The 252,526-nt window shown below is 27.3% G+C and overlaps 15 protein-coding genes across 21 annotated transcripts in view; 6 read left to right on the plus strand and 9 right to left on the minus strand.

Annotated features, from left to right (window-relative positions):
• LOC122716042 (cytoplasmic polyadenylation element-binding protein 2) overlaps nucleotides 1-15,563 on the minus strand; it is an 88,532-nt gene extending 72,969 nt beyond the window's left edge. The window contains exons 1-3 of the mRNA XM_043938738.1: nucleotides 14,977-15,563; nucleotides 12,325-13,520; nucleotides 4,412-4,523 (exon numbers count right to left, since the gene is read on the minus strand). Of these exons, the coding sequence (XP_043794673.1) occupies nucleotides 4,412-4,523; nucleotides 12,325-13,434 (1,222 nt within the window). The 5' untranslated portion in view covers nucleotides 13,435-13,520; nucleotides 14,977-15,563. The remainder of the gene's footprint in view (nucleotides 1-4,411; nucleotides 4,524-12,324; nucleotides 13,521-14,976) is intronic.
• A 700-nt stretch (nucleotides 15,564-16,263) lies between these two features.
• Nucleotides 16,264-17,606, plus strand: LOC122716044 (charged multivesicular body protein 5). The gene is made up of 4 exons (XM_043938742.1): nucleotides 16,264-16,441; nucleotides 16,551-16,868; nucleotides 16,959-17,186; nucleotides 17,328-17,606. Exons 1-4 carry the CDS (start codon nucleotides 16,373-16,375, stop codon nucleotides 17,376-17,378), a joined length of 666 nt encoding a protein of 221 aa, XP_043794677.1. The 5' UTR covers nucleotides 16,264-16,372; the 3' UTR covers nucleotides 17,379-17,606.
• A 64-nt stretch (nucleotides 17,607-17,670) lies between these two features.
• LOC122716043 (tubulin epsilon chain-like) lies at nucleotides 17,671-20,111 on the minus strand. Of its 3 annotated transcripts, none has more exons than XM_043938740.1 (9): nucleotides 19,992-20,111; nucleotides 19,641-19,876; nucleotides 19,429-19,544; nucleotides 19,155-19,343; nucleotides 18,790-19,032; nucleotides 18,552-18,689; nucleotides 18,339-18,488; nucleotides 18,076-18,250; nucleotides 17,671-17,830 (listed from the first exon to the last, which is right to left on the minus strand). In XM_043938740.1, the coding sequence occupies exons 1-9, from the start codon at nucleotides 20,014-20,016 to the stop codon at nucleotides 17,684-17,686; spliced, it is 1,419 nt and encodes a 472-aa protein (XP_043794675.1). In that variant the 5' UTR covers nucleotides 20,017-20,111; the 3' UTR covers nucleotides 17,671-17,683. The 3 variants fall into 3 exon arrangements, with proteins under 3 accessions (XP_043794675.1, XP_043794674.1, XP_043794676.1); XM_043938739.1 differs by having other exon boundaries at nucleotides 18,552-18,698; XM_043938741.1 differs by having other exon boundaries at nucleotides 18,552-18,698; nucleotides 19,817-19,876; nucleotides 19,992-20,052.
• A 153-nt stretch (nucleotides 20,112-20,264) lies between these two features.
• LOC122716027 (nuclear envelope integral membrane protein 1) lies at nucleotides 20,265-23,243 on the plus strand. Its single transcript, XM_043938710.1, has 8 exons — nucleotides 20,265-20,402; nucleotides 20,779-20,888; nucleotides 20,981-21,209; nucleotides 21,292-21,458; nucleotides 21,550-21,765; nucleotides 21,866-21,990; nucleotides 22,668-22,829; nucleotides 22,967-23,243. The coding sequence occupies exons 1-8, from the start codon at nucleotides 20,309-20,311 to the stop codon at nucleotides 23,085-23,087; spliced, it is 1,224 nt and encodes a 407-aa protein (XP_043794645.1). The 5' UTR covers nucleotides 20,265-20,308; the 3' UTR covers nucleotides 23,088-23,243.
• A 7,856-nt stretch (nucleotides 23,244-31,099) lies between these two features.
• LOC122716012 (protein tincar) lies at nucleotides 31,100-80,982 on the plus strand. Its single transcript, XM_043938689.1, has 15 exons — nucleotides 31,100-31,730; nucleotides 64,551-64,659; nucleotides 67,372-67,474; nucleotides 67,836-68,112; nucleotides 68,246-68,470; nucleotides 68,646-68,777; nucleotides 70,113-70,982; nucleotides 71,053-71,240; nucleotides 71,334-71,533; nucleotides 71,644-72,146; nucleotides 73,373-73,565; nucleotides 74,670-74,802; nucleotides 75,002-75,052; nucleotides 76,030-76,254; nucleotides 76,510-80,982. The coding sequence occupies exons 4-15, from the start codon at nucleotides 67,842-67,844 to the stop codon at nucleotides 77,695-77,697; spliced, it is 4,179 nt and encodes a 1,392-aa protein (XP_043794624.1). The 5' UTR covers nucleotides 31,100-31,730; nucleotides 64,551-64,659; nucleotides 67,372-67,474; nucleotides 67,836-67,841; the 3' UTR covers nucleotides 77,698-80,982.
• A 7,124-nt stretch (nucleotides 80,983-88,106) lies between these two features.
• On the minus strand, nucleotides 88,107-100,157 carry LOC122716021 (probable sodium/potassium/calcium exchanger CG1090). The gene is made up of 9 exons (XM_043938703.1): nucleotides 99,295-100,157; nucleotides 96,023-96,502; nucleotides 95,687-95,912; nucleotides 95,456-95,568; nucleotides 95,149-95,324; nucleotides 94,842-95,065; nucleotides 93,839-94,141; nucleotides 93,503-93,736; nucleotides 88,107-93,387 (listed from the first exon to the last, which is right to left on the minus strand). The coding sequence occupies exons 1-9, from the start codon at nucleotides 99,316-99,318 to the stop codon at nucleotides 93,188-93,190; spliced, it is 1,980 nt and encodes a 659-aa protein (XP_043794638.1). The 5' UTR covers nucleotides 99,319-100,157; the 3' UTR covers nucleotides 88,107-93,187.
• Nucleotides 100,158-101,410: 1,253 nt separating this feature from the next.
• On the minus strand, nucleotides 101,411-102,757 carry LOC122716023 (tetratricopeptide repeat protein 1). The gene is made up of 4 exons (XM_043938706.1): nucleotides 102,352-102,757; nucleotides 102,091-102,267; nucleotides 101,829-102,011; nucleotides 101,411-101,743 (listed from the first exon to the last, which is right to left on the minus strand). Exons 1-4 carry the CDS (start codon nucleotides 102,649-102,651, stop codon nucleotides 101,564-101,566), a joined length of 840 nt encoding a protein of 279 aa, XP_043794641.1. The 5' UTR covers nucleotides 102,652-102,757; the 3' UTR covers nucleotides 101,411-101,563.
• Nucleotides 102,758-106,933: 4,176 nt separating this feature from the next.
• LOC122716020 (tachykinins) lies at nucleotides 106,934-138,208 on the plus strand. 3 transcript variants are annotated; one of them, XM_043938702.1, is made up of 7 exons: nucleotides 106,934-107,062; nucleotides 135,296-135,488; nucleotides 135,652-135,840; nucleotides 136,389-136,652; nucleotides 136,906-137,125; nucleotides 137,200-137,453; nucleotides 137,538-138,208. In XM_043938702.1, exons 2-6 carry the CDS (start codon nucleotides 135,297-135,299, stop codon nucleotides 137,358-137,360), a joined length of 1,026 nt encoding a protein of 341 aa, XP_043794637.1. In that variant the 5' UTR covers nucleotides 106,934-107,062; nucleotide 135,296; the 3' UTR covers nucleotides 137,361-137,453; nucleotides 137,538-138,208. The 3 variants fall into 3 exon arrangements, with proteins under 3 accessions (XP_043794637.1, XP_043794636.1, XP_043794635.1); XM_043938701.1 differs by having other exon boundaries at nucleotides 137,200-137,439; nucleotides 137,509-138,208; XM_043938700.1 differs by having other exon boundaries at nucleotides 137,200-137,439.
• A 1,490-nt stretch (nucleotides 138,209-139,698) lies between these two features.
• On the plus strand, nucleotides 139,699-154,552 carry LOC122716026 (COMM domain-containing protein 4). 2 transcript variants are annotated; one of them, XM_043938709.1, is made up of 9 exons: nucleotides 139,699-139,782; nucleotides 144,581-144,774; nucleotides 152,942-152,989; nucleotides 153,095-153,166; nucleotides 153,257-153,322; nucleotides 153,569-153,608; nucleotides 153,752-153,952; nucleotides 154,208-154,354; nucleotides 154,418-154,552. In XM_043938709.1, exons 3-9 carry the CDS (start codon nucleotides 152,987-152,989, stop codon nucleotides 154,453-154,455), a joined length of 567 nt encoding a protein of 188 aa, XP_043794644.1. In that variant the 5' UTR covers nucleotides 139,699-139,782; nucleotides 144,581-144,774; nucleotides 152,942-152,986; the 3' UTR covers nucleotides 154,456-154,552. The 2 variants fall into 2 exon arrangements, with proteins under 2 accessions (XP_043794644.1, XP_043794643.1); XM_043938708.1 differs by lacking the exon at nucleotides 144,581-144,774 and having other exon boundaries at nucleotides 139,717-139,782.
• Nucleotides 140,167-146,039, minus strand: LOC122716024. The gene is made up of 6 exons (XM_043938707.1): nucleotides 146,015-146,039; nucleotides 141,779-142,012; nucleotides 141,512-141,561; nucleotides 141,069-141,420; nucleotides 140,475-140,670; nucleotides 140,167-140,358 (listed from the first exon to the last, which is right to left on the minus strand). The coding sequence occupies exons 1-6, from the start codon at nucleotides 146,037-146,039 to the stop codon at nucleotides 140,271-140,273; spliced, it is 945 nt and encodes a 314-aa protein (XP_043794642.1). The 3' UTR covers nucleotides 140,167-140,270.
• Nucleotides 154,553-159,282: 4,730 nt separating the features above from the next.
• On the minus strand, nucleotides 159,283-190,367 carry LOC122716046 (microtubule-associated protein futsch). Its single transcript, XM_043938744.1, has 10 exons — nucleotides 189,863-190,367; nucleotides 188,039-188,281; nucleotides 180,584-180,682; nucleotides 180,273-180,445; nucleotides 179,915-180,072; nucleotides 179,390-179,801; nucleotides 173,043-178,684; nucleotides 171,710-172,046; nucleotides 160,456-171,298; nucleotides 159,283-160,351 (listed from the first exon to the last, which is right to left on the minus strand). Exons 2-10 carry the CDS (start codon nucleotides 188,277-188,279, stop codon nucleotides 160,182-160,184), a joined length of 18,075 nt encoding a protein of 6,024 aa, XP_043794679.1. The 5' UTR covers nucleotides 188,280-188,281; nucleotides 189,863-190,367; the 3' UTR covers nucleotides 159,283-160,181.
• A 5,481-nt stretch (nucleotides 190,368-195,848) lies between these two features.
• On the plus strand, nucleotides 195,849-197,425 carry LOC122716015 (heme oxygenase). The gene is made up of 3 exons (XM_043938695.1): nucleotides 195,849-195,951; nucleotides 196,214-196,412; nucleotides 196,807-197,425. The coding sequence occupies exons 1-3, from the start codon at nucleotides 195,849-195,851 to the stop codon at nucleotides 197,246-197,248; spliced, it is 744 nt and encodes a 247-aa protein (XP_043794630.1). The 3' UTR covers nucleotides 197,249-197,425.
• Nucleotides 197,426-198,132: 707 nt separating this feature from the next.
• LOC122716014 (m7GpppN-mRNA hydrolase) lies at nucleotides 198,133-200,834 on the minus strand. Its single transcript, XM_043938694.1, has 5 exons — nucleotides 200,652-200,834; nucleotides 199,878-200,525; nucleotides 199,051-199,195; nucleotides 198,678-198,969; nucleotides 198,133-198,550 (listed from the first exon to the last, which is right to left on the minus strand). Exons 1-5 carry the CDS (start codon nucleotides 200,696-200,698, stop codon nucleotides 198,306-198,308), a joined length of 1,377 nt encoding a protein of 458 aa, XP_043794629.1. The 5' UTR covers nucleotides 200,699-200,834; the 3' UTR covers nucleotides 198,133-198,305.
• Nucleotides 200,835-202,167: 1,333 nt separating this feature from the next.
• Nucleotides 202,168-203,808, minus strand: LOC122716022 (phosphomevalonate kinase). Of its 2 annotated transcripts, XM_043938705.1 has the most exons (5): nucleotides 203,615-203,808; nucleotides 203,269-203,474; nucleotides 203,034-203,183; nucleotides 202,700-202,836; nucleotides 202,168-202,199 (listed from the first exon to the last, which is right to left on the minus strand). In XM_043938705.1, exons 1-4 carry the CDS (start codon nucleotides 203,743-203,745, stop codon nucleotides 202,715-202,717), a joined length of 609 nt encoding a protein of 202 aa, XP_043794640.1. In that variant the 5' UTR covers nucleotides 203,746-203,808; the 3' UTR covers nucleotides 202,168-202,199; nucleotides 202,700-202,714. The 2 variants fall into 2 exon arrangements, with proteins under 2 accessions (XP_043794640.1, XP_043794639.1); XM_043938704.1 differs by lacking the exon at nucleotides 202,168-202,199 and having other exon boundaries at nucleotides 202,622-202,836; nucleotides 203,615-203,807.
• Nucleotides 203,809-207,349: 3,541 nt separating this feature from the next.
• LOC122716029 (armadillo repeat-containing protein gudu) lies at nucleotides 207,350-211,812 on the minus strand. Its single transcript, XM_043938713.1, has 10 exons — nucleotides 211,690-211,812; nucleotides 210,914-211,220; nucleotides 210,411-210,614; nucleotides 210,224-210,310; nucleotides 209,825-210,073; nucleotides 209,102-209,533; nucleotides 208,251-208,655; nucleotides 207,907-208,128; nucleotides 207,452-207,567; nucleotides 207,350-207,383 (listed from the first exon to the last, which is right to left on the minus strand). Exons 1-10 carry the CDS (start codon nucleotides 211,743-211,745, stop codon nucleotides 207,350-207,352), a joined length of 2,112 nt encoding a protein of 703 aa, XP_043794648.1. The 5' UTR covers nucleotides 211,746-211,812.
• Between the last annotated feature and the right edge of the window lie 40,714 nt (nucleotides 211,813-252,526).

Consider the following 252,526-nt stretch of genomic DNA (forward strand, 5'->3'; position numbering starts at 1 on the left):
GAATTAAAAATATTTTATATTTCCACTTTTAAAATCTTGAAAAAATATTTTAATTTAATGATGTATTAATTTGCTGTGATTTTCTCTTAATGGTTGTCAAAAAGAATTACTAAGAATTACTAAGAAAAAAATTAAAAAGTAAAGATAAAGGAATTCCGCATCTCACATATAAAACTATAAGTTAATAAGTCTTTTAAATTGCAAATGTACAATTATTTAAATTGACGTTTATGTGTTGTTTGATGTATCTTCTGCAGCTAATTGTGTAACATAATTTGTACAAACAAATAAAACAGGTGTTCGAAATTTTCAATAAGTTTCTTCATTAATATTCAATGCTGTAAATGTTAAGTCTCAATTTGACTTAAGTCTTAACTTAATATATATATATATATATATTATTTATTTAAAGAAAAATAAATAAGTGAAAGTAAAATAACTTAGAACACAATATATTTCTATAATATCTAGATATAATTTTATATATTTTAAAGAGGTGAACACTAATGAGGTGAAAAATTAATTGATCAAAATTTCAAATAAAGTTAAAACAATAAGATTATTTAAAATGCTCGAATATTCGTAGCTGCTATATGTTTTTTATTATAACAATTGATTCAATGCTTTGAATAATAAATTATGTGAATTATTTATTGAAATAACTTTATTCTTAAATTCAACAGTTAAATTAATTTAAAATTTAAATTTTTGCCCATTATTGATTAAAAATTTAAGGCGCTATTATTATATCCAGTGTTCAAAATTATTTGCCCAATATAGTAACTGGCTCATAGATTTATTTTGTTATTTTGATATTTGGAATTTCTTAAACATTTTATATATAAAAAATATTTATTAATAGAAAAGATAATAAATAAATCTTAAGAAATGGAAGAAACAAAAGGTATTGATTTAATAAAAACTTGGAAGATTAAAATTTTAATGGATAATTGATATCTTATTTCTCTTATCTTATTTCAAAGCAAATAATTTTGATTTTATATAGATATTCAAAAGCATAGATTCAGATATTAATAGAGGTTTGAAGTATATTATGTTTTTGATTAGGATATAATGATAAAAAATAAAATATCCAATTAATAATAATTGATATTTTTTTATAATAAATAATGAAATAAAATTCAATTGACTGATTCCAAGAACAAATATCAAGAATAAAAAAATTAAAGAAAGAAAATTTAAAAAACTACAAAAATTTAAAAAACTTGAAATTAATTATGAATCTAATTCTTTGATATTATTAGATCTATTGTAATACAACATGAAATTGATATATTTGATTATAGAATAAATTTTGATTATATTGTTGTACTTGACATTTTTATGATTAAAATTTATTCATTAACAATTTAATAATTTATCTCTTTGGAAAGTTATATTCTCATTCTCATGTTACCATTCTAACTTCTATGTATCCAATTTTGTTTTAATTTAGGAAAATAAATTCACAAGTTTACAATATTTATATTCATGTATCATATCTCATATAATATTATTTTATTATTTTATTTATAATTATTTTAATATTTCTTAAATTAAAAAAACAAAAGAAAGATATCTCATATTCTTATCTTTTTTCCTATTATATATATTTTTTCATTTATTAATTTCTTCACAAAGAATCAAGCCGAGATTAATTTAACATTAACTCGCTCAATTCTTTTCCAATTTTCACAGTGCTGGACAAAATATAATAAGGATTTAAATATAATTGAATTATGATAATTTAATTATATATATTTAATTACGTTAATTTGATTATCATTTGCATACAATTAAATTATCATATACATATATAAATTAAAAGAAAAAATATATATATCTCGCACATCCTATATATCATAAATCCTTTAAAATAAATATTTTCTTTAAGGTATGTATATCATATGATTGTATGGTATATTCGATGAATTGATCTTGATCGATCGAACAAAGCGGATTAAAAATAAACATATAAGTCTTTCATTTATCCACAACATTGATATTGATTTCGTGATTCAAGTCACGAAACATGAAAAAATCAAGAAGAATGAATAAAGAATATCAATTATCGTTCGAAATTATTACATAGATAGTAACGTTGTGTATATAATTTTCTAGAAAAAAATCTATGGAAAGGAAAAAAAAAAAATTGGAAAATCTCATTATGAATGCGAAAATCTCGTATTATCATGCGTTATTTCTTATTATAAAGAAATCGCTAAAAATATCACACGAAGAAACAGGAATTTTAATCAACTTGAAGAATCTACGTTGTTATTCTACAACATATATTGAACATAACTAAAACTAAACATTGACTTCTAATGTATGAGAAATATAAATTATATTTGTTCATTATTATATTTCCTGGAAAAATAAATATAATTTTCCAATGCTGAAAATGGATCGAATTATCATTAACACATTTAGCGATTTGAGAAAAAAAGTTTACGTTGTTGAAGAAACGGGTGATAATGGATATCATAACAGAATTGTAAACGAATTAATAAAGAAACGAGTTCGTATCAAAAATAACAAATGTCGAAAAATCAGTTCAACGATTTTTTATTTCCAAAAATGTGACAATTTTGGAAATAATCTTGATCGATTATTATAAAGATCTTGATCTTTCAAGAAGCATATTTTTATGAAAAATTAAAAGATCTTGTTGTTGAAAATTTTATTTATTGAAACGAATATAAAATGACATGATACAATTTCAAAATGTTTATTTAGTTTAGGCGAGGGAAAAATAACTTTATTATATATTATATATCTAATAAAATATTATTCTAAAATAATTCCAATTCATTATCCCATAAATCCGCTTATATTCAGATATTTTTAATTTTTAACTTTCTTAACTTTTTTTTTGTATAAATATTTAGTATATTTAGTATATTTGTATATTTAGTATATTATATAAAGATTTAATATACAATATAAAATATAAAGTTTAAAGGATATATCCAATATGTAGCTTATTAATATATTTATTATACTATTGATTGAACATTAGAATTGATTTTCAATTTTGAAATCAAGACGAACAAAACTTGATATACAAAAATATCGATTCAGATTTATTTAATTAAATTAATAATAAACAATTTAACCCCCTTAAATGGAACGAAATAAGAATTTTGTAACGAAGATTCATTCTCACTTCATTCCCACCTTACTTCGTCTAAAATTTAAATCGTAATAAAATAAATAAACCGTGATCGAAATTTTTCTATTCTTCCAAATTTCATATTTGTTTCAACCCCTAGAATCGATCTTCCAAAAGAAAAAAAATGAATATATATTAACACCCTTTACTACAATATTATTAAACATATATATATTCTTCCTTCAATTACACGAAATATATCAAATATATTTAAATATTCTCACGCAACGCACACACGATAAGTCACGATTCACTAAACATTTATGGAAAATTTTTACACGAATACCGGTTGCCGGCGAAGCTGGCAATTTCCTTCTGGTTGCCGATATCGTATGGTTTCGGTGTGTAGACGACCTAAGAAAGAAGAGGTCTCGCGGTACCACCCTTGCCCTTGACTGTAGGCGCGAGACCGCTTGTCTGAGGGTTGTGTCGGAGCTCGCAGACAGGGTGAGTAGAGAAAGAAAGCGAGAGAGAGAGAGAGAGAGAGAGAGAGAGAGAGAGAGAGAGAGGAGATTGCGAGACGCAAAGCGTTTGCGAGTTTCCTTCCTACTTCTTTAGCGCTCGGTCTCCGCGTTGGTTTGCGGAGTTCGAGTTAGATGTATAGATATATATATATATATGTATACATACACAGTGTATATGTATATACACAGAGTAGAGGGATAGAGTAAAGTGTGTAGTAGAGCCGCGTCGAGTGGAGGGTGATAAGAAGGGCTGGTCTACGTTAAGTGGTCGGTTGGGTGGCTGTTTCGTCGGTTTCGTTGGTCTCTTTGGATAGCTAGTTGACTTATTCAATGATCCTACTTTATTATGCGCATTCGAAAGCGACAAGCGTTGCTCCCCGATTTATCTTGATTGTCCTTAAAGTATATTTCCTCGATCCCCTTACTTTCCTTCCAATCACTTCGAACTTGTATTTATTTTCGTCTATTTTGATCGAAGGTTAGGAAAGAAAAAAAGAAAAGTCGAAGGTTAGAATTTATTTATCTCGTTTTGGAATCACTTCGAACTCTGTATTTATACATCTCGTTCGGATCGAATTATGAGAAAAGAGCTATCGATTAAAATTTTTACATTAATTTTGCATTTTTTTAATAATTTCGTAATCTCTAATTAAAATTGTGCTTTCAAGAAGAAGAAACAGAGTGTTTTTAAGTGTTTCAATTTTTAGAGAAGACAAGAAATGCAAATTTTGTTTATCAATGTACAATGATTAATGATCGCAAGTTGACTTACCTTTCACGTGTTCCGGAGTATCTGCTGTACCAGCCCGCATAATGTCGCTCAAATAATGCTCTAACGTTCTCATATTGTCCAGTGGTGAGTTTCCATTAGCTGTCATGCGATCCTGCAAACATATCATTTAAATCTAAATTACTATTTATCAGTGCCCAGGGAAGATAATAAACAATTTATCATATATTTCTACGCGTCATGATGTCACATTTCTAATTTCGTACGAATAATTTTTCACGTTCAAAAAGAAATTCACGCGAGGCAGGTTTCTAAACTGAAGCGAGAAATAAATTCGAAATCGGTGGGATCGATCACGATATCCGTTCCCTTTACTCGTACCTTCGTATTCGTAACGTCGAGGAATTTTAATTTTTCATCGACTCTCGTTATCGCGTTTCATCGAAACGAGCCTCTCTCGCTCGAGAAAGGGCTTTTGAGGAAGAACGAGTGCCTCGATAGAAAACTTGCCCCGAAGCAATGTCGCCCGGTTGGATGAATAGAGTAACCAAAGACAAGACGAAAAAAAAAAAAAAAAAAAAAGGAATATAAGGGAGACGAGATAAAAGAAAGAAGAAGCAAAGTTCAAGTGTATTTTTCCTCGGGAATATCACGCGAAAACAAACGATGTAGCCTTCCATGAAAAATTCCTTCTGTGTTTTCTGTAATTCTATAATTTTAATCGTTACAATTAATCGTACGATAATACGATATTATTAAATCGTACCAATCGTTGAGAATTGTAGATAACGGACGAACTTGTGTCCTTGAATCATTTAGAAAGAAATAACTGATCGATCGCCAGCGTCCGACCACGCGTTGTCCTTTACTACTGAACTCCTTTCACGGCCAACCCGGCAAACGGGATACGAAATTTATTCGACCAAAATTTCAGCTACAACAAACATCCACAAAATCGAATGTAACATATATTCCAATTGTCATTCGTCACAATGATCGATTCGATTCGATTCCGGTATATTTACACGAATACGAGGAAAGATATAAACATAAATCGAAGAAAACGGAGAGTGCGAGAAAGTGAAACTTAAAGGAGGATTAAAGTGGCGGAAAAGAGAAGAAAGTGAGAGAGAGAGAGAGAGAGAAAGAGAGAGAGACGAGCCGAAAAAGTGAGAGAGCACGAAAGCTCGACGCCAGAGATAATCCTTCTCGTATTATACGCGCGCTTCTCTATCGTTCTCTCCGGGCGAAGGTGCAAAAATAGCCCCACTTTCTTCGCATCTTCTTCGTACCACCACCTGCAACCCCGGAGATGTAGGTATTCGTTTCCCACCCTTCCTACGTGGGACACGGACATGCCTCCAACACATCTGTATCCCAACCTACTTCCCCTTCTTTGGTTTTACAGCGCGCTCACACATTGCCGTAAACATGACCGGGGTGCACGTGCGCGGGTGGACACATGCGCACACTTACACAAGCCGGCCAAGCACAGATCACGAATGAGCGCACTAGCACTTTGCTAGCCGATTTCCGTGCACGCGCACGTATGAAGCGCATGCGCTGAGTAATCTCTCTCTCTCTCTCTCTCTCTCTCTCTCTCTCTCTCTTTCGGTGCGGTGCTCCATTTCCGTCTAGCAGAAGGCACACTAGAAAATCAATATAGGGAAACCAGGAAGCGACGGCAGGGCGTCGACAGCAATCTCTCTCTCTGTCTCTATGCAGGCTCCATCACAGTATCACCCCCCCCCCCCTATTTCAATTCTTTCTACTATCTTTCTTTTAACTTTATTAACCTTATTCATTTATCCAAACAATCCTCCTTTTTCTCGCGACTGTCCGCTCCGTATATCCATTTTTCGGTTACGCGGTTTCGTTCGATTGTTTCAAAAGAGTTTACGGTATAAAAAGTATGCTTGAAGGTATGTCATATTTATATTTTTAATAGATAATAAAATAATAGTATAAGGGAAAGAAACTGGAAAAATTAACGATGAAAAGTTGTATACCTATTTTAATATTCTCTTTGATCTGTTATCAAAAACTAAGATCAAAAAATATTATTTTTTTGAATCATCATTTTTGCGTAAACCAGAAATAGAATAAGGAGAATAGCTACGAAATCGGAATTGTTGCAGAATGGGGGGGAAAAAAAAAAGGAACTAGGATTCTGCCGCTATATTATGGCAACCACTCGTCAACCAACGATGACCTACTTTCGACTACGATTCCGACTCGCGGAAAACTACGTCATTCCCTCGTTATTATACAAACTTTTACTCTTTTGATTGAATTCGATTATTCGTCAATGAGACCGCCGATTCGATTCGACAACTCGAGTGATGAATAAGTTTCACTGATTTCTCTTGTTTTTTTTTCTTTATTCTTTTTCGAAAGCAAGGAACACCCGCAAGACGAAACAAAGCCGTGTTGTCGTCGCGTCGAGCAAGGACGATGCAAGGATGATTACCACGACGACGTGGCGGCGTCTCTTGAGCGGGGAATTTTCGGGAGGAGACAAGAGAAAGAGTTTACGCAGGGGGCGAAGAGAAAGACACAAAAGGAGAGGGGGCGTGAAAGGGATTGTTAGCGAGTGCTCATACACGCGTGCACGTATTCAAACGCGCGTATCCATCTTCGCCTCCGCCATTTCCGCGCAACCCGCCGGTCTAGACACGACCGTGTTCCTCGACCGTTGTTCTACGCGCGTTTTGTACTCATCCGGTCTCTTTTTCTTTCAACCAGCGAAACCAGACGCGTGACTCGTCTCCTCTTCTCTAAAACGCGTTCGTTCTTGCTTCCCCTCGAATAACCGACGCCGGCTATATCCCATCTTTCTTGCGCATATTCATATTCGGTATATTCGATCTCGCGTGAGCAATTATCGTTTTTTGTCGCATTAAAGATAACCAAAAAAGAGAGAGAGAGAAAGAAAGATCGTATCGAATGAACAAAAGATAGTGTCGAAATATAGAGAGAAAGAGAGAGAGAGAGAGAGAGATATCGATGCTGGTAACCAAGATGTTGTGTGGCAAGGTGGAAAGAGGAGGAGGAGGAGGGCATGAAAGCCGGGCGCAGAGGCACCTCGGTGTAACCTGGATCCCGAGGCGTGTGCGGAAGAAACGATTCCAGCCGCGAACTGGGTCACCGTTGGTGGAAACAGGCTAAACCGAGAGAGGTGCGGCACACAACGCGGTCGCGTGGCACAACGCGGCACGATACGGCAGAGGCGAGCCGGGGTATGCCAAGGAACATAGAGTTTCGAGAGGGAGAGAGATAGAGAGAGAGAGAGAGGGATGACGAAAGTGGAGGAAGGAAAACAGAGAGGAAAAATGGGTGGGGAGGCAAGGGAATTGATGGCGACGGAAGGGCGGAAATAGATAAAGTCGCTCTATCCTGGCCGACTATCGTAACGTATCCTTGTTGGCCAATTCCTATTTAATTGCATTTTGTTGCCACGAGCAACGAACGATCGCTTTACTCGGCACATATTTACAAGGAAATTTAAATATACGGCTAAAATTACCAAGCTTCAAGAAGATTAAAAAAAAAGAAAAAAAAACTACGGGAAGAATAAGAATACAGAATAATTATATCGTTCTTGTTCCAGCTACAGTGCACCAGGAGCACGAAACGAACGGTTCGATACCGGATGGTCTCTCGCGCAACACCCTCTCCGCTGGCAGTCGCGCTGCAGGCTCGCCCGCCCGTTGCAGTTTGCCGTATTTTATTACATAAGTTGCGAGCTTGTGTAACGCAACCGGTCTCCACAAGCTTAATAACTTTTTTATCGATTTTCTTGTGCTATTCCTCCTCGAGCACAACGCGATTCGATTGTTGTTGTTGTTGATTTTTTTTTTCTTCTTCTTCTTCTTACGCCGCTAAGGGGGAAATTTCGAAATCGATGCGGCGAATTTTTTTTCTAGAAAATCGGCTCGATCGATTCTCGATTTGGCGAGCGGGCGAAGAAGAATCGATCGATGGTGCACGCGTGGATTCCGAGGAGGTCGGTCGGTCGCGCGGGTGGGGGGGGGGAAGGAGGGGGAGGCACACTGGTGGAGTTCTGGCTCGCGAAAAATCTATATCACGCGAAACACCGGAGTGACCTATAAACCTCGTACCGGGTCGGGTCACTCTGCACCGGCGCAGTCCCGAATTCAAATAGGAGGGACCTTAAATTGGGTTAACGTCCGGATATATCGCGTCACCGGAATTAGTCGAAAAAGTTACTCGCCGCATCTTGGTTCGCAGAGACGAGATTCCAGGCTGCTACAACGGCCTGTTACACGAGGTATTCGTATATCGCACGTAACGTTTTGTTCTTCGTTTAGTACATATTTCAAGGACGAATTAACTCGAATCCATCGCGATTAACACCTTTCAATGTTCCTATTCGCGAAACCTCGTTCCATATAAATTCCCATAAGAAAAATTAATTCTACAATTCTCTATACCGTTGACCGATTAATCGATCGAAACGATCGCTTTTTTTTTATTATTCATTTTCCCGCTCTATCCGCTTCGACTAACCAGATGTCCATGTCTACGCCTACATTCCGATATTTAAGTGTACGATTTCGATAATTATTAAAACGTATACAAATAATTTTCAATTTCACCAGTCGTTCTCATTTTAACGTAACTCTTTTCGAAATAATCTACGAATCTACGAATTTTCGATTTGAATGTTGTATTTTCGTTTCCAAAATATACACAAATATATATATCATATATATCATATATCACAGTATTTCGTAACGATATACTGTCGTATAACAGCATCGCGTCAAGGTAAAGTCAATAAAAATCTTTATCATAGCGTTTGTTCAATGTTTTCCGAATCTACGCCGTCTTCGATCGTTTCCATTCGTCGCTCGAACTTATCATAGAACTTGGCCCAGTTTTTCCTCGTAGTGCAACGTGGATCGTTCGACGCTCTCTCTGTGTTAAAAGAGCGCGAAAATTTAGGGGGGAAACGCACGCGTGAGCCGAGCGCACGCGTAAATAGAGAGGCGCAAGGCGTAATCGGTGCTCGTCTTCGATTGGTTTGCCCTGGCTCTGGCTCTGGCTGGCCAGCCGGCCTACAAGCACGTGCCCCGATTCGCTTCCAAGGTGAATGACGACCGACCAGTTATCGGACTTCGAGCCCAAGCATTTTTTCGCTTCGTTGCGTTCGCTCTATCAGCTAATACCACAGTATTGGCAATGCGGGTATACGAGCCACTTCGATCGAACTATCTACGCACTACGTAGTATTTGTTTTCATTTCTCTACGACGAGTTTCGTCTGTCACGCGTAAAATCGACGCACATACAGCCATCGTATTTCGAAAGGAAGAATCACTTTCTATCAAGTTCGGTCAACGTTGATACGGTTTCCACGCAAAAAACGGATGGATTAATTTAATATATAGCATAAGCTTTTTTCGTGTATGACGTATGAAGGAAGGAAAACCGCAGAGAAATAAACAAAACGTATCTATTTCCGGTAAAAGGTTGTATCGCGTGTTCACCTGTCTTCCCCTTTGACGAATTAAATTTAATATAGTTTTAATATTAATTATGTAACTCTTTCGTTTTTTTTTTCTTTTCTCTATTTTTATATATTTCTTTTTTTTTTTTTTTTNTTTTTTTTTTTTTTTCGTTTGGAACGACGAAGTTAAATTGACGAATTCAGCACGAATTTTAACCAAAATGTGATTGTTCGTTTTTGGAATATTTTTTAACAAATTGATGAGTATCGATGGAATTAACATTTGAGAGATAATAAATGTTGTGAATGCGAGAGAAATTTCAAGAATATGTGATGAAAAGAATAATATAAGAATAGAGAAACGAATAAATTTTACTTGAACGAAATTGCGAATATTTATCAGGGATGATATTAAAGATGATATAAAAGATATAAATTCTGCTAAAGAAGTTGTGCTTAAGAGATATAAGAGGTATGAGGCAAATGCAGGTTAATGATATACAAGGTGTTTTATGCATAGATATATTAAAATGAATGAGAAAAATTATATGAAAAAAAATGATATGAAATGATATATTTAATTTATCTAAAAATGAAATATCACTTTTCCTTCTTAAATTGAAAATAACTTTTGATTAAATAAATTATTCTAACTTTTTATATCTATTATAAATAAATAAATTAATAATAAAATTACAATTGAAATTGAATATTAAGTTAAGATTTAAAATTTTCTACTATTCATATTATTCATCACGTGAATTATATTTCTTTTCATAATTTTTTTTTTTTGAGGTTATACTTTTTTTATATTTTAAGATACATCGATGAATGTCTTAAAGATTAATAATAAATTAGTGTTGTTTTTTTAAGTATTAAGATTTTTGTTAAAATAATCAACAATTAGAAAAGATGTATCAAGTAACACGAAGAAAAGAAAAATTTTAAGATGCAACGAAATAATTCTGTTATTTTATCTGACATTATTTTTTCATTTTAATTCTTTAAAAAAATATAAAAAGAAATTTATTTTTCAATTTATCTTGATCTTGTTACTAAACTTTCAACAATTAAGTTTTAAAAACTTATTGGTTAATGAAATCGAAATACTAATATAAATAATTGAACACGAAACTTTTTGTTGTTCGAATATAGTTCGAATAACATCAATTTATCACGACTTACGATTAACCAGGTTTCCTATAAGTTATAATTGGATTTTGGTAAACTCGACAAAGATCGGAAGAACCTTCTTGTTTCAAACCAGAAACCTCACAACGAAGAAATTAAATTTTCTATCATTTATTATTTTCATTTATTATTTTTTCATTTTTCCCTTACTTTTCCTTTCTTTCCACTTCGTTTGTCTATCCCTTCGTTCAGTGTATAAAAAAATCTATACACACATACATGGATACACACGTATAGTTTATTAAATCGAAACGAATAAATATAAACACTGAAGAAGCACGAAGGATAATAGCTCGCATAACAGAATCCGCCATTTCTCCCGGATAGTATGCAGTATCTATTTTTGACAAGTGGTTAAAATAGCTGAGCTTAAACTTCTGCTAGACACTGTTTGAACCGTTTGAGCTGCCACGCAGAAAAGGAATTAGGTCAGACATCAATAACAAAATAAGTATTGGAAAAGTATCCTCCTCTTTCTCGCTCTCTTTAAATCGCGCAGAGAAACGTAACGAAAAACGTTAAACCTTTCGATTATTAACCTCAAACCGATTAATCGATCAATCCATTTTTATTCGAATACACGATTCTTCGTTTTCATCTTTCCATATTTTTCTCATTCTCGATAGTCAACGTGGAATCGAGACGATACTCGAGAAAATTTCATTTCGAGTCGACCAATTAAACCGAAACGACGAGAATTCGAGGTTTTAGGCGGCCGAAAGTGGGTGTAGGTTAGGTTTCAATTACGTTTCGAGCTAGCGTTCGTTATCGATCGATACGAGGGATGCGTGTGCAATCGAAAATATATATATATCACGTTTCGGCGAGTTTTTCCAAATGCCGTGAAACGGCAGTACGAGTTTAAAAACGAGCGTGTCACACCGTTTACAGTAAGCAATCGTTGAAACAGCGGTTGTACCGTCTAAATTTAAATGCATGTCTCGAAGCGGTTGCATAACCTGGCATCGAATGCGTACACCAAACGAAACTGCGGAAGCTAAGGCTACCGGTATATACTTTTTCGACCCAACCATATATCGCCTATACCTCCGCAGCGTAACCTTTCTCGTAGGTGGTGAACGATCGATAACGGAATAAAAAAAAGTCGGTGTAAAAAAAGACGGCGGAGAAAGAGACAATCCGCGCACCGGATTCGCTTTGTCCTCGAATCGACGAGTTTTCATTTCGTACACGAGACAATTAAAAATTTTACACTTTAATAAGAATAAACGAATAAATGATAAAGAAGATAATAATAATAATAATAATAACAACATAAACGATGATCTAACCTGCTGAAACGGTGGCAGCTGTAACAAATCCCTCTCTTCGGCGGTGGTGACTTCGAAGGTGGGCGCGGGTTGGGGCGGATACATGTTACCCTTGCCGGGATACGAGGTGCTCCTTCGAAATTTAACAGGGCTGATGCAAGAGGGATGAGCCGCCGGCCCCGGATGGCCGGGAAACGTGGGACTCGGTTTCCTTCCTTGCAATCCAACAGCGGCCGCGGCCGCGGCCGCGGCGTGCAGGGACGAGTGCAGGGGAGGAAGATTGGGTACCGATCTGCCACGATTCCAGGGCGAGAGACCGGGGCTCGCGACCGCGGCAGCCTGCGGCCCAGCGCTCCATTGCTGAGGCGCTTGCGGCCCACCGGACCAGGCCGCGTAACCCTTCCCCGGAAGGTAAACACCCGGATGCGAGGTAGCTGCCGGTTGCTGTTGATGCGGTTGCTGCTGCTGCTGTTGCGACTGTTGCTGCTGCTGTTGCTGCTGCTGCTGTTGCTGTTGTTGCTGCTGTTGCTGCTGCTGCTGTTGTTGTTGAGCGGACGACACTTGAAGGCCGCCGTGCCTGGCGGTGGGGGCGGTCGCGGTTCCGTGCTGTTGCGGGAAATTGTGACTGGCCGTGATAGCGCGACGCGCGCCGGCCGACACGGCCGGCCCGCTACCGGCGAACAAGCCGGTCGGGCCGCCGGTCGGAAAGTTCTGAAAGGCGGCGATGGATCCGTTGACAGGTAACGCGTGGAGGCCCGTCTCATCCGGGGCCGACCATAAGCTCGGCACTCTACCGGCCTCGGTGAAACTCTGCAGTGCCGAGCTTGTGCTGCACGCGATCTCCTTCTCGGTTGAAGAGGGCGTCGTCGGCGTGATAGCGATACTCTCGACCTCGACCGCGTCTTTCGCCTTCTCCTGGCCCCCGACCGTTTCCAGGCCGGTGTTCGGGGATAGAGGCGCTGCTTTGCCACCGGCTTGCTTCTCGATCAACAAATCGTCCTGCATCGTCGATGTCGTGCCCGTTATCGTTACGCCGGCTGTACTGCTCGCGATGTTGCCCCCGATCGATGATTTGCTCGTGGTTGACAAACTACTACTCGGGAAGAGACTCGCCGCGCTAAAGTCCCCCATAAATCGTCGTAGTTCCAAGATCCACGAGTATCCTGCCGATCGTATCGAGGATATCCCTTTCGCCGACCAACTCCTTTTGGATCCCCCTGTCGAACGATTAGGATCTTTTAGGATCTTTGCCCACTCCCCCCTCGTTCCTTCCCCCCCCCCTCCCCCCGAATCGAAATCGAAAATTTCGACCCGTTCCCGTTTTAGTAAGTGAATTAAGTGTCGTCCCTGTTCACGGAGCACGGACGTCGTCGGACCACCCGTCGACCAGAGCTCGCGAGACAACTATCGATCCACGGCGTACGCGTAAAAACACCCACGAAGCCCGGAAGCTGTGCGAACTACACCGATATTTGGGTTCTCTTATTTTCGCCGTTTTCCTCGATTCCCTTGTCCCGATTTCTCTCTCTCTCTCTCTCTCTTTCTCTCTCTCTCTTTCTCTCTTTCCCTTATTCTCGACGTTTCTCCCTCCTTTTAATGCGCTTCGATCGCACGTTCTTTCGTGACCTGACGCGTTTCTTCCTCTCTCTCTCTCTCTCTCTCTCTCTCTCTCTCTCTCTCTCTCTCTCTCTCTCGCTCACTCGCTCACTCGATTCTCTTTCTCTCTATTGCTCTTCCTGTGTATATACCTTGTTTTGGACACGATAGCTAATAACGAACAGCTAATAACGAACGTTGGGGAGAGTGAACTATTCCAAAGACACAAGGGCTCCCTCGTATTTTCGTGTAATTCGACAGCAATTATTTTTGCTTTCTCTCTAGCATTCTGTCTAAGTTATCGAACGACAACCACCCGATGCTCGATGACCATCCCCGGTGTGTGGTATTCCGTGGTCTCTCTAAACCCTGAGCCTTGTATTTCCTTGTATTATTTCACTCGCCTCGGGGTGAGCATAATTTACCCTTACGGCGAACGTACACGGCGAGCCAGTCAGTTGGAATTCTCCCAAGAGAACACGCGAAGAAACGCGACCTTTCGTCTTGCAGCGCGACTATTTGTCGATTCCTTCGGTCGCGTTTCACACACACAGGCACGCATACACACGGGCTCACGTACATATGCAGGCACACACATACACACTCCATGCACTACACGAAACGAGGCCGGGATCGTCGTCGTTCGCCGTTGCGTGTAGCGAACGCGGCACACTACGAATACGATTACGCTTGTCACTGAAACACAGAATCTCGAGGCAGAAAGGATCGCGATCGTTTCGAACGCATCGAATCGAGATCCATGGCGAGAACCAGCGCGTATCTTTTATCGGCACACTCGCGTTAATCGCAACTGTTCTCGACCGATTACCGATCGCTCGCCCGATCGATCGAGTCACCGAACACGCACGGATCGTACGCCGCGACGTACGTACGCGATGCACGGGCCGCACTGTATCGAAAATCGACGAGCAAATCAAACTCGCAAGTTGCAGCGGGTATCCCCTTTTATTTTCGTAGCTACGCTCGACAGCTACAAGTGCACTGACAAATCTTCTTGTGACGGGAGTATCCTTCGTCCCATTACGTCGAATTATATTTCTAAGCCGTCGAACTTACCGTCGTCTCGGCTTTTCCTCGCTCGACCTAGCGCTGCTTCTCATTGGCAACTCGCGTACTATGACCACTCGCGGTTATATAGTTTGACCACGATACTGCTCTTGTCCGTTCACGTGCCACGACTTTTCGAACGATGATAAGTTGTAACTGTCGATTCGCGGGCAGTGGCGAGAGTTTCCCGGCCCACGTAAGTTTCGATCGATCTGGAATCGGACGGCCGGCTGGTTATTATTCGCGTTTCTTGGCTGCGCTCGACGGAGCACTCGATCGGAGGCCAGCCGAGCGCGATTCGACGACGCAGCTTCGTGGCTCTGCGTCGCGCGTAACACGATTCGTGCGTGGTGCCGACTTTTCAAACACTGTGGCCCTGCTGCGGCCCACACCATGCCAGCCGTAGTCTCTCTCCGCGTAGCCGTCCACTCGGCGATCTTCGGCCGCCGCTTCGTCCTCGTCCTCGTCCTCGTCGACGTCGACGTCGCTACGTCGCTGCTGCGTCGCACGACGACGTCGGCCACGCACGCGCGTTACCGCCTCTCGCCTTCGAGCCGCCGTCGCCGCCGCCGCCTTCGCCACCATCCTGTCTCGTCCTCCTCGTCGTCCACGTAAACACAAGTTGGCCGTTACCGGGATCGCAACCAACGAAAACCATCGTCGTGTTCCCTCGACGATTTCTTCTCCTTTCCTTCCTATTCCTCCCCCTCGCGAGACTTCTCAAATTTCTTCGCGGTTCCATCTGAATTTTCAAATCCATCCATCATTCGATACTGGCGCCTTCCCTTGCTCTGCCACCTTTCGCTCGAACGTACTTGTGCCTTCGGTTACCTACCGACGGAGATAAATAACAGAGTTGCATAGCATATCGCTACGTACATTTACAGTATTATCGTAAAGCTATCGTAAACACGTTCGACAATAACTACCTGCACGTTCTTCGCGATGCACGACTAGAAATTTTTTTTCTTCCGTTTCCTTCCGAACGGAAAGAATCTATGTTTTATTTGTTAAAATAAAATTCGTTATTCTGTATCGATTAATAACAATTTTACTAATCGTCGATTATTATTCGATCAATCGAAATAAAATAGCAATAATTGTGAATATCTTTATTAAGTGTCATATATTTAATAATTTTTGAAATATAGATATATGATAGATAAAAATTATTAGTATCTGTTAACTGATCATATTTTCTTACATTTGAAAGAACAAGACTTAAAATCCCGCTTAAAATTAATTATAAGTAATTGATGAATATCGTATGTGGCAATAGATGGAGTAACTGATTGCATGAGTCATTCAGCTTGACGTTTCAAGCGAACGCAAGTAACGATCGTGAAACAGAAGAAGAGAAAGGAAAAAAAGGATTGTATTTTGCATTATTAAATTTTTTTTTAAAATGAATAGACTATTTGGTCGACCTAAGCCTAAAGAACCATCACCAAATATTACTGATTGTATTGCTGGGGTAAATATTCACATTATTCCAACACCATAGAGGTTACGTTATTTTTTCATTTATGTTCTTGGCTGCGCTTGTGTTATTCATTTTTATTTTTTGTTAATATTTGTAACAGGTCGACAGCAGAGCGGATTCTGCAGAGAAAAAAATAGCGAAATTGGATGCGGAATTAAAAAAGTACAAAGATCAAATGGCCAAAATGAGAGAAGGTCCTGCAAAAAATTCTGTAAAAGCTAAAGCATTGCGCATTTTGAAACAACGTAAAATGTACGAGGCACAAGTAGATAATTTGCGTCAACAAGCTTTTAACATGGAACAAGCAAATTATGCTACCCAAACATTAAAAGATACTCAAACAACTGTAATTGCCATGAAAGAAGGAGTTAAACAAATGCAGAAAGAATTTAAACACATTAATATAGATCAAATCGAGGTATTTTCGATACAATATCTTGTTTTTCTTTGTCTTAATGTTGTTTAAATGATATATATGTATATATATATATATATACACGTTATAAAGGATCTTCAAGATGATTTAGCAGACATGTTAGAACAAGCCGACGAAGTACAAGAAGCAATGGGTCGCAGTTATGGTATGCCAGATATAGATGAGGATGAATTAGCTGCTGAATTAGAAGCTCTTGGAGATGATTTAGCTATGGACGAAGATACCAGTTACTTGGATGATGCTATCAAAGCACCTAGTGCTCCTGACAAAGAACCTGGTACAAGCTCCGTTAGAAATAAGGTTTGTATTCTATGAAATATTTAATAAATAAAAATAAAAATTTATAATAATTATTATATCTTTTATAAATACTGTACAAATTGTTTAAAAGTACAAAATTTCAATTATTTGATTTATTAAAAAAAATTTTTTTCTTTTTAGGATGGAGTTTTAGTCGATGAATTTGGTTTGCCACAAATACCAGCTAGTTAAAACGCTATTTTATACAAATCATACCTTTGCAAATTAATGTTATATCGATATATTCAAAAACGATTGAGATTTTTGAATTTTTTTTGTATATGCCATTATGTACAGACAATGTATATATTAACTATTTTGAATTTTCAAACATCTTGATACAAATTCGCGCAAATAATAAATCTTCGATGAATGAAATGTTGTTACCAATATATTATGCTAATCTATTTTTGTTGCATTCTCTTTGTGTTATATAATGTATAGGTCAAGTTAATAAATAAAAAAAAAAAAAGAAAATTAATAAAATTATGTAAAAATTAAAGGATTTGTAATCGAGAAACATTTATTTCATTTTGATTTTGTAGTTTTGTATATTGTGTGATTAAATTTAAAATCATTTCTTTGCAATCGATAAAATGCGTTTCTTCGAAACCACGTACTTGCGTATAATGATGTACATGTGCCTGCAACAACAATTTAATCGTGCTTTGAAAATCGTATTTAATATTTTATTTAGAATTTTATATTGTTATGTACAGGATGGACAGTAATATTTTTTTTCTTAGTTGAAAAATTTCAACTTTTATTCTTAGTATAACATAGATAAATAAAAATTTTTATAGAAACGAAGGAATTCAATAACAAATATAAATTTTTCTTTGTTTTTCAAAGTCCATGCTATACATATATATAAAAACCACATCTTTACCTTTCGTTTATATAATCTAGTAAATTGTTTTATGATATTTTCAAATAATGATATCATTGAGGAAGAATTTAAAAGACATAATAATGAGGTAGAATGTGCAGCTGGAGGTACAGAACATAAACCCACTTTCATAGCTTCAGTACCCCATTTTGCGAATGTAACTTTTTTCCGAAATCTGAAAATCAAAATTAAATTTTATACAATAATAATTACAAACATATATAAATGAATATATTATTTATAAAAAATCGCAAACAATGTACTTTTCAATATTTCGTTTTAAATCATTTACAGAACAATCTCCTCTAGCAATATGCGCAGCACTTAAAATCATAGAACCTGTTTGTAGTGGATCTAGTTTGATCGATTGATTGTTTCGTGACCATGCATTGATAAATATTTCATCTATAAGTCTAGAAGTAATGTACAATTATTTTTTATAATTTCATTTAATAATCTTAAAAGCTAGTACATACTTTCTTCCTTGTATATTGCATATTGTAGGCGCAGATAATGTTATTGGACTAACGCTACTAAATATATAATGTAATTTCGGATATGGTACAAGATTTGTTGCTATTTCGTTCATATCCATATTCAAATTACCAGGAAATCTAGATCCGCTAGGAAAAAGATATTCTTAATTTACAAATAATTGTTAGAAATTATTGTTAATCTTATTAATCTAATATTTATTAATCTATTATATATTACCTAGTTAAATGAAGAAGTATATTTGCAATAATACTATTCATATCCTGAAATGGTTTACATGAAATATTATAATTTATTTGATCCATATTCCTTAATTGTGCATTACATATATCTACAAGCGCTTCATTTTCAATAGGAAAAACACAAGTTGCATAATCTATAAGTTCTCGTGTTGCCAATAACACATTATATGGGGCTGTAACAACATCTTGCATAACAATTGGATATATGCATGATACTAATCTATAACAATAACAATAATACTATAAAATTAATAAAAATTAAAAGTGTAAAGTTCTTAAGAAGAATATATAAAGATATTAAATGAATGTGAAATGAATGTATTTTTATTATATAGATTGTACCTATCTATTGTAGGATAATTATCAGCTAGTAACTTTAAAACAGCTGTTCCTAATCCAGATCCAGTACCACCGCCAAGGGAATGCATTGTTAAAAAACCATGTAATCTAGGACATTTCTCTGCCATACGTCTGATATTATCTTCCAATTTATCATAATATTCTGTGCCATGAGTATAATAACCTACAGCCCTATAAATTACTTATAAAATACGCTTATAATATTTATATATAATCCAAGAATAATCTATTATCTGAATTATCAAAAAATCAATACCAATTATTTGCAGATCCTGGATAATTTGTTACAATACAAGTCTGATCAAATAAATCACGTACAGGACCTCTTCTCATTTCTCCTATAACACTATCCTCCATATCTATCAATATTGCCTATACATAAAAAAATTAATTTTGTAAATATATTTATATTATTTCATTTTTCTGTAATTTTGAACAAAAGTATAAAATTATAAATAAATATTATACCCTGGCTTTGACCTTAGCTTTTCTTAAATCAGACATACTTTTAAAACATAAATCTTTGGGTGAATTGTCAGGTATAACAAAAAAACTATCAAATGCATTAGATAGATCATTTATATTTTTAATATGATTTCGTTGTGTTTTAAGTAAATTTATTCCAGTATTCATTGTTTGTATACCATATTCGTGTAGTGCCAAAGGCCAAAATACTGAACCGATTTGGTTTCCACATTGTCCAACTAAAATCATTATTAACTAATATAATATAATTTCTATTTATTTTTAATATATATAATTCATTGTAAAAAAAAGTATATAATGAGATAATTACGAACGTAATATTATATAATATACCTTGTATCGAGATAAATTGACTCATTAAAGAATCTATAGAAAAAAACTTGAAACTTGAAATATTTAATATATTTTGATATTTTTAACTATAAAAATATATTTTAAAACCATATAATAAAATTACGCTTTTTCAATTTTATTCTCTGAAGTTGAGAGTAACGATATCTCGATATTTAAACTTTATCGACTTATTATCGAAACTTGTTTATCTCGATTTTTAAATTTTAAACGATTACCTGTTGATAAATTCATTGTGCTCTTGTTTCTATTTCAAAAATTTATAGGTTAAGGTAAAACGTGCAATTAACTTTAATAAAATGGATAATAGAATAATACGATCGTTCAGTGTAATTATTTTTTTACTTATTTGTAATTATTATTATACAGAATCTGCATTGTCTACGGATTCAAGTAAGTCATACTAACCTATAATTTTTTGTAAATTTGCCGGTTTTATTGCTATCGTTCGTATTATTAAAAAATATAAATAAGAAATAAAGAAAATATAATTCAAAATTTATTTTTTAATATTTATTTTAATTATTTATTTTATGTTCATACATTTATTTATATAATCATCGTTCTTTTATAAAAAAATTCAAAAATTCTTATTTTATTCACAATACAATATACATATAAATATTGTGTATTTGTTAACATTCCGTTTTTAATACTGACAAATATTTTATTTTGAAAATATTGTATTTCATACTTCGCGTTCATGAAAATAAATAGAAATATCTATTTATCATGTTTGTTTGATTTTCATTACCTGAATTTTTTCTAGTACATTTTTTAAAACCAGGAGATGTCTATTCAAATGACAAACCTGGATTACAAATCTTTTGTCACAATGCCAATTCAAAATATTTGATACATATGTGGAGAAGTTTAACAGTAAGAAACAATAGTTTGAGATTCATGTATTATATTCATAATATACAAATTTTATGCATCTCTAATGTTATATTTATATTATTACATTATAGATGCACTTAAATACAAATATAGATAATTATGATTTTTATATTGGAAAGACTCCTCAAGAAGTAATACAAAAGCATGATGATAATCAGCGATCTTGGAGCCTTAGTTTATTTAGCACAAAAAAGAGTAACAAATTGAAAATTAATCCATTTGAAGATATATGTATTGGTGTATATGTATATAATAATATATCTAATTTATATAAATATACAATGAGTATAATTCAAACACGTGAGTGCAACAAAGTAAAAAAAAAAAATGTTTTATATTACAAATAATAGGCAGTATAATACATATATTCTTCTACAAATAGGTATTGACATCTCAGAATTATTATTAATGCTATTAGGCATTCTAATATTTTGGAGTGCTCATAAACTCAGTGGAAATCCTTTATTTTATTATTTTACCTGTATAACTCTTGGTGTCTCCACTTCAATTATAATTCTAGTATACTTTTTTAGCAAGTTCTTATTAAGGGTAAATGTGATATTTGTGAATTCATTTCATTTACATATATTTTATAAGAATATATCATTTTTCGAAAATTAATATGCATACATAATTCAAGGGTAAACTTATGTACTTGATGATCGCAACTGGTTGGACAATGAGTTTTTATTTAATTCAAATGTTATGGGAAAATATCCAACAAATCGTAGTTCAATACAGGGAATGGGTGGCATGGTATATTTTATTAACGTCTTTAATCAGTTTCGTCATTAGTTATCGATTTGGTCCAGTTACAAATACTAGAACGAAAAAACTTATTCAATGGTTTTTACAGGTTTGTAAAATAATACGTTTAACGAAATGAACTATTGAAAAACTTTTGTCAGAAATTATTCTACTATTCCCATTTAATATTCTTTCTTTCGTTTATTTAGATAGGAGGACTGTTAACCATATTTTATAGCAGTTATTTTCGCGAAGCATCATTTTTTTGTTGTCTTATAATTACTCTACTTTATAATTTTCCCATTGCAATAATTCGAAAAGGACAAAATTATTGGTAAGTTAAATTGTTCGATATCAGCGTCGTCAAGCTTTCTTCAATTTGTTGCAAAAATGTTGTAAACATTTGCTTCAATATTCGTATGATATTAAATGTTATTTTTTAATTTAATTTGTTTCTGCATATATTTTCAATGTTATAATTAAAACTATTTATTCATAATAATCAAACACTGCTTTACTTGTTAAGTTTACTACGTTAATAAATTGTTATTTCATATTCGTTTATGTTTTTATTTCGAAAAAAAATATCAAAGTGAAAGTAATTAAATTTTATATTAATTTTATTAATTAATATTAACTATTTTATTTTATTTTTATAATTTAAAAAATAAAATATAAATTATTTTTAATATTTATAATTTATAAATTATATATTAAATTAAAATAATTTATAAAATATACAAATTATAAAATATTATAACTATTTTATAAATTATTTTATTTTTTATAATTTCTATATATTTTATTTTAATGCCTTTATACAATTTATATCTTGAATATATATCAAGAGCATATCAAAAACAATAACTGCAATAAGTGAAAATAAGATGGTGACAATAGCAGTTATAATACATAATATAATAGTAGACAGTAGATAGTAATCACAATATTAGCATTATCGTTTAGATGAACAAGAACATATATTACATATATATACCTATCTGAAATCAGGAAAAACATGTTTCCCATAAAAAGGAAGTTATTAACGGAAGACGAATATCGTAAAGAAGGAATAAGAGAAACTAATAAAGCGTTACACGAGTTAAGAGAATATTGTTCTAGTCCTAACTGTAATCCATGGAAAACAGTTTTAAGGTTGAAAGATCCGATAAGGTTATTATATATAATAAGATATTTTCATACAAAAGTCTATTGAATCTATTATATTAATTATATATATTGGAAGAGTAAGCGTGATACACTTGTATTACGCTTGTAAATGTAGTGTAATTTAATACGCGTGCTTTTAGGTTTGCCAAGTTTATGGAAGGCGATTCACATTTGTCCGACGATGAGTCGCGGGAACACGATATCGAGATTACAAGAATAATAGAAGAGTGTGAATATACGGATGATGAGGATTATTTGTGATAAATGTATATAAGAATCATTAGTTTTATTCAAAAGATCAATTCAGTGCAAATTAATGAACATACATATGTATATAAATACCAACTTCCATGCAATTTTGCACGATATTTATTCAAAATTGTTCCAAGTGAATATAAAAAGGAATTGTATTTTACATTTCGAATTTTTTACTCTAAAATATTGTAATTTAACATATAACTACTTTTTTACTTAACTGTAAGTACTTTTTTCATTATTTATTGTGTGATTTTCAAATAAACTTGTTGATTTCAATGTTGATTATAAATACGATTGTATCGTATTATTTTGTATATATTTACATATATTATCTTTGAATCAATTTATCGAACTGGATAATTAATTTTAACAACTAAATAGAACGCGAAATGTGCAGGGTTCGGTCATTAAGAATTCATGCCATGATTTCTTGCAATTTGTTACAGCCCTTCGTGATTGTATTCTTATCTGATTCGCGTGACTGCAATTGTCCAACCTATTGCAATTGCATCATATACTCTCATATTTGTTCTAATTATATTCGGAAATATGACTTTATATTTCTTGAGATATATTTATAAAGAAAAGAAAATAAAAAAAAAAGAATAAACATAAAAAACAACATAATATGTTCTGATTAATTTTATTTCATTAAAAGAAAAGTTATTTATTCAAAAAAATATTATATATAATAATAATTATAAAAATATTATATATAATAAATATTATATAATAATTATAAATAAAAGAAAGTAAGAACATTTTTAAAATGAATAAGAAATATGTATCAGTAATTAATTTAATTGTTCTTTATTTTTTTCTTCTAGCATTGGTTTACAAGCAACAAAACAATTAATATCCTAAAAATTTAAAAATTAGCAATGAATAATTTGTTTTTTTTTTTCTTTACTTTCAGTTTTTTGCCATTTTAACCTAATTGGTATCCACATATCATACATTTATACATACAATTATGTTGTTATTTCTTCTTTAAAGCTTGGTCAGATTATGTGCTTATTTGTTAGTTTGCTACTTTTCATTAAATAATTTGCTTGTCCTTAAACGATTCAGATGGAAATTCTATAATAGTTAGTATTAGTTAGTAATAATAATAGTTTAATAAATTGATGAAACGATTTGACATATAAAGATAATATATAAAGATAATCGGTTCTAGAGATAGAAAAATAGTTAGTATTAGTTAGTAATAATAATAATTTAATAAATTGATGAAACGATTTGATATATAAAGATAATCGGTTCTAGAGATAGAAAAAGCGTGAATTGATTTGATATGTTGGTTGAGATTATTTATTATTTATATATTTAGTTTAAATCCGCGTTATATAAAATGAGATAAAAATAGAATGAAATCGTTCTATTCTCCATTATACCATTTTTTCATTTTGTCTCTTGCTTGTCTTTTGTTTAAATTGCTTAATAATTTGATAAATAAACGTCCATCGATATTTTTATATAAATATTTATATGCTAATATACATTTATATATAATGAATGTATATAATATTTATAATGAATACATAACGTTTATATCGTACGATTCATTTCATTTAAGAGAAAATTATGTGCAATCGTTAAAGTGTCGTGATCAAGAGCAATAAACGGCAAAGAGGTGACAATTTCTCATTTCAAGGGCGTTCCTGTTCTCGCTTTTTCAAACATAAATATATGCATGCATTTTTCACATTTCATCAAGACACAGGGTACAATGGTCTTTCGTGGATAATGTGCACACGCGTGTTACTTTCTCCAGTGCGCAGCAAATTGTCATCGGATAACGCAGAGCACCGACAGGTGGTCTTCAATCGGGCACCTTGCAAAAAACATGGGCGCGTACTTGTGCGGCTTCAATACATTTGCTCGGTTGATAATATCGGATTACAAATTGCGACGAAACGTCTATGGATCGTTCGGCCACGATCGGCTTCTATCTTTCGCATAGTCAACGATTTTCAACGTAATTATACTGCTCTTTTTCGTAGAAAATGCGTGGCAAAAATCTTCCGTTAAAAATCAAATTTTTCGAAAGGTGTAGAAAATATTTTGTACATAGTGTATATTAAAAGATAAATTGTAGTTGGTTAAGAGGATGGGGGAAGCCACGTGATCGGCAGGTGGGATTGGTAACGGTCCAAAGGGCAGAAGCAAGATCAATAAGAAAAAGACTGGTTTTCCGTGATGCATGGCGCACCTGCTCTCTTTAGAGAGACACGAGAAGAGCGGATCTGATTTCGTTCACGATCCATCCTCAAAAATCTCGAATCGTCCCATCGAAGCTGGTGACAACGTTCGATTATGGTACCATTTCATATAATTTAGTTAATTAATTTAGTTCATTTCATTGATATATTTTAACGATTGAATATAAATAATCAATAATTATTGCGATTGAAGATAAATGCTAGTAACCAAATTATCGAAACATGATTCTAATGAAACTAATCATTAAGTGTAATTACGATTTAATGGAAAGTGACCACGATCGAGAATGACCTCGATCCCTAAGAGGATGTAAGAGATAAAATAAATGTGTAAGATGGAGAGAGAGAGAAAGAGAGAGAAAGAGAAAGTATCTTGCTTTTTGAAGGTCCCGAAAGGAGCTGTAGTTAAGGTCCCAGCCAGCGTATGCCATCTGCCGACTAGTTCTTCGATACCGGTTGCAAGAAGTAGCTGGCAGCCCTTTAAATGGACTCTACTTTGGCAATCACGGTCAGCTGCCTCGTTGGCGTTCTTTTCCAAGATGAACATCTTTTTTCGTACCATCTTCTTCTATATATTCGTTCCATGTAATACAAAGTCTGTATGCTTCTTTCTCTTTTGATTGTTCTCACAAATTTTATCAAGGCTCGAAATAAATTTTTATTCGAATAATTATTTGAATAAAATTTTTATTTTATTTATTTTAAATAATTATTATTTTAAATAAGATTATTTGAATAATAATATATCTCAATGATTATTTTATCACATATTTTATTTGATATTAATATATTTTTTTATTTGAATTCGTTATAAAAAGATAAATATATTTTTGTATGGTAAAATTTTTATTTTCTATTTTTCTTTTGTCTAGATTTAAGTACATTCTTTCTTGTACATAATTTTTTTGTTTAAAATCAAGTTTGTATTTTTTATATATTAAAATATAAAGAATTTAGAATTTTTTCTTTATTATATTTGAAGTATTTATCAATATTTTGATAAATAAACCATTTGAAAATAATTTATTTCTCAAATAAAATTTTATAATTTACTTATATTTTTGTATTTCTTAAATAAATTTATTTTTTGTTTTATTTTTATTTCAAATAAAAAGTGGCCACTTTTGCATATTTTTTTTTCTTCTTTTTTTGTATAGAAAATTGAAAAGAAAATTAAGGGTTACATATATACATAAATTATTGTTCGTTTGAATAAAGGAGAATTCTATGTATTTCAATATTACATTGTTAAAAATTTTTATAATAACATGACAGATGAAAGAAAGTACACGTACATTGTATTTTCTTTTCATGGTCTGGGATCACGGAAGCTATCGCATTTTTTGTCCGTTGAAACATATTTCTTTAATCGTTGGCAGTGTATAAAATAATTTTACTTACTAAATATTGGATTTTTCGTGGTTCTGTTATATACACAATACATAATATATAATAGATACGGCAATTCCAGCAGAGTTTGGCTTGAACCGCAAATCGTGCTTTCACGCGCATATCGTTTGATATTTTAATCGATAGATTTCTCGTCGCTAAAGGGGTGGATTCCTCTCGACTTTGCTTCCAATGAACCATAAATATTGGAACGAGTCTAATTCGTTAGGAATGCAGTAGTTCTCGATAAAATATTCTTGATATATTTTCAGATTTATTGAACGATAATATATTAAAAGAAGAAAGAAAAAAGAAAAGTGAAATTAAAAAAATAAATTGTGCAATATATATATATATAATCATTCGCATTCATTTTTCGATTTATGAACTAATTAATTTCGAGATCGAGCATCAACAAATATATTAGCATGATATTTTAGATAATGAAAATATCTTTTTCTTTAATTTTTTTCTCGTAAATAATTTCTTAAATATTACGAGTGCATCCACTTTCGCTAATAATTATTGAACTCAATATACAACGAAATAAATTGTAAATTGTTCGATGTAGAATTTTATAAAAAAAATCACGCTGTTAGGAATTTACACGGAAGATTATCGAAATATATGAAAGAAACTGAAATGAAGAATTCCATGACATCCCGATGACTCTTGGCGGAAATATTTCTATCGATGAAAATTCGTTCCGGATATTGCCTCGATGAAAGGAAATAGGGTCGATGAGGTAAACCAGAGTAAGTGGTATTAGAAACGAATACTTTCGGGGTAAATACAAATTTCTGAGAATGATTTAATAAAAAGGATGAAATCTGAATAGAAAGTAAATATATTAAATAATTTAATAATGCTTATTTTAATGAAAAAATTTTTATACAAAAAATTTATTAAAAATCTATGTACTATTATGAATTAATAATAGGCAGAATTTTTATTTTTTCTGTTTTTTCATAATTTGTTTAACTTAATATTAAGTAATGAATATATATGTAATATGTATTAACAATTGATTCGTAAATTTGAAACTTGAAACATTCAAATTTTATTGTTGTCCTTCTGATCTTCATCGATCTGATCTTCAATTTCGGCTGAATTCTATCCAATAAGCGGCATAAAGACCGGTTCATAGAAAACAAGCAAAGGGAAAGGAGAACAAAGAAGAACAAAGAGAAGTTATTTCATTATATTTTATATCGAGTGAATCTTATAATGATTACCACAAATCTTTTATATTAAATCGTATTATGAATTTTGTTTATATAAAATTATTTGTCGAAGGACAAATAATAGGTTTTTAATATTTAATAGAATTTCATTTAAATTTCTTCGATAAAACTCTGCTTGTATGAATTCTATTTACTTAAACTATCGTTCTATTTATATAAATGTTTTTATATTATAATTGGATCTTTGCTGCATAATAAGTAAAGAATTTATTTACTAAATATTGGAAAATTATTATATCTTCAAAATTGTTTCTATATTTCATTATATTATTATTTATTTTAGAAAAAATATTTTAAAATTTGTTCATATGAATTCATAATGAATAAAAAAAATTTAAAATAAAAAAATTAAAATTTCTTTTATTCTTAATGAAATTTTGTGAATATGTAGAGCATAATAGATTATATGTGTACAATGATTATAATCACATAATAATTATATAACAATTTTTTTCTTTTTTTTTTAATATTATTTTAAACAAATAAAATCAATATTCAAAGTTTCAATATTTTTTCATTCTTTTTAATATTATTTTATAACAGTACGAGATAGAGAAAATTTTATATTATTTTAATTATTTAATTTTTAACTTAAGCTCATTTTATTTTTTGTGAAAATATATTCAGATAAAAGTATCAAAAATTGAAAAAATACCGAAAATTTTAAAAGTTAATTTTTCTCTTTTAAAATAATTGCTCTATATATAATTCATTATGCTTTATAAACATTTTCAATAAAATCAAAATTTTCAAATAAATTTCATTGTAATATAGAATATAAATAATTTTCTGATTAATATAATATTTATTATTATATATATATCTGATTAATTAATATAATAATTGTATATCACATATCGCATTGAACGATATTCGTCTAACAAAATTATGAGAGTAATTAAAAATATTATTTCTAAATATTATTTATATATTTGGTACATGAAAGAGGTCAAACTTTTCAAACATCGAGGTTTTTAAGAACAAACAATAAAACAATCAGCAATTTTATTTTTTTCATTCTTGTATCCTGATCGTTCGGGATTGCACATTGCGAACGAACAAGTCTGTATAGGTATTATCTGAATGTATATATCGAGAAAAAGCGAACGTGTCTTTATGCGCGCACACACTTGAAATCAAACATGGAGCGTATTATTTCAACACTGCACATCGAAACTCGTAAATTGAAAAAGTTCAACGATGTTTTTCATACATAGAAAAGTTCGCTCACTGAATTATGCCATTTTCCAATTTTGCATATGTATCGCGTATTTCCATGTTTTTGGCTCTTAATATTTTTGCAATTTTAACATATTATCGTTTTTTCTTTCAAAGAAATGTTCTAAATTTGATAGATGAAAATGAAAAAAATTTAAAGATATGTTATGTATCGTTAATAATTTTATTATTATATTTTTACTCGCAAATACAAAGTTGTTATGGCATTTTATTTTTATTTTATATATTATCCAATGAACACACGTATCCACTTTAATAAAATATTTATCCATTTATTTATAAAATGTTAACTTATATATTATTTTATATTATTATTATATTATAAGTATAATTATTTATAATATTTATTTATAATGTGACCGTTGATAATTAATTTTGCTTTTTAATTAATCAATGTAGATATTTAACATACGAAAACACATGTCTGTAAATAACAAAATATATCATATATATCATATATAATATGATAGTTTTCATATATCTAGAAATAATGTAAAGTAAATGTAAATTATCTATATATATATATTATATGTTCATATCAAAATTCAATAGATCACTCCAAGTAATCAGAAATTTTGTATACAATACATGTCTAGAAATGAATCCAGTTAGAAAACAAAATGTGTAATACTATTAATGTATATATTTTTGCGATTAATTTGAAATTTGTTCGTGATTTATAATATTTTAATATTTTTATCTAATATTACAATCTAAATAATTAAGTTTATATTAATTATTTATGTATTATAAAAAATTATAAGTAAGTTATAAATATAAAGTTGAGAAAAAAAGATAAAATCAAAAGCATGTTTAATATTCATATAAATGCATATATAATTATATTACGATACAACATGTGATATTAGACTGTCGAACGACTATGAATTTGATTTATGTATTTTTCTATTTCTAAAGAAGATCCACTCTTGAATTCGATCACGATGTACATTTTGTTATTTTTTTGTACAATGTATCTTAACATAGCGATACTGTGGAAATTTTAAAAAAAGTCTCTTATATATTCTTATATTAATTAACTTTATATATTAACGCTAAAATTATACGCGAGAATGTAAATTACGAATAATTTTTTTAGAATTTGAGATAATTTTTAAAAATTTCATGTTTGAGGAGAGGAGATTGCCTTTGAATCCAATATTATGGTGAAATTTGGCAAAATTTTATAATAAATATATAAAAGTTATCTACAAAAGAGAACGAGATAACAAGATCAACGAGAAAAAATAATTTAATTTAGCCAACGACAATTCTTTTTAATGATGTGACGAGTCTGTTTAAATAAATACATATGTATTTACGTTTTATAACGAGTTACAAGTTTTATAATTCTATTTAAATAATCGATCCATGATGCATTCATTTTTTACAAGTTTCTTCTTTCATAATGAATAATAATTAATTCAAAATAAATATTAATGGTTTTCTAGTTTTTTCTTTGTTTCTTTATTTCTTTTGTATCACAGTCATTGATTCGAAAGTGAGGACTTAATAACAATGTAATGCTTACATGATAATTAAGATTTCTATGTTTTGAAAAAGCAAAGACCGTAAAATCATAAGTTGAAAACAGTTTATGAATCATCAATGATAGAGTGTAAAGGACTGTAAGCAATTCGATTACAGGTAGATTCGCTTGTTATCTGGGGAAAAAGAGAAAAAAGACAAAAAAAGAAGAAGAGTAAGGAAAAGAAAGTCGATAAAATAGTAGAATCGGCGGTGACGTCGAGCGTAAAGAGAACCCCTGTAGCGCAGCTAGTGGTATGGCGGGGGAAGAATAGCGGTTGGTGAGCCAATGAAGGGAGGAAATGCGCGGCGCAGATGCGCGCTAGATTCGAGCCGCCGCTGGGCTGTTCAGAGCGAGCGTGGACGTTTACCGCGTCGCATCTTTTGGGTTTTTCAGTTGATTCCTTTGTGAATGTTCTTGCTCTCGCAACGCGTTCATAAGCTACACGATTCTTAACTCGGTATTTCCTTCCGCGAGTGTTTCGATAGATTGATTTACGTTTGAAGTTTTAGTTGGATTTGTCGTTTAAATCTCAATTACGAAAATACTTAGAACGAATGGAATCGTGAGAACTTCCGGGATACACTGCAACCCGATTCGAACGCAATAGTGATCGACAGTGAGCACCAATGACATGTGCAGTGACATTGATATCGAACTTTAAACTATCAATCAAAATTTTCGCGTTGTTCGTCCATCAAATTAGACATGATAGATCATACCGTGTATCAAACATATAGAGATCTATGTTTCGTTCACACATCATCGGCGATGTTCACGTAAAAGTGCAAATTCAAGCCATGCTAGTAATCATTTTTGGTTTTCTATATATATTTTTTTAATCCCATTGCTGTCCATTTGTTTTCTATAAGTAGATTAATAGTATCCATAAGAATGTAAAAATTAGTTAGAAAGGACATCCGTGAGTGTAAGTAGTTTGCAGTGTCTCGTGAATTTGACTGTTCTAAAGACATCTACCTTTGCTCGAAGTTGGCAACATCGAACCCAGGATCGGAGCAGAAAGGTCAGTGTGCGTTTCATCGTGTTTCATTTATCGATCGTTGCGGCATACTTAACTATACGTGAAAACACGAAACATGAAATATGAGATACTAGAATGTGTTAAATATAATAACTATGAAATTATTGCTCTTATTAATTTAATTCCCAAACCAAAAAAAAAAAAACAATCGTTAATACGATAAATTGTTCGAAGATCGAATATTGGAAATCAATGTGATATCGGAATTTGCGATGATTTTCGAGAAAATAAGTAAACAATGAAAAAAGTGAAATTATCGACAATCTGATCGATCGTGGTTAGTTCCTTAACCAAATAATACAAATGTGACGGTTGAATGCTATTTAAAGAGTACTAGTAATTAAGATCGATAGCTCGATAAAATAACTGTTCTACAGAAAGGGATATAGTGGTAAGGAATGCATAGACGTGGAAATTTAAGATCGAACGATGGTGGAAGTATAGAAGGTGGTTGCGCTGAAACAAGCGTACGTTGAGTATAGGAACGTTGCGTGCAGGAACGATCTCGGTGGTCATTGGTGCGATACAGAAACAAGTGTGACTATCACGCGCGCATGAACGATTTGTTATTATCGAAAGAACAAGAGATTTAACAGATTTAATGAAATTTGAACTTCAGATTTTATTTTTGATTTCGTTTATTTTACTTTTCTTTTTTTTTTTGTTATTTTTATGCAAATTTATTATAAGTTATTTTATTAGATTATAACATATTTCACGATATCATTATTAATTTGTATTCACTATCTTAAACAATATCGTTTCATTCGCTATATTTGTAGCTTAAATTTATAGATTAAATTACATTATAATATATATATTTCTCCATATAAACTAGTCTATTACTATTATTAAAGTTATGTATTAGATGTTCTAATTTCATATACTTCCATTACGTAAATGGACCATGGGCTATGAATGGTAAGAGCAAAGTACATCTTATAAAAAAAGATTTTCTAATTTCAATCATATATATTAGCATAAAAAATATATATTGTTTCGATTGATTTTTATATGCAGTCTTACAGTTGATTAGCATCAAGTGGTATATTCATCCGATTGACTTTGGATGTTAATGATCGAGTGAGCATCGAAGACTGATAATTGACGTCGGTAGTTCTCATGAAAGTCAACGTACTGTAAAGTTCTCGGTTCATTCATCGTTACCGTGTTGCGTAATAATTGTTGTTGGCACGTGCCAAATGTCATATACAGTCGTTACTTCTGCCATTTGACAGAAGTGTAATTAAGAAGCGTTCGTGTTTAATCGATTTGCATGGAATCTATGTTAACACGTCTTACGCACGAAATTCGTATTTCGTTTTGATATCCCAAAAATATGATACATTTTGAGAATTATTCGATGCATTAAGATATGTCGTGATTAAATGCTCAATAAATTTCACTTAATGCTGAACGTCTATTTTCATTTTAATTAAGATGAGCGAATTTGTTCGATCTTTATTTACTCTGTTCTCATGACGTTCACAAAGCTTTGATACAGTACAGCAAACAAGAATTAGAGTAATTATGGGAGAAATGCCGCTTATTTTAAAAGATTAATATGTATTTACTACATACTTAGACTTCTTAACAGAAAATTTTTCTAAAGATATATATTGTTAATATACATATAATATATTTATTATAAAATAAATTAAATTTTTAATGTTTATTAAATCGAAAAAAAATTTTTAAATCAAACTTGTTAATTTAAATTTTTTATTGAAAAATTAAATAAATATAAAGTAAATATAAAGTAAATATAAAGTATTGATAAATTTTCTTTTTCAAAAGTATAATATAATAAAATATTATAAAAGTATGTATAGAAATAAATATTACTTTTATCTCTCTTTAATCTCACCGTTTTTTTTCTCCACAATTATTATATAGAATATGTTTGGAAATAGAATAGGAAAAAATTCAAAAGAATTCGTTCGTCAATGACTTTCGTGTTAATCGTGTTAATCAATCGAAGAAAAATAAAACGAGAACGAACGATATCCAGCATGCGTATTTTATTCTTGAGATCGGAAGAGGTTAGTAAGAGTACTTAAGTATCGAGTTGGACGAGGGCTAGATGAAGGTAGAAAGAGTGTTACCACTTTCCCTCTTCGAAGTATAATGTTTACCACCCTTTCCCTATCTCCAAGCATACACAGCTATACAAGTCGCGTACATTAAAGCAACTCGTGGAAGAGGTTCGTTGAGAGGTTACGCCATTACTTACCAAAAGCTACTCTTGGTCTTCTTTCACATCCCCTGTTCCGCCACGTTTCTTTCTTACCTCTATCTTCTTGCCTTCTTACCTTTGAAAACGATCGAGCTTTACCGCGATGACAGTGGCCGACGTAATCGACACGCGGTCTCGTTTCTCAAACGAGAAGCTCGAAACGCATCTTTTATTGTACCGCTCTGGCCACACGAATATTATTATTCATTGTATATAAAGCAAATTCTTGGATAATTGATGTTAACAACGTTGATAAATTTCGAAAATCTATATGTGCCGTTTAGTTTCGAAAAAACTTGATTTTAGCTTTCGATAATTTTTATTTTGTACTGCAAACAACCTAACCTCAAAAATCCACGTGTGTTTTTTAATTTTTAATTAACTTTACTGTTTACGATTTTAATTAATAATTAATTGTTTCCATTAAGAGAGAAATAAATAACTAAAAGCATAAAAATATATTTTTATTATGATCTGAATATATTCCATGAACAAAACAAATTATCGAAAACATAAACGAGGCAATTATATAATTACAATATCGGCTCCGTATCATATAATAGATTCTTCGGTGAGAGAGGTTCATTATCGATAATTAATCTTATTATGAGCTTCTAACGTACCGCTAATAGAGAAAGATCAGCCATTGCCGCTGTCGATCGACTCAAGCTAAATCAAATATAATAGATTTTTTATCGATTCGTTTTTTTGCATATCTTTTATCTGCGGTCAAGTTTATGAAGAATATTGAATTTAATGATTATATTATCGATTTTTATCTATCACAACAAATATACTTATTTAATTTTATTTTTCTTTGGAAAAATATTTAAACATTAATCTATAAAAATAGTTATTGAAAACGACAGTTTATATTTCTTTCTTCGATTTCAAATTTAATGGTTATATTATCGATTTTTATCCATCACAACAAATATATTTATTTAATTTTATTTTTCTTTGGAAAAATATTTAAACATGAGTCTATAAAAATAGTTAATGAAAACGACAGTTTATATTTCTTTTTTTGTATTATTTCTTACTAAATGTGTAATTGATCATCTTGTACTTGGCGAGAAATTAAATTGAATATATACCATAAACGGAGTTAGATGGATAATTCTCGAACCGGTTAACGTATAGGTATATGTCACGATCTAGAAATGGTGTTTTTCCGTGATCATACGCATTCACGCGACAAATGTGTGTATACATGTATCTCACTTTTTGATTTTCTTTTAAGGAACATTAACGATTCATCAGAATTTCATCAGGCCATGTTTTCAATGTATATCGTTTTAAAGTAATTACACGGTAGCTAAACTGAACATGAAATTTTCTTCAGAAGGGAAGGATTAAGAAGCTCTCGAGACATATGTATTTTGTGCACGCAACAGGCTGTGCTGGCAGCCATAGGGTGTAGGTAATAAAGGAAGCAACATTACTATAAAAGAAATACGATGTGGTGTTCCATTTATCGAATACGGTTGTATATGTAGGTCATGTGATTTGGAAAACACACAAATGTGCTTGCATTTCGATATTTCGAAATGTTAATTCAATGAAAGGTTCATAATAGAAATTCAAAACAGTTCTTATTAATTTTCTTTAAAAAAAAAAGGATATATTTTAATATTATTTTTAATTTTTAATTTTATTTGATTCTTTAAATTTTTTTTTTAACAAAATATTTATTATACAATAATGTTGTGAAATATTGCCTATAATCATGAAACGTGTACGAAATAGAAAGAAAATTTTTAAATGATGATTCTAAAGATTATATTCTAAAATAATATAAAAGTTGATACGCAAAAATGATTGATAGTTCTTTTTCCATCTCGTTTCATTTAATGTAAAATTAAATTCTTTGTAATTTGAAAAATAAAGTTCAATATTTTTTTATTTATATTTTTGTGAATTAACTATATTCGTTACTACTACCTACTTGGTCTGAACATTTTGCATTGCAGAATGATTACGTTAAGATTTGCATATCACCAGGAAATGTTTCAACGCCTTGGGGGACTAACTAAAATCACAGATAAAAAAACGTTATACATTGAATATATATATATATATATATACTGCCAGACATATTTATGATAATAACAAATGTGAAATGAATAATAAATGTTACGTGACAATATTTATGCGATAAGATGAAATAAATTAAATGTAGACAATATTTATTATGTTATGGTTAACCATGAATATAAGGGGTCTTACTGTACATATCTAATCTAATTATCATGATTGAAGCGAACAAGGGTCTTTTTTCGAGCCCCTCAATTTGATTCCACGGGCAGAGGAAACGATTATTCATACATAATTAGCAATATTTTTCCCATCTTTCTGGGATTTCGTTTGTACATCGTTTGCCATCGTAAATTTTCTTTTATGTCGCGTATATGTGTGTGTCTAACTACATTCGCAAACAGTTTATCCATCGATCGATTTGCTTGAGGTTTATAAATCGTTGAAAGCTAGTGATTTCCGGCCGACATAGGAAGGAAGAAAGGAAGCAAGGGAAAAGGGAGAACGGCGATTCGTCGTTGAATGGTTGAATGGATAACACAAGACACGTTCCTCGAGCAACGAGTGCATCCTTCCGTGCTTATGCATTCATTGGAGCGCAGAGAACAGCTACGGGGTTATTTTTGTCGTTTCGTCTAAGCGAGAAGGAGACGATCCCGGATAAATTTATCACTCGACATCTTGCTACCGGGAATTTTGGAAAGGGTTAAAGACTTTCGTTTTGAGAAAACGAGAGAACTCTTTGGTTAGATTAATTTTAATCAAATTATCGAAATTGGTTCGATTGTCTCATGTGACATGTGACTTAACACTTTGATAATAGATTTTCTTTTTTTTGTATTCGATCATTCATTATGAAAATTTAGAGTAGTTTTTTTGACGAAAAATTTAAGGTACAATTCGAAAGGTATGATTAACTGGAAATCGATTTTATTTAAATTTGATGGCGATTAATTACTTGGAATCGAAGTCCAATCAGTTATCATCCATGAAGTGGAGTGCAATAAATTAAAGCACAGTCAATTTTGGCAGGCATCGGGCCAAGAACACTCAGCTGGTCATTCTAATCGAACTTTTTCTTTCTGATAACTTGTCATTGATTTTATGGAAGAAATGTCGTGTTTCTGGATATTCGTTTATCATACAGGATGAAAAGAAATTAAAAGTAAAATGATAGTATCGATGAAAATCGTTTTATGATACATTAATTTCAGTTTCAGTCGTTGATCAGTCAATGGTGTATTATTAAGTTAATTATCAATTTATTAATTAATGAGCTATCAGGTTAATGAAAATATTTCTTATTTGTATATTCAAAGAATATTAAATTATATAGCAATTTATTACTAATATTATTATACGGAGTGTTCCACGAATAATAATACAATTATTCTGTGTAAAAAGAAAATATAGAATAAAATTTTCAAGTACTAGAAATTTGTTTTTTTGATTAGATGTGAATGAATTTATAGATAGAAGATTTTTTTATATAAAAATCGAAAATTTTTCGGAAAAAAAAATTTTTAAAAATTCATCGATTACACGACTTTTATTGTTTATGTTCAATCTCGATTTTCATAAAAATCGGAGGACTTAAGCAATAAAATTTTATTCTATATTTTTTACATATAGAAAGTTTAGATTCATTCGTATCCAATTAAGAATTAATTAATTTCATTTATATCTTAAAAAATTTGATTTACTCGAAAATAAAGTTTTAAATAAAAAATTCTATATTTTTGACTTATTTTTTTCATTATAAAATCATATTCTTCATACCATATATATATATGCTTCATGTTAATCTGAAAGCCAAAAAAAGACGTTCCATACTTGGTTTATTATTTCATTTTATTCATATATTCACGTATATTATATTTGCTTCTATTACTGTCACTATCACTTTTATCGAGAAACTTTCTATACCATTATCCTATATGTATATTCGTAGGCAAACGTTTGAACGAAGAACGTGTAGACGGCGAAACTTATAGTCGACCAAGTAGTAGATGTATATGTTCGAAGAGAAAGAGAACGAAAAGCCGGTCTTCGATGGAACACCTGTTCTACAGGTATGTGATCCTTTCTTCTTTGTGCTCTCCGTTCGGATTTCTCCTACACATTCCTGAGTTTTGTTGCTGTTTTTTTATACTTCCAACGCGATGTACCTTTACTTTTATTATCTTTTTCTTCCCTATCTGAAATTATTGATTTAAAAGAAATTCTAAGTTGATACATGTAATGTTAAAGTTAATATTGTTAATATTATTGATATAGAATGTGTTATTTTTAGTTAATATGAAATTAATATTTAGATTATTAATCTGATAATTAATCTAAATAAAAATAAACAAAGAATGCATTAAATATAAACAACAAATTTAAGTGATAATTGTATTATATTTTTTAATACAAAATAATTTTAATATATTTAATATGATGTGTTATTATTTATTACTTCATTAATTTTATAAAAAAGAAGGAAGAAATATCTTTATGCATTTCCATGCTATAATAAAACAAAAGATGTAACGATATAATAAGATATTTAAAGTAATTATAAATATTTTAATTATTATCATTTACATAACAAAATATAATATAAATATTATAATTTATTATTTTATATTGCATAGAAAATTGTTACAAAAATTTGTTAATATAAATTCATTATAAAATCAAGTAACGAAGCAGCTTAAAATTATTTTTTAAATAAAATAAAATAAAATAATAAAATCCATCTGGATCGTATTTTAAAAGAATGCATCGTTTTTCATACATACATTTTATAAAGTATAATTTCTTCGATCTCAATTATTATTAACTAGGATTTATCCGAGTTTCTAATCTTTCAGTTAAGCCGATTAAATCGAGATTCGTTAGTAAAAAATCCGTATCGTAAAATCACGTTTTATTTTACTCGTTTTAGTTTCCTATGCTTTAAAAGATTTTAAAAGATTATCCCCACAATTTTATCTCAACAATTGCTCGATCAAAAAGTGTTAAGCGATAACTTATTTGGATATACGTGCATATTTTATTACACGAATAACTTACAATGTATCCAACCTTGATATCAGAATGGATCCACTATGTGATTTATGCGAAACTTGTTTACGAATTTGTCGTCGTTGTTTTATTATATCGATGTGACCGCGAAACAGTTGATTACGATTTTTCGCTTTCAGTTGCTGTTGTGCCTTTCTCAGCGTGCGTCCTGCACGTCATTTATCGAGTTCCCATTTGTTCAATGTTCAATACAGTCACGATGAAAAGTTTATTGGCAAGTTTTTAATTGCATATTTAAATAATACATAAATAAAACGAACGAAAAACATGATATTCAATTAATTTTTGTAAATTGTACGGGATTTATAATATATTATTTTTTTTAAGATATATAAATTATATTTCATTTAATTGAATAATAAAGAAAAATCATAAAAATGTACAATAATATTTTTTTAATTGAAACAAAAATATTACTTGAATATAGAAAATTTATTTTTCTCTGAATGAAATTTTTATATATTATAATTGTTGTTGTAATAAGTACGTTTGTTCTTGAAGAACTCCTGAATTCAATATAAATTTAAATGTTTATTAGTATATCTATTATGTAACTATTTTTAAAAAAAATATGAGAATGTATGAAATGAAAATTTTAGAATGTAAAATTATAATAAATTTATTTAATAAAGAAAATTCTCTTAGAGAATAAATAGAAATAAATAGAAGATGTTGTGAAATTAGAAGCATAATTAAACGATTTTTTAATACAGAAAATGTGATAAATAATTCATGATCTAAGAAATTGAACGAAGAAAAAGAAAAATTATTAATACTGTGAAAAAAATCCTATGAATAGTCGTAATTATTTTAATACAAACATTCCTTCTATAATTCTATAATTCGTTGAATATTAAAAATATCAAATTGAATATTAAAAATATTAAAAATAGCAAAGCAAGGCAAAATTATAAATCATATATAAATATAAATATACAAGTATTAAAACAAATACAAAACTATTCTTATTATAAAATTATAAATATGATAATATTTTTATAAGAAAACAATTATTATTTATTATATTTATTACTTTTCTTTATTGTGTAATTAATTGAAATGCAATATATGCAATATCATAAATTATATATCTTATAATTATAATTATTTATATAAAAATTAATTGTTTTTTGTTTAATTTATTTTCAAATATGTAATTAAAATTTATCTGTGTCATTATTTTTCTTCGTGATTATATATATATTATATATGACATATGATGAAATTATATAATTGAAATATATTACATATTGCATTATATTAGAATTATATAAAAATAAATGAAAATAAACGTTAATAATAATAAACTTTATTTTCAGGTAACAAAAATTTTGAAATTTTTATATTTATAATATTTTTTTATTTATATATATATATATAAATATTCTTCCAATTTTTTTTTGAATTAAAATCAATTGCAAAAACAAAAAAAATTCATTTCGAATTCAATCATTAAACAATGCAGATTACATTAAAACATTATAGAATGAATAAGTACTATGAATAAATTATATGAATAGAGGGCTAAAAAATATTTTAATATAATTATAATTTTTATGTCCTGTATTTATACTACTATACTTACTATATTTTTTTCTGTATCATTATTTTTATTTGATAAATTAAATTTAAAACATATTTAAATATTCTTGAAAATTTAAAATTTAATAATAACATTTTTCTTGGATTTATTTTGTAATATTCATACAGTATAATAAATTAATGCATTTTTTATTTTTCATAATAAATTAATAATTTTTTTTATATTTATGTTATACATTATGTATATATATAATTATACATTTTATTTTACAATGTGTATAGATCAACTAAGAAATACAAAATTTCTTTATTTATTTATTATTTGCGTTTTTATAAATTGGTTTTTTTTTTAATTTTATATTATTGTTACAAATTGAAACAAAGTAGAAGATAAATATTGGATAATTGTCTATTCGCATTTTGGTTAATATTATTACGAGCTTTATTTATTTTATATTTCGTTTCCCTTGTTTCATGTTTTGTATCGTAACATACATCCACTCATAGCACCCATCTTTAAATTACTTCTCTATTTTAAATTTTACAAACGGAATATATTTTCCTTTATCTTTATTTCTGGTTGGTACGAAGTTAGAGCATGGGGAATATATGTATGTATGTATGTATGTATGTGAATGATGACAATGAAAGAAGATAAAAAAAAAGTAGTCAAAGAGCTGTGGGAAGAGAAGTAGCAGAGAAGAGAGAAAGGGAGAGGAGAAAGAATGAAAGTAAAGTAAAAGAGAAAGTAAAAGAAAACCAGATTGTATGATGGGGAAAGAAAAGTAAATTGAAACTTGTACTTATGTCCAGCTTTTCAATTTTCCAGACGGCAAAACTTTATGAAATATCTTGAAAATATAACTTTGCGATGAATATAAACATAAGCATAGGATAATACGAGAATTTATTAGGTTTCGTTAACATCTTGAAATATAGGATTTTTCATCAAGATTCCTTACTTATATAAATTTGTAGACGACATCCAATAATGCATTCGATTACGAATTTCTTTGAATCACTAAAGAAAAAAAATTTTTTAAATTATAGATCATATTAATACTTATTTTTATAAAATATAGTTTGTTTCTTTGTCGGCTTTTTAAATTTTAATTCATCAATTAATAAATAAATATAGACAAATACAATAAATGAATATAGGATATTAGAGAGGATGCGGAAAATATCTGCATGTTGCAATAAGTATGTCACGTGAAACGTTGTTCGCTAGCAAACCAACACGAGCTAACCACTCAAATGATCCTTGGTCTCGATCCTTTAGGCAACCTTCTTGCTATGTGACTGTCGTAACTCAACTGCTATATTCGCTTGTAACTTGATAGTTGAAGCTTGGCTGCACAGTTTGGAGCACATTGCTCCGACAACCTCTATTGTTTCTGACCAGTTTATCGTAACCCAACACTTATTGTGCATTCTGCGCCACGTTGGTTTTGCTCTCTTGGTAGCTAGATGACCTGTTCGCTGCCCTGCCTGCTGCTTGCCTGCCAGCTTGCCCGTCTTTCTGCTTGTCTGCTGTGTGCCTATATCTAAATTTTACAATCGATTATTTTATCTGACATTTATTAAATAATATTTTATATTTTTATCTATATATATATATATATATATATTCGTCTATTCATCTTTAATTTTCTCGTTTTTTCGACATCTCGTTATTCTGACATAATAAATCACAATATTATGTTAATTAATTAAATTTATTATCTCAGACGATGTAAATGATAGGATTAATATTAAATATATATTTTTTATTAAGTATATTTTTGAGTAATCCAATTTATTAGCTAGAATTTCTTTATTGTTTTAATCTTATTATTAATATTACTCAATATGTATACGACTAAAATTTTACATGAAGAATTTATATATAAAATTAATAATTTAATTATTTGGTAATTATCTGAATTATTAGAACACGATTTTGATGATCTTGAAATATATTTTCAAGATCAATATTCCAAATAATTTTGTTTTTGATATATTTGCAAATATATTATAAAAAGAAACAATATTATATTATTGAATTCTAATTATATTATTTATTTTATTTATTCTTTTATAGTATATCTGTGATAATAAATATAATCACTTCTTATTATAGCTATTATAGCTATTATAGCTATTATTGAATATGATACATTTTTCTATATAAATTATCAACAATAAATAAAGTTGAGAACGTTAATCTCTAAATACAGAAGTTAAATAATTTTTCGAAAACTGACAACAAAATATACAAAGTATAAAGAAATTGTACGAATATTAAAAAATATAGTACTTACAATAATTACATGAAATTAAATAAATTCTTAAATATATGACTAAATAAATATGTTGTCTAGCCTAATATTAATTATTAAAAAATAAAACGAAATCTTCGTCTTAATTTATCTTTTACTTCTGGGTTCTGAGTCATAATATTATAATTTTAACTAGTTAAGTTGATTATTACGATCGAGATTATTATTATGATTATATATTATATATGATATAATATTAAATATATCTTTATGTAATATGATTAGTGAATCTTTATATATATTATTATTTATATATTTTAATTTCATACTGACATCCATTTAATGTGATATAATGGAAAAAACAGGTTCTTATATGAGGGACATATAAAACTAGTAATTTAATTATTTTAAAAATATTTATAAAATGCACTTAAAATGTGTTGAGATCTATTTTATGAAAAACATAATAACTGGTTGGTAACTGGTTTCAAATACTATTTCTCTTTTTCATGGGATTTAGTTCTGATCAATTTTCTTCTTTTTCAGAAGCAATCATGAAAAGTATTCGTTTTGATAAATTAATAATGGAAATAACTAATAGATAAATAAAAACCATTTTGTATTCAGGAAAGAAAAGTTTTTAGATAATTTCAATGTGTGTGAAAAGTTTTTGATCAAATGTAATAATACTGCAGAATTTATTGAAATTAATTATAAAGATGTTTGTGACTTGTAAATTATTACAAGATAAAAGATTAAAGAATAACGGAATATTATTTGATTGCAATGTATCGATTTCAATCGTAGCATCGTTCCAACTTTCGAGCGCTCTTTGTTCTTTTGTTTTCTTCCGTGACACGTGTCGAATTTTACTCGCCGCTAACAATCACGAAGATTCGAGAATGAATAAGAATCGAAGATCTATTTGATACAATATGAAATTTTTTAAAAATGCTACGAATATAAATACGTTATAAATAGAAAATGTTAAATCAATGTAGTGTGAAGATAGAAAAGAAAATAATTTAAATTTTTTTTGTTATGAAAGAGAACAAAAGAAAAGTATATTATTGAGAATTTATTGAGAAATCAATTTTTTGTAATTATATTTGTAATTATTTAATATTTACTGAGTTTTTATATACATTGTAATCATTTTTATATACATTGAAATTATTAATTATTTTTTTCATTGCTTTTTCTTTGATAATAAATAATAAATAAAAAATAAAAGTTTAAATTATTTTTTCTGTAGTTATTTCATACCAAACTGAATACTCCAAATATTCTGTATTTATATAATAATATTTTATATCTCAAAATCTACAGTATATTTAATAAATTATTATATTTGATTGAAAGTATTTTAAAAGATAGAAAAAGTAAACGATAAAAGTAGCATGTAAATATCTCAATAATTTGTCAAATTGATTAACTTTTGAAAATTTTTTTATTTTATCAATATATATACGAATAAATTTAATTTTTTAAAAATCAAATATTCCATGTTAATAATATCCATTATTGTTTGAAATTTGATGAATGTCATGTAATTTGATTTAGAAATTTAGATAGATATAAATTATCATTTTACTAATTTTGAATTTTTTTTAGAAATTCGAAACTTTAGATTTTGTTAAATTTTTTGCTAATTTTCATGTAAAATGAAATGGAAAAACGAAATTACAAATTTATTTTGAAAAATTATTTATCAAATTCTTTTCTTTCAATTTTAATAATAAAAGAATGGACATATTCATATGATATTTTTCAAAATGAAAAAATGAATTTTGTAAAATTAAAATTATAAAAAACTTCTTTTATTTTGGAAATTTTTCATTGAAGATCGTCAATCTAAAAATAATCTTTTTAAAAATATGACAATTATTTCAAGAAGATATTAATTCGGTGAAATCTTTCGGTATAATTGACCATTAGATATTAAGTGTAATTATAATAGCAGGGTGCAGAGTTTCCTTATCTAAACGAGATTCTTTACCAATTTATTACGACATTAATTTTAAAGATTGCATTCTGAAACAAAGCTTATTCTGTTGTTCATAGTTCGAGGAATATGATTATATATTTTTATAAATTTTTAGATTTTTAATTTTCGATGAGAAATTTGAAAAAATAAAAATTTATTTATAATTTTCAATCTTATATTCAATTTAATTTTTCAATATAAAAAAATATTATATGAATTAGATTTTCTTTATTTAAAATTGAAAGAAACACAATTGGATCCGATAAACAATACTCAAGATTTCATAAGTGTAGCTTTTTTTCATGAAAATTAATAAAAAATTAATAAAAATTTCTTAATTCAAATTCAAAATTAGCAAAATGATTTAAACCTATCTTAATATTATATTATTTGTTTTATATCATATTTGAATTTTATTTTTTATATATCTAAATCAAGAAATATAATCTAATAAATTAAGAAAGTTGATTTTTCCTTCCCTATGTTATTTTTATATTCAATTTTCACGATATTTATAATATTTCAATATATACTATATTTTTCATTTCATTGTATTTCTTTTTATTTTTAATTATTTTATTTTTAAACCATCATAAATATTTATCCATCCCAAATAGTTACTTCCTTCCATTACAAATATTTGACGTGATCGGATGCTTTAATGATCGATAGTAATCCTTTCTCATACGTGACTATCAAATTAATATTAAATTAATCGCAAGATTAGCTAATCCAAAAAGTTTTCAAAGAGGAATAGCAATGATCTTTTTTTAATTGTACAGAATTAGAGACGTAAACTTGTATACACCATATACATTAAAGGTAACTATCGTGCGTGCGGTGGTGCAATCAGCTACGATATTGTAATATAACCGGTGCCGGAACTTGACAGTGACGTCAAGAATATAGGTCAAGGGGGTATGCTATCTCCCGATGTTTACTATCGTTTTACGATATTATTAATTATCTTTTTTTAGATTTTTATTTGTTTTTTCTTTATTTTTTCTTGTAAATATTACAACCATCAATATCCGATTTCATCTTCTTTTATGTATTTCTAAGATTCAAGTGAAATAAAAAATCATACATTTATTCAATTTTTACAGATATATTTTATTTCGTTTAATGCCTTTTTTGTTAATCTGAAAATTCATTTTATTTTTTAATTTGAACTTTGAATGCATAATGTTTATTTTTTTCATTGCTCAAAATGCATTAATAAAATTGAAATGTCAATAATTTTATATTGATAATCTATGTAATATAATAATCCTTTTTTTTTTTTTTTAAAGTTCCTTTTAACTGTATAATAATCTTACTCATTTTATTTTGTATATTATATATTTATATTTTTTTAAAAATTAATTAGAAATTGATTAGAAAAATATGAGAAAAAAAAATATATATATATAATATTTATTTTATCTGTCAAAAATAAAAAATATAATCCGAATGTTGTTGTTCGAGAAATCAATTATACTTATTTATTCAACTTTTTAATTTCATTTCAGTTAACGATATTTCGAATTGAAATAAAACAAACAATAGGAGAGAGAGAACAGAAAAAAATGTAAAAAACTGAATTAAAAATTGGAATATTAATCCTTGATATGGAATATAATTTCAATCATATCTCTTCGTTTCGATGTCACATCACGCTGCATCGTAACAGCTGCCATAAGCATTCCCGATTTTCATGAGTACACATTGTACATAGATCCATTTACTTGCGCGTTCACGCTCGACTTGTTCGCAACTCGATACACCCGTATTTAATATCACCCTACAAGTGTGATACATACACTCCTGTACTGAGTGACTCGTTACTATCGTTTAGCCCTGCAATGTCAAAGCATCCAGTTAAAGGTATCGACCATTGACCGGCTGTTCCAAAGACAATTTTTTTTGAAACGTTGAATTGTGTTACGTAAATTTTATTAATTACTACATGACACGTGAGATTGATAAATATTGTTTCAAACAAATACATCGTTACTGTTCGTTTAATTTTCTTTTGATCTAAAAAAATTATATAAAATAAAAAGTACAAGGATTTATGATTAATTTTACAATTAAAAAAATAACAACGTAGAAAACAAAATAATTGTTCGTTAGAAAGTTTTCTGATGAAAAGTCACTATTTAGTTAAAACGATATCAATGGTTAATTATAATAATTTTTTTGTAATAAATAATTTATTTTAGATTTTTATAATATATCCCAAACTGATCATTTTTATCAAGATAAATAAGTTTGGTATTTAAAAATCATATCTCTGATATTAAAATTTATAAAAAGTGGAATTGGTTATTTCATTTCTGAAGTGGTTCATATTAAATTAAATCTAGGGAAGGTATTTTGGAATTTATGAAAGCAAAAATAAATTGATTTACTTTAATGAATTCATATATTCAATTTTAATATCATTTAAATTTTATATAAAATTGTAAAATTGTTATATAGTCTATTATTAAGTTTCTTTTTTTATTATATTAATAACTTTAATTATTCAATTTTAATTTATTATAATCATTACATTATAATCATTAATGATAATGAAGTTAGATTATTTTGTAATTCAAGATTCGATATTTTTCGTAGAAATAATTGCATTTATATTTCATATTAAATTCATGTAATATGAACGATTACAAATAGAAATGATTGCTATAATTTATTTAATCTAAACTATATTTAATAATTCATAATATAATTAATTACGTTTAATAATATTTTGTGAATATAAAAAATATCTAAACAATAATGCGCATTCTACTTATTTTAACAGAATAAAAATTCAACATAATTTTATTAATTCAATTCAATATCTATAAAATTAATAATAACAATTTTATTTTTAAATTAATTTATAAATTGAATTACATGCGCTAACATTACATTTTCTGATAAGTTAATTTGATTATAATTATCTGATAAGTTAATTTGATTATAATGTAATTTTTGATAAGTTAATTTGATTATAATTAACTGCTTATAAAAATATATATTTTAATAGGTTTAATTAAACAGTCAAGATAGAAATATGTTTTTTGATTAAAAGATTTTAAAAATATTTTTAGAAAAAGTTTAAATATATTTTTCTTATAATTCTTATACAATATATATTTTTAAGAATGCAAAAATATATTTTATTATATATGTTATCTGTCGTGCTATATGCATACTATATAGAATATCAGGAATCTATAGTCTGTTACAAAAGTATTAGGAAAGTTATTTTACAAGGAAATATATACAAAGTGTCCCAAAAAAGTTGGAAAATCCAAAGATTTATAAGATAATTTTATGCAACGTTTTCCTTTGAAAAAACTTTCGTTACGGCTTTTTTAACTAAGTTATTAACAAAAAATACTGGCCAATTACGGAGCATATAGCATGTAGTTGAACCGCGACAGTAGTGTTGGCTATGTGCTATTATCGAGTACGAACAAGTCCAAGCAACATATTTAGAAGAAAAAGTGTTAATGAATTTGATTTCGATGAAAATTGTATATGTAGATGTATAATAAGTTATATATAGAACAATTTATTTTTCGACAGAAAATATCCTTGAAATTAATGTGTGAAATTAATCTTTAAATTTTTACTATTTTTTCATATTTTATACACAATTTCAATTGAAAATATTTTTTATAAATAGACAATAAAATGTTCAAATTTAAATAATTTGTACTTTAATTACGAAATTATATTTAAAAAATGAAAATGAAAATAAGTGAAACTTTAAGGATTGATTTTGTTTCTTCAAAGTTAATATAATAAAGAAATTGTTCCATATATAATCTATTGATCCATATGTTCACAGTATGTATAAAATAGAATTATTGTTAGTTTTGATATTACAAATTATATTAGTTGACTTTATTAAAATATATCAATATTTTTATGAATGACTGTATGATTTAACTTTCCAATAATTAACAGATCTTATTATCGTTTATAAAAATGGTTTCTTTAAAAATACTATTAATTTTCATTAAAGCGTATTAAAAAATATTTTTAAAAATTTTCTAAAATAATATTATTTTATGATGAAAATTTTGAGAAAATTAAATAAATATAAATATAAATATAAATTTGTCAAGATTTTCTAAAATTATCAATAAATAATAAAATTAACTTATTTTTAAATATTAATAAAACAAAAAATCATTTATTTTATTCTATATAGTTCTATATGTTACACAGAGGAAATTTATTTTAAATAATAATTATTTATTAATTATTATTTTAATATATAATTATAATTATAATATATAATATATAATTATAATTATTTATTAATTATTTTAAATAATGCTATTTAATAAATTTGAAAAATAATATATTTCAATTGAAATTATTATATATTTATAATTATAATATTATAATATATATATTTATATATTTTTTATTTTATTAGTTAAAGGAATTTAAGATAAGACAAACATTTGGTAAAAATAAAAAGAAAATTAAAGATTAGATCATAGCATAGGTATATTGCTTAATGAAAAACACATTCCTGGAATAACTTTCAAAATATGTTTTGAACAATAAATAATAATAATTATAGTAAGAATATAATAGTATTAATCAGAAATATATAATAATAATAATATTAATAATAATATTTGATGCTGTATATTTAAAAAAAGATATAAAATATTAATATAAATACTATTAATATAATATTAATATATATTATATAAAAATATAATATATAAAATATTTTGATCAAAATCAAAAAGCCAATAATGAATAATTTATTTTATTATGAACCTTAAATAAATTATTTAATTGCAAATATACTTATACACTTTTCCTAAATACTTTATTCAAATATATATTATTAAAAAAATAAATTAATTCTTAAATAATTTAAAAAATTTTAAGATTATGTAATTTGAAAATTCCTTAAAACATCCAAATCTATTATATGTTAATGAGTAATTTAAACTAAAAGAAAATTAAAAAAAAAATATAATTAAGACTGCTCTAACATAATAAAATTATTTAACATTTATAAATATATTAAAGCTCATTTCATTATTTTGTCATAATATTGTCAATAACAATAAAAAAATTGGAAATCGGTTATTGATTTATTAGAAATATATGTAAATATATGTATATCTATAATTATATAAGTAATTTAAAAAATATTTCTGGTGAATTATATAAATTAGAAATAAAAAATTAAAAAAGTAATTGTTACTTTAAAAGAATTTCAAATATTTTAAACGATAAATTTCTAAAACCGATAAAAAAAAAAGCTATAATAATTTTAAAATAAATTAAGGAATTATTATATACTCTTTAAGTAAATTGAGGAGAAATAAAGACGTGTCTGCTAAGATCACGTTTCGAGATATTTAACATTGAAACTTTCTTTCCTTTATAAAAATCCTTATATTTATAAGATTTAAATTAATATAAATTCAAATGTATTCAATAATAAATAATCATAAACTTTATCTTTACTATAACATAATATGATATAAAAAAAATAAATTTTTTACTTCTATTAAAAAATTATAAATCTTTATAAAAATAATTTCGAATTCTCTTTTCCCGAATATAATATTTTCTCATTACATACATATAGAAAATAATTTAATTAAATAATTGACAATATCTTGTTAAATATTTAAGTAGTAGATATAAAGTAGTAAAAACAGACATAAGTTATATCAATAATATTAGAATTTAATAATATTAGAAATATTAAAATTTAATTTTTTAATAATTTTCACAATATTTTTTTTTATCTAAAAATGATAATAAACTTTTAATATCTTGAATCTCTTTATACTTTTTAATATGTGCAGTCATCTGTAAATAATATAAAAAATCAAAACTAACGTGTCATTCATTTTGATCACGAAATTACGAATTACGCATCAATATTAATAACGACATTAAAGATGCAAAAGATATTATTTAAAACGATCAAAATGAAAATAAGTAACAATTTTCCATTGATATTTCGTAAAAATTAAAATTTCTTTAAAGTTATTTTTTTTCCGTTTTTTAAAAAAATATTAATTCGAAAAAAAAAATACTATTTTTTCATTTAATTCCTTTGTATCTCAATGAATTATTGTAGTACAATGTTAAACAATTTATAAATATATACATTAAGGTTAAATTCGTAGATCATAAGATTGCCATAATCGAAAAAGAAGAATATCTCAGGAATATCAAAAGGAGAAACGTCCATAATTCGTAGAATTCCTCGGTTTAAATTATACGCCATAATTACATCGTGCAACGTCACGAGACAATCGTTCTCTATATACAGAATTTTAGAGATGGGTTTAAAGACTCAACAAATACGAGCAAACTATGCATAAATATCCGTTGAAGCTTACTTTTTATAAGCAATTCGTGAATCAGAATTGGATACAGGGGAGGGGGGGGGGGAGAGGCAATAACTACAAGTATTAAACGTCTTCGTTCGAATTTATCGAGCCTACACACGTGTACGTTACCAAGCTATGTGTACAACAAGTTCCTACTTGTTAGGTTTACCTAATGAGATTTAACAGTTATCCAATTATCTAAAGTGCTTTCCCGATGGTCGCTTCAGTTCCTATCAATCAAATTTCCCTTCGGCCACCGGCTGGTTCGGTTTCGAGGCTCTGCGTATTTAATTTCACGAATTAATTCACCGCGTAAACACATTACGCATGAAGTAATGCGATCGATCTCTTAACGAAATGTTAAAATTTCATGAACTTTTTGCAAACTTAATAATCACGTCGAACCGATCTGTAACATCTGAAAAAAATCATTTTTTTCAATAAAACGCGACGAGAGTTCATCAATGATGAATTTAATAAAAAAAAAATTTGATTGCGTCGTCGCGTTGATAAAAATTTATTACATTATAAAATTTCATGTGTTTAAATTTTAAATAAATTTTTTTTTTTTTACTCGATATTGAAATATTACACGATACTAAAATTCAGATTCTCGATTAATCCTAATAGATACTATTATATACAGAAATTTTTCATTTTCATTTTTCATCATTTCATCAATTCATCATTTTTTTTTTTTTTTTAAATGTATCATATTAATTCGAATTATCAATCACTGGTGCTCATTTTTCATTATTTCTTTTTCCATCTTCCTTTCTACTACGTGAGAATATTTTACGCGAATTTTTCAATATCAATAACTCTCTCATACGTGTATGCACAGTACGTATAAAGCAAGCTTCTATATACGTAGTTTTTCTTGTTTGGACTGAGCATAGAGAACGGAAAGCAATCATTCGGGATTTTATCCCAGATTATGTAGTATGAGCGTAAGAGTGGAAGCTTAGCGATCGAGAGTTTCGTTAAGAAGGGTCTGGGCGAAAAAAAGGAGTTAAAGGAAGAGAGGAGCTCTTCGATATGTGGAGGAGAGAGTGGAGGATCGATTACACTGGATTAAACTGGTAAAGCCCTTATTTACGCATGGAATACCGGCTACGTTCGTTCCTCGTCCATTCCTTTATATCATTCATTTACAAACGTTTGCCAGCAAATTAGGTATGGTGGGGCGGATACGATATGTATGTTATCGTGTCAGAGAATCTGCGGACAAGCACGTAAGTACTGTATAGTACACGTGCTGTATGCAGTGTTGAATCGAGCGAGAGTATCCAGATATCGTATCAACTCGATGTCACTTTTTATTCTGCAATTTAATGCGACGAAATTAAGAAACTGAAACGAGAGCCCCGTTCCTTTTTAAAATTAGTCCTTTTCCGGACGATTTTATAACCCATATATATGTAATAATAATAATAATCATAATAATAATAATAATAATAATAACAATAATAACAGTAATAACAATAATAATAATAACAATAATAATAATAACAATAATAACAACAATAATAACAATAACAAAAACAATAATAACAACAATAACAATAATAATAATAGTAATAATAATAGTAATAATAATAATAGTAATAATAATAATAATAATAGAAGACAGGTAAATAATTAAAATCCAGTCGAGTAACGACAAGATTATATTCGATTTACTTATTTTTTATTTGTTATTAGAATTACGTATAGAACGTAGAAATGTACTCCTTAAATAATTATAATAAGATAAATCGCAAGTGATCTCGATTTCTCTTCGAAAATTAATAGATTCGTTGTTAGTCCTAAATTTAATTAATTCGTTTCCATATAAACGAATATATCCTTTCAATTCACAATTTTTGAATAACTCTTCTTCCTTCCTCCATTTTCTTTTTTTTTTATTATACACGCATTAAGAAAACCTGTATATGCGAGTAAGAAAACGATAGGATAGAATAGACATATATATACGTATGGAATACCGACTATGTCGTGTATATATATATACACACCCACGAATATATATACATATATATATATGGTGGTAAACACGTAAGAAAAAAGATTGAGAAGGAAAAGTTTCGAGCCGAGGCGGACAGATGGTGAAAATTTGATGTTCACGATACGCGAAACTTTATTTTCTTTGGTCGAATTCGATGAACACGAAAGCAACGTGCCGTAACCAAATATAACATCCCCCTAACGGGATTCAGGCGCGTCAAGTTTCGTAAAGCCTCCGCTAATCGTATTTGGGAGCTGTTCGGCACGCCCGGAAACCAAGTTAAACGGGAACAGAACGACGCATAACGCGCGCGGCTTCGTTTTCCACGTATATGCAAAACGTTCATTCTCGTTTGGACAATCGATACGATCAAAGCGGGGAAATGCGTGTTGCGTAGCGTTTCGCGTCGCATCGCGTCCATCATTAATAAAAATAAAAATAAAAAAAAAAAAGGAATTCTGGTTTCACGGGGAAATGCAATGTCGGGATAAATCGAAGTGCGAAACGATGCTACAATCGATACGCGGAACGATACGAGGTTAAGCTTTGTTTTCGGTATCAAAAATTTTGGAATCTTTCTTTTTTTGTTGTGTATATAAACTTTTTCAGTTTAGTTTTCGTGTTTGGAGATTTATCTTCAAATATTGATATTTTACAAATCATATACTTCTAATAAGATACCGATTTGTTTTAACGAATATATAATTCGATAGAACGATACTTCGAATTGGATGTAGATTCGATTTAGATTAATTTTAGTTTAATTTAATTTGGATAATAAACTTGATATTTGGATACTTGATTATAATAAATTTTTCAGTTTGGCCTAAATTAAACTAACTAACGTAGATACTTCTGAATCTTTAATTTAACAGCAACACAGCAACAATTTAATTAAAGTAACCTGTACACAGTAGTACAAACACGAACTTTCACACGAATATGAGTTACCAACCGTCGATATTTAAATGGATGTTAAAATTTTCGAAAAATTTAACAACGTAACTTTAAGCGCATCGTAAACATAGAAAGTTTGAGCTCGAAATAAAATCCAATATTTGTGTTATACGATATTAACAAAAATGGAGGTTGTTACGAATTTAAAACCGATACTTTTGGATTTTACTTCAAATCCTACTGAAAGAGTAAGCAAAAATCAAACGCTTCGATGCTTCTGAACGAAGTTTAATCGATTGCTCCTTTAAACATGTATATATATATATATATCTATCGACGATCGATGTTTTAATCCTTCCGATTCCAGCATTTCTGTACCGCTTCGACGATTCTCTCTCTTGTCGACATGCGGCTGGATATCGCCGAGACGGATTCTATGGGTGGATGAAAATCGAACTCGATCCCTTTCCCGCAAAGCTAATTACATTCGTATAAGCGTTAATACTCCCGGCAGTATTAATCCATAAACAACATTACGGTTAGATTGGATATCCAATCTGATCTGCCAGAAAGCGACGAATCTTGTTTCGTGCGGTTGTTCCGATCAATTATACGTATATGTCGTTACGCGAATCGTAGATCGCGAAAAACGAGGGGGCAGAAAATCAATTTTTCAAATTCGGTCAAAAGTCGATAAAATTTATATAAATATCGTCAAAGATAGTCTGGAAGAGTTTTTTTTTTTTTTTTTGAAATCTTATCCAACGTTATATCTTTTTATCGATAAGGATTTAGTTAAAACAAATTTCGCGGTGTTAAAGAGCATCTTTTCGACAAAATACGGATATATCTACACGAGAACGTGTTTATTTTAATCTTTATCCTTTTTCCCTCGAAATGGCTATTTTTTCCTTTTTCTTTTCTGTGTTTAGCGATATTTATAAAACGAATGTCGCGATAAATTTTTGCGTAAGAATATTTGTTAGAGTATGTTAAAGATGGATGCATAAAAGTTTCTTGTCAATACTCGCCTATTTGGAAGTTGTAATAATTAATGTGCAGCATTAATAGTACGTAATTACTTAATTCCTAATTACTTAACTTCTAATTATAAATATAATCAATTAAACAATTAAAATAATCGAGAATGAAATAATATAATATGTAATAATTAATCAGTAAATTTTATTTTTGTAATTAATTAATAAAATATCTTATATAAAAATGATTATCAAAATCGAAGTTTACGATCGCTTCTTTCGATGAATAATTCATAAATAATTATAATTTATAAATAACTATGATTTTTTCCCCGCGTTTTATTGTGACGTGTTTTTAGTTTCTTTTTTTTTTTTCAAGCCAACTCCTATTATTTTACGAGTCGTTTAATGGCGACTTGTATATTGCGAGATTAAAACTGTACAATTACAAATTAGTTAAATGGTTAACGTAAGTTACAGAGGTTGAAATTGGTCGATATAACCATGATAAATATTTAATATATACACATATATGTATATTTATTATCATGTAAAATATTTAACTCGAATCTAATTAAAATATATATATTTGTACAATATTTTATTTCCTTCAATTCCGCTTCAAATTCTCCATTTTAAAATTCTCTTCAGATTTTAATAATCCGTCCGTATAATATAAAATGGCATGGCGAAGAACCATGAATATGTCCGTTCCATTTATCGATACAGAATATATATCTTATAGTTGTCAAGTTATTCTAACTGACAGCTATCTACCGAAGCGTAGAAAAAGATATCGAGACAGATACGAGAAATTTGTATAAAACGTGTACGAAATTTAAAATTATTTGATTTATTCTCTTCTAATTATATATTAATAGATCGTAATAAATCTCAATTTCAATTTTCTTCCCATTTTATTCCGTTTTTTCCGTAATATTTTAAAATTTTATTTTCATAGTTGATTGTCGATGCAATTTTTGAAAAAGCTTAAGAATATTTGATTTTGATTGCGTGTATTTAATTGCAAATTTGTGTTATCCTAAAATTATCGTTTAATTATTACATCGATCGAAAAAATCAATCGATTTGAATGATGAGAACGAAATTCTGACTGAAGATCTAAATGAAGAGGGAGGAATTTAGATCCTGATATTAAGCAGTGCATGCAGCATCGGGTATTGATTGAATAGGATGCCACAGGAGGTGAGTAGCAAGAAGGAAGAAAACGTGGGAGGGAGAGAACGAGAGTCGACTGTCGGAAGAGGGTGCGGCAAAGGGGACAAAGAAAGGATGATATTTTGCTCGTTGGCTGTTAATCATTGTCGTTCCTGTCCGAAAATCGAATTTTTCACGGAATGGAGGAAATACGATTCGTATTTTCATCAATTGTAATTTATATCTCTTCGTTCCTTTTTATTATTATTATTATTATTATAGCTACTAATCTTATATTATTCTTGATGCTAATAAATAAGATATATCTATTTTAAAGATGTATTAGATTTGGATATTTTTCATTTTTTTCAAATCGCATTATTATTTTCACGAAATAAATCATTCGTTATTTGCTATTGTTATTTCTTGATTTCAATCGAAATAATTATTAATTTGTTTTTTAAAATAATGTTTATGTTATTACTGCTTTTATTATGTGATTAATATTATTACATTTATTCAAAGCATATTTTAAAAGTTATTGCAGGAATGAATTTTTTTATTAATAAAAAGATATACTTGTTGTTTTTTTTTTAAAAAATCAATTCTTTAATTTATTCTTTTTCAAATATTCGTTTTATCTAAAATTCTTTTGACTAAACAAATAATTTCAATTGAAATAAATTTCACTCGAATCTAATTCATACACATGTTGTCATTCAAAAATATTGATTTTCAGAAATTTCTAATAAATTGAAAAATATCAAAATGAAGTAAACATTTAATAAATTGAATACAATTCTTTATATTTAAATAAATTAATTGTATTCGTATGATAAAATAAGATAACAAAATATATTAAAGATTCGATCAAGAAGTTCCAAGGAATCATTTAATTTTATGGATTATACATATTCGATTCAAACAATCAACATATTCAAATCTATCTCTTTTTTTTTCAACTATATAGAACGAGTAGTATGTTTTTCGATAGGCAAATAAATAAGATATACTCAACGATTCTTAAAACTCGTGAATTTTTATGAAAAAACGTTATAGTGATGGTTATTTACCAGATATAATAATGATTTATGATTTTTTTCTTTTTTAAAGACGATAAATATGTTTTGTGACTGTAGACCGTGATAAGGATAAAATGGCGGAAAAAGTTGAAGACTATGTGCAAAAATTGCAGAATTGGATATTGGAAAAAATCTCTGGTTTCAACATTATATTCGATCATTTTGAAAAGAATTTGCATCGATATCAACGTTGATATTAATAAATATATTTCGAAATAAATAAAACTTACGGAAATTTTGTTGTCAAATCAATCATTTGCACATCAAATATATATTATATATCATATAATATTTTTTAATCCCCTTGCATGCGCGGGTAGAATATTTTATCCTTCTGACTAATGAATAATAACGTTCAATCTCAGTAAAAAAAAAAATAATTTTTCATTCATATGAAAATATCGAAAGAATTTCGTATGAATTTTTAATTTCTCCGTATCCATGAACCCGATATATCGTCCATGTTTCAGACAACATACCGTTCTATTTTTCTTATCCATTTTCAACTCGACTTCGAATATAAATACGTTCTCGTGTATCATTTTTATCTTGTCACTTTTGCTTCTTTATTATGTATTCGTATAAATTTATTGTACAAATTGCTTCCATTTGTGAATCGATTAAATTGGATTAAATTGAATCTCNAAAAAAAAAAAAAAAAAAAAGACGAGGCAAATTTATATACAACATGCCCAAAACGTTTATTATATCGTTAATCTCTTTGCAGATTCGCCAGTCGACTTGTCAACCCAGGTTTTCATACGAATTTTGCACACGACATATCTCGCATTCGTAAGGAGACACGTGACATATCTCGTCTGTACGCCTGCGTAAACCTCTCTCTCTCTCTCTCGCTACACTAGAGATACTACCTTTTTTAAAACAAAAGGAGGAATTAAAAATTTACACTAAACTTTCCTATATCCCAATACACGATATTCCGAGACAATTTCGAGGGCAGCCCGTGGCTGCGAAAGCGATTCGTCGAACCGTCGGAATCGAGGGGATGAATCTGGAGGGTGAGTCATCGATGGAACCCCGCAGAAAACTTTCTTCTCGAGGAATGTCTTGAAAGAGGGTTGCGGTGAGTCATCGAGATGGACGACAGATCGCGTCGATTCGATTCGACGATGCGTTGTTCCACGCGCGCACAGTCACACAGTCGTGAAAAGTGGGTAGAACCGAGCGACGTTGATACAATTATTCGCGCACAATTATTTATAAGTTTCTGAAATTTCTCAATAATTAACCGTCCTCCCCACGGGTTTCGTCCGATTCCGCTTCCGCTTCGGATCGAAGAGAAAAAGAATCGCGGTCCTCGGGGCTCCGCTCGACCTCGTTCTATCGATTTACCGGGGAAAGCCGAGCAGAAGCGAAAAAACATTCCGGGCAGCTGCGTTTCCCGTCGCGGGACCACCTGTACCGAATGATTTTCGTCCAAGTTTATCCCGTTTTCGAAACCGGAATCGATCCGAGTTTAAAAACTTATCTCGCGGCGCGTTTACATGCTGGATCCGTGAAGAGGGATATTGTAAACCCAGGGCGAAACGTCGATTCGCCGGTTGCCATCTAGAAATAGCCATCGCTTGTAAAATATACACACGCGCACACGGTTTTCGTTTCACGGGTCAGGACACGCTCCCTTCGTTTATCGTTTCGTATCACGGATTTAAAAATGCAAATATTTTCTCTTCTCCTTCTCTTCCTCCCTTTTCTTTTTTTATCTTTGGCTTAATTACGTCAGTTCTTTTTTCTTCCCCTCCCTATCTCAAATATGATTACCAATGTAATCTTCTTTTTCTTGATCAGCAGTTCCTTTATATGCGCGGTTGGCTAGAATGAAATTCTTTTTTCATCGGGAGTCTCCTTATTCGAGAAAATTCTTCGAGAAGTTCTTTATTTCAATCTATGGAAATAATTCGTAATTCGTTTCAATATTCGAATCGTCGTCGTAACGAATTAAAAAGTTTTTAAATGAAATTTTGTTCTGCGTACCAGTGCAGAATTTAGAAACGATGAAATGAACGACGTTTTATATCTTAATCGTTTAATTATCTTAATTATAGCAATTATTCCACGTGTGTTTAGAAGAAGAAGAAACATTACGCAAGAAAAACAATCAAAAAGTCACCTTGCCTTCGGTCGTATATATATATATATATATACCTCCATCCTCTACATATATATATATATATAGAGGATGGAGGTTACTCGCTCAGCTTTTAACGTATTTACCAACTTCTTTCGTTCTCTTTATTTCGGTTGCCTTCTTTCACGATGAAAGAATGATAATTCGAATCTTGATAGATTTCTAGATTTATTGCATAATTTCATAACCAAAAATTTATTGTTCAATTTTAATTTTATTACTATTCAAAACTGTATTCAATAATCGAGATATTTTTTCGCGTTTCAACTCGTTCGTTTTCTTTTCTTTTTTCTTTTTGTGCGCGACGATCTGGGAAAATCAATCGGTGGTTGATGATAGCAAGCGAAGAAAACTCATCACGTGTCGAGTACGCGCGAGACGCGTGGCGAACGCATATTTCATCCGCATTGACGTACGGCTCGCAGAGAAATCAAGTTTCGAAACTGCGGGACGAGGATGGAAGCATTTCGCGCGGTATTGAAACGTAGACGTTTCGATAGAAAATCGATTTCCTGTTGAGGCTCGTCCGGGATCAGTCGTGCCGTATTATTCGTTGCTCCTTTGTTGCAGCCGTGCATCGATCGCCGTACCTCAATCGAACAAGCTTTAGAAATTTCCGTGTAAAGTTAACTCGTGACCAACTTGAAATTCGCCACTCATTTACAACAACGAGGATTTCGTATTCAAGGAAACGTCGTTTTTGTTGTTTTTTTTTTTTTTTTTTTGTTCTTATACTCGAACGAACTGGTTGCTAGCCGCAAGTCAGTTTTCGCTTTAACTTAAACTTTGTGTTAAGTTTAAAATATAATTTATTTTATTGAAAAAAGAAGAATTAAAATTGATCATTGAAGAAATGAAAATAGAATAGAATAGAATCTTAATTAATTTCTAAATTAAACTTGACATAGTATCTTTAATATTCAGAGTATTATTATTTCGAATGAGAAAAAATGATTTTAAATAAAAAAATAAGATAGAAAAATATAGAATTTATTTATTTGAAGCTTTTTTTTTGAATAAATCAAGTTTCAAAAATTTTTTAATTAGATACGAATGAATTATAGTTAAGAGATAATTACAAATTGAATTTAAAAATTCATTGATTACATGATTCTTTGATCGTATACGTTCAATCTCGATTCCTAGAAACAAGCGATAAAAAATTTTATTTTACATTTTCTGCTTATTTTTACATGAGGAGTCTATTAATAATTCATTTGTATCCAATTAAGAATCAGCTAATTTCATTTATATTTAAAAAAATTTTCGAAATTAATTTGAAAATTTAAACGAACAAATTTCATTCTATATTTTCAACTTATTTTTTCAAAAATTACCTTCTGTACCACCATGGAATATTCTGAGATATATTAATTATTAATTACATATTAATCTCAGTCCTCTTTTGATCCAATTAGATTAAAGCTTGATTTAACGATAAAAATAATTAAATCATGAAAATTAGACACAAGTTTGAATTTGTTATGGATTATTTTCGATCGAAAATTTATACGTTTTGTGAATCACAATACATTGTTATTACATGTATAGTAATAGCGATAAAAGCTATATGACAATAGTAATCGGTTTGGAGATCATTTCATTCGATGAAGTAGAATTTTTCTGAAAAAGACTACATCACGGAGAAATATAGATTTTCGATAATGATTATGGACGTTTTGCGCGCGATGGATGCATCGACAATTACGATTGCGATGCATCGTTGATCTTGGATTTTTTCGACTATCCTATGAATGGAGCGCAACAGCATAATTCGGCAGAAATTTACGGTCGCGCGATCGTCTACGGTATTCTTCAGCCTCTAGTCTATGGCAAGGCGCACGTATCGAGCTATTTCGGTATGGATTCAACGAAAACAAGCGTAAAGCAAAAAAATGAAACGAGCAGCGCACAGGAATTAACGATGCGCGCGATGGATACCCTGGAATATTACCCTTCTCATACGTAAATAGTGAAGCAGCTTCGACTGTTCACAAGAACATAATACGTACCTTTTTAAAACTTATACACGTATACAAAAATAATGAGACGAATATATCGAATCGTCGATATTCTTCCTTAAAAGAATTATTTTAATTTAAATTTTTCAGAAAATCGATTTGCTCGATATATTAAGATACGTGTCTTTCTTAAAAGTTTCAGGATCTTCAAAGATTCAATTTTGAATACGAGTTTGACTTCGGATAAGTTCGGTAATAATCGGATAAAATCGATTAGAGAAACTCGAGATCAAGCAATTATAAAATCTTTAAACTTGAAACTGACAACTCAGGATCTAAAGCAATGTGATGAGATCTCACTAATTCCGATTGAAGTCTTGATTCCAAACTTATGGAACGATCTAGCACATTCTAGAGAATATTAAAATAAATTTGTCGGTATATGTTCTATCTCAACATATTTATATTAAAATCATCAAAAACAAAGAAATAGAATACATCGAAAATTTCATTAAACGAGAGTATAAATAAAATATAAATAAAACAAATGCTCTCGTTATGCAGTTTAGTATATATTAGAATCATTCATTTTCATGCTCCACAAAAATTATTAAAAAATAGACACATGGAGGGCAAATCCTTATTGATTGGGAACGAAATTTTTCGTAGAAATATTCGATTCGTTTGAAAGACGGAAGAGCAAGGAGAGGAACGCGAACACGAACGCGGATAATGGTAATGGCAAAAATGAATGCAAACAGGAGCACAAATAGGAATAGCTCGGAGAGAAGAGGGGGAGAGGGGGGATGTTAAAACGCGAGATCGGTTGACGTCGATAATTGAGGTGTCGATGCTTCTGACTGGTGGGAAGTGAACGCTGTAGGCAACAGTGGTGAGCTAGCCATTGGCAGCTTGCCAACTACTCCTCCTGCCGTCGATGCCTTCGGTGTTGACCGACAAACAAAAGGGACCTCGATGCATTGTCCTCGACGAGAGCGAATGCAGGTCGAGTATCCATCGAGCGCAACGATCGGCTCTCGTTCTCGACCGATATTGCATTCCGTAAAGGACGATCGGCATGCTTGCCGCTGTTCGTTCAATGCCCTCCTTCATAACGAATTTCGTTCGCCTCAATACACTCGTTCCCACGCGTCACGTTTCCACGCGTAATAAATCGAGGTAAAGAAAGAGAACCGTTTCGTCTCTTCGAATGGTTATAAGTAGATTGCTGGCCATTTTATTTATGCCGGCAACGCGTTTAAATATTAAGCTAATAGATGTGCAGCAATACGCGTATGTACAATATACGTTATACACGTGAGAGAGTGTTAATATATATATATATTCACAGGACATATTTGAGGGATCGATTCTAGGAAGAGGCTAGAGCAAACGTAAAAGTTGATACGCAAAAATATCGATTACCTATTTATCGAGTTATAAGTAATTGAAGTTTGCTCTAGACCAGTGTTTCTCAATATTTTTTTTTTTTCTATATCGTCTATATCGTACTCAAAGATATCTCAAAGATTTTTAGTAAGAAAGGTTTAAGGTTTGTGTATTTTTGTAGGAATCTAAAATTAGATCTTTACTTCCCTTGACAAAGGCGAAGCAAAATAAATCACGATATGCTTTTCTTGTACGTTTTAAAAGTCATATATTACGTTTAATGAGAGAAATATGTAAATTTTGAGAATTTTTAATTGCTCCCCTTTCTCTCTCCTCCTCCTTTCTCCTCCTTCTACGTCGAGAATCAATACGTTAGAATACGAAGCGAGTTTTATCTGAAAATTTGAAGTAAAATAAAAAAATCCATTAAAAAGATATTTCATCGTTGAATGAGGATGGAAATAAAAAATATCTATACTATATTTTTGCAAATTAAATTTTTTTAAAGAAATATTATTATTTCTCAATAAAAAGCAATGCATATTTTTTATTAAACAATATTAGATATTTTTGTCCAAATCGTAATGTTTCGTCGTTATTAAATAAAAAATTTTATTTCATAATATTTTATAATAAAAATATCTCTCGTAAGATATTTCATTCATATATCGCATAGATATCTATAGACATACTATATATAGTCTATAGTCACATAGAATGATTAAAAATGGAAGATGCCATTTGCAGATGTAAGTGTAAGTTTCGAGTTAAGCAAAAATAAACAGGGTCGGTGAAAAGAATCGAGAGCGGCTGAAAGACAATTGATTGACAGGAGCACGAAATTGCAATCGAGGGGATAATGCTCTGCGAATGGAACGCCCTCTTTGCTTCGTTAACCTTTTTACCTATCGTCAACTTTAGTCTCCATTCGATTTAACAATTAACGAATGAAAAAAAAAAATCAATTAACTCGAATCGCAAAACAAAATGAGTTTCTTTCCTGAATATCAAAGTTTCAGGAAGGACATAAGATATATTAATTGCAATTGCAAAAAAATACGAAATATAAAAGATCAATAAAATGATCCAAATTTCCACGCTAAAATAGTTACATAACTTGTTTTTGAATACCGAATACATATTTATTTTCTTATTGAAAATAAAAATAAAAAAAATAAACTATCACACGGTGCAAAATAATACGCGAGAATGCGGTTACCACGAGATAACAATTTCATATTGTTATTTATTAATTAAAAAAAAAATCTATCGTTTGCTTTTCAATGATTACACATTGCGGTTAAAATATAAAGAAAATTCTGTCTGACTAAATATTTTTATAGAATATATTATTAATTCATTTTTTTCTTTATTATTCTGGATAATATATATTTTATAAATTTTTAATGTTATGAAAGTATAAAATTCGTATAAAATATCTTATATTTATTATTTTTATTGAACAAAAGCGCACATAGATTTTCTATTATATTAATCGTTGATTGTCCAACAGATTTTTGAAAATGATTGTTGTTGAAATTAAAACAAATATTTTATAAAAATAGGGATAAAAAATGTGACCAATAAATCAACATATTAGAATTTTTAGCAAGCTATAAATTATTTTATTTGATTCAGATCTCTTTTCCTTTCGAAATTTCAAAGAATTTCGATCTCTTTTCAGATTTGAATAGCGTTTGAAGCGCAACTCTACGATTAATTCAACGATCAGCACGACGGCAACGACGACGGTGACGGCGACACCGACGACGGCGGTTATTCTCCTCCGTTCGGTGAGTAGATAGATCGTTTTGACAGTTTGATCGATTATACGAACACATATTTGTCCAATTTATAACTTTACCAAGTTTTCTAATCGAACAATACTAGAATGAACTCTGTTTCCTTCTTTTTTAAAGATAAGGAAAAAATCTTTCGAGAAAAATTAAATTGTTGTCGTAACATGTGAATTACATACGAATATTTAATTTCGTTCATTCGATCGTTTTCTATTTGTGATATATATATTCTCAAAAGACGTGTTGTGAATAGAGTCGTATTAAATTTTAAAGGACGTTGAAACACTACATGATCTTATCATTTCATCTAAATTTAATTATTTTCTCTTTCTCGACTTCTTTTATTGAGAAAGAAAAAGAAAAGGAGAAGATTATTTCTCTTTTAGCTATAGTTTTTATAGCACTCCTTAACGTGCTGAAAGAATGTTTCCATGCTAGCCCTTTCCACTATTCCTCTTTAACGAACTTCTCAACTGTTTTCACATTTTTCTACACCTTCTTCTGCAAAAAACTTCATTCGTTACAATTAGAAGAAACACGTTATACATCAATGTCGAACCATTACGATAGATTATTTCCTTCTCGACACGAGTCTCGCGTTTATAAGAAAACGGGGAATGGAAGAAAGCTCTTTGAATGTGTTGCACAACAAATATAGGTCAAGCATCGCGAGAATATCTTGATGAGCAGCGAATATTACTTCTGCGATAATAAATCTTTTTTTTCTTTGTCTCTCTCTCTCTCTCTCTCTCTCTCTCTCTCTCTCTCTCTCTCTCTCTCTCTCTCTCTCTCTCTCTCTCGTCTTCGACGCGACATCAAACGACGAACGCGTTTCCTCTTCTTTTTCATTTTTTTCTTGGTATCAGGGTCATCGTTCAGTTTGTTCGACAAGATAGAGGAATCCGTTGTGTAAGGTCTCTCCACGGTATCTCTCCTCTTTTTCCTTTCAAATCTCCTCGCAAAGCAAGATCGGGAGCAATATCTGGCTAAAAAAGAATTTCCACCAAAGTAATCACCTTGGAAAACCGGCTTCTTTCAAAGAAGCCAAAGAACCGACTTTGCCATGCCGTGCCAGGATAGAAAAGAAAAGCTGATAGAGGAAGGAGGGAGGGGAGGGGGAGATACGAGGGGATGGATGGATGTGGTCGTAAGAGCACTAGAATTATCACGGTACGCCAGCCCCTCTCTGTTTCGACCCCCCCTTTTGTACGACTCTACACTCTCTACTGACACTGTTAAGCATTAAGCCACCCGATCATTTTTGTTGCTCTCGCGGCCGCCATTGTCGCCGCTTTTTACGATTGGAGAGAGGCATCGGAGCATTGCTCACGGATAGACACGGCGCGTAATTTTCTGCGCAACTTTTCGAACAATGCTCACATCCCTCGAGCGAGTTTTCTCCCCCTTTCTCGGCTATTCTCCCATCAAACGACACCGCTTAAGCGCAATAAGTACTTAACTCGTCACTTGAGACTTTGCACTCGTGTAACCCCGTCTTGCGATCCTTTTATCGAGATCGTACGTCTTCTGACGTTCTTTCGTTCTCACAGTCGTTTTTTCGGATTCCTTTTCGGATTCTTGTTGAATTCTTATTTTATCGAAAGAGATTGTGATACGTAATTCTTTTTGTATTAAAGTTCATAAGTATATATTGTTTTAATGATTTTGATAATTTTTAATAATTTCCACTAGATGTTTGTTTCTTTGATTTGTTTGAAGAATACGTTTTGTTTTTATCTTATAAAAAATGATCTTTTTTATAGCTACAGTTATATCAGTCTTGACATTGTAGTTACTAATTAATTTAATTAGTACTCTAGAGATTATATTTATTTTTATTGATTATTTAAGAATTTTAAAAATTATGCAATTTAGTATTATTACTATTATATTATTGTTTTATAATAATAATAATAATCATCATCATTTGTCATTCATTAAAAGTATTAAATACTTGTTAATATGAATATACGTACATTGAAAGTATATATTCTTGTATTATATTTTTCTCAACTTATTTCTTGTAATTTTTTCAAAGAAAAAGTACTAAAGAATTTAAAGTTGAACATTACAGTTTTTTAATTTTATTTTAAAATTTCATATAACATTATAATTTATAAATTATGTCATACTCAATTAGAAAAATTTTAAACATTAATTTCTATTATGAGAAAATTTTATTTGAAAGGAAATTCATCAATTTGTTGTTAATTTTCTCCGTATTATTTAGAAAATTTTAAGAAATTCTAAATATAAGATCGATGCGTGCAATTATAACATATTTTATTATTATAAATGCATATTATATAAAGGCTGATCAATTTTATTTATATTGTTACGAATATATTGTATATCTATTTTTCGTGAAATTTGACTTTTGCGTGCAACAATTAATTTTCGACTATTTTATAAAAATCATATTTAAATATATCTTTCTTCATTATATATTCCTGAATCCATTATTATAGCATTATCGAATCTTTGAAATTTTTCTCAAGAAATTGGTAAGAATGGAAATGCTCAAATTATAATTTTTCATTTAATTAATAATAGTTAATAATAGTTCAAAAATTAACTCGTATATACGTCAATCAAAATCATTAATATCGAATTAGAAATGTTCACGTGATTTCTCTGGTGTTACCTTCTCATTAGATTCGCAGAGGATCAATTTGCTAATTCGTCTCCACCCCTTCTCTGTTTCAGGCGGCGCTGTCACCTCTAAAGATGTCAGAGCTCCGAATCGATTGTTCCGAACTAACTCATTCGAAACATTAAGACACCTATACCAGAAACAGCAGAATACTCGGTAAATATTTAAATAGAATTGTTCAAAGAACTTTCTCACGTATCGAATCACGCGTTCCATTTATCGCATGAATTTTAATCCCACAATCTTTCTAATTTTTCGTATTTTATATAAATCATACCTACAAACATGCAACATCGTTTAAAACGATCTTTTCCGTGACGCAAAGAAACAGCCTTAGAATTATTTAAGATAATTTTTTTACTAATATAATTTCCAATTCTAAATAAAATTATAAATATATATATATATATCCATGATTAACGATATTCGATCGTCGAGAAAAAAATTATTTTCATTTCTTTTCACGAGAAACGTTCGGCGTCGTCGAAACTTCGAACGAAAACTTTTCCTCTTTCAGGACAAGATGTCAATGACGGGAAGCTTAATGGGTTACGAGAACAATAACGAGATAAATCAAGCAAAGTGTAAGAAGCCGTTAAAACCGCTTCCGATAGTGTCTAGCATAAATTCCAGTGGTATTACAACCACCAACAAAACGAAAAAACCCCGAAGATCGGCCAGACGTAGCTCTTGTATACGAGGTCACGTGAATAGTTTGTGGTCCGTCTGGTACGGTGTTTTGGCGGTCGCTTTTCAAGCTTACATCGGGTTAAGATACGCGAAAAGGTTCGCCGGTAAGTGAGAGCCCGTTCCTTTTTTATTTTTTTATTTTCCTATTGAGGAATAAAAAAAGGGGAGAACGCGTATATAAAGAGTATGGAAAGAGAGAGAGAGAGAGAGAGAGAGAAAAAGGGGGAATTTTTCCAGCTTATTTATCGTTACCTTGGCCTGCGGACGCTCCACCGCCAAAGGTGGAGTTGTACGCGTGCTTGGTGCTGGCCGGTGCTGGAGTCGTTTTGCTGCCCGTTCTTCTCGGCGCGGCATTTTTAAAGCTCGGCAACCTGGCGAACGATGGGGTGAAACTTGGTCGCCATTTGAGCGCGTGTTCGCGCGATCCACCTTCGTCTCTGCTCACCAACAACCCCGACCACAGTAAGTAACAATGCCTGTTCTTTATTTTTCTTTTTTTTTTTTTTTTTTTTAAGGCTTTCATTTCCTTTCGCGTTGAAAAATGTCACGGCGCGGGGAGGGAAGGGAGAAGGGGAGGGGGACTGTTTACTCGAGGACAATCATAACGTACACGACACGATTCGTGGTGAATTCGCAGGTTTGGCGAACAATTTATGGCGACACGGGGGTCCCACAGCCGCTTTCGTACACCTTTGTACAGCCATGTGCTTCCTCCTACCCTCGCTTCTCATGGAGGCTAGGCTGATACACGCTGGATTTTTGCCAAAAGGTAATATGATCAACATCCATTTCGTTCGACATTTTATTTTATTTGATAATTTACGGAGAGATACAAGTATCTATATAGTTTTTTTTCAGCAATAAGTTCATTTTTCAAATTTTCTTATGAAAAGTTATTCGAAATTTAATAGTAAATAACAATGCTAATAATTTGTACAAACTTCTTTTTAAATTTGTATATATTTTTTTTTTTCAAAATTTTAATTCGATCTGTTCGCAATTCATTTTTAAAACGAAAATCGATAATATATTGTGATAAATTGTGAGATTTATGAGTTGAGTGCGAAGCTGAGTGGATGGTATTCTGGTATCATCGCGTATGGCAATTCGAAGCAATTTCCTTTCCTAAAATCATCCGCCGGGCGTATCATTATTCCAACTCGTTAAGAAAATTTCGATCGAATCGATGATGGTAATCGATTTCGGATTCAGATCGGTATCGTTATGGGGTAAAATGACTCGCGCGCATGGAGAAAAGGGGCGGTTGGAATGTAACGGGGCAACCTCGTCCTGACTACGTTCTGGTTCGTGTATTGATCGGCCAGGTGTGTGTATACAGCTAGCTACAGGATTTCTCCTTCTACCTTGGACAACTTAACCGTTTACCATCTCGTTCCCTCTAACGAGTAACCCTATTCCTCAATACGGTTGCCTCTCAGATTCCGAGACTCGATGGCTTTTCGCTTTCATTTTTACTTCCTTTTACCCGCTTCCCCTTTTCAATCCCCCTCCCTCTCCCCTCTTTTTTCTTTTTTAATATCCTTATCGAGAAACAACTACTTCACGGAATGATTTCATTGTATTAATGGAAAATATCCGATTAAACGAGTTTATTATTTTAAACGAATAAAGTTTATATGCGAGTAGTAATTAATTTGATTCTATCGTCACAATTATTGTTATACTTGCACATCTCTCCAAATATCTCTTCTCCCTCTTTCTCCTTCCTTTATAGATGTATAATAACTTTACGGAGTGATTTCATTGTAATAAACTAAAATATCCGATTAAACGATTGGATTTTATTATTTTAAACGAATAAAATTTATAAAAATAGCGAGTAGAAATTAATTGATTCTGTCGTCACAATTATTATTATATGTGTAGAACATCTCTCCAAACATCTCTTCTTCCTTCTTTTTCCCTTTCCCTGTATAATAATTTTACATTTTTACCAAAGTCGTTCGTGCATTCGATCAACAACGCTCGTCAACTTGTGAACAGATCCCGCGTAAACTGCGTGCTCGTCCATCGAATCGATTCAGATGATCAAACACGATTAATCGTATTTACTCAAAACTTTCGTATGTTTTATATTTTCCAGAAACGATATGGCGTACGGATCTGGATTGGCTGGTGACTCATCGCGATCGGTTGGTCGTGTCGAGTTTCATGAATCCGACCGTAAATCTTAGCATCTTAACCGGTTTCATAACGCCCCAACCTTTCGTCACTTTAATACCCGACGACGAATCGACCGATAATACAGGGAACGATATTACCACTGTGAAATCAGAATTGATCGATCTTATCAATAAATCGATCGCGGTCGAATCTCGACACCAGGAGACTACAAGGTATAACGGGTTATTTCGAGCGGCGAGTAACGGTCTAGCAACATCTGATACTCGAGTTCCGAGTACCACTTCCGCCCTACCTGCCAAAGGAGCTACAACTACTCCCTCGACGCAAGAAATCATTATCGATGCACCGAAAACACCGTCCACGATTTTGAACTCGACGATACCCGCCAATGGCAGTGCATCGTCGATTACAACGACGACGACGAGGACGACGAGTACGGTCGCGGCAACGACAACAACGATGACGACAACGTTGACAACCAGGAACGACGCGAAAGCATCGACGAGAACGGCGGAGATGGGAAAAGTAACTACAGCTGCTGCCGCGACTACCGCCGTGGCAGCATCGACGCTCGCGTCCATTTTTCCCTCGACGATCAACCCGATGAAGTATGGAAATACTGTTAGGCGACCAGTCACTACCAAGACGATCGTTAAAAGTAACAGTTTAAAGAGCAAATCGAAAACGAAGAACGTAGGAAGAAATTCGACGACAGTCAGACCGAAGACTGTCTCTGTTGGAAATATGACCGCGCAGAGTATGTCGTTAACGATGAACAGCTTGGCTGATTTGGATCATCCGGAAAAGTTGAATCTTGAATTACAATCAGGTATGATAATCTTTTCTTCACTTCTCTCTAATTCGATTCGTTACGTGTCATAACGATTATTCTTCTATAGCCGAATCGTACGGACCTATCACTCTCGAGTATTTGAATTACGCAGTCGCTCTTGGCGTATATTCCGTGAGGTATCCGGCGGTTTTTTGGTCGTGCAATAAACCGTTGGCCACAATTTTTAGCTTCCAGTTAATAGTCAATTCCGCCCAGAGCTTATTGGCCTACGTTGGAATGTCCGTTCTTTACAAGGCGAGTAACCTAACCTGCTATATGTACATTTCGTATCTTATTTTCTGTCATTTCATCCGTTAAATTAAGATATCTGTTTTAATCTGTTTTCAGGTCCAAGTAATGGGGCCTTTGAAGGTGCTACCAGTTCTTCGCCAACAGTATCGTACGATATCGACCACAAGCAGTATATCGACCATTTTCGGGGACTCGTACTTTTTGCTGAATCCACACGTTACGCTCGTTCTGTTCGCTCTCTCCTCCCTCTTGGTGCTTTGCTCAAGCATGGTGATGTATTTCTACGCTTACGGCAGGTAAGTTCCCTTCTTTCGTTTTCTTTCCGTTCCGTTCACTTGCGTTCTTTATCGTCCGCAAAATGAAACAAAGCGTGTAACCATTCCATCCGTTTCATTATATAACACAGATTCACAGCGTTTCTAAATCACGAACGTGAGCGTCGAATCATCTTGTCAAAGGAGAATCGAAACGGAAACGGTTGGATATACTTTATCCATTGCACCGCTTTATGCGTGTTCCTTGCAATCGCGATATGCAGCGCGCCGTTGCTCTACGACTACAGTGTCGTATACCGTGGCAGCCTGGACGGTGCAATTTTAGCATGTCTTGTTGCCACTGTCTTGCATCTCTTCCTGTGGCTGGTTTTATGGATATTTCTCACGATAAAGCAACGCTGGACGTTCAAATTGCGAGTGACTATCGGCCGTGCAACCGTTAGATCGGCAAGATCGGTGAAGCTCGTGACCGACGTGGATCTGTTATCGGCCAGGGACGATGAAGACGGAACCAATGCGCCATTGCTGGTTGTCGGTAACGGCAGAACGTACACTATTGCCGACGCTTCACCGAAAAAGGCTATCATGAGCGTGATACAAAAGGCAGCTATCGAGAGGAAAGCGCGAGCTCAAGGTAAAATATAAAATATAAAATATACCTCAAATGAACGAGATTTAAGATTTATTGTTTAAAACTAATGCGATTTTTTAACCATCTCGTGGCTACGTAACAAACATTGCCAATCAAAATTTATCCATCTCAATATTTTCTACGACATAATCTATATAAATATAGCTTCATCTAAAAGATTCAAAGTGACTCGAAACAGATAAATTTTCTACAATGTTTTCTACGATATAACCTATATAAATATAGCTTCATGTAAAATTTTATTTGAAACAAAGTGATTCGAAACAGATAAATTTTGTATGATATGTTTTTTNAAACAGATAAATTTTCTACAATATTTTCTACGATATAACCTATATAAATATAGCTTCATGTAAAATTTTATTTGAAACAAAGTGATTCGAAACAGATAAATTTTGTATGATATGTTTTTTTACGATATAATCTATATAAATATAGCTTCATGTAAAAGAAATTTAAAGTGACTCGAAACAAATAAATTTTCTACAATATGTTTTCTAGGATATAACTTATCATCTAAAAGATTCAAAGTGATTCGAAACAGATAAATTTTCTACAATATGTTTTTTACGATATAACCTATATAAATATAGCTTCATGTAAAATTTTATTTGAAACAAAGTGATTCGAAACAGATAAATTTTGTATGATATGTTTTTTACGATATAATCTATATAAATATAGCTTCATGTAAAAGAAATTTAAAGTGATTCGAAACAGATAAATTTTCTACAATATGTTTTCTACGACATAACCTATCATCTAAAAGATTCAAAGTGATTCGAAACAGATAAATTTTGTACAATGTGTTTTTTATAATATAACTTATATAAATAACTTCATGTAAAAGATTTGAAACAAAGTGATTCGAAACAGATAAATTTTGTATGATATGTTTTTTACGATATAATCTATATAAATATATAGCTTCATGTAAAAGAAATTTAAAGTGACTCGAAACAGATAAATTTTCTACAATATGTTTTCTATGACATAACCTATCATTTAAAAGATTCAAAGTGATTCGAAACAAATAAATTTTGTACAATGTGTTTTTTATGATATAACCTATATAAATATAGTTTCATCTAAAAGATTCAAAGTGACTCGAAACAGATAAATTTTCTACAATAATCTTTTTCTTACAACTGAAAAATATTTATAACCTATATATGTGTTCTTTTTCTATTTTCTTTTAACTGATATAGGAAACACTGATTCCGTTAACGGCGATTCAGTGGCCGACGATGAACAAATTTATTGGTTGAGACCGAAATTGCGCCCGTCGCCGACTAGATCGCCGAACGAGAACGGTGCACCAGCTACGGAGAAAGGATGGCTGAACAAGAAATTGAAACCCAAGGTCACCTTTAACGACCTGCCTAGTACGTCAGGCTCGCGGTAACTACCCTCCTCCCTCCTCTTGATGTCTTTCTGTATGTATCGTTGTGCCCGTGCTCATTGCTCGTCTTTCACTTTCGTTTCTCTCTCCTTCCTTCATACTTGCTAATCCAAAATTATTATACGTAGAATTGGCCCGAATCTGTCGTCCCAATTCGGATCTAACAGCCAAATCGGAAAATTTATATAACCTTCTCCTTTGATCGCCGTGCGTTTTCCCCGCGAAATTTCTTGCTTTTGCTATTATGTATTTTTACGATATTTGTTACTTTTATAATATTCAAGCGAATATAATGTTCTCTATCGATCCTCTTTCTCACCTTGAATCTTTTTTTTTTTCTCTCTTTTTTTTTTTCACTCGATCGTACCATGTTTGTATCTCGTGCTTAAAGTACATACATATATATATATATCCGCGTGTTGGCTAATTTTATCAAATTGTGTGCTTTAACGAATAAATTCTATATTGGTTAACTCTTTGAGATTTACAAGGTATTTAATACGTAGAAACTTGGAGGAAAAGTGATGCGAATCATTTTGATTCGGAATAATCGTGGAATATATCACATTTCCATCGAGCTTCACTAGATAAGAACATTGTTTCGAACGAAGACATCTTTGTTAGCTGTTCGTCAATTGATATTTTTGTGAAGAAGCGATGAATAAAATCTATGGATTGAAATTCATGTCACGATTATTATACATAAAATCGCGAAGAGTTAACGTCACGCATTGCTAGCACGTGTAATTACCAACTCTGCCCTTATTCTTGCCACTCTCGCTTTTACAACGTGATTGGATAAGATATCGTATTATATATATATATAAATATATATATATATATATATTTATTGATAATAAAATATTCTTACATTCAATGAATCATTCATGAATTTGACATTAATGTGTCATTTTCTTTTTTACACATGTATGATCCCCTCCCATTTTCCTTTTTACCGTTATCGTCTCTTTCTCTCTTTCTCTCGTTCTCTCCTTCTTTCCTTCTTTCCCATTTCCCTTTCGATCCTTTTTTAATAATCGCCAATTAATCCGCGCGAGAATACTCATTGTAACGTGTCACGACTTGTCGCGTTCGAATTGCAGTAATAAAGGAAAAATCAGACGAGGCAATGGTGACGGAGGCCCTGAAGATGACGGAGATTACGCCACGTTACGGGAATTACCGTTAATTACGTCGTTGGATCCGGCCGATGATTCAACATCCGAAGAGAACAAGGTATTTCCATGGTTATGTCATTTTATGCTCACTTATCAGAAATCATCGCTCTTTTTCTTCTTTAATTTTTATTCACGATAAATCATTCCGTTAATCGTAAAGTATTTTATTTTATTCTTCAGCTTTTATCGCGACTATCTCTCTCTCTTTCTCCAACGTTTAATTTAATTTTTTTTTCTTTTTTCTTTTGCTTTAACAGTGGGAAAGATGGCTGATATCTCGTAGGGACGGTATACCTAAATTTGGAAACGTAAGATGTACAAAAATGTGTTTTTCTTTCATTTTGTTCCTTTCCGTGTTTAACGCTTCGTACGTAATAACACTAACACTAGCTAACTGCGTGTGTGTTGTGTATATTAACGTGTGGTAGTGTATAGATTATATAGATATAAGGAAGATAGAGAGGACAAAATTATTATTAGATTGAATAGAAATTGAATAGAAATTAAATATTAAATTTTGTCAAGAGTCGAGTAATTCTTGAGACGATCGATCGATATGATGCACGTTCAATCTTGCGCTTGTCCTTCTCTGGATTTTGCTCTAACACTTCCAAGCAGTAACGCTATATATATGATATTGTACATTAACAATTACAAACAAACTCTCTAAAACTTGAAGCACATTCGCGAAACAACACGATGAAACAAAACTTGAGTAAATTATTATAATTACGACAGATACACGTACTTTAATGTATTCCTAATTAGTATGGCGTGCAGAGTTTCTGACATTGCCTGTAGAAACGTGTGAAAACAAATATGCTATTATGTCAGTTATTAAGAAAAAAAACAAGAAAACTTTTACTTATTTTATTGTTTATCTTATTATAGATAGAAAAAGAAAAATATTGGCTAATATAATTTTTTGTATGAATATATCATATGTAAAATGTTTAAATTATGAGATATTAAAAAATATAATATATGGATATATATAGTATGTCTACAGACAATATCTATAAGTCTGTAAATGTATTTAGAAAAGTAAAAGCTAGCATTGATGTTCACAGCTGATAAGCGTCGTTGCACGTGTCTTAAAATTAAAACTACTGTGTGAAATTGTGTTTCTTTTTTCTTTTTTATACAATCAGTTTTTTTTTTATTTCCCGTTTTCATACCATCTCACATGATTTTTCACGAAACTCTCGTAGGCTTATTCTCCAACATCGCGGTTTTAAAATTTAGCATATAGCCTGGCGATTAATTATTACAAACGTTCCAACAGCTGCTCGAGTGCGTGAACGATGACCAAGTGACGTACTACGCGAGTGCAAATCGCGATCTGCAACCTTCGGAAGGCGACCCTTCGCCTCTCTTGACTCCAGACCCTTTGCCCGATTCCTCCTCGGAGCCACTTCCACTGCCACCTCCGACTCCGTCTCCAACTCCGACTCCGACTTGTGCACCGACTACCGAAGTTGTCACGGCGTTACTAACCACTAACACCCAGGTACTAACAATCTTCTCCATGTTTCGTCGATCAAAGAACAAAGGATAAACTTTTCAAAGCGTAGAATCTTTATTTTATAAGCATAATTTATCAACAATTCGAATGGTTTGCTCATTCTTTGCACAACTGGCATAAATGATAAATCGATTCAAATTGTTAATAGTTTCCTCGATATTATAAATTATATTTTCAAAGAATGAGTAATAAAAAAATAAGAGGAAAATGAGATTCGTTTCAATCGCGTATTGATTTCAGACAAACGGAGGACACACGCCACGATGTTTACGCCGAGCCGATTCAGGAATGCCGCACGAGGAATTGACTCCTCGCTCGGATTCCTCCAATTCTCCACCATTAGACGCCGTGGTGGGGGGTAATAGCGGAGCCGGCTCGGTGGCGGGGCACAGTAACGCGAGCAGCCACAGCGAAACGTCCTCGAGCGGCGTGCACAGTAACGCTAGCAATGGAAGCAACAGCAGCTGTCAACGACGAGCGACCAGCGTGGACGACGTGACAAGTGGCAACTGCGCCACCAACGTTGCCGAGCAACGAGATAACGAGGAGTCGCGCGACCAGTGGCGCAGCTGTTCCCTCCAACGCGGGATTCAACCGCCGTCCGCTGCCATTGCATTTTCACCGCCAAATAGTCGCCCCGGAACCAGCCATTCCTTTTCCTCGCCGCAGTACGCGAATCACGTGCCGCTGTTCGCCAATGCGAGTTCAAACGCGAACGCTAATCCCAGCGTGAACAACACGGTTACGAGCGTGAGTGGCAGCACGAACGTTAACGTGAATGATATCGCCGCCACGGTTGGCCAAGGATGCCCGGCCGTTATCCTCGAGAATCCCAACGAGGCGACCGTGGTGATACGGCGGAAGCTGTCGAGGACTAAGCTGACGGAGCCCTTGAACCCGAACGAAGAGCCGTTTGGCCGGTCCACCAACATGAGGATGACGTCATTCACGGAGAGCAACGATATTCGTGTTCACGCCTCGTCCGCCACATTGCCGCATTACCCGACCCAACCTGTGGTGACATATCCGCATTGCTCCACCATGCCTCTGCCCCACGCCTCTCACAGTATGGCCGGGTCTCACATGGGCGGATCAAGCGGGAGCTGTGGATCGGTGCCGAGACACGCTTTCGTTCCACCGCAGGTACACTCGACGGTACCCGCGCACACAACTTTACCGTCCCATCACAACGGCGTCAGACTTCTCCCCGGCATAGCGCCCGCTCCCAACAATCCTTTCGTAAAGAGGTTCCCACCTGTGCAGCTGCACACGCAGCCCTGGGCGCTGCCCGGCCACCACACTTTCCCCCAGGCGTCCCAAGTTAACGGCAAGCTGACCACCACCGCGCAGATCAGGCAGAGCGATCGTGACTCGGCAAACTTTTCCATGGCCAGTAGCGGTGATTCCGACACGTGTTTGCCTCATTAGACCGTTCGATCGTCCACCCTCTTCGCTCTCGCTCCGCGCCGAGCAAACGTTTTCACGTTATACCGTTTCCGATCACGTTTCCTGGATCGTCGTCGTGCCCACGACGCTTCTCGAGATCTTTTTTAAAAAAAGGTTTTCTCGGGGATCGTTGTCTCTGATCGCGAACGTGGTGCGTAGAACTAAACAACATCCGTTTGCGTTTTGTTGTTCAAGCTCGCGTGTATCATTGTCATACCATCGTATTAGGGGTTATTACATATCATACTTTCGATTAATCCATGAGAACACGTCCGACACGTACGGTCAACGTTGTTTTATTTTCGATACAAAAAAACCACCACCGTCTGTCGCGACAACATTTTGTCTCGTTCTTCCATATCAAATGTTTCTTCGTATACCATTTGTAAATCACATCTTCTCGCGTATTGTCTACCCGCTTCTCGAGCCCCGATACAGTTGATTCGTTCGAATAATGAATATCCTGATCGCAATGAACATATCCTGTGAGACATGAATCGTTGTTTGCGCTATTCGTCAATTGTTATTGTAATACATGCAAGACAAGATAGATTGATAAACACGTTAGTTCTTTGAAAAAGTTAAAAAAAAAAATTTTCTTTTCAAAGATTTTTCTCCTACATTTTTATTATCTTTTATTACTTTTCGATCATTTTTTGTAAGAAATGTCTTTGAATATTTATTGAAATGATAACTGAAAAGATTTGTGAAGATAATTAACGCATGTGTTGTTTAAGATTCGGGAACGGAGTAAATAGCGAATTGAAAAAGAGAGGTAAAAATAATTTAATCGTAAAGCTATATTTATATCCTAAAAAATTTATTCAATGAATTATTGTATCCATTGGAGCAAAATTTTATTTATTTAACATTCACAAGAAAGTATGGAAAGTATTCGCGTTCGAAAATATAAGTCTCATCGTGTACAATGAGATGACCATACATATAGACTAATACCAGTCAATGGATGATTATATTAAAAAAAAAAAAGTTAAGAAACTTACGATTACTGCCATAATGATAATTATAATCGCAAAGATCTTTAGATCTTCGTCACGACATGAATTTATTTATCGACTGCCATGTTATTTCGTCCTGTTTCGCGAACAAAAAGCGCTCGAGAAGTGTTCGTTCTTTTCGTTCGCTCGTAATCGCTTAACGCATAGTGAAATATTAAAGTATTTAATATCGCTTGCGCTACGATAATTTTATTTTTTGCGATCACGTAATTTTAATCGAGGATTAGAAACGCGAAGAAACGCACTCCTATCTTGAATAATCGTATCTTGTATCAGCGTTGTATACCATGAGAGATAAATCGGAAATCACATTTCCATCCATATATATTAAATTTGATACACACGTCGATTAAAATGCATTTCGAATTATATGATTTCGCTAATTGACTGTATTGATATGCAACGATGATACGATACGAGATACAACAAATAAATACCGTGTTTAATAAATATAGGTCGAAATGTTTCCCAATTTCATAATCGAGTGGACAGAAATAAAAAGAAAAAAAAAAAATGCATAATGGATAGATAAATAATATAATCCGGATAGTTTGCCGAGTTCATCGAATTTAGAACAATAACGATGACGATTTTAGGATATTTATGATGGATTAAGTTAAAAAGAAATCTTTAGAAAGCTATTATTAATCCAAAAACTTACGCGAGATATCTACGATATTTCCATATCTTAAATGTTTAACCAAAAAATCTCAAGTACGGGTTATAGACTTTGATGAAAATAACATCTCTTTGGAACAGGATAAAAACACGGTCAAGATAATAATAACTTATATAACGTACGCATATATTATCCAATGCTTATACATATACACCTAATGCAATATTTGAACATAACCTCAAATTTATGAAACGTAATGAATCATACGTTGTAAGTGTACGTGCTATTTAGAAATTCTTGTTGACGCATTCGACGAAACAAACGGTATTTTTTGATTCATCGATCGAATTTATCAATCTTTACAAGCTATGACTAAATACATGAATAATATAACATGGATAGTATAATGGCAGAAAAGAAGTGTGGTAAGGGCGTGCCTTGCTCATCGAAAAAGCATACACTTTTGTTCATAAATTACGAGTCATAAGTATACTTGTTTTTTATAATATTTATTAAATTTTAATAATATTTAATTATCTTTTGATTGCTTTTGGCTCACATATAAACTTACACTTGTGTTATTGAATAAATCTTTATTATAAATAGGTATACATATAATTTTCATGTTTGTTTTATAAATTAAATATTTTACATTGAATATTCTTTTTTTATGGATATGAAATATTGAAGAAAATGATTCGTTCTTCAATCATGAACACTTAACAGTCAAAGAATTAAAAAATAAATACACAATAAAATCTTTAAATAAAAAATAATGCATAATATTTATAAATCATTATCTATTTTGTAATTAAGTAATTAAATTATTTATCGCTATTTTAAACTTTTAATTATCAATGTTTCGTGATTTATGGACAAGAGCGTATATGCATATATTGCGCATGCTTTTTTCTTTCTTCCTCGACTTATTTGTTAGGAAATCTTTCTTTTAATGTAGATATCGAATGTAGTGAAATTATTTACGTAGTAGCAAGAAATTCTGCTCAAGTAAATGCACTCTAGAAGAAAGATTGTTATTTTGAAATATCTTCCAATTTTCGACGATTTGAGATGAAACAGGTTAGAAAAGTGCGTAGAATCGGTATGTACAATGTCTGTATCTCCTCTGATATCGCCAAACAGCGTATATCGCGTTTTTCGCGAAAAGGTGAAATCAAGATGACGAAGCCACAATTTCCTACAAACGTCGAAAAGAATCGACATGTACAGATCTCTTTTATGTGTGTTCATCGAGTTGTATTTAACACGTGTTCGTTCTATCTTTTATGCACATATCCTGAATCTAGAATGGCCCTGAACAAATTGAGAGTGATGCATCAAATTTATAGCTAACCTATAAAAATTTGTAGTTCGCGAGAAAATTGAAAATATTACTGTCGTCTAGTATATCATATCATGGTATTGACATTTTAACTCTTTGAGTCCTAACTTGTATCAAATGATATCGTAAACTAAATGTACAGAATGTACAGAAAAATTAACTATTATTTTTATTTTATCGTGTTTCTATTTTATTTTTTTTTTTACAATTTTTATTATCACATTGTGTAATAAATTCGTTCATGTTGATATTTGATAAAATTTTCTTATCTATTTGTAAACGTCTATTTCATTTAGAATTTCTATTATATAATTATTTTATAATTGCAGAAGTAACAGCAAAAAGTATTATGTTTAATTGATATAAATTATTAATCACATTCAAAAAAAATTGTTTTTCATAATATAAAAATGTATGACCATATGCACATGTATATGGAACAATATATCAAAAATTACAGTTTCATTGAAATGTTTTATTTTATTTATTATATTTACAAAGCTTTGCCCTATAATTTTTAATTGTTTTATTTGTTCGCAAAATTCGCTCAATAAAAAATATCAAAAAAATAAACATATAACAAATAAAGTTATTTGTCTAAAAAATAATACATACGTAAATAATTAAAATAAATTTTATGTAAGATTATCGATATTTAATATTTCTATAAAGACATACGAACGGATGTATTACACAATTTAATACTTCTAATACAAGTCTTCTAAGATGATATAAAATAATACCAATATTAATGAATATCATGTTTATTAGAAATCTACGTAAACAAATTTTTTAAAATATATATGCTAATTCATTTTAATTTTAGACGTATTTATGTTTTTTTTACAAACATTGTTACAAACATAAAAAACACAATATGAACAATGCGATTAAAAAGAGAATAATATATCTAGTTTATAATCCAGGACATAAAGGATTAAATTGTACATACCATCATGCACTCGTCATATTTTTTTCAATTCGTCAATATTAAAAAGAAAAAAAAAAAAAAAACAAAAAAACTAATTGTTATCCTTTACACACGAAACAACCAAACGATTTCTAACTTTTTAACTCGTGTCGAATCTAAATAAAATGAAAGCACAAGAAAACGAAAAATGATGCAAAAAAAGTGCAAACGTTTCATCATATCGCGGACATAAATGTAATAATGGCTCGGACGAATAATCGAATAGTTTTTCTATTAACAGTGTAAAATCAACGGAAGGGAATACCACCTACTTATATTTTCTTACTGTTTTCACGAACGATTTCGCAACCTCCGTACGTAGGGAGTAGGGACGAGAATATAAACGTGTTAGTCGCTGAGTAGAAGCTAGTAGAAGTCAGCCAGATCACCGTCGAAGAGGTCGTCAAAATTCATTACGCGTGCATTGCGCGCTCGTTGCGATTTATCCGATCCTTTCGTAACGCAACTAATCAATAATCGTAGCGCGCATCCATTCGAAACCTCGAAATCCTTGGTTATCTGGACCGACGTTAGTCAGAAAAATTCCTATAATTTTTATACCTGGATAGAATCGAATAGATGAACCGTTTTCCGAGTAAATTGAAAGATTTCAATCTATTCTTCTAGGACAAAAAAATGTCGAAATGGATGCAGTTAAAGCTTTATGGTACTTACGAGAGAAGCAATACAATTGGTTTTTTAAATATATCATATATGTTGTACTATACGATTCGTTTCTTTGCTTAATAATTTCTTGCGTTTTAGAAAATTAAAGATATTCGATCGAAAAAAAGGAGAAAAAAAAAAGAAAAAAAAAGAGCAGAACGATATCGAATATATCGATTCCCAAGGGTCGATTTGCAAAACGATAAAGCTTTCACTGTGTACTTGTATATTTTTTCAAGCGAATTTCAATGCGCATAGGTTACACGCATTCTCTCTTGTATGCCAATATGATACGAACGATTTTTTATACGAAACTTGATTTCATCTTTATTCGATGCTAAAGAAAAAAAAAAAAAAAAANCGCGCCAACGTGATTTATAAAAAAAAAAAAAAAAAAAATCCTTACATGTGTAAGAAAAGAAGAAAAGACAACGACAGAGATTAAAACTTGAGTGAGTTTTAATCAATGAGATACAGGTAATCGATCGATTATGGGCTCCTAAAGGCCAGATAAATTTTTTAAATCTTTTCATAAGGAATAAAAGTTGGAATAAACGCTTTGTAATACCGATCGTACATATCACAATGAATGGACCATAGAAATGGGAACGACGAGAATGCTCAGTTAATATGAAATAGTTAACGTGCACGTGGAACACCATCGATCGAAAGTTAGAAAAAAGTTAGAACAATTTCAATTTGTGAAATTATAAATATTTTTTGTCGAAAATGACCCAGGCTCGAAAACGATCGAGTTCGAATTTCGTATCGTATCGTTTATTAACTTCAGATTTCATTCGATAACGATAATCTCGTGTTAATCTCGAAATCTCATTTCATTCTCTTGCTATTGAAAAATTTCATGTAATTATAAGATCATGAGATCTATTAGATCTATGAGATCATGAGAATTATTAGATGGCTGCAGATGAAATGGTTGAATAATTTCTAATATAATTCTCAAGTTTCGTCTCCAAAAACTGTATATGTAATTTTATAAGTCCATTTATATTTCGTTTTCATAAACAATTTCTCTTTAAAAAAAAAACTTCCTTTTTAATGAAATGATTGATGCTGTTTTAAAATTTATTAATACGATTTTATTAATCAAATTATTGAAATGAAACATTTAATCACTAAACTATGAATGATTTTGCACATTTATGAAATTCGCCATTTGATATGCAACAATACATCTTATCCATTGTTTCGTCATTTTCAATAATAATTATTAACAGCAGCAGGAATATCAAAAGCAAGAAGAACGAACCGCTATTTGAAAACTAGAATTTCGATGGGATATTTCGATGCTGCTATTTGTAGAAATATTTTCTTTTTATCGTTTAGCGTCAATCAGCGACGTTTTATCCGTTCGTTTTAGATCCAGTTAGACCTCTCGACGCGGAAACGTACACGATCAAAGGGATGCTCCGAAAAAAATCGATCGATCCGATCGTGAATTTCTACGATTTTGCGAATTTTTTCTTTCTTTCTTTATTTTTTTTTTTTTTTTTTTTTTGCAAATTTTACGCCATTTACATCTGAAGTTGAAAGTTGAAGTGAAAAAAGTTTCGGAGCATTTCAGAGTTTCACCGCGAGAATTCCGTCTCGAGCACGCATAAAGAGAAAAAAAGCGAAAGAGGATAAAAGCGAAATGGAAATAAAACTAAAACAGGGGAAGAAAAGGTTGCGCCTTTGCGCGTGTACGAATGTCCGTGCCTATATCTGTGCGCGCGCATTCAATTGGTCGCCCTCGACTACGTATTTCTTTGGCTTGTAAATAATTATATGGACCGAATAAAAATTAGCGGGTGAGACGAGAGAAAGGAGCGAGAATGAATGATGGAGGGGAAGATAATGCAAAAAAAGAAAAAAAAAGAAACTTTAACGGATATGTACGAATAATTGTATAAAGACTGATTAGACTTACTTTGGTATTTATTCTAATTCACAGTTAAACGCTATCGCTTTGCGCGCTCTTGAATACTCACGGAGCACGAAACCAAAGGTATTCAAATTCCTGGCTCAAATTCCATTTTTCTCTTCTTCTTTGACGTCTGTCCGCGACTCGATTGCGTTTCCTATCACTCTTTTCTTTCATTTCTTGCTCGACGCTGGAATATAATATTTCTTCGGATAATGGATGAAAATATTTTTTGATTTTGGAATTGTAAAATTGAAAGTATAAAAATATTTACACGATATGTAATAGTTACACGATATGTAAATTTTTTTTTGGTATTCCTTAAATTTTTTAAATATTTTGAAATATTTTGTTATCCTCGATTTCGAAAATAATTCCCAATTTTCAATCGCGCAATAATCCAAATAAGTTGATTTTTCTATCGCGTGAACGGCCTATGAAAATTTCTTTTCGTTGCATAATTATGAATATCTATAGAATCTATATGCAATATAAAAAAGAAAAAGAAGGATAAAAAGAATGAAAGACAAGAAAAATTTTCATACTTATTATTCGTATTTGTTTCCATAATTTTGTTTCAAATAGTTAATCTGCCATTTCTGTATCCAGGAAAGATTCATCGATTTTATCATTCATGGAAATGTGCGAACGGAGCAAAGAGAAAAAGAAAAATGGTATGCGCGATTATAACAGCGACACTATTATTGTCACATCGTATCAATATTATTCGATGCATCGTATAAGCAAGTAAACTAGATGTAAACTTTGTATATTCATTTACCAAGAAAATAAAGATAAATTATTCGACATATGTATAGATAAACTCATTCCTACAAGTTTCTTATATTCCTACATTCATGTGCAATATGATGCTTATATTTTAATATTTAATAGGAATTGCATAACAATTAATACTTTACTTACTTTATTTTGTAAAATAGACTATTCACTTTTCATTATCCTATAAATCAATTTTTAATCGATTCTTGTTTGCTATTGCTATGAGTGAAGATTAAAGAATCTTTTTTAATTGCATTTTTGATATTAATGGAATATTAATTTATTATTTTTTTTAATAATTTCGATCCTCTAAAATATATCCTAATAATGAAAAGAAATTATACATATGATTATTTTTTCGGAATATTCTAGTTATTTCTTGTGATAATGGTGACAGCGATGATATTGATATAAATTTTCAAAGGTAATAAGTTCAAAGGTAAAATGCTGCGATACAGGGATTTATAATACTAAATGTTATTGAAATAAATGATAATATTTGATTATCGTTTAATAAATCAACATCTTTAACATGCAAAGACAAGGTAAAGAGAAAAAAAAAATCTTATTTAAAAATAATAATATTTTATAAGTGTATATTACGAAAGAATCTTATGTTAATAAATTTTTTTATTTATATATATTTTCTATTTAATTTGCATGCAGTACGTAAGTAAAAAAAAAAAGATTTATACTAATCTTTTTTTTCCCCCTTCTTTCCATTTCATGAATGATATAATTTAAAAAATATTAAATTATATCAAATTTAAAATCGTCAAATTAGGAAAATCAAAAATATCAGGTTTCATGATATTCTGATCATAGATCATAAAATAATAGATCATTTCGTCCACTAATTCATTCGTTTATTCATTTATTTATTTTATATTCGTATTCGTATTTAGTTCCTTACGACATTGGTAAAACGGTTATTTACATAACGCCGTAATAAGCTATGACTAGATGCATTGACGGTTTAGGACTGTCTTGGAAATGTTACTAACAACACGAGAAAAAACGTTAACAGAGGGAGCTCCGATTTCGACCACGTTAAATTAAGAAGTAAAATGATCCTGTTCGAAAATGCTCGACCGTTTCGCATCGCATTATCCTTTCGTGTATTATTCGCGTTTCGCATCGTGTATCCTTTTTTCTCTTGGCGATTTATTCGTTGTTTAGGAGCGTTATTACATATTCTTTCTCATCGTCATTTTATCGATCGTCGATAACACGTTCTTTCTTACTTCACGCGTGTAACAGAGAATACGCGCGTATGTGTCGTTCGTTGATCGTTTTCTTAATTCGAAATTAAAGCTACAATCTTACAAATTATTAAGATTTCGTGCTACGTTTATTATGTTCTCGTCTGTACGTACAGTATAAAATACTAGGCGATTCTATGTGAGTCTTGTTAGGAGTGCTACCCGTTTAACCACGAATCATCGTCATTCGATGTAACGGTGAACCGACTCGCATTCGTTTAACACGTGTTTATTTGTCCGTTTTTTTTCCTTTTTTTTTTTTTTTTTTTTTTTATTATTTTTAACATAATGTGCTTATTTACTATACAGAGATGGAAAGAAGGCACTCGAAACGGCACTTACTATCTCGTATTATCTAGTCACGCTTCTATATCATATATCGTTGGAAGAACAATGACGCAATTAAAAAATTGCAGATTATCAATTAAATAGATACGACTAATCTCAGAAATATCTAATCCTTCCAATATTTTTTTTAATTTAATTATCTTATTGTAGGAACAATTGCCTTTTTTTTTTTTTTTCAAATAATTAGATATAATACTTTGTTCATAATATTACATCAACAATTTATCACACTAGTGATAAGACTTAGTTTAACTTGTGAATAATTTTAATTTATCCCCGACTTTATCGAATATTTTATTAATCATTTAATTACGTTCATTTAATTAATTATTTTTGATTAAATAAAATTAATCTTCTTCGTATATCCAGATCGACAATACGGATCTGATTCGACCTATTTTTATTAATTGCATTGGATTCGTTAGAAATGATCAATCGAATTCTGCCGAATGCCTTTTTTCCTTATCTGCACAATACTCAAGTACATAGGAAATTGTTGGAGCGCGGCGGAAACGCGACTGGAAACGCGTCAAACTTATATACATATACACCACTCTCCTACCTTCATCGTAGGAAACGAATATTTTTTTTTTTTTCTCAGAATCTGAATGATTGCCGAAACTGCGAATTGAACTTTTATTTTTCGGATGTTCCCTCTTGTCAATGGCAGGTACACGGACGTATTGACTCGACGAAGACCAGAAATATCACGCGCACAGGAAGAAGAAGAAGAAGAAGAAGAAGAAGAAGAAGAAGAAGAAGAAGAAGAAGAAGAAAATCAACTAGTCCTATTAATCAAGCAGAACGCATAATGATATATAATACGTATACTTGTGTATACGTGCCAAATATAATTTGTATATAATATATATATATGTATGTATATGTATATATTATCTGTATATGTATATTCTCATTTCCGTACGTATATATATATAATATATATATTATATATATATGTATGTATGCGTATGTATATTAAGTCGTACAATATAAAATCTACAGTCACAACAGTTAACAATTAATCATTGACGGGTCAATAAACAAGTAATCATCCTTATTAATTAAACTTTCGATATCTTCGAAACAGATTTTTCGTTGGTCCGTTGTTCGAAAATTGGTGGACAAGAGACAGGGGAAGAAGGACGGGATTAAATACATTCGATGAAAACGTACGTAAAATGTTTTTAAGCCGCATCGCATATTGACTTTAAATGTACACGACTACATCTATTAAGGACACCCAAGAATTGATCAAAGTTGCGCTAAAGTATCATCTCAATTGCCTAAAGACGTACATCTACGTAACGCTACTAATTAATCTCATTTTTATTGACTATAATTTGCACCAATTTTCGAACGCTGTCGCACGAATTACAAATAATCGAGGCTTACGAGATTTACGTACGAATATAGGGAAGAGAAATAATATTCTAGCGGAGCAGCAACGATTTCTTTTTCTCAAGAAAAAAAAAAAAAAAACGATCTCCGTCAACGAGAGAAGGCCGAACAACTTTTTGCTCCCTGCCCTACCAGTCTATTTGACGCGTTCTTTTTCTTTTTTTTTTTTTTTTTTTTTTTTTCTTTTTTTCCATAATACACACAGAATAATTTTCTCGCCGTTTCATCTGTTAATGATACTGAGCATGATTTGGCGGCTGTACTTCATTGTCATAGAAAGCTGCGACCTCATTGAAGCAACAATGAGAAACTTTACTCGCCTACATGTTTGAGAATGTTTCAACAAATATATCAAATTATAAGTAACATTTTATTAACGCACAAGCGATATAATTAGAGGAACATTTCGATTTTGTTTCGCGTTTCAAAGCTATATTTCCTAGTAACAAGGAACATATGTTGCTTCAATAAGAAATAGCATCCTGGCAATTTTTTCGTAAAACGTGGAATATTAATAAAATTTTTTTTTTTACGATTTTTTTAACAAAAATGCAGCTTAAGAGATTGATGCCAAGACAGTTATACAGTGTCTGGTATGTACGAAACAAAAACGAGAATTTATGATTTTTTTAATCGATGCAGCAAATGAATCAGCCTTATTTTCTAATAAATTTTTCGTATGTCACGAATCACAGGATCGTAATCCTAATTTAATAATCCTCCTCCTCTAAAACGATACGAACGTGATTTTGGAACGTCATCACCGTTACTTTTACACATCTTAGTTCGCTATACTTTACATCGCAACACCTTATATATATCAAGCAAGCTTCGATATATACTTCGATCATCGAACGGATTCCCAACGTGTAATTTGTATAAGTACGTTGGAACGCATTAAATTCTCGTTTTACTTTCCTATCGATCGATCGAACGATTGGTAAAATTGCAATCGATTTTCGTTAAAGTACACATACACGTACACATGCACGTACACACACACACACACACACACACACACACACACACACACACACACACACACACACATTCATACCCTATATGGAGGTGTAATTTGAATTGATACGATCGATCGATCGATCGAGCATGCTATGTTGTATGATATCGATAATGGTAAATATCAACGTATATTCGCCTGAAGCTCTAACGATATAACAAATAATGGTAGTGAACAAACACGTAGAACGTTCCGTAATTATATAAACCTAAGCTATCGCATGTATCCGTATATATATATACTTTTCTACATGTTACGTATTGTATATATACATGTATGTATCGCTACAGCTATATAGGTATGTATAATGCGCAATGATGCGTATTGTATGTGCACGCGTATTGCAATATAGGCAATATATATATACGTACTAATTATACACATAACCTATATCAATGGAACACGTGTGCATATAACATACGTGTAAAGTTTACGCTAGACGCCTGCGCGATCTTTGCGATCTATCGACTTACCGCGTACTTTCTCGAACGCAATTATATACTTTTTTATCTACTCGTACACACGTCTCTGTCACACATAAGCATGCACACTGTACGCGGTACGTGACATATATTGCACGTATGTATGAAAAAACGCTTACCAATGGAGACAGATAAATATATATGTAAATATTAATATTTAGTTAGTCGCGGATTACGGTAAGTTTAATTTTCGTTTGGATTTCACCGCTGGTCCGTTATCGACTTAACAACTACTGGTATAGTATTATACATTAGGGTAGAACGAAAAAATAAAAATTATGTTCTAATAGTGAAAAAAAAACTTGTCTCTCTAATGTTATTATTAATTATAATATTCTATATCTTAGTCTTATGTTAAATTTATTGACATTTCAGAATATCTAATATAAATGAGCAAATAATAGATTTCATCAGTCTACTTTGATAAATTCCTATTATCTAAAATTACTATAAACATGTAACAAAAAATGAATAAAAGTAATTTTTGAATAGCTTACAGCACTAAAGTTTTAAATTTAAAAGTTTCGTCGTTCAAATTCATATTTTAACACTATTTTAACAACTTAAACATATCATCATAGAAGACAATTTTAATTCACTATCGGAAATTATGATTAGCATCAAAAGACGTTACCCTATACTTCGTTCCACCCTACTATACATATATTAATCTATAAACCTTTATCATCGATCATCTTTGCAAAATGGCCATGCAACAGACAGATCGAAATATTTCGGAAACAGAAGAATGCCGATCGTTATCCTTTACACGCTGATCTCAATGATCGCGCAGAGTAACGTTGTAGATACTTTCATCGGATAAGGCTGCATTAATTATTGTCTCTTTTGTTATCTCGTCTCGTGCTCGTTGAAAGTGTACCCTTGTATCTCTTTCACCTTCTTCCGTCGATTCTAATTTCTCTGCAAAACCATCCTCCTGTTTTATTTTTATATCCCTATACTCACCTCGACATGATAAATCTTATATCTTATATCGTATGCTTACTTTTTCTTTCGTTAATCGGTTCTTTAATTAGCAGATATCGATATTATTTATATAACCTTTTTTTACGCAACGCATTTGCCTTATGCGTTTCGCCTTATGCTAAAGTGTTAACAGCATTCGAACATTCGTTCTCGACTCGTCGGAAGCATTCGTCATTTACGATTTAAATCGCTCAATAACTCTATAACATTATTTATATTTTCGTTGAAGGACGTTAAAAGGTGAAAGAAGAAAGATAATATAGCGAAAAGAAACGCGTAAGGAAAACGTAAATATATAATAATTAAATTCGTAAAAAGATGAGTAGCGAGGATTAGCGTGATTGGATATTCACCGAGAAAAAGAGATTATAAATTTCAACACGATAATTTGGATAAAAACGATAGGCTAGTTAGCATTAGCAACGTCCATCGATTTTTTTTCGAATTAGATACGTAAAAAGATATATAAAAGGTTAAAAACAAAAAATTGATACATGTCGATTGAGATTATTAAGTAAATTAATGTTTACGAAGTTAGATGAAGCAAGACGGAAATAGAGTGTTACAATGGTGTAATGAAGACAGAGAAATGTCACTCTTATCGTCTTGCTTCGTTTAATGTAATTTTCTTTTCAGTTAATAAATAAAACTCAATCAACATTTTTATATATCAATTTTTGTTTGTTTTGGCTTCTAGTGTTTCATGAATATATTAGCATTTTTATTAGAATTTTAATTTCGAAAATAAATTTAAAAAAAAAAATTTCAATAACATGTATAATTCATGATAGGAATTATCAAGTATCAATTCTATTCTATGATCGATAAAATATTTTTAAATAAAATTAGTAATCATAAAACTAGTAAAAATTAAACAATAAACAATATAACATGTAAACACTTGAAAAGAAAAGAAAAAAATTATAATAAATCCTTATTCAACGTTCTACATCGCTTTTGTTGGTTCGAACGAATACGAATTATTATCATTGGATTTAATCGTTTTATCTAATATACTAATTTTCTATAATTAATGCGTTAATTAGAAAAATCTGTCAAAAAACTGTTTCTAGGAATGTCAAGTTTTTCCGCGCGAATAGAGCTGATCCTTTTTCGTAATAATTGAAAAGAATTCGTTCATCAAATCAACATACGCACACACGTATCTATATGAAAATACGTGTGTGTACATCGCATGTATGTGCGTGATCAAAAAACAATGCGGATTAGAATAAGAGAACAATTACTTTTAAAACGATAATATAATTATTTGTATGCTAGTGTACACTGCTACATGTATTAATATGCAAAAAATTAACGAGGAAAGGAAATGAAAACACGAATGAACGAATTAATAATCGCACGGACGGACGAATGATTACGCGATGCGAGGAAATCGACTCGATGTCAAGTTGCGAAAAATATTTAAAATGCGTATAATGAATAATCATATATATATAAATGTATATATAATATATATAGATATAAAGGGAAGCAAAGAATCGCTTTCAATTGAAAAAGTAATTTCATCATAAAACTAGAATAGGGAAGAGTCGAATAATAAAACAGCTTTGAAAGGGGATAACGCGTCCCATAAAATCGAAATAAAAGATTTATGTAAGTAAGGAAAACGATTGTCTCGAGTCTTCAGTCTGCAATATTTTGCTCATCGACGATTCGAAGAGTTGATTCGATCAATCGAAACACTTCTATCTTTCTATTGTATGTATTCTAAATGGCCTAATATTTATTAACGTTATTAACGTTTTAATACTGTAAATGTATTGTCCGTTTAATTGTTTTCAAGCATACAAATTATGCTAACGTCATTTTACGAGTAAGCCTTCTATGATTTTTTGCGTTTGTTTTTTTTTTTTTCTATTTTTCCGTTTTATTCTCTTTTTTTAAAAGAAGGCTCGATTAACATTTTGCAAAACAACGAGTGGAAGAGAAATATTCAATGGAATACTGAGAAACTTGTTCGTTCGCGAAGATTGATTGAAAAGTGAAATTTATGTTATTACTGTAGAAATTGTGGAAGATATATCGCTCAAATTTGAATAAATCGATTTAAAGAAAGTAAAAAAACGAATCATATAAGTACTTACTTATACATGTTTATAAATAGATCCCGAGACAAACGTATTTAAAAAACGCTTCGATCTTGCTGCAAATTGTAATCTTGTAATTTTTTTTTTCCCATTCCTTTCTTATTTCTTGCAATTCTGATTTATAGATAGAAATTAAAGTAGGATAAGAAGCGAAAAAATAGAAACAAGATTGGAAACAGAAAGCAAAAGAAAAAAAAAGGAATAAAAAAGAGAAAAAGAAATATAATATAATATAAGAAGAAAGAAACAAGAGGAAAAGAAATGTAAGAATTATAAAAAAGTATTCGAAAAATCTTTCATTATGGTTTAACCGTATGGCATGTATATAATGTAATGAGATCGAATGCAATGAGAACATTTTCATCGAGCATGCTGTCGGTTGCTTGTTGCACACATATACACTCACGCACACACATTCACAAACACACGTACATGTATCCCCTCTTCTACTCTTTCTCATCCTCCTCTTCAATCTCATTTCTCATGCTTCATTTTCCTCGTCATCCTTCTATGCGTGTAATTGAATCACGTTTTTTTTCTTTTTTAAAACGTGCTATAGCATGACGGAGGATTCATTTCACCAAAGATATTTAATTCGTAGAGTGAGGCAAATGTGATAAACACCAAATACCAAATCATCAGTATCACTCCGTACCGTCGATCTAACTTCCAGCCATTCAAATGGGTCGCTACTACTAAGAATATCACTGTTGACAGTAAAGATACTGTCGAATATGTCAGACCTGGCAATAAAAGAACAAGAATTTTTAGATTCATTTATATCCGTCAATTTTAAATCCGACGAACGATCCGATGAATTAAATTTGTCGAAATTTAATTCAATTCTTATGATCTTACCTCGGCTGGTAACGTTCACGTGCGAGCCTGGCTGTATCATCGCAGTTTGTATAAACCAAGGAAGCCCGAGACAAACTAGAATATCGAAGACATTACTTCCAACCGCGTTGCTCACCGCCATGTCACCAAGCCCTTCTTTAATCACCGCTAACGATGAAAGAGCATCAGGCACGCTGACGCCAGCGGCGACAAACGTTAGACCCATCATCGTGTCGGGTATACCGAGAGTACTGCCTATGGAATATCGAATATAATATGGAATATCGGCGATAAAAAGAAAGAAACGAAATAAAGGAAGTTTTATTCTTTTAATATCCGTTGAAAAATTTATCTTACCTATAATCGTGATCATCCACACCATGATGTAACTATAGAAACTGATCCAAACCATCGATACGCAGAAGGTAAAGGGATACCAATTGCGAAATTTTTCTTGGCGGCAATCTGGCATCGTTGCGCGGCACATGAAATGAATCGGGTAAACAAGGCCCCAAGTGAAAAGTGTCCATTTGCTGCCATCTGTAGGCTTCTCCAAAGGCGATATTTCGTTTGGATCTGGTTCCTTCGCTTTGTAATACTCTGGTTGTTTCGGAGGTGCTGCTTCGTTCGTTTCAGGTGCGGTTGGTCCTCCTGTTGCCGCTGTAGACAAGATAATCATTGTATATCTTTTACAGTTTTTAATTTTCAAGATATTTGCAAAAAAGTTAGTTTAACTATATAAATTTTCAAAAGTATTTTGCTTTTAATAGAGTGTAAATAAAAAAATATTCTGAACTTGAATATCTTTTTTAAATTAATTCTATAAATGATAATAATTTCTTCTATATTATATGATATTTACATATTTTGAATATAAAAGGTATAAAAGTATGGGTAGCTTTTTTCTTTTGCATTCTCATAGATAAAAATCTAATCCAACCCAAATTCTATTTTAATTTATCCAAAAGTGTCTTTAAGTTAGGTTAGATTTTTTATAGATTGAAAGTGTATTCTTTATTATAACATATATGTATATATTTATACATAAATATTATAAATATTCATTCTTAATTTAAGAGGAAATTTTAAAAAAATATTCATCAATTAAATATATACAATGGTAAATATATTTTTGTAAATAATTCTCTTATACTCGTATAAGAGATATATATTTCATTTATTATTCGTATAGTTGTTCAAGAAAAAAAGTTGTTCAAAATGATGGTTTTGATAACACATTTCAAAATCATAAACTAACTTTATATATCTTTATTCTTTTTTTTCTGAAATAAATTATTTATAAAAAATTGATTTATAAAAGTAAATCAGACATTCAGATATTCATATCATGATCGATTACCTTCATGAGTTTTATATTGATCCGTAGGAGAACAAGGCCCTGTGTATGACAATCGATCCTCTTGCAACGATCTGTAACTAACGAGAGCGCTTTCTTCCGCGGGTTCGTCGTCTTTTGGTAGAAAAGGTATATTGTAAGATTTCGCCCATCGTTCCAATCTAGTGTTGAAAGATAACGCTATACAATACACACCATACATAATCAACATGAACAAAGATTCCATCCTGAAAGAGAAAATTTAATATATTACGACAAGGATATATCGTTGGAAAAAAATAAATTTTGATAAAAATTTTGAAATTTTTACCATGATATGGATTCGTTGTAAATTGTACCGAGCATTACCAATATCGATACCGCGTAAAAGAAACAATCCCGGCAAAGGGGCCACCAATTCAATTTTGACACTGTTGTTGTGCAAAGCCCGCAAATCGATATCACGAACATTATATTGAATACTGCGCTTCCAATCACACCGCTTATCTGTAATCCCAACAACAGTATTCGTTATAATTTCCTACCATGTTCCATATAATAATCTCGAAATTAAATTTGAAATTTAATCAGATGTTATTATTCCATATGATTTGATCAACGAGAACGAAAATACTTACTCCAATATCATCTTTGGCAAAGAAAACACCGATTACCACAGTTGCCAATTCCGGGGCTGAGGAACCCGCAGCCATGAAAGTTGCTCCAGCAACATCCGGAGACAATCGTAGTTCTACGTGTAACAAAATTTAACGTTTTTGTTAATCCTTTCTAATAACAAAGAATAACAAGTTTCATATTCTGAACGTATAAATTTCTCTCTTCGAAAGTGAAGTTTTTTTTTCCTTTACCTTCGCAAATTCGGTCCAAACTGGAGACAAAGTAATCGTCGCAAACGATGGCAAGGCCTAGAAAAGTGTAGATTGCGGCTAAGATATGAATGATTAATCCACCGTGTTTCCTAGCTTCCGGACCCATTAAAGGCCGTGGAAATTGTTCGATCGCTGGTGGTGAACAGTTTTCTCTTCTCGGTCTCCATGTTGCGCGTTCGTATTTTACAGTGGTCGTTGACGGAACCTAGAATCTCGAATAAGCAATATCTCTTATTTACGTCCAAAATGAAAATCAGACGAGTTCCAATAGGAAATCCATAATGTTTGATAATAAAAAAAATATCAGAGTCTCACCGTTGTGGTTCTAGGAACATTCTTAGATGAAATCGTTGTGACTTCTTTCTTAGGGGCTACCGCCTTTCCCGCTAATTCCTCCTTTGACTTTTCATGCTCTTCCTTCGATTTTTCTTCTTCCTTTACCTTTTCTTCGTTGCCTTTCTCCTGTTCTCGTTGCTTCTCGCCCGCTTCCTCCTCCTTGTTCTTCTCTTCATTTTTTTCATTTTCTATTTCCTTCGCTACGCTTTCCACCGATAACGACTCCTTATTCGTTGCCTCAATCTCAACCTGAGTGGTTGTAAACGACTCCAAGGTAGATTCCACGGTCCAGTTTTCCTCGCGATCCGTAGAACTGGGATAAGTGGAAGTTAGCTCTTCAGGTATTTTTGCACAAGTGATGTACTGAACTAACACATATACGATGAAGAGACCTATGCGCAAAGGCCGTCTTTTGCGCCGCGAATTACTTTGTAACTGAATTCGCCTCATTGTCTTCGACTGAAACATATTTGAAAAAAAAAAAAAATTTTAAATTTAATAAATGATATACGTATGTGTCGTCTTTTTTTTTATATATAAATATAAAAAAAAAGAGAAAGAGGAAAGAATTAAACCACTTATTTGCATTCATTAATAGGATTTAAATAAATAGATAGGATTAGGTTAGTAGGTAAGTAGATATTTTTAAAAGATTTGTATGATACTTTGAAAATTGATTTTTTTGTTGTAATTCTTTTAGGTGGAAACATTTATCAAAAATTAAAATTTTGAGAGATTTTGAGTACTTTTCTATTTCCCTAGATCTTGAATTTTATATTATGTATAAAATAATTGTTACAAAAAATACGTAATAATGTAAATTTTTTTAAATTTATTTACTCTAAAATATAACAAAAAAAAATTATCGCAATATTGTTTGCATCTTTGTAAAATAAAGTTTTAAATAAATTAAAATTTTCGTTGTAATATCTCATTTAGTTAATTGTAAATTAACTAAATTATTTATTTTATTTCTATTATTCGAACTATTATTTATAAGTTACTTAAATTATTATAAGTTGAAAATATTTGGAATTTTAAAATATATTTATCCGAATATAGAGATATAGGTCAGTTTCATTCGCAAAAGTATACTAGTTTGTGAGCAATGTTATGTAACATTTATTTAACGTTCAATATATTTCAAGTTTTTCGATTTTATAAATATTATTTTTTAATTAATTAATAAAAGCTATTAATTGGCTTTGAATCCAATAAAATATTGAAAAAAATTTAATTGTTTTCGTTCCAATATATATTACGTATCGATCGTAAGAAAGATACTTATTTAATGATTCGTAAAGTACACACACACATTTGTTACATATAACTACTATTAACTACATTACGAATAACAATATTTAACGATAAATAAAGATGTTTTAACAAACGAAGATATAGAATATTTAAGAATATTTAATATTTGAGTATTCAAATATTCTCTGAATAAACAAAAGAGATATAAATTTTTCATTCGAATATCTATTCTTATCAGAAAATAAAAAATTAACGAGAGAAAAAAATAATTTGATACGATAATTTTATAATCAATTTTATATCATAGAAAATAAAATATTTGTGTTAATTAAATGTTATAACACGATCAACAATATTTGTGTTAAAAACGAAAAAATATATACGATATATGAAACATATTTAAAATTGCATACGAAATATATAGATTTATTTATGGCTAATCCGATATGTTATTTTTTTCTGGTATATTCGTGTGTATTCTATATATTGAGATATTTTTATATATATTTACAATTTGTTCCTTATATTATAAAAATTTAATTTTATTTCTCTATTTTTGATAGAAAAAAGTTTAAAAGTTTAATATGTAATATATATATTTTTATAATAGATTATCATTTTAAGAAGCTAAAATCAACGTTCAAAGCTTCAATACTTTTTCATTTTCTTAAATAATTTGTAGTACGAAATAGAGATAAATAAAACTGATAAATTATAAAATTTTTAATTTTCAGTATTTATTATTGTTGTGTAATATATATAAATGAAATTGTATTCAAAATATAAAAAATTCTGAAATTTTTAGGAATTGATTTTTACTTCCTTAAAAAAAAATTTTCCATTGATAAAAAAATTACTTTATTATGTTTTATATATATATATATATATACATAAACTTTTAATAAAAATCAAGATTTTTGGATAAAATGAATTTTCTTATAATGTAAAATACGAATATTTCTATGATTGATTGTATATACTTTTTATACATATTTAAAAAAAATCTATTAATTTGTAAACAATGATATCTATTTCATATTAAAAGAAAGATTGTATTTTTTCGATCAGATGATTTTTATAGCTAAATATTTAAAATTATTATGTAAAATTATATCAGATTTCGCAATCTGATCACAGAATTAATATATTCCCATTCTTTAATCAGATCTTTTTATATTTATAACATGATACGTATATCTATATTAATTTAATTAAAAAATAATAAAAAAATAAAATAAATCTTTCTGTTATTATTTTCATTCAACTCTTTTATAAAAATCATTATAAAAAAAATCATTGAATTGGTTGAAAGAAAATTTTCCAACATGTTTTTTTTTATATTCGAATTATTATTTGATATTTATTTTTGTAGATAATTATCGAAATTTAAATATGGACGAATGAGAAATCAAATTTTCGATTCTTTTTTATTCTTTTCCATTTTTTTCGTGTAAAAAGATATTCGATTTGCGATTAACATAAAAATTATTAAAATATGATAATTATTTGTTAATCCATCAAGTAAATAAGTCTTCACGTGATCTAAATATTTGAAACTCTGTAAATGTATATAATACATTTAGTAGCAAATGAAATATAGATACAGAAACCATAAAATTACGTATCAAATTATTAAACTAGAGATTCGTGTTTATCACAACTATATAATTATAATTATAAAAACATTATACAATACAACTTCTTACTATATATAAAAATTAACCGCGATAAGAATTTCGATAAAAATATTTATGATGAAATATATGTTTCAAAATCGCAATGGAGTTTCCTATTTAAAACAGAACTATTTTCATCGACAATACCGAAATAATTTTAGTTATAATTAGCACATGAATATGAAGAACGTGAGGAAAATGAAATTGTTAGTGAAAGTGACCCAATTCGAGATTTCTACCGATCGTTAAATGGTAGAACACGACGTATGTATGTATGTATGTATGTATGTATGTATGGTAGGTCGCAGTCCGGCTTACCCCTTTCTCAGAAACGTTGCACATTATGCACCAGCAAATTCGACGTCGCCAATGTCTTTCTCAAATGTCTTAAAACATGCAATCGCAGCACCGATTATTGTCACGGAAAAGATGGTTTAATAATCAGCCATTTAATAATCGAAAACACCCTTTTGATTCTTTTTTTTACACTCAATAATCCTGTGAAGATTTCTATCGCGAAGGAAACTCGTTATCGAGTGCCAAGTGTTGCGTACCGTCAACGTCCTTGTTACCGTTGTTCGAAAACAGAGATATTAAATATTTCTATTAAAGTAAAGGCAAACTTTATCGCTGCGTCGTACTCGAATTATTGATTTGCATAAAAACTGTCAGTTACAATGCGTTCTCGACGTGTTTGCGCGGTACGTAGGCGTCGTCTTCTTGGAAACGTAGGTGTCGTGCTTACTGAACCACCCTCGACTTAATACAACGTCCAATATCGTTGTGTCCTTTCATCGATGATTCAGACATTCTTATGCCGTATAAAATATTCCGACAATATGAAAATCTTATGCTTTCGCATCCCTTATCTTTTATTTTATTTTCACGTATTTTTTGTCCCCCCCCCTCCTCTCTTTCTTTACTTTATCTGCTTTGATTTTTCTTCGTATTGAAACCCGTTGTATTCTTAATTTTTCTCGATTCGTTTCTTTTTTTTTTTCTTTTTTTTCAATTTTTGCACTGTTGTCAGTTTGTATGTGTACGTGTTTAAGAGGCCATTCCTAAACACTCATACAGACCTTTTCGTTTTAACGATTTTTACTCGCACATACCACCCACATCCACCGACCGATACACCATTTATCGTTTGCCGTTCGACTGTAACCGCCTGTTTCACTACGTTTATGCGCTGCTCACGAATGAATCCTTTCGCATCTCTTCTCGTACACCATTGCCACCACCCTCCTTTACTATAGCTCTCTCTCTCTCTTTTCCTCCCATATATCTATATATTTTACTTACATCAACATGTGAGCATGCGCGCACGTGAAACCACCCTATTACCAATCCACCTACACGCGCACGCGTACGTGCATACATCTACACGTAATCCTCTATCTTTTTTCTTTTATTCGCATCCCTTTGATACTATCTGTATCAGATGAATGCGCATGCGCGCCGCTATCAAAATGTCACTATCTAATATGTGCATCATAACAAAAATGAAAACTGCATAAATAAATTAATGATAATTAACAAGAAAGAAAGGAGAAAAAAGAAACGAGTAGATAGCTTCACATGAAATTAACTATATTTAATTATATTTAGACGAATAACAAATTGAATATAAATATCAAACATGTAGGATGAAAGATGTATAGGATATGATATTAATATCCTAATATCCTAAATATTGTATATATATTGAGATCAAAAAATAGGAAGCAAATATAACAGTCCATCCCTATCTTTATGCGATTTCTGCTGTTGTTCGTTCGTTGCATCTATATTTTTTAAGATCGTTCATTCGTTCGAGTTTCCTATATTTTCAATTGTATAAGATAAAAATAGGTTTTTATCTATAGTTTGTTGAATTTATATATATATATATAATAAGATCGTTATATACGTAGAGAAAAAAGAGAGGAAGAATTTTATAAATTATGTTACCGTCCAAAGATAAATGCTAAAAATATCAAGGATTCGCAATCTATTAGTTTTTTTATTATTCATAAATGTTATCATTTGATATTCTCTCTTGCAAATAAAATTTTCGTTATATTTATTAATTATTCGACGCTGATCGATCGAAACATTAATTGGAGTAGATACCAAGGAAACTATAAATCAACAATGTAACAAGCGACATGCAATTGTAAATAAAATTGATGTGTCAAAATATATGACAAGTAAATAATCTAATAAATAATTATTTTACGCCGTATATGATAAACGTAAGAACGTATACTTACTCCGTTTATAATTCGTAAATCTTGTTCCGTATTCGAGTAATCAGTCACAATATTGTAAGTTTTGAAACAAATTTTATCAAATGTTAATTGGTAGTGAAATAAGCTAACTTCGTATCGTCGTAAAATCGAACGAGATTTTACGATTTTACGTTTTTCTATATACAAATACAAATTTCAATATCTTCATCTAAATATCTATTATAATGTTTATATTTTTATTACAACAAGCACACACCATTCAAGCAGAATTTACATAGGTATGTATATATCAATATTCCACGACATGTTTTCAGAATCCATTCTTATGATGTTTAATATATATGTCAATTATCGTATTATCTAGGATTTTGATGAAACTTCACGGAATAACCACCGCTATTTGGATCCTTTTGTAGTTCAAAATTATTCGTGGAAAGTCCAAAAGGTTTCAATACCATATTTCCTAAATCTTTCAGTTTTCCCAGCATTTCAGTTTTCAATTTTTCATTTCTTTCGTGAATCAATGGAGGTAATCTCTGTGAAAGAAATCAATGTTAATAAATAATATTAATAATGAATATCACTAATTATGAATAAAAAAAAATATATTTTCATAATTACTCGAACTGCATAATTTGCCTCTGTATGACCAGGATCAAAAGTTAAAATCTTTTTGTAATCTTCCAAAGCTTCATCTAATTTCTCTGTCTCTTCATATAATCGAGCCCTTCTAGCATATACTTTCACATAACTTGGATTTAATTCTATAGCTTTTGTGCAATCGGATATTGCAGATTCTCTATCCTATTTAAATAATATTATATAAATATCAGAGTTAAAAAATTGTTTCTTTGAAAGTATATTCTTTATATAATAGCATTACCAAACATTTTAACTTTGCAGCAGCTCTATTGGCATACAAAACGGATCTCTCTTTACTATAGGCTAATGGACAAGTTTGAATTCCTTGCGTGTAGACAGATATTGCTTCAAGGTATTCTTCGCGTTTAAATAAATCATTTCCTTCATTTTTATATTTTTCTGCTTCTGCTTTAAGAGTCTGAAAAAAGGAAAAAGTATATAAATTTTGTGATGTATTTTTATCACTTCTATAATTTTAAAAATTATATAAATAAATACAAACTTCTTTTTCTTCTTCAGAAAGATTTTGTTCTCTTTCTTTTAATATTTCTTCGTCCATATTATCTTTTTCATGATTTGCATCCCCTTTACACTTTGTTTCCCAATTATCATCATCATCATCACTGTTTCGTTTTATACGTTCATTGCAAACATTCGATAGATTACCATTTTTCGATTCTTGGATATTGTCGTTTGATGTAGTATAATTATCATTTTCTTTGATACAAGAACTTTCTAGATCTTTCGTAAGCTCTTCTATAATTTCTTCATTCGTTTTTAAACATTCAGATTTGTCGTCCATCGCAGCGTTGTTTTTTACGCGATGATTTAATACCTGATCTTAACGTATACAACGAACTATTAAGGTTAACTACAGCATTACATGCACAAGCAGACGACTCTGAACTTGTATGTCAACTATGGTTGCAGATTACGTTGACGTTTCTTCGTAATTCACACATTCGTCATCAGAGAGCGCTTTATGCGACTATAATGACATCTATTTCCGATGTTTTATTTATAATATAAGAAATATATAAATTTTCTTAACAAAAATATATCATTCAAGAGGAAATCAAAATAGTTAATGATTTCTGCTTTTTTTTATAAAAGAATAATTCATATTTTTCTATTATTTATAAGAAAAAATTTTATTTACACATAGTAAATATAATTCATAATTTTTACGAATATAAATAAAAATTAAATTATGCAATAGTTTATTTTAAATATTTAATATATGTATTTTTAATATTATATATTTTTATATATTTTTATACTTTTAAATTTTTCCGTAAGTACGTAAATATTAATATTATGATAAATTTTTATGTTTATTTTTATTTAATATACAAACAACAAACAAATCTTTAGTTTAAAATCATATTATTTTACTATTCTAATAAAAGAAAATGTACATGTATTTTTCACTATAATATGTATATATATTTTACTATAAATATTTTATGTTTCATTAATAAATAAAAATAATAATTATTAAATTGTTCTTTTTTCGTTTTTTATGTTTTATATTTTATGCATATTTCAATATAATATAATATAAATTACGTACAAAGGAAAATAAATTATTATTTGTACGTGTATGGAACAATGAAAGAGGAGAAATTGTATCCAACTAGAAATGATCAGAGTAAACCTACGAATATTGTAAGTACGTGCTCTAGTCTCATTAAGCTTACTAGCTTGTCGAGTTATAGAATATGAGCAATAAGTTATTTACTCTTATTCTAAGTTATATAATTATAAATAAAACATAAAGTAAATAAACATATAGTAAATAACATATAGTAAAAAACATATAGTAAATAAACAAAAAATTTAACGAAAAATAATTTAATTTATTATAGATAATTCAATATAACTGAATTGATTTTTGTGATTCTCTTGTGTTTCTTTTGTTTTTTATCTTTTTTTTAAATAAGAAAAAAGATACAATTGACAAACTTCACAATGATATTAAAATGTTGACATTAAATATTATTTATGGTTCGATAATAACTAGTGAGTAGTTTGGTGAAAATGGATTATACATAAGGATTTCATTTCCGTTAAAATGATAAACAGGATTTTAGATCATAAACTGTTAAACTGCCTTTAGAAGAAATGAAATAAATAAGAATTCTGGTATTACAGCCTGCGCCTTTTCTTCATCATAAGCTTAATCTGTTACATATAGTAAAATTTCGATCAGAAGAAAAATTTTATCAGATAAGTCTCTGAAATCATTTTTTTTTATTTTTTTGTTAATAAAATAATAAATAATATAAAATAAAATAGAAAATAAAAATAATAATATATTGGAAGTACTATTTTTAAAAAACTTGAATATGAGAATTTATAAATTTAATTATCTTTAACTTTTAGATTTTTAATTTATCTTTAATTAAACTAGTAAAAAATTAAAATTAAATAACTGTATATATATATATATATATATTGATTAGTCTAGATATATCTAATATATAAAATAATTTAAAAATAAATAAAAATAAATAATTTAAAAATAAGCGAAGAATGAGATTTTTTTTATTTAATATCTCATTTTAAAAATCAAATTTCAATCTATTCAAAATCTATTTAATTTTCTTAAAAATAAGTTATCAAATGAAAAAGAATAATTTTTTTATCTTCTTAATTTTAGCTTTTGTTTTTTTTTTTTTGTTTGAAAACAATATTTTTAATACAATTTTATATACTATTTTATATATTTTAAGTCATAAAATTTTGCTTTCTTGTATTATAAATGTTGACTCATTTTATATATATATGTAAGATAATCACATTCTTTTTCGACAAAATTATCTCGTATCAAGAATTGCTTCGTTTCGTTTCATTCAGTTTATAAATGTTTCGTATATAACGAACATGAGATTTTTAATGAACTTTTTAGCGCGCCAACCATGCAGACCATGTACGATCGTTGCACACTCTTTAATTATAATGATATTACATAACTTTTACATGAATATAACTTTTATATGAATATTTCTTTCATGCGTACATATTTCACTATTTTAAAAAGAAAAATATAATTCCCGATAACGCACAATGCAATTATTTTACAAATACGACACGATAAGATAGATAAAAATTTTACAGTCGAAATTATGCTCTGTGAGAATCGGGCAAAGCGCAAGCAGTGGCCACAAGGGTATATTTTTCTTCTTAGAGGATGGTAACGGCGCACGACCGTGCGCCATCATGGTAGATCGACCGTATAACTAATATCAGTTTCTTTTCTTATAAACTGCCGCACTAACAAATCTTTTCAAACAACTCTATGAAAATGCTAGAATTTTTTCAATTTTATTCCTTCTTCTTTCTTTTACTGATAATTAAAAGTTTTTTAGATAACTAATTTATTATTTAGATAATTAATTTATTTTTTAAAAAATAGATAAATATTTTTTTTATTTTGCTATTCTAATTTAAAAAAAAATTTGGATCAACTTGAATGATAAGTTATGTTGATAATTACGTATCTATTATTTTTTTGTTTTCTAGATTCAAAAACAATTATGTTAATTTAAATATAATTTATGGATTTAAATATTATTTAATCACATGCAAATGTGAAAGTGGTATGAAATTTTGATTCGATTTTATAGGAAAATTATTCTTCTTGGAAATAGAAATAGGGTAGATAACCGTTCGAACTGCTTCAAATTTCTAAAGAGTATTAATGTGATATCTCTGTTCTGTGATTTAGTCGAGAATAAAAGCACTCATCTATCAAGTGAAATCTTGCAAACAGATGCCTTTGTTGAAACAAACAATATGTTCATTTCATATGAAATTATTATCTTTTCTCGATATAGGATAACTCAAATGGTCATATTATGCTAGATATTTTTTAATGTTGAATCTGATACTTACCTTGTATATTTTATAGAATTTTGAAAACACTAACTTTTTAATTTAACAATGAATGAAAATAATTTCAGCTTGTATTTTTTGTATTTTCATTGTTTTTATCAATATATATAATTGATTGTATGAAAATTATTTGATTTTTATATACATTATTCGAATCATTATTCGATCTTCAAGTAAATTCGATTGTAAATTTACAAGTTTGTATTTAAAAGAATGTTCGATGAATCTAAAAATGATCAGAAAAACAACGTGATAATTTCATTTTTTATAATATTAGTTTCCACTTTCGGTTAATCAACAATACAATTTTGAAAATTCAGTAATTGTTATATATATATTTTGTATAAAATAAAAATACTCAATGGAATACTAAATGTAAAATAAAGAGTTGGCTATTGTCTGTCATTTATTTAAGAAAATAAAAAATTAAAAAAGAAAAATAAAGCGATATTTGATGCGTTGTATATTTGATAAAAGAATTTATTGTTAATGATGAATTTAAAAAAATAAAATAAAACAAACAATTGCATAGTAAGAAAACTCCATTGCTTAATATCCAATATGTCCGCGAGCCCGTGGTTAATACGGAGAAACACGAAGTTCTAGAAGAATATTGTTGATGATAAGTTTCTTGATATAATTAAATCTACAATTAATTAATTTAATTAATAATTCCTATTCTTTCTAATTCTTTAACCAATCCTAATTCTTATATATAATTAATTATTAAAATAATAATATCGCAACAAATTATAAAACATTTTTTTTAAACAATCTTTTTATTCGTTAAAATGAAAAATTCCATTAATAATATTATTATTATTAATCAATTAATTCAATTAATTCAATTGTATAAAAGAATTCAAGAATGGGATAGCTTTTCATTGATACATCGTTAAAAATACGAAGTAGATCAAAAAAAAAAAAAAGAAAAGAAAAACGGATAAAGAAGAGGAAAAGTACAAAGAGGAAATCGGTGGTTACCCAAACATTACGTATTCGAGATAGCTACAAGTTGAGATATTTGCAACAAAAGGGGGTACGGAGTTAGATTTCTATCCCCAATGGTGGTGCAAGCTTCGTTTTCTCATTGGTCCCCCCAGATCCGTGACGTCACTACGCCTGCCTATGTAAAGGTGAAGCACGCGGAGCGTCAGTACATCGTTGTCCGTCACGTCGAGCGGGTCTCAACTTTGAATCACCCTCTGCTCACCTCTCTTCTTCTAAGATTCGAAGAGGAATCTTTATTTCGAGCTAATCGACGATCAGTAACCGTTATCTAATCAACAAGGACATCTTTGCATTTATTTACGAAGGTAAAAAAATAAAATTGTTTATATTTTTATCCATCAATTATTGTTTATTCGTAATGGAAAATTTGTCATGTCATTCATTATATGTATAATATATAATATTTAAACGAATTGAATAATTGTGATTTTCAATTTTTGATTTCTTCTTTTTCTCTCAATTTTTTTTTTTTCCTCTTTTTTCTTCTTTCTCAAACAATTATTAAACAGTCGATATTTTCATTATAATAATTCTGCCGTTAAGCCATTTTCATACTTTTGACAAAGTTTGAAGCGCATTTGAATCGCTTTAAGCATTACAATGAACGCAAGAAGTACGTAGTATGTATATCAACTTTTAGTTAAATAAAAAGTTTCAAAAGTTCAGAATATACTAAAACATCGTATTACGTTAATATTAATATTTTTTATCCTTTCTTTTCTTGATGTTTGTATTTCTTTTATATCTTGTTGAGTATACTTCTTTCAGTACCATTCGTAAACCCTTCGAGGTATGCGCTTTATCGGAGTTAAAGTTAAAGCTAGAGTTAAAGTTGGTCCATGCTTTTACATATACAAAGATATCTGCACATACGTATTGTACATATGATGTAAAAAAAAAGAGAAAGAAAGGAGAAAAAACGAAAAGTTTTATAAAAAAATTAGGAAAAGTTATTTACGAATATCTAATAAATTGTTTTAGAAACAATATTTATAAAATATTGTTCAACATTATTAAATTTTATATATTCTTTTTTATTTATTTATTATTTATTTAAAAAAAGGTCAATTCAGTTATTTGAATAATATATCATCTTAAATCTAAAATTAACAATAATCTTAAAGTAGAAGAGAAACATAAATTTATATTTAAATGTATTGAAATTTTTAAAGAAAAAAAAAAACAAATATTTTTGCTAATTTATGTTGTTGCTTTTTATAAAGCAACAGGCTCTCAAGTAAAAATACGTTGAATTGAAAGATATTCGAGTTTTAAATGCAATATAAAATAATTTTTTATTATAAACTCATTATGGAAAAGCTTCGTTCAGATTAGAATAAAATTATTTGAATTTAAAAAAAAAAATTTGAATAACTTGAATATATATGAATTATTTAATTTAAAATATTTTGTCAATTTTTTCTTCCAATTCTTGGCAATTTACATTTGTCAAATTCATTTGTTTCAAACAATTTCAAACAACTTGATTAATGTGAATTTATTCTATTGAAATTCATCTGATTCTTTAAAGCTTCAAACAAAATTTTTTCTAATTTTAAATTTTAAACTTCGATCGAATTATTGAAAAATACTTACGCATTAATTTATAACGAATTTATCAGAAATGAAGCAAAAAATTTTAGAAATTTTAGAAATAATAAAAAGATATCGCAGAAAATAATAATTGCATATCGCAATAAATTTGAGGGATAAAAATATAAGGAATTAATGTGAACAAGAAGTCGAGTTGTTTGAAATCAAATTGGTTTTGTAATAACTTGACTAATCTATTTCAAGGTTTAAGGATGGAACAATATTGGATATAGTTATAACATTGGAAAATTATTATTAAGACGTTTTTCCATGTTTCCTCAGTCATTAATGTTGGACAAATATCGGCCGTTGATTATCGAAGTAATTATTTTCTTGAAACTCCATCTTACGAAACAATAAAATCTCAAACGATTTCTAAATTTAATATCCAACAAGCATCTACTAGTTTTAACATTTAAATGTATTGTTTTAATTTAATCACGATAAACTAGAGGTAAAATGAACGAAGAATTGAATAATAGAATAGTTAAAAAAATCCTATAAACAATAACGTTAATTTATAAAAAATATTTATATTTTTTTATATTTATCATATTTTATATTTATACTTATATTTAGATAAAAATATTTAATTTATAAAAATATTACATTTTCTTATCATTTTATAAAATTGTTACGTGATTCTAATAAGATTTTATAATTTAAAGTTAATAATTTAAAAATTCATATATTTAATTTCATATATACAATATTAAAAATATTATCTAAAAAGTGATAATTAACGATTCATGAAATATTTGTCTTGAACATCCTGTTTAAATATGAATGCAATAATAAGAAAGAAAATTGGGGCGGAAATTATTTTGAAATGAAACTAGATGTATATTTTAATACGTATCTATTATTATAAAATTTTCATTTTCAATTTTTTTAATGAAATTTTAGTCTAAAATATTAATTTCGTACTTTAATATTAAAAATTATTATAAAATTTACAAATTGTATTCATCTTTTATTATATATAACATCTTTAACAAAATAATATAATACAATATAAATTTAATAAAAAATTATTAAAAAATACAATCGCATAATTTAATAAAAAATTAAAATTTAATAAAAAAAATTAATAAAAAAATACATAAAAATTGAACTAATATTAATCACTTTAATTTACCGATATATTTAAAATTTATTTCTTCGTCTCAGAAATAAATAAATTTTTATTTTATAAATAAATTCGTCTCCAAATAAAATAAATTTTATTTGGAATTATTTTACTCTTTGATACTCAATCGAACATTTTGAATACATGTATACATGATTCGCTATTCTCGTCTTTATCAAAATTATCATTTTTAAATATGATCGAATAACAAACTTTGACAGATTGATCATTGATGCTCAACACGATATTTTTATTAGTTAAACGACCGATCACCATATTGGAAACTTACACGAGATTGTATCACTTGAACTCGCAACTCTTCCTCTTGCTTCTAGGATATTGGTTAAAATCAATTTCACCATGCACTGATTATTTCAGTGCAGCATACATAAATGCTTTGAATTTAGTATCTGTGATCTCTAGGTATTTATCGTATTTACAGTTATAGTTAATTTTAAGCTTGAAGTTGCGAAATGTGAAATAAATTGATAGATATGCTCATAATTCACTTTAAAATTCGATATTTCAATGATTCAATGGAACTTTTCCTTTAATTTCCTTATGGTCATCATATACACAGATAATAATAATATATTTGCTATTTAATAGTTTATTCTTTATTTTTTTTTGCTAGAGATTTTTATAAATTCAAGAATCACAATGTCTTATAATTAAAATATTTAACTTGTACATTATTTATATGTTACATTTTTATTATTATTTAATTTATCATAATAAAATTTAATATTTGATGAAAATTTAACGAAAAAAAAATTTGTGCTTTAAAACTTTTAATTCCTTAACACTCACTAGCCTATATAAATAAATACATTTAATTGTTTATTTTTATAGAATTTATAGATTTCTATAAATTCAAAAATTGCAACATTTTATATTAAAATATTATTATTATTTAATTTATCATAATAAAATTTAATATTTGATGAAAATTTAACGAAAAAAAAATTTGTGCTTTAAAACTTTTAATTTCTTAACACTCACTAGCCTATATGTATAAATACATTTAATTATCCAGATTTCTATAAAATTTATATTTTATTTCTATAAATTCAAAAATTGCAACATTTTATATTAAAATATAGTATATATCACATTTGTTTTTATTATTATTTGTATATAATTATAAAAATGTAATTATAAAAAGAAATTTAACATTTTAATTTGAGCTTTAACGAATAAAATGACACGGTTCTAAGCTTCTAGTAAGCTAAATAGAATAGCAAAACAGTGACAAATGATATCGTATTGGTGCGTATATCTACATTTCAATAATGAAATTATTTACATTACACCAAGAAAAAATTTATGAGGTAAAAACATGCAAAACAACTATATGGTTAATTAATGTGCATAATTTAAAATATATATATATATATTTTTTTTTTTTTTTTCTTAACGCGTATAGTATTAACATTCCGTCATTTTTCTGTACACATATAACATCGTATTAACACTTAGACGTTTTCCTCTTATCGATCGCTTTGTTTTTCTTCTTCTTCGAATTGCTTGGAAAAGCGAGGAAAGTTCGTGTGACGTGTGCAATGAATATATGATTCCTTCTCCGATTGATAATTCATTTCTTCGTTTGCGGTTCGCTGTGTCCCTTTGTCGTTTTCATTCACTGTTCGACGTTACGTTTCATTTACGTTTCACCCGGTATCATTCATTTTGCGTTCATTTTCTTCAATACCTGGCCGTAAAAGAAAAATGTAAGTACAGAAGAACAATTTTATATTTGTTATTGATCAAGCTGAGAGACGAAATTTCTTTCAAATGTTTTCTCATTTGTGATTAAAAAACATGATTTTGTTTCTGTACAAAATGAGGATATGCCCTATATTTTCCCTGACTCTTTTCCTTTTCACTCGTTATTTTCTTTGTTTGTTTGTTTGTTTGTTTCTTTTTTTTTTTTTTCACATGTATCTCCGTGTTTAATCTTCGACTCACTGCATACTGCATATCAATGTGCATGTACATAATGTATATAAAAACCTTTAAATTTACGGCTTTACGTATATAATTTTCTCTTCATTTATTTCTATCTATCTTTTCTTTCCTCGATATATACGCATATTTTATAAGGGAAATTTATACAAAAACGTATATTTCTGGTCCTACAACCTTAATTTATAAAATAAATTGTGCAATCAAAGCTGTATTTTTAAAAATACTTTCAGCCATCTCATATTTTTGCCTTAACATTTATAATCACTGCTTTTAAAGGCAATAAAAAGTAAGATCGGAAAATCTCAAAATAAAATAAATAAGATAATCCATAAAAGCGTATATTTTTAATAATAAATTATTGTTGACAGATCATTCAACATTTTTTGTTGAAACAATGAATTTAACCGGAGGAATTTTTCGAATTTAAATATAGAGTTAAAGTATGACACATGATTTTATCCTGCCTTTGTTTCTTACAATTTGTATCTATTTTTCTTTTTCTTCTTCTTCTTTTTTTTATTTGTTATTATTATTTTTATCTTTTTTAATAATGCAATGATATAAAAAAACATAAGAAAGTAAATTATAATTTTACATACATATTTTCGAGCAAAATATAAAATCGCTAAAAAATGATCTCTTTAGTTGGTATGCAAAGTCGCATTAAATAGATAATAATCTAATGAGATACCGAAGATATAGTTTTTAATTAAAACTTCTATACGATACGTTTTGTTGTTGAAACAAACAAAAGTTATTCAATTATCATCATCTTTATTTTATAATTTATTCTTCCTCTTCTATTAACATTGAATTATTAATCTGCTAATTATAAGTACACTTATAGATTTAATCAAGGGAATCGTTATTAGGACTGACTTTACATCGACTTGTACTACTTAAACAATGCGTGTTATAAATGTTTAAAGTTATTTATTCACGTTACTTTTGTTATTTCAAAATTTGAACTATAATAAATCATATAAACTTATTAATATATAATATTATGAATTATATAAATCTACCATAAAATATTATTTTTGTTATTTCCTGTTTACTCAACTTTATTTGATCCGATTTAACTTAAGAGATACTGAAAATATTCACATTGAGGTATTTTGATATTGTTTTTCTTCTTTTTTTTTCCAATATTTTCTATTTTAATAAAATTCTATAAAGAATCATGATATGTTAAGTTTATCATATCGTTGGAGAAAATTGATCGATAAAAACGATTTTGAAATTTGAAATATTTTGAAAAATACCTGTATATATATATATATATAAAAGAAAAATCTGAAAAACTGATGTTAGCTCGATACTTATCAAAAGATATACACGACAAGATGTAGAGACTTGAACGAAGGATGTTTATGATGAACTTTATGAGATATGATATACAAAACATGCAAAGATCGTATCTATGGATATAACCTCGTTGAATTTCAAAGAAAATAAATAAATAAATTGAAAAATAGAAAAAAATAAATACATTAATAAATAAACAGATAGATGAGTAAAAAAAAAAAAAAAAAAAAAAAGAAAGGAAAATAAAAGCTTCCTTCCGTTTTTTATCATGCGGCAAACGCATGATATTTATTATATAATCGTATTGAAAGTTGAAACGTTCTTTAAGAGTTTCCATTGGTCGATCGAAAACTCGTTTCAAATTTACACTTTAAATCGATGATCAAGTAGGCTCGGAGTAAATACAGTTTCAAAACTCTTAACCCCATACCCTTGCTAAACTGCGAGTTTTCTCATTGCTGGTTAATCGGCTGCTAATCCATTTGTAATTGGATACTTATCCATTGGAATAAATAGAGAATCGAAAAAACAGTATCTATATCGTTTTATTTAATTAACAAAAAACTAATTGCGCTATAATTATTATATGGAACATCACGTATACGAGTACTAATATACAGTACATATTAAAAAAAGGATATAAATTGCAGGATCTAGATACACACATATATTTTACATGTATAAATATTGTAATTCGTAATTTTAACGTTGAATGCGTTATATTTTAATACATATTTTTCAAAATGATAATTCCCTTTTTGTTATTTAATATCGACCTATTAAAGTCAGTTTTTGAATTTAATGAAACAAATGTAAACGTATTTAATAAATACTATTCGTATTTCAACAAGTAAGCGAAGCCAAAAGCATTTTAAACATATTGCATGTTACATTTACACATTACATATGTATAAGAAAGTTTGATGCTGTATTCCTTATCTTTAGACAACGAACGACGATGGTTGAGTTATTTCAAATCCCATTTGGACTATGTTTTGTGTTATTTTGTGTATATATATATATGTGTAGTATAATTTTAAAATAATTTAACAATTAGATTAAGAAGGATAATTATATATTTTTATTTTATCCAAGTTATTGTAATCATTATATTATTATGATAGTATATTATGATGATATTGATCACATCATATGATAAAAAATATAAAATCAAAAAAAAAAAAAATTACTGAATGTACATATAACAAAAATTGCAATTAATATATATATAATTATTAAAAAATTAGTTAAACATATTCTTTTTATGAAATATCAAAATATATACGTTTCCATGCAATATAATAAATCGATATAAATTTTTAATAATTTTTTTTAACAATGTATTCCGTTTATAGAAATTGTTTACCTATTCTTACTCTTAATATAAAATTTTTCTTCCCCGTTTCTTTGTAGAAAAAATTGATTTTGTCGTTCCCACGTTAACTTGTTTTTAAAAGGTAAACAAATCTTTTTTTAATCTCACTCAGATTGAATTGTACGTATGGTACGAGCTAAATGAAACGCTCTGACAGCATTTTTTTTATTGTTGGAAAATTAAAAGAATCGTTATCGTAAAATTGAGCATCGCGAAATCAGTTTGCAAAATCAGTCTTGCAAAATCATAAAGAATCGTGGAGAAATCAATTTTTTTATGTGTTAATCTACGTGTTGGATTAAAATCCATTAAAATCATAATTCTTTTTTGAATAATCCTTAAAACATTCTCAGAATTGAATTCAAAAGTATTCGCAAACTCTCTAAACAGTAATTTAAACCATAAACGTTATTTGGCAAAAAAAAAAACATTAATATCTATTGTATTCTCATGTGATGACTATGAGAATGCGTTTATCTTTAATGGAATTGTTACATACTTCCTTGTTACATATGTGTAAATTGTAACCCTTTTCAATGATAATATTTATGCAATACACTATAAAGCACTCAGCCGCTTCAAACAACATTCTCACATCTTGTTAAGAGATAGTGCTTCATTAAATATTTTTCTTGGAGTTTCGAGAAATAATGGAATAGAGAAGTTTTTGAGGATATATATATTTAAGTTTCCGTATTTTTCGTTACAGAATACATTTAATAGTGAAAAGAAATTATTCATGAAAAAATTATATTTATTTTTAAACATTTTACTTCTTTATCTATCGTTATGTTTGTATTATATTTATTTATTATACATTTATATTTTATTTGTTAACATATTCTTTTTTCTTATATTTGCCAAAAAGAAGATCTATCTTTGTGTTTGTATTATATTTATTTATACACTTATATTTTATTTGTTCTTATTATATTTAACATGTTCTTTTTTCTTATATTTGCCAAAAAGAAGAATTTCGGAATATCTATTATTTAAATGTGCCGCTCCTCGCCGAGAAGAGATTTGAGAAAAGAAAACTGTTTGGATTAAAAATATTACGAAACAAAGCACGTTATATCACAGCACCTCATATATCGTATATATAAAAAAAAAGAAAAAAATGTAGACAGTTATTTAATACGTGAATGTTTCACACAAATGTCACGTGACATATACCGAAGACAATATACATATATACAATGTATATAAAAAGAAAGCGGGAAAAGAAAAAAAAAAAGAGCCATCTTCCAGCAAATTTATTCTTTTCAACCACGTACATACAAGATGACATGAATCCCTCAGCTGTGTCTTTTTACATTTGTCCATGCCACATACGAATAGAGATTATCGATAAGAGAATGGGGTACAACACCGGTATACTGTTATCTCGTTCTTTCTACCATACTTTGTTGTTTATCGTCGTTTAATAAGCAATTGTACGATGGTAAATTTAATCGACATAATAATATATAGTGTAAATAAAATTTATTTATTTTCGTTCTTTAATTATTCGAAACTTTATCTTAAGATAAAGAAATATTATAATTACAAAATGTAAAAACTAATAGAAATACGGAAAAAAATAAAATTGAGTGGGAATATACATCACTATACGAAACACAAATAATGACCAACAATATATCATAATTTGTTTTAGCAAGTTATTTTTCAGTCAGAGAGAAGACATTTGATACCGATAGCTATGACAAAGTTCTTTCTAGTTTCAAATATGATGGAACTGTATCTGTTACAACAATATTTTGAGTAAAAGAATCTTTTATTATTTATAACTTATTTATCAGGAAACAGAATTAATTTATTATTCATATGTGGAATGTAGTTCTTTTTCGTTAATTTGATTTTGCTTTTCAATTTTTGATTATAGAGCTCAATTAAAGAGGAAATATCTAAATTTTTTTTTTTAATGATTTTTGGCATCATTTGAAGATTTATATTAAATTTAAATTAGATATTGCTAAACTTATTTTTTCACTGTTACATAATGGAATATAATTAATTAATAATGCAATATATTAATAATTTTGAAAAAATCTTAAAAACGTAACGTTACAAAAAGAACATCTTGCTTAGTCTTGCTTACTCTTTTAAAACTATTTTTAATTAAAATATTAATAATTTTGGAATTTTTACATTTATATGAAAAGACTGTAAAATTTTCTATGACAATTTTTTTTGTGTGCAATAAATATTCTAAATATATTATTATATATAAAAATAAAGAAGATATTTTAGTTAATTAAAATATCTTGTGCATATAACATAATATAGATTTATATAGATATACATAATATAAAAAAAATTATATTAATATTTTAATTTTTTTTTTAATTTTATATAAACTTATTATCCATAATCAAAATGTGATATGTCTTTAAACAACAATAGAAACAATCAACAATTAATTTCGATAATCTATTTATCAGATATCTAAGAATTTTTTTATAAAAAAAACAATGTTTTTTACTGAAAATTACATAGATACATATGCATATATATGTGTGTGTGTGTGTGTGTGTGTATCTACGAATATACATATTTTATTCTTCTTTTCTTAACGTATTTCTTTTTTTTTATTTATTTTTTATGAAATTTTATTACACTTACTCTCAAATATCATTTGGATGTTTCGATCACCTAGTTTCCAACAATATTTAACAATGGTTTGATATTCAACGCGATAGGGAATTCCTTTGAAATCACAGAATCTTGTAATTCGTATGATACGTGATATACGATACAACAGCAGCATCCAAATACCAATTAATGGCGATCATAATTACGCGTAAAACATTCGTATTATCATTTTTTCTTTCAAAAATAAAAAAAAGAAAGAAGGGGAGGGCGGGGGGAGGATACTTCTGTACCGAAATAGTATATTAAATTCTCATCTATTTCACATAAATTTCATCATAATATAATTGCAAAGGGAATCACTTGCTTTCGAATTAATTCATTTCGATAATTCGAGAAGAAACTTTATCCTTTTAATTATACATCGATTGAAAAAAATGTGATATATGATATAATAATAATAAATAATAATATATATATTATTATATATTATATAATATATATATATTATTATATAATAATATATATATTAATAATATATATATATAATAATAAATAATAATAATTGATTATATGCGTGCCTATATTAAATTTGCAATATCAAATCCCGGATAAAGTCTACTACATCATTTTAAAATCTGTAACTACTTCAGTTCAGAATTTAAAAATGCCCAGTTACGTTTTTGGGTGCATTATCGTAGTTGTGCATTATTTCAAGAATTTATAATTGGTTGCCGTTAGTTCACGTCATTTCAAAACCAACAGCAAACTACCAGTGGTATAATTCTATGCCATTTTGTGTTTACAATAAATAATATACATTTTATAATTACTGGAGCTTTATTACGATTTATTACAAACTCTGATTTATTTAACTCTGCTTTAACTTGCCATAAAAACAAACGTAATTTTTCTACAGCAATTATTACTTTTTTGTATGTTAATATATGATATTAATAATATTGTATATACTGTCCATTTGTTTTTTTTTTTTTGAATAGGTTTGATCTTTTATAATTGAGAACAAGAGAATTTATAGTATATATTTATTTGGTATTTTTGAATTTGAATTTAAATTATATATACATGTAATTTTGGAAATGGAAATAAATAGATAAAAAATAAGAAAACTTTTATCGTTTTTTTATGATAGAAAAAAATATATATATATATATATGTATATATGATAAAAGTTTTATATATACAGGATGTCCCAAGAGAGGAAACGGAATAACTTTAATTTTATCAGTTGTTTGATCTGTAATGTTTGATTTACTGATATTATTTATCATTTTGAATCAAAGAAAGTCATATGTAACTGTCATATCGTATGAATTTTTACACACTTATTTTTTTATTTATTTTTAAAAAAAGAAATTCTAAATATATAATATTCTCTTCTTTTATTCGTATACGCCGAAAGAAGTGTTAAAAATGATAGTCTTCCTCTTTTTTTTTCGAAATTTTAACGTTGTTCATTGCTATTTTATTTTACTAATTTTGTTTCTTGCATTATGTGTTATATTAATTATATTAATTAATTTTATATTCTTTTATATTAGTTTTTTTGCATATTTTTATTAATTTTATACTTGCTGTTCATTTTTGTTTTCACATAATCCTAGAAAAATCTAAAAGAGTTAATCTGATGATTTAAATAGCATAACCTATCACATTATGAAATAGATTTATATTTATGAGATAAGAATCGTCTTCTTTAACTCATACAAGTAAAAAGATATAAGAAATGCATAAAAAATAAAAAGTTATTATTATTATTATTATTTCAGTTATTTATATATAGAATCTATTTTTTGAAATGAATTAAAATCAAAAATATATGTAACATTTTTAATTCAGATTGATCTATCAGTATACAAGTAAAATTATTTAATTTTCTCATAAGACATGTATGAAGATATAACGTTTGTATAATTGTTAGATCTAAAATTGGATGTGAATTATAGATACAATTATGAATTTCTACAAATATGATTAATTTGGGAAATATTCCCAAAAAAATTTTCAAATAAAAATTTCACTTTTAAATTTCATTTTCTTTGAATTTTCCTTTATTATCTACATATATAATTTTCATTAAAACTAAAGAACAGTTTTTTATTTCTCGAAATCTTATCTTCTATAAAGTTATTTTTTCCTATTTACAATTTTTTCCTTTATTAAGCAAAATAAAATAAGTAATTTAATGAAAATTCCTTTTTTATATTTCTTTTATCATTCTTTTCTGCTACAAAAAAAAAACAACAAAAATCTTTCTTGAGTAAATAATAGAAATTCATAAATTAATATTTACATATTATATATTATTTATAATTTGTTATCAATTTATTTTAAATTTTATATTTTATATTATATTTATTATTAATTTATTATATATTTATAATTAACAATTACTTTATTTTGACTTAATATGTGAATAAAATTAATTATTTAATAAAAATTTCATAATATAATATAAATTTTACAATGAAGAATTTCACAATTTCAACAATAATAAAAATTTTCTTTTTTTAAATAACAAGTATATAAATATCATATTTTTCATTTTTATTTCCATTTTAATAACCGCATTCATCTATAAAATTTTGGAAATCGTGCACAAATAATCAGCCAAAGACTCTCGAAGCAGAACGAAAGCAACTACGAAAATGTCGATCGAAACAATTTCTTTAATCTTTAGATTTTTCTCTCTGAACACGACATGATCACTAAACTCGTAATCGATACGAAAGACAACGCGCGACAATCTGCTCTGATTAATAATTAATACCTCGAGTAATTACGAGGAACGGTACAAGTGAAACGAATCCGGTGGCAAGTAACGCTTTCCAACATTCACATATTACGTAAAGTGTCGATAAATATACATATATCCGATGTTTCTAATCAATGTATCCGTTTTATCTCGAATATTTCGAAAAATATGAAAGATACAAATAACAACAAATAAGATATACATAAGATTCGAATATACTTATAAGAAGAAAATTCAAATATATATAATAAACAGATATACATATACATATCATCATAATACATAGTTCTTTTATTATTATACTTTCTTCTCTAATATTATTTTTTCAACAAATTTATCAAATATTATTTTGTTATATTTTATAATCCATAACTACATGATTAGAAAATATAAAATACTTAAAATATAAAATACCAATAATATAATAATTATCGTTATCATATAATAATATATAATAAAATAATAAAATACCATAAAAAATATTTTAGACAAAAAATTGTTTCGTATATAAAGAGATTGTGCAATATTAATAATTTTTAATAGGAAAGTTTAATTTTTTAGATAGAAACATATAATTTTTATGAATTTATAATTAATTAATTTTCTAGAAAAAAGTGATAAATTATTCAATGTCGAAAAATCTTTAATTTTAGAAAATATTTCGTTTCGGAAAATGTTATAATTTGAAAACTTAGCATATAAAGGAACATGCAAATTGATATTGATATTGTAATTCTTATCTTTCATATAGTAAGTTTTATAAACTGTAATATCTGTTTAAAATACCTTCCAAACTAAAAATTTTTCGACATAAATAATTTAATATTTTTTAAGAAGTAACAAGCTGCATCGATTAGCGTAATAAAAATTGTATGATTCCACTTTTCAAAACAATAAATTGATATAATATAACTTCATATAACTTTATTCACGAGTGTATAAAAATATTTGTAATACTGCATAATATAAAACAATGTTTGTTTGAAACGTTTTTATTCATTTTATTCAGATTTTTCATATTTTATTTTTTTACATTTTCATTTTATTAATTTATATTATTCATGTTTGAACGGTTCAAAATAAACTAGACACGCTGTATAATAATAATTCAATAGCTTCAGAGAATGAATATCAGTTGATGCGCGATGATTCGAAGTTATAAAATTGTAATAACGCAAGATGCGGATAATATGAGACTTCAAAATTGCATTGATCGATCATTTAAATACAAACCATTTCATTTCTCATATCTTTATAAACAGAAAACTTAATTCTTAATGCAATTCTTAAATGCATAGCTTAAATTGTTTAAAAAATCTAGAAAACACATAACATTTAATTTCATAATATTTTAAATTATATATTTATATTATAATAAGTTATGAAATATGAATAATCTATATGTAAAGTATTTTTTATCATCTATGTCTAAAATTGAAATATATTTCTGTTACATGTGAATTATTAATCAAAGAAATAGAATTGTAATAAATTTTTTTTTAAATGAAAAAGTATTTTAAAAAAGAGAAAACATTTTTAAATTATTCTATAATTTTATTAATAACTATTAATTGACAATTTTAAAATGTATAATTATATTTAAAACAAAATGAAAAATTTAAAAAAAAAAATGAAAATTCAGAATAAACAAGAAAAAAAAGAAAAATGATTAACATCTATTTGAATTTTTTATGTCTTCTATTTGAATCTCTTTTTATTTTGTTAACACGTTGAAAGAATCGAAATGCGTGTTAAATACAAAAAAATTTTATTAGAAAAAGCAAATAATTATAATTAAAACAAAAGAAGAAAACGGATATAAATTAAACTTTTGTGAAAAGGAATTGGTAATAAATCGAAGAATCTTCGATGATACAAAAGCCATTGGCGTCGCCGTTTCTCTGGGGAATAGTTATCGACACTTTTATTGAAAGTTTCAGAAACAAGATAAAGTTTTTAGATGAAATTGCGGTAGACTTATGCTCACGTGTTATCTTACTCGCGGTTATTCTTTAAAAGGTTTTAAATTGCATGCGCATGTGGGTGTACTTAAAAGCACGATATTTATTGATTTGTTAATCGAAATGTTGAATAAATATAATTTTTTTGTCCTAATTCAAAGTTTCATGTTTGAGATACTCGAGTTAAAATAGAAATTGATAATAATTTTTCTATTGATATTTCTATCGATAAAAATAAAAATTTCTTTAACATTATCTCTTTCGTAATTATGTAATTTGAAAAATATTAAATCGAAAAGAAAGGATATTTCTCGAGAGAAATGTCCCTTTTTCATTTAATTTTTTTTTTTTTTTCTATCTCAGCGAATCGTGTAAAATATTGGAAGCGTATATAGTAAAGTTCATGGATTATAAAATTATAATACTCGGAAAAAGATATTACAATATCTCGAGAAATATCCATAATCCGAAAAGCTCCTCAATTGGACTCATATACGCGTTTACCGCGTATCTTTTCATTACCATCGCAATATTTAATTTCTATTGCAATTTATTTGCAAGTAAACAATACATAACGAATAATACGTAAGCATAAAATTTCATTATTTTCTTATTATTAATTTCACAAAGCATACTTAACAAAGAAAATTACTTTTAATGCTCATATACATTTAAGATTTACAATCTTCATTATAATTTTATAAACACCAGTATTATTACAAGCACATTAGTTTTATCGAGATTAATTATTCGATTTCTGAAATATTTGCCTTTTCGTATTTAATTAATAAAAATTAATAAATAAAGACTCGCGACTTGTAACATTTTTTTATCCCTTAAAATAAAATAAAGATTATTCTGCGAAATATCCGCGACAAAACGCTGGGGAACAAGGAAAGGAAAAACGAGAAGGAGAGGAAAAAAATCAGTTAGTGATGATCGAGTAATTACTCTGATAATTATTAGAGGCCTTGAAGGAGGAGGCCTTAAAATAAGTAATCGAATACCTGGTTATTTAACACTGGAAGAAACATAATTGAACAAACACCGAAGCACTAACTCGTCTTACGCGATGATTTTGCAATTTAGCATGCAATCTGTCGTTTATTCGATTAGCTTGGTTACTTCCCTCGCAGAAGCCCAAGGGATGGAAAGTTGTGCTTCTGCTAACATCAACAGTAACAACGTTGCCTTTCCATATTTTCGACTTCGACTTCCATATTCTCGACTTGTAATATATCATTGAAAAAAGTCTCGTCGGAAAAAGATAGATTGTAATATGATATAAGCAATGTTCGTTGTTGTAATTATTACTAATACAAAATAATATAGGCTAAAGATATTATTATAAGAGGATAAGAAATGAGAAGAGAGAAATTTCTTTATCTTTATGTTCGTTCCGAGCACAAATTTCTCTTCGAAATATTATATCTCTCTTCCACTTTCTTTTAGAGTATTAATAGCTCGTTTATATTTATTGCGTTCTTTCGACGAAGTATACATGTATTTACTTATAACCGTTTTAAAATATGTCTTTATTTCTAAATGTTAATTGATGAAAAAGATAATTTATATTCGCCTTTAGACTCCATTAATACAAGTTTCTTATATTTCAAATAGTTATCTATGTCATAATCCAATATTAATTTCTCTTTGTTACGATATTCATAGTGGTTCAATGCGTAATTATAGAATGTTGAGTAGGACTTGTAACTATTTTTAGATATGATGATGATTAATTATTTTACCTTTTGTAGAAAATAATTTTCTTAGAGGAAAAGAAAAATAGCTGTTGATTTTCTTACAGATGTAAAAGATTTTTTTATCTTTTTTATTACAACAAAAAAATCAAGAAAATTTCGATATATTTAACTTTGAATAGCAACAGGTTGCCCATAATCCTGCACATGTTCGATCACCTGTTTTGCGCCATTTTGCACAAAATCATGCAAATCGATTCTACGCAAACTAGATATCCAGATCATGATTTTGTAATAAATAATAATTGCATATTATAATTATAATAATAATAAAATAATTATAAGTATATAAAGAATTGGGTTTAATTAAATACAACAATATCAAAATAAAAAATATTGCAACATGAAAGATTTGGTGAACGATTTCTTCATCTCTAACTCGAATTACAAATTAACAATTAGTCAAGTCTCTTTGAAATAAAACGTCAATTCGAACGAAAGTGAGAAACGAAACATCATTGAAAGATACATGTTTATTCTTGAACAGAGATGTTTGTTCCACAAAAGTCTATTGCAATTTGAATGTTAACAAAAAATTCTGATTTCGAGATGCTCGAGGGTGGATACTCGAGCGTATTAATTTGAAAGGGAGAAAAAGACTAAGAGATTGGTTAGACAAATTTGGAGAAATGGCAACCGCTAAATACCCAACTAGGAAAATAGAGGCAATAGAGTAATAAATTATGCCAAGGTTTAGGGACAGAAAGAGAGAGAGAGAGAAAAAAAAACATGTGTGGAGGCTGGAATTATCGCGCCGTTGGGTTTTCTCATAATTACAGCGGTCGATAAGGCTAATAATTATTTAAGATAAAATATTGCTGCTCTGAAAAAAACTTTATACTTTAATACTGCAACAGGAGCAATTAATTCGCATTAACTGACATTTTGAGAAATTGAATTCAATCAATTCAATCTAATAAATAAAAATATTCAAAATATATATATATATATATATATATAAATTCATTTTTAGATCATCGACTGTTCAACAAGTGAGAGCAATCGTAGGAATTACGAATGGTTTTATCCTTCTTCGACATCAAATTTCGTTTGCTTTTATTTTAAATATTGAATGAAAATATTGTATTATTCATTTATCCAACGAAAATAAAAAAAAAAAATTTGTCCTTTTCAAAGACAGTCGTACCACAATTCAATTGCTGTTTTCACGAAAATCTGAAATTCTTACCGGATCTTCGATTATACTTATACGAATGATATATCTCGTTCTTCTCGTTTCCGGTATTGCGATTGAAAAGTTAGAAACATCTCGACCGCAACGCGACCATTCTTCTCCGAATCAAGATCGTCCTTGGTTGTTTTACACGACCATTGGTTATACCTTGAACGTTACTCGGAACAACCAAAGGTATCGACGTTTTTAGAACAAAGCCAATGTATATATCACTTGCATCGTTCCTCTTTTTTTCTGCTCCGCCTTCACAAAACCGACCGAGCCATTTTCTACCTCGTCGAGTGTTTATCTGTTTGCATGGTACTTTTTTCTCCTTCTCCTTCTTCTTCTTTTTCTTCTTCTTCTTCTTCCACATCTTCTTTCTTTCTTTCTCTATCTCCTTGCCTTTTTGTCTTCATCTTTTTTCTTTTTCGTCTCTTCCTTTTTCTTCTCCAGTATTCACCGATTGTGTCACATTTACGCATTGTTTTTGTAAGTGTTTCCTTTTTTTTTTTTTTTTTGGATATATAGCTTTTTTGACTCTTTATTTTCTTTGAATATATATCAATTTCCTGATAAAAACGAAAAATGATTTATTATTCATATTTATATACCAATAAATCGATAATCTTTCAAATATTTCAAACTTTGCATTTTATCAACAACAACAAAAAAAGTTTAAGATTAAAGTTTTGAGTTTTATTAATGTTTTTCTCTCGAGCTGACTTTTCTAACCGATTTTCAATATTTATGTCAATTTTATTAGAAATAAAGTGTGTTTTATTTCCTTCGATTTTTAATATTTTCTTAAGTAAAATTATTTAAAGAAGGAAAAATGGGTATTTTAAAATTGTTTTTCATTGAAAATACATAAAAGAAATGATTATTTGTAAGATTAAAAAACGAATATCGAAATAAATTAATCGAATTACGATTTCGGTTTCAAATAATTTTCTCGTTGTACATTCTATTATATCCCAGAGAAAAAATAATAAAATAAAAATATTAATATAATTATGCTATATTTACAAATAATTCCAGTGTTATACTGATTAATTACGAATGTATTTATTATTAGTGTGTTACGATTGCATGCATATTGCGAAAATTACATTAAAATTTTAATATATGCACATACAATTAAATAATATTATACTTGTAAATAACATTAAGAATTTAAAAAATATTGATTAATGCAATGCAATAATTGAAAATCATTGTTATATTTAAAATTTACGTTAATATTAAAAATATATTTTTCTTTATAAACAAATAATAAACTAAATATCAAAATGTGTTATTATTTCATGTAAATAAAAAATTTTCATTTTATATTTCATATTATTTTCAATTATAAATATGAAAATAATAAAACGAATAATTTTACTTAATAAGAATGATTTTACGTAATTTATATATTTATATAATTCAATTTATATATTCATTAAAAATTTAAAAACCTATGATAAAATTCTTCTAGATAAATATATATTTTTTATATAATAATCACATACTATATTTATCTTTTTCTTAAAAAAGAATGTACTTTTACCATTTCTTCACCGATTTCTTTTTTGTCAATAAACTTTGTTGCTTTGATCTTTTAATTTCCTATTGGCCAAATATCAATGATTCATAAAAAATTCTTTTCCTTTTTATAAATATTATTAATACAATTCATTAAAAAGTTCTCGCTCTTTATAATTCTTTTAATTATTATTCAAGTTTCAAACATTTTCAAACGATTCTTTTAAGTAAAACTTTGATCATTGGACGTGTATGCTTGTTGAAAATATTTATCAATTATTTTTCTTATATTTTAAAAATATAATTGGAAACTTCTCAGAACTTTTTCCGCAACTTAAATTCGTTTAATCCCCTTTCTCACTGAAAATTTCTGTTTCCAATCTTACAAATTTCTTTACGTCAACGTTTCTGCTTTAATCGTTTTTCTCATCTTCGATATCGAACTTTCTTTGAAATGGTTTTAATAAGAATATCTCGTTTTCTTTTCTTAAAACATAATGTGCCACCTCCACAATATTTATAATTATTCATTCGTGTTAAAAAGAAAATATTCCCTATTCTTAATTAGTATTCTTTCTTTCTTTCTTTTTTTTTTAATGATCTTCTTGACTATCTCAAGGCATAATATAATGTAATAATGTATAATCATGCATCAAAGAAAATGTCCCTATATCTATTCATACATATCTATTCATGCCTATAATTATTACTTATGATTAATATTAAAATTATTAAATTTGTCAGAATAATTTGAATGAATTTTAAATTTACTATTTTTTTAATTGTTTATTTTGACAAACATTTGTTTAATGTGCATATAATATAATATAATAATGTAATAATATCTATTCATATATATTTATTCATAATTATACTCATTTAATATTAAAATTATTAAATTTGTCAGAATAATTTAAATGAATTTTAAATTTACTACTTTTTTAATTGTTTATTTTGACAAATATTTGTTTAATATGTGTATAATATAATGTATAATATAATGTATATAATAATGTTTAATCATATATATCTATTCATGCCTATAATTATACTCATATCTTAATATTAAAATTATTAAATCTGTTAGAATAATTTGAATGAGTTTTAAATTTAATATTTTTTTAATTGTTAATTTTGACAAATATTTGTTTAATATACATATAATATAATATAATAATATTTATTCATATATATTTATTCATAATTATATTCACTTAATATTAAAATTATTAAATTTATCAGAATAATTTAAATGAGTTTTAAATTTACTATCTTTTTAATTGTTAATTTTGACAAATATTTGTTTAATATGCATATAATATAATGTAATAATATCTATTCATATATATCTATTCATAATTATACTCACTTAATGTTAAAATTATTAATTTGTCAGAATAATTTAAATGAGTTTTAAATTTACTATCTTTTTAATTGTTTATTTTGAAATATTTGTTTAATGTGTGTATAATATAATATCTATTTATATATATCTATTCATATCTATAATTATATTCATGTCTTAATATTAAAATTATTAAATTTGTTAGAATAATTTGAATGGATTTTAAATTTATTATCGTTTTAGTTATTAAAAAGATAGTATTAATTAATATAGATACTTTTGAAAAATATTTGTTTAATGTGTATAATCTGTAAAAGATAATATGTGTAACATATATTTATGCATATAATTGTTTTGTCGTCATGATTTATTATTAGAATTACTACATTTATCAAAATAAAAGTTTTTCAATTTTTTATCTCTTTAATCAAAAGATATTATTAATTAATAAAAATATTTTTGACAATTAATATTAACTTTTATTAAGATAGAGATCTAATCATATGTATGTATATATATTTTTTATCATATAATTTTTTAATTATAATTTATTTATTTATAATATAATATATTTAGATATTAAAGGTCAACAAGGTGTTTTAATTCCGTTTTATATAATTTTTTTTTCTTCTTTTAAACAAAAATAACAATTCAAATTCAATATTGTAAATAGATTTTTTTAAAAAAAATATTATTCGTATAGGAAATGGTATATAAAATTTATAAATACTTATTTAAAAAATTTTATTAAGAACTCTAGCGTTCAATTCGAACATTAAATATACGTATAGTAATATATTTTAATTAAGAATGAATTGGAATCTGATTTTTAAATTTACAAAATTACATCTTAAATTTTATGAAATCTCGAAATCCAAAATATTTGTTTTCTCTATTTTTTTTCTAAAAAATATCTGTTTTGTCAAAAAAATTTTAACAAACTATATCTCTGGAATTCTCAAAAAATCAATTAATAATAATAACAGTTATTATTTTGATTTGTATAAAAATTAAATTTTTATATCTTACTTTTTCTTTGCATAAACTATTTTAATGGATTATTGAAATCTTATCAATTAAAATGGATGTAAATATAAAATCAATTGAATTATTATAATAAATATCGTCATAATATTTTCGTAAATTATTTATATAAATTATTCTTTATCTAAAATTTCGAGAGTTTCGAATTAGAAAAATAACAAAAAATTTCAAGGTTCTTTTTAATTTTTCATGATTCGAAAGTTTCGAGTGTTTTATTCTCTAATTTTAACATTTAATAGCATAAATTCTTTTACTGTGTTAGAGTTTAACTTTCTTCACAGTTTTCACAAATATCTTCAGTTTCCTCCTTTTTCTCGGAGTCCGTTATTTACATTCATAACATAGGCAAACATTTTATTTGACATTCATTATTTCGACTGAACAAATGTTTGGTTATATATAACAAACGCTTGAGAATTTGGTTGAATATCGTATTATCGATGATTAATAGAATTGAACTTTGTTTTTTAGGTTAGAAAAATAAAAAACAAGAGTTAAGAATTTCATAAAATTTCATGTCTCAACGAAAAAATTAAACGATTCACGTGAATTGCTCTACTGTACAAATGAATTTATAAATAATAAAGAGAAAACGTTAGTTTGAATTTTCTTCTTAGAAAAAAAAAAACTGATAAGATATATTTAAAAATAAAAAATACACATTTTTCTGCACTATTTGCATGTCATACAGTTTTACAATGAAACATGCCAGACATTCATTCAAGAAATCTCTTTATTGACGATACTTTCGAAAGGATAAGCTGTTTAAAAGAAGATCTTCTAAGATTCATTGAAACATATTCGATCGAAATTGCTACGATTATTACCTTCTGTGGTTTTTTTTATTGGATACAACAATTCGTTTAAATCGTAATAAAAATAATCGTAATTTCGAAATAATCGCAAGTACAAAACGGATAAAGCATTTTATTACTATGCATATACAATTTTGTCCCTTTGTAATTTCATACACAACACTTTTCAACGTAACAATCGCCCATAATTTTCTGCCTTGTCACAATCCGTTCCTTTCTTTCTTTTTTCCAGTTTCACTCTAACTTTAAAGAGGTGGGGAGCTTTATTCCCTCTTTTTCTCTTTCTCTCTGATTGGTATCGGTTTCTCAAGCAGAGCTCCGCCATTTTAACGCAAAATTTTTAAGATGCAAATAATCAAAGCACAAATTGAACAAATATATATATATATACCACCTCGAAACGAATACACGCGATCACGCAACCCTTTATGAAATATGCAGATGCGCTATTTTGCATTCGCTGATTTTTTACTAAGAAATTAGGTTATCGAACGGGATCACGATGAAGACAATGTGTGCAATTGCTCACCACCGATATATTACTTTTACATCATTTGTATCTCTCGATTCGAATAATAATTCGGAATAAAGAATAAGAAATGACATTGATTAACAGTAGCTTCGTTCTTTTACAGATTATCGATAGTCTGATTTGAAAAGGTTATTGGAAATTTAACATTTGTTTTCCTTTTTTTCCTGGATTTTCCGACATCCAATTAGCAAGTTCACATTAAAACAAATTATTAATACGTTCGTTGCAGGAGATAATAATATTGTATAGATGTGGTAACTTTAGAAAAGTATATATATCATAAACCTTTCAAAGATAACACGAATGGAATGGAATCGTATGAACTATTTTACTTGATCACGTTTGTTTTGTATTAAATATTTATTGTAAAATAAGAATAGAATATATCTAACACCCTATCTATATCATACGTGTAATATTTTTAGGATAAACAGGGTAAGAAAATAAATAAACATATTTCCAATAATTTCTTTCTTTCCTTTTTCTATTCAACATGGATCAATATTTGATAACATTCAAATCAACATTTTGAGAGTTTCTCGCTCTTATACGGAATCGAGAAAATATGTAAACTTGAAGTTAATCTTAAAGACAAAGCTCGCGTTTGAATTGTTGTGAAATGAAGCTAGAAGTGTAAGTAAAGATAGAGTTGGAGTTGTTAGAGTTAGAGGTAAAGGTAAAGGTAAAGGTAAAGGTCATCCTTAACTTTTTCATTGCATCAATGGTATCACGAAGAGCATAGCAGTGGACAAAAGTATAAATCTATTCTTTTAAAACGAAATAATTTTGTTTAAAATTGAACCAAATAATTTGAATTTTGTTTGAAAAGTTGGAAAAATTAATTTACTATTTTGAAGAAATTTTGAAGAAGTTGTAATTGGAGAAAATAAAGTTCTTTTTTTACTATTTTTTTACTTGAACTTGTGATGAAAATTAAACAAAAATACATTTTGTAGATTTATATTCATTATGTACATGTTGAGAATTTCATCGAAATCAGTTGCTATGATACATCAACAATTAAAAATGATAAAAAAAATCATAGTTTCTCAAGACTATAATAATAAATCCATTATTATAAAAATATTTACATTTTTTTATATCTATTATTTGTTTCTGCATTACCTGATTTTAATAAAATTTTTAATGACATAAATCTACAAAATATGTCTCAAAATTTTTATTACAAGATAAAATATCGGATAAAAAGATTGTAAGAAATGATCTTTACTATTTTCTTCATGATTTTGACCAGTTTTTTCAAAAATTTATATTTATAGAAAACTAGTCTTTCTAATTTGTCAAAAAAAAAAAAAAAATATCCAAATATCCGTTTGGTCCAATTTTAAAAAAAGTTTCAATTGATAAATTTATCCGCTATTACTAAGAGATTGATTATCGAAGAGCAAAAGAGGAAACGATTCGTGTCCGTTTCAGATGGATTTTTCACCTGTCTTCTTCCTTGTCTTCTTCCACCCTTTTCTCTATTTTTTATCCATTATATACAACGCCCGCAACACATCCGCCCACCTCTCGATTTCATCCGATCGCGTTCCGTCCTCATTCAACCCCGATGCGCAACTGTGAATTGCAACATTACTCGTTGAACATAGCTATTTTCGTTTTAACTTCGCTGGAAAAGAAAAAAAAAAAAAAATCATCTTTCAATAAGTAAAGTAACTAGTCGATGTCCGGATCCTGTAAACGAACTCATAATTTTTTTTAATCAAGAACTTTGCAATTTTGTAATTTTTTTTTCCCCCTACATGCGAACCTAAGAAATTAAATTTTACCTGAATAACTGGGTATTCAACCATCCTTTGAATTCCAATTAAAAATTTGTTATTAAATCGTGTTGTTACTTGATATATTTCATCGATTCACTTCATTCGAAAAAATTACTTAAAAAAAATTACTTGAAAATCGAAAACGAGGACATATATAAATTACCAAATTAAACGAAACATCTTTTTACCTAATTTCGACGTAAAAATTGAACGATGTTAATAAGAATTGAATTTCAGTTGAGAAGCATTCGATATTCTTAATGAGAAAGCATTTAACGTTCTTATTTTCGCTCGTGACGCGATCAGTTTCATCAAGTGTCGGATGGACGTTTGATTGCGTTGCAAAGAAAAGTTTGTTGTATATTTGCGGATCATCGATTTTAAGATAAAGTATGGAATACAAAGAAGGCTAGTTTCCAACGATTACACAAGTGACCGACCCGTGAAGAAAAGCTGGCTTAGGGTCTGGAATCTATACGACACCGCTACGTTGCTCCCTTGTTTTTCCGCTACTCGAATCCCCGCCAATCTATCCTTTTCCCTCTACCTTCTACCGATCTTTTTATCGAGTCGGTAAATCCTCGCTCCGTTTACTTTGCGTCATCCGGCAAGCTGACCTCGACACTCGGTAATAGTTCGTGTTCGTTAACACGAATCTTTCACCGATCAATTTGAAATTTTTCGCCTATTTGCTCAAAACTTTTTCCAAACGACACAAGTTTATATTAAAAGAAAGTTGAATATAATATCGATTCAAAATTTTATACAAATTTTATACTCTACAATTCCATCACGATGATGCTTCAGAGCTTAGTATCTCACGATTTAAAAAAAAAAAAAGTTTTTTTTTATTTTTATATACAGAGTGAATCACTTAATATATTATTATCTTTTAATTTATTTTAATTATTCAAATTATTCGACTCATCACGGATGATATTGCTCCAAAGTATCTTCAAGATGGTAATATTTGATTTTTTAATATAAATTTTTTTGAAATTTATGTTAAAAGAAAGTTGAATATAATATCGATTCAAAATTTTATACAAGTAATACTCTACAATTCCATCACGATGATGCTTCAGAGCTTAGTATCTCACGATTTAAAAAAAAAAAAAAGTTTTTTTTTATTTTTATATACAGAGTGAATCACTTAATATATTATTATCTCTTAATTTATTTTAATTATTTAAATTATTCAACTCATCACGAATGATATTGCTCCAAAGTATCTTCAAGATGATAATATTTGATTTTTTAATATAAATTTTTTTGAAGTTTATATTAAAAGAAAGTTGAATATAATATCGATTCAAAATTTTATACAAGTAATACTCTACAATTCCATCACGATGATGCTTTAGAGCTTAGTATCTCACGATTTAAAAAAAAAAAAAAGTTTTTTTTTATTTTTATATACAGAGTGAATCACTTAATATATTATTATCTTTTAATTTATTTTAATTATTCAAATTATTCGACTTATCACGAATGATATTGCTCCAAAATATTTTCAAGAAATAATATTTGATTTTTTCTATTTCTTCTTTAAATTTCTTTTTTTATATTTTATATCTTTATTATAATGCTTCTTCTTTGTAAAATATAAATAAATATCGAATGAATTCGAATTAAAAAGAAAAACGTAAGGAAATTGAATTGATCTTGAAAATTTATTGAAAATAAATTTTTGAAAAACGTATTTAAAAATATAGAAACGATAATAGGTTTAATAATTGATGCATTATGGATCGCATATGGATATTTACATATATTTTTGCATACATAAGTATCCTCAAACATAATTAAAAAATACGCTACTTTTCTTTTTAAAGATAATTTGCGAATTTTCTTTTTTTTTTTCGCAAAAGATTATCAGATTTAAGCGTAGAGAAATGAGCAAACGCCGGTTGTGATCTCGCAACCAGTTAAACAAAATGAAAGCGTAAATTTCAAACGCGAAGGGGCGATGACGGAAAAAAGCAGCGAAGGCAATGAGGTGCTACGAGGCGGTACAATGTCGAGAGGCGTTTTAATCAAGCTATACGACCCGACACGGTTTACCGCATCGTTTAAACTTACAAAGCGATATCTGTGGTACCCGACAATTCTTCAACGAAGATGGCCAATTCATTCGCGTCTCTATCCGTAATATACCAGTGTTTTAATTTCAATTAGAATACATTAGACGTTTAATATTACCTAAATTTGTTAAATTTTTTTAAAGTATTTATGGAAAGTATTTATTTTTGATATTTATAATTGTTACGTTTGATTGGCTATTCATAAATTTAAATTGAAAGTAAATCATCTATTTTTATTTTTACTTTCCCTATAATTTCTTTTTATAGCAATTTTTATAGCAATTATCTGAGATAATATTTATAATATTATAAGAAAGCATTTTTTATATTTGATTAAATTTGATACTTTCCATCTCTTTCAACGAAACAGCTTTCAATGAAACAAGAACCGGTGACCTGTTTTTAGATTTTTCATCTTTATAACTACTAAAAATACACAGGTGCTTTTAGCAAAATTAACGTTGACTTTTTATTCGGATAATAATTATATACACTTATTTATTTATTTTTATTATACTTTTTAATTCTAGCTATTTATGCAGAAACGGAGTGCGACATCGCCGAAGTAACGGTGTTTCATTATATATTTTCGTCTCGCTTCGACACAAATTTCAATCGCTTATAAGTTAATAAAGAGAGAATTTTATATTTATTTTGGTGTCTTAAATCGACTCTCTAAACGTAACCTACAAATATATATATTGATTTTTAGTTAAGGCTTATTTATTAAGTAATTGAAGTTTTCGTTAAGATGAAACAAGACAAAGATAAAGTGAGATGTCTTTGTCTTGATCACATCGTCGATTCTTCATTTGACGCAAATATAATATTTTTTTATTTGTTTTGACTTCTAAAATCGATTCTTTAAAAGTATCACGAAAATATTAACATCTTGTAGATTTATATAAATACAGATATATATAATGTATATATAATGTGTATAATGTGTTTATATGTAATGTATATAATGTATAATTTAATATGTAAATATATGTAGATATATATAAATACAATTATAAGTAAATTGTTTTAATATTAAATGGGCAAAAAATAATACAATATATCAGAATATGCATTAAAGATGATAAAATAATTTAAGGAGTTGGCTAATTATCCACATAAAAATTACGACAAGAAAGGAATTGCGTGATTTTCTTTTTCATTTAGTATTCATAAAACATCAGTTTAATAAGATTATAATTAAATGTAATACTTTCTTTAATGCACTTTTTATGTAAGAAGTGTTTTTCACATATAAAGTTTAGCAAAGTAAAAATAATTAATTGATTACGACACAGTATAAAAATGATATTTCTCATAGATATTTTGCTATAGTTTGTTGAATTTTGAACGAACAATATAATTCATTCAAATTCATTGCTGATATTAATACAAATAATAAAATATAATCACATTCCTGACACATAAGACAATTTATAAGAAATAAATATAATAAATATAGTGAGATTTATATATCGATAAATCAATCAATGACAAATCTAACAAACCTTCTATGCATTTATCTTATATACTTATCTTATATATATATCTTATTATACTATATTATATACTATATATATTATCTTATATTCTTTAAAATTATACTTTTTTATATTTAGAATAATAATACTTGTAATTAAAACAATAATTAACATATTGTGTGCCAACTATATTAAATTATCAAAACATACAAGGAAATATATAATCAATAATTTGAATAATTGTTAAAATAATAAACTAATATGATAAACAAATTGATCTTTTACAGAATGATCATCCATTCGACCTTTTTGTTAATGGTATTAATCACATTCGTAATTGCTGAAGAATCGCTGTCTGATAATGTTTTATCCGAGAAACGTGCCCCTATGGGATATCAAGAAATGCAAGGAAAAAAGAATTCTGCTTCTTTGAATTCTGAAAACTTTGGAATTTTCAAACGTGCACTCATGGGTTTTCAGGTAGAGTAACGAAAATTATACAATTTATATAAATACTTATTACTCATTCTACAAATATTACTTCTTCGAGAATTATTTAATTATTCTTCTGTTACGAATAATTGCTATTTCGATTATTCGAATGTTACGCGCAATTTAATATATCTTGCGTGTATATCTGTAGGGTGTGCGTGGAAAGAAAAACTCGATAATCAATGACGTCAAAAATGAACTTTTTCCTGAGGACATTAACAAGCGTGCACCGATGGGTTTTCAAGGCATGAGAGGGAAGAAGGCCTCGTTCGACGATGAATATTACAAACGTGCTCCGATGGGATTTCAAGGAATGAGAGGCAAAAAATCTCTTGAAGAGGTAAGCAAACTTTGAATTTCGAGATCAATCAAGAAATGAAAGGATTTTTGCATAAAGCAAAAAAAAAACATTTTTCTTCATAATATTTTTTTCAATAATTTTCAATAATTTTTCGCAAATAAAAGAAATAAATTTAAAAAAAAAAACTTTTAAAATTATAAAATGAAAAGAATTTTTTCAAAAAATTACATCACTGTTATTTGTTATTATTATCGCATTAGCAGTTTGTATTAGAAAATAGGATCTTCACAATAAATAAAAAGAAATAAATAAAAGAAATAAATTTAAAAAAAAAACTTTTAAAATTATAAAATGAAAAGAATTTTTTCAAAAAATTACATCACTGTTATTTGGTATTATCGCATTAGCAGTTTGCATTAGAAAATAGGATAGAATCTTCACAACGTTTGAAGAAGATTTTACTCTTATTTAAAAATATCATATAAAGTATTCAACCAAGTAAATGAATAGAAATATTTATTATTCGTATATATTATAATAAATTTTACGAATGTGCAATCACCTATATATATTTTCTATACGCGCAGATTTTAGATGAGATTAAAAAGAAGATTGCTACGAGATTCCAGGATTCAAGAAGCAAAGACGTGTACTTGATTGATTATCCGGAAGATTATGGAAAAAGAGTATTGTCAATGGATGGATATCAAAATATTCTCGATAAGAAGGACGAATTACTGAGAGAGTGGGAAAAAAGAGTTCCGATGGGATTTTATGGAACGAGGGATAAAAAAATTATTCTTGATGCGTTGGAAGAACTTGATAAACGAGATGTTATGGATTTTCAAATAGTGAGTAAATTATTTCACAAAAATAGATAAAATACCAATTCTTCGTGCTTCCATTTAAATGAACGAATGATATTCAAATTTTATGTTGTTTTATTTTATTCTTATTTTATTTTATTTCATTTAGTTATCTTCTACAAAATATTGATAAGTAGATGCTGCGTGTGTATACTCGTGTATGTATTCCGTTCCATATACTTTAATCGTGTTTATATTAAACACAGCAAATTTCAAAAGATTTAGGAAAATTTTGCAGGGTTTGCAACATAAGAAAGATACGTTCGACGATTACTTGGATTATGCGATTAATCCATTTGATTACGAGAAAAGGAGTACGGATTTTCAAGATATAGAAAGCGGTAGCGAATCCTTTAAACGAGCTCGTATGGGTTTTCATGGGATGAGAGGTAAAAGGGATGCGACGGGGATTTACGGATCAAATTCAAGCACTGTGGGAACGATTTTTGGTTATCAAGGTACTTACATAAATCTCGTTATTGTAAAAATGTTTATGATTAAATAAAATATGAACTATTGATATTTCAAACAGATGTAAGGAATCGAGGAAATAATTTTCCTGTATATTTAGTTGAAAAACGATCACCGTTCAGATATCTTGGAGTCCGAGGTAAAAAGAATCCACGATGGGAATTTCGAGGGAAATTTGTAGGAGTGAGAGGCAAAAAATCGTCGTTGCAAACTGTCTTCTAATTCATTTTAATAATAATAATAATAATAAAAAAAAAAAACATCGAAAGGAGTATGAATGAAGATTCGTGAATGTTATTAGGTATTATTAACTTGGTTAATATCTCTATTCCCATCCCCAAAACAAATTCAAAATAATATTTAGAGATAGATCTTTCTGTCGACATTTCTTTATTTCAGATACCTATATAATTAGAGGTGATACCATTTATGACAACAATGGCAACACAACAACAATAATTATTGCGTAGTTTTCTTGTTTAAACGTGTATTAAACTTTATGCTGCTTGGTAGATATAAGAATAGAAAATGTGATCCCTATCAGCGAGTTCCTTATTATTATTGCGAATTGCGAACATTATGAAAGATATTTTGATTTTATATACTTTCCCGAATTTTATTTTTAACAGAATATTTGTCAATCACGAACATATAACATATCTCTACTTAATATGTGTTAAAAAAAATATAAGACAAAACTTTTTTTATTAACTTATTTTTATCATTGTTGTTGTATAACATTTCTTTCTTTGTACAATATTTCATTTCCTTCTTTCTTTACACTCATGGAAGTACTATGTCAACTTATAAATTATTTAAAACATATAGACATATTCTTTTGTATAAATATATAAACATAAAGATAAAAATAGATAAAAATTATATTATTATATTTTTTTTAAATATTAAATAAATGATATATATATATATATCTTATTTAGCGTCATTATGATTAGCCATTTACAACGAGTATGTCGAGTACAATTTCGAAAGAAAATAGAATTTCATAAATAGCCAATGATTACTTTTGTTTATAAATAAATATAATAAATCGCAATAAAAACAAATAAAGTAAAATCGCAACTGTTAATATATTAATGCTTCAAAAATAAAAGAACATATTAAATTTATAATTAAATATATTTTACAAAGTTGCGATTATACAATACAGTATTTTTATACATTCCATACTTTATGCTATTAATATTTTTTGACATATTTCTTAATATTCGTTATACACATTATTTATTATATTTATTTGCAATTTATTTTAGTTTAGAAAATATATAATATGTCGTTTTTAATATTTATCTCTGATAAAGATTATCTATGTTTGTAATTTGTAAATGTGAAACGAGTCTCTGGCAAAATTTAAGAAAAAGAAATAAAAATATATAATTTATATATAAATATATAATTATATATAATTTATCTGTTTATTTTAAAGCGTACAATATTATAATTGCTACAATAATTATTCAAATTTTGAGTATTGATTAACATATCAAAGAATGATGAAAAAGATAGATATGTTATTTATTTTTCATCAAATAAAATTATATCTATGTATCTATGTATATATATAAAAATAAATGTATATAAATAAAAACCATAAATTGTATTAATAATTTATAATTAATAATTTTATCCATTCATTTTTTAAAATAGTAAAGAATTCCATATTGACAAATTATTGGAAAATCTTCATCGACCATTTCATATAGATTATATCAATTATATATATATATATTTATTATATATATATATTTATTATATATTATATATTATTTATTATATGTTATATACAAAATTATATTATTTAAAAATATTTTTTCCATTTTCACTAACTTTTTTTTATTAAATATCTACTTTTATTTTTTTATTTTGACTTAAGAATTAAATAATGAATTTATTTCTTAACGTAGAAAAGTAAATAATAGAAATAATAGAAATATATGTGAATGGAAGAATAGAATAGAAATAGATGAAATTAAATAAGTTTATTTTTTAACGTAGAAAGATAAACAGAAATATATATGATAATATGAACTACAAGTATTGAAAAATGCTTCTTTTTTATGCTTTATATGATTATGCTATATGATAAGATATTCTTAAGGATTTTTATATTAATAAATTTTTAGTGTTTTATTTTTTTATCTTTTCTTTTTCATTTTTTTTTTTTTTTACATTTTAATTCTTTTATTATTTCTTTTATATTAAATTAAATCAAAAATAAACGAAAATAAAAACAAAACAAGATTTTTATAAAAATTAATTGTCATTTATTAATATATGTCAAAAAATTAATTTTAAATGAGTTAATTTCAAACATATTTTAGGTTATATGAAATTATAATAAAAAATATTAAAATATTTGTTATATTAATATATTATTAATAAATACTATCTTTAATAATATTAATAAAAAATTATGCAAATCATCCATTTTAAGACATAAAGAATTTTGTTTAATTTAAAATTAATTAACAATCATACCATGACAGAATACAAGATTGTGCCTATACATTACATTTTTCTACAGTTGGCTAGCTTGCACTGTCCTCTCATACGCAATGTCGAAAGTAAAACATTTCTAACCTCGAACGTGGATGTCATTCGTAAATATAAATTTTCATTGTGGGTAAGTTATGTTAACATATGATAAATAAAACAAAGATAAATATACTTTTAATAAAAATATTTTATATATTATTTATACATATTAGTTTCAAATTATACAGAAGACAATAATAGAAAAAATAAATACATATATATTCGTAAGGAAATTTTGATTAACCATGTATTTATTTATTTTTATACATATTTATATATATATTTTACACATATATCTCACTTCACATATTTTGCATTCAAAAGTTGTTCGTTTTAAATAATAAAGAAATTTATTATATAATTTCAATCCCTTTCATGATAGATTAAGTGAACATATTCTAAATAAAATTTATATAAAATATAAAAAAACCAAATTTAAAAAATTTTTATCGTTTTAGATTTGTTCGATTATATAAAATAATGAGTTTCCAATTATTTATATTTACTCAAAAGAAAAAAATTTTTATTACTCTTTAAAAAATAGGCACTGTGAAGTATCCATTTCAAAAAATATTCTTATATTTCAAAATTTCTTTTTCCACCCCAAGGATTGAATTTTGTTTTTTTGCGTTGTTCGGCTTTTTTCTCGGGTGTTGATAATGGCCTACAATAATAAATAAAATTATATTTGATAAGAATTTAAAAAAAATGAATTAAGAATAGGAGTATAAATAATTTATCGAGATTAGAAAGTCTAAATTACAAACCAATTCTTCTTACCAATTCTTGGTAATTTCATCTTCTATCGTATACTTTCCTTCACTTATTCTATTAGATAGACGCAAAGGTATCGAATAAAGAAAAGGATTGCGTTTCCCGATTGAATTCTTATACACAGTAGATAACAAATTTTTCATTTGAACCGCAAGATTTTCTTCATCAATTTTTCCGCTATTTCTTTCTACAATAAATCCATCTTCAATAATAAAATTAAATATTAATATATTTAAATTACAAAATTTGTAATTAATTCCTTTAATTCAAAAATTTATTTTATATTTATCATTTGAATTTTTAATAAGAATAACCGATACATAATAAGATTTCATTTTGATTCAACTCGACTTGATTTGCATAATGTGATATTTTAAATATTATATTTTATTATATTATATTTTAAATATTGTATAAAATTGAATCATAATGATTACAATGAAATTTTGGATTTCAATACTGTATAATCAGTTAAAACAGTTATTTAGTATATAATAATATTAATATTAAATAATATATTATAATATTAAATAATATTATATAATAATAATATTATTTAAAATAAATTATTTGAATAAACTATCGTAGCCTGTAATTTACCTTTGATAATATCCAAGTTGCGTAAATTATTAGGATTTCTTGAGAATATTAAAAATAATTCTCGATTGTTTGATTTTTCTGTTCTTTTTCCACCCCAACTGTTAAATGGTATCCAATGAAATTTTTTGGTATTTGCTGTTTGTTTAAATTCATTCAAAGATACATCGTTCATAATTTTTGTTCGTTTAGTTTGTGAATCAATATCTAATTGAGCACATCTTTTTCCTCGTTTTCCACCCCATCTATCAAATACTCCGCGTCTACGATTAGAGACGTTCGGTTTATAATTCAATCTTTTATTTTCCCAATAATAAAGCCAAGGATTTTTTTCTTGTGAAACTTTTTTAAACCTCTTTGGATAAGAAAAAATTATTGTTGTTAGAAATTTAATAAAAATTTAAAACAGATAAATATAATTTAATTCTATTTGGTAAGCAACTTACTTTATCTTCTGTAGGTAAATCAAGCCACGTTTCTATAATTTCTCCATTTTCTGAAAAAATTTTTACATTTTTCAATAATTTATCTAAATTTACATACATCATATTATTTAATATTATGCACATATATAAATTCTGATAAATATTATAAATTAACATAATTAATATATATATATATATAATATAATATAAAAAAATAGAAAGGAAAAAAATAAGAAAATAAATTTTTTAAAGGATCGAAATTATAATAAAATAGGAGTTATATTTCACCTGTTAAAAAAATATTTGGATTAATTTCTTTTCCACTTCTCCTTTCTTTGAACGATTCCTTTTTCCATGTTTTCCATGTATCTTTCGAAAGTCTTCCGGTATGAATCTCAGTTGTTATATCGTTATTTTCATTTTCCAATCCCATTACATCTGCTACAGTAGAATCGTCATTATTTGTACTGGCAACAATCGCGCATATCAAAAAAGAAACCATAGAAAGAAGCAGCCACATATCTGTAAAATAAATTAGAATTGAAAAGTAAGTGTTTAAATAATTTATGTATATTTAAATATATATATTGAATTTATTTTACATTTATAACGATTTGTTTAAAAGTTATATGTATAAGTGCATAAATGTATATATAACAATGTATATAAAAGTATACAGCAATATATGCATGCACATATTTATAATATTTATAAAATTTTTTATAAAATATATCATATTATATAATCCAATACCTAATTTTAATACCCAATATCTAATTTTAATCATAAGTTCCATAGACAATTTCATGATTTGAATTAGATAATTTTTTTTAAAAGAATATCTATGTATAGCTAATATACACATAAGAATATACAATAAATCTAAAAAGATTCATGTATCAAATAAAAAATGAACATGTTTAAATTCAATTGAAAATATTTCACATTCAAATTCCATTTTTTTAGTTAAACTAAAAAAAATTGTATTTGTATAAAATTTCGTAATTTATTTGTAAATATTTGTTAAGTAAGAATTTTTCTTTAATTCTATTTTGCTATAATAACCTATAATATAGCACTCATCCATATGCATTTTAATTTGGATTTGATTATTACAAATATGCATAGCTATGTTAAAAAATAAGTTATAAAATATATTGTTTTCATGTAATAAATCGATATATTTAACTATTTATTAAGATACTAATAATAATCACATATTCTTAATTTTATTCGTATAATGAATTCATCAAATGATTGTGTTTCTTTTTTAAAATTATTGTATATATATATGAAATATATTTCTATGAATTTTATTGGAAAATTAAATTGTTTTTCATAAGAAATCGAAAGAAAAGAAAAGCGGAAAAAGGAAAAAGAAATAGTAACATATAGAAAAATAACATAAATACTAAGTACTATATTATGTGTAATATGAGAATGTAAATCTTTTATGGAGGAGTACAATTTATACAAATTGGCTAAGAATAATCTGCTAATTGTTTCCTCTTATGTTACTATGTATTTGTAGATAGATTATATGTGTTGTTCTATCTAACTTGACCATCTTATCTCTCTTATTTTTTTTATGGTAGAACTGTCGAAGGAAAATATTGTTTAATTCAAAAAGAAATATTATAACAATCAAAAAATACAATAATAGCTTAATAATATTAACAATATGTATAATTATAAAAATTAAAATTATATGGAATCATTAAGAAATTATAAATATTATATTTTTTTCATTGTATTCTTCTTTGTAATAAATAAAAGTTTAAATTATTTCTTTTGTATCTAATTTATATTAAACCAATTTAATATTCCTATAAATTTCATATTTATACTATAGCAGAAATTTATATCTCAAAAAGTACAATATTTTTAAAAAATTTCATATTGTTGAGTCTGATTAAAAACTTTTTATCAAAAATAGTAACGCTTCATAGGTAAAAAATTAAAAAAAATTGGATATATAATATAAATAAAATAATGAAATATTATGTTATGTTCAAAATGTAAACAAAAATTTATTTTAATAAATTCAAAAATTAAAATGCTATCTTGCAACTTCAATATATATCAAAATTTTTAAGGACCTTATATAAAAAATCATCTTCTACTTCACATATAAGGAAAACTAATTTTCAATTTTTCTCTCATGATTCAGTAATATATTATTATTGTTTATTATTATATTATTATTTGAATATTAATTGATATTAATGAATTCATTTTTTATAATCTTTCATCTAATACATTATTTATTAAAATAAATTATACATATGAATAAATTTTTTTTTTTAATTTATTACAATTAGTCCTAAAAATTCATTACAAATTTGGTAATTGTAAGAAATTTATTTTTATATAAAATATTAATATACAATGATATCATTATTTTTGTAAAATATTAGAACAAAAAAAAATTAAAATAATTTTAATATATAATGAGATGAAACCACATAAATCTGTTTTGAGTACCTTAAAAGATACCTTAAAAATAATCATTATTTTCGACGAAGTTCTAATTGTGTAATTGAATTATTTCTCAAAACAAACAAAAAAAAAAAAGAAAAAAAATAATCGAAGTCTTTTATTAGAGAAATTTATAGAAATTATTTTATTGACTAAGCAATAATCTTATTATAAGTATTAGATGAAAAGTTTCTATAACAATGAATCGTAATGCAGATATTCAATGATCAATATGTGAACCAAATTTCGTCTATTTTCTTTCTTAAAAGCGATTAAATTATTAATTTATGACAAGGTTTATTTCACAACGTCGATATATAAGAGAGTATGCATGTACGTATTTACTAATATTAAATAAAATTTTAAATAATATTTAAAAAGAGAGATAAAGAATTATTCATTAATCATTCATGATAAGTTTAATCTATTGATGATTCGTGTCCATCTTCCCTTCTTCAGAAAAGTAGAAAAATGGCGCTTTCTATATCTCTTTAAGGAAAAAAAAAAAACTTCGCCTACACAATATTTCTTCAATCGTTTCATGGTTCACAATTATATTTCATATATTTTGTTTCACCCTATATGCACGTATAATGATTAATTTGTTCATAGTGGGAGAATCGGACTTAATTAGAGTGGGAGTCATGCAACTCTTCGAGGAAAAATAGAGGTGCTAGTTAACCGAATGGCTCGCGGAGGGGAAGAAATTGGCCAGGCCTGATTTATGGAAATGAATTGAAATTGAAAGACAATATTTTGAGCACTTATTAAAAATAAATCTTCTCTTCATTAATCTTTTTATCATAGTAGGTATTTCATTATTTATATCACGTAAAAATTTTTTATGAATTTTTATATTCAAAATCACATGAAGGTCATGATACATAAATTCATTTTGGCTTATTGAATTCATTTTGACTTCAGATATATAATTATGAAATATATATATATATATAGTCCTTCTTAAAAAAAAATATCGATAATATTGAAATCTCAAAAAAATTTGTTGGACATCAATAGATTAATCCTTCTGTATCACTTAACATTTACAATAAACATGAAATCGATATTTTCATTAAATTTTGAGAAAACAATTTCTAATATTTTATTTGGCATATCCTATAAAATAAATTTTAATACAGAATATAATTATATAAAATTTTTTTTTATATTATTTCGATTATATTTTTAAATAATTATAAATATATTATATATTAAATAATTACAAAAATAATTTTAAATAAAGTTTCATATTTGTTATATTTAAACCATAAAAGATGGAAGAAATATTTAATAAAAAAATATATTATATACGTATATATATATATAGTCGAATAATGTATATATATATATGTACTAAAAGGCGGAAGTAAAAATGCATTTTCGTCAGCATGCATGTTAAAATTGCAAGTTAACGAACGCTTTCAAACCTCTCATCGAAGTACTTTTTTTTTCACAAACCATATTTATGTTTGATATCTTATTGAAAAAGATTTTTTCTCTCAAAATATTTATTTTTAAATTCGAATTGTTTCTCAGCAAATCTTTCTACGAGACACATCAAAATTTCAATTATTGCTAAGATATTTTCTTTTCAATTTAATTTAATTTTTACATTTATTTACTTATTCTTTTGTATGTAATACAATTCTTATTAATTTTATTTTATAAAATTATAATCTAAATATTTTTTTATTCATATTACATGATTAATGGTAATTAATATAAATATATTTTTTTTATTATAGCGCATAATATGCAACAATATATATATACAATATATAATATATACAAATTAATAATAAGTTTTATAAAAATTGTTTCATTATCATTTTCGATGTTTTAAGTACTAATTTTTCAAAATTTTTTTAATAAATTTTTTAATAAATTTATTTAAATAAAAATATTTTTCAATCACTATCGTTTAATTAAGTATATTATGGGCTTTTTGTTTATCTCATTGTTAAAGCTTATATTATTACATTGTTAAAAACAATCAATGAATTCATTTCATTCACAAAATATATGTTAATTAATTTTGTTTACCTTTTATATAGATACCGTATTTCATTGTTTTGGCTAAGTTTCCGATGCAAAAACTAATTTTTCACTAAAAAGAATGATGAAATTCGAAAAATCGAGACACTACCGTTTTATTTTGTTTTATGTAAATATATTATATGATACGCGCGACACTTACTAACTCCGGAAAAATAAGATGTACAATGACTGGTAACGATACGCACCGCTCTTCTTATACCCACCACGTGGTTCAGCAGCGCACTCTCCGATTGCTTCGAAAGAACAACCCCCGATTTTTAACTATCATTCTCACTCTTATTCCTAACTTTGCATTTCCTTAATTTCTTAATATTTTTATCTCTATTTTTAATTGTATCAATGAATATATATTTTTAAAATAAAAAAAGATTTATATATCTATATTTCATTATTTATGTATCAATATTTCGCTCGAATTGGTTTTAATTAATAAAATAAATTTCAACTATAATTCAACTATAATTTTTGTTGCGAATAATTTATTTTTAATTTCGATTATCTATACTACGTAAGATAAGAGTGTTTTAAAATAATAATTATCATAAACAATTTGGATTATTTTTCGATTTATAATATAGTAAAATCTTTATAATCTTTTGTTAGTTGAAATAATAAAGAGATGAAAATATTTATGTATAATGTTTATTTGTTAGTAACATAACTAAAAAAAAAATATAATTTTTTAATTAATGATAAAAATTTTTTTAATTATTAATATAGAAATTTTTTTGTTTTTTTTATTGATAGAATTTTATAAATAAGCTTTCAAATGCTGAACTTTTAATTTAGAATTTTAATGCGATAATCTTATTCTAATATTCAGATTTGTAATTTCAGTTTTTTTTATCATATCATTGCAACATTGAATATATGAGAATTTTCATATAATAAAATAAAAAATATTTAATCTTTAGTTTCATATACAATGTTTATTTTTAATATATATAAAATAAAATAATATATTATTAATATAAATTATATAAATTTTATATTAATATTAATTTAGAATTAGTATTTATTTGCTAAATATTTCATTTCAACAGATTAAAATTATTAAAAAAAAAAAATTAACAAAAATTATGTAATTAACAAAAAAGAGGATATCATATTATGCAAACAATTTTTTTCATCAAACATGGAAGAGATTTCAAAGTTAATTTCACTTTTTTAAATAGAATCGTAAAATTTTTAATATAATTGATTTATCTAGACATTTCCTATTAAAAATTACCTATCCATACATACCTATCCATATTGAAAAATCATTGATTTAAAAGATAAAATTTGAATTTACATAAATAAAAATCTTTCAGAAACGAAATATTCAATATAACTTGATATATATTCATTACAAACACAAAAATTATTTCCAATTATCAATTTTGACAAATTTGAACAATCTTTATAATATATTATAAGAATGTATAAGAAAATTAGAATGTATAGAACATTGAAATTTAAAATTGGAATCTCAATATTTGAAAATCACTTATAAAATGTATTAGTAAATAGTCAAAGACAGTTTTATTTTAAATTAATAATTAACAAACTGCAATTTTTTTAATTATGTTGTTATTGCAACGAATGTGGTGTATTTAATAAAATAAAAAAAGATCAGTATTGTTCAATTTGTGAAAATATAAAAAATTTTTTATCTCTTTTCGATAGGATCGATTAAATATTCGATTCGATGGAAAGATGGAACACTGTTAAATTGTTCTCTTTTGTTTTATTTAAAATATCATGACATTTTAAGAATACAATGACAAAGTGAATAAATGAGAAGGGATAGAGGTAGCATATGTGCGTATCGGTTAAAAATGCGTTACTTTGTGCTCTCAAAAATTATGTCATAAATTCTTACCCAGAATAATATGTAAATGGTTTAAATTTGATGCTAAATAGATAAATGTGAAAATGGCAAAAATAACAAAAATCATCTTTTTAATTCTAATCTTATTAATTATATTAATTGTTAATTATATTGGTATCCATCATTTTCGATGAAGTGCGATAATTGGTAGTTGAAGAAAAACACATTATCAAAGTTTTTAATAAATTTATTCGAATTACAAGAATTTTTGCGATATTAGTAATAATAATTCAATGTAATTATAATATAGCAATGTAATTCAATGTAAAATATTACATTTTAACATAAACAAAATGATTTGCATCTTAATAAAATGCAAAAGAATTAGAAGAAGAAACGTATAAAATTAGACGTTACCTTTTGTAATAGAAATAGTATTGTTTAAAGGAAAATAATTTGCTTAAAATCATAATTAAACGAAGAAAACGTTGAGCTATTAAATTCTGTCAGTAGATTTATTCGATCGTTATGTTTCTTCAGAACATTTAACATTTTTTTGTACGTAGGTGTACGTAGGTAATACTTCTTTGATAATTTTCTCGATATACGTTGGAAAGATCATAATTTTATCGATATCTTGAAAATAATCAAAAATAAATTTAGAAAACTTTAAAACACTTAAAAAATAATATTTTTTTTTTCAAATCCCTTTAAAATTATTTTTCTATCTTTATTTTTTTTTCATTATTTTTTTGAAATTATTTGCTATTCTTCGACTTACTAACAATATTTGTTAACGGTATTATATAAAATATTAACAGTATTTTTTAATATTTTGATTTCGTGAAATAAAAAGAATCAATTTTTATGATTGCAATACTTCGCATAATCATTATTGATCTCAATTCATCTTAATTTCTAATGTAAAATAGTTTTTCTATTTTCCAATTTATTTGGCTACGATAAATTTCTCGAAATATATATTATTTCTTTTCAATTTAATGTTTCGTATTGCAAATTGTCTCTTTCTTGTGTCAAATATGCCATATAAGTGCATCTTAATTTATAACAAATCTATATCTTAATCTGGAATCTTTTAATCGTTGGATTTAAAATAATATTTGAATTTAAATGAATATTTTAAATAATTATCTGATAATTATGTCAATGATGTCTGTTTGAACAAATTGATTATTTCTTGTAACGAAAGCTTATATGACACTTCGAAAACATTTTCCACGTTTTCATTAATATTATATAACATTTTCCAAAATTCATATTTTCATGATAATTCATATATTCATAAAATTCATATTTTCTTCAGTTTTATTCGCTTAAAAAGCTTAAATATGAAGGAAACAAAAATTATGTTTTATATCATTGTGAAATAAAAAAAAGTAAAATAGAAAGTGAAACTGTATCCTCTTGGGAGGATATACATGCAAAGATTTTTTTTCTTTCATTTTCTTTTTTTTTCTTTTTCATTTCAATCAGTATAATAATGAGTCGGATAAACTTTGAAAGTTTGCTTATTAAAATAAAAAAAAAAAGAAATAATATCATAATACATTTATGAAGAAACAAGAAAAAAAATGAAAAGTTGCAATAAGTCTGCAAACATTTAACTTTACTAATTGTTTAGAATATTTAATTTTTATAATGCAGTAAATTTGTGAAAGATTACTTATAAAAATATTCTTCATCTTTGATTCGTCAATATTGTGAAAATTAATTTAATAAATAATCCTTTTATTTTTAAAAAATATATATATATTCAATAAATTTATATTAAATAAATCACAATTATATATAATATATATTAGGAAGGGGAAGGGGAGAAAAAAAGAGAAAGAGAGAGAGAGAGAGAGAGAGAAATAGAGAGAACTAATACATATTTATGAGATATCTTTGGAAAGTCCATTCTAAAAGTTAAAAAAAAAACCCAAAAGTTATGCAAAAACATCGATTGAGATTTATTTATCAAATTATAAGCAATTAAAATTTGTTTTTATCATTAAATGAAGCGAGATGAAAAAAGAGACAGATATATAATGAAGAGCTGTCTTCTTTGATAATTGTAAAATTCACTAAAACTGTTTTATCATTGTCTTGTTGCACATTCATTGTATTTTTAATTCTTTTCTCAATTATTTTTAACTTAATAGATAAATCTTAACTAACATTTTTGTACATCAAGTTTTATATATTTTGTGTTTATTTGTTTTTAGTCTGCGAAAAAGAATTGATCTTCTAAAAGTGTTCTATAAATATATTAACATATATATATAAAGAATTTATAGAAAAAAAAAGAATATCAATTTTAATGAATTTTGAATTTAACATTTTTCTACTTATATTTTTTATCACTTATGTCATTGCAAATTAAAATTTTTTTTGTGTTTTACATCTACGAAATTGAAGTGTAGGACGAAAAATATAGGATTTCAAAGAAAAATAGTGGAAGAAAGATGTTTCAATCCTCATCGATAGTGTTTGACGGTTATCATTTACGTTGAAGACAATATTTTTAGTAACACAAAAAACACTTTAGTTAAAATGAATTTTTGTTTTCTAAAAAATATTAAAAATTAATTTTCATTCCTTTTTCATACTTTCAAACACTTGTGATATGTATATATAACATATAACTTTCACTCAAAAACGATTAATTGGTTAGAGTCGAAATGTGCAGCAAAAATTTTTACAAATATATTATTTAACTATTTGCAAGAATTTTTGATGAATATCGAATTAATAATTATATGCACTTTAATAATTATGGCACTTTATAATCTCTTGATTAAAATTCCAAAAAATCTAAATGAAAATATCCATTTGAGAATCCATTTGAGAATAAAAAGCATATAACCAATAATATTGACAATTTTATAATGATATTTTCAATTTGTTTCAATCTTCTCGAAACTGTACACTATTAATAATATTTATTGTCAATACTTATCGATGTTGACAATATCATTGATTGCGTGCGAACTTTTAATTCTTATAATAAATAACCAATGTTTTCGATATAATTGAATTTTTAATTTGAGTAATTTTCTAATAATAAAATTCTAAACTTAAAATAAATCAAAATAAAAAAATATTAATTATATAAATATTAATATTAATGTTAAATATTAATTGTTTTAATTCAGTTTATAACAATAGAATTTTGAAAAAAAAATTTATTTTAACGATTAAATATCTTTTTATTAATATTATTGATTTAGATATAATAATTAAATAACTGATTGATATTAAATGATGATTTTTTATTTTCTATACATTATAAATTTTTCATTTTTATGAATTATCAATTTTTATTATTAAATCTTAGTAATTTCTCTTTTTTTAATCGAGATTTCTTACTGATCGAGTCTAACTTAATATCTAACAAAAAAATTTAAGCAATTAATATTGTATGATTTTTCCCTATTTTATATAGTTAAATGGATATTGCATTCACTATAACTTTTAAATACATAATTTTCACAATAATTTTATTTCTCAAAGTAGTATTCACCATGTAAGAAATTTTACACTCAAATATATTCACACTCTAAGAATTTTGTTCAAAAAATAAATTTGAACCTTTTACACTATATGCAAGATTTCGCGTTAAACAGACATATCTATTATAACAACAACTACAGTAGATATTTCGACATAACACTACGAGTCGAACGTGAGGAATGAATTCCAAAAGACTGTTTCTTCGGTATATATGGTGTTCCACAATATATCCTACAAGTGATTTCGTTATGATCGAGAGATTAGAAAAATTGTATAGGGAATTTACTTTACCATAAATACAACTCATGTCAATTTGCCGGGCTAACCTCAACGCAAACATTTTATCAGTGTACAATGTTGTTTTCTTTTCTCTCTTCCGCGTTCTCGTTCATTGCTCGAAAACTTCCTGTCATCAGGGGAAATGTATTTCACGAGCTCGCTATAAATGAAAATATCTCGTAACTTCTCATAAACCTGTTGCTTCATATTTTAACGTTTTATCGAACGATTTATGTGCTAGGAATGTGTACGATGCTTATATTGGCTTGAAGTAAAACTTGTCGATTATAAAAATATATCGATGTTAGAATATATCATTCATTTGTCGTATCGACAAGATATTATAGAATTGCTATGCAATACGTGAAATAGTCGAATCATTAAAAATTTTTAATTCGTGTATTACTATTTTATTAAACTTTGTATATTACCTTTTATATCTTTTTTAACAGGAAATCATAGTCAAGAGTTATTATTTCTTGCATAACATTTAAAGAAATGCAAATTCAGAAAGGGTTGAATATATCCACGTTATTTCTGCATGATGAAAGATATATGTATAGTCGTAAAAACGTTATGATGTGCAAAAGAATATATATTCGTGTTTAATACGATAATACGTTATGTAACCGAGTCACATAAGAATAAAAGTTGAAAATACAATTGTACTTAATATTTGTTTCGATAATATCTGGACTAAATATTAAAAAGTAAAAAATTAATTTTTTTTTGTTTACTTACTTGCTTAAGAAATAGAATGCTTAATAATGAATAAATTTAATTAAGTATTATAAGTTTTTTTCTAAAGCAATTCATTTATATAATGAAAGTAACAAAAAAATATATATATCAAGTATAACTATGTTATTTGTTACAATGATATTTCGACTAAATAATAAAAAATAGAAAATTAAGAAATAGAGTTTTTATAATGAATAAATTTAAGTAATTTACAATCTTTTTCATAAAATAATTCATTTACATAATGGAAATAAAAAAATAAATAAATAAAATAAGATAAAAATTTTATAAAATTTGAATAATTATTTAATTGAGAATTTGTTTTATTTTTTAATCTTAAGAGTGATTATTAATTTATATTTATATTGTTTTTAAATCTGTTACCATTCCTTTGTCTATATTTATTACAAATATTTTTATTCCCATTTTTATCTCTGTTAATAATTATTCACAAGTTTCAGTATTCATTTTATTTATTTAATTATTTTCACATTGAAGTCTTATTATCTTGATTTTCTCTGTTTTAACCAATATTAATTAGTATTTAAATTTTTGTTTTTCAGATCAACAATTCGTATAATCTCTATTTAAAAAAAAAACTATAAAACATGGTAAGATGATTCTTTCTTAAGTTATACAGTAACAGAAAATTTTTTTCTTGAAAATTCACGTGTAATCTGTTTAAAAAAAATGATCTTTCTTTTGTTTTTTTGCAGAAATTTAGATTTTTAGGTGATGGCGATTGTCCTGACTGGTTGCTAGCCGAAATCAACACATTGTCACGTATGGTATGCTTTATTTTAATTTTTTTTACATTGTAAAAAATAAAATAATTTTATAATATAAATTAAATAATCTTATATAATTATTTTTCACAGACATCCATTAAAATTAAGATATTAGGACAAACGGTTGCAAAGTATCTTACGGAAGGAGAACTCGATGTAAGTATTAATTTATAATTGTTCTAAATTAATTATATTTTTTTGGAAAAAAGTATGGCCTTTTTTTATTATAGAAATATATATACATATTATAGAAATTAAGAATTAAAATTATTTGGCAAGAATAAATAAAAAAGTTTTGAAGAAATCCTAAATAAAATAATATATATTAAATTAATGTGATATTATAAAAAACAATTTATAGATTATGTTTTAATTTTTTAATTTTTAATTTTTTTTTTTAAGGAAGAAAAAATAAAAAAAATTACTCAAGATGCCAAGATTGGTAAGTAGAAATTAATTGTATTAAACATTAAATACCACTTTATTATTTTTATATTTCACAAAAATATAAATAATAATATCTTAATCGTAATGATTTCTGTTCTTTCACGTTTTTATATATTGTACTGTCTCTCTTTTATGAAGAATTGAACGATGCAAAGGCTATGGTAGCAGCTCTTGAATTAATCTTTACATCGTCTGCTCGATATGGCGTTTCTGCCGCTGATTTAAGCAGTGAATTACAGCAACTAGGACTCCCTCGTGAGCATAGCGCTGCAATTGCCAGATTACATACGGATTATTGTCCTCAAATTACTGCTACGCTTTCTTCCCAATCCTTGAGAGGTAATCAATGAACGAAATAATTGTTACAATTTAAAAGTTACAATTTTTCCAACAAAACATACTATAATATTATCAAGAATATATTATTAAGAAAATAATGTACAATTATTGAAGTTTTTTTAAATTTCATCTATTGATATTTTTTTCTATTCTAATTTTAGTTTAATTTAATTGTATTCTAATTTTAAATTTTTCAATATCATAATTTTATTGCATACTGTACGTAGTAATATTATAATGCATGCATTTTTACAGTGAGTAGATTATCATCGATTGAAGTTTTGTCCTGTGATAATTCGTCACCTTTCTCCACGGTATCTCTTAAATTAAAGAAATTGGATGGAAATGTGGAAGATTCTATTATTAATATTTCAAAAAAAGATGTACATGTTCTATTAACAGGTGAGAATTAAAATTTAAAAAAAAAATGTTAATTATAATTAATCATTCGTTTGTTTTTTATAGAATTACGAAGAGCCAAATCATTGATGGAAAACCTTTGAATAAATAATGTTCTATGTATTAAACACAATTTTTATTAAAAATAATAAAGTATACTGTTCTTATTACAAATAATAAAGTAATGCTAAAAAAAAAAAATAAAATATATTTTCTTTGTGTATTTTATTTTATATCCTTTATTATCGCGTTTTTGATAAAAACAAATATTATAAATCAACGATACGATAAGTATTATAATTGTTTATATAGAAAGCATACGTCTTATTAAATGTAAATATCCCTTTCATAAAACATATTGACGCACAATGAAAAAATAAAATTTCTGAAATTTAAGAAAATAAGAAATATTATATAGCATAAGTACGAGGAAAGTATTGTTAAGGTATAATGTATATTTATTATATTATCATTTTTGTCATATAGCGTAACATTGTTATTTCTATAGTAATAATAATAATAATAATAATAATAATAATAATAATCATCATCATCATCATAATCATAATCATAATCATAATCATAATCATAATAATAGTAATCATAGCACCATGAACACTCCACAGTAAGTTTTTTTTTTTTTTTTTTTTTAATTCGTTATTCGAAAAACACGACGCGCTGATGCGCTTCAAGGGGTGAGAACCGCGATTTATATAATAAATACAATTGTGAAAAACTGTACTCGTCTTAACGTCTGCAACGCAGTCTCATAACGGCAGAAGATCGACTGTGAAGAAGAATGACTAGATGATCTTTTAATATTAGGAAATTGTTTTTCTGACTAGAACATTAGCGTATCCGATATTTCGCGTCGAGTAAACAAACTCTGGTACTATTACCGATTGCTTTTACTTTCAAACATTTTTATCACTTCATTATCAACTCGTTTGATATTTAACAGTTTTTTTCTTTTTTTTTTTTTTTCGCATGGCTCGAATGACGATAATCTTTTCGACTCGGTCAAATTGGAAGAATTCGTGTCAAAATTTGAACGAGAGCACTTACCCCGATACGCTCGAGTGTCGGATACGTGTTACAAGTCGTGTAAAACGACGCCTTTTAAGTTGATATCTAAATAAAACCGTATCACCGTTCTCACACCCGTTTTAGCATCGCGATTTAGGGGTTCGTACAGGTGTTGAGGTTCGCACTTCGTTATCTTCGCATACCCTTTTTTTCCTTCCCATATATAGATTTCTTTCTATATTTTTTTTTTTTTCTCTCCTTTGTCTTTCCATTCATATATTTTATATATATATATGTATATATATATATATCTTTGTATATATGTTATGTATACGCGTGCACATGTGTGCACGTGGTTTAAGTGTGTATGTGTATATCTGTTTGTCTTCTTTTCGGTGTGTATGTGTTTATATATATTTTTATATATATATACCTTTTTTTTTTTTTTTATCATCTTTATATTTTAATCTAAACTGTCTTAATGAAAGCTCGTTCTTAACTTTTATATTCACCGTTGTTTTTTAATTTAAATTCTTTTTCTTGATCATCAATTTGTTAATACAAGTTGTGTCTAAATTGTTCACTTTATTTGTTACCAATGTTAATGGCTGTGTTTGTTTACTCATCCCGTTCGTTTCGTTACATTCAATTTCATAATTTTAATATCCTACCTAAACAGCTGGTCGTTATTAATTGTCAATAAATAATACATAAATACATAGGTACATATGATTTCTCGCTATCGCGTCTTTTTTTTTCTTTTTTTTTTCTTTTTTTTTTTTTTTTTTTTTTTTTTTTTTACTTTCCTCTCATCACAAGCAACAAAATTATCATTCACGATCGATGGTAACAATGACGATACGATCATGCTAATGATGGTAAAAATAACAATGCAACAACAACAGCAACAACAACAATAACGATAAAAACAACGACAATAATGGGGATGATGACTGTAACGATGCAATAGTGATAGTTATCAATTTAGCAATAATAATAACAATATATATATATATATTATACATACATATATATATATTATACATAATTACGACGATGATGGCAATAATCATAACGGTATCATAATAACGATAATAATAATAATAATAATAACATTACTCATATTAATAATAATAATATTAATAATAATAAGAATGATAATGATGATAATGATAATAATGTTGATAATGTGACAATAGCAGAGAGCAGCGGCAGTAGTAGCAGTAATGGTGATGATGCCAATAACAATGATAAGTAATATTAATAATAGCAGTAATAATGATGATGGTGATAATAATAACGATAAAAACCACAATACATAACAAACATATTATTTTCATTTAGATCAAACTTTTGCTCCATAAAACAAATCTTATTGATTTTGCTTTGTGTTAAACTTAAATCTAAAAATCCGGTTTAGTGTGTTATCATAACATAATGAAAGTGAAGAAAAAGTGAAAAAGTAAGAAAAAAAAATTAATAAATAAATAAATAAATATGCGAAAATATACACACGAAGGAACAAACAAGCGAGTATCTTGTGAAAAAAATTGTAATAAACGAGTAGTAAAAACTTACACACTAACTACAGCATTTATTGGACCCGGAGTTTAAGTCAATCACAATTAGTAGAATGTATACTTTTTCTTCGTGTTTTTATTTGGTTCTTTTTGCTGAACCTGGTGAACGATCGTGAGATATTGTTTTCGTATACGATATTAGAATCGATCGATTTATATAGGCCATTCATTATGCTCAAACATTCCTCTGTACCTTCATACTTTGATTGTTCGACATATTTCGATAACGAATCGTTGATTAAATTTTTTTTTTTTTTCAAGTTCTCCGTGGTCCCTTGGATTCCACGAATCCAAGTAATATAAAATCGAATGTGATACTGATTTTTTTTTTTTTTGTAGGTCGATCAAAATCGCATTCGTTCAATTGGTATACCATACGTATGCATGAACATTGTTATACATATACATGTATAATAAATATATGTATATATGTATATATATATATATATATATATATATACGTGTAAAATAAATCTTTCCACTATGTCACTTAATGCATCTTCCTCTTTATCACCGAAACAACTAAAAACACAATGTTTATCTGAGCATGTATCCTCATGATTTATAAAGCTAGGTTTATTATTAGGTGAAAATTGTTTCTTTGATTAGATGAGTATTTTAAATTATATAGTAGGACTATATATAAGAAATGTTGCGAACATGTTCATTTCTCGTACTTACATGATGCAGAATTTTATTTCGTCTGCCTGGAAGATATCATTGGCGAATTATTTTTTCGATTTCGAAAATTCATAATCATTCCCATAAAAATTATTATCATTGCCATCATCATCACCATTATCATCATTATCATCATTATAATCATCATCGTTGTCGTCGTCGCTGTCGTTGTCGTCGTTATCGTCACCGTTATAGTCACCATTACCGTCGCCATTATCTTTATTACTATCACGATAATCAGCGCCATACCGTCATCAATAGTCGTCATTGTTGGCATTGGTGTTGACGTTAACGTTCCATCCACGTTGTCATCACCATTGTCACAGTCAACTATCATCATGATTGCGCCATTATTATCATGATGATCATTGCATTGTTCTCAGCATCGTTATCGCGATTACCATTTTAATCATTACACGTTTACACAATATCATCCAGTTACCGAGCAATTGTAACGCCATAGTGATATTCTCGAGCGAAACTCGAGAGTTTCTCGTTGTTCCAACGCAAATAAGTACAAAATGGATCTCGACTCAATTGCCATCGACATTTTTAATCCGAACGCTTCCTTTTTACAGTCTTTGCTTTCTTTTCTTTTCTTTTCTTTTTCTTTTTTTTTTTTTTTTTTTTTTATACGCGAAGCAGATAGCGATCGAACACTAGTTTCTCCTCAATATGAAATATCGGAATCATCGCGTTTTCTAATGAAGAAAGAAAGAAAGAAAGAAAGAAAAAAAAAAAAAAAAAGAAACGAACAAATTCATGGAATTCGAAATATCTCTAGCACAATCTCATCATCGGTACGACACCGTAATTATCGTTTGGTCTAGTTTTTAAAATGGTGCATGATCTGGGAAGTGGTATTTCGTTTGTTTTGAAATGAAAACATTCTGTTACGTATATTGTTATATATATCTACTAAAAAATATCTATAAACGGATTTATCATGGGAATGAACAACTCTATTTTTAAATCGTCCCGCCTCGATCCGAAAAGGGGACATTAAAATAAAAAACAGAGGTGTCCATTCCAATACGATTATCGAACGTGGACAATTGTTGTCCATTGGATGGATGTTGTACGATATTTTTTACTTTTTATCGCCATCTTAATTTAGCTTCCAATTTTCTACCTTTTTTTTTTCTCTTTTTTTTTTTTTTTTCTCTCTGTCGAGGAAGAAAACATTATTTTAGATCGCTTTGTTTCTTCGTTTATTCACCTATTACCGTTACTAGTAACGGATTTGAGAGGCATTAGGAATGAAACATCGACAATATTGGACATTTTTTTTCTACATAATACTTGTTGTTGTTGTTGTTGTTGTTGTTGTTGTTGTTATTGTTATTGTTGTTATTTGATCCAACCTTTTTTCTACCTTTACGTATAGAAACACAACACAGATAGATTTCTATCTATAGTACTTTCCAGGTGTACCATATAATCGTTTATCTCTGTTACTTACACGAGTAAACATTTACGACGAGAAGATTGATTTTTAAATTCCACAACAACGAAGAATCGTGTTATGCATACGAATCGTTCAAGCTCGAATTGATCTCCTGGTTTGTCGGAAATTTAACATCATAAAAAAATGTACAAAGAGTATCATTTCTCATTAACTTTGTCCACCTGTTTTATATCTTGTCCATTATGCGTATAATATTACCATGTCGTATGACTCTAATAACCTTTTGTACGTCTTGTCCGTATTATTGCTAGGCTGTGTTGCGTTGTTCCTGTTTGTCTTCATTTCTTTTTCTTCTTTTTTTTTTTCTTTTTTTTTTTTCTACACATTTTATTTAATTGTTTTCAATCGAGTCGAATATCGGTGTATAAAAAGATAATAGTTTACGGTGCAAAGAAGAGCTTCGGTATAAGCATTCTCTACGCAGTTTTCTAATGGATTTCTAAGCTTAGTTTGAAAAACTAAGAACAGGCCAAATCTGTTTATCGTACGTATCAGCAAAGGTCGCATGAACGAGTATCAAGGGAGGTGATCAATGTCATTTTAATATAACTGTCATTGCACATCTTTATCGAATAAGAAGAACGAAAGGAAGATTGATAGAGAAGAACGAATAGAAAAAAAAAAAAAAATAACAGATAAGAGTAGGAGCAATTGTACGCGTCCTCGTCATCGTCCTCGTCCTTGTCGTCTCCGTCGTCTTCGTTGTTGTTGTTGCTTTTGATATTTTGTTGTTGTTGTTGTTGTTGTCACATGGATGTTGTCATATTATATAACGTAGTAGAGTTAGTCTCGTGTTAACGTATCTCTCGATCCAATTAACCTGTGCATTAAAAAACAAGGAACAACTGCATATCGATTCGTATGGGATGATTAGGCACGAAATTCGGATCGTAAAACAACGACCACGTCAATGTCGTTCGATGTAGCCTCTCCTTAAGTTTTCTAAAGTTTCATGAACCGCTAATAGGCACGGTAAGGAATTCGCGAAACGGCAAGTCCAGAAACGAAGCGATAAAATACACTCTCTGAACACCGCTCAGAACTCAACTATTACGGCTGAGCAGGCTGCCAATCCCTAGAATTCAAGTCTATAGGCACTGCAACTAGTCTCGTGGTCCTGCAGATTAATCGTGCATCGGGATGCCGAGGGTGAAAGGTCAATGTGATTCGCGGCCAGGGCTTCCTCGTTGTCCGCAACCCAATAGCCCAATGTGTCGGTGTCGTAAGTCGGTATCATAGTCACCTCTGAGAAACAAGATCATCAAGATCGTGAATCCAATTACAATCTAAATACTAATATATAATCCTAACTTTTTCGTCGATCTCTCGAACGTCTCGACGATACTTACCGAGATCTTTGTCCTCCCAGGATCTTTTGGCTTCCAACAAAGCGTCGTACACCTCGCGGCTCGGCTCTGTGCCGCTGAACACGTAATATCTTGCCCGTACCCTTTTGAAAAATTCCAACGACGTGTAATACGAGTTCCCGTGATGAGGCACGTAAGTCAAATCCACGTAAACCGGTTGCACCTTGTTCTTCGAATCTTTCATCTTCTTCTCGTTCTTTCCCGGGCTCTCCGAACGTTTCTTGTTCTTTATGTTCTCGGACAGCACCCTCTTCGCTTGCTTCTTCTCCTTCTTCGGTGTCCCCGGTGCTCCCTTGTTGGAAATTTCGTTGGTCACCGGTGCGGGCGAGGGCAATCTCAACGGTTCCCCCCAATCGTGTATCGCGTCGAAATTTATCTCCGTATCGGAACGTGGCTCATTGTTCGCGTTGTTACTCGTGTCGCTGTTCCCGGGTTGAGATTTCTCATTTTTCAGGTTGAACTTGCGAGGCGGGACGGGGGATGGAAGGCCGAGAGGGGTGCCCCAACCGTCCAACGGGTCCTTCTTCGTCTCGGTCCTCGAATCGTCCTCCTTGTCGCTTGCGTCCGACGCCTCCTGGCGAACGCTCCCGTTCGTGTACCTCGACGAGACAGCCCTTCCACGCGACTCGGCTGATTCCTTTCCTTCCACCCCCATAGTTTTCTCGAAATCGAGGCCAGCCTCGTCGATGTACCTCTTCCCGTCTTGCCTCTCCTTGTGATCGCCGGCGTACTCTTTCTCCACCAGGAAACGTTTGAACGCGTACGATGAGTCGCTGTGCTGCTCCCTCGTCGAAATCGAAGAGAGATCCCCGCCCTTGCCGAGTTGAGACGAGGTTGGCAGTTCGCCGTAATGGCTCCCTGCCATACCGACTTCCTTCTCTTTTTCTTGCTGCGCGGATCGATGAAGGGGGATGTCGATGCCGCTTTCCTTGCTTGCCACGTACTCGTCCACCTTCACGTCCACTTTCTCGGCCAGGATCACCGTCTCCCCCTTCTCGTTCGTCGTTTCCGTCACCTCTCGAGTCGTGGTCACGATCTCTCCGTCGTCGGACACCGTCTTCGTAGTGGTGATGATCGTTCGGATCACCTCGCCTGATCTGAATCCTTCGGGGGTCCCCGTCAACGACCTGCCCTCCGATCTTCTGTCGGGCGTGGATCTCCCGGATGGTACGCCACCGATATCGGAGGCAATGTCGCGCACGTGAGGGGATACCGGCCGTTTCTCCGTTTTTACCTCCGCCTCCAGTTTCTTCGTCCCTCCCTCCTCGTCCATCCGTTTCTCCTCCTTCTCCTGCTTTCTCGCAGTGTCTTTCCCCAAGGTTTCCCTGATCACGGTTTCCTTGATCGTCGTTCCCTCGTCGATGGCCGAAATATCGCTCTCATCCACCTTCGTGATCGTTGTCGTCACCTTCACGTCGGCGCGTGTGCTCGTTACGATGTCGGATAATTTATGGCCGGTAAACAGTTTCTCAGCATCTGACAAGCTCACCTTACCATCGGACAACGCGTCCCCGGTGATCACAATTTGTTTCGTCTCCTTCCTCACCGTCTCGATCGTATCCGGGATCGTTATTTCCTTGATCTCTTTGATCGTTTTTAAATCTTCGATCTCATCCTCCGGAACGATCTCACGTTTCACGATCTTCTTCACTATGATGACCTTACCGTCTGGTGAAATTTCTGATTCCTCCTCGCCTAATAATAATTTCTCGTCCATAGCGGCCTCCTTGATCTCCAGCCTCGTTGCATCCGACGACGATTCTTCGGTCATCTTCCTGATCGATTCGCCGATTTTACTCTCTTTCAGTATTTGAATAGTATCTGGCTCTTCCTCGAGCACTTCCCGCTTCACGATTCTCTTCACCACGATCACTTTACCGTCCGACGAAATTTCTGGCCGCTGTTCGACCGATTCCTCCTCGATCTCGACCGGCTCACCGATCTTGCTCTCTTTCAGTATTATCTGACCAGGTTTTCCTTCCGTCTCCACGACGGACGTCCTCTGGGTCACCGTGGAGGTGATAGTGGAAGAGGTGATCTTGGAAACGTCTTTGTCTGGTTTAACGACACCCGATTTCTCCTCCATTTTCTCCACCGTGGAGGCCGTGGGTTCCGAGATCGAGTCGGGTGTCTCGTCTCGGGTCATATCGGGCGTTGACTTGCCCGAGAGCGTCGTGATGTGAGTGGTTCGTATCTCCGTCACCCCGCCGACGAACGCTTTGTGAAATTGGCTCTCGTATTGGCCGACCGTGTAATCAGATATAGACGCGTCCATTTGCGTGCCTTGTTGCTGTATTCTTGGATATTCGGATCCCTTGTAATCGTAAGACAATTTTCTTTCTTCGTATCGAGGGGATGGTGATTTTTCGTAACGGAAGCCATCCTTGGCGTAACTGTCTTCACCCTCCTCGTCCTCTTGATAGTCGATCTCCGAGTCAATTATGGATTCTCGGGCAAGTTTCTTCTTCAAAATTATCTCCTCGATTATTTCTAGAATGATGTATCGGGGCAGAGATGTCCTTACAGTGATCTCTTCCAGTATCTCTTCGGTGATCCTCCTCCCCTGTTTGATATAATCCTCCTCCAAAAACCTCTCCATCTCGACCCTCTTCTCTTCCGAGATCGATACCTCCTCGTCGATGTGGGGATCGGAGCGCGCAGGGCTGTCCTGGGTGGATTTGTCGGAAGCGATCAGCTCTGAACTCAAGCTCGAGCTTATGGAACCTTCGCTCGTGTCTTTTGTCGCGTCTTTGCCTCGCGCCATTTTCGCTTCGTCCTCCGATCTTTTATGCTCGGCAATTTCTAAAATCGAATCTCTGCGTATCTTTCTCGTCATAATGATCGTTTCGATGATATTCATCACTATAAACTCCGACACCGAATAAGTTCTAATTATCTCTTCTATCACGTACGTTGTAATTTTTCTTCCCTTATTTATATATTCCTCTAAGATATATCTTGTGATATTTTCTTCCTTATCGGCCGTTGTATCCCCCTTCCGCTCGTCTTTCAATCGATCGGCACCCAATATTCTATCCTTATCGTCGATTTTCTCACCCAATTCCGGTGATATTGATTTACGAGAAACGAACGACTCTTCCCTGCCCGTTACATCGCGTGACGATGGTACTGTGCACACCATGTCCTTAGACTTTTCAATCGCGTCTGTTTTATCGACAGGCGACACAGATTTATCTTTAATCTCGTCACCAGGGAACTTCGAAATTTCCTTTTTATCGGGAACGTCCGACGAAATCGAACATTTCCTTCTGTCGCTAATTCGTAAATCCAAAATGGATGTGGGCGATACATCAACCGATCTCTTTAAATCAGAAGTCGAATCAACATCGTGCTCAGCGATATCGGGCGATTTCGTTTTAACCGATGCATCTTTGATCTCCGTCGGTAAACTAGTTTCACTCGGGGACTTGGATTTCTCGATATCCTTCACGTCACTCGCAACACTGGGAGATTTCGACTTATCTAATGCATCTCTTGTTTCCGTAACTACGCTTGTTACACTGGGAGATCTAGATTTATCGATATCTTTCAGATCTGCCGGTGTATCACCAGCAATGCTAGGCGATTTGGACTCCGCTGCATCTTTTGGTTCCGTCGTGATACCAGTTACACTTGGAGATCTCGATTTTTCAATATCTTTCAAATCGGTTAAATCGACAGCAATACTAGGTCTCTTATCCGCTACCTCCTTTTGTTCCGTAACGACACTGGTTACACTAGGGGACCTAGATTTTTCTACAGTCTTCCCTTCGATATCTTTCGAATCGGTATCGCTGACAACACTTGGTGATTTCGATATATCTTTTGTCTCTGTTAGAGCGCTAGGAGATACGCTGGGAGATTTAGATTTTTCTTTCGTAGGGATATCATCGGGCGCTTCGCCAGCAATGCTAGGGGATTTCGATTTTTCTAAAGGTTCTTTCGATTCCGTAACACTTGTGACACTTGGAGATCTCGATTTTTCGATACCTTTTGCGTCAACGTCCTTCAAATCAGGGGCATCTCCAGTTATGCTAGGCGATTTTGATTTATCCGATGGTTCTCTCGTTTCTGCGGTGATACTTGTCACGCTAGGGGATCTAGACTTCTCAATATCTTTCATAACGTCGACATCTTTCATATCGACAACATCACCGGCGACACTAGGCGATTTTGATTTATCCACAGCCAGTTTCGTTTCTGTTATACTACTTGTCACGCTCGGAGATCTAGATTTTTCAACATCTTTCACAACATCAACATCCTTCAAATCAATTGATTCTCCTGCGACGCTAGGAGATTTTGATTTAATTTCTGTCCCCTTCTGATCTGTTATTTCGCTTGTTAGGCTCGGAGATCTGGATTTTTCTATATCTCTTGTATCGACATCTTTCAAATCGGTAACATCACCAGCAATACTGGGCGACTTTGATTTATCGAAGGCCTCTTTCGGTTCTGTAGTGACACTCGAAGATCTAGATTTTTCAATATCTTTTACATCAACGTCCTTTAAATCTAGTTCTTCACCAACAACACTGGGCGATTTTGATTTATCGGCTGGTTCTTTCTGTTCACTTGCAACACTCACCGTGCTTGGAGATTTTTCAATACGTTTTACATCCTTAAAATCAGGTTCTTCACCAGCAACGCTGGATGTCTTTGATTTGTCCGATGATTCTTTGATTTCTGCTGTGACACTAGTTACACTGGGAGATCTGGATTTATCTACGTCTTTCATATCAATATCCTTTAATTCTGGCTCTTCCCCAACAACACTCGGTGACTTTGATTTATCTGATGGTTCTTTCACTTCTGTTGTGATACTCGCCACGCTGGGAGATCTCGATTTTTCAATCTCTTTTGCAACATCTTCGGATTTTTCTTTGATTTCTGTTGTTAAACTTGGAGATCTGGATTTTTCAATATCTTTTGTATCGACATCTTTTAATTCGGCAATATCACTAGAAACACTGGGTGACTTTGATTTATCCGATGGTTCTTTCACTTCCGCAGTAACACTCGTTACACTTGGAGATCTGGATTTTTCTACGTCTTTCATCTCAACATCCTTTAACTCTGGCTTTTCACCAGCAACACTGGGAGACTTTGATTTATCTGAAGGCTCTTTTTCTTCTGCTGCGACACTCGTTACGCTCGGAGACCTCGACTTTTCAATTTCCTTTGTATCTTTCAATTCAGCAACTTCATCAGTAATACTGGCAGACTTTGATTTATCTAATGATTCCTTCACTTCGGTTGTAATACTTGTTGCGCTGGGAGACCTCGATTTTTTAATCTCTTTTGTATCAACATCCTTTAATTCTGGCTCTTCACCAGTAACACTCGGTGACTTTGATTTATCCAATGGCTCTTTCACTTCTGTTGTGACACTTGCTACGCTGGGAGACCTCGACTTTTCCATTTCTTTCGAGTCAATATCCTTTAACTCTGGCTCTTCATCAGCAACACTCGGTGACTTTGATTTATCCGATGGCTCTTTCACTTCTGTTGTGACACTTGCTACGCTGGGAGATCTTGACTTCTCTATCTCTTTCGAGTCAACATCCTTTAACTCTGGCTCTTCACCAGCAACGCTGGGTGTCTTTGATTTATCCGATGGCTCTTTCACTTCTGTTGTGACACTTGCTACGCTGGGAGACCTCGACTTCTCTATCTCTTTCGTCTCAACATCCTTTAACTCTGGTTTTTCACCAGCAGCACTGGGAGATTTTGATTTATCCGATGGCTCTTTCACTTCTGTTGTGACACTTGCTACGCTGGGAGATCTTGACTTTTCTATCTCTTTCGTCTCAACATCCTTTAACTCTGGTTTTTCACCAGCAACACTGGGAGACTTTGATTTATCTGATGGCTCTTTTGTTTCTGCAGTGATACTTGTTACACTGGGAGATCTAGATTTTTCAATCTCCTTTGTATCAATATCTTTCAATTCAGCAACTTCATCAGTAACACTTGGAGACTTTGATTTATCCGTTGGTTCTCTTGTTTCTACTGTGACGCTTGTTACGCTGGGAGACCTCGACTTTTCAATTTCCTTTGTATCAACATCTTTTAATTCAGCAACTTCATCAGTAACACTTGGAGACTTTGATTTATCCGTTGGTTCTTTTGTTTCTGCTGTGACACTCGTTATACTTGGAGACCTGGATTTTTCAATCTCCTTTGTATCAACATCTTTCAATTCAGCAACTTCATCAGTAACACTGGGAGATTTTGATTTATCCATTGGTTCTTTTGTTTCTGCTGTGACACTTGTTACACTGGGTGACCTCGACTTTTCAATCTCTTTTGTATCAACGTCTTTCAATTCAGCAACTTCGCCAGAAATACTAGGCGACTTTGATTTATCCGTTGGTTCTTTTGTTTCTGCTGTGACACTCGTTACACTTGGAGACCTGGATTTTTCAATCTCCTTTGTATCAACATCTTTCAATTCAGCAACTTCATCAGTAACACTGGGAGATTTTGATTTATCCATTGGTTCTTTTGTTTCTGCTGTGACACTTGTTACACTGGGAGACCTCGACTTTTCAATCTCTTTTGTATCTACATCTTTCAATTCAGCAACTTCATCAGTAACACTGGGAGACTTTGATTTATCTGATAGTTCTTTCACTTCTGTTGTAATACTTGTTGTACTAGGAGATCTTGACTTTTCAAATTCTTTTTTATCGACATCTTTCAGATCAATAACTTCACCAGCAATACTAGGCGATTTTGATTTATCTGATGGTTCTTTTGTTTCTGCAGTGACACTCGTTACACTTGGAGATCTGGATTTTTCAATCTCTTTTGTATCAACATCTTTCAATTCAGCAACTTCATCAGTAACACTGGGAGACTTTGATTTATCTGATGGTTCTTTTGTTTCTGCAGTGACACTTGTTACACTGGGAGATCTAGATTTTTCAATTTCCTTTGTATCAACGTCTTTCATTTCAGCAATTTCACCTGCAACACTGGGAGACTTTGATTTATCCATTGGTTCTTTTGTTTCTGTTGTGACACTCGTTACACTTGGAGATCTGGATTTTTCAATCTCCTTCGTATCAACATCCTTTAATTCTGATTCTTCACCAGTAACACTCGGCGATTTTGATTTATCTGATAGTTCCTTAACTTCTGTTGGTGCACTTGTGATGCTAGGAGTCCTCGATTTTTCGATTTCTTTTATATCAACATCTTTCAATTCAGCAACTTCGCTAGCAACACTAGGTGATTTTGACTTATCTGATGGTTCCTTTAGTTCTGCAATAATACTTGGAGATCTGGATTTTTCTACGTCTTTTACCTCAACATCTTTTAATTCTGGTTCTTCACCAGCAACACTGGGCGATTTTGATTTATCTGATGGTTCTTTTGATTCGATAGTAACACTTGTTACACTTGGAGATCTGGATTTTTCTTTATCTTTTATCTCAACATCCTTTAATTGTGGTTCTTCACCAGCAACACTGGGCGACTTTGATTTATCCGATGATTCTTTTGGTTCCGCAGTAACACTCGTTACACTTGGAGATCTGGATTTTTCTATATCTTTTATCTCAACATCCTTCAATTCTGGCTTTTCATCAGCAACACTGGGAGACTTTGATTTATCTGATGGTTCTTTTGGTTCCGCAATAACACTCGTTACACTTGGAGATCTGGATTTTTCTACGTCTTTTATCTCAACATCTTTTAATTCTGGCTTTTCATCAGCAACACTGGGAGATTTTGATTTATCTGATTGTTCTTTCGATTCCATAGTAACACTTGCTACACTTGGAGATCTGGATTTTTCTACGTCTTTTAGCTCAACATCTTTTAATTCTGGCTCTTCACCAGCAACACTGGGCGACTTTGATTTATCTGATGGTTCTTTCGGTTCTGTAATAACACTTGTTACACTTGGAGATCTAGATTTTTCTATGTCTTTTATTTCGACATCCTTTAATTCTGGCTTTTCTCCAGTAACACTGGGAGACTTTGATTTATCTGATGGCTCTTTTTCTTCTGCTGTGACACTTGTTACACTGGGGGATCTTGATTTTTCAATTTCTTTTTTATCAACATCTTTCAAATCAACAATTTCACCAGCAATACTGGGTGACTTTGATTTATCTGATGGTTCTTTTACTTCTGCTGTAGTGCTTGTTACGCTGGGAGATCTGGACTTTTCTATTTCTTTTATGTCGACGTCTTTTATTTCTGCTGTTACACTTGGAGATCTGGATTTTTCTACGTCTTTTATCTCGACATCTTTTAATTCTGGCTCTTCACCAGCAACACTGGGCGACTTTGATTTATCTGATAACTCTTTTGGCTCTCCAGTAACACTCGTTACACTTGGAGATCTAGATTTTTCTTTATCTTTTATCTCGACATCCTTTAATTCTGGCTTTTCTCCAGCAACACTGGGAGACTTTGATTTATCTGATGGCTCTTTCTCTTCTGCTGTGATACTTGTTACGCTGGGAGATCTTGACTTTTCAATTTCTTTTTTATCAACATCTTTCAAATCAACAATTTCACCAGCAATACTGGGTGATTTTGATTTATCTGATGGTTCTTTTACTTCTGTTGTAGTGCTTGTTACGCTTGGAGATCTAGACTTTTCTATTTCTTTCATATCAACGTCTTTTATTTCTGCTGTTACACTAGGAGATCTAGATTTTTCAACCTCTTTTGTATCAACATCCTTTAATTCTGGTTCTTCACCAGAAACGCTAGGTGACTTTTCTATTGTTTCTTTAACTTCTGCTGGAACACTAATTACACTTGGTATTCTAGATTTTTCAATGTCTTTTAAATCTGGCTCTTCTTCAGGACTAGGTGTTTTTGATTTATCCATTGTTTTCTTTTCTTCTGTAGGAATACTTGTTACACTAGGAGATCTTGATTTTTCAATTTCTTTTGTCTCTATATCTTTTAAATCGGGTTCATCTTCAGCAATACTGGGCGATTTTGATTTTTCGGATACCTCCTTTGACTCTGCTGTAACACTTGTTACACTAGGTGTTCTAGATTTATCAATACTTGTTGCTTCTACTTCTTTCGAATCTTCGATATCACCAGCAATGCTGGGCGATCTTGTTTTAACTTCTGTTTCATCTATTTCACTTGGTGATTTAGATTTGTCGATTACCTTAGTTTCAGCCTCTGTTACAACATGAATTTCACTTGTAATACTAGCTCGTTTCGATACATCGATCACTGTCTTTGTTTCTATTGGTATACTTTCGGCCTTCGTTTCTTCTTTGACTTTCTCAATTTTTTCAATAACGTGCTTTTCTATATCTACTTTCTCCTTCATTTTCATTTCTTCTTCTTTGGGAGAAACTATTTCTTTGTCCGTGATATCAAGTTCTTGAATCTTTTCTGTTATAATGGGAGATTTTGGTTTTTCTGTAGTTGATGTAGTATCTGTAACAAAAGTTGATTTTAATGTATCGATTGGTTCTTTGATCTTTTCATCACTAATACTTAGCTCTTTATCAGTTACAATTGTTGTAGTATCTAATTTTGTTAATGTATGTATTTCCACTTTAGATTTATCAACATCTACAATTGGAAGCTTATCCTTATCAATAATATCAGTCTGTTTAATATCAGAGGATATTTTATCCTCAATTATTTTTGATTCATCAGGAATTTTTGCTTCTAAATCTTTCAGTTTCTCTTCTTTTATTTTAACCTCGCTTATCTCCTGCAAATCATCTTTCTTTTCTATTTTATCTTGATCAGTAGAGATTTCTAATTTGTGATCTGTGATTAATTCTTTTTCCTCTATTTTGGCAGGTTCGATAATTGTTTCCTCTTTTGGTGATTCACTCTTTTCACGCGATACACACACTTCTTCTTTTTCATCTTTTTTCACTTCGATTTCACGAATCTCTTGGCTAATTTCTTCAACTCGCTTTGTTATGGTTTCTGTTTCTAAAATTAATTTTGCCGGTTCTACCTCTTTTGTATCGATTGGAATTTTGCTCGGTTCTTTTAATTTTTCCGTGGGTGATTTCGCAAAAATGGTTTCTGCCGGTGAAACGTCCTCCGATCGAATCGATTCGGATGATTTTAATGCACTTATTTCAAGCATTTTCTTATCAGTTTCTTCTTTGGACTTTTGTAAATGATCTTCAACAATTTTTTCATGCAATTCTTCTTTCTCAGTAATGTCAGGTTTTACTTTAGCCAAATCCTCAATTTGTTTCTGTTGTAATGGAGATTTGGGAGTTTCTGTGTCCATAACAGATGGAGAAGTGCTACTATCCGCCTCCCTCGGTTTACCTTTCTCCAAACTATCCTCGAGATCGCGCGAATCACGTGTATCGATTGGAGATTTATCCAAACTGTCTTCGGGCGTTATTTTTCCAATATCTTTTGGCAATGACTTTTCGGAAATACTGTCCTTTTCTGGGCTACTTATTTCCGAATGCAGAGAGTCTTTATCTAAAAGCAAAGAATCTTTATCAGGTGTTGTCTTGATAGATGTATCTTTAAGAGAATCTTCGGGTGTAATAACTTTTTGAAATGCGATAGTACCGGCTGCACAAATTTCCGTTTCCTGTCCACCGTCTTCGCTACTCGCTGTGACCAACATTCGCCGAACAGATCCAATGTCTTCTCCGATTTCTGGTTTCTTCTCCTTTATTTCTTCTACCTGTGCTTCTATACTAGAATCGATACGTTCCTGTTCTTGTTTTCGTTCCTTAACTAAGGATAAATCTTCTGGAACAATTTGTTTTTCATCTTCAATTTTTTCCAATTTCGGAGATATTTTTTCTACTTTAGCTAATTCCTCGATACTTGATTTACGATCGATGATATCTTTAATTGATTCAATTTCGGTTTCAACTATTTTCTCTGGAGATTTCTCCTTAATTATCTCCTTCTTATCTTCTGGTTTCTCTTCTTTTACTATCTCTGGAGTTTTAACTTTTTCGTCTTTATCAAGTTTTTCTTCCTCGACGGTAGATTTTAACTCAGGTAACGATTCTACTAATTTTATTTCTTCTTTCTTCTCCTCAATCTTTATTTCTTTTTCCTCCTCTGCGGGTTTCTTTTCTTCCTTCTTCTCCTCAATCTTTATTTCTTCGTCTTCTTTTACTGGTTCCTTTTCTTCTTTCTTCTCCTCAATCTTTACTTCTTTTTCTTCCTCTGCGGGTTTCTTTTCTTCTTTCTTCTCAATTTTTATTTCTTTCTCTTCTTTTACTGGTTCCTTTTCTTCTTTCTTTTCCTCAATCTTTACTTCTTTTTCTTCCGCAATAGGTTTCGTTTCTTCTTTTTCCTTCTCATCCTTTAATTCTTTTCCTTCCTCTTCAGGTTTCTTTTCTTCTTTCTTTTCTTCCACCTTTATTTCTTTTTCTTTTTCTTCAGGTTTTTTTTCTTCTTTTTTCTCTTCGACTTTTAATTCTTTTTCTTCCTCCACGGGTTTCTTTTCTTCTTTCTTCTCTTCAATTTTTAATTCTTTTTCTTCCTCTACGGGTTTCTTTTCTTCTTTCTTTTCTTCAATCTTTAATTCTTTTTTTTCCTCTTCAGGTTTCTTTTCTTCTTTCTTCTCATCCACCTTTAATTCTTTTTCTTCTACTGCAGGTTTTTTTTCTTCTTTCTTCTCATCCATCTTTAATTCCTTTTCTTCTACTGCAGGTTTTTTTTCTTCTTTTTTCTCCTCAATCATTAATTCTTTTTCTTCTTCTACAGGTTTCTTTTCTTCTTTTTTCTCTTCAATCTTTAATTCTTTTTCTTCTATTACAGCTTCCTTTTCTTCTTTCTTCTCCTCAATTTTTATTTCTTTTTCTTTCTCTTCGGGTTTCTTTTCTTCTTTCCTCTCTTCAATTTTTAATTCTGTTTTTTCCTCTTCAGGTTTCTTTTCTTCTTTTTTTTCTTCCACCTTTAATTCCTTTTCTTCCTCTGCGAGTTTCTTTTCTTCTTTCTCCTCATCCACTTTTAATTCCTTTTCTTCTTCTACAGGTTTTTTTTCTTCTTTTTTCTCTTCAATCTTTAATTCTTTTTCTTCTACTACAGCTTCCTTTTCTTCTTTCTTCTCCTCAACTTTTATTTCTTTTTCTTTCTCTTCGGGTTTCTTTTCTTCTTTTTTCTCCTCAATCTTTAATTCTTTTTCTTCTACTGCAGCTTTCTTTTCTTCTTTCTTCTCCTCAACTTTTATTTCTTTTTCTTTTTCTTCGGGTTTCTTTTCTTCTTTCTTGTCTTCAACTTTTAATTCTTTTTTTTCTTCTTCAGGTTTCCTTTCTTCTTTCTTTTCTTCTACTTTTAATTCCTTTTCTTCTTCTATGGGTTTCTTTTCTTCTTTCTTTTCCTCCACTTTTAATTCTTTTTCTTCTAATGTAAGTTCCTTTTCTTTTTTCTTATCTTCAATCTTTAATTCTTTTTCTTCTATTGCTGTTTCCTTTTCTTCTTTCTTCTCCTCCAGCTTTAAGTCTTTCTCTTCTTTTGCTGGTTCCTTTTCTTCTTTTTTGTCCTCAATCTTTAATTCTTTTTCTTCCTTTTCGGGTTTCTTTTCTTCTTTTTTCTCTTCTATTTTTAATTCTTTCTCTTGTTGAGGTTTTCTTTCTTCTTTTTCAATTTGAAGTGTAGTTACTTTCGGTGTTTCTTCGATTAATTTTTTTGCTATTGTTTTGTCAATAATTTTTTCTTCCTTTTTCTCTTTAGCTTCGTCTAAATATTTTTCTGTTGTATCGAGAGGTTCCATTTCTTTTGCTATTTCTATCGTCTTAGTCAATTCTTTAGCTTCTTTCTTTTCCATTTCTTCTTTATCCAATTTAACAAATTGTACTTTGTCAACATCTATGTCTAATTCTTTTTTCTCTATTTTCTCTTTCGTCTCATGAACAAACTTTTCATCAGCCTCAATAACTTCGCTTATTACGTCTTCGACAGCTTCTTCAGCGTATTCTCGTTCCCTCGATTCATCCGATTTTGGCGAAATAATCCGCGATGTGTCTTCTAGCGAAGTAACCGTTACTTCACCTACTTTATATTCTTGTTCAACAGCTTCAAAATCATCGGTAATGTCTTTTTCTTTTGGAATTATTTGTTCTTTAATTTGTATCTCTTCTTTCGAAATTTTTTTACCGATACTAACAAAACCATCTTCTTCTACTTCTTCTTCTTCCTCCTCTTCTTCCTCGACCTCTTCCTTTTTCTTCAAGTCGAGTTCTGCTTTGAGTGCTTTCTCTTCTTTTTCCTTCTCTAATTTCGCGACAGATACTTTATCGATTGGCGATAGTACTTCCTCTGCTTCTTTTGTGATTTCTGTAATTTCTTTTTCTTTTTCTTCCTTTTCTTTTTCCTTTTCGATCTCTTTCTTTTCCACTTTTTCTATTTCTTCCTTTTCTTCTTCTTTCTTTTGTTTAAGAATAATCTGTTCTACCTGCGAATCAAACAGACCTTTAGTAGGAACATCGATTAATTTTTGAATGATAATTTCCTGAATAATACGAATGATAATCGTTTTCGGTACAGTTTTTCTCACAGAAATTTCCTCCACGATTTCAATGGTTATACACTTCCCTTTTTTCATATATTCACTAATGATATATTCCTCGAGTTCCATTTGCAATCGTGGAGTAATCGATTCGAGTTTTAAGATATCAACGTTATCGACAACATCCTCCTTCGAAAGTCCTTTCCGTATGATAATCTCTTCGATAATATAAATCACACGCTCTTTTGGAACACGTTTCACGATTGTTATATATTCTACAATCTCGATCGTAATTCTCTTCTTCTTCAATACAAGCTCTTCGATTATCTCTTCTATCATGCGATCAACTTTATCGATGATCGCTCTAACTTCGGACGGCAATTCAATTGAGGTAGCAATTTCTTCACTCGCGTCCACTTTGGCCTCACGCTCTTTATCCGTTACGAATTTGGGCGATGTTGGCGTCGAACCTGGAGAGACCATCACGATCTCCGCCTTCGCGGGAGAAATCTTTTGATCGAAACCTATCACCGACTCTTCTACCCCTGTTCCAATTTGTGCTTCATCGATCGATTTTCTCGCGGTTTCTTTCACGTATACGTCCTCTAATCCAGCTTCCATTACATCCACTTTCGGAGAAACAACTTCCTTATCTGAAACAACCGGCTCCTTTATCGGTTTTTCATCCTCTTTTAACATCTCTTCGCAAATTTCTTTAACGTCACGTTTATCCTCCGGTTTCTTTTCCGGAGACGTAATCTCCTCGATTTTCTTAACCATTTTCACGCAAGGCTCCTCGTGCACTTCAACGAGCTCTTCGGCTTCCTCCTGATAAGAAATCTCTTCCGTGATACCGACTTTCGTCGGTATTACAGCAATTTTATCTTCGATTGTGGTTAATTTTTCAGGCGATTCGACGCCTTCGCCTTCAGAAACTGGTGATTTAGTTTTAGCGGCAGTAGGTGATACTTCTTCTTTTTTGATCGGTTCTTCGAATAACGTTTTTTCCGAAAATAAATCGTCTTCTTTTAAAACTTGAGCAACTTTACGCACGATTTCAATGACATCTTTTGGTTTTTCCTCGATATCTATTCCAGCTGTACCAGCGAGGACTTCGCCAACATCTCGAACAGCCTCTTTAACGTCTTTAGTAGGCACTGGTTCCCAATCTTCCTCTTTTGGTATTTCGAATTTTACTTTCTCCGGTTCTTTAGTTTCGGGCGATATGCTTTCGATCTGTGGTTTTATCGCTTCCAATTTTTCCACTACACCTTCCAACGTGTCTTTAACGACATCTTTCACCAGTGGTACTTCTCGCGTTAGGTCGACAGTTTCTTCTTCGATCTTTTCTTCTAACGACTCCAACGAGTCTCTCAGGCTATCCTTCACCGTCTTAAATTTCTTCGAAGCTTCTTCCAGCAAGGCTTTTATCTCTTCCGCGTCTTCCTCGACTTCTTCTCCAACCTCCTCTTCCTTCCTAATCTTGGTATCGATCTCTGTTATTTCCTCTTTCCTCTCGTCCAACGCGACTTCTTTCGGCTGAACTTCACTCACTTTCACGTCTTCTTTTATCACAATTTTTTCATCGACAGGTTTAGGCGCAGCGACTTCTTCCTCCTTCTCTTCAATTTCACTCGGTTTCTCCTTAATCTCGGGCTTTGCTTCCTCCGGTTCTGGTATGGAAACATCCTCGACGACTCGTTCCTTCGCGACAATTTCTTCAACAGCCGGTGAGATCTTTGCATCGCTATCCTTCCGTTCTACTTCAGTTACCGTAACTTCTTGAGCTTTTTCACTAGGTTTGCCTACTTTGGGGAACATTTTCTCCATATCTACCTCTTCAAGAACAGTTTTCTCTACCTTAGCTTCTTTAGGAGAGCTTGACTTGGATGAAGATTTTTCGTCAACATCTTTCTCTTGCTCCTTCTTCGATTTTTTAGTCAATTTATCGATACCCTTCTCAAATTTATCGGCAACCTTGCCGAAGAAACTGAAAACACCTTTTTGCTCCTTAACCGGCGGAGTGGGCGGTTCTTGTTCCGGTTTCTGTTCAGGCTTCTGTTCTTGTTGCGCCTGCGGCTGTGGCAATGTCAGCTTTTCCTCTTTGTCCTTCTCAAAGTCTTCTATTCTGTACAACTTGGGATCCACCTCCTCGTGGACAGGCAGATCGGCAACCTCGTCCGGAGTTTTCACGATATCTCGTTGCACAGCTTGCCGGATGTCGAACACGTGAACGTCCGGCTTAGTGGTTACCGTGAGAGGTACAATTCGCGAAGCAGCAGCAGCGACCTCTTCTTCCTTAACCTTCGGTATCACGTCTTTCTCCTTCACTTCCTCGATGATGTGTTTCTCGTCGATATCTTCTTTTATCTCATCGAGCGGTATACGCTCGTCCTCGGGAAGCGTTGGGGCTGTCGTTGTGGCGCCAGATTCCAACGTAGAAATACGTTCTTGCGATTCTTCCAATTTTTCGGGGATTTGTTCCTTTTGGTCAACCTCAGGCTTCATGTCGGTATCGGTGGTTTTCTTCTCGGACGAGTCCAATTTGTCCGGGCTCAAACTGGACGGCTCCTTCGTGACGTCCTCGCTATCCTTCTTCCCAGAATCGTCCTTCTCCTCAGGCTTCTGCTGTATCGTTTCCGCCGCGGTAGCGATTATATCCTTCACCTCCTCCTCCAATTGCTCCCTTCGATCCGGCGACAGATCGATAGGCTCCGCCCCCTCCTCCTCGATCCTCAACGTCTCCACCACTTTCTCCTCCCCCTCTTTCTCCCGCTTCTCCACCACCACGCTCTCGTCCCTCTCCTTTTCCTCGACCTCCTCCTCCTCCCCCTTCTCCTTCACCTGTTCCATATCCTTCAGCATCTTCGCCTTCTCCGACTCAGCCTCGTCCAGGATATGTTTCTGCTCACCCTCCCCGCTCTGGGTAGAGTCCTCGATATAATCCTCCTCCTTCTCGACGATCAAATATTCGTCGATCATCTCCCTCTTCAATGCTTCCTCCATATCGGGCTCAATTATGTCATCATCCGTGATATCCTCCTCCTTCTTGTCGGTAAGCTCGGCCGTGATCTCATCATCCCCCTCGGAACGATCATCTTTCCTCGTCTCCTCGATACGTTCCGCCTTCTGGAGGACGGCCTCGATCTCCTCCACGACCTCCCGTTCCTCTTTCAGATCGGCCAACACCTTGCTCTCGATCGAGTCCAACGAAATGTCCTCCGATTGTTCCATCAAGCTCTTCTCGGCCAGCCTGCCACCCGCCTCGGCCTCGATCCCTGACGGCGTGGATACCGTGGACGAGTCGGCGGTCCCCTTCTCCCCCTTCGCCTTGCGAGCAACGACGCCATCCTTATCGGATTTGACGGAAGTCGTTGGCGTGCTTCGAGTCGATTTCGCGGGGCTGCCTGACACCCGTACTTTGCTCGGGCTGACAGGCTTCCTTCGCCCTATCGGCTTTCTGTCCATTGGCTTCGGTTTCGCCGTCACTTTGACCGCGGCTGTTACACCCGTTTCCTTTATCGCAGACTTCTTCTGCTCCACCACTTTCCTGTTGTTCGCGTCCTTCGTGCTTTTCGCCGGGGGGGCGATCTCGATCTTGTGAACAGGCGGCATCTTTTTCACCGCCTTCGATATTTCCGTTTTAGTCGCTACCCCGTTCATGGTCTTCTTGGGGGTGGTCGGCGACGATTTGATCACGCCCGTTTCCTTCTTCTCCACGGGGGATTGTTTCGCTTTCTTCGACTCGGTGATCCTCGGTTTTGGCGTCGAGTCTATTTTCGCGGGCTTCGCGCCCTTCGCCTCTTTCTTCCTCGGTTTCGCCTCCTTAATCGCGGGGGGCGCGATTATCTTCTCAGCCTCCTGCCTAGTCTCGATAGGCTTCCTCTGAACCTCTTCCTCCCGTTTTTCCTCTTTCTCGAGCTTCTCTATTTTTCCAATCTCCTTCTTTATAATCTCCTTCTTCGCCTCCTTCTCCGCCTTTTGCTCCTTCCTCTCCTTCACGTCCTTTATCTCCACCTCTATCTTCTTGTTCTCCAACGCTTTCTTGGTCTTCGCCTCGGGTTTGACCGGTTGCTGTTGTTTAGTGGGTATGATGGGTGTGCCCTGCGCTACGCGGGCTGGCAAATCCTCCCCGCCTTTTATCACTTTCATCTCCGGCGACTCCTTCTTCTCCTTCTTCGCCTCCCCTATCTTCTTCGCCGGCTCTTTGTCGGTTATGAGGCTGAACTTTTGCTTGGCCGGTTTGTCACGCAAGGTCGCCAACGAGGCGGACGGGGAAAGGCTTTTCGCCGAGCATACGGGATGCTTGAGGAACTCGAGATGCTTCAATCGTTCGAACCCTTCGAAAATCTTGAGCTGGGGGGTACTGCCGGGGAACAGGATTCTCGTGATAGTGTCCTCGGGATTGGCAGGTTGCCAAACGAGCATTGCGCATATCGAGACCAGATTCTGAATCGGGAACGTTAAATTGTTCGAGTCTTTTTTGTGGGAGCCGGAGAATAATTTCGAGTCCGAGGTGTGCCATTTGGCAAGAAATTCCCTCACTTCGCGGCTGTCCTTGTTCGGGCTTAGCACGTACATGTCCAACGTGCCGTGGCCCACTTTGTGGTAAAGATTGATCGGGTCCGGATCCCTGTAGCACGGATGCGCTCGCAAGTTGATGTGACGTAGATTAACGACCATCTCTTGGCCAATGTCGGTTAGATTCAGGATCAGAGGATCGATATCTTTGTTCCCATCCGGTGAATTGGATTGTCTTCTCTCCTGTTACGTGAGGCAGTGCAACATCAACAGTTTAGAAATAATAATAGTTATATAATAATTTAATAATAAATAATGTAATAATAAAAATAGAATTTATTGGATATTGATCTCCTATAACGATCTCAATTTCTTAATGTTATGCTGTTATTATTATTACCTGAAATTATCGATTTATTACAAGATAAAAAAAAATCGATATGTTAAAGAACAATAACAAGAAATTTTCGTAATTCTCCATTTCTTCAAAATTTATATATCTTCGAGAGAAAATTTATGTTAAGTGTTATATCGATTGTGAGATTAAAAAAGTGTTAAAGAACAATAACAAGAAATTTTCGTAATTCCCCATTTCTTCAAAATTTATATATCTTCGAGAGAAAATTTATGTTAAATGTTATATCGATTGTGAGATTAAAAAAGTATTAAAGATCGTATTAAAGAACAATAATAAGAAATTTTTCGTAATTCTCCATTTCTTTAAAATTTATATATTTTCGAGAGAAAATTTATGTTAAGTGTTATATCGATTGCGAGATTAAAAAAGTGTTAAAGATCGTGTTAAAGAACAATAACAAGAAATTTTCGTAATTCTCTATTTCTTCAAAATTTATATATCTTCGAGAAAAAATTTATGTTAAGTATTATATCGATAGATTAAAAAAGAAAAAAAAAAAGGGAAATTAATTACGTGAATTGTTTACTTACGACTAGATTACAGAAAAAGTGTCCGATCTGAGGATAAACGTGCATCTCCTTCTTTTTACAAAGAACACTCGACATGCCTCCGACATTGCTATTATTTATTCTAGTAAGTAAGACCGCGTCGAGTCGGTCCAGATGCCTGGTAAAGTCCCAAAAACAGGCTTTTCTGGCGAAACCACCGTCGACCAACATGTTAAAACCGTTTATGCCAAAGAGGGCGGCATCACCTTGGCCACCGGGGAAGACGTATAATGTTGGATGACTAAATCTTATGTTGCCTACAACATCGGACGGTTCCATCAATTGGTCCAACGTTTGGGCAACGAGATATTGTCCAACGTAATTTGTGAAACTGGTAATTGCTGACAAGCCAGCGGTAAGAACGTCGTCGGGATTTACTCGGACTCTGCACGCTCTATGGATGGTCGCGAAAATTCATACGAAAATTTTATTAAAAAAATTACAATCTATTTTATTTCTGCTTGAGAAAATTCAAAATCAAAGATGAGGAGGAGGAGTTGTACAAACCTGGTGCAAGCCTCTTTGGACAATCTGTTCGTCGTCCAATCGCCAACGCTCGCGCAATGAATGTCTACCGTCACGCTGTTCTCATACGCTCGAAGAACTCTTTGCACTTCGTGCTCGCTGAAGGCGTCCAGAAAATCGGCGAGGCTAAAGGTTCCATCCTGGATTAAGCAGCATTTGCGATGCGAATATATGCGTTAATTTCAGTCAGGAAAAATGGGAAAACACGAAGCATATCGGTGATCTCAAAATAATGAAATCACATGGAATTAGATACGAGTAAATCGTAATTTTTGCATGTAATTTTCCACGTGTGATTTCCATGCGAATTCTACGCGATGCGTATAATCGAGACACGTACTTGCAGTATCCAGGAACCATTTCCACCGAAGGTATAGCCAGCGTGTATGATATGCCGGTGTTTCGTGAAACTTGCGAGAAGATTACGAATACATTGCAATAATGTGTTCGTTTGCGGGTGAATCAAAACCTCGGTAACGAGGTTTTCTGTAGCGTATTGAATCAGTCGTTCGCCTGAAAATTAAATTTTCACCCATTTCGAAACGAGCTTGCAAAATTTTTTTATATATTTTTTCATAACGAATTTTTATAACGAAATAGAAAACGAAAATTCAAATCTCTTATTCTGGGGAATTAATTCGTTTCAAATACCATTTCTAGCTTCTTCTCCCTCGGGAGCTTGTGCCACCAATGCCAATAATTCTTTTTCTAAATCTACATGACAGCTATCCTTATCCCATGACAGGAAACCTGAAACGCAAAATTAAAAGGAAACGTTGTGCGTGATTAATCGATATTTATGGGCTCCCTTCTAAAGCTGATTCAAACAGCTTTTAGGAGAAGGGAGAAATAACGTTGTCAAAGATTCAATCAACGTTCCTCCCAATCACGTTAATATGATTAATATATTTTTCTCGTTATTTTTATTATTAATACCGTTAGAAATAATATTGTTTAATATTATTTTGATCGTATTTATCATAACCTAAAAGGTAAATGATCGAAATACTACGATTATAATGACATATAACTACCTAAGTCTCCGGCATTAGTTTGGCTTCGTAAAGTGAGGATAGTTCAGGGCTGAATTCACGTAAGGTGAAGGTTAAGAAATCAAGAATATCATCTTCTATTCGTACCCATAAATTTTAATCATACGAATGTAATAGTAATAAAATCGTAACGCCCAATCGTATACAAATTCGATCTATCGCAACATACGATAATAAAACTTTCTTCATTTTCATTTGCACGTGTTCCTATATATATATATATATCTTTTCGGTCGGCTGTTTCGTCGGTGCATAATAAGCGAAATCGGCGATAAGATATTCCGTTTCACCTTTTTCCGCCCACGAACTCTATATTCGTTCAAAGAATAGAACCTGAGAGATTGATCTATGAAATGGGATTAAACGAATCAGAGCGTTCATTGAATAATCGTTTCTAAAGGAAAAAGAAAAAGATACTAATATGTCGATACCGCGAATAAAACAGAAGTTGCATGACGTCACGAATACCGCACCCCGTCACGTGGTTCGGCGGTAGCCGGCAATCGATCGCACATCCTGCACCCACTCTCTATTGCCATCTCCGTTACTGTTGTTTTATCTTTTCTACGTGAAAAGCTTCTTCCAACTACCAGCTGCTTCGAAAGCAGAACATATATGTACGTATATAAATAATAATAAATAAGTAATCATCGAATGAATAAATAATACAATGTCTGTCCCATATATATGTATATATGTACAAATTTATGTCAGAAATTAAAGTATAACCTAACTTTTAATGACAATATTTTTTTCTAATATCGTAAATCGTTCGTGTATGCTTTATGTGTATTACATAATATTGCGATATATCGATATATGTTACAGTATATTTTTATAAATTAAATTTATGAAAATTATTTCAAGAATTTAAAATTTTCTCACGTGTGTGTGTGGTAATAATATATACTCGAATATGAAGTGGAGAAAAAGATAAATCATTCTCAAGTATTTAACAAAAGATTACGCTTAATTTAATTGATTCACTTTTTTAATTAATTCAATAATTATTTTATCGAATGATAATTCAAAATTTTTTAATCCAATTACAATATAAACAACATACCTATATGATATGAATTCGTTACATTTCATGTTATATAAAATATAACGATTATTGACAAAATTAAAAGAATGTTAAAAATAAAAGAATCGATGATTTTATTGTGTATATAAAATTATAGAAATTGGTAAAACAATTGATTTGATAAATGATCGATTGATTCATAATACGAATAAGCTGTTTGTGCACTATTTGTGCACACCATAGTGAATCGATTAATTTATGTGAATTTGAAAGTTGTTCAAAACGTGTGATAAAAATACAGAAATATATGAAACGATTGAATCGGTCAAAAAATCATATCGTGTGAAATAATCGTAACGAATTAATTTAATAATTTCTTCTTTGATAAACGTGAACAATATTTGACAAACAATAATTGTCAAGAAAATTAGTCCAATAATAAAAAAGTACAAATTAAAACATAGTTGAATTATAAACACGAATATTGACAAACAGTTGTCCATTCCATTTAAAACGGTGCATTTAATATTTAAAAGAAAAAAAAAAGTGAATTTAATCAAACGAAGTAAAACGAGTACATTGAAAATCTCTCGATTCGATGTAGAATTAAAAAATAACGAATAATTATTCGTGAAAAATATTTTTCATGTTCTAAAGAATGAAAAAAATTTATACCAAGAATAATTAAAATTAATCTTTAAATCCAATTATGCACGCGATAACTATATAACTATAATTCTTTCGAATCGCTTAACTTGTCAAGTTGAACCACAGAACCAGCAAATTCTCTATGTCAAATTGATCGGAAGCCCTGACGATGATACAAGAGAAGCCGTGCGTCGGGGGTCGTGTCTTCTAATGCGTGACGAACTATGCACATTTTTTTTTTAGTTTAGTATATAAGTAGAAGCATATATTAGTCTATTTAATCATTATAATTATTATATATTAAATTGTTTATACTTATTTATTTATAATATTCATATCCTGTATTGCAACATCCGTGGAAACGTGGAAAATCCATACATGATGTAAATAATAAAATTAAACGAAACTGTTTTGTTAATTATAATAATATCAATTTCTAATAAACATAACGATTGAAATTAATTAAATAAATATAGGCTTTTTTGAATATTTTTAATATTTGAAAAAATAAAAAAAATAACGTCCAATCGGATTTTTTTCAAGAAAGGGTCAGTTTTGATGAAATTTTGCCCTACGTTGATGCTTTGTAGGCATATTCTACTTAAAAACGGCAGTCGAAGATACAGTTAAATATAGATAGAATCATGGCTTTCTTCGTTCGAGCATTTACCCCTCGTGTGGTATCTTAGAATCTTAGACATTCCTTTCTATCGCCTTTCTCGATTTGCATTCATTTCCTTGTATATTTCCACTCTTATCTATACTTTCAACAAATTTTTTTTTTTATTTATAAATTTTCCAATTATTTTTATATTTATTTAAACTCTTTTTTCTTTCTTTCTTCTTTTTTTTCTTTCTTCTTTTCTTCTCGCTCTTCACGAGATAGATTTTCTGTACGAATGTTAAATGAATCGCTCCAATTATTTTTATAGACCGTTCTTGCGACATAATCTTTATAATCTTTGATAATTTGTATCCATAATACAATCACATTTTTCGCAATTAATTAAACATAATAAATTATTAATATTCATATTTTCGATACATAGGTATATTTCGATGAAATATAACTAATGAATGAAGAATGCAATTTTTATGAGCATGTAAACGTGTATAAAAGCTTTTGTTGTTTAACAGGGTCAAACAGTTTCTTCGAAAATTGCTGACATCATTCCTGATTGATCTCGCAAAAAGAGAACGAACGAGGTCGATAGGAAGCTGTTGTTCTAACCTGTTTCAATCATAAGTGTCAATTATTGCCGTTTCTTTGATCAAATATATATGCATTCAGCGTATTCAGGTGGAAAAAAATTTTAAACAAATAACAATATCCATTTCATAAATTCATTGTTACAATTTGTAAATAGAATTAAAAAAAAATCAGATAATAATAAACTAGTGACCACTATATGAACATATATGAAGTTGATAGAATAGCACACAGATCGACTTAGCTCGTCCGTGCTATTTATATTTTTAAGAGAAGGGCGAAGACCTGATCCAAGGATTTGTTAAAGACGAGACAAAGATTTAATTTTCGTGATAATTCCATATATTGAAAAATATAAAATCTTTTTCTTCAATAAAAAAAATATATCTTGTATAAAATAATAATTTTCAAATTCTTTTGATCTAAAACATCGGATATATATGAACTTTTATCCATATAAAATATAGATAATTTTTAATTAAAACCATTATAATAATATAATTAATTGTACGTGCGTATATTAAATCGATACAAATTTTAAAACATGCATAAAACATAATTGAAGCGATATTTTAAATATACATAAATAAATGATATAATGATACAAGTAAACGAAAGAATTATGCTCAAAAATTTTCGAAACGAGAGATTGTGACAGAGTTATATCGTGTCATCAGCATCTTTGATGACAATAAGAAACAATAGAAACGAAAGAAAAAAAAGAAAAAGATAGAAAAGAAATTATCAATAAAAAACACGAGAAGATCGGAAATCTTTCTTGTCTTATAACTTGATGAGTATCAATGCTAACTGTAAGTATGTTATTTGATGTAAGGGTCAGGTTCAAGAACAAGGTAACCGAGAAACAGAGTTTCACGATTCGAAGAGCACGTTGCACGAGAGAGCAAATCACTAGCGAATGCCGCGATAAAATTAGACACACTATATTCAGTTGGCGGTACGACGAAATTGTGAAGGGTCGTTCTGTATAATTTACTAAATATCTCTGTTCTTTTCATTTTTACGTTAGAAGTACGTCAAATTTTCTCCAAAGAAAATAATGCTCGATAATAGTTTTATTATAACGTATTAACTCTTTCGATAACCAATATTTTTTTTTTTTTTTTTTGGAATCTGTGAAGAAAACTATTTATTATCGATTATTAATGATGGAAAAAAAGATTTTATTTTTGTGAAGAAAACATATGTTGAAGAAAGAATAATGTATTAAAATATCTATTTTTTCGAAAAAAAAAAAAAAGTATAATTGTTATTTACTTAATGTTTAATTAAAATACACACATCATATATTAATTAATTGCGTTTAATTTCGCATGCGTATACGATATATATGTATAATATACATAGAGATACACATATATACATACAAGTACATGCGCAAAATTAAATTAGTACACGCATCGTCTCCCGTAATTGAATAAATAGTATAGCTCGATAAAGCATATAAACGTAAATTTTTCTCATTCGATTCGATAGAAGTCTTGACGAATAAGTTCTTCCGGATATTACAAGCATCGAATAACTTCAACTTTCGCGATGCTCCCCACGTCCTCAATCATGATTCATACCGACAAGTATGCCTTCCTATCTTATGTATGTGTGGTTACTCGTACAATATCTGTAAATGCATACCCATACATGTATCTCCATACGCATTATCATATTAACCTTTTATAACCATTATTACTGTATATTAATTCATGTAAATATTTGCACACATCGATTTATCCTAAATGATATAAAATTATCAATTTATAAATCATATAATATAACAAAATATATTTCTCTGCTATTAATATTTCAATATTATATGATTACATTCTTTCTCGTATATTTTTTTGATAAAAATCTTACTTAACATTTTAAGAGTTATATACATATATTTCGTTTTACCCACTTTCTTATGCATTTTATTCATAACACGTATAAGTATACTGAGAAGAAGATACAATATAATCGTCTGGAATAACGAGCAAGTCAAAAGTGTAGGTACCTTAAAATAAGTACACAAATGAATTCACGTCTCGCCTTCTTTCCGCTCTACCAATCCTTTCTGTAATGTGTCTACACGGGCAACCCATGAGTCACATAAAACTTGCTAACGTTTCCATACCTATCGTATGCAAATAATCCAAATGAATATACTCGTGAGTATATGTGGAAGATGCAACGATTTCTATTGTACGAAAATGAATTAATTAATAAAAAAACAATTCAAAGTTATTTAATACAATATATTAAATTCAATAGAATCTTTTGTTAAATGAGATACACTTTTTTTTATATTGTAATTCTTCAAAAATTATATAAATTCTTAATATTTTTAAATATTCGAAATTTCATGCTTAGTATTCAGATTTCATATGCACTCTAGTATCTAAATATAGTATCACATAGATTTTTTTTTTATATTATAGGTTTTTTCATGTTGAAAACAAAGTAATAAATAATAAGTAATTTTATGAAAATGATTTTTAACTAAAAATTGAGCAAGTATTCAACAGTTTTTAATCTATCCCTCTTATTCTAACTCATCTCCTAATTCATCTCTTTTATTACCTTTTTGATCCCACATGCACACTTTGCGTGTTTACATTTGGTTCAATTTATTTCCTTCTATGCATGTTGCAATGTAAATAGAAATACAATCATTGTTTATTTAATTATACTATAAAATAATAATATGAAATTGTCATTATATATAATATATATATAATAAATATATATATATATACATATATAGCAACGATTTTCGTTACATACAGTCTAGATGGATTATTGATCGAAGTTCTGGTGACTGCGGGGATGTGGCCGTAGGCCGGTCTAACATGCGCATACCGCATCAAACTCACAAGTACAGATTTTTCCTTTTATTCGCTATTTTTTTTTTTTTTTTTTTTTTTTTTACTATTCATCTCTTTCCATTTTATTCTCTATAATAATGAAAATTCTCGTTTAATACATAAAAATTTTTATATCCGTGTTAACATATCACTAACATTTTTCGTTTCACTTCTTATTTTGTATAGATTCTTTTTTTGGGGACAATTGAATTAAATTATTAAATAAATCTTTTCATTAAAAAAGTAATCAACGACACAATGTATCCTATTCACTTTTATAATTCTCTTTCTAAAATAAAAAATACTTGTAGAATAAGTAAATTTTTTGAATAAATAGAAAAAAAAGATACATCATAAATTTTTTTAAATAATTTCTTTTATATTTTTAATAACGCTATTTGTTTTATATTCGCGATTCGATTAATAACAGAATATTTAAAACTTATTATTATATAGAATTAATCATTTTAATATTATTCATCGATTATTTATTTTCTACAAGAAAATCATTTTTTATTCAAATTATTTTAATGTTTTATAAAAATATAACTTGATCTTTGAAAGGGAAATTTATTCGAGTAATAAAAAAATCTAGTAATTAACTTACTGAGACAAGTTTGAGCGTTAAGCGAATTACAATGCTTCTTAAAAATTGACAACTAACGATTAATGACGAATCGAGGTACCACTCGATTTCCTTACTAACCAACGTCCGCTCGAACTCCGCCTAGCAACAAGGGGGACCTGTATAAAGTTGTTGGGTAAGCTCGTCCGATAAATCGGAAGGAAAACGCACAGCGAAAGAGAACCGTTAGTGCTTGGAATCATGTGCGGAACTAACACGACGAAATATGTGAAATCATAATAACATAATCTTAATTGTAAACGTTAAATGCACCAAAATACATTTCATAAAATATATTTTATCAATTTGTTCCTACTATCATTTATCGATGATATTAGATCCTTTTTAAAAGTAAAAAAATGTTTCACGTTATATTATAATGTCCTATTTTTATCATGATACGAATTATTAGCGTATTAGCGGAAAAAAAAAGAAAAGTCTAAAATAGTGCGTATAAGAATAAAGAATAATTAATTTTTTGAACATTGTGTGTTAATTAATTTTGAAATTTCTATCAAGAGTTTGTAAAAATTTTCTAAAATTTTTCAGAATACAAAATTCTAATTTTTCTAATCCCAAATTTCGTAAAAAATTATTATAATGTATTGTTTTCTTTCTCTGAATTGCAAAAAATTATCATATATTTCGATAAACTATTCCTACGAGAAAGTTAGACTTACCTTTCGCTAGACGGTTTAAGATGAGATCTTTATGCTGCGCAGTATGAGGCTCTGGAAGCACAACGAGAAGGTAACAACCGCTTAGTGGTGACGGTGGTGGATGCTGTTGTTGAGAGCCTGGTTGCACCGCACTACCGGTCACCGGTATAACCGGAGATATATTTTGTTCAACGTTTGTTGGTGATATTGTACTCGTCACCCCTCCCCCTCCGCCCTCTCCAGTAGGATCCGTGGTACTCATTGCTAAAACAAAATGCAAAAAATAATCCAATTATTCATTTGCTGTTGATACAAATATATTTATTTTGTATAATGATAATGATAGTCCAGTGAAATTTGTAAAGTTATGGATCCCTGTTACGAGACATTTATTATTTGTCACTTAGTTTCTCCTCAAAGGAAAATTTGCCTTTAAATATGTCATTCGGATCAAATTTCTTGACGATAGTCGATAGTCTAACCACAATCCACTGATTGCCACTTTTCACTAACACTTTTTTGGATATCATGTCCGATATGGTATATAACATCATACTTTCATCAGCATTCTCATATCCCACAACACCTTATTCGTTATTAGAATGGATACACTACTTTCACATTTTGTATATCACTATATTTATGCAAATATAATATAATTGTGATAAAAAATTTAAACCATATGATGATTATTCGTTTAACATCATACTTATATTCCACATACATTATATATATATATATATATATATATATATATATAATATACAATATTATATATATACTATACTATACTATATATATACTATATATATTATATATACATATAGTATATACTATTTACTGTACTGTATATATATATATTATATATATTATATATACATATAGTATGTACTATCTACTGTATATATTATTGTATATATTATTATATATATACTATATGTATATTTACTGTATGTATATACAGTAAATATACATATAGTATATATATTCTTATAAATACAAAGAATTAATTTTAAATAAAAAAATATTATATTAATTCTGTTTTTTTTTTATATTCATGATAACGATTTTATTAAGAAGATAATCAAAAAATATTTTAGATGCTACCCATTAAGATTTGTACATATATGATCATTTATTATTTATGATAAAATCTTACCGGAGCAAGAAAATTTTGAAGAGAAATTTATGAAAAGCCGTGTCGTCTCACCGCGATTTCATACGGACAGTGTTAGCGTTAAGTATTGCGCAGGATTTGCACGACCCTTTCCCTGAAAAGCGGTAGGGCTATGTCCTATCGTTGAATGCGCAGGATCCGAGCTTCTCTGCTACAACCTTAGATCATTGATCCAAATTCGGGCTAGCTGACTACAAAACAGGGCATTAAGCGCCTATTCTTAAATCGTGAATTTCAAAAGATTTTTTTTTTTTTTCTAAGAAGATTGTAGAAATTCAGAGAAGCATTGATTGTAATTAAAGATTAAGAAAATAATAAATAATGATAACAATTTTTGATGAATTTTGTACTTTTTGATTAATGTCAGTGTATTTTTTGAAAGAAAAAGAAAATTAAAAAATGAAATGATTCGTATCGTCAATCTCTAAACAATATAATATTTTTTTTAAATATTGAAATAAAAGTATGAAATAGTACCCTAGTATCGCCACTGCAGTCTACCCCTTAGTAACAACCCCTCCCGCGTTCACATAGTCAACCGATAAAATCTATACATAGTTTTGTGAAATTTCAATCCCACCACTTGCTTTTACAACTTTTACAATTTTAACGACTCACACCGATGAGTGAGAGTACTAATACCTGTAAAAAGAGATATTTTGCCTTACCTCGTTAGGTGACACGATTATCCAGTTTTAATTTTTCGATTTCTCGATATGTGGTATATCCAGGAACGTTTTTCCTCCCACGAAAAGGGCAATTTTACAAAATATATCCAGTTAGGAAACTGAGAGAACAATCAGATTTGTTAACAATATGTCTCTTGAAATCAACTTTTTCGTTTACGATGCATTAAAAAAAAAAAAGAAGAAAACAAGAGAGAGAGAGAGAAAGAGAGAGAACGAAAAAAAAGAAAGAAATAGGAACAGAAAAGGGACAAATGGAGAGCGACAGAAGACCAAGTAGTTTACAAATACGGTCAAGAGGGTGCTGCGAGAGAGAACCGTCGTAAGACACAGCGACACTAAACGTAGATCGAAGACGAAATGTTCCTTTTATCTAAAGACGGGTAATAACGAATTCTTTACTACGATTCACAAATGTCTCTTCCCCCCTATGTTTCAATCAACGATACTCAAACTCGAATTAACTCGGCAGCAACTCTCGCGTTGCGGGCTGCCGGCTCTCTGACAGACTGCGATACCCTTTGCCGCTACCATGCAAAGACACCCCCTCTACGAAGATCGTTCCGGTATCCCCACTAGCGATGCGCACTGACGCGATTAGTTCCGTTCGCGCAGTCCTCCAGACTGCCCGTAACATCTAGTCATTCGGTTTATACACACATACACATTGCCACAGCATCGGAAACGTCGCAATGTAGGCCCCATTTAGGTGTATAACGGGGTCCATACTATACTGATATATACAGATTGTGTATTACATACTCGAATAGCCAGGGATACGAAATCGTACCACTTTAGTTCTGTATACATGTATACATGCTCATGTATATGTGACTGACTGATATGACCGGCAAAGCCGGCCGGCACGGTACAATGTTAGAAAACGCCGGTATCGAGGGAAAGGACTTGCACCGGAAACGAGGAAAAACTAAAAAGTATCATTGAAACTTGGAGGTCATCATTGGTCATACTCTGCAGTATGGGTGCGGTTATTTAGGGGAAAATGTTACGGGGTGAAATAATGACTAGCTAAGAAACACGCGATACGTCTGTCTGCGCCGGCCGGCACACCGTGAGAAATTAAGGAACTGTTTCTTGCTCGTAATTTATGCACTTATATGGCAAAACATTGAAATGCTTGTTGAAATAAATAAATTTAAAATGGTATTTTTAATATTCAATTGTATAGAAAAAAAAATCTATAAAAATAATATAATTAAATAATAATGATATATAATTTTTAAAAGTATGAAATCTTATCTTTTCTAGATGAAATTTTCTAGATATATATATATGTTTTACTATCTAAAATGATAAAATTTTAATTTTCAAATCATCAATAGAAAATTATACTTAATTTTTATAAAAATTCTTATAAATGCTTTATATAACATAAAATTGATTTCTTTTAATTTAATAATTTTCTTTTATTAAAATAAAATCTATTATTTTACTAATAATAAAAATTAAATCTATTAAAATTAAATCTATTATTGAAATATTAAAAATATTTCAATTGAAATAAATATACGTGCATGTTAAACATATATATTAATTATTATTTATTATATACTATAATATATATATATAGTTATTATATTACTATAAATTGATTTTAATATTAAATCTATTATTATTATTATGAAAATAGAAATAAGTATAAACATATAAACATATATGCGACAATAACTATATTATGTCACACTCGATGATTGCCACATATATTTGTCGCACTGCAGGGAGAATATGTATCTGTATTTCTTATATTCGTTTATTTTATATTATTAAAACGATTTTTTTTTTAAACAAAAAACGAAAAATGCATTTTTTCATTATAAAATTGAAATAAATAAGTAAGAACAAAATTTATAATTTGTTAAATGTTCAATTATCTAATAAAAACAAAATTAAAGAAATGTAATCTTTCATTGAATTTTTTTTCTAAATTACAAACTTTGATTTCTCTTTTCTTTCTAAACAGTTCAAACATCAAAAATAATTTAAAAAAAATTTCAATAAATGATACAAATGTAATTATATTATTAGAAATTATTTATCATTATCGATTTAATATAAGACTAATAATTCCCTTTTTCAAAGATGCAAATTGAATGATGATGCACTATGAATTTACAATTTGTAATTTCTTATTTTACAAAAATTTTACTTTATTCGATCTAAATATATAAAAAAAAATTGTTTTTAATAAATAAATTAAATTTATAATATTTTCTTACAACTTTTTATTTTGAAACTATTTTAAAAATTTAAAAGATTATATTTTGAAGAATAATTCAGGTACATTTCAGGAACAGCTATGTTATGTAATGAGAATATTTTGAAGGTATAGATATAGTTATACTGCAGTTATAATTTTTATCATTTTTTCATTTATTTTTATTTATTTACCAAATTTTTTGCGATTTATATATTTTCTAATTGCAACAAATATAATTATGTAATAACTATAATCAAATTAATTAATTACAGATAAACAATTATTTATACTTATTTAATATTTTTGAAATCTAAATCATTGGAAATGAAAAAGATATAATAATGTATAATTAAAATGTTTGTTGATCATACGGTCGATATATCGATTCGTTAGTAGTCTTCGATTGCCGCATTGCATCTCACAATCTTCAACCCTGTACCTATGAAATATCGTACCCTATTAATGATTTATTTCCATCCTAACTTTTCCAAATACATGAATATATCAAAAATATTTTTATGTATTCATTTCTATTGTTTCAAATTTTTCTTTTTTAATTTTTCTCTTTGAAAAATATTTCGATTTATTTTCTTTTCTCTTTCTATTATCAAAAGCATAATTATATAAGTATATACATATTATATATATAGAGAGAGAAAATTAAATTTATAAAAAAAGAATATGTTATACATATAATATTTTATACACAATATTAATTAATATTTCAAATTATTAAAACATTTTTAGTTTTCATTTTTATTTAAATATCTTTAGTTTCCATAATATTTTCATACATTTTTATCAAAATATAATTTTAAATAGAATTGAAATATGATCGGGGTACAAATCAGAAGTTTTACAGTGCTGGCCATAGTGCGCGGCGCTAGTATTGAGCGGCACTTCTTACTAACCGTGTTGAGAGTATCGGAAACCAAAATATATGTAGCATCTCTTCGAGTCGGATACTGTCTCTTCTCGTAATGACGATGCGCTCTACGTTCCGCACTTATTCTATATCCCTATGCAATGACGTAACTAAATGCATTCATACGCAAGATATCGCGACGACACATGTGACGTCTTGATGCGCACGAAATCTGTATATACGATTCAATTTACAACAAGTAATGATGTATGTATTACTTAATTGAAAATTTTCTATTCTTATTTTTATAAATATAATTTTGTATTTAAGATAAAAAGAAAAAAAAATTAAAGCATCACAAAAAAAAAGCATAATATTTAAAAAGCAAATCAAAAAAGTGAACAAGTATTATAAAAATATTATTTGAATTTAATATTATTTTATATCTTATTAAAAAATAAAATTTAAAAATATAAGTTCTGAGATAGCATAGTTCAACATAAATGCATATTTAAAATTTTTACTCAATTAAAATACTAATTAAAGAGTCCGTGACTAAAAACTTGGCGAAGCGTAAAATTCTAGAAATTGTTCAGTAATATGTGCACTTGTGCTTATTAAGTACCTTAGCATTTGCATCGGCATCGTTATTACATCGTTCGAATTATTTTACACTTCATATCTTGCAGAGAGAGCAAGTACAATGTCTGTGGCCTCCTTTTAAAGATTTCAAATTTTTCCTCTGTGATAAAACACGTTTGCATACCTCTTACCATCGTCTGCACAATGAACATTAATAGATTCTCTTCTAACTGTCTAGTTCTTATATTCGACATAAATATATCGAAGAAAAGTAAAAAGTTTAACATATTTTCTTTTTTCTTTTTTATTGCTAAATATAATTATTACTATATTTTTTTCAAATTATGATTTATAAATATCGTAAATTGAAGATTAAAGATTAGATAGAGCAGTTGTAGAATTAGTTTCATTCTTGATATTCGAATTTATATATATTTTAAAAATGGATAATTTAACAATATTCGTTATTTTAAAAATATAAAAAACATTAAGTGGACCCAAAAGCACAAATTTAGTCAAGACAGCAGGACTGGGCGTTCACGAGGCGCCACGACGACGGCATTTCATCGATCTGACTAGCCGAATACCGCAGCCACTTACAATATACACAGACTGTATACCAATGCCATAGAAAATCCACATATCTGCAGAGAAAACTGTCAAATACTGCAAATAATATAGTGTATCTTCACACCATAATATTTCTAATCACGTGTTTGTTTTATTCATCATTTATCATCATTAATATATCAAATGTATCAAATTATATCAAATTAATGATTAATTAATTTTAATAATTATAATTAATTTTATAATGTATAATTTTGTGAATTAAAATAAAACAATAAACATAAGAAATAATCATCTATAGCACTAAAAAAAATAAATTTTAATAAAATAAAAAATTTGAATAAAAACTTACATAATTTTAAATGAAATTAAATACATTTTGTTTTGATTGAAACTTATGAACAGTGATTTCGAAAAAATTAAAAATAAAGTAAAACAAATATAGAAAACTTAAAAACACGAAAGTGAATAAAATTAAATAAATCAGAGAATAATTATAATTAAAATATATATATATAGAAATATACATTTTTTGTATAATAAATATACATTTTTTGTATAATAAATATATATATATATATATATATATATAATATATTAGAATATTTATATTATATATATAAAGTATTAATATATACACATAATACACAGACACGCATGTATACATATATTAATATATTCGTAGAATACATTTGGAAATTTAATAAAGTCAAAACAAACATAAAAATATATGTATATAAAATTAATATATAAAATATCAATCAGGCTTAATTATTAATATTTACAAATTATAATATAATATATAATATAAATTATTAATATTTACAAATTATTATTTGTAAATAATTTAAATTTATGTTAAATGAAACAAGACAAGAATAAATTGCAATAATGGTATAACAGAGACAGCAATTTCAATCTGTTTCTATCTAATCTAATTTCATCTAATGCAAACGTCTTGTATTATTTATAATTTAATAAATAAATCTCACTTGATATTTTTATATCATTATATCATTATATTTGTATTTAATTTGATTTCTAGAATTAATTTCCAAAATAGTATACATTATATTACATTATATATACATTATATGTACATTATATATTGAAATTTTATTATATTTTTAATTTATATATTATATATTGAAATTACATTGAAATTTTATTATATATTATATAATAAATATTACAAATGATAATAATTCTATTAAACATAATAACTAAATATAAAAAACATTAAATTATATTTTTGTTGAAAATTATATTGTATTTTTGTTTCTATTTTAAAATTTTTAATCGAATGATACAATATATACTGCAATTTTCATTTCAAATGTTAATACTAGAATAATAATAAAAATAAATATATTAAATATAAAAATCATTTTTTTTTCAAACTTTTTCATGATGTTTTATTAATTCTTAATTTTTAATTCAGTTTATTTTTTATTTTTTTCTTCTCTTTCTTTTTTTTTTCTTATTTCTCTTTCTTTACGAATACAATGCCATCTTGTGTTTACATCTTACTCTCGTAGTCCCATGATGTTTCAGAATATCTGATTGTATTTTTATCATGCGTTATGTGAATGTCAAATATGAAATATTGTGTTAACTATTTAATAATTATTTAATAATTACAACTCATATTATTTTGAATATTAAGAAATTAAAAACAAAATGATAATATAAATTTCGTAAATGTTATTATGTTTTTATAAAATCATATAAAAATGAAAACTAATAATCAAGATACATTTTGTAAAAAAATGCGAAAAGCTACAAAAGAAATTCATTCAATTAGCGATTCATTAGTGAATGCAAAATTAGCATTTGGTAAGATATAATTCTTTTAATTAACATTATATTATATTTAATTTTTATTTATTTGTAGTTATATGTAGGTTAATAAATTTTATAGATTTTTTAATATATTATAGTTCTTGAATTTTTTATTTTTCTATTATATAGTATTTATATTTTACATATAATGATTAATAAATATTTATTCTATAATTATTGTGTAACAAAATAGTAATTAAGTATATATTATATAAAACATAAAATAAAATATAAAACAAAAATTGAATTTTAAAAGGATTTCTTGATAATTCTGTATGGGCGGATGGTCTTTTGGTTTTTTATGAAGTTTTTCGATATTTGGAACTTGCTATGATAAGATGGAAAGATACAAAAATAGGTTTATTTTTACATGAAGAACTTCGTCGAACTGAAGCATTTGAAGTTGATCTTGAATTTTATTTAGGAAAAGAATGGAAAAAAAATCTTAATCTTCGGTAAATATGTTTCTATGATATTTTTACATTTATATATACACATATGTTATGTATGCTATGTTAATAGTATAAATATCAATATTTTTATTATATTTATCAATAATTATTAATATGTAATAATTATTAATATAATTTTATATTAACAATAATTATTAATATGTATTAAATAGATTTATAAAAATCTCTTAAAAACCAGCATTCTATTGACTTCTACAATATTTATAAATTTTTATTTAAGTATTTGAAAATATTTCAATCAAATACATATCATATCAAATACAATATAATAAATAGAATATTAAAATAACTCATTAACATTTTTACACTATTTTATATAATCAATAAAATCCTAATTCAAGATTTCATTAACATTTAACATTTTTATAAATTCCAGAGATAGTGTTACTAAATATTTGGTTCATTTAAAAGAAATTGAAGATACAGAACCTATTTTGCTAATAGCATATATTTATCATTTGTACATGGGCCTTCTGAGTGGTGGAATTATTTTACGTAAAAAAAGAGAATTTATGCAAAAAATTTGGCCATTTAAAGAATATCAAATGAATGGTAATAATATTACAAATTTTGAAAACAGTAATATCTTTCAACTTAAACAACATATGCGCGATACTATGAATAAAATTGCGGAAACATTAGACGAAGATACAAAAAATAAACTTCTTGAAGAAAGTAAAACAGTATTTATATTAAATAATGAAATTATAAGAAGCATACAAGGTACAGGTACTATTATTCTTAAGAAAACAGTATGTTTTGTTATTCCCATTATGCTACTTTTTTTAATATTTTTTGTATCTTTTAGAAAAATATGATATTTATTTAACAAAAAAGATTTTTTTTATTTATCTTACTGTTTAAAAGTTTGGAAGCAATCTGTACGTAAAATAACATCTTTGCATAAATTTTTTATAAATAATTATTAAAGTAATTACTTATAATATATATTATATATATAATAATGTTATAACAAATATTTATTGACAACTATGTTAGAAAAAAAAAATTAATCAATAGAATATCCAAAATTTGTTTTCATATTATTATCTTTATTTTAATTTTTTTTTTTTATTCAACAAAATTTACTTGTAATAAATAGTTTTAATAAAATTTTGCTTAAATTTTTTAAATTTCTTATTGCTTTCATATTTTTAAATGGTAATATACATATGAATAGTTATGAATAGTTTTAAATAATTTTTAAATTTGAAATGACAAATTGTTAAATATTTAATTATTTTATGTATGTGTATATATATATATATATATATATATATATATATATATATGGATATTTAAACATGGAGAAATTTGAAATAAATTGTTTGTAAAATAAAAAAGAAAAATATGTTTTATTAAATATTTCTATTCTTTATTTCATATTGTTAAAATAGAAAATTAAAATATAATATACAAGATATTTTGATATTATAGAAGATAAATACTTATAAAATAAAAGTATTTACATTTATAACATTTCAATAATTATATGTGTAAACATATTTATATCGTATTTTTGTATATGAAATAATATGAAATTTACTTCATTATTGTACATGGTGAATGTACATGTATAAAAAAAACCTTTACAAATAAATCTGTAATCATAATTTAATAACATATATATTTTATATTTTATTAAATTTAGCAGAGGAGAAAAAAAGAAATTTTTGCTTAGAAATTAAATTAAATTAATATAGTTGACAAGAAACATTATTAAGAACATAAATTTTTAAGACCATATTTAATTTTAAATATTTGTATCATCATTTGTTTAATCTTGTATAAATATTATAACAATATAATACAATTATCAACATAAACTTACCGAATATAACTTCTTATTTTTTAAAATTATTTTAAAATTTAATTTTATAAACAATCAAGTATTGCTTGTTTGTCAAATTTAAAATTCGCCCAAATTAATGAAAAACATTCTATGGGATATTTTTGAGTTTCTATTGGAAAGAAATGAGATGTACTATGAGTCATTACCATAAATGGAGATGGAATACTTTTTAAATCTGTTTGCAGTTTATTTGCTGCTTTTCCAAATAATAAAGATTTAATATTTCCTTCTGTAAATTCTATATTTCGAGAATCCTGAGACGTTTGATCTGAAAATAATAAAATACATTTTTCATTATATCAAAATTTTTTTAATATATTTGTTAATAATACATTATAATATAAAAATAATATATTATAAAATAAATTTTAATAATATAATATTAAATATTGAACCTTTTATTTCTGTAGCAAATGTTTGAGCCTTATAATTAAATTCATTGCACTTTATAGATTGAATAGCTGGATCCATTAAAAGTGAACATGACTGTTGATTTTGTGGACTATCTGTTAATTGTTTAGCAAGTACAGTTGATGTTTCTTCTTCATTTTGATCTCCGAATAAGTTACGTTTAATTGCTGTTTTAGGTAAAATACTTTTATTATCGTGTATACCACGTCGGTTTCTTGCAGGTGAAGTATTAGATTGTCGAAAATTTTTAACATCCTTAAAACTTGGAATATCATTCTAAAAATAATTTATATGTATTTTAAAATTGTCAAAATAATCAAAAAAGATATATAATTAAGTAATAGATAATTTAATTACTTGAACAGAATGAGGAGCTAAATGTCGTTTATTTTTTGAACTAGTTTCAACATCACCCAAAGATCTATGCCTATGTCTTCGTATTGTATTTGTATTTGTATTTTTGTCACGTAAATGTTTTTCTTGTATCCAACGTCTCATTCTCCTATTTAAAAATTATTATAAAAAATAAAAATTATAAAATTTAAATAACTTTAACATATATAATAACATATATAATAAATAATAAATAATATATAATAATATATATATCATAATATAAAAACATGATTACTCTTTATTGAAATACCAAAAATTGTAGAATTATCAATAGAATATTATCTGTTAAATATTTAAAAATATCAATTTTAAAAAAATCATGATATCAAAATAATGCATCCTTTAAAAATGAATATTATAAAATACATAAAATACATTTAATAAGACAAGTCATAATTATATAAATGAAATATATTAGCTATAATAAAAAATAGATATCTTATATTTCATTAATGAGACTATAGATAATACAGTATTTTATGTGCATTCTAAATGAAATATTAATTATTAATTAAATTTTTATTTGTTAAAATCAAGTTATGTTTTAGTTTAAAAATTATTTTAGTTTCATTTACTTCTTGAACTTTGCATCCAAATAAATCATCATTAAATTATATTTAAATATTCATAACTTTAGATAAAATAATTTTCTAACAATAAAATTTATATTTTTAGAATATATTCATTATTGAATAATTAATTGAAAAACAAAAAAAAATAATAATTTGTAGTGTTTCAAGACAATATTTATCATAAAGATACATTTTTTATTAAGCTTGTAAAATTACCTTACAAAAGGGATTACCATAAAAAATGCATTTGGACCAACTCCTGTTTTTACTTTTGGAGTCATATCTTTTTTATTATTAGGTAAATCAGCTAAAGAAAACCATTCTACGTTTTTTATTTCTTTTCGTGTTTTTGGTTGAAATTTTGTATCTTTTTGAACACCACATATTATATATAATCTTACTAATTGTTCATTTATTGTTGACTCGATGTATTCATTTTCATCTATCAAATTTGAAATGTCAAAACCAGTTTCTTCTAAAACTTCTCGAACAGCACAATGAGATGGATCTTCATCCTCATTAACTTTTCCTTTTGGAAAACTCCAACTACTTTTTGCCCAATAACTTTGAACAAGTAATACTTTAGTCAGATCTTCATTCAATACAATTGCTCCAAAGGTTGGAACATTTTGTTTATAGTCGCGCCATTGTTCAAGAATATTATCTATGTTAGCTACATGAGGTTTTAAAAAAGGTATATGAAAAAAAATGTGCGTAGCAAATTCTCTCATACTACATGGTCTTAATTTTGGATTTTCATCTGTACAGTAAAAATCTAAATAAAACCAATGAGCTAATTCGATTTGAAAACATATTCGAACCAAATCTTTCCTTTCTTCTTCAGGTACATTAATAATAAATCGACTGGAAATATCAAAATCATATAATGTTAATAAAGTAAAATATTGCTTAATATTATATATATATAATTATAAATATAAATATAATTAAATAATATAGATATAATAAAATAATTTTTTATAAATTAACCTGCTTAAATCGTCGAGAATGTCGGATGGTATAGAATGATCAACCATTTTAAAAATTAATGAAACAATTATAATATTTTTTTTTATGACAAAACTTTATAGAGATAACTTATATAAAAAATGTACATAATCATTACAAAATTATAGATTAAATATCATTTTTAAACTATCAAAATTGATTACGTTTACGCCATTCAATTTCCTTTATTAATTGAAATCGTGCCATCTAACTGCTGTTATTAGTACTAATACTAAATATGTTATATGAATATGTAAAACAACAATCAAGATACAATTATCTACGATATGGTATAAAATAAACATTTCTTTTCATGAATTTAATGAATAATTTCGATTATATAATAAAATTATAATTACTACAGAATTCTTAATTATGTAATATTGATTTGTAATAAATATATAATTTTAATTTTGAAAATTTGGTGATGGATTAATATAAAATTTAGAAGATTGATAGAGCAAAAAAGAAGCAAATCTTAAATATAAAATTTCAAAAAAATCATTCAATTATTTTCGAGATATTAAAAAACTTTCAGTATTATATATTTAATATTACGTATACAAATATATAAATATTGCCTATCTAGATATCACTATATTATTGATTATTCACATTGATAATAATATTATTATAGACAGTTATTTAGTAACATTTATAGTATGAAGTATTTAGTTACATTTATATATATATTCAATATATAGTGTTGAAAAAGTTTTTATTAATATTTCAAAAAATAATAATTGAACTGAAGTTAAAATTTTTTAAAATTTTATTTAATTCTATTTTTTCTCTCCTATTATTTTTCTAAATTTTAAATTTTATTAATTTTTAAAATTTAAATTTTAAATTTTAATAAATCACCGACATTTTGAAATTTATCCATGTTTATAACTTTTTATATTAAAGAAATATTTTGAATATTATTTATAAAATTACAATTTAATTTTCGAATTTACTTCGGTGTTTATAGTATGAAACTTTCAAAAATAATATTATATATATTTTTAAGAAAAATTTTTAAAAGAAAAAAAAATTTTAGACAGAAACAAATATATTTGTTATTGAAAATATATTTAAAATTGTTCAATGAGTAATATTACTGTTTTATATAAATTATTTTATTTAGTAAATATAAATCAATTAAAATCTCGAAATTCTTCAGAGATCAAAAACATGAAATTTTGCTATTTTTATAATTCGATTATATTCTTTTATTCTTATAAACATACATATATATCTTTTATTCTTATAAACTTACATATAATATAACTTATATATAATTCATAAACAAAAAATGAGATTCTTCATTTTAATAGTCTATTATTCTAATAGTATTCATTTATTTTTATGTAATTAATTATAATCCAATTAAGTTTGTGTTTAAATTTTATTAATTTCAATTGATATAATTGCATCATTTATTAATTTATTTAAAAATTAAATATTTTATAATAATATATAGTTTTTATTGATTATATTAATCAATAAAAAAATCCCAAATTTCAGTAAGTTTTATAATTAAAATTCCTGAAAAAAATCTCATATTACAATTTATTTGCTAAGATATATAAAAAACATACAATATTTATAATATACAAATTTAGAGACGTTTTCATATAATATTCATATAACAACAACTTGTGCATATAGCAGATAGAAATATAAGTCTATCGTTTAAAATAAATGAAAATTAAAAAGATATATTTTGTAGATTTATAAATTATATTGAATATTTCATTGAAATCTATCATTATTATAAAACAATTAAAAATTATAAAAATTGTAGTCTTTTAAGACTTTTGTAATAAATCTACAATATAATTTTTCAATTTTCATTAAGTTTAGATAAAGTTACAAAAAATGATTTTTATTTTCTTCAATTTCTATCAATTTCAACATTTTTAAAAAAATTTTTTATATGTCACATAATAAATTAATTTTTCTAACTCAAAAAAAATCGTTTCAATGCAATTTTAAAAAAAATATTTTGTTTTAAATATTTTGTAATAAATGAAAAAATTCTGTACTTTTATCTATAAACATTAATTGATTAATTCTAAAATTTGTTGCAATATACATTCTATGCTTTTAGTATTATTTATCACTTTCAAATCCCATGTGTTTATATCATCCAAATCACATTCAGTTTCTGCATCATCAATACCTGTAAAATATTTAAATTATTATTTTTTAAATTAATAATAATATAAATAATATATATAAATATAATATAAATATAATAATATAAATATACAAATAATAAAAGTTATAAATTAATTATGAAATTCACATTAAATTAATAAATTTTAATAAATTTTATTACTATTTATTAAATTTAATATTAATTCTCTTTTTATATACCTGTTACAAATGTCCAACCACGCTCAATTCTAATTGAATCATCTGATTCAATACGAATTGTTTTACATATATCTTTAAAATTTTCTGTAAACCACTGTATGTCAGTTTTTCTTCGTATATCGCTTACTATCCATATCGATTTATCATATGCTAAAATAAATATACATTATTTTACAGAATTTTAATATAAAATATTAATATAAAATTTCTAATATTATAATATACAATTTTTCACCATTATATATATCTAGAGCCGCACGACAAAAATAACCTTGATCTGTATTTCTAATATGTTCTCCCCACTTTACCATTTCAAGACGATAGTTTTCTTTGTACTTTCCATCTCCCATTAGTTGATCAATATTTAAACCATGAGATTTAGCCCAATGAGACTTAATTGGTGCAGATATTTTTATAATTACACTGTTATCAGATCCAATTCTATTAAAAAGAATATCAATAATAATATTAAATTAATATATTATTAATATTATATATAATATATATATAATATATATATAATAGTCATTTCTAATAATCATTTATTTAACGTTATATTATTATTATTAAAAAGTTATAACCTTTCATATAAAATATTTGTAATATAATCTTTTCCACATTTTCTTTTACCACTAAATAATAAAATTATTTTTGGTTTTGAAGAATTTTTAAAGTTTATTACACTATTATCGATATGTTGACTACTCGCCATTTTGTATTATCACTACAATTATTTAAACATTATTTAAAATAACAAAAAATCATATAATTACTCGTTTAAGCTCTAATTTTCTTAAATTATTAATATTTATTGTGTTACATTTCAATACTTTGATATTATTCATTATATTATTTCATTAATGCCAAATAGTATAAAGTGAATATTTTTATTTTTTAGTGTTATTGTACATAGAATGAAACACATTTGGACACAATTCATATAGTCACTGGATTTATGAGGGATTTAGTAGTTTTTTTTACATTTTTATTTATATTATCATTTTATTTTTAATTATATTATATTTTTCTTTTTAACTCTATTATGATTATAATTTATATATTTCATATCTTTTATATGTATTCCTACTTATAATTCATAAGATTAATATATTTTAAAAAAATATTATTTAATTATATTATATTTACTGATTCAAAAATGTACATTATAATATATATATAAAAAATATATATTTCAACATTTTTTAAATGCAAAATTATGAAATATCAGTTTTATTTTATGGATCAAATATTATTAGAAAATAGAAATCAATTAATATTTTTGATATCTTAATATTATTATATGATATTATTATTTGATATTTTATGTAAAAATAAAAAAAGTACGAATTAGGAATTATAATGATTTAAATATCATTAAATTAAAATATATAGTAAATAAATAATTCTCATACTCACTTTTTATATTCTAGTTTTTTATAATATTCGCATAATTATGAAATAATAAAAGGTATTATAAAAGGTAATATAAAACAAAATTAAGGCTTTCCATTCACAAGTATTATATCAGAGACATAAAAAACAATCATTTTATTCATGAAATTTTACATTAAAATTGCTTCACTCTTTACTTTATTACATAAAAACATTCAGAAAAATATTTTATTTTAATAGTTATATCTCTAATGCAATTTTCGTGAATAGTCAGTTTAATTTTAATGATATTCATTTTTTAAATTTTTATTATAATAAAATCATTGATATTAAAAAAAAAATTATTTTTTAGCTTCACGAAGAGCTTTACGTTTCTCTGCCCTTTTTAATTGTTCTTTGGGTTTTAGATTATGTTTTTTGGCAAAACGTTGATTTCTTAAGAATTTGAGATCCATCTAAAAAAATATTAAAATAATAAGATATAGAATTATAAACATAATAAAGATATATTTATTTATATAAGTAATGTTAATATAAAAATAAAATTGATAGCAATATTATAATTATAAATTCTATTTATTTATATATTATAAATAATAAAATTGTTAAAAAATTATTTAAATTATTAATTTAAACTTACACCAAGTGTAGATTCATGCCTATAACGTTTTGGTTTTTTGATACCATTCCGGTGAGCTTTACGATCTACAAATTATTAATTATAAATAATTAATTAATTACTTTGTATTTTATAATTTAAGAATAATAATAACATAAGATTAATTTTGTTAATTATATATATACATTTTTTTCATATAATAGAAATTATTTAAAAGTAAATAACTTTTTTGTTCCTAAATATTTAAATATAATAAATTTTTTATTCATACTCACTTTGATTATGATTAGTATGATTTTTAGACTTTGCCATTCTTCCGTATAATTCACTTCAAAAGAGAAAAAAAAACTTAATTTAGAGAATAAAAAAATAAATAATATTTCAGGTTATAAATTCTTCAAAGTAGAATTGAGAAAGAATGATTACAAAAAATTAATACTAAAAAGAGTTATTCAATATTAAAAATAATTTAATAATATTATTATATTAGTTAATTTAAAGATTATTTGGATAAAATATATTTAAAATAAAATTTTCTACTTACGTGACTTAGTCTTAAGTTTTCGGAAGCGGAAGTTTCAAATGAAAAGAAAGATTAATAACGAACGATAGTAGCGCCTTATATTGCTACGTATTTCTTTTTATTTTTTTTTTTTCAAATTCAACTTTTCAATATGCAATTTTTTCCTTTTTTTAAAGTTTTTTTTTTAAAAGACTATTTAACGATATAATTTCGATTCAATTTTAGTACGAATAGATAGAGGAAATTTAATATCAAATATATTTTTTATTTCTTTTTTTGAGATTTTATTCTTGATGTTTTTACTATTTTAGTATTATTCTCAATATTATTAATTCAATTTAAAATAATTATAATATTAACTAATAGTAATAATTGGAATTGAAATTAAATTAAAAGCATAGATAAAAAAAAATAAATAAAAGGAGAGAGATTAAGATAAAAAATAAAAAAAATAATGAATCAATATTTTAAACATATTTATTAGCAGTTCATAAACATTATTTACTTGCTAATTTGTTATATGCTGTTATATGCTGTTCAATCACAAAATTTTTATTCTGCCAAAATATCATCGCGAATAGTTTGTAAGTATCAATATTAAGCCGTTTACAATATGCGTTATATGAAATATGCCATTATAGAAGAAAAACATTCTTTTGATTGGATAATGAAGAGAATCAATATGGTGGCTAACCTATAAAATAAAGCATTTTTAAATATGCATAACTTTTGATTCCATAATTTTCTAAATTAAAATTATGATTTTTTTATTCTTCAAATTTTATCAATTTGCAAAAAAATATCTTCAAAATTTTATGTTTTTAGAAATAAAATTCAATCTTGATAAATTTACACACTGTTGCGAACTGATCGGAAGCAAATTCAGCCACAGATTAGATATAGAATCGACATTCAATATCTTTTTGTATTATATAATCCTGTTATATAGTTATATAGTTTTATATATATCTTGTCACATACAATTCAAAAAAAAATCACCTCGAATTCCTGTTTTTTTTTATTCGCTAACTTTCTTTATATTTGGTAAGATATGTACGATACAAAAATTATAATTATAAGCTTAAAATCATTATCGAATCATATTGAAATGAAAAATCAATAAAGATTAATAGATTTTCGATTTTGCATATTTTAAATTTTTACAGATTTTAAATTTTTTCTTCAATATATATATATATATATATATATATACTATAGTTACTATAATTTATGTATTATGATGCATAATAACTTATTATTTTTTATTATATTTGCATTTTTTATATATGTTTGAACTAAAAACTCATGATAACAAATATTTGATAAAATGATCGATGATAAATTATAATAAATGATAAATTTTTTCGAATAATAAAAAGAATTGACTCTAAGATCATAAGAATTGACTTACATTAATTAGACATTATATAATCGCTGGTATTAAGCTTATAACAATTTATAACTCTAATAATATATTTGCAATAATATATTTTCATAAATTTTCTTTTTTTTGTTTTTTTAATTTTTCATTACTTATTTTCATAAGATTAAAAAATCAAACAAAATCTAGTATTTTATTATATTTTTTTATTTTATTCAATATAAATAAAAAGATTCAATTATAATAATATATTATATATAATAAATATATTTATTATTGATTGATCTAATCTTAATAAATATCGTTTGATTTCTTTAATCAAGATATTATTTTTTTATTTCATATTCTATAAATAAACTTGGTTTCCAATATTCGAATCCAATATTCGAAACATCAATATATTACAATAAATAATCTGTTTCTTTTAATGTAGTTCTGCAATTTATATAACAATGAGTAAAAATATATAAACTTTTCTTTATATTATAAATAAAAATACATACATTTCTCTAAAGTGCAATTTTTCTGCTGTTAATGCGAGCTTTCTAATGTTTCGAATGGTGGATGCTGCAGCAATTTGCAATTCTGGATCATCTGATCCCACCAAACGTAATATATGCTAAAAATTTTCAATATAAATATGCATTAATTCTTATAAAACATAAAAATTATACAATGATGAATTAGTTAAATTATTAAATATTATAATAAAATTTTTTTATAAATTTATTAAAGAATTCTTGATCAAATATTAATTATTGTTATTTTATTATGTCATTTATGTCATTTTTTCCAAATATTATATATATTTTTATTTTAATATTTTTATCATAATAAATAAATAAAATGTAAATAATTAAAATTTTTTTAGTTGCTGCATTTAAAATATATCAATATATATATATATAAATTATAGCATAAACATATAAATATCTCTTACAGACAAATTTCATTGTACCTTAATAATACCAGCAGAATGCATAGTAATACAATTCATAGGTTCCCTGCTTAAATGATATGTAGCTGTACAAACTCCTCTAAGAACATTTTTATTCTTGCTTGTCATATAACTAATTAATGGAGCAACTGCTTGTAATTGACCAAATTTATAGTTATTCTCTCCCCATTCGCAACAATGAGCAATGGCTAAGGTTAAATTTGCACGCAAATTTTCATCTTGCTAGAAAAGAAAGTAAAATAAAAATAAGATAATTCGAAATAATTAATGGAATTTATAAAATCGAAGATTTTTTAATTTCACCTATAAAACAAAGTGTTTCGAATGAAAATTTTAAGGAATACCGTGGTCACAAGGGCGGCCAGTTTATCCACTACACCATGATCGCTAAGAATGCCTAAATTTTCTGGATCTACAGCGATTTCAGCAATAGTGGCGCATACTGCACTTAACACTTCGTTGTTTGTGTTGTCGAGGAGACTGACCGTGAGTTCCAATCCACCCACGAATGCTCGTACCATTTCAGGAGAATCTTTCGCGTATTTAATGCAAGGCACCAATGCCAGACAGGAATTTATTTTGATTTTATCGCTGGGATGTTTGAGCAATGACCAAACTAATCGGACACCATCGTTGACATGCTCTGGATCATTGATGATATCCATGCACAATTCATTTTGAGCACATTCTTTTATTACCAATGGTATGTTTTCTAATAGAGGCTCATATGTAGAACTTAATAACTTGATCTGCATATGATTTATGCTTTATTAATATTTTATGTCATATTTTTTAACCGATTAACTTGTCATTTTGAATCTAAATCGTATAGAAATATACTATCGAAAGAAAGTTTCATATGAAAATTTAAAATTAAACATAAAAATAAAACATAGAGGAAAAAGATTAAATTACGATAAAATAAAGATATTTATCATAGAATAAAAAAAAAATATTTACATTTAAAAAATTTACATAAAATATTTACATTTAAAAAATTGAAATTATTCAATTAATTATTAAATATATAAAAAATCTGAAGAATAGAAGATTAAGAAAATAAAGGTAATAAATATCCAATAATTAATAAAAAACAAAATTCGTTATTTCTAATTCAATTTCATATTATCTTATATTATAAATTTCTTTCTAATAAATAAAATATTTTCACGATAAAAAATAAATAAACAATTACCAGATTTGGCAATCCTTCATTGATCCTCAAACGGTCTCTATTAACAGGATCTTTGCAACATTCTGCCAATGCTCCTACAACATTCGCTTGCACTTCTTCATCTTCAATTTCTTCCAGAAATTGTACCAAAGAAGCTATCAAATTATTTTGATTGAATCTTATAACGTTCTCTGGACTCATGGCACATTTCCATATTCCACCTGTGACAGCAGCTAGCAATCGTTTATTAGCACGAACCTCTTCTTTTTCTAAAAGCTTGCATAATACATCTAGACCAGACGATTGGCGAACCATGTCCCTGGCGACTTTGTTGAGGCCACATTTGTATATTGCTAGAGCACAGTTTTCTTGCAGTTTAACATTATCGCTTTTTAAATGTCGAACCACATCATAGATAATATTTGTTTTCTCAAATGATTTGCGAAACATATCCTGAAGAAAACGTGAAGATTTTTTTGATTGATATTATTTATAATAGTTTTATCATAGTTTTACTTTTTAAATGTTATCTTTTAAAATTTATCTTATAAAATTTTATTTATTATTCTTTTTGTCACGTAAATATATAAATATATAAATGTAAATATATAAATAATAAATTATAATTTATTGAAAATGAATTTTTAAATATTTAAAATTTAAAATTTAATTATTTTTCTTATTAATATCTGGTAGTTTATCACGTAACAATAATAATAATAGTATATATATATAAATAAATACCCTATTCGCGCACTGCTGAATAGTTCCAACCATTGGTATTATAAGAGAAATATGTTGTGATTTTAAAAAACGTTCCATGTGATTCACTACGCCATGATTGTGAAGCGATTCTCTTATTTTTGGACTACTGCTCAGTGAATCTAAAACTTTAGCACAAGCTATCGCAACCTTTATCAATTCTTTATTAGCTTCATTTAAATTATTATATGGTGTCTGAAGGATAGAATCTGGTATATCCATTACATCCAACTATAAATATATTATATTTATATATAATAATATAATAATATATTATTTTTATGAATATTTTCATCATCAATTTTTCTAATAAATCCAGAAAAAGAAGAAATAATGAAATTTGATTAAGTATTTAATAATAAATTAATTTAAAATGCTCACAATGAGAGGTATTCCATTTCTAATTCGTATCTGTTTTCTTGCTTTTCTTATTCGTGCGATAATAGCCATAGTTTCTGCAGCTAAAACCTTTGCAATAATTTTATAAATTTGATTTTTTTTATATTTTTGAAATAATGTATGTAAACAAGCAATAAATAATAAAATTTATAATAAGTGAAAAACTAACTTGAATATCTCTAGCTGGATATCTTAACATTTGAATCAACGGTGTTACAATACCAAGATCAATTAGATGCCTTCGCATATCTATCGATGTTATGATTTGAAGTAAGACTGACAACGAGCCGTTCTGACATTTTAAATCTTTTGTTTCGAGTAGATTCACTAAGATTTCTAGACCTCCCATATCTCGAATTGCTTTTTGTATCGTCTATTATTATACACAATTAAAATTGAATTTTATTTTTTATATGCATCAATTTATTATCAATTTATTAAAATTAAAAATTGCGAATATTGTTATCTAGATGTAGAAATTAATTTAAAAAATTTTAAAATGTAAAATTTTAAGTGATTTAATAATTATATAATAATGTTAGTAAAACTGAACTATTCAAAAATTAACTTTAATTTGTATTAATAATAATATTGTTAAATGTTAATATTACTAATTATAATAAGAAAATTAATAACTAATATTATAACTGTATAGAAAAAGAAATGAATTACTTTATTGGATAGATCGTGATCTTTTAAAAGACAGACAGCCACCATAGTTGCAGTTTGATTTCCTGCTTTCATATATCTGATAAGTTTCTGTATATGCCAAAATTCTGATGGCACATCCGGAGCTTCTTCTTCAAAATATTTTACTTCTTCATCGATTTCAGATTCAGGTTCGTCATCTGAACTCTCATCTTCTTTTTTTTCACTTATGTAATGAACTCGAGGTCCGAAAGGTTGTCCTGTGACTGCTGATATTAGTGGCTTCGGTGGTTCTTCTGGTTCAAGTACTTCCAAAATATCCGGTTCGATTCTTTATTTAAAAAATATTAAAACGAAGAATTATAATTATATTATTATAATTATATTTATAATCACAGAATATAATAAATCACAGAATATAATTGATATTATATGCAAATATTAATCAGTTATAGAATTATTTAGTAATAAAATTATTAAATTTATAATTAAATTATTTATTTGCAAAAAAAGATATCATGATATTATTTTAAGTATGTATATTTATAAAAGTTATTTTAAATTATTATAATAAATTATTATTATAATAAAAATATAATAAAAATAATAAAAAGTACTAATAAATAAATAAAAAAAGGAATATTAAAAAAATAATATAAAAATGAAAAATTTTCTTATCTTTTGATATATTAAAAAATGTAATATTTCAATAAGTTTATCAAGATTTATGTATATTTTTTCATTTAGTACAAATATACATTTAGTACATATAATATTTAATGTTAAAGCATTTAACTTACACTGGTGGTGGATCGATGGATATCTTTTTTGCATCTTTTTTTCGTTTTGGTGGCATAGTTCTCTATTTCTGATTATAAAGAAAAACTAATATAACTTCGATTACTTTTTTTTAGCATATATGAAATAAAATAGCTTCATTGTTTTATGCCTTTATATTAAAGAATTTGTTAACCTCCATTTTGCGCACGCATATATTGATCAAACAGTTGTTCAGAATATGTGATCTATAAAGATATGTTTTTTCTATAAATCATATTTTTTATTATTTTATTTTATATTATCTTTTTTTAATTTTATTTTTTATTAAATATTCTATTTATAAAATATTTTTGCATATTTTGAAGAGAAATCATTAAATAATATTATTACATAATATTATTTAGTTTTTATTTCATAATTTATAATATTTTTATATATATTTATTATATATTTAATTTATATTATATATATTTATTATATATTTAATTTATATTATATATATTTATTATATATTTAATAATAAATATTATATTTTTTAATACCTTTTATAATTATGTTTGATTCAAATTAACAATTTTATAATTATAATTAGAAAAATGAATCTCTTCCCAAAATAATGTTTACTGACTTGAATAAGTGATTTATTAATTAAATATATTGTTTTCATGTTTTCTTTACATATATGTACCTACACAATAAGGGCAGATAAAGTCAAAAAAAGTCGAAAAGTTTAGAAATACTAATTTCGATAATTCGTACATATAAATATATTATATTAAATATATGATGATATTATATTAAAATATAAATTCACATGACAGATAACTATGAAATTACTTGATGTAAAATATTCTGAATGTAGTGACACTTTGTCAAACGATATTTATTTTTTATTTAAATTATATTTCTGTTTCGATTCATCGCATTCAATGTACAATATTTCGTATTAATTATGTCAATTGAGATTTACAAATGACAGGAAAGACGTAAAAACATTAATTGTTTTATATTCTAAATTTTAGGTTAAAACTCTACAAAATTTTAGCCCATTCGTTTATTAATGTCAAAACAAATATTTTCGTAGGAAATATTCTCGAATTTAATAATGTACAATGGTGAATGATGTGGTTGATGTATCAAAGATAGAATTTACTTATGAGATATCTCTTTATGCTGTTAAATTGATGAAAAAATGTATAATACGTATGGCTGAAATTTATAAGCATTTTACTCATCATTAAGGTATGATAAATTTAAATATATATGTTTCTATAATTTGAAAAATTCGATATTTTATTCGAGTGTTACAGAATGAAGAACGTCGAGGAAAAAGGTGGAAGTAAAGAAAATCTAAGAGCGGTTTGTAAAATTGCTAAGAGAATCAAATGTTCCATATACACATATATGCTACTCCGTTTTCAGTGGTGTTACTTTTAATATCTTTATCAGTATGGCTTTGTATATGTCGGTGGGGATTTCGATATAATTTAAAAGATCGAGAAGTAATTATTTAAACTATTAATTACTATAGAATACAATTGTAAAATCATTAAAGCATTTTTATCATATTATAATCATATTTTGTTTTTATGTGTTTATTATTATTAATTATATAAATAAATATGTTATAATATAATATATATAATATATAATATATATATAATATATAATAATACTTATAAACAACTTGTACCTGCAGATTTTGTCCTGTTTAATTTTGTACTTTATTGTCATCACTTTGTTGAATATGTTCTTTTTGGGCCACATGCAATTTTATTGCGATCATCCACATGGAATCAAAAATTAAAAGCTTGTTATTGTAACACGTAAGATTTAATATATTTAGTAATGTATATGTACTATTCACTATATTTGATTTGTTTTAAAAAAATAACAAAATTGATTAATATTTCAATATAAGTAAGAGAATGTTGCATTAAAGTATTTATTAAATTTATTATATATTGAATTTTGTAAAAATAAAATATTTGTAATATAACAAATATATCATCTGTAAATATTGTATTACGTTATATTTTCCTTAAATCGATGTTAATATATATATATGATATACATTGATCGAAATATTAATATATATATCAGTACTCAATAATTATATTATTAAATAAATATATATTTTTTAAAATTATATTATTTTTTGTTTTAATTAAAAATATAAAGTTTTAATTAAAAGTGTATTGTTAAAAATTAATTTAACTGTATAATAGAACTGTATACAAGAATATTCAAATATATTGTTTATGAAAATAGTATATTTCGATTTATCGAAACTTACTAGGTTAAGTTCCTAGAGTATGTTACTAGGTTAAATTTCTATAGAAACTTACTAGGTTAGATAACTACAATAAGTGACTGTTCTAACAATTACTTAAATTTAATTTTAGTTACTGAATATATTTAAAAAAAATACAAGGTATTAAATATTTTATTTAATTAATATTTCAATATTTTTAAATAACAAACTTGAACACTGATTTATAATTTCATGTATTATTGAAAAATACATAACCTTCAAAATATGTTAAAATATATTGTCAAAAATATATTTTAATTATATGTTAATTATATGTTAATTAAAATACGAATTACAGTAATTTAAAGCTATATTCCTTATATAATCTAATTATTAATAAATATTTTCATACATTTTGTTATTAAATATATATATTATAGATTATTTATTTTATTCTTTATTATAAATTCATATTTTAATTACATTATAAGAAAGCTAAAATGAATAATTAATAGAAAATATATTAATGAAAGAATAAAAAAATACATATGAATAAAAAAATTGATAATTGGTTTATTATATATATTTTTAATTTATTTAAAAATAACATTAAATTATTTTTACATTAATATTAAATTTATTTTTACATTAATATATTTTTAATACATTTTTAATATTATATATTATATTTTATTATATTATATTATATTTATATTATATATATATTATATTTTTTTCAGATGGGTATGCGTAGACATGTTCAATTTCTTGCTCGAACAGTTATGGTTCAAAATAATAATGTAGAGAAAGCTGCTCGTATATTGAACAATATATTATCAAAAGAAGGTATTTTTCAGCAATATAGATATACAAGATATTATGAAAAACCTACCCAAACAAGAAGAAGAGTTAATTATGAAAAGTGTAAAGCAATTTATTCTGAAGACATGAATAGAAAAATTAATTTCATTTTAAGAAAAAATAGAGAAGATCCATTTCCTGGCAGTTCATAAAACATTTATTAATTTTGATATTATTTATAAGTCAATATATAGATGATATGGTTATAATATTTTTATTATATTACCTATATGCATAAGTAATTAGAACATATTCAATAAATTATAAAATTTAATTAAGTTAGTCTATTAAGTACAATTAAAAGTAAATCAATTAAAAGTACAAATATTATACAAAAATATGTATAATATAATATTTAAATTATTGATTTAATACATATAAATATATAAAATAATAAAATTATATTTAAATTATTGATTTAATACATATAAATATATAAAATATACAATTTCTTAAAATATGAAAATATAAAACTATATATTATTATATTTTTAAACTAAATAATATATGATATATCATAATAAAATTTTTTTTTGGCCTTTTATATAACTTTATATTTATTTATGTATATATATATATATATAATATACAAAATATATATATATATACAAATAACATATATAAAAAAAAAGATTTTAATAAAATTTTCCAATGAAATATTTTTTCTGTTACTTTTTTATTAAAAATATTTTTGAATTAACAAAATTTAAAAGAAAAAATATGAATTTTTATATACATATTGTAATAAAAATTAAAATTTTATATTAATAAAATTTTTACATTAATCTAATTTCTATTATTCTATAAGAATAATGAAATTATTGAAATATATAATTAAATAATGAAATATATAATTATAACATAACACAAATAGATTTGATGCAATTATTCATATAATTCGAATATAAATAAAACAGATCAATTAAATAAAATAAATGTTACGTTACGTATATAAAAATAATAAAAAAAATTTGTAAATAATATTATTATTATTATATTTGGTTATTTTTATAATCAATAGTTAGTATTAAAATAAGAGATTTTGTTTATAATACTTGTAGTATATAATATTGACAAAAAATATTTTAAAACCTTTATATAAAATGTAAAACTTTAGTAGAAATTTATGTTCTCAATTTCTAAATTAAATTTTAATGTTTTTAAATTTTTTCTATTAAAAAATTTATATAAGCAACTTAAAATCAAACTTTGTATGGTGGCGCCATTGTATGAATTATGTGAATCATCTTATGTGAATCATTTTAGATCTCCGTTGGTAAATAAAATTCGTAAAGTTTTTAAATCAATTTAAAAATGATTTAAAATTATAATATATCAATATTTTAATAATTTTTATTTTAATAATATTTAATGAATGGTATAACATTTTAAATAATTATTAATATTTATAATTGAAATGAATTGATGAAATATTTATGAAATTAAATATATAAAATAATTTATAATAATTATATAATTATAATATATTATATATATAATAATAATCATTTTTTAAATATTTTTTATATAAAATCATTATTAAAATGATTGTAAAATCTATTTTTAAGAAAGATTAAAAATATCGTCTTATTAATAATTGTTATGTTATTACAAATTACTATTTTTTTTATTTTTGTTAATTTATTTTGATTCAATATTTAGATAACATTTTCTTTTTATTTTAAAGAGATTATATTTTCATATAATATTTCTTTTTGATTCGTAGAAATATTAAAATTATTATTAAAATTATTATTAAAATAATTCACCCAATTAAAAATTAGATGAATTATCAATTTGCTATTTTTGATTATAATTGTTAATATAATTATAATAATTAATATTATTATTATTAATTACAATTATTTTCTTACTGAGAAATTTAGCACTATTTTTCAGTAATTCTTGCCAAACTATCGAATTTATTCATTAAAAAATTCGATAAAATCTTTTTGATGTCTTCGTCAAAAAGTTTTGATATCTGAGAAAAAATAATTTAGTAAGAATTTCTTTATTAAGTACAACACAGATTATAAAAGTCAAACGGAAAGCATTGAATCTTTTATGCTTTAAACGAAGAAGTTTATTTTTTACAGAACTTTTTAAAAATAAATTTAAGAAATTATTATTAAAAAAAAAAGGAAAGATATATATAAGTTCCAAGAATGATGATAGAGAAAAATTAGAAAAAATAAAATATTTTGTTTTTAACAAGACACATCTAATTATAACTTAAACACATTAAATTATAACTTAATTATAATTATAATTAAGAATTATAATTTAATAAAGATCAAATATTTGTTTCGAAATGGAATTTCTATTAATTACAATTTTTTTTTATTACGAAATAATAAAATTTTTAATGAAATTATCAATATTAAAAAAAAATTAATTATTTCGTTTACACTGAGATTATTAAATAAGTTTTATTTCATAATATGAGATATATTTATATTTTTGTAGATAATATATTTTAATAATCTTTGTATCTTATTATTTATTATTCTACCGCATTTGAAAAACAAAATTAAAAATTTCATTTGAAGAAAATTAAATTCACAATCTTATTTCCTTTGTAAAGAAATTATTGCCACTATTTTATATTTTTCTTGCAACAATTTTTTTTTAATGTACTGTTGTTTGAAATAAATTGTATAACTGTTAATTAATTCTAGAAATAAAATTATGGATTATTAAATAATCCATAACGACATTTTTAAAAGAATAACAATTTTTAAAAGAATAACAATTTTGCACGAATCTCAAAAAAATAATTTATTTAAAACAATAATAAAATAATAATAAAACAATAATAAAACAATATAATAATATTGTAATAATTTATATAAGCTATGATATATGTATAATATAATATTAAAATATTCTTTATTACAGTATAGAAAATTATATTTTACTCTCCATATTATAAAAAAGATATGAAATTATAGTCTGTATATTTGTATTTTTTTGATAAATAGCAGGAGAATATTTTATTTCGTTTAAATAGAGAATTTTTGAATGATGAATTGTTTAGATAATATAATATATATATACAAAATAACAGTTTATTCATATTCAGTAAATCATTCAGGATATCTTTGAAACATTTATTCTAGAAGTCAATTCAAAGGTTGGTATACAAAAATATCGGTTGAGATTTATTTATTAAATTATATACAATTTAAGTTTATGTTAACATCCATTTTGTCTATTACACATAAAAAATTATGAAATATTATTTAATATCTATTCTTTTATCAAAAATTTATTAGCATTCAAATTTAAAAGCATAATGATGCCAACTGGTAATTCGCAAGTAGTGAACACGGATGAATCGTAAATTTCGAGATGAATAAAGGAAATAGGTAACATTGTGCAAACGATTCGATATAGAGGGAAGAAACGAAATAGATAATCTCCTGGGAGAGAGAGAAGTACAGTTCCAGGCAAACTGTCTTGCCAGCAGTCCGAAGATAGTTTTGGATTCAAATTCTCTGAAATTAGACTAAACCGCGTTTCGAACGGTAAAACGTCCTCTGTTCTCTGTGGAGTCATTTCTCTATGTTGATTTTGAAACGTGAATCTTCCAGATACTGGATTTTCTATACGACGATGAATTTTCTATTAAACGAATATATTTAATTTTTTTTTAATTATCGTTTGTACTAAATTTGACGCATAAAACTTTTAAAATAATATATTATCAAATTTTGTATATTTTATTCAATATAATTATTTATTTAATATAATCGTGAGACGTAAATTTCGCTTATAAAAATTTCATTCATCGCTCACTCATTGATTTGCGTAATTCAACAATAATAATAACGATAATAACGATAACGAAAATAATATAACATATATCACATGTTAAAACAAAAAACTTATCGAAAGTGATAGATTTGAACACGATATATGTAGATAAAAACATGCAAAAAAAATATGCATTAATATTTAAAATTAATTAAAAAACATATTACAAAAATAATAAGAAGAATATATGATTTGATAGAGACTTTTAAATCATAAAAATTAAAAAAATGAGAATGATATAATAAATAATGATAAATGAATAGTGACAATAGTAATCATAATATGTAGTAATAAGATACGTTAAATACAAGATACGTTAATACAATTAAGTAATATATATTTATTAATATAATAACATTCTTTAATTTCATTATACGAGAAGTAATGAATATAAGATAATAGTATTAAAAGATAGAAAATCGAAAGAATGAGAAACAAGATTTACACGAGAAGGTGATTTAGAAATGAAGTGGCAGTTCAAAGGATCTCATAACTTTTAGAGAGGCAGTTCATTGTGAAGCGATTACTTTTGACTATTTGCTCATGAATACTATTCGTTAAATGTACATGGGGAAAGGGAGAGAAATCTTCGTATATATTGGAAGGGAATGACTGAAAATTGCTTTGAAGCGTACGATTAATGCAAAGTTTATCTTTTGTCAATTCGACGAAGAAATTTGTCCATGATTGAAACAAGATCGCATATCCTGGAAGTTGCGACGAAATTTATATGCAATATTGTGTTAAATCGAACTTTTAAGAAAAAATTTTATTCTTTAATTTGTTATAGTTATAGTATATGGAGAGAATTGATATTGAATAATATCATTTCAGATATTTTCAATTGGTTTGTAGAACAAAAGATAACAAATAATATCTATTCTCTTTTCATAATATTATATATAGAAGATTGATTTCAATGAGCTTATATAATATAATAATTTAGTAAAATGTTTTAATAATTCAAAGAAGATCAAAGAAAAATTTATAATTGGCCATTAAATTAGAATCAAAATTTTGTTGAGATATTAAAGATATTCAAAAAATATTATTTTGCATTAAAAATCAAATAAATGTTAATAGATTTGATATTTTAAAAAAAATTTTAAGATTTTTTAAGATAATCATTTAATAATTTTTTATGAAATCATATCTTCATATTGCTAAATACAATAAATATCTTATATCTATAATTAAAAATAAATCAATTTTAAAATTATAAATTTTATTATTAATTATTAATAATGATTAGATCAAATTTACAACATTTTTTAAATATAATTTTGAAACAATAAATAAATAAATATAATTTTGAAATAAAAATTTTAAATATTTGTATTTTTAAATCTAAAAATTAATTAAAATTTTTTATTAGAAAATTTAAAGAATTTTGTATAATTTTTCATACTAATAAAAAAAATTAAAAAATGACAATTACTACTGCTCTAAAAGAACGCAGAACGTGGAAGGAAACAATTTCATCAAATAGGAGTTCGATTAAACGATAAAGGAAGAAATTGGAAAAAACCAATCTGTAAAGTGTTAGAACTCAACTTGCTGAAACGTATTCTGTTCAAAGATCAAAGAGTATGTTGGCAAATATCCGTTTGATTCCGCTAGCTAGAACAACTAAAAACTTTTAGAATTAAACCCATTAATACAGATTCAATGATTAAACATGTACTAGATACATGATGCATAAAATTAAAATATTTATTTCTAACTAATCTAAATATATAATGAATATAAATAACGAACAAAATAATTTTTCAAAATTAACGTTTTCTTAGTGTTTGAAAAATTATATGAACATGTAAATAATATAAACATATAACTGCTTTTTCTTTTTTTTAATCTTTAATTTGATCTTTTTGAATATAATACTGATTATTAACATTTTTAAATATCTTATTAATAAAAATTTATATTCTAATTGTTCAAAACATTGGACACGATTGTAATATTGATAGTCGAAATCCGTTGAAATTTATTATAATATATAAATATTTGGTAAAAAATATTTATATAATATAAATAATTGCTTTTTTTATTTGTCAATTTTTAATTTTTAGTTTTTTTATATAAATAAGATTATTTTTTTAATTTTATATATTAAATTATAATATATGATTAATGATTAATTAATGATTAATTAATTTTAATTTTTTAATATTAAAATAAAAAAAATATCAATCATGATTGAATTATCTTCTAAAAATTTAATATTTAAAAATCTATAAGATGTATATTGTATACAAAAAAATATAAAATCTCTAAAGATAAATATTATAATATTTGAAGAGCAAAATAGATTTTTGTTCTATTTTCATTTTTCTTCTAATTACATTCATAAAAATTCTATTTTGTATAAATATTCATAGTCTATTTAGAATAATGTATTAATTTATAAGCAATTAATATTATATGCAATTATAAAATGCTAGACAAAAATTAAGTAAAAACAAAATCTTCATGATATTTGATTAAAGAAATATTAATTTTTTTTGTAATACATTTAGTCATACTTGATCTAATATAATATTTGATAATATTTATAATATTTATAATATTTATATATATATTATAATATATTTATAATATTTATTTTATAATATTTATTTTCAATTGATCACAATACAGTTTTTACATTATATACATTCTATATAGTTTATTTTGAATTTTGAATTTATAATATTAGGAATCATAGTTTTATACATACATATATAATATGAAGCAATTTTTTTTAAATAAAATATCATTCCAATAAAATTCCATTAAAAGAATTGAAATTATTCCATTAAAATATCAATGTTATTTTTGTTTCTTAAATATAACTTTATATGAGATAGAGGAAAAACTAAATTTTAAATTATAAAATATTTAATATTTAATGTTTTATTATCCAAAAAATATTTTTAAACGAAATTATATTAAATTGAAAAAATGATAAAAATTGAATGATTTTATGAATTCAAAGAAATTTTGAAAAATAAATTGCTTTATGCATTAATTTATATATAATATTATATAATATTATATAATTTTTATTAAAATTAGATTTTTCAAGTTAAATCAATTTTCTTATAAGATAACTTATGATTTTTGTAACTAACATTATAACTTTTCTAATCAATTTTTAAATTTAAAAAATATTTTATAAACATTATAAATATTATAAATATTATAAACATTATTAAAAATTGCATTAATAAATTATAAATATTTCAAATTGCACTTAAATATTTTGAATTTAATTTCGTAATAAATTTTGATAAAAACTTTTAAAATTGAATTATTGAATAAAACTTTATTTATTTATTTATTAATATACATTAACACACAATACGATACTATATATAAACATTTATTCTTGTTGATTATCACGAACATTATAAGAATTATGGTTTCATAAGTCATAAAGAGTTAAAATCTCTTTAATTAGGAATCATCACATTTCATTCGGAATTAGTCTGAAAAAAGGAACGAGGACGAAGAAACACAAAGGGTTGCTGTGACCATTCTTCTACTTTTTCACGTAGCTCCATTTTTCCGAATGTCTCGTCCCGGCCAATGAAGCGACGATTTACCGGTAGTGAAATAATAAAAGCGGCTTGTTTAATGGCGCGATGTTTCGCTACGTGTCGAGTATGGTACATAATAAAACGGGACCGATATAATCAAGCTAAGTGCTTCAGTCAAATATTTTACTTAATTGCACATCGTTATAATAATCTCGCGAAATGAAGTAATTATTATTTTTACATCGAATTTCATTTTGAACAGTTTTGTTAAAATTTTTTATTAATGCAATTTTTAATAATGTTTATAATATTTATAATGTTTATAATGTTTTTAAATTTTGAAGCTTAATAATTCCGTTATTATAAAATTATAACTCAAGATTAATAACATAGTAAATAAATATTAAAGTTTCATTCTGTCGGGGATAATTCTTTTTCATTTTATCCTTGATCTGTGAAATATTTTCTTTCTTTGATATTTTCTTGGCTTTTTATCAATTTGAATCATATTGTTTGCCAAAAATGTATATATCTAATAATTCTTTTATAATCTTCCTTTTTTTATAATTTTATGGAAATTATTAAAACAAAATACTAATATATGTATAGATTTTTTAATAAAAATAAAAAAAATCTTTTTAAAATTAATAAATTAAAAAATAACAATTTTTTTTATTGTAATGAAATTTTGTGATTATGTAGAATATATTGAATTATATATTATATATATAATTTTTTTTTAAATAGAAAATCAGCACACAAAATTTCAGTGATTTTTTTCGTTTTTTTAAATATGATCCTGGTTTTTAGATAAAAAATGTTTAATTCTTAGTGATCTATCAATTGATTACAAAAAAAAATTAAAAAATCAGACAAAATTATGTTTAAAATATTGAAAAAATATTAAAAGTTCAAAAGTTACTTTCAGTCTTTCAAAAAAATTTCTTATCTTATTAAAAGTAATTTAAAAATAATTTGGTGTATAATCTACTTTTTCTCATTAATTTCTCATATAGATAATTATTGGAAAAAATAAGATAATTATTGGAAAATCATTATCGAGTTCAGCATTTATTATTTAAAATATTAAAATGTACAAGAAAAGATAACGTGATAATAAAAAAATATTATACACGTTACAGATAATATCAAAAACGATAAAATAGGTCTAAAAAAGATTATATAATATAAAAAAACTGAAACTGAAAATAAAGATTGTATAAAAAGTTGTATAAGCAAAATTTGAGTCAAATAGAGAAGAAAATTATAAAGAAAACAGTTATTTACTACTTATTCCATCCCTAATCGAGATTTCACTGTCAAATCCACGACATCCAGGCGCCCAATATTTTTAACGTTTTGCTAGATTCGCTGCAGTTATTATTGCGGAACGATGTAAGCATTCATATCCATTCAAGGTTGTTACAGTAATTTAAAATTTCGAATCGAAGATTAAGACAAAATATATCAACTGGAATTTATAAGAACGAAGATCAAAATATCAGAAACGATTCTAACATTTCAATTCGTTTTACGATAAAAAAAAACACAAAATCGAGTAATCGAGTTTGAGCGAGAAAGAAAAATAAGTCAAAGCATCTTTTTCAAATATAAGATATATTGATTATACATCTATAATTGATTACAAAGATATAAAGAAATTACTTCAATCATTAATAAATTTTTAATTTTTTAATTGTCAACAATTAGATACTTTAACTTAGAAATTTTCATTCAAGTATTCTCGAAAAACTGTTAAAAACAATATTTTTGAAAATCAAAATCAAAATCTCATTTTCAATAATCGTAAAAAGTAAAAAGAAATAAAAAAGAGATAAAATATTTTGAGAAATAAAAAGATGAAAATTTTACCAAAATTACTATCTAACCATTATCGGCTGTCTCTGAATACGAGTACGAGAAAAAGGGTGACAATTGTACGATTAAATGTGCAGTTCGATGTGAAATGGCTCGCTCTATTCTTTTATTTTCTTCCTTTTATTGCTGCTTGTCTCACTTTGACAGTCACTCGTTCCTGTTTTTAGTTTGGCGTCCAGAAATACTCATGATGGAACCCGACGACGATGTAAGGCGGGAAAATAAATCGAAGGACAGAGAACGAATGAAGTTTCTCATTTATCGAGACATGGCCCAGTTTCGCAGGATCACTTCATCCGATGGAACGGTTCGAGAAATACTTTACTTAAGGGAAATGTAAACATTCGATAATGGATTCATAGCACATCTTTGGGTAATTGCATCTGATTTTCTGTACAGCTTTAAGCTTCTCCAATTAGGTGTAGATCCATATGAAAACGTAATTTCGAGAGGATACTCATAACGAGGTGTATTCGCTCGCAGAAATAGCTGTGAATTGAATTACGATGAAGATTGCTTGGTTGATTTAAAATGCTTGGGCAAACTTTAAATGTGGTAAGAAATACAGAATTTCATTAACAATATATATTTACGGCGTATCATATTGTTATTATTTAATGTTTGCTTTTAATATTTATTATAGTACATATATTGTATTGATTTATTTGAAATGATACAGAGTGTTAATATTCGTGAAATATTTTTGGAAGGTCTAACCTTAAAAAGTTAAAACAAACGTAAAAGTTACAAAAATATTGATTCAGATTTATTTAATAAGTATTATTACTTATTACTTAAATTAATAAGTAATTCATGTCTATATCTATATAATACTCTATATAAAGATAATAAAAGTATCTTTATTATACTTTTTTATAATAAATTTCTTATTGTGTATCCGAGTTTATAAAATTAAAGTAAGACTTTAGATAAATGTAAGTTTTAAATATTTAATTGAAATAGAATTAAATGAAGATTATATTCTTTATTTTATGATTATTTGTTTATAAAAATTTGTTTAAATAATTTATTTTAGCGTGAAAAAAGTTAGACAAAAATTTAATGATATCAATTAAAAAATAATATAACAAAATTTATGATTTAATTATTCCTGTATCATGTTAATACTAATTGAGAATATAAAAAGAAAGATTGTTTTATTTTATTTTCTTCCTTTTATTGTTTTTATCATATTTAATTAGAAATCATATTTTAACTAGAGATTTAATAACATATTTTATTAATTTGAATAAAATTAAATTAATTTTTTGTAAAAAAAAATATTTAAAAAAATCATATAATTATCCATATAAAAAAAATATTTATTCATATTTTATGTTTTAACGATCGATCATACACTATAATTACATATATAAATAAAAAATATGTTATTAATCACTTTTATAATGATATAATAAAATCATTATTTCATTAATAAACAAATTCATAAATAAAAAAAGGTTAAATTATTATGTATTTATTATTAGTATTTATATAAATAAGAAATGAAAATAATAACTGTTTTTAATCAGCCGTTTGATTATTTATATTAGCAAAAAGTAATATTTTATGAGAACTAAATATATCTAATTATAACATACATTATGATTTATTATTACTTTATTTTTTTTTATTATGTAACTATTATTGAAAATTACGTACTATATAACTACTACTAATAATCATTCATAATTAAAGTAATAATCGAGAAAATAAATCGAGTTATATGATAAATAATATAAATAAAATTTGAATAATTCACAATTTAATCTAAATATATCTTATAATATGCAAAAATTTTATTAATAATAATATTTTGTATTATTATAAATTATAATTTGAATATAAATAATTGTATTAAATGTAAAATTTTAAATAAATTAATTAAAAATAAGTAATAGAGATTTTATAATGTACTTGCAAGTGATTTAATTGTAATTTAGATAATAAATAATATAATTAAAAATAATATTTTGAATTAATACATATTTTCAGATTATCTAATTCTTCTTATTTCATTTCGATCTAAAATCATTCACATTAATTCTCTTTAAAAAAAACATTGTTTTATATTATAAATTAGATCGTTTATTTATTTGATACCAAACAATTTAAATTTCTATCATTTCATTGTGAATAAATATAAATAGCCAAAGTTAATTATTTAATTACATATTCAATATATTACGCACTACTATGATATTTGCCAAGTCAATACAAAAGTTATTTTTATTTTTTTTTAGTGACAAAAACTTGTTATCAAAAGTTTAAGAATTTTGATTGACAGAATGTGATTGCCTAGTCGCTTATTTTGTCTGGTAGTTTTATTAAAAACTATAACTTTGGGTTTCGTTTAAGAAAGTTTAAAACTTATTTTTGATAAGAAGATGTTTAAATCGATATATTCTTCCTTATAATATATATATATATATTTCTTTAAAATGTGAACTTTCAAAATATTTTTGCGATTATTTTTACAATATTTTAAAAATTGTAAAGTGATAATAAATAAGATATATTTAATTAATAAGATATATTTAAATAATTTCGAAATATCTATTATATAATAATATAATATTTATAATATTTTTAATGTTATCAGTTGCTAATAAAGAAAAAAATAATACTTATAATTATATATCTTCAAACAAATATCGATAAGGATTTAAATAATTCCGTTACTGTTCAACATTCATTTTCTTTAAATATATCTATATTTTTTCTATATATATATAGATAACAATAAGATAATTTTTTTAAAGACTTCATAGATGTTAAATCAAAGTGATCAGTATGCTATAATATTGTTTGAAACTACTTTGATGAATGAAGAATAATCTGTTTCTTTTTTCAATCTTATTACCTTTTAAAATTTATAGATTTTTATATTTTTCATTTTCTGCATGATGAACTGTTTTTTTGCAATGATGAAATTTTCAATAAGATTTTCAATATATATATATATATAATATAAATCTATGAAATATTTTTTGTTTAACTTTTCATTAGAAGTTCAGATAAAAAAGGAGTAAAAAACGATTTTTATTATTTTATCGCGATTCTAATCAATTGCAATTTTGTCAAAATTTTGTTTACATATCATTTAATACACTAATCTTCTAACTTTCTAAAAAACTGTAATTATATGATCCAATTTTAAAAATTTATTCTATTAAAGAATGATTGAATATTTTTTGCCAAAGCTTTAAAATTGTCAATTATTTAATAATAATCCTTTTCATAATCTTACACAAAAAGTAAAGATGATAAATCTGTAATTCTTATCTTTATCATCATTTATATAATTCTCATCTTTATTATTCTTTGGGATATATTACTATTTTTTTTTTTTGCATATTACTATTTTTAACTAAACATATTGAATTAAATTATTAATTACATATATGTTTTAGAGATATTTTGATGATTTGATAAAGAGATGCTTGATAAAAATCTATAAAATTTCATTTGACTTCAAGTTAAAATTTGAACAAGTATTTGTTATTGACAGTCATATAGGGAATAATAATATATCCATAAAAATTTCCATGATGTTTAAAGATAAAAATGATAATAATAATGTTTATTAACTCACAGAAAAAACAATTCTCACTTGCAAATTCTCTTTTTTTTAAAAATTCATTCAACATTATAATTCTTTTGCAATTTATATCGTTTATGCATTTATTGTCATTTTATCCATTTATGTCTCTCATTTATTTTTCAAACAACATTTGAAAAGGATATTCAGTCATGTTCATCCAAATCGTTAGATAACGATTATATTCATTCTCATTTATGGTAAAGTCAAATCTCTGTTCTAAATTTTTTTTCTATCTCTTATTTTTAATCCAAATGCACTTCATAAAAAAAAATTCATGCAATATTTCAATTCCTAATTTTTCAAGATTGATTTCAATATTTAACTAAGATAATGAATGAATTATATGCATATATATATAGCTTCTATAATTTCTTGTTGTGTATCAATATATATCTCTTATTTGTAATTTTGTTTGAGATTGCAAAAATTATCATTTATTATTACCAAAGTTTTTAGAGAATATTTGAATAAAAAAAAATTATGGATAAAAAATAATTAAATCACATTAATAGATTTTTTAATAATAAAAAACTCATTAATTAAATTAAACAATAAAAATTAACTTTTCTTACAGAAATTAATATTCTTCCATTTTATCTTTTTTTTTTTTTTATTAGAAATACTTGTCATTTAAATGTTATATAGCTATAAATTATATTTGCAAAGATTTAATCTTTGCCAAAGTATTATTATGTTTTTATTTAAATTTATAAAATATTACATTACAACATATACAACATTAAATTTTTAAAATAATTTAAATGCAATTATGTTATTCAATTTTTCAATTCATTTTTTATAAATATATATTCATATTTTATAAATATATATTCATAATTTTTTGAGAATGATTATTTTTCAATTGATCACAAAAATATTTTCAATTTTTATATTTTCATATTTATATGTACATAAACAAAATATTTATCATGCATGAGTTTTAACATAAAAAATCAGGGTATATTTATGCATTAAAAAATTTTTATATAAATATTTGATTTTCTTAGAACTTCAATCAATTTCATTATGGAACTAATTTTAATCGACTTTATGCTTTGTTTGAATGTATACAATATTTGTCACTTTAAATAAATGTCATTTTAATTAAATAAGTTTAGAATTATATTTTATTACATTACTGTTATACTTTGTTAAAATGATTAAAAAGTTTTTTGTTCAGAGAATAAAATTATTATTATATAATTGTTATTTTTTCGATAAAATATTCTCTCTGATCACTTTTTTTGGAAATCCAAAAAATAATATGATTATAATTGTTGCGTAAAATGATGAGCGATTTTGGAATTTGTTTTGATAATTCATATAACTTTTTAGATTGTAATAGATAATTATTTGGAATAAGAAATTAAAGATTGTGATGATTTTAGATGTTATATACTCATATATTTATAACTATCATATTTATAATGCGATTTAAATCCACTTATATTTTATTAAAGACATAATGAAATTAATTAACGAAAATATTTAATTAATGAATCTTTTTCAATTACAGACAGTTTAAGATATAAAGATAAATAATTCCATTAGTGATAATTTTTTTATTCATATTTTTTTATAAAAAAAATTTATTTATTATGTTATATATATTTTAAGAACATGTATAATTAATAGTGGTATATATAATAATGGTTATGTAGAATTGGAACCGTAATCGATATATTAAAATCTTTTTTAATTCATAATTATTATAATGTCATTTCGATTTTTTATAATTGTTTCGAAATCCGAAATTGATATCACAATTATTTTCAATTCCTTCCTTACCCCAATCAATATTATGAATTTTTGAAATATTTGCAAATAATTTTCTGGCATAAGTTGTTCCTGTATAAGCTAAATCTTTCTCATGATAATAATGATGCTGGTGTACAACTCGTTCTATGTTCTATAAACAAACTCTTTTTAACTTCTGAATTTGGCGGAAAACACGAACTAGAGATATATTATAAATATAAGATCTCTTATTATGAACATATATTTACATATTATTACATCGGATAATAAAGTTTCTATTTCATTATAAATATATTGCTGCATTCTAAATAAAATATTTTAATCGTGTAATTTTATAATATAATGGTGAAAATATTTTCACTTATAAATTGAAATAAAAATTAATATTAATTAGTAAAATTTCAATTCATTAGTATATCTGAAAGTAATAATGGAAATATATGTATATTTCTATATATAGTCTCTATAAAATGATAATCTTGATAACATATTTCAAAATCAGTGAAATTGATGAGGAGTTTCCTTTTTTTTAATATTATTCACGATAATTACCAAATTTGTTTGAAATGATTTTTCTTAGATTATCGAAAATGTTTAAAAAATTGTGATAACTGTGTTACATAAAATATTTTATATTTATAAAATATAAATTATATTATTGTTTTCGTTCTTTCAACATTTTCGAAAAATCACATACATTTTAAACGCATAATAAACGTTTATATAATAACATAACATAAAATATATATATATATATATATATATATATATATATATATATTATAATACCAAAATGATCTCGATAAAAAAAAAATAATTATATCTTAAATTTGATTTTATAGAAAAAAAGTAATATCATATGATTCAGTTAAAAAAAATTGGAAAAAAATTATTATCCATAGAATAAAAATCAATTTTATTCATTTATTTTTTAAATAGATAATTTTTTTTCTCGTTAAATTCATATGCATACAAAAATTACACACAAAAATATGTAAGAAATTTTTCCATTCTCTAATCAATTAAATCTGGTTGATATCTTTTATCTTACTTATTATTTTGATATTCATTTCTCAGATAAGCAGATTAAATTTGTAATTATAGTTGACCTTCTTCCATATCACAAAAAAAAGATTATTTTATATAGATAAGTAAAATTTGGATATATTGTATATATATATATCAAGAAATATATATATTGAAAATCAGTATCAAATATTAAAAATCATAATTGTACTATCGTTTTATTATGAACTGTACTATTTGAATTCTATATTACTAATAAATAAATCAAATCGATCTAATAGCAGTGAACAATTGAATTTTATTTAGATTCACGAAAATTGTTTGTTTTTCAATAGATTTGCGTCAAAATGATAAAATGATTTTTTTCATAGCAAACATGCAAAATGATAAATATATAATCGATGATTTCAACATTATCAAAGCGATAATGCTAAACCATGATATAAATATATTGAAAACATATTTAAATATATACAATAAATTTCGTGTTTCGTCACAATAATTTCACTGATTGGATTTGAATGATGTTTGGTTATGACTAAGTCACGCGATGATAATATTATCAGTATTAGTTGTTGGTAAAACGTCATTTAACGTCATATAACGAACGTGTGATGTTCGATAGTTATCGTGAATAATTACGAAAGAGGATATATAGAAATAGGATATATAGTGACACTCGAGATCAATCGACATCGAATTGAAATTAATAATTATTTGCAATAATATTATTACGGTTAGATACATTAATTTGCATTATTATATTTGTAAAAAGATAATCTCTTCGATTAGATTATTCGACGGAATAAAAAAAAAATTAATTTGGAACGAGATATTTCAAAATTTATTAAATAATTCAAGAAATATTTATTTCATTGGAAAATTGAAAGGATATTTCAAATTGGAATTTTAAATAAAGTAACTTTTTAAACAAGTTCCAATAATTGATTATTTTGCACTTTTGTGAAATTTTCTTTTATTTTAGTTGCATTTAAAATAATGAATTTTAAAAAGATTTGTAGTGAATCTTAATAATCAAGTTTAGCTCAATTTGACATTTTATTTAGATTTTTGGTGCTTAGAATTCTAAAGTAATTCTTAAGTATTAAAATAACGTTATTATAAATTTACATTACAAAATTTACTATAATTTTATATTACACAATAAAATTTTTAAAATTGTTTAAATTTAAATTCCTTGAATTGAGAATGCTTGAAATTTCTTCTGTCCATTATTTTAATAATAAAAAAATTTTGATGAAAACTTTAGAAATGATATAAAAATGGAATAAATTTAAATAAAAAATTGTTGGTTGAAATATTTAATGAACTTTTTTATATAATAATTTAACTTGGATATGAAACAAGCATTATATATTTTTGCCTCTGTAATATTTTTGAATGAAATAAATACCATTTTGAAAAAAATATTTTACATTTATATTTTATATTATTTCGGTTATTTTTTTATGGTAATTACTTTTTCGTTAAAAACTTTTTAATGATATATGTAAAAATAAAATAATTATTCATTTTTCTGTTAATGATTTTCATATTGTGATAAATTTTATAATAAAAATTATAAGATAGTATTTTATTTTATCATTTGCGTGCAAATATGTCATGAAAATTATATTTATAAAAATAGGAATAATTCATCAAATCGAGAAAATCATATATATATTTTTTTTCATAAATATAATTGAGATATTAAAATTTTAATCTTAATCAAAATGTAATAATCAATGAATACATATTGCTAAGAAAATAATTAGTTTTATTAAATTGTCAAATTCTTATTATAATATTGAATATATGAATTCTTAATAAGGTTCATATTTTTCTAATGATTCATTTATATTTATTATTTAATTTTCATTTATTCGTCTTATTTTTTATAAATGTCTTAACAGATAATATTCATGAACATGTAAAAAATTAAAGAAACATTTTATTGAAAATTCATTAAAAATTCTTTAAAAATATCAAGATTGAAAATCCATAATTTATTCGTAAGATAAGTTCCATAAATTATTATGTGAACACGATCTTGTCGTAATGCTTTACTGTGAATGTGGCTGTCGCGTCAATCATAAAGCTCTAGTTAATTTCAACTTGTGAACTTTTATAAAGAGCTACGCGCATATATCGTCCGAGATAAAGATATTGTCTTGAAAGTTTTTTGATATTCGACTTAGTTTTCGTTAAATCATTTCAAGCGTCACAAAAAAAATGAGAGAATTCTTATTTAAAAGTATCATTCTTAACTCAAACCTCAAATTCATTTTTAAAAATATTTTTAAAACTATTACATTTATATTATCATTAAATTATATTTTAAATAAGAGAATAGAATATATAGATATAATTTTTTTTACGAAATATTGATTTAAATATATTGTGCACGAATTTTATTTTATTTTAATATTGTTAGAAATATTGAATCAACTACGTATTTTAATCTTTTTATTATTTTTTTTATCGAATATAATTTAGATTTTTTATCTATATACAATATCTATCTATATATAATCAATATCTATATACATAAAATAGAAAAGTAATTAAAACGAATATTAAAAGATATAATAATGCATTTTACATGTTTTTTGACGAAAATTAATAGATATAATAGTAATTCATATGATATGCATTTTTCATACGATAAATGTAATAATTGACGGTTTATCTTATACTCCGTTTATTATATACTTTATATTTTATATATATTTTATATTATATATATATAATATAATATAATTTATAACAATTCGATAACATTTCAATTATCAGATAAATATAGCTAATGTCCAATATTAGAAAAATTCTCTATACGAAAGTTAAAAAAAAAAAAATTTATTGATTTGATATACATATATTTGAATTATGATGTCAATAACAAGATATATGAAAGATATTGTAAATATACTTAAAAATTGTAAATTATATTTGTATAATTATTAAATATTAATAAAATGAAAAATGTACAAACTAATATATACAAAAACTATATAAAAACTAATAGAAAACTCACATTTTTTATTAAATTAATACTATTTCATTTTATTAATAAGACGTTCCAATATTAATTTTATTTTATCGACAAAAATCTTAATTTCTTTTTTTTTTTATTAAAATATATCGTAATAATAAAATATCATATTATCATTATATATGTAATAAATAATATCAAATTTGGATAAAAAGTTTTAATCATTTTCTACATATCTCATGTGTCAATTGAACAGTACTTGCTATTCAAACAATGAACTGTTCGTTGTTGAAATACATGATATATCCAACAAGCGTAGAATACATAATAGAATGAAGATATTTTGGTATTAAAGCGCAATATAAAATCATTTTTATGAAAATTAATTTATTTTGGGCCCATCAAATATTTCAAATCTCATTATAAGATCATTTTAAATTCGATTTTAAATTTTACGCGAAAATTTTTTTGAAACGCGATATTAATTTTGAAACATTTTTAAATTATTGTTTCACTTATTTGATTCTCTTTTTTCTTATAGCGATTTCATTATAGCTGACACTTGTAGAGTTTAATTAGATAGCTAATAATTTGTAATAACTTTGTATTAATCAAAGTGTACATATGCAATTAACATGACGTAGTAATTTCATAGAGAACCAATTCTCCAATTAGAGATTTCAAATAATTGTTGAGAAAAATGAAATATTGAGTTGATGCAACAACACGGTTGTTCAGAAATGTTGCTGGCTAATAAAAACTCGAATGATCTCGTGATAAGCAAAATTTCAATTAACGTTGTGTCAATGAACAAAAAAACTTTTTTTTAATCTAATTTAGAAAAAATTATAAAAAATTCTATGACACGATAAATTTGAAAAATTTTCAATTATTGTTATTATTATTTTGATTTCATAAAATCTTTTAAATATTTATTATTAAATTATTTATTAAATTATTAAATTCATCGTGTTAAAATCGAAACTAGTGAACGCCTTTGAATATTGCACAAATGAGTGCCTAAACTGATGTTAGTGCTCGAAGAATCATCTACTACCATAGCATTGTATATTCGTTTATATTATGAGTTCTGAGTGAACAAATGGTGATACTTTGACTCTTTGCGGTTAATTATAATGATTCTAACTATATTTTGATATACACTGTATCGTCGTTAAATTCTATCTGTTCCAGTTTCCATTTCTGTATCAACTCTGTTGCAAGATTGACGCGACTCTTGGTTTTTCCTCCAATCCTTGCTTTTCGGAAAAAATGCACATAGAGAGGGAGTTGAAGGGACCAATGGTCGCGCTGGAGAGGGCCTTGAAGGATGGGCCCTCACGGGGTCCATCGCATGGCGTGCAAATGTGGCTCGTGAAGTTGCTGTGATACCTTTGTTTAAATTAGAGATCTAGAAAACATTAGGAAAACCATATCCGCTTATAAATTATTATTATCATATATTATTATTATCATTATATATATCAGGCTATTGACAGTACTTGAACTGTTGAAAATATAAGCCAGGTTACCTGACCGCTTCACAAGTCCTATCCTTAATACATCAGATGATTTTTAGAGAATATGAATATTAATATTAATATTATAAGAATATTAAAAGAATATTTTTGAATTGGATAAGATAAGATGGATTCATGAAAATTAACTTACTATGTAAATCTTGTCGGGATCATGAACGAAATGTCCACTTATAAATGAATCGTTTAATAATATCAATTTCTTTAGGTAACTGATCATAAATATATGATAACGTGAATGATTATTTTTTAGTTATTTTTTTTAGGGATATTTGTTCGTATTTATCATCAAATTCAAAAACTACAAAAAGTTTGTTTAGAATGAAAAAAATTGTGTGCATTATTATCATCATGAGTAAGATTTAAGTTAGATTAGGAGTAATAATTGCAGAAAGTTTTTTATGAATATCTCGAAGAAGTAGTAAGATGTATCTATAGAAAAAAATTGTTCAACAATGGTTTTGACAACAGATTTTAAGATCGTTGAAATTGATCGAGAAATCTTCTTTTGTGCATAATTCATATTATTAAATTTGTAAACTATCTATCATCTTTCTGAATTACGATCAAATGGTCAGAATAATGTTCTTTTATATATATATGCATATGAAAAAATCAATGACAGATCTAATTTCTTCTAATGATCTTTCGATGATTTCCGAATTTATAGTTACACAAATTAATTTTTCGTCATTTATTTTCTAAATATTTTTTTTAACATGGAAAGATATTATTTTGTATACTTGATATAATATTATCATATCATATCATAACATATCAATTATAACTAAAGAAAATGTAATGATACATATTATAATAATAGCAGTCATGCCCTTTAAATAATAATTATATATTCATAAATCTCGTTTTTAAGATCGGGAATATCAATAATGAAGAAATGAACTTAATGCATAATTTCAATTTTAAGATTCTAAAATAATTTCTGAATAATATATCTGAATAATTTATAAAAAAAAAAAAGATTAGTGATTTAAAAAATTTCGAAAAAAATATTTGGAAAAAAAATATTTTTTACAAATTATTCGTCTTAAGATATCACACAAAAAATTCTGCATGAAAAAATTCTTTATATTATTACAATTGAACAAATATTTGAATGACTAGTTTTAGATGTATTATTTTATATGCATATATATGTACCATATCTCATATTAATTCATATATTCGACTCTATCTTCTAAATTGTTCATTATTCAAAAAAGTGTTTTAGATAAATTTTGTTTTGTTTCAAAGAGAAAATCTTAAATCTGATAATCATCAAATTTGTTAAAATAAACGCGTTTTTGAGATTTTACGCATTTTAATCTATTTCAAGAATATGATGAATTCGGAATATTAACAAAATAGAATTAAAATTTAAACATCTATAACGGAAATAACAGATACATTATTGAATCAGATTAATTCAATTTTTAGTATTTGAATGGATACAATTTATCAAATAAGAAAATATAGAAAACAGCTATTATTTTAATATCTGAAACTAATATTGAAAAAATTTATAACTAAAAGAAATTTAAATAAAAAAACAAAATGTTTAAAGAAAATTAAACAAATAGAAAATACTACATATGCAAGATTATTTTCAAGGCAAAAAATTTTTCAGATTTTTCAATACAAGGAAATAATGATAATAATTATATATATAATTTCCGACGAAAAAAACAAGAATATTGAATGTATGAGATGTAGGAAACAATACAGGATCGTACATCAAGATGAAAATGTTTCCATTTAAATGAATATAGTACTTATCGTGTTCCCCTTGAAACAAAGCAAAAATTTATTTGAAATATTTTTTAAAATATATATAATTATATATAATTATTATAATTTATAATTATAATAATTATGATTATATAATTATATATAATTTATAATTATAATAATTATGATTATATAATTATATATAATTATATATAATTTAGGAAATACTTGCATGGAAATATTGAAATGAAACATTTTACATATACATATAATGAGGAATAAAAATTTTCATATATTATCTATCTTAGAAGAAATTCATCTAATTTTTATTATAATGAAAATTTATATATATCTAGAGCAAAATGTTATTATGCAATATACAAGATAATACATATATAAAGATACATATGTATATAATACATATGTATATATACAAAAAAAATTTTTCGATGGGAAATTTTTATAAGGATATGAAATTAATCTTAAAAAAAAAAAAAGAAAGAAAAATGTTTAGCATCTTTTCAAGTCTTAGTTAATAAATATTTTTGAATATAATTTTTGGAATTTTTTTTCTATCATAGAGTGATAGAATATTAAAAATTTGAATTAAATTGAACAAAAATTTTTTATTAATATAGAATTATATTTAAACAAACAAAAAAAAAATCAGTAAAATTTTTGAAAATTTCAATTTTCTTTAAATGAATAGTTAAAAAAAATTATTCCATATATAATATACTATACATATTTATTAATTTATTTTTTAAAAATTTTGATTTTTAAAATTTTTTAATTTTTCAAACAAATACTTTATTTTTTAATAAAAATTTGAATATATATATATATAGATTATAATGAATTATATAATATTATATAATAAAATAAAGATCAATTTTAGAGACTACTTTAGAAAATAAACTTTAAAAAAATTAATATATAAAAATTTTAGTCAAATTTTATTTATTGAATTATAAGTAATTGAAATAATTATATTAGATGAAGCAAGACATAAATAGAATGATATCACTCTATTTCCGTTCATACTGCTGACGCATTTCGTTTCTGCTGATTTCATTTAAAATGTAAATATATAAATGACGTTGCATTAATATTTTTGTTTGTTCATTTGTTAAATTATCAATTGCCTATTAGATTAATCAATTGCCTATTAGAATCATATGATCTTTTACGTAAATGATTACGTAATTTATTTACGTTCAAATAAAAAATTTCTATCGCAAGATTTCTAAAATCAATATTTTGAAAATTTCACTAATAATAAGTGTATTTTGAAAATAATTATTGAAAGTAACATAAGCATAAAATTGTTAAAAAATTAATATTTTTGAAGAACTGAAATAAATATTTATATTTCCTACATATTTGCATAAATAAGAATAGAGAAGAATTGCATAGGAATCGTTTTGTAGAAATTTTTATTCTATTCTATTCTTTTAATATCATTTTTAATGAAAAAACGTTTATAAATATAATGAATATGTATTAAATTAATTATCGAAAGTATTAATTTATTTCCCGATTCATTCCATTGATCGAAATAAGCACGGAAATGTCAGTTTATTTACAAATAATTTCTATCTTCATAAATATTTAAATTAATTTTTTTAATAATTATTTTTACTTTTATAATAATAAATAAACGCCAATCAACATTTTTTGTATATTAACTTTTGTATTTATTCTGATATTTATCTTTCTTTCTTGATGTCTCACGAATATATTATCTTGTATATTTTATTTTTTTTAATTGTAAAACTTTGTTTTATCTTCGATTATTCGATCATTAAATAGAAAAAAATGAATAACAATGATCATAAAATTAATTGTTTGTTAAACATGTCTCTTTAATATAAAAATTTATATACTATATATATATTTTTATAGATTATATTAATAATCTGTCTCTTTTGAATTTTCTTCATTATTAAATAATGTTTAAATTATAAATTACATGCACATACATTTTCATCTATTATTCTCTCACTTTTAATCATTGAGCATAAAATTTTAATTAAATGTAATGACTGTATTTAATATTCAATTAAGTGTAATGTAGTATCTCATTACTATATATTACACTACTATGTTACTCTTGTCATTTTATATTGTACAATATATCATATATTGTAGAAATTTTGTTTACATATTATTACTAAATATATTATTTACTAAATAGATTTCAAACAAAGTATTGAAATATAGAATAAATTTAATTTTTATTAATAATTTTTATCAATTTTCTGGAAAATAAAATTTTAAAAAAACAAATGATTTTATTTCTTTACATTAAGCATTTTCTCTTTCTTTTTCATTCATTTTTTGAATCTCTATCTTCTTTATTTCGCTATCACAATTTCTTAAACTTTATAAGATTTTACACCTATTTTCATAATGATGAAATTAATCTCGTCGATTTAAATCTACTTGATCTAAATCTATCGGTTTAAAATTATTTTTATTGTCTCTTAAGCCATATGTATTTTTAAATGGACATTAGCATTCACTAGAAAGCATGTTTAAATTATTTCCTATAATCTCTATTTTTCAGCACATTTCTCTTGAAATTCTGACGTTCATACATTTCTTACTATAATAATAAAGCTTTTTCTTTTCTTTTTTTTTTTTTTTTTTAAGAATAGTAAATAACTCGCGTCAGTTTATTAAATTTTACGAGTTTCATTTTCGCCTTAATTCAACCTCACTTTGATTGCAGCACTCGTTTTAGTACAAAAATCTCGTCATTCACCGTTATTTACTTTATTTAATTCTTTACGGTAGAGAACATATACATTGCGATACGTTCACTATATTCTGGATGAAAATTTCGTATATTTTTAAAGCTTATTCGATTAAATATATATTTTGTATTTAGCTTTTTTACAGTGAATGTATTCTAATATGAGACAAGATAGAAAAATATTTTAAATTTTTTGCTATGAAAACTGATAAAGAATAAATTTTAAAAAAATTAGTAAAAAGTTATATTCGAATTTCAAAAAAAAAGAATTGAAATCTTTGAAATATGAAAATCTCAAAAATTATTGTTTCTTCATATCTCTAAAAATTACAGAAATATCAAAGATGATTAAAATTATTATATCCACTCTATACAAACATAAAATGAAAATATAAAAATATATGTGTATTTCAAGGAACAATGAAGGAAAATTTTTAAGCATTGTCGAAGGTAATTCGATTGATATTATATGTATTGTATTTTATTTTATGATAATACATGATTAAAGAAAATTCGAATGAAATATATGTTGATATCTAACGATAGTAAGTGATATCAACATTATATCATAGCTATTGTATATGTACGTATATATATGTAAACATGACTTCATCATTTAAAATATCTTTCTTATCTTTGATGATAGAAAAAAATTTAAAGAATTATTTGTTTTGTTGAGATTTTTAATTAATTGTGATAAATAAACAATTTCTGTTAAAATCATATTTTTCAAGATTTCATTCGATGTTTTTCTTAAATGGAATGCATATTTTTATATAAGTACAAATTTAATCGGATAGTAATAATCAAGAAAGTTGATGAAATAGGAAACATCCAGTGTATATATTTATCATAACAATAAATCATTAAAAATCAAATAGTTCTAATAGGAAATTAAATGGGATGAATTTCTCATACGAATGATTTATGAGTAAATGAATAAACATACGATTATGTTTGAATGTTATGAATTGAATAAATAAAGATAAGTTTTAAATAATAGATCTTACAATATTAAAATATAATTAGAATTTTTCTCATATATATTATCATTACTTGATGAGATATTATTGAGATATTTTTAAAAAACTTTTATTTTACTTGTTTTGCTTTAAGAATATATTTTATTCTGGTGATGATAATTGCCTAATGGTGATCAGATTCCTATATACTTAAACTTATAAAAGATAAATATTATATATATTATAGGTTATATAGATTATAGGTTAAATTAGATTACGTTACATTAAATTTCATTGATTTATTGCATTTTATATAATTCATATAATTCATATAATTGATATAATTCGTATTACAATTCATATTATATATGATATTATTTTATAATTATTTTTTTATTCGATTAAAATTCGTTTGTATTATAATTATTAAATATGTTTATAAATTCGTATAATTTTATTGTGATTAAATTTTAGCACTTTTATATAAATATATATAAATATATATAATAATAAATCATTCATAGATTAATAACAAAACATCATTCGAAAGAAATACATAAAAAAAATTGTAGAAAATTTTAGATTTTTTAATAATTCTCTATTATCGTATAAATTTTTTAATAAAAATGCACTAATGCAAATGCAGTATATAATTGTATTTTTTTTAAATTGAATTTTACAGTTTTCTCTGGAAGATTAATTGATTCCTTGAATCATTCTGAACAAAAAAATATTATAATAAATAGGGTGCTATGTCAAAAAAATTAATATTTTGTAAGAAAATTCAAATTTTATTCAGTGTATTTATATATATTAATGTATAATTCATATGAAATATCAAATTGCTTTATTGTTACATAATTGTTAAATAATTAACATTGACATTAATAGATTTAACATTAATAGATTTGACATTAATAGATTTAAGAATTCCTGTGATTTTACATTATTATTTGTGACATCTATTCGTACTTACATATATTTCATTCAGTTCTTGACTATTATTGGATGCATTTTGACTATTGTTGTATGCAAATGTTAAATCGCAGTATGCATTCATACATAATGAGTTTTACAAGTAACAAGAAAGTGGATATGTTTGTTTTCATCAAGTGCGATAGCAGTTCAACTGCTGCAGCAAAAATGTATCGCTAGGAAATTTCAATTGTGTACAATCATAGCGAATTTTATTTTATTTAAAATAAAATAAAATAAAATAAAATTGAAAATAATTTAAGAAAAAATAATTTAAAATCAATTTAGGAAAATAAGAAATATTATATATAATTGTACAAAATGAAGATATTCAGTTAGTATTAAATAATATAATATATAGATATGATATATAATATATAGATTAATATATATATATATATATATATATATATATAGATCTATAGGCTCTAATGCAAACAAAATTAATAGAATTACATATCAGTTAAAGTTTAATAAATCTTATTATCTTTTTTAAAATCATATATATTTATAAATCATATATATTATAAATCATATATATTTCTATCATTACTTCATATAACATATATTTTGCACATAGAACACAACAGCAGTTTCATGCAGTTTTATCGATTTTTCACAGAAGCGAAATTTTGTGCGAATAATTTTATGGATATGAATGAATTTTACGAATAATAATATATTTAATCGATGCAACGAACACGTATAAACTATACAAAATTTACATTTTACAAGTATAAATAATGAAGTAAGATACAGAATTAATATGCGAATTAAATTTTAAATACGTCTCTTGTTAATATTTTATATTTTTTTTCTTATAATATTATTGTTATTTTTTATCATTTATCTTATAACATAATAAGAACTGAATGATATTGACATTTCCTAGAATTCATATTATCCGATTTGTTATGTGATATTTGATGAGAAACAAAGATGAGAAACAGTCTGCAGTATTTCTGCAGTAGAATACCGGCTCATAACGCCCGTACCGTAAGAAATTTGACATCAGCGTAAGAAGAAAAATGATTCGACACTTACAATCCAACACTTTGGCCATGGAGTTATCCTTAAATTTCCTTGATTTTTCTTATAGAATTTTTTAAAAAATAAAGAAGAAAAAAAAGAAAGAGTATGAAATTTTTTATTTCAGAGATGACAGGACGAATTAAAAATGTTCATATGTAAATATTGAATAAATGAAAAATATAATGAAAAATGTAAGGAAATAAGTAAGAAAAAGTTTAGAGTGCAATGATGAAAAACAATGATTTGATCATAAATATTTAAAAAAGTTGCAAACTTGAATTTCTTATGATAATATTTTAATATTTTTATAGAAATGAATAGTACAAGAAAACAATTAATATAAAAAAAATGATAAAATAATTGTACATTACAATTCTATGAAAAACACAACTCTATGAAAAATACAACGATAAAGTTTGTTAAACAAAATGCAAAATTTTTTTATCATCAAACATAAATAAATTTAATAAAACTTTTTTATGAATATCACAAAAATATCTCTAAAACTAAAAGATCTATAAGAAAAAAATATTGTTTAGAAATATGAGTTTGTTAACATATTTCAAAATTATTGGTGAAGTGACTCAAATAAATCATTATAATTATTTTTTAATATTAATAAAAATATTAAATGTTACATTAATGTTAATAAATTAATAAAGTAGATTTAAAAAAAAAAGTTTGTCCAAATTATTTCTAGGAATTTTCCATTCTTCCATGAACAAAACTCCGGTTGCTAATTCAATGTACCGAATCAAATTGATGATTTACATAATGCAAATTCGACGAATTAGAAAAACAATGAACATAGTTTCATGATAATGTGAACATACAAAGAAAGTGAATTTCATCGTATATTTACAAACATTTCTTATATATGTTCATTTAGGAAATACAGAATAAAAGATAAGATAAAACAATTAAATAATTACTTTTATCTATTTCTATTATTTTACAAGTTCCAATGTAAATAAAATGATATTTTAACAAAATAAAGAAAAAGTATAAAAAGTAAGATAAGATTGTATATATAGTAATAGTATATAGTAATAATTTTGGCGCATATAAGCTAATAGCTAGTTGCTTATAGAATGCTTCGACAGATGTCGTAACAAGCGATATACTTCTTAAAAATGAGTGGTTACACATGCGGAACGCCAGAGCCAGAGTCTCTCACAATGTCGCAGCAGGTAATCGTGTCCGATAGTTAGATCACGTATTAGAACAAAACTAATGTAATTGTCGTATTAGGCGGTCAGACGTGATCATCATGAGACTCTCGTTAACAGATGAAGCTCGTGCCCTTCCTAGTTGGTGAGGCATGCCAATAACCAATAACATCGCACTCAGTATCGTTTGGCTCGCAAGTTAGACGAAAATTCTTCGTTTGGATGATGATCTGTATACAAGGATTTTAAGATAAACGAGAACAGATCAGCGTATTATCTTACAGATTTCTCGAATTAGAATGATGTTAGTTGAGTTTTAAATTATAAGATATACAATTATAAGTTGACTAAACTCTCAAAAACGACAATCTTCTCAGATAACATTATAACAATCCTTTGTTTAGATTTAATAGAGGAATAAGTTGTTTATAAATCTCGAAAATCTGACAAAAATTATAATAAGATAGATGTATTTGTATATGTATTATAATAAAATGGTAAATTACAAAATATAGAATATGATAAAATTGATTAAATAAGATGTTTTATTATTATTGATACCAATAATATTTCAATTTTTAATTTTTTAAAAAATTAACACAGGCATAGAGAAAGAAAATAACACGAGAAAGAAAATAAATGCAACATTATAAATAAATAATTATGAAAATTATTAATAAAATTAATAATCTTCAAAATTTTAAATATTAATTATTTACGTATAATATATAATAATATTATAATATTATATTATTCTTTGCACAGATTTTAATTTAAATATAATACATAAAATATATACTTAATAAATATACATACATATTAATGTATTTAATAATTTTTATGTAAAGGATAATATAATAAATGAGAAAAACAATTATTAATGCAGCAAACATATTTATTTATTTGTTTATTTAACGGATTGATACTCTTTGAACAAAAATTTATATGTAAAAAAAAAATAATATAATTTTTGATATTTAGTATTTAATCTTAAAATCAGATAAGAGAAAAATGAAAAGATTTAAATCGATGGCAAAAATATAGCTTGATTGCAAATTTTGTTAATCGAATCAATCTATACAAAATTGAAGATAAACCAAAAAAGTTGCTGTATTTTAAGAGGATTTCATCAAAAAAAATTAAAATCAATTAAAATTATACCGTAAGAATTAGTAACAATCATTTATAACTTTAAAATTATAGATTGGAAACAATTTTTTTACTCTTCAAGAAATATTGGAGTTAAAAACATTCATTATTGAATATTAATACATGTTACATCATGCTTTGTTTTTGTCAAATCGATCGATTTTGAATGTCAAAAGACGCAAAAGTTTACATCCTGTTCAACTTTAATTATGCTTATTAGAATATGAAGATCGTATGATTAAATCTTACATTTAAGATTATTGAATTAATTAGATTTTCTTGTTAGAAATTTAAGAGATTTGTTTATAAGATAACAAGTGTATATAGTATAAAATACTATTTAAGTTTTTCCATTAGCATACACGTAGCACGTATGTTATTTAAAAAAAAAATTAACACAGGCATGAGAGAGAAAATAAATGCAACATTATTTCTCCATTTTCTCAAAGAACTTCCATCATGTGTTTAACATGTCGTGTGATCTAATAAGATGCATGATGTACTTGATTCACGATGTCAAGATGTCAGCGATTACATTTGATATTAAAATGAGTCTTCTTTATTCATTTCACAATTTGCAATGACGTTATACGTAATGTTTTTTTTTTGTTCTCTCACTTCAAATATTCGAATCGGACACTGTTTGAATTGGAGATGGACTTGATTAACATTTTTTCGTTTTCGTCTGTTTCACTTGTTAACTTTTCGTAATCTTTAATGCTAATGTATCATTTATTTATTGAATTAAAATAGGAACAATAATAAATGAGCAAGAAAGATATTCGATCAATGAAATATAAAAACATAAAAATCTGTATTATGATAGATTTAATAAATTTTTAATAAAATAAATTTTTAATAAAATATTTTATTATATAGATTATATAGATCAGGATGATAAGAAATTCCTATTTTAACAATGATTTGCTATCACAACAGCTGTGATTATCGTTTAATGATTGATTCGATCATTATTAATTATTATGTAGTTAAGAAAAATAATATCTAATCTTTTTTCTTGTTCATAATTTTTTAATCATAATTTTTTTAGTCACAATCAATTAGTTTCTTTTGTTATCTTTAATAAGTACCCTTTCAATTATTCTAAATTCTTGATAAATAAACTTATATATTTATATATTATAATTTATAAATAATTTATTATTCCATTTTACTTACTATTCTTTTTTTTCTTAAAATTCTATCAATACAAAATATTATCTGAAGTATTATCTATGATCACTAGGAATAATTTTTCATTTGTGTAACAAGTCTCTGTACTCTGTGCAAGAATCTAAAGAATAAAACATTAAGGATTCAAAGACTTTCGTCAAGTAAATTCCATCCTGTTGCATGACAGGAATATAAATTGCCGATCCAGGATACATACAAGCTCACGAAACCAAGGATGTGGAAAATTTTCATGTAAGTAAATGACTTCATTTATAAAATATCGAAATTCAGTTAAAACAATCGAGAAATCATAATCATTGTTGCAAAGAAAATTCTATTTTGAAGATGAAAATATTAATGAAACTGTTCAGCAATTTTACTACAACTTTGAAAATGTTATAAATCTTCATGAAATTTCATTTTTTCAAGATGCGAAGCAAAGTAATAAATATCAAAATAAAATAAAATGCTGAAGATGATCCAAAACAATTAACTGATAACAGAATTTTATATTCAAGAATAATATAATAATAGATCTGTAGAAAATATCAAATCACAAAAAGAATTTAGTAAATCTATATATATTTGAAAGTTACAATATATTTATCGAGAATTTATTAATGAATTTATCAAATCGGTCAAATGTTTTTGACGTTCAAACGTATAGCTTCAATTTTTGTCAAAATCAATTTCAGGTAACGCATTTTTTTTTTATCGAACAATTGAATTATTTAATTCAATGTAAGTGAATTGAAGAGAATATATATCTTTTGAAGAGAATATATATCTTTTGTTGCATAAACGAACATATTTGAAAATGAATTATAAGGATAATAGAAGTTATATTAAGAAATTTAATATTTTTCATCAAAATTTAATCCAAATAATCACGAACAATGGAAATTTTACATTAGCTGAAACTATCGAAATCATCGTGAAATTTAAAGAAATTAATGCTTTGAGAAACACGAATATCAACATTTTAAGTATTTTATTAATAGTAGCAATTTCGAAGAATCATACGATAGAATTTTTTTACATAAGAAAGAAGGTATATATTTATATTGTAATGATCATATAAAACAATGCAACAATGTATTCATAGATGCAATGTATTCAGAATAGATTCATAGTCAGATAATTAACTCGTGTATTGATAATTGTTGCAAATTTTTTTTTTATTTGTTATATGAATATAGACGTGTTTGACGTAGGTATATCGCAATATGATAAATATTTAAATCGAAGCGATGCATGTTGAAAAATAATTCTAAATAATGAGATGTATAGATAATGTATAGATAAAAGATAATGTATAAATAAAAGAATGTTATAAAAATATATTTATATTGTTATTATTTCAAAATCAATATTAAACAATCCTCGTATAATCCTCCTAATCCTAATTATATAATTTATATAAACGAAATATATAATGCTAGATTATAAATTGTAGTTGACCTCCTTTTATCTAAACTATTATTATATTCATGATTATATTATTATGATATATGATTATATTATAATCACTCCAAAAAAGACTTTACAATATAATTAGAAATATATATTATCTTTAATACAAAATAAAACTATTAAGCATTAGATAATTGATATGCTTGATACATTATATTTCAGAAAGTATCTCGTGAAATCCTTTTATAATAAATTTTTATATAAAATCAATATGTTTATCAATAATTTTTCATGATATATCAGGACAACGAATCTAGATTTCATTAACAAATAATACATTTTGCATATTATCCCCAATGACTTTTCAATATTCAAAAATAATATCTTTGATAATATGTTTTTCTTATTTTGAGAAATGTGCTAATATTAATACAAAAAACCGAATTCATTAAATTAACCAATATAATTCACGAAATATGAATAATAAATATGAATGATTAAAATGGTTAACGAAGATAATAGAATTTTACCAATATCTTTCAATTTTAATGATCTTTTCGTCATCATGCCTATAGAATTATAATCATGCTTGTCAAATAATACAGATATCTTTAAATTCAGAATATGAAAGACAAAGAGATAATTCTATATCCTTATATAATTCGTTTTTGTAGATTATGTCGAAAAAATTAGATGCCAACGGCAAGAAATGGTGAATTGTGATCGATTAATTAAACGATAAAACGATAAAACTTATCCGATACTTATCTTTTATTTAACAGATTATAAATATTTTAAACCAACTTGGATAAGCTTAATGATGACGCTAATTAATGTGGTTAATGATTTTTATTAGATTCCTATGGATTTGAGAGATAAAGCAAAATAATCTTTTCAAATACATATATGATTTAATTTAAAGAATGCGTTTGCAGCATTTGAGAAAACGATAAATTATGCATTGCAAGGACTTTTGATAAAATCTGATTATTGATTTATTTCGACAATATTATAATTTGAAAAGAAAAAGTATTGCAATAAATCGAAGATTTTATTTTAATAATAATTTCGAGAAATTAGATTTAAACTTTAATCATGTAAGAATCAATTTTTATCGAACGAATTAAAATATTTAGGACATATTATCTATCTAATATCTAAAATATTAAATGAAATTTTGACAATTTGCGAGATTTGTGTCAGATATTTCACAGTCAAAAACATCAACGAATTTTTAAAACTGATTATTAAATGCTTCATAAAAAATTTTTCTCAAATTGCGAAAATTGTTAAAAAAAAAAATTTACAATGGAGACTAAGCGAAGAGCTTCTTATTAATAATTGAAGAACAAACTGTTAAAAGTTAATATATCCGGAATTTATCTAAAAATTTATATTAACAATAGACATTATTGGTAGAAGAATCTAAGATACTTGCTCGAAAATTCGATGACAAAGTTTTGAGAGATTTATCAGCTACTCTAATAGAAATTCAAATTCTGCGAAATTCAATTACTCTATTAAAGGCAAAGAAACTTTAATTATTGTTTGTAAGATTAAACATTTTAGATTTACTTATATTATTTAGATTTTACTTATATAAACGTCATTTCGAGATTTTAACTGACCACCAATATCCTTACATCGTAAAATCTCACACAGTTATATAAGAGGAATGGCGTGTAATTTTCTACGACTATTAATAAAGAAAAGAAAGCACTACGGAAGTTCGTTGTTTTCGCCAACAAATCGAATGCTATCGCGATAAGTTTTAAGGTTACAAGCGATGATTGCTCATTCTAATTTGAAAAATAAAAGAAAATGATCTTGAAATCCACAACTTTCAACAAAAAACTTTTCAATATCCGACAATATCGCGATTAAATTATGCAGTCATAATAATTACTTTAAATTATATATAAATTAAATAATTTAATGATAATCTCTGAAACAATTATTGAAACTAAAGCAGTTAATACAAAGTTAATACATATAATAATACATGTAATAATAAGTTACATTATATACATTAATATATTAGAAATCCTTTATTTTTCTAGATTTTGTTAAATTCAAAAATCTAAGACATTTGAAAATGATGCAGAAAAGACAGAAATTATAGAAATAGTAGAATTCAACCAATTTATAATTGCATCGAGATAAACTATATATAAATAAATATTTAATATGTTAAAAAAATAAAATAAATAGGAAATAAAGGATTCCATATTAAAATTGTATTATTTGATTGATCTTAATAATCTATATATATCAGTTTCTATATCAGAAAATTAGGTTAATTAGGTCAACATTTGTTTGTCAACATTAATTTATAAAACGTGTAGCTTTATCAGTTTTGAAAATAATAACAATGAAATTTACAAGATATCTATAAAAAAAGGACTAATTATCTAATCTAATTATTTCACTCAAAAAAGACATGTCGAAGCCTTTCTTGAATCCAATACAATAATATTGCGATTATTGATTCATTAAATCCAAAAGAGAATTACATTAGAGAATTACATTTTAATGATATAATTTATAAATAAGAAATAATATTTTTAAAAAACAAAGTATTAATACAATATAATAGTATTCTTAAGCAACTCTGAATTTTCAAATATGATACTATTTATTAAAATTATTCTAATTGACCAAGAAATAAATTTCACAAATCATATCATGTCAATTATATATATATATATATATATATATATTGATTTGAACTAAGATAAACATTATCATTTTAAATTGAATCAGTTTCTCAAAATAATACATACCATGTTAAATTTATTCGAAGACACAATTTAACATTACAGAATAAAATGGAATCGATATGTTTACACAGTCATTTACACGTTCAACGTTATATAGAGATCGATACATCTCCGTATTCTTTAATCTCTCGTATGAATCATCATCAACGAATCAATTCAATGAAAAAATTGACAGAAAAATTATTACAATTTACAAACAATCAAATGGTATCAATAAATAAAACAATCGATAAAAAACCAATTGTTCAAAATAAATTTTCACGAATATCAAACAACAAAAAAAGTAATATAAAGAAGTATAAAGTAGAGTATAAAAGTAAGAAGTATAAGAAAATAACAACAAGAAAAAAATAAAGGAAGTTTGATAAAGAATCAACTTCGACTTTTAAAATTAGAAATAGAAGATTGGGTTTCGTTGAAAAATTGATTAATTAATTGAGTGCTTTAACAAAGTCATAAAAATGTCAGAAAAATTTTGATTGATGTTAACACATTCATTTTTATAAATAACAAGGAATATATATGTAATATATACAATAATTATAACATAAATAATTAAAAAAAATATATAAATATGATACACAAAGAAATACAATAATTATTTGGAATAAAAATTTTAAAATAATTTGATTTCAAAATAATATTTAAAATGATGATCTTAATGATATATTTCAAAATCATTAAAATTGTTCAGGAATACTATATTTTTAATTGTATAAAAAAATAATTACTATAATAATTACTATCACTAATCATTTATATAAAACGAAACATTATGAAGATTTCGATTCTTTTTTTAAGATTCGAATTATCGAGATATTAATTATAATCTTACTATCTTATTATAAAAACCATTTCCAAAATTAAATTAAAATTATTCTACAAGCCGGTTGCATCATGCATTTATTTGTATTTTCTCTTAAACGAAGATAATTCACAACTTGAAATTCTTCTAATTTTTGATTTCTAAAATTTTACTTTTAAAATTTTAAATAATCAAAATATACGCTATTTTTTCTTTTAATTCTAATGAATTTATCAACGTAACGCAAATAGCCTTAAACATTAAAAATATCTCTCGAACAGAATATTTTTGTACAATCTTGCAAACTCTAATTACTGTAATTGCAACTATACTTGAATATTCAGATCATTCACACCTCATATGTAATATAATAACTGCTTTAATTCAGTTAGAATTCAGAACATTTCTCCCAAACGATTCTCGCTACAAATGTTCTACAGGCAATACTAATATCTGTCACCCATTTAAAATTGATTTTCTCTCTGTACGGATGATCTGTCAATTCAAAAATTTTAAAATTTCAAAGAATTTCTGGAATTTCAAAAAAATTCACAAATAAAAAGTCACACTTTTCCTTTTCATTATAATATTCTGCCGACAATTTCAGATTCCAAAAGATAAATCAAACTTTCACTATTCTTTTTTCTCTAAAAGTTTTGCCAATATATAAAACATATTGAATTGACATTATTCATGGTAAATAAAAATAATTTTTATTTGTATAATAAGCTTTTTCTATATTACAGGAAAAAGAATAAAACATTGTAAAAGATTCGAAGACTGTTTCTCTGTCAAACAAATTTCTTCCTTATTGTGATATAACAATATGATGTCAGTACCATTAACGGTAACGACGAGAACACATTTCAAAAGTACATCTATATATACGGTAATTCAAACTAATATTTGATAGTTTTTAAAAGATAATTACATGCGTATATTTGTTTATTAAAATTTAATTGAATTGATCATCTTTTAATATGTTAAGGTAGTCATTACAATTAATAGAAACATAAATTTTATATATTATAATGCATATAATTTTATTTATAATAAATAATAAAATAAAAATGAAATTTAATATCAATAAAGTATTCGAATACTTATAACAAATTTAAATTAAAAGATATTGTAATTTTTTATAAAACTTAAATATTGTATTTCAGATACATATTTTTCTACAATTTAAACACTTTTATGTTATATTAAAAATTATTTTATTAATAATAAATAGTTTTTAATAATGGTTTTATTTCTGTTTTAGACAAATTTATTTCTCCTTAATATGTTTTATATTTATTTATTTTTTAACTTTGATGCTTCAATTTATTACATATAACGATATAAAATTCATTAGTTTGATAATATATATTTGTAACATGTTGGAATTTTTACAAATTAAAAAAATATATATATATTTTTTTTATTTTTTATTCTGTAATATTCAGATGAAAAATTAGCAAATTTTTCATTTCTCATTTCATTTTTATTTATGTAAAATGTTATAAAAGTATATTACATATAATATTACATATAATATACATATAATATTAAAAATTTGTTTATTTATTATATATTAAAAATGATGCTAATTTATTATCTGAACATTGAAAAATGAAAAATAATACATTATTAATTTGCAAAAATATTCGATAATTCATTTTT

This window comes from Apis laboriosa, unplaced genomic scaffold (genome assembly GCF_014066325.1).
Source record: "Apis laboriosa isolate Shangri-la unplaced genomic scaffold, ASM1406632v1 scaffold41_cov147, whole genome shotgun sequence".
NCBI lineage: Eukaryota > Metazoa > Arthropoda > Insecta > Hymenoptera > Apidae > Apis > Apis laboriosa.

Bases quoted from the DNA above. Each gene is read 5' to 3' on its own strand.
- LOC122716044 (XM_043938742.1), top strand. From the start codon at position 16,373: ATGAATAGACTATTTGGTCGACCTAAGCCTAAAGAACCATCACCAAAT. The intron at 16,442-16,550 runs GTAAATATTCAC...TATTTGTAACAG, and splicing joins TTACTGATTGTATTGCTGGG to GTCGACAGCAGAGCGGATTC. The intron at 17,187-17,327 runs GTTTGTATTCTA...TTTTCTTTTTAG, and splicing joins CAAGCTCCGTTAGAAATAAG to GATGGAGTTTTAGTCGATGA.
- LOC122716043 (XM_043938739.1), bottom strand. From the start codon at position 20,016: ATGAGTCAATTTATCTCGATACAAG. The intron at 18,699-18,789 runs GTAATATATAAT...TCTTTTTCCTAG, and splicing joins ATACTTCTTCATTTAACTAG to CGGATCTAGATTTCCTGGTA. The intron at 18,489-18,551 runs GTATGTACTAGC...CATTACTTCTAG, and splicing joins TGCAATATACAAGGAAGAAA to ACTTATAGATGAAATATTTA.
- LOC122716027 (XM_043938710.1), top strand. From the start codon at position 20,309: ATGGATAATAGAATAATACGATCGTTCAGTGTAATTATTTTTTTACTT. The intron at 21,459-21,549 runs GTAAATGTGATA...ACATAATTCAAG, and splicing joins TTAGCAAGTTCTTATTAAGG to GGTAAACTTATGTACTTGAT. The intron at 21,991-22,667 runs GTAAGTTAAATT...ATCTGAAATCAG, and splicing joins CGAAAAGGACAAAATTATTG to GAAAAACATGTTTCCCATAA.
- LOC122716012 (XM_043938689.1), top strand. From the start codon at position 67,842: ATGTCAATGACGGGAAGCTTAATGGGTTACGAGAACAATAACGAGATA. The intron at 72,147-73,372 runs GTAAAATATAAA...TAACTGATATAG, and splicing joins GAGGAAAGCGCGAGCTCAAG to GAAACACTGATTCCGTTAAC. The intron at 74,803-75,001 runs GTATTTCCATGG...TTGCTTTAACAG, and splicing joins CAACATCCGAAGAGAACAAG to TGGGAAAGATGGCTGATATC.
- LOC122716021 (XM_043938703.1), bottom strand. From the start codon at position 99,318: ATGTGCAACGTTTCTGAGAAAGGG. The intron at 96,503-99,294 runs GTAAGCCGGACT...AATATGTTTCAG, and splicing joins GCAACGTTTCTGAGAAAGGG to TCGAAGACAATGAGGCGAAT. The intron at 95,913-96,022 runs GTGAGACTCTGA...TCGAGATTCTAG, and splicing joins ATGTTCCTAGAACCACAACG to GTTCCGTCAACGACCACTGT.
- LOC122716023 (XM_043938706.1), bottom strand. From the start codon at position 102,651: ATGGACGACAAATCTGAATGTTTAAAAACGAATGAAGAAATTATAGAA. The intron at 102,268-102,351 runs GTTTGTATTTAT...TCCTTTTTTCAG, and splicing joins TTTCTGAAGAAGAAAAAGAA to ACTCTTAAAGCAGAAGCAGA. The intron at 102,012-102,090 runs GTAATGCTATTA...TTATTTAAATAG, and splicing joins CTGCAAAGTTAAAATGTTTG to GATAGAGAATCTGCAATATC.
- LOC122716020 (XM_043938702.1), top strand. From the start codon at position 135,297: ATGATCATCCATTCGACCTTTTTGTTAATGGTATTAATCACATTCGTA. The intron at 136,653-136,905 runs GTGAGTAAATTA...AAAATTTTGCAG, and splicing joins ATGTTATGGATTTTCAAATA to GGTTTGCAACATAAGAAAGA. The intron at 137,126-137,199 runs GTACTTACATAA...TATTTCAAACAG, and splicing joins AACGATTTTTGGTTATCAAG to ATGTAAGGAATCGAGGAAAT.
- LOC122716024 (XM_043938707.1), bottom strand. From the start codon at position 146,039: ATGAAATACGGTATCTATATAAAAG. The intron at 141,562-141,778 runs GTGAAATATAAC...AAATTTTTTCAG, and splicing joins TCCAAATATTTTTTTAACAG to AAAATGGAGAAATTATAGAA. The intron at 140,671-141,068 runs GTAAATTACAGG...TTATTATTGAAG, and splicing joins CAACTTGGATATTATCAAAG to ATGGATTTATTGTAGAAAGA.
- LOC122716026 (XM_043938709.1), top strand. The intron at 153,609-153,751 runs GTAAGTAGAAAT...TCTTTTATGAAG, and splicing joins TACTCAAGATGCCAAGATTG to AATTGAACGATGCAAAGGCT. The intron at 153,953-154,207 runs GTAATCAATGAA...GCATTTTTACAG, and splicing joins TTCTTCCCAATCCTTGAGAG to TGAGTAGATTATCATCGATT.
- LOC122716046 (XM_043938744.1), bottom strand. From the start codon at position 188,279: ATGAGTACCACGGATCCTACTGGAGAGGGCGGAGGGGGAGGGGTGACG. The intron at 180,073-180,272 runs GTACGTGTCTCG...TGCTTAATCCAG, and splicing joins ATGGTTCCTGGATACTGCAA to GATGGAACCTTTAGCCTCGC. The intron at 171,299-171,709 runs AAGAAAGAAGAA...ATTAAAGATATC, and splicing joins AAGAAGTAAAGATTGAGGAA to ATCGATCGTAAATCAAGTAT.
- LOC122716015 (XM_043938695.1), top strand. From the start codon at position 195,849: ATGAAAACTAATAATCAAGATACATTTTGTAAAAAAATGCGAAAAGCT. The intron at 195,952-196,213 runs GTAAGATATAAT...GAATTTTAAAAG, and splicing joins GAATGCAAAATTAGCATTTG to GATTTCTTGATAATTCTGTA. The intron at 196,413-196,806 runs GTAAATATGTTT...TATAAATTCCAG, and splicing joins AAAAAAAATCTTAATCTTCG to AGATAGTGTTACTAAATATT.
- LOC122716014 (XM_043938694.1), bottom strand. From the start codon at position 200,698: ATGGTTGATCATTCTATACCATCCGACATTCTCGACGATTTAAGCAG. The intron at 198,970-199,050 runs GTAATTAAATTA...AATTATTTTTAG, and splicing joins TAGCTCCTCATTCTGTTCAA to AATGATATTCCAAGTTTTAA. The intron at 198,551-198,677 runs GTTCAATATTTA...TATTATTTTCAG, and splicing joins ATTTGCTACAGAAATAAAAG to ATCAAACGTCTCAGGATTCT.
- LOC122716022 (XM_043938705.1), bottom strand. From the start codon at position 203,745: ATGGCGAGTAGTCAACATATCGATAATAGTGTAATAAACTTTAAAAAT. The intron at 203,475-203,614 runs GTTATAACTTTT...TCTTTTTAATAG, and splicing joins ACAAATATTTTATATGAAAG to AATTGGATCTGATAACAGTG. The intron at 203,184-203,268 runs GTGAAAAATTGT...TATTTATTTTAG, and splicing joins GGCTCTAGATATATATAATG to CATATGATAAATCGATATGG.
- LOC122716029 (XM_043938713.1), bottom strand. From the start codon at position 211,745: ATGCCACCAAAACGAAAAAAAGATGCAAAAAAGATATCCATCGATCCA. The intron at 210,615-210,913 runs GTAATTCATTTC...GTATAATAATAG, and splicing joins ATCACGATCTATCCAATAAA to ACGATACAAAAAGCAATTCG. The intron at 210,311-210,410 runs GTTAGTTTTTCA...ATTATTGCAAAG, and splicing joins ATCCAGCTAGAGATATTCAA to GTTTTAGCTGCAGAAACTAT.